Source organism: Haliotis cracherodii, unplaced genomic scaffold (genome assembly GCF_022045235.1).
Source record: "Haliotis cracherodii isolate W230 unplaced genomic scaffold, xgHalCrac1.p SCAF_14, whole genome shotgun sequence".
In the NCBI taxonomy this organism is placed as follows: Eukaryota; Metazoa; Mollusca; class Gastropoda; order Lepetellida; family Haliotidae; genus Haliotis; species Haliotis cracherodii.
In genome coordinates this window covers 16,474,511-16,700,740 of record NW_027266269.1, presented here as the reverse complement: position 1 = coordinate 16,700,740, position 226,230 = coordinate 16,474,511, and the positions used below count along the sequence as shown (strand labels likewise).

Genomic DNA, 226,230 nt, shown 5'->3' with positions numbered 1-226,230 from the left:
ATGTGTACACAGTTACTGACACCCTGTTACATGTGTACACAGTTACTGACCCCCTGTTACATGTGTACAAGTTGCTGACCCCATGTTATATGTGTACACAGTTACTGATCCCCTGTTACATGCATACAAGTTACTGACCCCCTGTTACATTTGTACACAGTTACTGACCCCCATGTTACATGTGTACAAGTTGCTGGCCCCCTATAACACGTGTACACATTGCTGACCTTCTGTTACATGTGTACAAAGTAGCTGACCCCTATTTACATGTGTACAAGTTGCCGACCCCTGTTACATGTGTACAGAGTTGCTGACCCCCTGTTACATGTGTACAAGTTACTGACCCCCTGTTATATGTGTACACAGTAACTGACCCCTGTAACATGTTTACACAATTACTGACCCCCTGTTACATGCGTACACACTTGCTGACCCACTGTTACATATGTACAAGTTGCTGACCCCTGTTACACGTGTACAAGTTACTGACCCCTGTTATATGTGTACACAGTTGCTGACCCCTGTTACATATCAGTTACTGACCCGTTACATATGTACACAGTTACTGACCCCATGTTACATGTGTACAAGGGTACTGACCCCTGTTACATGTGTACAAGTTGCTGACCCCCTGTTACATGTGTACACAGTTACTGACCTCCTGTTACATGTGTACACAGTTACTGACACCCTGTTACATGTGTACATGTTACTGACCCCCTGTTACATGGGTACACACTTGCTGACACCCTGTTACATGTGTCTAGGTTACTGACCCCCTGTTACATGTGTACAAGTTACTGACCCCCTGTTACATGTGTACAGGTTACTGACCCCCTGTTACATGTGTACAAGTTACTGACCCCCTGTTACATGTGTACACAGTTACTGACCCCATGTTTCATGTGTACACACTTGCTGGCCCCCTGTTACATGCGTACAAGTTACTGACCCCCTGTTACATGTGTACACAGTTACTGACCTCCTGTTACATGTGTACACAGTTACTGACACCCTGTTACATGTGTACAAGTTACTGACCCCCTGTTGCATGTGTACAAGTTACTGACCCCCTGTTACATGTGTACAAAGTTACTGATCCCTGTTACATATGTACAAGTTGCTGACCCCCTACTACATGTGTACAAGTTACTGACCCCCTGTTACATGTGTACAAAGTTACTGATCCCTGTTACATATGTACAAGTTGCTGACCCCCTACTACATATGTACAAGTTGCTGACCCGCTGTTACGTGTGTACAAGTTGCTGACCCCCTACTACATGTGTACACACTTGCTGTTCCCCTGTTACATATGTACGAGTTGCTGACCCCCTACTACATGTGTACAAGTTACTGACCCTCTGTTACATGTGTACAAAGTTACTGATCCCTGTTACATATGTACAAGTTGCTGACCCCCTACTACATGTGTACAAGTTACTGACCCCCTGTTACATGTGTACAAAGTTACTGATCCCTGTTACATATGTACAAGTTGCTGACCCCCTACTACATATGTACAAGTTGCTGACCCCCTGTTACATGTGTACAAGTTGCTGACCCCCTACTACATGTGTACACACGTGTTGTCCCTCTGTTACATATGTACAAGTTGCTGATCCCCTAGTACATGTGTATACACTTGCTGACCCCCTGTTACATGTGTAGAAAGTTGCGGACCCTCTGTTACATGTGTACACACTTGCTGACCCCTGTTACATTCGTACAAGTTACTGACCCCCTGTTACATGTGTACAAGTTACTGACCCCTGTTACATGTGTACAAGTTACAGACCCCCTACTACATGTGTACACAATTGCTGACCCCCTGTTACATGTGTACACACTTGCTGACCCCTGTTACATTCGTACAAGTAACTGACCCCCTGTTACATGTGTACAAGTTACTGACCCCTGTTACATGTGTACAAGTTGCTGACCCCCTACTACATGTTTTCACACTTGCTGACCCCCTGGCAGACCTTGTGATATAAGTATGCAAAGTAATGCTTCCATCAGTTGTTTCTGTGTGACCAAGTACCATAAGCTCACCCAACAACGATACACATGCGTCCACATCACTGACAGCTTCCCTCGTGAAGCTAAAGCGTCCAAACAATGCCCATTTGTACTGACGTTGGGGTTCTAAACCCGCCACTGAAACGCATCACGATATTCAGAACTTTATTTTCCTCAGGTCGAGAACCTATGCATAGACGTAAAAAGTTTAGTTGGCAGACGGTGGTTCATCGGATGATTTGAAAATTTTCGCAGTAGCACCGACTTCACACAATTTCTTTTCAATACTTCCTTACAGTGAACATAAGCAGGTTTTGACAGGTTTAGGGTATTTTGATATAATTTTTTAATTTGAAGTTTACACGATACACGGCTTTTCCATTGGACGAGAGGTCGGTCACCTGACCGCGACATTGACGTTCATAAGTGTATAATTTTGTTATTTGAAGTTTACACGATATACGGCTTTTCCATTAGACGAGAGATCGGTCCCATGACCGCGAAATTGACGTTCATAAGTGTATGAACGACAAAATTTGACGTTCATACGTTTTTTACGAGACCGTGTTCTTGAAATAACGTAAACACTGACGGACTACTTCCACATTCCTGGGGAAAACCCTGGGAATTCCCTAACACGAAAACATACATAAGCGTTCCTTCTGATCATTTAGAACCTTTATTCTTGGTCTCAGCGTTTCAGTATACATTGAGAAATGTCAGAGAGCGTGACTGCATGATTTTCACGTATATCCTCGCTTCGGCCTATCCTAATGAACAAACGAAGAAATGCACATCTAAACTCTGGTAGTATCGACTCGATTCGTGTCTAGGCTGACACCGACCGTCTCCAGAAATCTATGAATTTACCTTAGTGTCTGTTTGACGCATCGTTATTCACCTTTCAATGATCGGCCAGTTGATCAATGATGACTAACACATGTCACCGCCACAGGTTCATTAACATCTTCGGAAATATCTCCCGTCACATTTATCGTGTCGGCCATTTTGACGTCTTGTACTTCATGTAAATGTATTACGACGCGCTGTCATTGTGACTGACTTACTTAGGTAGTTCTTTACAGACCTTTCTCATCTAATGAATATATGATTTGAACACATGTGCTACGTAAGATGTTTCTGAAGAGCAAGTTGTGCATCCATACGCCCATGTAACCTCTGTTTTTGACGAACTAAACTGACGTCCAAAAGAATCTTTACCAGAGTTTGAAATCATTCTTGCTCAAAAACAACAAAACATACATGCATGAAGTAAAGTGTATTGAGAAGATCAATATATCAACATAATCAACACTGAAAATGACAATCATACCGCGACCGAGAATGACGTCAGAGCCCCCCAAAGTTGGGTGTGGTACAAAACTCGAGCTTTCAGAATCATGGACAATAGGCAGAGTACATAAACAATCGCTCACGTTCAATAACAAGTCATTAGTAGCGTGTGTGACCACCAAATGCCTCAATACACGCAAAAACTCTTCGACGCACAGAAAAAGTCAGTGAGGTCATGTGGGATTTTACGCCATTCTTCTTGGAGGACCAAGATCAGTTCTTGCCGGTTGACTGGAGAGTGTGGTCGTTGTCGAACACGACGATCCATCAAGTCCTAGAGGTGTTCTATGGGGGACATGTCGGGTGAGCGTGCAGGCCACGGCAGGACGTTGACGTTGTTGGCTGCGAGGAAGTTAGTGACAATTCTGGCTGTATGGGCTCTAGCGTTGTCATGCTGATAAATGTCACCACGTGGCTGCTGTTGGAGAAATTGTAGGACAACTGACCGAAGAATGTTATCCATGTTACGCTGAGCTATCAAGTTTCCGTCAACGAGGACCAGCGGTGTCCTCTCCTGCCCACAGATCCCTCCGAACACCATGACACTCCCTCCACCATATGGTACGACCTCCTGCACGCATCACTCCGCCGTTCGTTCACCCCTTCGGCGGTAAACACGTTGTCTTCCATTAGCCCTAAACATACAGAATCGACTTTCGTCAGTGAAGAAAACCCTCTGCCAGTCACGTCGTTGCCAACGTCGTACAGTCCGGGCCCATCTCAATCGCAGACGCCGATGTTGCGCTGTCAATAGCGGTCCTCGGTATGGTCTAAAAGCCCCGATTCCATGAGCCCTGAGTCTCCTGGCCACTGTATGTCGACTACCCTGTGACCTAAGGCATTTGTGGCCGATGACGTCACTGTAAGGAAGCGATTTCGGAGTTTCAAGGTACGCAAGTACCGGTCATCATGGGGCGTGGTCACCCTGGATCTGCCTGTTCTTGGCCTGTCAGCGGTCCGCCCTGTCTGTCTGTAACGTTGCATCAAGTTGGTAACGGAAACACGGGAGCAACCGAAGGTTCGTGCAATATGGGCGTGGGTGGCTTCCATCTGTACCATACCCAAGGCTCGTTCACATTGTTCGACTGTGAGTCGTGGCATTTCTTTTGTGTTTTTTTATCACTCTGGATGTCTGACTTGCCGTTGCAATCGTTTTATACCCTTACCCGCACGTGCATTTGCATTTGTCCGTGGTGCACGTGTTTTTCACTTTTTAGCGTGTTATCTCGCAAACATGTAACAGACGATTACCATTTTCTGTATACACTATTGTTGTATTTAAGTTATGTGTTTTAGATAGACTTCATCGAAAAAAAATTTATATAAATTTTACTCCGCGATATAGCTGGTTATTGTATGGATGTTAGAGTAAACATGAAGTCACGTACTAAATAAAATTGTGTTTAGATCTTGGCCTACATCCTTTGAGGTAAGAAATTGTGATAAAAAATGATAAGAATTGACTTTCGCAAGCTCCGACGTTCATACGGTTTGGCCCCCACTCTATGAAGGTTCATACTCCAATGAAAGTCAATTCAAAGTGAAAGTCAATTCTTAAATATTTGCATTCGAAGTACAAAGTGCGCAAGCCATTCAAATAATGAAACCGACATTTAAGTTCAGGAACACAGATTGCAGTTTCTTTGCATCTATTCATCCACTGAGAAAGGTCAGGTTCTGTCAATAACTTTTGTTATTATTAATTCTGATTGGTGTAATATTCAATACAACCATCAAATGAAGTTTACAGCCAATTATAATACACGTTATCACTTAATTAGCTATGGCAAAGACGTCTTTGGCCATGGTTGCGAATGGATCTTACAGACTGGAGACAGTATTGCACTGGATGTCTGCACATTCGCTGATCAAACGCGTGAGGGGGATCAAACGTGTGAGTCATGACTCACTTTTATTACTATTGCAGGGTTTCTTCCCAACAACAGCAAAAGTTAGCAAGGTCGATCCGTTATGGGGCAGACACGGTAACAGAGATATACCACATGCCCGCTCAAATTTCAGCAATCAACGATCCTCTCAGACACCTTGGTCACACACGCATGGCAAACCATAGAAAACAGTTCAAGGTATTACTTGTACAGAACGTTTAAGAGTCTTATTCAACCAGAGAAATACTTTTCTACATTAACATTAAGAACCCTTCGACGTCCATTTATTCAATTTAGGCTCGGATTGTTAGATCTCATGATAAATGAAGGAAGAACAATGTCCACTGAAAAGTCAAGAGGCTGTGTCCATTGTCATTCAGCTATAGAAAATGAAATTCATTTTACTTTTGACTGTCCTTATTATTGTGACCTAAGAAGAAAGTTTATTCCAGAAAGCTAACTGTCAAATTATCCTGTACCTGCTTTTATTTCTTCAAAAGATGATGCTGTCATATAAAAACTGGCGATATATGTTAAAAATGCAATTTCCCTCAGAAACAAACTGTTAGACATGAGTTTATATCCAAATATGTAAACTACTTATACTTGCAACTCTCTTGTATATGGGCCGGAGGCCTTACATGCAATAAATATATCTTTGAAGACAAGATTGAAAGCAAGTTCGCAGTTGCAACTTATAAAGAATATGTCACGGTTTAAATCTCGAGTCTCACCATGTATCATTGCACATTCATTCAGCCCATTCGTTAATACCCTGTTGGAAAGGTGGCCCTGTCATTTACCTTGGTCCCAGCTGAAAGATGGGAGTGGGTTTGAAAGTTTGCCCTGGTAGACATCGAAATGAAAGCCTGTTGCGTCTAAACACACAGTGGACTAAGAAACTGCCCAGTTATTGCTCGTTCCATCTCCACGTCTTCACCAGATTCATCGACAACATCTAGTCGAACATGAAGGTGCCCGGGAAATCTCTGCATCAATGTTAAGGGCGATAAAATAGATAAACTTTCTATCATATTGCTGTAAGGCTGTAATGGCGTACCATGTGGGATCAACCATAAGACTTAAGTCGTAATGTAAAATGCTACATTCTGATTGGACAAGATATGCAATTAGTGATATAAAATTAAGTTTGCATGAACATGAATTTATTGACTTTAACTGTAGTTGACACTTATGCTTATTCAATATATAAAGACGCTAAGACTGGGAAAACTTGACAGGTGGCTTGCCGCTTGGGTCGTCAGTCAGCATTTGTATTAATCTCCCCGAGAAAAGGGAGTTAAGTGGCTATATAAGTCTAGTTTCCACCCTTACCGAACTAGGCTGAAATTATAGAGTTATATATTGGCTGGACTAACTGGCTTTCCATAGTCCAATCAAAATTGCGTAACGAAATCGACATCCGGTTCGTAAAGTGCCGTGCAGATTTCGGTCGATTGCAGGATTTGCAAAGCATGTGCACCGCCAACTAGGCGTCAACAGATATTTTGCAAATCTTTTCATGTTTTAAATGAATGTGCTCACGTGATGTGATGCACATTGCGATGTAAGACCTGTTTTATTACAACCTTGATCTTGATTATCGATCAGGGTGCCGTTATACAAAGCGATCTTAGCGCTTAGGTGATCGTAACTCCCACACCTTAACATAGACTTACGACAGTCGTAGCGCTAAGGTTGTTTTGTACAACGATAGCCAGATCGTCTTGCCTGAGCGCCGCCGTTTTTTAAGCAAATGCAATTGACATGAGAAGTAGAATCAGATTGGTCAGGAGGGACATGGAAGGGACATAACTCGTAATAGCCACTGATGGCGCTTCCATCAATCCTAGAAATTCCAGCCAAGTTGGGCAAGGGTGGACACTGGACATTCAGCTAAGTCCCTTGCCTCGAGAAGATGTCAGCAAAGCAAAGGACGGATAAGTCAACCTCTGACCCTTATTCCTCTAATAGTAATTTTAGTGTATGACGCCAGTGCGCCAACTGTGCTTGATAAGGTTTTTCTTTGATGATTATACAGTAAACTTTATGCTTATAACTTATGTAAATCTGTAAGCACATTTTGTAAACGTATACATGAAAGTAGCTGTATGACAATATCCTGGAGGTGTTCAAGCTCCATGTGGTTTCAAAAAGTGATGCAGCACCGGCTGCCACGATAACATTCACATATCATCTTGAATTGAAACATTCACAATAATACAATCACATCATTTCGAAACACAGATATCGGGCCATTTTCTTCATAGCGAGTTAATCCAGCTTTGGAGGGGGCGTAGCTTTAATGTTCCCCCGTGAGTCATGCCCTGGAGAGACGTTAGGTTGCTAAGGAGAGACGAGTATGTCGTGTATGTCGACAATGTAAACACTGTGCTTGACTGGTATGATCCCACAGTTAGTCAGGTGCACCATAAATACTAGATACGTTTTAAGTTGTATCAGGAACATCATCATGTTCTGATGAAGCTAGACCGCCTCTGTGCTCTAGTGGTAGTGCGTCCGCCCGGAGAGCGGATGGTCCGGGGTTTGATCCCAGGCCACACCATACCAAAAGACGTCAAAAGATGGTACTTGTTGTTACCTTGTCTGACTCGGTATTAAGGGCCTAAAACAAGGACAGGTCCGCTCGGATTCAGTATACTGTGTCTGAGTGGGATATTCATGTTGATGTTGAAGTCTCTGAATGGCATGCTTGTACACAAGAGCGTCCCATGGAGTCCGTGCGGGAACCGTGGGGTTGTTCAGGTGAACCCCATGGACGTCGGACTTCGTTTTTAGTTAACGGTACTGGCACCTGCTGGTCTTGGGTACTTGAGCGTGACAGATGGGCTTCCCGTTTGGGTTCAGCTTGAGAGCTACTACTTAGCTGACTTGAGGCCGCACGGTCGCAGAGCTTGCAGTTGCAGACTGGCGCGGCTCGCAAGAGACAGTTCCCTTTGTGGCCTCTTGGCCGGTGGAGTCGTCTGCGCCAATTCCTAAAGCGATTTCTTCTTCTGAAGAAAGGGCAGACAAGCATGAGTCGAACAAGACACATGGCCGATTTCTGTTTGGAGAAAAGTTGCTCCAAGAAGCCCAGAGATGAACTGGGAGTAGGGTCGAGCTGAGTAGGCATCCTTAGTGTGGGCGGTCTAGGAGACGAGAATTTGGACGGGGCTGTCTTGAGAGAAGACTTCAATGAACTTTTAAGCGACATCGGTTGCCAGTAACCATAAAACGTCCACACTTCTTACAAGTGGAGTACGTTAACGCCGTGGGAGACACGCACTCGCACTCAACTAGTAATACACACGTGAAAAGCACAGGAAATATAAATATACACATGCACAAAAGTTAAGCGCCACCCACCATATTTGTGTATTAATGATGACTATTATAACGAGATGTACGAGATGTATATGTAAACCTCATGTGATGCAAAAGTTGTCCCAAAGGTAGTTTAACTTGTGTTCCAAAGGAATATGAGCAGAATGGAATTTTATCGAAGACCAGAAATTGAAGGAATAGAAAAAATTGAAAAACCTTTTTTGTCATGTAACTGTCGTGATATCAGCAGACCATATCAGGTGTCACATAGACACCCTAGGGAGTGCAGAGTCTATTGCAAGACAGAAACGTCAGTAACGTGTGTATGATCCACGGACATTGACCACAGCTTCAACCCTACGCCTCATACTCATTACAAGTCGTTGAATGCCTTAAGTCCAGCGAGATTTTGAACTGTGGGATCACGATGTCTGATTTTCCGGCCAAGAATGTCCCAGAGATGCTCAATCGGATTAAGATCCGGACTACAGGCCGGCCAAGGAAGAGTGGCAGTAGCTTCTTGACGCAAATAAGCCAAAACTGCCCGAGATCTGTGTGGTCTAGCATTGTCGTCCATGTAAACAGGTCTTGTCTGAAGAGGATGGTTGTCAAAATGAGGGACTGGACGAAGAACGGCATCTTGGTATTGGTGGCCATTCAGGTTTCCACGAATTGTCACCAGCGGAAGTTTGCAGCCGAAGGAAACACACACCCCACCCCACACCCCATATCATGACAGACCCCCCGCCACACGCTAAGGTCTTCTGGATGTTCCTTGGTGCAAAACGACTGTTACGTTGCCTCCGAACAAGTATTCGACCATCAACAGTTCGACACAGTCGTAGCAGCATTCGACACTCGTCAGACCAATGGATCCTTCTCCAGTTGGCCAAGTTTCATCGACTACGGGCACGACACCATATCAGACGATTCCGCATGTGCCTCTCAGTCAGTTGAGGACGTTTTACTGGTCTTCTGGCGTTATAACCAGCCGCTCTGAGGCGACGCCTTACAGTCATCGTCTAGAGTCTCTGATGGGAAATCCACTGCAGTCTTAAATCTGTTGAAGTGGCAAATGGACTTCGTCTGACTATCCTGTAAAGACGTCTATCCGCTCTGTTAGAGGTATTTCTTGGCCTACCAGACCTATGCCTGTCATTGACATCATTGGTTTGACCATGTTTGACAATGAAACGAATGATAACACTGTGATGACGACCCATTTGTTTTGCAATGGCCCTGCATGGCATGCCAGCATTTTTCATGCCTATCACTTGCCATCTCTCAGCGTTGTTAACTTTCTCCTCATCATAGCTGATTTTTAACCTCTATTGGTAGGGGAATCTCACACAGGAGTAAAATGCAACCACGTGTCTGAAGCTTGAATTTCACTATTGATAGAGTAGGGGAACTGCAGCAACACGTAAAGCATGGTTTCCTTGTGGTATCTGGACAAATTTGGGTTCATGAAACTATGGAAGCCTAATTCAGTCATACATCATCATATTTCGTATTTCAGATTTCCACACGTGAAATCAAGAGACTATGAATATGGTGGCGCTTAACTTTTGGGCATGTGTATAAAAGTAATGTAAAATAGAAAAATACTAACAGCTAAAGTGTGAAAAACAACCAGTGCTAGAGAATTTCCTGAAAAGTGATAGACAGGATCGAGGACTTCATTTGAAAATTTGAAATATTAGCTATAGTGTAATTGCAGGCAAATTATAGGATTTATGTATTAGCGGTAGGGGATTCGTAAGGATTATCTTTCTTCATAGTTGTTTATTGAAGGAGAGATCAAATAATTGCTGATTGCATTCGTTTAGCCTGAGCCATAATAAACCTCTCCAAATCGAAGGGAACAAGCGGAGTCAGGTTCTCCCGGTCAGTAGCCTGTAACTGCAACTTTTGTCCCCCCCCCCCCCCCCCCGCCATCCCATCCATTCAGTCCGGGTGCCTAGCTACGACTTCCACACAATCATACACATTTTCCTTCTCAACGGGTAAGTGCACGCTTGTTTGTTTGTTTGTTGTTTAACACTGCACTCATCAATATTCCAGCTATGTGACAGAGGTCTGTAAATAATCAAGTCTGGACCAGACAATCCAGTGATTGACATCATGACCATCGATGCATACAAAGACGTATATACCCATTCATCAACACAAGTGGGATACAATGACATGCATCAAACAAGTCAGCGAGGCTGATCACCCAATCCGATCCTGTAAGTCGCCTCCTACTACAAGCATAGTCGCCTTTTACAGAAAGCATGGGTTGCTGAATACCTATTCTACCCAGGATCAAGGGATGAGTTTCAGGAGCATAATCTGCCCATCATGCTTACATTCAGTACCCCTAAACATCATGGTGATGTTCACCTAGGGTGGTGTACTTTATGTTTTGATGCTCTTTTTAATCATAAAATGCCACTGGGCTATGTTAATCTGAGGTGATGGCAAGGTTTGCCTTGGCGGCATAAGTCAGAAGGCACCAACCAGTTGATATTCCAGGTAGGGGTGGTTGCGCCTGGGATTTAATAAAAAAAAAAAAATCCTCCCAAAACATTCTTGAAAAAAATAATTATGCTTCAGGCTGTACAAATGTAAAAAATATTGCCCTCCATTAAATATTCCATTGTTACAATGTGTTTTGTTCTTAAGAAAAGTACAGACTCATACTTTTTTTAATAAAATAATTTTGGTATTGCATCTGCAGCTGAAAAGAATATCTAATCTTGGTGTCTAACTTACAAAGGAAGGCACTACCACACACCACAGTACACAGTGGAGGTCATCCATGACATTCATTCAATGACACATGCCAACGAGTAGATGAGGTAACACCCAATACTGACATGGTTGCTTACCAATGACTTTTTCAAAACTGTGCAAAGTTGTCTTCCACACTGTGTTAGTGATATCATGTCCATTTTCTGCTTTTAGAGGATTACTAATTTATAAGTGTTTTGGTATCCATTTCACGTAAGTACTCCCACTGTATGATGGCTGCCTGGAACTGTAGCAAGCACCCTGTCTGTTATGATGATAAAAGAAGGCTGTGGACCTTTTCTAACCAGGGTCCCCACCCAGTCATACAATAAGAAGGCTCCATGTCATGTGATATCACTGCAGGATCCATATCAGCATGGTGCATGATATTCTCCCAGTCCCAGTCCAGGCAACAGTCAATGGTACTGACCAAAAAAAAAAATCATAAACAATCTTTGTATAATAAATAATTTATTAATGATAAATTACAGTGAAGTCCCTGATAAAAGGTATCAAGTGACCAAGCTAATAACCTGAGAATACTGACAGGATGTTGTAAGGCATTCATAGATAGAGTGTATATTTAGGGCTATCCAGCAGACCGGGCCACTGGGAGCCACTCAAGTCTGCAGCACTGTCAAACATTCATCAAAGACAACTTTGGACTCATTACATGTGATGGTGAAATGTATACTGTATGCAACTAATGTGACAACATGAATGTGATGCTAGCTACCTCATGATGTGTAATAATGTAGACATCTTGTGTGCCTGTGTGCACATATTGTGTGACAAAGTAGACATCTTGTGTGTCTGTGTGCACATATTGTGTGACAATGTAGACATCTTGTGTGCCTGTGTGCACATATTGTGTGACAATGTACACATCTTGTGTGCCTGTGTGCACATATTGTGTGACAATGTAGACATCTTGTGTGCCTGCGTGTTCATATTGTGTGACAATGTAGACATCTTGTGTGCCTGTGTGCACATATTCTGTGACAATGTAGACATCTTGGTTGCCTTTGAGTTCATATTGTATGACAATGTAGACATCTTGTGTGCACATATTGTGTGACAACACATACATTAGGTTGAGTGATAGTGTAGTCATGTTGTGTGATGGTCTAGACATGTGGTGTGATTGTGTGATAGTGTAGTCATGTTGTGTGATGGTGTATACATGTTGTGTGATGGTGTATACATGTTGTGTGATGGTGTAGACATGTTGTGTGATGGTGTAGACATGTTGTGTGATAGTGTAGACATGTGGTGTGATGGTGTAGACATGTTGTGTGATGTGTAGACATGTTGTGTGATGGTGTAGACATGTTGTGTGATGGTGTAGACATGTTGTGTGATGCTGTAGACATGTGTGATGGTGTAGACATGTGTGATGGTGTAGACATGTTGTGTGATAGTGTAGTCATGTTGCATGATGGTGTAGACATGTCGTGTGATGGTGTAGACATGTTGTGTGATGGTGTAGACATGTTGTGTGATGGTGTAGACATGTTGTGTGATGCTGTAGACATGTGTGATGGTGTAGACATGTCGTGTGATGGTGTAGACATGTTGTGTGATGGTGTAGACATGTTGTGTGATGGTGTATACATGTTGTGTGATGGTGTATACGTGTTGTGTGATGGTGTATACATGTTGTGTGATGGTGTAGACATGTTGTGTGATGGTGTAGACATGTCGTGTGATAGTGTAGTCATGTTGCATGATGGTGTAGACATGTCGTGTGATGGTGTAGACATGTTGTGTGATGGTGTAGACATGTTGTGTGATAGTGTAGTCATGTTGCATGATGGTGTAGACATGTCGTGTGATGGTGTAGACATGTTGTGTGATGGTGCAGACATGTTGTGTGATGGTGTAGACATGTTGTGTGATGGTGTATACGTGTTGTGTGATGGTGTAGACATGTTGTGTGATGGTGTGGAAATGTTGTGTGATGGTGTAGACATGTTGTGTGATGGTGTAGACATGTTGCATGATGGTGTAGACATGTTGTGTGATGGTGTAGACATGTTGTGTGATGCTGTAGACATGTTGTGTGATGGTGTAGACATGTTGTGTGATGCTGTAGACATGTTGTGTGATGCTGTAGACATGTTGTGTGATGGTCTAGACATGTTGTGTGATGGTATAGACATGTTGTGTGATGGTGTAGACATGTTGTGTGATGGTGTAGACATGTTGTGTGATAGAGTAGTCATGTTGCATGATGGTGTAGACATGTTGTGTGATGGTGTAGACATGTTGTGTGATGATGTAGACATGTTGTGTGATGCTGTAGACATGTTGTGTGATGGTGTAGACATGTTGTGTGATGGTCTAGACATGTTGTGTGATGGTACAGACATGTGGTGTGATGGTGTAGACATGTTGTGTGATGGTGTAGACATGTTGTGTGATGGTGTAGACATGTTGTGTGATAGAGTAGTCATGTTGCATGATGGTGTAGACATGTTGTGTGATGGTGTAGACATGTTGTGTGATGGTGTAGACATGTTGTGTGATGCTGTAGACATGTTGTGTGATGGTGTAGACATGTTGTGTGATGGTCTAGACATGTTGTGTGATGGTACAGACATGTGGTGTGATGGTGTAGACATGTTGTGTGATGGTGTAGACATGTTGTGTGATGGTGTAGACATGTTGTGTGATGGTGTAGACATGTTGCATGATGGTGTAGACATGTTGTGTGATGGTGTAGACATGTTGTGTGATGGTGTAGACATGTTGCATGATGGTGTAGACATGTTGTGTGATGGTGTAGACATGTTGCATGATGGTGTAGACATGTTGTGTGATGGTGTAGACATGTTGTGTGATGGTGTAGACATGTTGCATGATGGTGTAGACATGTTGTGTGATGGTGTAGTCATGTTGTGTGATGCTGTAGACATGTTGTGTGATGGTGTAGACATGTTGTGTGATGGTGTGGAAATGTTGTGTGATGGTGTAGACATGTTGTGTGATGGTGTAGACATGTTGCATGATGGTGTAGACATGTTGTGTGATGGTGTAGACATGTTGTGTGATGCTGTAGACATGTTGTGTGATGGTGTAGACATGTTGTGTGATGCTGTAGACATGTTGTGTGATGCTGTAGACATGTTGTGTGATGGTCTAGACATGTTGTGTGATGGTATAGACATGTTGTGTGATGGTGTAGACATGTTGTGTGATGGTGTAGACATGTTGTGTGATAGAGTAGTCATGTTGCATGATGGTGTAGACATGTTGTGTGATGGTGTAGACATGTTGTGTGATGATGTAGACATGTTGTGTGATGCTGTAGACATGTTGTGTGATGGTGTAGACATGTTGTGTGATGGTCTAGACATGTTGTGTGATGGTACAGACATGTGGTGTGATGGTGTAGACATGTTGTGTGATGGTGTAGACATGTTGTGTGATGGTGTAGACATGTTGTGTGATAGAGTAGTCATGTTGCATGATGGTGTAGACATGTTGTGTGATGGTGTAGACATGTTGTGTGATGGTGTAGACATGTTGTGTGATGCTGTAGACATGTTGTGTGATGGTGTAGACATGTTGTGTGATGGTCTAGACATGTTGTGTGATGGTACAGACATGTGGTGTGATGGTGTAGACATGTTGTGTGATGGTGTAGACATGTTGTGTGATGGTGTAGACATGTTGTGTGATGGTGTAGACATGTTGCATGATGGTGTAGACATGTTGTGTGATGGTGTAGACATGTTGTGTGATGGTGTAGACATGTTGCATGATGGTGTAGACATGTTGTGTGATGGTGTAGACATGTTGCATGATGGTGTAGACATGTTGTGTGATGGTGTAGACATGTTGTGTGATGGTGTAGACATGTTGCATGATGGTGTAGACATGTTGTGTGATGGTGTAGTCATGTTGTGTGATGCTGTAGACATGTTGTGTGATGGTGTAGACATGTGGTGTGATGGTGTAGACATGTTGTGTGATGATGTAAACATGTTGTGTGATGGTGTAGACATGTTGTGTGATGGTCTAGACATGTTGTGTGATGGTATAGACATGTTGTGTGATGGTGTAGTCATGTTGTGTGATGCTGTAGACATGTTGTGTGATGGTGTAGACATCTTGTGTGATGGTGTAGACATCTTGTGTGATGGTCTAGACATGTTGTGTGATGGTCTAGACATGTTGTGTGATGGTATAGACATGTTGTGTGATGGTGTAGACATGTTGTGTGATGGTGTAGACATGTTGTGTGATGGTGTAGACATGTTGTGTGTGATGGTGTAGACATGTTGTGTGATGGTGTAGACATGTTGTGTGATGCTGTAGACATGTTGTGTGATGGTGTAGACATGTTGTGTGATGGTGTAGACATGTTGTGTGATGGTGTAGACATGTTGTGTGATGGTGTAGACATGTTGCATGATGGTGTAGACATGTTGTGTGATGGTGTAGACATGTTGTGTGATGGTGTAGACATGTTGCATGATGGTGTAGACATGTTGTGTGATGGTGTAGTCATGTTGTGTGATGGTGTAGACATGTTGTGTGATGGTGTAGACATCTTGTGTTTTGGTGTAGTCATGTTGTGTGATGGTCTAGACATGTTGTGTGATGGTATAGACATGTTGTGTGATGGTGTAGACATGTTGTGTGATGGTGTAGTCATATTGTGTGATGGTCTAGACATGTTGTGTGATAGTGTAGTCATGTTGTATTTTGGTGTAATTATGTTGTATGATAGTGTAGACATGTTGTGTGATGGTGAAGACATCTTGTTTTTTGGTGTAGTCATGTTGTGTGATGGTTGTGTTTGACGGACATGCTCTATTTTCTCTGAGGATGACCTGAGAATCAAGTTGTACAATACCCACAATCTACATGTCTGAAGAAAAGCTGGTAGCACTCTTTTGTAGTGTGAGTGTGTAACAATGTAGCGTGTGACACACTTCACACTATCTCTTGTAGTGAGAGGGTGTAGAGATGTAGCGTGTGACAGACTCTATGGCATTGGGTAGCCAATCTCTCAGTAAGTAAGGTATCCTGACATCCAGGTAGGGGTAGTAGATCTCCCTGACGCGCCTCTGCCCCCCCTTGACAATGGCCAGAGCTGTGTCTGTGGGTGTGGCGGGCTTCATCACACTCAGCAGGAAGTCCTGTCCAAACTCCATCAACTTTGACAAAGCATTGTCTGTACCTGCAAGGAGAGAGCTAGTAAATAGCATCACAGACTTCACCACTGATTCAAATATTTTTCAAGGCACAATTTGCTAGAATGCAAACACTCCTTTCAAATTCCAGATTTCCTATTATTTACAAAATATTAGTTGGATTTTCCCCAAAAAATTCTCGAGTCTTTCCACAAATGAATCTGTGTATTTAACAACGCAATTCAATTGAACATGCTTGTCAATTAGGAGATACACATAAGGTGTTCTCAATGTACAGTTAGGTTACCTGTAGATTTAACCCTGCTAAATTGAATTTGGAACTACACCGCAGCGTGAGGTTAAAATGTCAAATTTAACACAATTAAATCTACACGTAACCCAGCTGTACATTGAGAAGATTACAAGAGGCTGTTATCCATGAAACTGTCTCTCACCTTACCTAAAATAACAGATGATTACAGAAACACAAAGAGCAAAGAGGTAACAATAATGATAGGTAATGGATGGATAGGCAAAAGTAAGGACTAGGTGTAACATGACAATGAACACAACATGTTGGCGAGGTATTGTTAGGGTGCAAACAACCAAGACAACAGGGGTGTGTAACAAAATGAACGTTGATGACTTGTCCAACATCCACTCGTCTTGCAGGGCCTGGTCGTTTGGCTAATGTAGCAGCTCGACTCTGATGTCGGGAGTACAAGTCTCCCTATCATGTCCCAGATGTGCTCTATGAGGGAGTGGTCAGGGATCATGGCTGGCCATTGCTTCCTGATGATGTTTTGCTACAGGAAATAGCCAATTACCATAAGTCCATGGAGGGTACAAGTGTTATCACCTTGAAGACAAAACTTAGACCAGCATGGCATGCAAATGGCACAACTATTGGTGCCGGTATGTAGTCTTGGTAGTTCTGTCAAGTGTCCCTTGCATGGACAATATGCAGTGGCATTCTGGCAGTCATTGCGTTCCCGCCTCATATCACTACAGACCCATACCAAATGTCTCATGTTGCCTTATGTTCGTTAGGACACCTCCAGATATTTCCACATGTCTCCAAAAAGTCCAGAGTGAATCTGGACTCATCTAAAAACATTACATGCAGCCATCAGTGATTGCCCCAGTTTCTACACTACAGTTTCTACACTACAGTTTCTACAATTAAAACATTGGCTTTTGGCTACAAAGTGTTGATGGTGGTACCAAATAGGGTCACAGAGAAAAATGATCAGCTGCTTGGTTTCTAATCAGCAGTGGTCAGTATCGTGAACCTGGCGTAGGTAAATAGCAATTGGATTGGCTGTTTGGGCTTGATTCCTTAAAGCCGAGTTTCTGATTAATCTGGACTTGTCAAGTTGATCAAGGCTTCCCAAGTTGTAGATGATGTATTCCCATATCTGATTACAAATGCTGCACGAAAGCAAGAGTAGAGAGCTTACCTCTTACTGAAAGTAAACAGTACTAATGTCTCAGCAATTTGATGACCATTTAACTGAAGTGTAAAAATCAAGAATGACCCCTATTCAAATGCACAGAGCAATTGCAAATTTCACATGCAATGTTTCGGGTGAGCTGTGGCATTAGGTTTTGGTTCCAAAACTGTTCTATCTATGGCGGCCATTTTTCAAAGCTGATCATAACATCTATGTTTGATGCTCCCCTACATTTTGTGTAGAACCACTACAAGACAACAGATAGTCACATATGGAGGGAACACGAACACTGCCTACGTCACTTTGCTGGTGATCCACCTTGCATACGAGATTGTTCAGAACATTGTCTACATGCATTACTGAAAGAATTAAACATATATTGTCAAATATATTGTAAATAGGAAAATATGACAAATAGTGGCATGTTACTGTACCTGATAGTTTACCAATCTTAAAAGAAGCAGAGGTCAGCATTGATATTTAAATACTTTCATCATAAATACTGAGGCCTTTTAAAATCACCAACACAAATTCTACGGATGTGTACAAAATATGATTTCCTCATAAGGAGAAACAAGGTTCAGCTTCGTCAGTCAGCAAATTACTGAGCATGGTCAAAAGATGGTTCAAAATTTAAAATATCACAAAAAATAGAATACCATATTAATGTTGAGTCCCACTTCTAGAGCATAGACCAAATGTCATTACATTTTTAAAAATGGCTACTGAGGCAGCCTTAACAAAAACTGTATTTGAACCTCTTGAAGAAATTGTGGTGTCATTGTGGTCTTTCAGTGTCACTTGTCCTGTTATGACATCACTTCCTGTTACTGATATTGAGGTCTTTAGCCTTCCTGCAACTCTGGCTTTCATGATGTCCTTGTCTGAAGCTGCCTTACAAGATAAGAAAAGTGGTTCCCTGTGCCTTTTTAAAGATTCCATTGCTGCCAGATAAAACTTTAGTGCTCTAACTGGACATGGCATTGATCAGGGTGATCCACAGTCTAACCTAACAGATTTGGAGTGTTGTCAAAGTCCCACATATGCTGACTGGATCTTGGCCACAAACTGTGTGAGAGAATGGATAAACATAGAGCTCCAATCCTCTGCGTGAATAAGTCCCAAATGATTCATGTATACTTCGATACTCAAGCTGCTGTAGTCATAGCTAGCGGAAAAACATAACTGAAAAAGGAACTCCCCTGCTAATGGTTTATATGGTTTATCAATCAATGCAAAAAAGAAACGCATTCAGGAAAGTATACGGAGTTCTGACATCCTCCTGGAAGAATGATATTATCAGTCTGTTAAGAACAGCTAGCTATGTACAGTCAAACAATCATTCCCTAACTGAGCTGGCAACATTGGTGCTCCGAGCATGACCATGCAGTCTGACCTTCTGTTTTCCTTACAACTCTATTTTAGAGAGAACAAGGAGGAAAAGGCACTATTCACTATAGATGAGGTGTTTACTCAGAGACCTTCGTGGTCCCATACTGGTCAATGTACAATGAAAACTTGTTGCTGAGACGTGACGACCATGACTACATGGAGTGTTTCCCAAACCCATGTTATCCAATGAAAACAACTCATTACTAATACCAAATCTAATGAATGGTGTTGTAATTCAAGTGACCAATCACTCAAAAAACCTCGTAACGGCAACCGTCAACTGTAGTGCGAAGTTTCCATACCGATTCCATCTGGAATTTCAGGTCTACATAACCAATATTTCTTGTTGAGTAAATTTATGAAGATGTGAATATTTTGTTTCAGACATAACCCTCCTCCTTGCTTAACAACCAACCAGCAAGGAGTGTGGTGGGGGGGAACCTGGGATAATGTATTGAGACCAGATATTTGTTCAACTACAGCTGCAAAATCACATATTTTGTTTATTGAAACTATGAGCCATTGCAACATTGTGTTTTTGTGGTAGACAGTTTCTCTTTTTCCAACAAAATGAAGCATAGTTATTTGTTTCCAAGATTTGGGGGTACAATGTATTTTTTTATATTTTCTTTTCTGTACTTGATGCTGATGATCTGACATAATGATGGAGTCTGAGCTTTTGCTGTGATCGCCCTGACAGTACGCTTCTTATGTCCACAATGCTCGTAGCGTCAGTGGCTGGGAAACAGCCCCATGCTCCTGTTTTTCAAGCTCAAACAAGGCAACATGGCAAGCAAGGATTCATCAGGCTCGGGGATGTCTTCACTCTGAACAAAATCTAATTCTTGATTACCTGGTAATAGGCCTGACCCCCAAGCCAAGCTTAAAAACATGGTGATAATGAAGCGCATCCTGTGTAGGATGATCTATTCATTACGGCTAATGTGCGTTATCCATTGTTAGATAATGGTGTAAGATAACTGTGTCGTCAACCGTGACATCCAACACATGTACAGAAGTGATGATGTAACACACATGTACAGAAGTGATGATGTACAAACCGATTAAAATTGAAATGTTGTACGAATTGCAGCACCATCTGGCATTCTTTATTATCAATGTTGTTCTTTAGCGTTTGGTGTCCCTTTGTGTGACACTCTTCAGTACACAGTGTTTTTATTTTGACCTTTATTAGTGATTTAATACTCTTTCCGTAACACTTGACATACTCTTATTACGTTCTTTATTTCACCTGAATGGCTGACCATAATTTCCCTAATAATCTTTTGAGGATGAAGTAGGTCTTTGAAAGATATATGCCACTGACCTGGTAGGACTTGTTGAGAATAATGTAAATATTAAGTGTTATCAACAAGCAGTTTCAGAAGAAAAGATGTTAATGATCTCAAAAAATATTTTGCGTGACTCTAAGGTCAGACATTTTTTATTTTTTGTTTCACAGGCCTGCTACCCCAACTGAACAGCAGCTTGGAAATAAATAAATGAAACATAAGAATATGTCTACATCACTATCAGTGATTCAAGAAGCCAGCTGTATTTTGAACTCAAATGCAGAATGGTTTCCATAAAAATAAATGATTGACATAGCTGTTTATTTATATTTTTATTTAGACTGGCTTGTGTGGAAAAGCTGGAATAAATCTGTGAAACATAAAAAATCAAAAAGTGTGGCCTAATAGTAAGGGTAGTGAGAGTGGTCCCATGGGAATGAAGGTGACAAGCCTAGGAGGAGTTCACTTACCTACCAATCCAATGATGCATAATGTAATAGATATATCACAGTTTTTCATCCTTAGCTCCTGTCTCAAAGCACTGAAAAATCCATCCAGGGCAAACTTGGATGCAGAGTATGGAGCTACGAAAGGGATGGACACTTTCCCTGGAACACAGGGCACAATCATGTTATAGACAGCATCAGCTACCCTGGAATACAGAGCATAGTAATGTCATAGACAGCATAAGCTACCCTGGAATTCAGAGCAAAGTAATGTCATAGAGAGCATCAGCTACCCTGGAACACATGGCAAAGTAATGTCATGGACAGCATCAGCTAACCTGGAATTCAGAGCAAAGTAATGTCATGGACAGCATCAGCTACCCTGGAACACAGGGCAAAGTAATGTCATAGACAGCATCAGCTACCCTTGAACATGGGGCAAAGTAATGTCATGGACAGCATCAGCTACCCTGGGATACAGGGCAAAGTAATGTCATGGACAGCATCAGCTACCCTTGAACACGGGGCAAAGTAATGTCATGGGACAGCATCAGCTACCCTGGAACACGGGGCAAAGTAATGTCATGGACAGCATCAGCTACCCTGGAACACAGGGCAAAGTAATGTCATAGACAGCATCAGCTACCCTGGAACATGGGGCAAAGTAATGTCATGGACAGCATCAGCTACCCTGGGATACAGGGCAAAGTAATGTCATGGACAGCATGAGCAACCCTGGGATACTGGGCAAAGTAATGTCATGGACAGCATCAGCTACCCTGGAATTCAGAGCAAAGTAATGTCTTAGACAGCATCAGCTACCCTGGAATTCAGAGCAAAGTAATGTCATGGACAGCATCAGCTACCCTGGAATTCAGAGTAAAGTAATGTCATGGACAGCATCAGCTACTCTGGAATTCAGAGCAAAGTAATGTCATGGACAGCATCAGCTACTCTGGAATTCAGAGCAAAGTAATGTCATAGACAGCATCAGCTACCCTGGAATACAGAGCAAAGTAATGTCATGGACAGCATCAGCTACCCTGGTATACAGGGGAATGAATGTCATAGACAGCATCAGCTACCCTGGAACACGGGGCAAAGTAATGTCATGGACAGCATCAGCTACCCTGGAACACAGGGCAAAGTAATGTCATGGACAGCATCAGCTACCCTGGAACATGGGGCAAAGTAATGTCATGGACAGAATCAGCTACCCTGGAACATGGGGCAAAGTAATGTCATGGACAGCATCAGCTACCCTGGGATACAGGGCAAAGTAATGTCATGGACAGCATCAGCTACCCTGGGATACTGGGCAAAGTAATGTCATGGACAGCATCAGCTACCCTGGAATTCAGAGCAAAGTAATGTCTTAGACAGCATCAGCTACCCTGGAATTCAGAGCAAAGTAATGTCATGGACAGCATCAGCTACTCTGGAATTCAGAGCAAAGTAATGTCATGGACAGCATCAGCTACCCTGTAACACAGGGCAAAGTAATGTCATGGACAGAATCAGCTACCCTGTAACACAGGGCAAAGTAATGTCATGGACAGAATCAGCTACCCTGTAACACAGGGCAAAGTAATGTCATGGACAGAATCAGCTACCCTGTAACACAGGGCAAAGTAATGTCATGGACAGCATCAGCTACCCTGTAACACAGGGCAAAGTAATGTCATGGACAGAATCAGCTACTCTGGAATTCAGAGCAAAGTAATGTCATGGACAGAATCAGCTACTCTGGAATTCAGAGCAAAGTAATGTCATGGACAGAATCAGCTACTCTGGAATTCAGAGTAAAGTAATGTCATAGACAGCATCAGCTACCCTGGAATACAGAGCAAAGTAATGTCAGACAGCATCAGCTACCCTGGTATACAGGGGAATGAATGTCATAGACAGCATCAGCTACCCTGGAACACGGGGCAAAGTAATGTCATGGACAGCATCAGCTACCCTGGAACACAGGGCAAAGTAATGTCATAGACAGCATCAGCTACCCTGGAACATGGGGCAAAGTAATGTCATGGACAGCATCAGCTACCCTGGGATACAGGGCAAAGTAATGTCATGGACAGCATCAGCTACCCTGGGATACTGGGCAAAGTAATGTCATGGACAGCATCAGCTACCCTGGAATTCAGAGCAAAGTAATGTCTTAGACAGCATCAGCTACCCTGGAATTCAGAGCAAAGTAATGTCATGGACAGCATCAGCTACCCTGGAATTCAGAGTAAAGTAATGTCATGGACAGCATCAGCTACCCTGGAATACAGGGCAAAGTAATGTCATGGACAGAATCAGCTACCCTGGAACACGGGGCAAAGTAATGTCATGGACAGAATCAGCTACTCTGGAATTCAGAGCAAAGTAATGTCATGGACAGCATCAGCTACTCTGGAATTCAGAGCAAAGTAATGTCATGGACAGCATCAGCTACCCTGTAACACAGGGCAAAGTAATGTCATGGACAGAATCAGCTACCCTGTAACACAGGGCAAAGTAATGTCATGGACAGAATCAGCTACCCTGTAACACAGGGCAAAGTAATGTCATGGACAGAATCAGCTACCCTGTAACACAGGGCAAAGTAATGTCATGGACAGCATCAGCTACCCTGTAACACAGGGCAAAGTAATGTCATGGACAGAATCAGCTACCCTGGAACACGGGGCAAAGTAATGTCATGGACAGCATCAGCTACTCTGGAATTCAGAGCAAAGTAATGTCATGGACAGAATCAGCTACTCTGGAATTCAGAGTAACGTAATGTCATGGACAGCATCAGCTACCCTGTAACACGGGGCAAAGTAATGTCATGGACAGCATCAGCTACCCTGGGATACAGGGCAAAGTAATGTCATGGACAGCATCAGCTACCCTGGAACACGGGGCAAAGTAATGTCATGGACAGCATCAGCTACCCTGGGATACAGGGCAAAGTAATGTCATGGACAGCATCAGCTACCCTGGAATACAGAGCAAAGTAATGTCATGGACAGCATCAGCTACCCTGGTATACAGGGGAATGAATGTCATAGACAGCATCAGCTACCCTGGAACACGGGGCAAAGTAATGTCATGGAGAGCATCAGCTACCCTGGGATACAGGGCAAAGTAATGTCATAGACAGCATCAGCTACCCTGGAACACAGGGCAAAGTAATGTCATGGACAGCATCAGCTACCCTGGGATAGAGGGCAAAGTAATGTCATAGACAGCATCAGCTACCCTGGAACATGGGGCAAAGTAATGTCATGGACAGCATCAGCTACCCTGGGATAGAGGGCAAAGTAATGTCATAGACAGCATCAGCTACCCTGGAATACAGAGCAAAGTAATGTCATGGACAGCATCAGCTACCCTGGGACACAGGGCAAAGTAATGTCATAGACAGCATCAGCTACCCTGGGACACAGCTGGAGAGCTTTAGTCAGGTGATCTGCGGGACTGAGCTGTGTTACTATGAATTAAACCTGTAATAAAGTAATTAAACTGAGCGTCAAAAGGATGACAAGAAATACACAGGTGTTGGGTTACACCATGAAGCATGGATGACAAAGGTTACTGTTATGGACTGAACTTCATTGATGACAAAATAATACATATACTAAAGAGTTCTGTTAATACAACAGAATTTAATGCTTTTCAAACATAACAATGTTGTGGTTTTTTCAACATAAAAAATGTCAAAATAGACTTAAAAATCAGATAGGTAGTTAGCTTTATTATAAAAAGACAAACCTGTTAGAGATCAATCTTTGATAAATAAAATGTTCCGAAAGATTATTCAAAATAATTTTTCCTAATATTTCATCATTTTAGTGTTACTGCATTTACAAAGAAAAGCCAGAATGATAATGAAGTTTTATTACATGACAAGTAAGGTTTCAAACTTAGGATTTGAGGATCTATTTGATATTAGGATTGTATTGTTATATGTATCAGATGAAAGGAGTAAGATTGCATGTGTTGCCATGAATTGTTTGCCATGTACTCCCATGCCCGGAATACACATCATGCTAACATCGAACAATAGTTATCATTGTTAATAATTCAAAGACACTACCTCTATTACATCTTTGCCATAAATCCTGTGTTTTGGCTTCAGTCAAACTAACTAATTTTTCAGATTTTCAGCAGTCCTCTTCACTGTCAATCACACAGCTAGTTGTTCCCAAATAGCCTCGTAACCAATCAAGCTGTGATGTATGCAACGGCAGGAACTTCACTTCTTCCCACATCTAACCACTAGGGGTACATGAATTTTGGAGGTGGGTGGGAGTACTTCCGCAGTTATAGAGGTTGTATTCTTAGAATTATTAACAGTGATAACTATTGTTCCATAATTCCTACGAAACTACTACCTCTTTTACATCTTTGACAGACCCGGTGGGATCTGCCTCTAGTAACTTCCTGTGTAATTGACAGTTTTCTCTTCTTGAACCCATTATTCTTTGATTCTAATCCTAACTCAAGAAAACTTCCCTCTGAGGACTTGTAAATCAGAAAAGTCCCAAGAATTACCGTTATATTTGCTAATTCCGATGATAATAATAAAGTCATTTCTCGTCTATTTTCACCCAAAGACCACTTGTTCTACTGAGACTTTAGTCCATGAAGTGAGACTCGTGGCTAAGGCTCTTATCGATTGAGTAAGTGAGTGAGTTGGGTTTAACGCTGCTTTTAACAGTATTCCAGTTATATTGCGGCGTGTCATCTTAATGTGAGAGGAAAGCCTGAAGTGATGCAGGTCTTAAACGTTTACCACTTCGTTGAAACCCACAAGCACCAGTATGGTGCTGACAAATCTAGAAACATAGGTTTCTGGTGTGCCCAAGGGACGCAACTCTGCACAGCGAATCACGGCGCCTTAGATGACTTGGCCACCTGTGCCCCCTCTTATCTCATGAGCTGTGCAGGATCCAAAACATGGTGTGCTGTTCTGTGCTTGTGTATAACTCTCTGTTAAGGTAGTTTTAAGCCACACAGCTATTGTAGCCTTGGTTATGTCTTTGTTGGATTGAGTCTTGCAAGATCTAAAAAGTCTCCTTCGATGGCACCTATGAACTTCAGAGCTCTGATGGAACATAAAAGTCTGTCTGGGTGATCCACTGTTGGTCCAAAGGGGGAATGGTACAGTGTCTATGACCTAACGTTCCCATTGTGGTAGATTGATTCTTGGCTACTAAGTCTGGGAGCGCTCTTAGGGTGATTGAGGCCCATTGTTGATCATGAGTGAGACTAGAATAGTCCAAGGCATGGAGTTCTGAAACTCTTGCTGCTGTCGCCATAGCTACTAGGAAGGATGCTTTCCTGGAATTTTAGAGCAAGGTGGCCTCAGCCAGGGGCTCTTTAGGTTCCATTAAAAGTGCCGATAGTACTATGGAAAGATTCAACTTGGGGAAGATCGAGCTGAGCGAACATCTTCTAGTAGAAAGGATCTCATTAGTCTGTTTAAAATGGGATGGTTTCCGATTGAGAAACAGAATGAAGTACCGATCTGTAACCTTCTATTGTCCCATGTCAGAATTTATTGTCTTGACGTAGATGTATTAGAAAATCCGATACCATAGGGATAGATATAGCATTAGTTACAATCCCTAGTCATCTTATCCACTGGAGAAACATGTCCAATCTGTTGTCATACAAAAAGGGAGGATGAAGATCCCCATGATCTTGCAACAGCTTCTGAGGCAAGCTCAGAGTACCCGGATATCTGCATCTTTTGCGTGATAATTTCCAGGTGGTTAGATGTAGGCTGGGCAGACTGTAGTGGAAAATGCTGGACTTGGGTTGTCGTAGCAGATCTCGACGGAGAGGTAACTGGACAGGTTCTTCCATTAGTAATCTCAGAAGTCTGGGGAACAATGCCCTGCCAGCTGCAGGCCAGATTGGTGCTATCAGGATTATCATACAATCCATATCCTCCACCTTGTGGATGACCTTGTCTAGGAGAGACCAAGGTGGGAATGCATAAGCAATTAGAGTCCAGTCCATCGATAGCACATCGATCTGGTGAGCTCTTGACTTAACTGACATAGACCGGAAGTTGATGGTTCAGGCAGGTGGCAAACAGATCTTGGCGAGGTGTGTCCCATAAAGTGGTAATCCAAGCAAAGATTTTGGGATGTAAGGTCCATTCTGTTGCCACTATTCTTCCCTGGTGAATAAGGCTGTCTGTAAGGATGTCCAGTTTCCCGGGTATATGTCTCACTTCCATCCGGCAATTGATGGAGTCTGCGAAGGCAAACAATCATGTAGTCTCTGTCATCAGGGAGCTGGATCTGGTTCCTCCTTGTTTCTGGACGTAAGTCACTTCTGGGCGTATGAGGATCGATGATTGAGATAGACGTATCTTCCATGCTAGAATGGTGTAATAGATGGCCTTCATTTCCTATGAAGGGTCTTCTCTCATGTGCTCCATGATCCCTGTACTGTGAGATCGTCCATAAGGGCTCCCCATCCCGAATCTGATGCGTCTGTGAATAGATGGTGTTCAGGCGTCGGACAAGTCAGAGGGATGCCGTTCATCACATGTTCCCTGAGGGTCCACCAATGCAGGTCTCGAAATAAGTTGGTAGGTAACTGAGTCTGGATCTGGGATCATCCATGTCTGTAGAGGATGTAACATCAGCCTTCCTCTGAAGGTCATATCCTGTGGAGACGTTAAGTATTTGTTGGTCTCCGCTAGTTTCCGAATGGCTTGCTTCTTTAGTAGTTTCCCGATAACTAGGCTCCGACTAGATGAAAACTGCGTCCCACGGCTTCGGTCTTCAAGACTTCTTGAAGTGCAGCTTATATCCATGAGCCATGACTTCTAGAATCCAGCAGGCGGGCGTAACATGCTTCCAATTATTGGTGCCCTGTCGATATTAGCCTGAAAGATGGTAGGCGTTAATCACAATCCACATACATAACCAGGTCGAAAGGGTATATAACGTCGGCGTGAATCTACGTTCGCTGCTGCCACTAGATCTTCCACAGCTATAGGATCCTTGTTTCTTGTAGTCTGGCTGACGAAAAGATTACTGGGAAGATTGGCGCTTGTCATATCCCCGACTTGGTTGGAATGAGTGCTTCCCTGAGGGGACAAACTTCTGCTTAGGAGGCTGTTTGTAAGATGAGTCTTTCTGGTCCCAGGAATGCTTCTTGGGGTGGGAAGTTCCATAAGCCTTGGCAGCTAGGCTGATAGTTGATGCTTGGAATCAGTACGTAGTTATCTTGTCTGACTTCATCTATTACTTGTCCCAATTTCCTGTTGAATGTCGTGGGAGCTGATATGGGTTGTGACATGATCAACCTCTTGGTTTGGGTAGAAACGGCTTTAGCACGAATCTGAGCTAGTAGTTGTTGACTCTGCAGCCATAGACCCCTCTTAATATTTGTGCATGACCCCAAGGTCAAACTCCAAACGAGGTTTAACCGCATGGTGGCAGAGCAAACACCCGGAAGTGATGTATCGCTTGTCTCGCATGTCTCGTTCAGCTTCTTTGAAAATTTTGTTCAAAGTCAATCTTAGAGCGTAGTGAGCTCGCCGTTGAACAAGGGATTCCATTATAACAGCGATGGGTTCATCAACAGTATTAAAAGTAGATATATTGTGATTTTACACTAAATAACAATGACCACTTTGACAGGTCACTTTTCATGTCATATGCTGTTGTTTTCAACTGATTTTGATGGGCGTAAGATGAATTGGCTAAGACAGTCATAATGGCTGCTATCCAGGCCTTTAAATGTATGTAAGCGCTATATTTTATTTGGGGTATCTTGTATTTGGGGTTTTTACTGTAGTCTATAATTAAATATGATTATTATTAAGGTTATAGTTTATACTGTGTCACGTATATTGCAATCATCCATGATCATCCACATATCGTCCATAAAATTCAGTTCTGTTTAATAGTTGAATGTGTGTATATTGTAATTATTATATTTCCAGCATCGTGCGATGGTTTCCTGACTCGATCTATGAGGAAGAACGAAATCCCACAGAACTTAGAGGTAAGGACTATGAAGTACTGTAAATCTTGAAATTAACGCGAGCGTGAATTAAATGCGAAAAATGTGTGTTGTCTTTGTTCACATTATTAAACATCACATTTATATCAACAATAAGACATTTTGGATAGGAGAAATACCAACTTAGACATATGCTGTAGACATACAGCTATGTATTCCACAACACTGATTTCTTTAGCAGCACTTGTAGTAAGTATATAAACATTTTCATTCAAACACTAATTACATCCTGTGAATTGTCACTGCTGGGGTCAAGACAAGCGTTCTACTCACTTATGTCATCACTGATTACACCTGCAAGTCTCTACAGACGCCACCCACGCAACACGGTGTCTTTGTTCTTTGCGACTGCGTCAAAGGCCAACACGATCCAGAGGACATTTTCTTTATACATAAATCCACTGATGCTTGAGAGGAGGTGGGTGTCGCATTCATATTGAGTCACATTTTTGGCTAGGGGCCAGTGGTTGCATTCTTTTGGAGATGCATTAGTTTCACGATATACAGTATATATTTCATATGAATAATCAATTAATCAAATTAAGTTGAATCAATGGGTATGGAAGTTACAATAAACTGCAACAATAACCCTGAGTAACTGACCATGCAGATGTTAATGGAAATTAAATAGAATTTTAAAAAAAAGTCAAAGTAACTCAGCACAATGTTGGAAGTGTTTTATAGCAGAACACTTATTAAATTACATTCATACAATTGACATCTGTATGTATTTCTTCACAAATTCAGTTTATTTTCAGATTTGTTTTAGGGTTTCTGCAACAAACTGTTCATGTGCCATCAGACAGAGCCAGTGCTGTGGACATCAGTTTAAATACAATGTATGTACATTGTGTAATAAAATATTTGCATCTTCAACGCTTTGTCACTTTTATCTCTCACAGGCAATTTTAGCACAATTCTATATGAGTGTGCAAGGGAAACCAGAATCAAGCAAATGTCCACAGCTGATTGATGGTTTTGCAAATTCTGCAGCATGAACTCTCAAGGATGCTATGAAGTCTTGAAGACCCAAGCCGTCGGACGCAGATTTCATCTAGTCGGAGCCTAGTTATCGGCAGCACATCTTACCGTCAGTAAGCTACTAAAGAAGCAAGCCATTCAGAGACTAGTGGAGGCCAACAACTACTTAATGTCTCCACAGGATATGACCTTCAGAGGAAGGCTGATGTTACATCCTCTACAGACATGGATGATCCCAGACCTTAGAATTCAAGACTCAGTTACCTACCAACTTAGTACGAGACATTGTATTTAAACTGATGTCCACAGCACTGGCTCTGTCTGATGGCACAAGAACAGTTTGTTGCTTGTGTCGGCCTTTGACGCAGTCGCAAAGAACAAAGGGTGGCGTCTGTATGGACTTGAGTAGAACTCTTGTCTTGACCCCAGCAGTGCTGCTCAATAAACAGAGGTGTGGAATACATCAGTTTAAAAATGTGAGCAAAGACCACATGCATATTTCGTATTTAATTCACACTCACGTTAATTTCAAGATTTACAGTATGTAGAAGCATGACATTCCCCATATTCCGGCACCTCAGGTGGCAAATTATCTGTCACAGTAGGTTTGAGTACAGGCATGAGGTGATATGAGGTGATATGAGGTGATATAATTCCCTGATGAGTTCTCCAAATGTATATCCCTCTGTATAATCCCGCTGGGGTGAGTCTCTTCATAGTCCTCCGCTTCCACCTCTGTGTGACCGTGGGTAGCTCCCGTGGGGGGTCATGGAAGTCCGCCACGTAATCCCCGTACGGTTCATCCTCTGCCGCTGTCCAGGATTCCGGTATAATTTATGTTTGTGCGGCTTGTGATAGCTGCCCATGAGTAACGAGTCCTGGCCTGTGATCCTCCTCTCGTTCGGTAAACTGGCAACTGGACGGTCCTGTGTAGTCCGTGTGGCTGGCTTGGTTGCCGTCTGTTTATGAAGATCATACAGTAAGCGGATCGAATAGATGGTTTGTGCATTAGCGGTGGAGTCCGTGCTGTAGCCGTATGGTGTCCTAACAGCCAGCTGGGTGGACGGCTTGTCGGCTGGCTGGGTTATCTTGGGGTCCGCACTGTGTAACGGTTGGCTGTGTGGACGGCTGGTCGGCCGGCTGGTCGGCCGCCTGGGTTATCTTGGGGTCCGCACTGTGTAACGGTTGGCTGTGTGGACGGCTGGTCGGCCGGCTGGGTTATCTTGGTGTCAGCACGGTGTAACGGTTGTCTGTGTGGACAGCTTGTCGGCCGGTGCCATGTGGTCTGTGCGGCAACCGTACGGTGTCTCGGCTGGCCGTAGCAGATGGCTGTCCCCAATGCGGTCTCTTGACCTGGGGACTCTTCTTAGCCTGCCTGCTTAATCTTCTCCATTTCTTTGCTGATTCAAGAGAACTTAGTCTCAAACATCGTCTTCATCATATCTTGTTGCTGTTTGAAGAGATCGTGTATCATGCTCATAGAAAGCGTAGGAGATGGATCTGCTTGCGGTCTACTGGGGGTAGAGGGAGGATGGTCAAGGGAAGTAGCTGGAGCATGAACAGTGTCAGTAGCCATGATGACCTCTACTTTCTTCTTAGCCGCTTCATGCCTCTTAACCTTCATGATAGCCTCAGCTCACTTCTGGAAGGCCTTCTGTGAAGTATGGGCGCACTGCTCACACCTACTCTGTGCATACGGTACCTCTGCACCTTGTGCAGTTAAGATGAGGATCTCCCGTGATCATGAAAAGAACCACATTTCTTGCAACTGGGAGTAGAGGGAGACTCCATTATGACACCTAACACCAGCTATACTCACATGTGATCGTCCCTCCAGTAAGCAGCCTTACTAATATCTACTTAGTGTGTCTGTGTTATAGAAGAATAATCTTAGATTAATGTGACTAAATACCAGGCGCTAGATCATTACAACTATATAATAGGTGTTGTCTCACACACAAGGAAGAAGTGAAGTTCCCACCATTGCATATGTCATAGCTTGATTGCTTACGATGCTATTTGGGAACAACTAATTGTTTGATTGACAGTGAAGAGGACGTCTGTTGAAAATCAGAAAATTTTAATAAGTTTGGCTGCAGCCAAAGTACATAAAGATGTAATAGAGGTAGTATTTTCATGAGAATTAGACCCTTATCTTTGCTAACACCCAAACTAGAGGAATCTGGCCTTGGTCAAGTTGGCTCCCCACTCTGCTGCCTCCCACTCCTGCTGCCTCCCCATGCTTCTCCCCACCCTGCTCCTCCCTGTCCTGCTGCCTCCCCTCGATGCTCCTCCCCTCCTGCTGCCTCCCCTTCCTGCTGCCTCTTCTGCCTGCTGCCTCCCCTCCTGCTGCCTCCCCTTCCTGCTGCCTCTTCTGCCTGCTGCCTCCCCTCCTGCTGCCTCTTCTTCCTGCTGCCTCTCCTCCTGCTGCCTCCCTGGCCTGCTCCTCCCCCTCCTGCTGCCTCCCCTCCTGCTGCCTCCCCCTCCTGCTGCCACCCCCTCCTGCTGCCTCCCCCTCCTGCTGCCTCCCCCTCCTGCTGCCTCCCCATTCTCCCCCCTCCTGCTGCCTCCCCTTCCTGCTGCCTCTTCTTCCTGCTGCTTTCCCCTCCTGCTGCCTCCCTGTCCTCCTCCCCCTCCTGCTGCCTCCCCTTCTTGCTGCCTCTTCTTCCTGCTGCCTCCCTGTCCTCCTCCCCCTCCTGCTGCCTCCCCCTCCTGCTGCCTCCCAATTCTCCAGTCCCTCCTGCTGCCTCCCTCCCCCTCCTGCTGCCTCCCCATTCTCCTCCCCCTCCTGCTGCCTCCCCATTCTTCTCCCCCTCCTGCTGCCTACCCCTCCTGCTGCCTCCCCTTCTTGCTGCCTCTTCTTCCTGCTGCCTCTTCTTCCTGCTGCCTCCCCCTCCTGCTAACTCCCCGTTCTTCCTCCCCCTCCTCCTGCCTCCCCATTCTCCTCCCTTTCCTGCTGCCTCCCCATTCTCCTCCCCTTCCTGATGCCTCCCCCTCCTGCTGCCAACCCCTCCTGCTGCCACCCCCTCTTGCTGCCTCCCCCTCCTGCTGCCTCCCCCCTCCTGCTGCCTCCCCTTCCTGCTGCCTCCCCCTCCTGCTAACTCCCCGTTCTTCCTCCCCCTCCTCCTGCCTCCCCATTCTCCTCCCTTTCCTGCTGCCTCCCCATTCTCCTCCCCTTCCTGATGCCTCCCCCTCCTGCTGCCACCCCCTCTAGAAAATGGTGGACAAAAGGTGCAATCAAATTTGCATTTTTGCCTGTTGCAATTCTACTGAAGCAATTTCTTAAAAAGGATGGATTTGTAAATTCAAATTTATAAATTGGGTATATTACCGAATATTCTCCAATCCAAATTTATTCAGACATTGTGTCTTCTATCACAGAATCATGGGAGTACACATTAATAATGTGGAGACATAGCCAGGAAGACCATTATGAAGCCACTTCATAACCAACGTACCTGCCTACAGATTGAAAACAAAACATGATTCACTTCATAAAACTGAGATATATATACCCTCCTGCCTCCCCCTCCTGCTGCCTCCCCCTCCTGCTGCCACACCCTCCTGCTGCCTCCCCTTCCTGCTGCCACCCCCTCCTGCTGCCTCCCCTTCCTGCTGCCTCCCCTTCCTGCTGCCACACCCTCCTGCCTCCCCCTCCTGCTGCCTCCCCCTCCTGCTGCCACACCCTCCTGCTGCCTCCCCCTCCTGCTGCCACCCCCTCCTGCTGCCTCCCCCCTCCTGCTGCCACACCCTCCTGCTGCCTCCCCCTCCTGCTGCCTCCCCTTCCTGCTGCCACCCCCTCCTGCTGCCTCCCCCTCCTGCTGCCACCCCCCTCCTGCTGCCTCCCCATTCTCCTCCCCTCCTGCTGCCTCCCCTTCCTCCTGCCTCCCCCTCCTGCTGCCTCCCCCTCCTGCTGCCTCCCTGTCCTCCTCCCCCTCCTGCTGCCTCCCCCTCCTGCTGCCTCCCCATTCTCCAGCCCCTCCTGCTGCCTCCCTGTCCTCCTCCCCCTCCTGCTGCCTCCCTATTCTCCTCCCCCTCCTGCTGCCTCCCCATTCTCCTCCCCCTCCCCCTCCTGCTGCCTCCCCCTCCTGCTGCCTCCCTGTCCTCCTCCCCCTCCTGCTGCCTCCCCCTCCTGCTGCCTCCCCATTCTCCAGCCCCTCCTGCTGCCTCCCTGTCCTCCTCCCCCTCCTGCTGCCTCCCTATTCTCCTCCCCCTCCTGCTGCCTCCCCATTCTCCTCCCCCTCCCCCTCCTGCTGCCTACCCCTCCTGCTGCCTCCCCTTCTTGCTGCCTCTTCTTCCTGCTGCCTCCCCCTCCTGCTGCCTCCCCGTTCTTCCTCTCCCTCCTCCTGCCTCCCCATTCTCCTCCCTTTCCTGCTGCCTCCCCATTCACATGACTAACTATGGGTCCAGGTAGTCCTGTGGGTACTCAGGTCCTACTCAGTCCGACCCGAGTACCCAAGTTACCCATCCCAACACTACTCACCACCCTGTGGGAACCCTGACTGAAACAATCCTCACAGTGACCACAAATATTACCTGCAAAAGATGACACAACAATAACGCTGCCACTGTTTTTCTCCAGCTCTGAGAATGCATGTGATGTGAGGTGGACATATGCACGGAAGTTGACATCAAAGATGTGCTGCAAAGAGGACAGGTTTTGAGGGGTGCCCTTCCACTCCCCCAGGGGCATAACAGTGATGTGATTCAGCACAAGGATGTCGATCCCCCCCAGACGCCGTGTCGCCTCCTGAAACATAGACCCACACATCACTCACAGCCTCCTGAAACATATACCCACTCATCACTCAAAGCGTCCTGAAACATATACCCACACATCACTCAAAGCCTCCTGAAACATATACCCACACATCACTCACAGCCTCCTGAAACATATACCCACTCATCACTCAAAGCGTCCTGAAACATATACCCACACATCACTCAAAGCCTCCTGAAACATATACCCACACATCACTCACAGCCTCCTGAAACATATACCCACTCATCACTCAAAGCGTCCTGAAACATATACCCACACATCACTCAAAGCCTCCTGAAACATATACCCACACATCACTCACAGCCTCTTGAAACATATACCCAGACATCACTCAAAGCCTCCAGAAACATATACCCACACATCAGTCACAGCCTACTGAAACATAGACCCACACATCGCTCAAAGCATCCTGTAACATATGCCCACACATCACTTACAGCCTCCTGAAACACATTCCCATACAAAACTCACAGCCTCTTGAAACATATACCCACACATCACTCACAGCCTCCTGAAACATATACCCACACATCACTCATTGCCTCCTGAAACATATACCCACACATCACTCAATGTGTCCTGAAACATATACCCACACATCACTCAAAGCCTCCTGAAACATATACCCACACATCACTCACAGCCTCCTGAAACATACACCCACACATCACTCAATGTGTCCTGAAACATATACCCACACATCACTCAAAGCCTCCTGAAACATATACCCACACATCACTCATAGCCTCCTGAAACATGTGCCCACACATCACTCATTGCCTCCTGAAACATATACCCACACATCACTCAAAGCCTCCTGAAACATATACCCACACATCACTCAAAGCCTCCTGAAACATATACTCAGACATCACTCAAAGCCTCCAGAAACATATACCCACACATCAGTCACAGCCTACTGAAACATAGACCCACACATCGCTCAAAGCATCCTGTAACATATGCCCACACATCACTTACAGCCTCCTGAAACACATTCCCATACAAAACTCACAGCCTCTTGAAACATATACCCACACATCACTCACAGCCTCCTGAAACATATACCCACACATCACTCATTGCCTCCTGAAACATATACCCACACATCACTCAATGTGTCCTGAAACATATACCCACACATCACTCAAAGCCTCCTGAAACATATACCCACACATCACTCACAGCCTCCTGAAACATACACCCACACATCACTCAATGTGTCCTGAAACATATACCCACACATCACTCAAAGCCTCCTGAAACATATACCCACACATCACTCATAGCCTCCTGAAACATGTGCCCACACATCACTCATTGCCTCCTGAAACATATACCCACACATCACTCAAAGCCTCCTGAAACATATACCCACACATCACTCAAAGCCTCCTGAAACATATACTCAGACATCACTCAAAGCCTCCAGAAACATATACCCACACATCACTCATAGCCTCATGAAACATACACCCACACATCACTCAATGTGTCGTGAAACATATACCCACACATCACTCAAAGCCTCCTGAAACATACACCCACACATCACTCAATGTGTCCTGAAACATATACCCACACATCACTCAAAGCCTCCTGAAACATATACTCAGACATCACTCAAAGCCTCCAGAAACATATACCCACACATCACTCATAGCCTCCTGAAACATACACCCACATCACTCAATGTGTCGTGAAACATATACCCACACATCACTCAAAGCCTCCTGAAACATACACCCACACATCACTCAATGTGTCCTGAAACATATACCCACACATCACTCAAAGCCTCCTGAAACATATACTCAGACATCACTCAAAGCCTCCTGAAACATATACCCACACATCAGTCAGAGCCTACTGAAACATGTGCCCACACAAGGAAACGGTGCTCCTTGTGGCTCTGACATACCTGTATAACGTTCTGTGTGGCAGACATATCGCTCATGTCAGCTGTGATGTACTCATATTGGCCCTCTGTGCTGCCAACTTGTCTGCATCGATCTACTACCTGGATATATGGAGGATACTAGTGCTTATATATATGTATATTGCCTACAAACTCAAAGTCATTAGAAATTATCTAGGCATCACATGTATTTTTCAGAAAATACAAAAGACTCCCTCGGTCAAGGTTGTTTGTTTGTTGTTTAATGACACACTCAGCAATATTCCAGCTATTTGACAGCGGTCTGTAAATATTTGAGTCTTGACAAGACAATTCAGTGATTGACTGACATCATGAGCATCCATCTACGCGATTAGGATATGATGACATGCATCAACCAAGTCAGCGAGCCTGACCATCCTATCCCGTTAGTCGCCTCTTATGACTAGCATAGTCACCTTCTAAAGCAAGTATGGTTTGCTGAAGACCTATGCTATGTCTTCACTGGTCCTTGGTCAAGGTTATGAGTTAACAAAATAATATATTCATTGTATTTCAGTTTTTTAGTGGAAATTGCATCTTTCATTTAGAAAAGATATCTAAAGAGCTACGATTCACTTATACACACCTGCTTCAGCACCTCCTCTCGTCGGGCAGTGATTAGAATCTTGGCACCAAACCTTGCATAGTGATATGCAATCTGTTCCCCTATCCCGGTAGATGCTCCCGTTATAACTACCCGTTTAGCGTTCAATGTTTCTGCAACAAACCATTTATAATGATAAGGCCAACACAGAAATTTTATAGCTTCTATTTATCAGGCACCAATGTCGAGGCAATATTATCTTGACATCTAGCAACTGGTCCATGTGAAAGAAAAAGAAAATTGTTGCTGAATGACCAAAAGAAGTTCCAGCTTTCAGTATGATCAAAGTGGCATGTCATTTGGAACAACAGTTAGTGATGCCCATAAATAGCCTTTTCAATATAGCTGCCACGTTTAACATTGGATTTGAATCTCTTAAACACTGGTTTCATCATTGGTGGACCAAGCATGTGAAGTTTCAGCTCCATTGGTCAAGTGGATATTGATGAGATAATTTAGGAGCAAGATCAAAGGGTAAGGGTCAAGTAAAGGTCCAAATTTCAATCATCCTGAAAAATTGAACATAATAGCCCATCTATCTACAAAAAGACCAAATTTCATTACATTTTGAAAGAAAATTTGAGCTTTCAGTATGGTTAAATGCAAAGGCCAAATTAAAGCTAGAATGAAAAATATTGTCAAAAAACAGAACATACCTTTTGAGCAAGTGTAACCAGAAATTCATGACATGTATTACAAGAATTCTCAAGGGCCATTTGGAAGATTTAAATGTTTGTTGTTAATACTGCAGTCAGCAATATTCCAGCAATGAGAAGGTGGTCATCTTGATGAAGGCCAGTGTAGAATAATCACTAATGTCAATAATATGTGTATATAAGGATTAAAAATATCACCAGTGGTGGAATTCAAATTCAGACAACTTGGCCATGACCTCAGCATGACCTGGAAATGATTAATAGAAGGCTGCTGTTGGAATAACCTGGCTGTGTTTACTACAACACAGATGTCGGAATGACATGGTTGTAATAACCCAGCATGTTGTACAGCATGTTGTAATAACCCAGCATCCTGTACAGCATGTTGCTTTAACCCAGTTTCCTGTACATCATGTAGTAATAACCCAGCATCCTGTACAACATGCTGTACAGGATGCTGGGTTATTACAACATGTTGTTTTAACCCAGTTTCCTGTACATCATGTAGTAATAAACCAGCATGTTGTACAGCATGTTATAATAACCCAGCATCCTGTACAGCATGGTGTAATAACCCAGCATCCCGTACAGCATGTTGTAATAACCCAGCATCCTGTACACATGGTGTAATAACCCAGTATCCTGTACAGCATGTGGTAATAACCCAACATCCTGTACACATGGTGTAATAACCCAGTACCCTGTACAGCATGTGGTAATAACCCAACATCCTGTACAGCATGGTGTAATAACCCAGCATCCCATACAGCATGGTGTAATAACCCATCATCCTGTACAACATGTTGTAATAACCCAGTATCCTGTACAACATGTTGTAAGTATTGTAAGTATTTGTCACAAAGTGACGAAATGTCCCCCGCCTGTATATACACCATAGTACCAAATATGAAGACAATCCAGTGATTAGTTCTTGAGATATCGCGGCAACACCATTTTCCAACTCCAAAAGCAGATTTGCCTGCTGTGACCTTGAAAATGGGGTCAAGGTTACCAAAACTGACTGGTGTCTGCAGAGTCTGTATATACACCATAGTTCCAAATATGAAGACAATCCAGTGTTTAGTTCTTGAGATATGGCGGCAACAAACAGGTGGGACGTACAAACGAGGACTACCGCCATTTTCAGTCTAAATCAAAGTCGTTGCCATGGAAACTCGAAAAATATTGTTTTTAAACATGCCAAACTATCAACAGGCACCAGTTCACCACTAGACCTATCTATGTGCCAAGTATGACGGAGAAATATGGCACGGTTTTCAAGATCTGCTCCGGAAACGAGGACTACTGCCATTTTCAGTCTAAATCAAAGTCGTTGCCATGGAAACTAGAAAAATAATTTTTTTAAAAATCCCAAACTATCAAAAGGCACCACTAGATCTATTTATGTGCCAAGTTTGGTGAAGAAATATGGTACGGTTTTCAAGATCTGCTCCGGAAACGAAATGTGACGGCCGGCCGGCCGGCACCCATTCCTATATCCCCCTTCCACTTCGTGGCGGGGGATAATAACCCATAATCCTGTACAGCATGGTGTAATAACCCATAATCCTGTACAGCATGTTGTAATAACCCAGCAGAGGAGAATACAGCATGTTGTAATAACCCAGCATCCCGTACAGCATGGTGTAATAACCCAGCATCCTGTACAGCATGTTGTAATAACCCAGCATCCTGTACAACATGTTGTAACGTGGCTTTATCCCCCGCCCCTGTTACAGAATTTATGACATTATTAAATCTAAACAAACCCTAATCTTTTTTAACTGAGGTGGAACTTGTCATGGAAATTGTAAAAAAAGAAGAGTTTGGAACCTAAGTCCATCTTGTTGCCATGTTGCCAAAAAATAAAAAATTCTAAAATTTCTAAATAGCAAAAGGCACCAGTTCAGCATGCACCTGACAGACCTGCAAAGTTTGACAAAAAAATATTTAACGGTTTATGATTTATGCTCCGGAAATGAACCCTACCCCCACAGAACCTAAGTCCATCTGGTTGCCATGGAAACGTAAAAGATATAAAGTACTAAAATTTCTAAATAGCAAAAGGCTCAGCATGTACCTGATAGACCTGCAAAGTTTGATGAAAAAATATTGAACAGCTTATGAGTTATGCTCTGGAAACGAACCCTACTTTCACAGAACCTAAGTCCATCTTGTTGCCATGGAAACGTAAAAAATAAAAATGTCTAAAATTTCTAAATAGCAAAAGGCACCAGTTCAGCATGTACTTGACAGACCTGCAAAGTTTCATGAAAAAATATTGAAAGGTTTCTGAGTTATGCTACGGAAACGAAATGTGACGGACGGACGAACTTTGTTGGGCGGGGGATAATAACCGAGCATCCCGTACAACATGTTTTATTACTTGCCCGTGAAGAGATCACCCGTTTAATAAACATACAGCTGCATACACATTGTGTAATACCAAAACGCGTCCTTATGTCCTCTCTGAACACGTTTCACGAACAAATATTGAAAGCTCTCGACATCCCTTGGCTTATTCAACGACATTGCGTGCGGAATTCATATATCACTGAGAGGAGCTTTTGCACACTCGATGACCCCAGCAACCTTGTTGCTAGGCTGACGTCACATGGCATTGTTTCGCAGATGGATCTTGCAACAAAATTCCACAAATTACGTCATCGGGTATTGTGACATTATTGTAAACTTTGAGGTGCAAGGCCCGTTCCACAAGGCGATCGTACTGTAGCACTATGACACTCCTTAGTGTAAGTTTAAGAAAGTGAGTTGCGATAGTCTTAACCCTATGATAATTTTGTGAATTCTAAAGGTGGACCGTTGTATGGTATTAAATTCATACATTTCAACTTTTGATGTGTTTGAAGTATTATTCTCTTACATTCAAGGGGACTATGCCGTGGATCGTGTAGGTGTCAGCCTATTCATACTCAACAGTATAATTCTAAAAACGTTATAAATGGCAAGTAATAAATAAAATACTAAACTCGCTCCCGTGTAAAACCAATTTTATGAAACTCGAGAAAAGTTGTGGTATCTGACTCGCTTTCGCTCGTCACATACCACAACTATTCACTCGTTTCATAAAATTGGTATTACATGGGAGCTTGTTTAGTATTCTATATGTAATAACCCAGCATCCTGTACAGCAGGTTGTAATAACCCAGCAGTGTATAATACAGCATGTTGTTATAAGCCAGCATCCTGTGCAGCAGGTTGTAATAACCCAGCAGTGTATTATACAGCATGTTGTAATAACCCAGCATCCTGTACAGCAGGTTGTAATAACCCAGCAGTGTATAATACAGCATGTTGTTATAAGCCAGCATCCTGTGCAGCAGGTTGTAATAACCCAGCAGTGTATAATACAGCATGTTGTAATAACCCAGCATCCTGTACAGCATGTTGTAATAACCCAGCAGTGTATAATACAGCATGTTGTAATAACCCAGCATCCTGTACAGCATGTTGTAATAACCCAGCAGTGTATAATACAGCATGTTGTAATAACCCAGCATCCTGTACAGCATGTTGTAATAACCCAGCAGTGTATAATACAGCATGTAGTAATAACCACAGAGCTGAGATTCTCGGGCACAACAGGGTCCACAAAGCTGAGATTCTAGGGTGCAATAGGGTCCACAGAGCTGAGATTCTAGGGCGCAATAGGGTCCACAGAGCTGAGATTCTAGGGTGCAATAGGGTCACAGAGCTGAGACTCACCTGGATCAAAGTCATCGTACAGCCAGTACCCAATCACCAGGCCAACTGACACAGCCTGCTCACCTGGATCAAAGTCATTGTACAGCCAGTACCCAATCACCAGGCCAACTGACACAGCCTACTCACCTGGATCAAAGTCATCGTACAGCCAGTACCCAATCACCAGGCCAACTGACACATCCTACTCACCTGGATCAAAGTCATTGTACAGCCAGTACCCAATCACCAGGCCAACTGACACATCCTACTCACCTGGATCAAAGTCATCGTACAGCCAGTACCCAATCACCAGGCCAACTGACACATCCTACTCACCTGGATCAAAGTCATCGTACAGCCAGTACCCAATCACCAGGCCAACTGACACATCCTACTCACCTGGATCAAAGTCATCGTACAGCCAGTACCCAATCACCAGGCCAACTAACACAGCCAGAATCTTCTTCCACATCTTGGATATCTGAAAGCAGAAACCACCACAAACTTGCACTCCACTAGCTGTAGATATCATGTGATCAACTTAAACATTAACACATATCATCTTGTACTTATCAGCTAGATGGGCGGTAGCCTAGTTGTTAAAGCGTTCGCTCGTCATGCCGAAAACCCGGGTTCAATCCCTGACACGGGTACAATGAGTGAAGCACATTTCTGGTGTCCCCCTCCGTGATATTGCTGGAATATTGCTAAAAGCAGCATAAAACCATACTCATTCACTCACTCACTTATCAGCTAGATAGTTTTGTCATGTGATATAGAGCGTCTCTACTAATTACAGAGAGCTCACATCAGTCAATATGTGTTGTATATATACATATAATGTCTCCACTAATTACAGACAGCTCACTTAAGTCAATATGTGTTGTATGTATACATATAATGTCTCTACTAATTACAGACAGCTGACATCAGTCAATATGTGTTGTATATACATATAATGTCTCTACTAATTACAGAGAACTCACATCAGTCAATATGTGTTGTATATACATATAATGTCTCCACTAATTACAGACAGCTCACATCAGTCAATATGTGTTGTATATATACATATAATGTCTCTACTAATTACAGACAGCTCACATCAGTCAATATGTGTTGTATATATACATATAATGTCTCTACTAATTACAGACAGCTCACATCAGTCAATATGTGTTGTATATACATATAATGTCTCCACTAATTACAGAGAACTCACATCAGTCAATATGTGTTGTATATATACATATAATGTCTCTACTAATTACAGACAGCTCACATACGTCAATATGTGTTGTATATTTACATATAATGTCTCTACTAATTACAGACAGCTCACTTAAGTCAATATGTGTTGTATATACATATAATGTCTCCACTAATTACAGAGAACTCACATCAGTCAATATGTGTTGTATGTATACATATAATGTCTCTACTAATTACAGACAGCTCACTTAAGTCAATATGTGTTGTATATACATATAATGTCTTTACTAATTACAGACAGCTCACTTAAGTCAATATGTGTTGTATATATATAAACATATAATGTCTCTACTAATTACAGACAGCTCACTTAAGTCAATATGTGTTGTATATATACATATAATGTCTTTACTAATTACAGACAGCTCACTTAAGTCAATATGTGTTGTATGTATACATATAATGTCTCTACTAATTACAGACAGCTCACATCTGTCACTATGTGTTGTATATATACATATAATGTCTCTACTAATTACAGACAGCTCACATCAGTCAATATGTGTTGTATATATACATATAATGTCTCTACTAATTACAGACAGCTCACATCAGTCAATATGTGTTGTATGTATACATATAATGTCTCTACTAATTACAGACAGCTCACATCAGTCAATATGTGTTGTATATACATATAATGTCTCCACTAATTACAGAGAACTCACATCAGTCAATATGTGTTGTATATATACATATAATGTCTCTACTAATTACAGACAGCTCACATCAGTCAATATGTGTTGTATATATACATATAATGTCTCTACTAATTACAGAGAACTCACATCAGTCAATATGTGTTGTATATACATATAATGTCTCCACAGATTACAGAGAACTCACATCAGTCAATATGTGTTGTATATACATATAATGTCTCTACTAATTACAGACAGCTCACATCAGTCAATATGTGTTGTATATATACATATAATGTCTCCACTAATTACAGACAGCTCACATCAGTCAATATGTGTTGTATATACATATAATGTCTCCACTTATTACAGACAGCTCACATCAGTCAATATGTGTTGTATATATACATATAATGTCTCTACTAATTACAGACAGCTCACATCAGTCAATATGTGTTGTATATACATATAATGTCTCTACTAATTACAGACAGCTCACATCAGTCAATATGTGTTGTATATATACATATAATGTCTCTACTAATTACAGACAGCTCACATCAGTCAATATGTGTTGTATATACATATAATGTCTCCACAGATTACAGAGAACTCACATCAGTCAATATGTGTTGTATATACATATAATGTCTCCACTAATTACAGAGAACTCACATCAGTCAATATGTGTTGTATATACATATAATGTCTCTACTAATTACAGACAGCTCACATCAGTCAATATGTGTTGTATATACATATAATGTCTCCACAGATTACAGAGAACTCACATCAGTCAATATGTGTTGTATATACATATAATGTCTCCACTAATTACAGAGAACTCACATCAGTCAATATGTGTTGTATATATACATATAATGTCTCTACTAATTACAGACAGCTCACATACGTCAATATGTGTTGTATATTTACATATAATGTCTCTACTAATTACAGACAGCTCACATCAGTCAATATGTGTTGTATATACATATAATGTCTCCACAGATTACAGAGAACTCACATCAGTCAATATGTGTTGTATATACATATAATGTCTCCACAGATTACAGAGAACTCACATCAGTCAATATGTGTTGTATATACATATAATGTCTCCATTAATTACAGAGAACTCACATCAGTCAATATGTGTTGTATATATACATATAATGTCTCTACTAATTACAGACAGCTCACATACGTCAATATGTGTTGTATATTTACATATAATGTCTCTACTAATTACAGACAGCTCACATCAGTCAATATGTGTTGTATATATACATATAATGTCTCTACTAATTACAGACAGCTCACTTAAGTCAATATGTGTTGTATATACATATAATGTCTCCACTAATTACAGAGAACTCACATCAGTCAATATGTGTTGTATATCTACATATAATGTCTCTACTAATTACAGACAGCTCACTTAAGTCAATATGTGTTGTATATATACATATAATGTCTTTACTAATTACAGACAGCTCACATCATCACTATGTGTTGTATATATACATATAATGTCTCTACTAATTACAGACAGCTCACATCAGTCAATATGTGTTGTATATATACATATAATGTCTCTACTAATTACAGACAGCTCACATCATCACTATGTGTTGTATATATACATATAATGTCTCTACTAATTACAGACAGCTCACATCAGTCAATATGTGTTGTATATATACATATAATGTCTCTACTAATTACAGACAGCTCACATACGTCAATATGTGTTGTATATATACATATAATGTCTCTACTAATTACAGACAGTTCACTTAAGTCAATATGTGTTGTATATATATAAACATATAATGTCTCTACTAATTATAGACATTTCACATCAGTCAATAAACAAAACATAAGGCTGATGGCCTTTGACCTACTTAGTAGTAAGGCTGTACAACAATAATGGAATATCTTGCAAGACAGGTATGTTTGTTTGTTGTATAACAACGCATTCAGCAATATTCCAGCTATATGACGGCAATCTGTAAATACTCGAGTCTGGACCAGACAATAAAGTGATTGGCATCATGAGCATCGATCTATGCAATTGGGATACGATAACATGCATCAACCGAGTCAGCGAACCTGACCACATGATCTCATGAGTCGGCTCTTACGACAAACATAGTCGCCTTTTATGGCAAGCATGAGTTGCTGAACACCAATTCTAACCCGAACATTCACAGGTCTCGATAGAGGTATTGGTATTGCGATTCATATCGTGAAATATCGGGAGCTAAAGTGTTTGACAGTGATTGTACATGCAGAACCTATTTTCTTCATGATAAAATATAAATTACTCTGCATGGTCAGGCACCGATATTTTCAGTCAAGGATACAGGGGAGATAACAATGTGATAACAATCACTTCTGCGTTTCTGTCATTTAGTCAATCAATTTCGAAAGGAAACATCATTTGTGAATGTATTTGTGCGGGCTAAATGATACAATTACTAATGAAACTTGTTTTATTTTTTTTGCCCAAAATACTGGAACACAGAGAAGGAATATTGCAATACATGCCGTTTGAAAAGCGTATTGCAGTACAGCCGTTTATACCGTGCAGTCCTACTTAGTACTGACCTACTTGACTAGGTATCTCAATAACATCAACGTCTGTCAAGTCATTTTTTCTCAAGTTATCACCCTGAAAATACACCTGGACTTCTTTTTTTCACTTTGACTTGAATGTGAACTTTGACCTATTTGATAATGGTCTTTAATAGTGATAATCTCTACATAAAAGTTTGTTAGTATCCATTAGCATTTGTTGATATATGGCAGAAATGTAAACATGATGGACGACACATGTCACACCATTATAAAAGCTCCACTGGTCCATAACGTGTGGGGTAAATATATGATCAAGTGTCTCCCTGTGAATGTCTATGCATTGCTAAACACACATACCTAGCCTGGGTAGTAGCAACACTGACCACCACACGCCCAGCCAGCTGAAGATCTGGGTAAGCAGGAGATTAGTGAAAATAACCTCATAGACAGCAAGAGCTTCTTACATTAATTTCCTGTCAGTGTTTAGACGAGGGGCTGCATGGCTGCGGCTACTTACATGATGCAGCCATGAACTAGAGCAGCATCTGGCAGGTGTGGTCCTCCAGGCTAACTTCAGCCCCATGTGCTGGTGGTGGTGGAGGCTCACACACCAGTACAAGTCTGGAAGTTGGGGCCAGTAATACTGTCTCTACTTTATGTACAACTTGTGAAAACAAATAAATTGCCACTGTTTAATAAACACTGAATAAATTGACATAGTATAAATTGCCTCCTTGTCTGATTTTGGATGTTGTAGAGTTGAGTTGTAAGGCAAAGTCAGCCCAGTTTCAGGCGACCCCAGCAGGGAGGTTTTAGTCGGCCCTCTGCAAGCCTGATTTATGCATGCATGTCAGGAGAAGACACACCAAATATATCCCTGACCAGCCCCCATGGGGACCAGGTTAGACTATGTGCTGGACTAATGTTGCCAGTGGTCAGACTGATTGAGTAACTGTCATCTTGCCCAACGTTGCTCATATTATCGTCCGCTCCTTTGCCTGGTCTAGACAGGTCACCATTGTTTCAAGAGTATTGCAGACTAGGGGATTATACAACATGACCCCTGAGCTAGTCCCTGCTGAATTCTGCAACCACAAATAATAATATTTATAATCCTGTGCAACTATAATATATTGAGAACCAGTTTTCGATTCACATGGTACATTTCTGGAGTGGTTTTGACCAATTCCATGGCAGAATAATGCATCATTTGTGCATCAAGCTGAGAATTCTGCAAATGTTCAGTGAGTGCGGAATTGAGTTATACATCAGGGACTGTTAATTGATCTTTGACCGCCCGATTCAAATGAAAGATGCCTGGGTTCATGAGCCAATCAGTTAATATTTTTATGAAAATATTGATCTTTGCAAAATTAACCCAAACATATCCTCCACAGTACATCATTTGTCATATACCTGTAGATGCCACAGACATTTAATACCAATAATGCATACCACCTATTGGGACATTTGATATCAATAATGCATATCACCTATTGGGACATTTGATATCAATAATGCATATCACCTATTGGACAATTTGATATCAATAACACATACCATCTACTGGACAATTTGATATCAATAATGCATAGAATCCACTGGACAATTTGATATCAATAATGAATACCACCTACTGGACATTTTGATATCAATCATGCATACCATCTACTGGACAATCTGATGTCAATTATGTGTAGTATCTACTGGACAACTTGATATCAATAATGCATACCATCTACTGGACAATCTGATATCAATAATGTGTACAACCTACTGGACAATTTGATATCAATAATGCACAACAACTACAGGACAATCTGATATCAATAATGTGTACAACCTACTGGACAATTTGATATCAATAACACATACCATCTACTGGACAATTTGATATCAATAAAACATAGATTGACTGGACAATTTGATAGCAATAATGCATAGAATCCACTGGACAATTTGATATCAATAATACATACCATCTACTGGGACATTTGATATCAAGAATTTATGCAACATGCTGACACTTTAATATGAATGGTGCACACCACCTACTGGACATTTTGATATCAATAATGCATACCATCTACAATCTGATATCAATAATGTGTACAACCTACTGGACAATTTAATATCACAGTGTAATGCACACCACCTACTGGACAATTTGATATCAATAATGTATAGAATCCACTGGACAATTTGATATCAATAATACATACCATCTACTGGGACATTTGATATCAATAATGCATATCACCTATTGGGACATTTGATATCAATAATGCATATCACCTATTGGACAATTTGATATCAATAACACATACCATCTACTGGACAATTTGATATCAATAATGCATAGAATCCACTGGACAATTTGATATCAATAATGAATACCACCTACTGGACAATCTGATATCAATAATGTGTACAACCTACTGGACAATTTGATATTAATAATGCACAACAACTACAGGACAATCTGATATCAATAATGTGTACAACCTACTGGACAATTTGATATCAATTATGCACACCAACGTCTAGACAATCTGATATCAATAATGTGTACAATCTACTGGACAATTTGATATCAGTAACACATACCATCTACTGGACAATTTTATATCAATAAAACATAGATTGACTGCACAATTTGATAGCAATAATGCATAGAATCCACTGGACAATTTGATATCAATAATACATACCATCTACTGGGACATTTGATATCAATAATGTATGCAACATGCTAACACTTTAATATGAATAGTGCACACCACCTACTGGACATTTTGATATCAATAATGCATACCATCTACTGGACAATCTGATATCAATAATGTGTACAACCTACTGGACAATTTAATATCACAGTGTAATGCACACCACCTACTGGACAATTTGATATCAATAATGTATGCAACATGCTCATATTTTAATATGAATAGTGCACACCACCAACAGGACACTTTGATATCAATAATGTGTACAATCTACTGGACACATTCAGATCAATAATGCACACCACCTACTGGACACTTTGATATCAATAATGCACACCACCTACTGGACATTTTGATATCAATAATGTGTACAATCTACTGGACAATTTGATATTAATAATGCACAACAACTACAGGACAATCTGATATCAATAATGTGTACAATCTACTGGACAATCTGAAATCAATAATGTGTACAACCTACTGGACAATTTGATATTAATAATGCACAACAACTACAGGACAATCTGATATCAATAATGTGTACAATCTACTGGACAATCTGATATCAATTATGCATAGAATCTCCTGGACAATTTGATATCAATAATGCACACCACCTACTGGACAATCTGCTATCAATAATGTTTGCAATCTACTCAACAACTTGATATAAAAAATGCATACCACCTACTGGACAATTTGTTATCAATAATGCATACCATCTACTGAACAATTTGATACCAATAATGCATACCCTCTACTGGACAATTCGATATCAATAATGCATACCACCCACTGGACAATTTGATATCAATAATGCATAGAATAGTTGTTTCCCAATCTTATTAAAATGAGAGCTTAGTTCTCGCTACCACGAACAACGATCTCAGGACATCCTATTACGGGTCATGTCAGACCGACCTTGCGCAAACTTTGACCGACCAATGGAATGACCAATCAGAAGGCAGCTTTCTCATGCTTTATGGAACTAATTTCAAAATGGGGACTACGCTTAGAAATATATTTTGACAAATTCTCGATTACAAATTTGAAACCTAAACAAAAGAACATTCTGGAATGGCTAATAGATTGTCTAGATTGTATGGATTCAGTCGTTAATCCCGTAACTATCGTTCGGAATACCCCCTGTTAAAATTTTGGGGTTGTATGATTAGAAATCACATTTCGACTGTCACTTTCATGATCTGGTAAGCAACGCTCTGATTGGTCGTATGAAAGGTCATTCTGACGTGACCCCTAATGGTCTTCAGATCTTTGTTTAGCAGTAGCGTGAACTAGAGTCTGATTTTAATGAGATTGAGTTGTTTCCAAACCTCAAAGTGAAAAACAACCTCCCAAAATCAACTCAAGAAAACCTTGAAAACTTCATGTGCAAAAACACAAATATGTAGTACCTTCACTTGAACTACCTATATATTTGTTATGATGCATAAACATGATGTCATAGATGTTCTAAAACTATCTCTCTTATCATAATTTCCGGTTTTGTGATGTCACTTCTGGTCTATCATATTTTAGGTTATGATGTCACTTCTGGTCACCATCTGATTGCGATGTCAATTCCAGTTTTAACTGTCATTTCCATTTTTTTGTGACGTCACTTATGGTGACTTCTGGTTATAATGACACTTCAAAACGGACGTCACTTCTGGTCACATCTTAATCTGCTTCAAAGTAGCTTGTGTTGAGTGGATAGACTGATCAAAAGGTGCATCTACCTTTTGAGACTGCAGATTCCGAAACCCTGCCACACACATCTACACCCCACTCCCTTTTTTTTCATAGGAGGGAAAACAACTGTGTTATGTGCTGCCACAAAGGGACCTGGGGAATGTATCCCTTCCAGGTCCATCTGAACATCACGCAAGTAAAAGTTGGTGAAGGTGTTGTGTGAGCCCCATTGACAGCCGGATACAAGTTGTTCTGAGGAAACTACTGTATTCTAGGATGCCATTTGATGCCAAAGCTAATATCACATGGGTAGAGAAGGATGCAAGTATAGGTGATGAGTCTGAAGCTTTCATAGCCTGGGCTTGTGTCATGAAGAACCTGTACAGGATCCGTGAGGTGAGCGACGGTCGGGTCATGAACACTGGCGTGGGTCCTTCTAGGTCCGTGCAGGTACTGTACGGTGACCATGGCGATCTTGATGCTCATCTGATCTGTGCGGGAGTAGGTGGTTGACTGGATTGTTGGTTTTTGTTAAGACATTCCTGGCTACTGTACAGTGACAGTGTTAGCCGTGGGTCTCGAGGAGGTAAAGCTAGCTGGCTTCTACATCCACGGCTGGCAGATGACAGGCTGGGAGTTCCCTTGGACAGCGGTACAGTTTTGTCCCCTATATGGGCCCTTGGCCTGGGGATTCTCCTTAGCCTGGTCCAGTTAGTGTTGTTTTCAGCTAGAGCAGCAGTAGGGGGAGATAAAATGACATAAGCCATCTTTAAGGCTACCTCCTTCCTTGACTCGGAGGCTCACAACTCACAAGTTCCTAGTGTCGGAGTCATCTCTGTATTTCCAGTAAACTAGATGAGGGTCTCCCGAAATCAGGAACTTAAACAAGCTGGGTAAGATCGGGTACGCCGTCTTGGATTCGTAGCAACACCACTGATACTTATGTGAGTATCAGGTATTATGACACTTTATTGAACAGACTACTTATTGTTGAATAAGTTGAATTATTAAGAAAAAAACAAGTAATAACTGAAAATTAGTTAACTTGTGTGACAACACAACCTAAGTGTGAAAGGTTAGACTCAGTTGAAAGCTTATGTTGACTCAAGCACACACAGGAAAGAAGTGAGGTTTTCCCCACCTGTGCAAGCTGAAGAGCTGGATGCTGATTTGTGGTTCTATTATCTTGACAACTAGTTGTGTGCAGTTGACAGTGAAGAGGACCTCTGTTGAAAACCCTGAAGATTAGTTGTGTGTGATTGAAGGCAAAATACAGGGTTTATGGCAATGATGTAAAGAGGTAGAGGATTAGCAAGGATTATAGGTTTCTGGAGTGCCCTAGGGAAGCAACTCTCCTCAGCGAATTGTGTTGCCTTAGATGAAGGCAACACAGTCTTGCTGAAACGTGCTGAAGTAGCTTGCATTACATGGGAAGCTGGAACAATTCTTATTTGGAACATTTAAGCTATTCATACCATAATAACGCAGTGAGTATACACACATAAGATAGTGAGTATACACACATAAGGCAGTGAGTATACACACATAATTCAGTGAGTATACACACATTAGGCAGTGAGGATACACACATAACGCAGTGAGTATACACACATTAGGCAGTGAGTATACACACATAACGCAGTGAGTATACACACATAAGGCAGTGAGTATACACACATAATTCAGTGAGTATACACACATTAGGCAGTGAGGATACACACATAACGCAGTGAGTATACACACATTAGGCAGTGAGTATACACACATAACGCAGTGAGTATACACACATTAGGCAGTGAGGATACACACATAAGGCAGTGAGTATACACACATAACGCAGTGAGTATAAACACATAAGGCAGTGAGTATACACACATAACGCAGTGAGTATACACACATAATGCAGTGAGTATACACACATAAGGCAGTGAGTATACACACATAAGGCAGTGAGTATACACACATAAGGCAGTGAGTATAAACACATAAGGCAGTTTGTATACACACATAAGGCAGTGAGTATACACACATAATTCAGTGAGTATACACACATTAGGCAGTGAGGATACACACATAAGGCAGTGAGTATACACACATAAGGCAGTGAGTATACACACATAAGGCAGTGAGTATAAACACATAAGGCAGTGAGTATACACACATAAGGCAGTGAGTATACACACATAATTCAGTGAGTATACACACATAAGGCAGTGAGTATACACACATAAGGCAGTGAGTATACACACATAAGGCAGTGAGTATACACACATAAGGCAGTGAGTATACACACATAACGCAGTGAGTATACACACATAACTCAGTGAGTATACACACATAAGGCAGTGAGTATACACACATAAGGCAGTGAGTATAAACACATAACTCAGTGAGTATACACACATACGGCAGTGAGTATACACACATAAGGCAGTGAGTATACACACATAACGCAGTGAGTATACACACATAACGCAGTGAGTATACTCACATTAGGCAGTGAGGATACACACATAACGCAGTGAGTATACACACATAAGGCAGTGAGTATACACACATTAGGCAGTGAGGATACACAGATAACGCAGTGAGTATACACACATAAGGCAGTGAGTATACACACATAAGGCAGTGAGTATACACACATAAGGCAGTGAGTATACACACATAACGCAGTGAGTATACACACATAAGGCAGTGAGTATACACACATAATTCAGTGAGTATACACACATTAGGCAGTGAGGATACACACATAACGCAGTGAGTATACACACATAAGGCAGTGAGTATACACACATAATTCAGTGAGTATAAACACATAACGCAGTGAGTATACACACATAAGGCAGTGAGTATACACACATAAGGCAGTGAGTATACACACATAAGGCAGTGAGTATACACACATAAGGCAGTGAGTATACACACATAAGGCAGTGAGTATAAACACATAAGGCAGTGAGTATACACACATAAGGCAGTGAGTATACACACATAAGGCAGTGAGTATACACACATTAGGCAGTGAGGATACACAGATAACGCAGTGAGTATACACACATAAGGCAGTGAGTATACACACATAAGGCAGTGAGTATAAACACATAAGGCAGTGAGTATAAACACATAACTCAGTGAGTATAAACACATAACGCAGTGAGTATACACACATAAGGTAGTGAGTATACACACATAAGGCAGTGAGTATACACACATAAGGCAGTGAGTATACACACATAAGGCAGTGAGTATACACACATAAGGCAGTGAGTATACATGCATAAGGCAGTAAGTAAGCTACTGACTGTTCACCTGTTTTGGTGGGAGGCAAATTATCACTCATCCGTCATGCTGAAGTGTTCAGGTAGAAAGGTCCCTCACACTATCAGTCAGCCAGGCAGAGGAGGAAGCTCGCTGGAGGCCTGCAGTGTCCCTGCTGCCTGCACTGACCATCAGCACCCTGTGTTGACAGTCAATGTAGAGACTCCAGTGACGGACAGCTGACACACAGGGCACTGCAAACGTTGCTTCACTGAAAGAAGCACACGTGCCAGATGCCTATCAGTGGGTTGTCACACATCCTCCTCACATAGCTCAGGACACCCACAGCAGGCAGGAAGCCATCTGTGGCCCTCTCATGTCATAGGAGGAAGGAGGAATTAATCAGTGGGTCGATCTGGGGCTGTGACAGGGTGTTAACATGGGTAGTGGTGGAAGTTGTGCATTATTCAGTAGTTTAACATGCAGTAATAATCACTCAATCAAATGGTAATAATCAACATATGTGCAACACAGTCTCTTAGCACCTCAGCACATTAGATTGAAGGGGGGAGGGACATGAGCTGTTGGGAGCATTCTTGGGTAGTGTCACGGTTAGTGTAGTGGCAGGGTCCAGGTCCAGGGCAGTGTTGGGTAGTGTAGTGGCAGGATCCAGGTCCAGGGCAATGTTGGGTAGTGTCATGGTTAGTGTAGTGGCAGGATCCAGGTCCAGGGCAGTGTTGGGTAGTGTCATGGTTAGTGTAGTGGCAGGGTCCAGGTCCAGGTCCAGGGCAATGTTGGGTAGTGTCATGGTTAGTGTAGTGGCAGGGTCCAGGTGCAGGGCAGTGTTGGGTAGTGTCATGGTTAGTGTAGTGGCAGGGTCCAGGTCAAGGGCAGTGTTGGGTAGTGTCATGGTTAGTGTAGTGGCAGGGTCCAGGTCCAGGTCCAGGGCAATGTTGGGTAGTGTCATGGTTAGTGTAGTGGCAGGGTCCAGGTCCAGGGCAGTGTTGGGTAGTGTCATGGTTAGTGTAGTGGCAGGGTCCAGGTCCAGGGCAGTGTTGGGTAGTGTCATGGTTAGTGTAGTGGCAGGGTCCAGGTGCAGGGCAGTGTTGGGTAGTGTCATGGTTAGTGTAGTGGCAGGGTCCAGGTCCAGGGCAATGTAGGGTAGTGTCATGGTTAGTGTAGTGGCAGGGTCCAGGTCCAGGGCAGTGTTGGGTAGTGTCATGGTTAGTGTAGTGGCAGGATCCAGGTCCAGAGCAGTGTTCGGTAGTTTCATGGTTAGTGTAGCGGCAGGGTCCAGGTCCAGGGCAGTGTTGGGTAGTGTCATGGTTAGTGTAGTGGCAGGGTCCAGGTCCAGGTCCAGGGCAATGTTGGGTCATGTCATGGTTAGTGTAGTGGCAGGGTCCAGGTCCAGGGCAGTGCTGGGTCATGTCATGGTTAGTGTAGTGGCAGGGTCCAGGTCCAGGGCAGTGTTGGGTAGTGTCATGGGTAGTGTCATGGTTAGTGTAGTGGCAGGGTCCAGGTGCAGGGCAGTGTTGGGTCATGTCATGGTTAGTGTAGTGGCAGGGTCCAGGTCCAGGGCAATGTTGGGTAGTGTCATGGGTAGTGTAGTGGCAGGATCCAGGTCCAGGGCAGTGTTGGGTAGTGTCATGGTTAGTGTAGTGGCATGGTCCAGGTCCAGGGCAGTGCTAGGTCATGTCATGGTTAATGTAGTGGCAGGGTCCAGGTCCAGGTCATTGTTTGGTAGTTGTATAGTTAGTGTAGTGGCAGGGTCCAGGTCCAGGGCAATGTTGGGTAGTGTCATGGTTAGTGTAGTGGCAGGGTCCAGGTCCAGGGCAATGTTGGGTAGTGTCATGGTTAGTGTAGTGGCAGGGTCCAGGTCCAGGGCAATGTTGGGTAGTGTCATGGTTAGTGTAGTGGCAGGATCCAGGTCCAGGGCAGTGTTGGGTAGTGTCATGGTTAGTGTAGTGGCAGGGTCCAGGTCCAGGGCAGTGTTGGGTAGTGTCATGGGTAGTGTCATGGTTAGTGTAGCGGCAGGGTCCAGGTCTAGGGCAATGTTTGGTAGTGTCATGGTTAGTGTAGCGGCAGGATCCAGGTCCAGGGCAGTGTTGGGTAGTGTCATTGTAAGTGTAGTGGCAGGGTCCAGGTCCAGGGCAGTGTTGGGTAGTGTCATGGTTAGTGTAGCGGCAGGGTCCAGGTCCAGGGCAATGTTTGGTAGTGTCATGGTTAGTGTAGCGGCAGGATCCAGGTCCAGGGCAATGTTGGGTAGTGTCATGGTTAGTGTAGTGGCAGGGTCCAGGTCCAGGGCAGTGTTGGGTAGTGTCATGGTTAGTGTAGTGGCAGGGTCCAGGTCCAGGGCAGTGCTAGGTCATGTCATGGTAAGTGTAGTGGCAGGATCCAAGTCCAGGGCGGTGTTGGGTAGTGTCATGGTTAGTGTAGTGGCAGGGTCCAGGTCCAGGGCAATGTTGGGTAGTGTCATGGTTAGTGTAGTGGCAGGGTCCAGGTCCAGGGCAATGTTGGGTCATGTCATGGTTAGTGTAGTGGCAGGGTCCAGGTCCAGGGCAGTGTTGGGTAGTATCATGGTTAGTGTAGCTGCAGGATCTAGGCCTAGGGCAGTGTTTGGTAGTGTCATGGTTAGTGTTGTGGCAGGATCCAGGTCCAGGGCAGTGTTGGGTAGTTTCATGGTTAGTGTAGTGGCAGGATCCAGGTCCAGGGCAGTGTTTGGTAGTGTCATGGTTAGTGTAGTGGCAGGGTCCAGGTCCAGGCCTTTGATTGGTAGTTGTATAGTTAGTGTAGTAGCAGGATCAAGGGCCAGGGCAGTGTTGGGTAGTGTAGTGGCAGGATCCAGGTCCAGGTCAATGTTGGGTAGTGTCATGGTTAGTGTAGTGGCAGGATCAAGGCCCAGGGCAGTGTTAGGTAGTTTCGTGGTTAATGTAGTGGCAGGATCCAGGTTCAGGGCAATGTTGGGTAGTTTCATGGTTAGTGTAGTGGCAGGATCCAGGCCCAGGGCAATGTTGGGTAGTTTCATGGTTAATGTAGTGGCAGGATCCAGGTTCAAGGCAATGTTGGGTAGTTTCATGGTTAGTGTAGTGGCAGGGTCCAGGTCCAGGGCAGTGTTGGGTAGTGTCATTGTTAGTGTAGCGGCAGGGTCCAGGTCCAGGTCCAGGGCAATGTTTGGTAGTGTCATGGTTAGTGTAGTGGCAGGATCCAGGTCCAGGGCAGTGTTGGGTAGTGTCATGGTTAGTGTAGCGGCAGGGTCCAGGTCCAGGGCAATGTTGGGTAGTATCATGGTTAGTGTAGTGGCAGGATCTAGGTCCAGGGCAGTGTTGGGTAGTATCATGGTTAGTGTAGTAGCAGGATCCAGGTCCAGGGCAGTGTTGGGTAGTTTCATGGTTAGTGTAGTGGCAGGATCCAGGTCCAGGGCAGTGTTGGGTAGTTTCATGGTTAATGTAGTGGCAGGATCCAGGTTCAGGGCAGTGTCATGGTTAGTGTAGTGGCAGGATCCAGGTCCAGGGCAGTGTAAGCTGAGATCATTGTTACATTCTACCATGACATTGATGAATTCTTGATTCTGCTTGGTTAATAAGAGGTTTCTTTTTAGCTAAGGAAACCCCTTTTAAAATACATTAAGCCTTTTCACACACAAAAAATGTGTGTTACATTGATAGCCTCGTATCAATTCATAAAAAATTGGCTGCCGATAGATCACCCCAATTTGAACTGTAAAACGTAGTTATATTCCCTCTTTTACACACTGGGTCTCGGTTCCAAATTAAAATAAGAGGTATCTACTCTACAGTGGAACTACATCAAATTTCAAAACACAGTAGGTTTATCTCTTAAATCAAAACTTACAACTGGGCTGGACCAAGATCATTGAAGTTCCTGAATAATCTTGACAAAATGGCGTGCAAGAGAGGGTCTGTTTCACATATAAAATCAGCTTTACATTAAACATGGTCTCTTTATTTTCTTAATCTGTATGATTTGAAACTGAAATTTCAACAACATGAAGAACAACCACAGATTTTACGTCAGAAATATTGTTAACTGCGAAAGTGAACCACATAAGTATCGAGTCTGTAGCTAAAAGTACTATTTCCCCCCGACTCAATGCTGAAAGAAGTGTGAAACAACATACCTTTTCGCCTATCAAGGGAAGGATAAAAATGTCAGTTGTCTGCAAGCGATTAGTAACGACCGTGACCTTTTGGATAACTCAAGGGCAGCTAATGTCAGTTTATACTCTACATGGGAGTGGTTTCCCTTCATAGAGTAGAATCTACCTTGCCCAGTGTATTAATGTTGTAAACTGGATGAGCTATGCCGGTATTTCTTTTGGGTAATATTCATGTTAGTGATTTCATCTTCAGTTTATCATTAAAATAATCTACAATTAATACAAGTTGTAGTGAAAAATCAAACCTATTTAAATCTAAAAAGTGGGATGAGGGATGTACGGTTTTAATATATGAATTATAAAAAAATACAAGTATTCATCAAACAAGGAAATACAAAAGATGAGACATTTGAAATTTGTGTAAAATATGATTTAAATAGCAAAAGTAAAATTCACACTTCTTAAATATACTTATCAATGTAATTAATAAACAGTGAATATATATACTAGATAACTGCTTTCTCGAAATATTGTTTATCATTCTTATTTCCCATCCATGAATTCATGAAAATTCCCAGTCTTTCTGTCTTAAACTTTCATGTGAACACAGTTTAACCAGCGCTCTTAAAGGGGCAATGATCTAAAGCAATTCCCCGGGACTGGTTGTTGCCTTTGTTATTGTTTTTTTCCCAGTGAGTACCTGGATGTATAGCAGAAATCTAGACTAGTTCGCGACCTGTGCTGAGCCATTTGTAAGCGCATTAGTCACATTTATGGGTAGCAAAAAGGGCGTATGGTCACATCGATCAACAAAATGAAATACAGTTTTTGAGATGATATCGAAATGTAGGTATCTTTGTGAGTAGCATCGGTAATGGTGACGAAGTTTTGATAAGTCACTTGCTTGGTAATTTTGGGATTTTCGTTTACACTATTTTGACTTGCAACACAAAGTAAATATTTCAGTTGAGCATTGATTTTTTTTAAAGTGACTGTGTGTATATTGTTTTACTGTTAAACTGTGTATCATTTTCAAATCTATTAAACGTCTAAATATTCAGTTATTTTACAAATTGACTGAAAAACATTTCCATCTGTATTATTATGATAACAAATTCCAAACATTTTGATGTTTAATGTCATCACCAAGAGACTGAAAATGTTACGTTGAAAAGTACATTTCTATGTTGTTTGGCTTCTAATCCTACATAATAACCTGTTGTGATGTTTTTAGGCCCTTTTGATTGTCTTAATCAATTTTAGTCAATCTTGACAGATTTTTCAGTCAAAATGACTGAAATATTTACACATTTCATAAATTGCCTGAAAGAATCACATTTTACAAATTGACGGTAATATATACTAGTTTACAAAGGAAAAGGTAACAACAACATCTATCGCGCATTGAAGAATTTCCCAACCAACACGTAGAGGAACAAAGAACGAATCGGTTCAATGCTACAGCAAATGAAGGAAAATAAAATGCAAATACCATAATTACAACCTACCAAATTTATATGTATAATTTTAGGCAGCTTCCTTGTTTGAGGAATGTATCCGTGAACATTCACACAAAGGAACGATATCCCACTCGTCTGCTGCTGTACAAAGAAAATTATTCGATGTCACGTGTCACTTTTGTAACAATCAAATATTATATAAGATATATGTCGTTTCGGGATATTATAACCCGTGATTTTTTCTCAACTGATCACTTAGATTGTTTCAGGTGTTTCACATAGGTGTCAAGTCTCAAGGGTCGGCTGAGAAAGTCCGACGTGACAACTATTTTCATAACGTCCACGGTTCCAAAAAAATACATTGAGTGATAGATACCAATGAGCAACCAATCAACGTATTAACATGCGCCCATTGTCGAAATCTTTATAAGTCACAGTTAACCAATCAGTGTTCAAAAATGCGTAAAACAAATATTGCCTCCAAGTTTATTTAGCTGACCTTGCAGATGGTAGCCCAGTCTCTTGTCATGCTCAGTTGCGTTGCGTATCATCCGGGTACTCACGGGGAAAAACAATAACAAAGGCAACAACCAGTCCCGGGGAATTGCTTTAGATCAGTGCCCCTTTAAATCGTTCACACTTCAGTGAACCCATCCAAACTGAGGTTCAATCCTTAAATAAATAATCCACTATCTTGAAATCCTGCACTCCATGAACACACACATTATCAAATCATCTGAAGTGTATGGAACATTGTCAGCTTTTCATTTCCAAGTTAGCTTTTCTTGTTTGAAATGGAAAGTATATACCTATTTCAGTGAAGCCAATCTACCTGAGGAGTGGCCAGGTGAGCTGATGCTACTGTAGATACAGATACAGTTGAAGGCATTAGGTGCGGTGGACAGGGCTAGATGAGCTAAAACTACTGTAGATGGGGGATACTGTAAAGCAAATAGGTGCAGGTGCACTGGGCCAGGTGAGCTATGCTACTGTAGATGGAGGATATGGTAAAGCATGTAGGTGTTGACGTATGGGGCCAGGTGAGCTATGCTACTGTAGATGAGGGATAGAGTGTGGCAAGTTGGTGTAGATGTATGAGGCCAGGTGAGCTATGCTACTGTAGATGAGGGATAAAGTGTGGCAAGTTGGTGTAGATGTATGGGGCCAGGTGAGCTATCCTACTGTAGATGGGGGATAGAGTGTGGCAAGTTGGTGTAGATGTATGAGGCCAGGTGAACTATGCTACTGTAGATGGGGGATAGAGTGTGGTAAGTTGGTGTAGATGTATGAGGCCAGGTGAGCTATGCTACTGTAGATGGGGGATAGTGTGTGGCAAGTTGGTGTAGATGTATGAGGCCAGGTGAACTATGCTACTGTAGATGGGGGATAGAGTGTGGCAAGTTGGTGTAGATGTATGAGGCCAGGTGAACTATGCTACTGTAGATGGGGGATAGAGTGTGACAAGTTGGTGTAGATGTATGAGGCCAGGTGAGCTATGCTACTGTAGATGGGGGATAGAGTGTGGCAAGTTGGTGTAGATGTATGAGGCCAGGTGAGCTATGCTACTGTAGATGGGGGATAGAGTGTGGTAAGTTGGTGTAGATGTATGAGGCCAGGTGAACTATGCTACTGTAGATGAGGGATAAAGTGTGGCAAGCTGGTGTAGATGTATGGGGCCAGGTGAGCTATGCTACTGTAGATGGGGGATAGAGTGTGGCAAGCTGGTGTAGATGTATGGGGCCAGGTGAGCTATGCTACTGTAGATGGGGGATAGAGTGTGGCAAGCTGGTGTAGATGTATGGGGCCAGGTGAGCTATGCTACTGTAGATGAGGGATAAAGTGTGGCAAGCTGGTGTAGATGTATGGGGCCAGGTGAACTATGCTACTGTAGATGAGGGATAGAGTGTGGTAAGTTGGTGTAGATGTATGGGGCCAGGTGAGCTATGCTACTGTAGATGGGGGATAGAGTGTGGCAAGTTGGTGTAGATGTATGGGGCCAGGTGAGCTATGCTACTGTAGATGGGGGATAGAGTGTGGCAAGTTGGTGTAGATGTATGGGGCCAGGTGAACTATGCTACTGTAGATGAGGGATAGAGTGTGGCAAGTTGGTGTAGATGTATGGGGCCAGGTGAACTATGCTACTGTAGATGAGGGATAGAGTGTGGTAAGTTGGTGTAGATGTATGGGGCCAGGTGAGCTATGCTACTGTAGATGAGGGATAGAGTGTGGTAAGCTGGTGTAGATGTATGGGGCCAGGTGAGCTATGCTACTGTAGATGAGGGGGATAAAGTGTGGTAAGTTGGTGTAGATGTATGAGGCCAGGTGAGCTATGCTACTGTAGATGGGGGATAGAGTGTGGCAAGTTGGTGTAGATGTATGAGGCCAGGTGAGCTATGCTACTGTAGATGAGGGGGATAAAGTGTGGCAAGTTGGTGTAGATGTATGGGGCCAGGTGAGCTATGCTACTGTAGATGAGGGATAGAGTGTGGCAAGTTGGTGTAGATGTATGGGGCCAGGTGAACTATGCTACTGTAGATGAGGGATAGAGTGTGGTAAGTTGGTGTAGATGTATGGGGCCAGGTGAGCTATGCTACTGTAGATGGGGGATAGAGTGTGGTAAGTTGGTGTAGATGTATGAGGCCAGGTGAACTATGCTACTGTAGATGGGGGATAGAGTGTGGTAAGTTGGTGTAGATGTATGAGGCCAGGTGAACTATGCTACTGTAGATGGGGGATAGAGTGTGGCAAGTTGGTGTAGATGTATGAGGCCAGGTGAACTATGCTACTGTAGATGGGGGATAGAGTGTGGTAAGTTGGTGTAGATGTATGAGGCTAGGTGAACTAATGACACTGTAGATGGGGGATAGAGTGAAGCAAGTAATTGGAAATGCATCAGTCCAGTTGAGCAAAGCTGCTGTAGTTGGGGTAACGATGAGGCAAGTAGATGTTTTGGTACAGATGCATGAGGCCAGGTGAGCTAATGCTATAACTAGGTAGTATAACATCCAACTCAGTCATTCATGCACTCACTGAAATTTACAAGATTTGAGACTTTGCTTCTGTAGGCAACAATATGAAATGCAACAAACAATTATGTTTTTTCCCCATTAATTTCCAAACTGATTGAACAAAACAGGATGAACATGTATATTATGATATAACCATGCTTAATTTGCAATGATAAGATATACATATCACTGATACTACCATTATGAAAGTTTACTGAGAACTGTGTATGAGCAGGTATCACAGATGACAGTGCACAATTTAGTGTATTTACTTTGCTCCCATCTTCAGCACTAGCATATACATTGGGGCATCAAGTGATTACTTATACCCAACAATAGCTACACCATGGTGAGGGACTAGGGTTTATTTGTATAGGTACATAATACTCCTCCCCCTGATGACTGACTTGTGTTGACAGTCACTGCTCACTCCTCCAGCTGGCAGCACTTCTTGAAGCTGGGGCCTTGGCCATGGAAGCTATCTTTAGACAAACTCTTTATACTCATCAACAACCAAGGCATGACAAATATTTACTAGCAACCACTTATTGCCAGCAAGCCCAGCCCTGTGTTTCATAAAAGTACTGTGTGAATACAGAAGGAATTACTCAAGCTAGACTGTTCTTGATCCCAGTAGGCTGTTTACATGCCCGTTGTCATGTGCTTACACACTGTTTGCAGACCACAGCTGCTGGATCAAATGGTCAGATGTGATTTGAACACTTACTGACACTCCTACAGGTTGTTGGGAGAGTGACTAACAGTCTAGTCACAATTGGGATTATGTCTCATCCTAGTCTTAGTTGGGAATACGTCTCAGACTTATATAAGTCTAAGTAGGGAATATGTCTCACACTGGTCTTAGTAGGGAATACATCTCACACTAGTCTTAGTAGGGAATACATCTCACTTTAGTCTTATGCCCCCATTTCACTACGACCACGAATATCCCAAATCAACCCTGAATAGGAAATTTTTCATGTTCATTGATAAATCTCGATCATTTCTTGAAGTTCTTAAATGAATCTTATTTGATTCCCAAACATTCGTACAGTTCATGGGAGTTCGTCCATTTGGCGAGAAAGTTACTGTTTGTCAAAAACTTTCGTGGAAGGGTCCCCAAATTGCAATTTCGTGGCTGTATCATAATCCATTCGTAATTACTTCCATAACAGCTTCCTAATTGATTTTTTTTAATTCTTTGCTATACTTAGCAATTTGTGGCTCCCAAAATTTCTTGTCCTCAACCCAAAAACATCCCGAAACCGCCATGAATGTCCTAAGTCAACTACGAATCATGTAAGAATGAAGTAAGTAAGAACAACATTCAGCATATTCGTAGGTGATTCTTACAATTTGTGCATGATCCGTAGATGAATCTTGTAATTTGTACATGTTTCTTAACCCATTCCTGGCATTCTTCATACTTTTCAGCCCGATTAGCCACGAAGGTTTGCATTATTGGCAGAATCATCACGAATTTCCGATTTCCGTCTTAAACCAGTCTTAGAAGGGACTATATCTCACTCTAGTCTTAGTAGGGGATTCATCTCACTCTTGTTTGTCTTAGTAGGGAGTATGTCTCAATCCAGTCTTAGTTGGGAATATGACTCAGATTTATATAAATCTAAGTAGAAAATACGTCTTAATCCAGTTTTAGAAGGGAATATATCTCACTCTTGTCTTAGGGAATACATCTCACTCTATAGTTTTAGTAGGGAATAAATACATCTAACACTAATTTTAGGATATAAAGAATATGTCTCAGACTAGCCGGAGTTGTTAAACACTTCACTCTGGTCGTAGTTAAAAATATGTATATTTCACAGCCTTATAAGTCACAAGCATGTATGTCCCTACATAAGTGCAATAATCTTGAAAGTGATGTTCATTTCCATTTCAGCTCACATCACCTCTATTCCCTCTTCTACCCTGTTACAGAGTAGATATATTCCCTCTTCTACCCTGTTACAGAGTAGATATATTCCTTCTTCTACCCTGTTACAGTGTAGATATATTCCCTCTTCCACCCTGTTACAGTGTAGATATATTCCCTCTTCTACCCTGTTACAGTGTAGATATATTCCCTCTTCCACCCTGTTACAGTGTAGATATATTCCCTCTTCTACCCTGTTACAGTGTAGATATATTCCCTCTTCTACCCTGTTACAGTGTAGATATATTCCCTCCTCTACCCTGTTACAGTGTAGATATATTCCCTCTTCTACCCTGTTACAGAGTAGATATATTCCCTCTACCACCCTGTTACAGTGTAGATATATTCCCTCTTCTACCCCGTTACAGTGTAGATATAATCCCTCTTCTACCCTGTTACAGAGTAGATATATTCCCTCTTCTACCCTGTTACAGAGTAGATATATTCCCTCTACAACCCTGTTACAGTGTAGATATATTCCCTCTTCTACCCCGTTACAGTGTAGATATATTCCCTCTTCTACCCTGTTACAGAGTAGATATATTCCTTCTTCTACCGTTACAGAGTAGATATATTCCTTCTTCTACCCTGTTACAGAGTAGATATATTCCCTCTTCTACCCTGTTACAGAGTAGATATATTCCCTCCTCTACCCTGTTACAGTGTAGATATATCCCCTCTTCTACCCTGTTACAGTGTAGATACATTCCCTCTTCGGTTAAGATTTTTGGATATGTAACAACTCACACTGGACTCCCTGGACACACTCCATGTGCCTCAACAAAAGTAGACATCCTTAAACATTTACTAGTGAATGATAACAAAATACTGCTGTTAAAAGAAATATGCTATTATGACAGGTAAATATGGTAATGATCAATCATGAAAGCATTTACCCCCCACTGCTCAAACAAATTGCAACACCTGACAATAATACCTCTTCACATGCCAGTAGTTTCATGCTGAGCATGACTTGCAGCATTGCCGTCTAACTGTGCTGTGCTCATCACGTTCAGGCTTCACTAGCCAACACAAGCCTTGCACACAGTAACACACTTACTGTTCAACACGGGCCGTACACACAGTAACACACTTAATGTTCAACACAAGCCTTGCACACAGTAACACACTCAATGTTCAACACAAGCCTTGCTCACAGTAACACACTCAATGTTCAACACGGGCCGTACACACAGTAACACACTCAATGTTCAACACAAGCTTTGCTCACAGTAACACACTCAATGTTCAACACAAGCCTTGCTCACAGTAACACACTCAATGTTCAACACGGGCCGTACACACAGTAACACACTCAATGTTCAACACAAGCCTTGCTCACAGTAACACACTCAATGTTCAACACGGGCCGTACACACAGTAACACACATACTGTTCAACACAAGCTTTGCTCACAGTAACACACTCAATGTTCAACACAAGCCTTGCTCACAGTAACACACTCAATGTTCAACACGGGCCGTACACACAGTAACACACTCAATGTTCAACACAAGCCTTGCTCACAGTAACACACTCAATGTTCAACACAAGCCTTGCACACAGTAACACACTCAATGTTCAGCACGGGCCGTACACACAGTAACACACTCAATGTTCAACACAAGCCTTGCTCACAGTAGCACACTCAATGTTCAACACAAGCCTTGCTCACAGTAACACACTCAATGTTCAACACGGGCCGTACACACAGTAACACACTCAATGTTCAACACAAGCCTTGCTCACAGTAACACACTCAATGTTCAACACAAGCCTTGCTCACAGTAACACACTCAATGTTCAACACGGGCTGTACACACAGTAACACACTCAATGTTCAACACAAGCCTTGCTCACACTAACACACTCAATGTTCAACACAAGCCTTGCTCACAGTAACACACTCAATGTTCAACACGGGCCGTACACACAGTAACACACTCAATGTTCAACACAAGCCTTGCACACAGTAACACACTCAATGTTCAACACAAGCCTTGCTCACAGTAACACACTCAATGTTCAACACGGGCCGTACACACAGTAACACACTCAATGTTCAACACAAGCCATGCACACAGTAACACACTTACTGTTCAACACGGGCCGTACACACAGTAACACACTCAATGTTCAACACAAGCCTTGCACACAGTAACACACTCAATGTTCAACACAAGCCTTGCTCACAGTAACACACTTACTGTTCAACACGGGCCGTACACACAGTAACACAATCAATGTTCAACACAAGCCTTGCTCACAGTAACACACTCAATGTTTAACACGGGCCGTACACACAGTAACACACTCAATGTTCAACACAAGCCTTGCTCACAGTAACACACTCAATGTTCAACACAAGCCTTGCACACAGTAACACACTGACTGTTCAACACGGGCCGTACACACAGTAACACACTCAATGTTCAACACAAGCCTTGCACACAGTAACACACTTACTGTTCAACACGGGCCGTACACACAGTAACACACTCAATGTTCAACACAAGCCTTGCACACAGTAACACACTCAATGTTCAACACGGGCCGTACACACAGTAACACACTCAATGTTCAACACAAGCCTTGCTCACAGTAACACACTTACTGTTCAACACGGGCCGTACACACAGTAACAAACTGAAATGTTCAACACAAGCCTTGCACACAGTAACACACTTACTGTTCAACACGGGCCGTATACACAGTAACACACTCAATGTTCAACACAAGCCCTGCACACAGTAACACACTTACTGTTCAACACGGACCGTACACACAGTAACACACTCAATGTTCAACACAAGCCTTGCTCACAGTAACACACTCAATGTTCAACACGGGCCGTACACACAGTAACACACTCAATGTTCAACACAAGCCTTGCTCACAGTAACACACTCAATGTTCAACACAAGCCTTGCTCACAGTAACACACTCAATGTTCAACACGGGCCGTACACACAGTAACACACATACTGTTCAACACGGGCCATACACACAGTAACACACTTAATGTTCAACACAGGCCGTACACACAGTAACACACTCAATTTCAACACGGGCCGTACACACAGTAACACACTTAATGTTCAACACAGGCCGTACACACAGTAACACACTCAATTTCAACACAAGCCTTGCTCACAGTAACACACTCAATGTTCAACACGGGCTGTACACACAGTAACACACTCAATGTTCAACACAAGTCTTGCACACAGTAACACACTTACTGTTCAACACAAGCCTTGCACACAGTAACACACTGAATGTTCAACACGGGCCGTACACACAGTAACACACTCAATGTTCAACACGGGCCGTACACACAGTAACACACTCAATGTTCAACACAAGCCTTGCACACAGTAACACACTCAATGTTCAACACAGGCTGTACACACAGTAACACACTCAATGTTCAACACAAGCCTTGCTCACAGTAAAACACTTACTGTTCAACACAAGCCTTGCACACAGTAACACACTCAATGTTCAACACGGGCCGTACACACAGTAACACACTCAATGTTCAACACAAGCCTTGCTCACAGTAACACACTCAATGTTCAACACAAGCCTTGCTCACAGTAACACACTCAATGTTCAACACAAGCCTTGCGCACAGTAACATACTCAATGTTCAACACAAGCCTTGCTCACAGTAACACACTCAATGTTCAACACAAGCCTTGCACACAGTAACACACTTACTGTTCAACACGGGCCGTACACACAGTAACACACTCAATGTTCAACACAAGCTTTGCTCACAGTAACACACTCAATGTTCAGCACAAGCCTTGCTCACAGTAACACACTCAATGTTCAACACAAGCCTTGCTCACAGTAACACACTCAATGTTCAACACAAGCCTTGCTCACAGTAACACACTCAATGTTCAACACGGGCTGTACACACAGTAACACACTCAATGTTCAACACAAGTCTTGCACACAGTAACACACTTACTGTTCAACACAAGCCTTGCACACAGTAACACACTCAATGTTCAACATGGGCCGTACACACAGTAACACACTCAATGTTCAACACAAGCTTTGCTCACAGTAACACACTCAATGTTCAACACAAGCCTTGCTCACAGTAACACACTCAATGTTCAACACAAGCCTTGCACACAGTAACACACTCAATGTTCAACACGGGCCGTACACACAGTAACACACTTACTGTTCAACACGGGCCGTACACACAGTAACACACTTACTGTTCAACACGGGCCGTACACACAGTAACACACTTAATGTTCAACACAAGCCTTGCACACAGTAACACACTCAATGTTCAACACGGGCCGTACACACAGTAACACACTCAATGTTCAACACAAGCTTTGCTCACAGTAACACACTCAATGTTCAACACAAGCCTTGCTCACAGTAACACACTCAATGTTCAACACAAGCCTTGCTCACAGTAACACACTCAATGTTCAACACAAGCCTTGCACACAGTAACACACTTACTGTTCAACACGGGCCGTACACACAGTAACACACTTACTGTTCAACACGGGCCGTACACACAGTAACACACTTAATGTTCAACACAGGCCGTACACACAGTAACACACTCAATTTCAACACAAGCCTTGCTCACAGTAACACACTCAATGTTCAACACAAGCCTTGCTCACAGTAACACACTCAATGTTCAACACAAGCCTTGCACACAGTAACACACTTACTGTTCAACACAAGCCTTGCACACAGTAACACACTCAATGTTCAACACGGGCCGTACACACAGTAACACTCTCGATGTTCAACTCAAGCCTTGCTCACAGTAACACACTTAATGTTCAACACAGGCCGTACACACAGTAACACACTCAATTTCAACACAAGCCTTGCTCACAGTAACACACTCAATGTTCAACACGGGCTGTACACACAGTAACACACTCAATGTTCAACACAAGTCTTGCACACAGTAACACACTTACTGTTCAACACAAGCCTTGCACACAGTAACACACTCAATGTTCAACACGGGCCGTACACACAGTAACACTCTCGATGTTCAACTCAAGCCTTGCTCACAGTAACACACTCAATGTTCAACACAAGCCTTGCTCACAGTAACACACTCAATGTTCAACACGGGCCGTACACACAGTAACACACTCAATGTTCAACACAAGCCTTGCTCACAGTAACACACTCAATGTTCAACACAAGCCTTGCTCACAGTAACACACTCAATGTTCAACATGGGCTGTACACACAGTAACACACTCAATGTTCAACACAAGTCTTGCACACAGTAACACACTTACTGTTCAACACAAGCCTTGCACACAGTAACACACTCAATGTTCAACATGGGCCGTACACACAGTAACACACTCAATGTTCAACACAAGCTTTGCTCACAGTAACACACTCAATGTTCAACACAAGCCTTGCTCACAGTAACACACTCAATGTTCAACACAAGCCTTGCACACAGTAACACACTCAATGTTCAACACGGGCCGTACACACAGTAACACACTTACTGTTCAACACGGGCCGTACACACAGTAACACACTTACTGTTCAACACGGGCCGTACACACAGTAACACACTTAATGTTCAACACAAGCCTTGCACACAGTAACACACTCAATGTTCAACACGGGCCGTACACACAGTAACACACTCAATGTTCAACACAAGCTTTGCTCACAGTAACACACTCAATGTTCAACACAAGCCTTGCTCACAGTAACACACTCAATGTTCAACACAAGCCTTGCTCACAGTAACACACTCAATGTTCAACACAAGCCTTGCACACAGTAACACACTTACTGTTCAACTCGGGCCGTACACACAGTAACACACTTACTGTTCAACACGGGCCGTACACACAGTAACACACTTAATGTTCAACACAGGCCGTACACACAGTAACACACTCAATTTCAACACAAGCCTTGCTCACAGTAACACACTCAATGTTCAACACGGGCTGTACACACAGTAACACACTCAATGTTCAACACAAGTCTTGCACACAGTAACACACTTACTGTTCAACACAAGCCTTGCACACAGTAACACACTCAATGTTCAACACGGGCCGTACACACAGTAACACTCTCGATGTTCAACTCAAGCCTTGCTCACAGTAACACACTCAATGTTCAACACAAGCCTTGCTCACAGTAACACACTCAATGTTCAACACAAGCCTTGCTCACAGTAACACACTCAATGTTCAACACAAGCCTTGCACACAGTAACACACTTACTGTTCAACACGGGCCGTACACACAGTAACACACTTAATGTTTAACACAGGCCGTACACACAGTAACACACTCAATTTCAACACAAGCCTTGCACACAGTAACACACTCACTGATCAACACAGTAACACACTCACTGATCAACACAGAAACACGTTCACTGATCAACACAGTAACACACTCACAGTCAACACAGTAACACACTCACTGTTCAACACAGTAACACACTCACTGATCAACACAGTAACACACTCACAGTCTACACAGTAACACACTCACTGTTCAACACAGTAACACACTCACTGATCAACACAGTAACACGCTCACTGTTCAACACAGGTGTACACAGCCACAGTGGTCAACACTGTATGAATGGAAGATTTGAGCCGTCTTGTTTAACAATACATGATGAGGATACCTTCAGCAAGTGACTGCACATTAAACAACAAATTGACAGTTGTGTGCCTGGTCAACAGTGACTGAGCAAGTGGGGGGGTTGTTGGTTGGGTGGGTATCGGGTTACTCAGAGCTGGTAGTCAGGCTGGACTGGTGTTTCTATGTGACCTGTGACCTCTATCCCTAACACACTGTCACAATACCACTACAACAACCCTGGTGGCAACTGTATACCTCAGACCAACATGTTGAGATATGGGTGGTGAAAGGCAATGTTCTTACCTGATACAAGAGCTTGTAATTAGATATTCATATATATATCTCCTTGTGTCAGTGGGAGCAACCAAGTGGGCCGGCATGTGACCTTAGATCTAACACAGCTAAATGTTCCCACTAAGTCACAGCATGCCTCTAGCGTATGCATGGCTCTTTATAATGTCCATTATTTATAACAATAGGGCCAATGGATTACTATAAAAAGACTTTGAGAAAGCAGGGACCATGTCAAAAGCCCATAACACATTACTACCTGGTGTCATTGAGTGCAACAGGACTAGGAGCAGCTGTCCATGGGGCCCTGCTGTCCCAAGCCACACTTGACATGCCTGTACGTCAACTCCTGCCCCCACTCACCCTTTAAACACCTGTAAGTCAACTCCCGTCCCCACCCACACTTTACACCCCTGTAGGTCAACTCCTGTCTCCACTCACACTTGACATGCCTGTACGTCAACTCCTGCCCCCACCCACACTTCAAACACCTGTAAGTCAACTCCCGTCCCCACCCACACTTTACACACTTGTAGGTCAACTCCTGTCTCCACACACACTTTACACACCTGTACGTCAACTCCTGTCCCCACCCACACTTGACATGCCTGTACGTCAACTCCTGTCTCCACACACACTTTACAAACCTGTACGTCAACTCCTGCCCCCACCCACATTTTACATGCCTGTAAGTCAACCCCTGTCTCCACCCACACTGCTCTATGTCAACTCCTGTCTCCACTCACACTGCTGTATGTCAACTCCTGTCTCCACCCACACTGCTGTATGTCAACTCCTGTCTCCACCCACACTGCTGTATGTCAACTCCTGTCTCCACCCACACTGCTGTATGTCAACTCCTGTCTCCACCCACACTGCTGTATGTCAACTCCTGTCTCCACCCACACTGCTGTATGTCAACTCCTGTCTCCACCCACACTGCTGTATGTCAACTCCTGTCTCCACCCACACTGCTGTATGTCAACTCCTGTCTCCACCCACACTGCTGTATGTCAACTCCTGTCTCCACCCACACTGCTGTATGTCAACTCCTGTCTCCACCCACACTGCTCTATGTCAACTCCTGTCTCCACCCACACTGCTGTATGTCAACTGCTGCCTCCACTCTCACTGCTGTATGTCAACTGCTGTCTCCACCCACACTGCTGTATGTCAACTCCTGTCTCCACCCACACTGCTCTATGTCAACTGCTGTCTCCACCCAAACTGCTCTATGTCAACTCCTGTCTCCACCCACACTGCTGTATGTCAACTCCTGTCTCCACCCACACTGCTGTATGTCAACTGCTGTGTCCACCCACACTGCTCTATGTCAACTCCTGTCTCCACCCACACTGCTGTATGTCAACTCCTGTCTCCACCCACACTGCTGTATGTCAACTGCTGTTTCCACCCACACTATAGATGTACTATTAGAGTGGTACTATAGATGTACTATGGGTGTTCTTCTCTAGATTTACTAATGATGTTGTACTATAGATGTACTGTGGGTGTTGTACTGTAGATGTTCTATTAGTTTTGTACTATAGATGTACTATTAGTGTTGTACTGTAGATGTACTATGGGTGTTGTACTGTAGATGTACTATGGGTGTTGTACTATAGATGTACTATGGGTGTTGTTCTATAGATGTACTATTGGTGTTGTACTATAGATGTACTATGGGTGTTGTACTATAGATGTACATTTAGTGTTGTTCTATAGATGTACTATTGGTGTTGTTCTATAGATGTACTATTAGTGTTGTACTATAGATGTACTATTGGTGTTGTACTGTAGATGTTCTATTGGTGTTGTTCTATAGATGTACTATTGGTGTTGTACTATAGATGTACTATGGGTGTTGTACTATAGATGTACTATTGGTGTTGTACTATAGATGTACTATTGGTGTTGTTCTATAGATGTACTATTGGTGTTGTTCTATAGATGTACTATTAGTGTTGTACTATAGATGTACTATTGGTGTTGTACTGTAGATGTTCTATTGGTGTTGTTCTATAGATGTACTATTGGTGTTGTACTATAGATGTACTATGGGTGTTGTACTATAGATGTACTGTGGGTGTTGTACTATAGATGTACTATTAGTGTTGTACTATAGATGTACTATTGGTGTTGTTCTATAGATGTACTATTGGTGTTGTACTGTAGATGTACTATTAGTGTTGTTCTATAGATGTACTATTAGTGTTGTTCTATAGATGTACTATTAGTGTTGTACTATAGATGTACTATTAGTGTTGTACTGTAGATGTACTATTAGTGTTGTACTGTAGATGTACTATTAGTGTTGTTCTATAGATGTACTATTAGTGTTGTACTATAGATGTACATTTAGTGTTGTTCTATAGATGTACATTTAGTGTTGTTCTATAGATGTACATTTAGTGTTGTACTATAGATGTACATTTAGTGTTGTTCTATAGATGTACATTTAGTGTTGTACTATAGATGTACATTTAGTGTTGTTCTATAGATGTACTGTTAGTGTTGTACTATAGATGTACATTTAGTGTTGTTCTATAGATGTACATTTAGTGTTGTTCTATAGATGTACTATTAGTGTTGTACTATAGATGTACATTTAGTGTTGTTCTATAGATGTACATTTAGTGTTGTACTATAGATGTACATTTAGTGTTGTTCTATAGATGTACATTTAGTGTTGTACTATAGATGTACATTTAGTGTTGTTCTATAGATGTACATTTAGTGTTGTTCTATAGATGTACTATTAGTGTTGTACTATAGATGTACATTTAGTGTTGTTCTATAGATGTACATTTAGTGTTGTACTATAGATGTACATTTAGTGTTGTTCTATAGATGTACATTTAGTGTTGTACTATAGATGTACATTTAGTGTTGTTCTATAGATGTACATTTAGTGTTGTACTATAGATGTACTATTAGTGTTGTACTATAGATGTACATTTAGTGTTGTTCTATAGATGTACTATGGGTGTTGTACTATAGATGTACTATGGGTGTTGTACTATAGATGTACTATTAGTGTTGTACTATAGATGTACTATGGGTGTTGTACTATAGATGTACTATGGGTGTTGTACTATAGATGTACTATTAGTGTTGTACTATAGATGTACTATTAGTGTTGTACTATAGATGTACTATTAGTGTTGTACTATAGATGTACATTTAGTGTCGTACTATAGATGTACTATGGGTGTTGTACTATAGATGTACTATTGGTGTTGTTCTATAGATGTACTATGGGTGTTGTACTATAGATGTACATTTAGTGTTGTTCTATAGATGTACTATGGGTGTTGTTCTATAGATGTACTATTGGTGTCGTACTATAGATGTTGTACTAAGGATATGTACTTAGGATGTTGTAATATATATGTTGTACTATAGATGTTGAACTCTAAATGTTATGTAAAAGATGTCCTACTACATGTTCTCCTATGATGCTATATATCTGTTTTGAGGCACTGGGGGATGCATGCATATTGTTGGTGATAAGGAACAGAGAAGCTGTGAAGAACTCAGTGTAGAACACATGGCATTCTCCCAATACTCATGCCCAATGCCACGTTAAAACCTTTGGCTTTTACGGTGAGTTTTTGTTGAAAGAAAAGCAAACAACATGAGCAACCAGCCAAACTTTGGGCAGGCCACACATGCTAACAAAAGTTTTGTGCTTGTTTATCTTATTCAATTAGGCACAAACCCTTTAAGAAGCAAACCTCGGGAATTCCTCTTGTTTACAATGAGCTTGACAACAAACACAACAGATCTATGAAAATAGTCCAACAGCTTGAAGCTCACCTGGTACAATCGGTTTACATTCATAAACAGTGGGAAGTTCTATGAAGTAGTACCTTCAACCATTGGTAAGACATATTCGACTGCTATGGAGATTTCAAATGCTTGAAATATACTGTTTCACATGGGAGAATTCCTGACATCAATGTAAACAGTCCTTTCAGAGCACTAAAACTTGAGCACCCTGTGGAAGTTTCTATACATGTTGTGATGGATCACTTGCTGGCCAACTCTGACACCTGGTTAATTTCAGACCTCAGCCACGAATCACTTGATACAGACTTCCCATTAAGTTTTAATACATAGTTACATGTTTGCAATATGAAAATAATGAAAAAACAATATATTATTTTGTTTAACACGTTATCTTAGTAAAAATGCCAAGAGGTAAGATGCACAAAGAAGAAATAACAATGTCAAGGTTGATTTGATGTTAAATATTTATTGACAAAATCAAGCAACATTAAACAGATTGTTTGTATATAAATATGGTAGGCCCCATGGCCACACGAAAATATATTTTGTCTGATCTCTGGAATGAATGAGTGGAGCAGTACAGTGCACAACATCTACTTTTCTGCCAGACAGATTATTGCGGGCACTCCCGATAGACATTGCTAATTTTCATGCAACACCAGACATAAATCGTCACAATGTGCATCAAGCTCAAAGCAGTGTATGCTTTACTTGAAATTGTTGCTCAAATACACTTTTGATCTGTCGCAGAATGCAAACAAACATGTTTGAAAAGAGAAAGCATACGATCACTCTCATTTTTGTATTGTAGTAATACAAGCAACGTGGCATTACAAAGGTTCAGAGCATCAAGAACAAACCACACATTCTGCTGAAAAATCATCAATTATGTGTTCACTGTGAGCATCATCAGATTGTTGTCACTTACAACCTTGAAAATTGTCCTACAAATGAGAGTAGCCCCCTTAGGACCAAGTGGCCAGTTGTTTGAAATCAAACAATAGTTATCATTGTTTATAATTCTATCTCTATCACATCATATACCTAAATTCCTGTTTGGCTGTCAATCACACTGTAAAATTACTTAAAGTCCCCTTCACTTCCAACAAATCTAATAGTTGTGAGGATAACCCTATCCTTTGCAGGAAGCGCAACTGTGCATGCACAAGGCGGGAAAACATCACTTCTTTCAACCCTTTCAACCATAATTCTAATACACTAGATGCAGATTATTAGGGAGGTGGGAGGGACTAATTCCTGATGAAATAGAGGTAGTACTCTTAGAATTATACACAATGATAGCTATTGTTTGATCATTCCTTTAAATACCCTACCTCTATTAAATCATAGCCAAAATACACCAGAGGGACCAGTGGGATCTGACATCTAGTATCCCTTGATAGTTGTCAGCAGTGAAATGGGAAAAGAGCTGAAGTATATTGCCTGATATTTGTTCTAGATTTACTAGACTGGCATATAGATTACGTCACTCCTTTTACTATGACATCAATGTTTCGAAACCTTGCAGTGGTACATGTCATATCCTGACGTTACTTCCGCTTCTGACATCACTCCTTCTGAAGTCACTCTATGACATCACTTCCGGTTATGTCAATACTTTCTGACATCACTATCGGTTCCGAGTGAGTGAGTGAGTGAGTATGGTTTTACCGTTACTTTTACGCCACTTTTAGCAATATTCCAGCAATATTACGTCGGGGGACACCAGAAATGGGCTTCACACATTGTACTCATGTCGGGAACTGAACCCGGGTCTTCGGCATGACAAGCGAACGCTTTAACCACTAGGCTACCCAAACGCCCTATCGGTTCTGAAGTTCACTATGACGTCACTTCTTGTTTTATATCTCTTACAACGTCACTTCCTGTTTGTATTACGAATGACTTCTTCTGTCCAACATAATATCGACCCTTACCACTTCTAGTTCTCATAGATAGGGAAAAGTGAAGCGGTGAAGAACTCAGTGTAGAACACATGGCATTCTCCCAATACTCATGCCCAATGCCACGTTAAAACCTTTGGCTTTTCCGGAGAGTTTTTTATTGAAAGAAAAGCAAACAACATGAGCAACCAGCCAAACTTTGGGCAGGCCACACATGCTAACAAAGGTTTTGTGCTTGTTTATTTTATTTAATTAGGCATAAACCCTTTAGAAGGAATCCTTAGGAATTCCTCTTGTTTACAATGAGCTTGACAATATAACACAAGTACCTATATTGCCTGATATTTATTCTAGATTTACTAGATTGGCATATTATTACGTCACTCCTTTTTCTATGACATCAATGATTCGAAACCTTGCAGTGGCATATGTCGTATCCTGATGTACTTCCTGTTTAGACGTTACTTCATCTGAAATCACTCTATGACATCGCTTCCGGTTTTCGTTGATACTTTCTGACATCACTGTCGGTTCTGAAGTTCAACGTAACTTCTAGTTCTCAAAGATATGACTTCAGTCCCTACTTTTGACGTCAACTTCTTCTTCTCATCAGTTATATTTATCATATTTTGATGTTATGCCGGTGTAAAGTCTGAAAGTATACACCCCCTCCCCTTCAAAGTATACCTGTGGTAGATTCTGGGGCTTTCCAGAATCTACCCCCCTTTCCCAGAATCAACCTCTGGGGTTTAATCTGGGAGCTCCCAGAATCTACCGTGGGTTATAATTGAGACTGTTGTCAGAACCGGAGGACAGTACAATGATATCATGTAGAAACCTTATATAACTTATATCCAAAACGATCTATGATTTCCATGTTAACCAATGATATGACTGTGCACTGGTAGGCTGTTTTATAGGTCAACTTACCTTGATTTGGGTCTATCCTAGAAAGAAGAGATCCCCCGAAAGATGAAGAAGGGGAGGCAGGGCTACTGGGTAACTATCACCAAAACAGGTCCCAGTGAGAATACTCCCTCAAGAATGGTCTGACTGTTACTTGTTCCATGGAGTTCCTACTAGCAAGGCTCTTAAATAGCAAAAATAACTGTATACTCAGAAATGTAGCTAAGTGTGTGAAGGAAGCCCTATTATTACGTACCAAGTCGTAATATTCTACCCTTAAGATTGTTTGCAATGTAAATTGTCTCAATTGTATATTACTATATATAACTGAAATGTACATGGGCCTATGGCCTCCCATACATGAATAAACACACGTATAGGCTTGTTGCTACAGCTCTGATCTCATGAGCTCTGCAGATTCTCCATGTTGGTGTGAAAATTTGTGCCTGGCCATACCTGTCTGCTGTGGTGGTTTTCAGCCAGCCATATCCTTTTCTTATGAAGGCTTGCAGGAGATAAATAGGCATTTTCACTGCTGTCTGTGGTCTTGAGTGGCTGGGATGTAATATCTCAAGGCTTTAATATAAGGGTAACGCTATTTTTCAGGGCATTATCATTTGCAGAAGCCCGAGGTCTTCCATTAACTGCCTGACGAAGGAGGGCAGTTGAAAAGACCAAGGGCTTCTGCAAATGATAATGCCCTGAAAAATAGTGTTACCGTTATTATAGCTAAAATGGATAGAATTTGTTATCAAAAATAAACAGCAACATCGGTTTTGAAACATTTACTGCAATCAACACACAACAAATGTCACTGACCCACTTTTACAAATAAGGAAACGTCACAGAACAAACCAGATGACATCACTATTGAACATGACGACATTCAACCTTGGCCTTTGTTATCAATACTAGCCACCATGTTTAGCTCAACAACGTTAGGTATCTGTTGATGTTTTCACTGCTGCATGTTGAAATCTATGGTACAATTGTTAAGATTGGCACTGGCAAGAAAGTTCATACAGCCCCCTAAACGGGAAACAGGTACATTTGAGGGAAATGAGTCAGAAATGTCGCCCATAGTAAACCCAAGTTCAAACGATCCATAGGACATGCAAGGTTCAGATGAGCAAACCCGATGATGAGGGTGGTGATCCTGGTGAACAGCCATGGAGCAATGGAAATGAGCTCTTGACATCTCAGTCTCTGAACATTTGATTGATGCCTTATTTTGTACAGATTCCCACAATACATTAATTACCTACCAGACCGACCTTGGTTCTTATACCTCCTCAGGTCATCAATCTGCTACAGCTTGTCTTGCAGTTGCTCTTGCATAAGAACATCTAGCAGCGATAGTGTGAAGATCGTTACCAAATCGTGTTCAGATGTGATAAAAAAATAATCTTTAGCTTGTTGACATCTGGACAAACATGAAAGAAGTGATGTTTTCCCGCCTTGTGTATGTGCAGTTGCACTTCCTGTGAAGGATAGGGTTATCATCACAACTATTAGATATGTTGGCAGTGAAGAGGACGTATGTTCAAAATTTAAATATATTATAATGTGATTGACAGCCAAACAGGAATTTATGACTATGATGTAATAGAGCCAGGGTATTCAAAGAATTATCTTATTCTCATTGCAGCCCTGTGTCGTGAATCTTTGGTGCTTCATAATTGCTGTTGCCTCGGGTTAGTAGAATACATTTCATAACATAAAAATAATCTGCTGACTCTTCTGAAGTCCTTGCCAAAATGACTTGATGAGTAGGTTGTCTCTCTGGCTTCCCTCACCTACACTGAGTTTTATATTATGACATTCGATGTTTCTGTTTCTAATTTGGTGATGTTTGTGTTTATGCTGTTATCATGTTCTGACTAAATGGGGTAGCTTAGCCAGGAAGAACAAGAGATGACTACTGGTAATCCTGGATAAGTTGAACCAACTCACAAAATGTGTTTGAAACAGATTTTGGGGATACATATTTGGTTTTTGACAGGTAGAGAGGGCGTATGCATGTTGTGCCTGTGCAGGTCATGACAGTGAAACAAACGGACTACTGTCTCGTTGACACAGGTTGCTCATAAGACTACAGAAATCTCTAAAAGGCGTTAAATAGAAGTCAATAACCAACATCTAATCACGTCAACGCGAGGTAAGTATGGACAAATCATACATTCTCAGGCTTGAGAATTGGCCTCTAACTTACTTGGAGAAAGAATGTACCAAAAAAACTCAATCCTTGTCAAAAGCTGGCATTGCCACTGGTCTGTCTTATCTATGCTAAAGCACACAAGAGCAGAAGGTATCACTCAGGATAAAGGCAAGAGTAGTTGCATTATCCCATTTAAGTAGTGAAATCATCCAGTGATCAAGTCTCATCTTTACGATTTCGACCAGTGCACTGTTCCCAATTCGTAGAGTAATGAGAAAACAACTCAAGACAGTATATATGACATGATGAAAACTGATTTGAAATATGAGGGTTCAAGAGAAAGCTTAGAGTTATCTCTTAAACACATGGTATTTAGATGGCATAACATGCAAGGTTTTAATCGAAGGAAAAGCTATTGTTGCAAAGCACATGCAGTACTTAAAAGCAATAAAAGAAATGAGATGAGAAACGACCGACCATCTCTATTGATGAAACGTGGTGGCATGTGCACCACAGTGTCAAAACATCTTGGCAGTTGGAGGCTGATAGGGCCATTGATGGGGCCGGACCTTGGGTGATCACAGTACATGTACAGTCTGAGAATGGATTTGTAGCAAATACACTGCTCATATTTGATGCAAAACTCAAAACAGGTGATTATTATGACGAGTTGAATTTTGATAATTTCTCAAAATGGTTGCAGGAAAAACTGACCACCAACATTCCATCCAAGTCCATCACTGTTACGAACAGCACGCCATATCATAGCAAGGAGGTGGATAAAATTGCATTTGACGACATGGATGATCAAACCAAAAATGCTGTTTCTTTCAAAATTTAACAAATCAGGTTCTGTGTACCAAGTAGATACCATGATAAAACAAAATGGACATGCTATGTCTGCCTCCTTAACCATGCAAATTTAAACCCAACTGAGTTGATTTAAGCTGATGTGAAGAATTTTTCTTCCAAACGAATTTTGCAGTTTACAAAAACATCGATTTGAGCTGCATGTGAAGAACGTAGGTCTGCAATCAGAATGTTGTAAGCATGTGTCCTACTGGCAATGGCAATGGCAATGCGGTGGCACTATTGTGTATTGCCAGATACAGCTAGATGGAACAATTTGACTAAACACTGTTAAAGTTAAGCACGAACTAGCAATTTTTATCGCAGAAACAATATGTTGACATTTAATCATCAAACTACAACAAATATTAATCTTAACGAGTCAAAATATGACAGTTATGATATTTGTATCCATTTTCTGTCAACTAAGGTTTGTTTCAAGGTGTCAATAGCAGTGATATGAGCGTGGTTACTGTAAACAACGGTGAGTTGGTAAAGTGGACCTTATGGAATGGGGCAAACAGAAGTTGTAAGTACCGGATGGACACCGAAATTAATGTAAATATTATTGAATGAAAGTTTGATTAAAATTAATAAAATAGATTACGTAGATTACAAACATGAGTCCAAACATACAATTAAACACTTTTTATTACCGATGGTGTAACGACAGGACTAACTGGCATAATTCAACACGGATTTGTTGATATGTTATTTCAGATGACAGTTCATGATGAGACATAGTTTTAGGTTACGGGTCCGGCTTTTCTACCGCACATAACAAGTTAAAGTATTGTCGGAAATGATAGAAAACTGCTTTCTGGCATCATTTAATAAATACGAGTCATAGGACTATAAAAAGAGCATATATCAAAATAAGGCAAATTGCCCTAATCTAGCCTGTCCTAACTGACACTGTGATTACCCTTAAAATGTACTTTTACAGGTAAAATGATGATCAATTTAGAAAATATTTGGGTGTTGTCATGCATGTATGAAATGAGTTGGGGGTGGTCTCAAAATATTGCTGTTATTGTACTTCATTGACATGTGGGTTGATGGGTTACCAATTAAGGATATGTACTGCATTATATTTGCTTGGAAACATGATGGAATAGTTAAGAGCTATGAAACGGGATGAGTATTGGAAGGTTGCGGTTTTGGAATCCAGAAGTATTTGTTGTTCTACAGATGGTTTCTTGAGGTAGCATTTATCTCCACTGATGAATCTGTTATGTTGTTGTGTTATGTCTTGCCAGGAACCCTGTGCATTTAGCCAAGATAGACACAACAGGGTTGAGCTCACAATGTCTGACTGGCGTCCGTGACCATGTTGTGCTGCCAGCACATATGTCCTGTACTTTACAGGGCTCTTATTTAGCCAAATTTTCTCCATGAGTTGAACTTTCACTTCATATGGTCTGAAGTCGACAATGTCATATATTCCTGTAAGGTCGCCTTTGATAGTTATGAATGGTTTGGAGATAATGTGACCTCAAAGACAGGATGGAATATTTTCCCCTGAAAGTGCCCAGTCATCGCCACGCGCATTGTATCGAAATCCCATCTCTTGGAGGGCAATAGTTAGTGCAGTTAACATTAATTGTATCTTTAATTCCTCCCAAATTCTACTACAAGTCAGGGTTACCTTCTGCTCATAAAGCTTGTACACTATACGCCTTATCACCCTGTATCAAAGCTGTCCAATATCCTTTTATGTCCCTGTTTTGTTTTTGAGACCACCCCTAAAGCTGTTTTGTTTTATTCATCCTACTGTAGACTTGATGGTATGAATTGAAAACCATATAGCTTGGGCAGTTTGGTAATTCACCCGATCTGAATTAATAAATATTTTCCCTCTATCTCTCTAAAGTGTAAAGAACTTGTATACATTTCCAAATACAGACTCCATATCGTGTACCTTGGTTATGGCCATGCAAGTGTAATGTAACATGCATCATGGGAGCATGCAATCTTAACAAAACAAATACAGCATCATTTTGTCATTTTAGAACATGCACATCTAGAATTTTCTCAAAATGATTTCTGTGTGTGGATTACATGTTTTAAGAAGACTACATTATTATCATAATAACGGAGACACGTGCGCATATTTCTGTTTCACACTGCCATCATTGGACTGAGAATTAATGTAAACTTCCTGTTTTCGTTCGAATTTGTCTCCTGTAAACTTGTTGATAGGACTCCTTGTGACTGAAATACTTCAAACAACAGGTAGGGCGATTGGTAGTTACTCAATATTTCAATATCAACAGTCTGTGAAAAATTATATCCTGAGAGTACTGTAATACCTCAGCTTATGATGTATGAGATCAGCTTATCTATGGTCATATATGTTTAAACCTAATGTTTCAAATATTTCATTGAATTTCAGGTGAGCCACAGAGCTATGTTGATCTTTTCATAATATCTTTATCTCTCTGTCATTGAAGACATTAAATCAAAACAAGGAGTGTACATGTGATAGAATGAGTTGGAAAAAAAACTACAGTTGCCATTTGTTTAGGTTGAGCTATGATAATTTACAAGTTCTGAGACACATCTGCTGTGATTTTGTTACCACTTATCTGATATCTAGGTGTGTGAAGGAAGACTGGTAGGTGACATGAATGTGATACAGGACAGAGAACAGGACACATATCATCCTCTCATTAGGATTAAGTTCTCCTCTCAGTATGCTCAAAGTATTAATGTTACCCATGTGAAATTGCATTTAATTTCCAATTATGAAACATGAGATGGTCCCCATCTGCCCCAACAAGTGTCCCAATGCACCTGGAGGTGGGGTTGACTGGAACAAAACAAATACTTCCACTGGTAATATCTCAGGTTGTCTTGTGTTTGTCGCACAAATGTTAGTCGTTAAAGGCTTTAAAGATATGATCTGTTCTTTGGATTCTGTACAAACTGCAACAGAAGATATACAACACCCATTTGGTGTCCCTATGTGCTCCAGTACTCCAGCCGTATTTAGTTGATGAAATATGATGTTAATGCTTCTGACAATTTCCATAATATTTGATTACAGATAATTTATTTGTACTGGATATTTATGTTGATAATGATCCGTTTCCTGGCTATTCCAGTTCCTGCTATCCAGTGTTTGTTACTGTCACGTGACATATGAACGCCAACACATCCTCCTGCAGCCTGACTGCTCCCTCACCGACTGCCCCCTCACCGACTGCCCCCTCACCGACTGCCCCCTTACCGACTGCCCCCTCCTCACCCACTGCCCTCTCCTGCAGCCGGACTGCTCCCTCACCGACTGCCCCCTCCTGCAGCCTGACTGCTCCCTTACCGACTGCCCCCTCACCGACTGCCCCCTCACCGACTGCAGCCTGACTGCTCACTTCCCGACTGCCCCCTCCTCACTGACTGCTCCTTCCTCACCGACTGCCCCCTCCTCACCGACTGCTCCCTAACCGACTGCCCCCTCCTCACCGACTGCTCCTTCCTCACCGACTTCCCCCTTCTCACCGACTGCCCCCCCGTCACGAACTGCTTCCCTCACCGACTGCTCCCTTACCGACTGCCCCCTCCTCACCCACTCCCCCCCTCACTGACTGCCCCCTCACCGACTGCTCCCTTACCGACTGCCCCCTCCTCACCGACAGCTCCTTCCTCACCGGCTGCCCCCTCCTCACCGACTGTCCCCTCCTCACCGACTGCTCCCTAACCGACTGCCCCCTCCTCACCGACTGCTCCTTCAAGACCAACTGCCCCCTCCTCACCGACTGCCCCCCCATCACCAACTGCTTCCCTCACCGACTGCCCCCTCACCGACTGCTCCCTCACCCCCTCCTCACTGACTGCCCCCCACTCACCGACTGCTGCCTCACCAACTGCGCCCTTACCGACTGCTCCCTCACCGACTGCTCCCTCACCGACTGCCCCCTCCTCACAGACTGCCCCCTCACCGACTTTCCCCCTCACCGACAGTCCCCCTCACCGACTGCCCCCTCCTCACCGACCGCCCCCTCCTCACCGACTGCTCCCTCACTGACTGCCCCCTCCTCACCGACTGCTCCCTCACCGACTGCCCCCTCCTCACCGACTGCTCCCTAACCGACTGCCCCCTCCTCACCGACTGCTCCTTCCTCACCGACTGCCCCCTCCTCACCGACCGCCCCCTCCTCACCGACTGCTCCCTCACCGACCGCCCCCCTCCTCACCGACTGCTCCCTCACTGACTGCCCCCTCCTCACCGACTGCTCCCTCACCGACTGCCCCCTCCTCACCGACTGCTCCCTAACCGACTGCCCCCTCCTCACCGACTGCTCCTTCCTCACCGACTGCCCCCTCGTCACCGACTGCTCCCTCACCGACTGTCCCCCTCACCGACTTCCTCCTCACCAACTGCCCCCTCACCGACTGTCCCTCCTCACCGACTGCCTCCTTCACCGACTGCCCCCTCACCGACTGTCCCCCTCACCGACTGCCTCCTCACCGACTGCCCCCTCACCGACTGTCCCCTCACTGCCCCCTCACCGACTGCCCCCTCACTGACTGTCCCCTCACCGACTGTCCCCCTCACCGACTGCCCCTTCACCGACTGCCTCCTCACCGACTGTCCCCCTCACCGACTGCCCCCTCACTGACTGCCCCTTCACCGACTGCTCCCTCACCGACTGCTCCTTCACTGACTGGCCCCCTCACTGACTGGCCCCCTCACCGACTGCCCCCTCACCGACTGCCCCTTCACCGACTGCCCCCTCACCGACTGTCCCCCTCACCGACTGTCCCCCTCACCGACTGCCTCCTCACCGACTGCCCCCTCACCGCCCCCTCACCGACTGCTCCTTCACCGACTGTCCCCCTCACCGACTGTCCCCCTCACCGACTGCCTCCTCACCGACTGCTCCCTCACCGACTGCTCCCTCACCGACTGCTCCCTCACTGGCTACAATGAGCAACAGGTGCAGATAATTTCCCCTGTGCTACCGCATCCCGGGGTGAATATTCAGTACAACAATCACATTCAAATAGGACAGCTGCAATTAAATATACCATGTTGGATCTGTAATTACATGCAATGTCCAGATCCCACGACCTGCTTTCATTTGTTCATTGCTGACAGGTCAGTTGTCATGAATTCTTGTAGGAAATCAGTCATTTGCTAATTATCGAGAAGGCTTTGAGAGCATCAGGCAACCATTTACCCACTACTATAGTAGTGATTTTTGTTTTTTTCTATCACTTTTTATTTACAATATTATCAAATGATGGTAACATCATAACATTTATGTTTCTGCTGTTAGTAGGATACACTTTATGGTTGTAACAAATATTATATTTGGGATAACACGTTCTTAGTAAAGTACAGATTCTCATACTTTTTGGGGTTGAGCGATCTAACCCACAAAAATGAAAGTCCGACTACCAGTTGTTGATCGCTGTGGGTTAGATCACTGACTTTGTGTGCTGGTGATTAGGTGCCCCACTCTGGCAAGTGTGGGTTCGAATCCCAGACGGGAAACAACCTAAAAAAAGTACGAGAATCTGTACTTTACTAAGAAAGTGTTATCCCACATAAAACATTTGTTACATTTGTACACTTTCTAAATGACATTGTGTATTCACACTTTATACTTATTTACACAATGAGCATTATGCCTGTGTACTCGTACAAAGAGATGAGGGGAAATGGGGTTTATTGTCACATTCAACATTATTGCATGTATACAGTGATGTGCATGCACTTGTGTTTGTCTGTATGGCTATTTGTACTTGTCTGTACTAATGACGATTATATAGTGCTACCCCACTGAGATACCATTCCGTAGTTTAACATGAATACCCTACTCAGACCCAGTGTGCTGACTTCGAGCAGACCAGCCCTTTAATGGCGAGTGTCAGGCAGGCTAACAACAGCTACCATCTTTTTATAGTATGACATGCCTGGGGATTGAACCCCCAACCTGCCCTCCTGGCAGACGCTCTAATAAACTGCAGAGGTGGTCTACTCGTACAAAGAAGATGGATGATGTTTTTTCAAAGAACACAAATAAAGGGTCACAATAAACTAGAAAGGTGTTTGCAACATTTCCTAAATGCCAATAAAGTTTCTCATCACAAACATGTATCATGAACCATAGTGTCTTTACCACATCAGGAGACAGTTTACATCACACATGCCCAATGCAGTACAAATTGGGAACAGAAAAGCCAATGACTCCAGCTACCTTAAATAAAAAGTTATTTTGGGTTTAATAACATCGATTTGGGTTTGGGAAACCACATGGTCAATGCAGTACGTGTTTGAAAAGAGAAAAGTGTATACCTATATCTACCTTAATAACATACCGTATTTGACGTAATAAGCACCAAGGGCGCTCTCAAAATTAGAAATAGGGGGCTCTTATTGGAGTATTATTTTGTCGAAAAAAAAGAGTTGAAAGATAAATTTCGTTGTTTATGCTGACAGCCTGAAATGTTTATATACGAGAGATATATTTTTCCAGAATTTAATTGCCCATAATTAAGGGTGCATATAACACACGAGTGCGTAAATAAGTATTGTGTACCTTGATCAATCGGAAAGGGAGCTAATTGGGATTGTTCACGCGCCGTGGGCGCTTATTAGAGCGGGGCACTTATTACGTCGAATACGGTAGTTATAAGCACTTCTGGTTTTCTAACATCACTTGTGAACCTCTAGTGATGTCATCCTATTGTTTTGATAGAACAAGGGCACATCAGAAGTTTGTTTGTTCATACTCTACCCACTCAGCCACTATTTACAGCATTAATTTTCAAACTTTGTCTTGACAAGTATCTCTTAGGAAAGCTTGCAAACTTTAATTCATGTAACTTCAGTAATTTCAAAGAAAACTTGTCCCCCTTTCAAGCAGTATGCACCGAGTTGAAAAGCATGGAGTGAGGGCCTTAACTCGTATTTGAGATTGTGACCAGTAACATCAGTGTTATATTTCTCCAACATATAAAGTTTTGGGGAACATTTGTCCCCATTGAGAAGCAGGCAGACGAATGGAAGGACAGAAAGATGGATGGATGAAATCCGTTCCTATATCCCCCGCCCCACTTCTTGGTGGAGGATAAAAACCTTTCAGCAACCTCTCTCAATTGTCCTAGGGATATTGTACAGTAACTTCCCCTGTCCCAGGGATGTTATACAGTAACTACCCCTGTCCCAGGGATATTGTACAGTAACTCCCCCTGTCCCAGGGATATTGTACAGTAACTCCCCCTGTCCCAGGGATATTATACAGTAACTCCCCCTGTCCCAAGGATATTGTACAGTAACTCCCCCTGTCCCAGGGATATTATACAGTAACTCCCCCTGTCCCAAGGATATTGTACAGTAACTCCCCCTGTCCCAGGGATATTGTACAGTAACTCCCCCTGTCCCAGGGATATTGTACAGTAACTCCCCCTGTTCCAGGAATATGTGTAGGAGAAACCATGTCTCCAAGGGATTATTACAGATTGTAAACCCTCACATGAGAGTATACAATCTCTAGTAATCTCGAGGAGACATGGTTTGTCCAACTTATAAACCGACTCATCGCAGTCGTGAACTCGGTGCGAAATCTGCATGCACGTGCGTCTCGCAATGGCACGAAATATGCACGTGCGTCACGTGCGTCTCGTAGGCTGAGACTATCACACGTTTTGCTTACGTTCATTCATTGTACAGCCTGTTGCTGATGTACGGATCTTGCAAAGGACATTCTAAAAAGCAGTGCTGCTTATCAACACCTCTGTAGCCTTGTGGTACACTCACTGGGCTACAGATATGAATGTTGCCAGTTCGATCCTCGAGAATATAAAGAAAACATTTGTCATTTGATTTTACATTTCATTACATGTTACAAGCTGAACGGAAGTTATAATGATTGTAAGTCTTCCTGCGAGGTGTTACAATCGTTATAATACCTCCTATGAGGTGTTACCACAATTAAAAAAAAATCCATATTGAGTTACACAAACAGCCAGTAGGTTTATAATCTACAGTAACTCCTTCTGTCCCAGGGACATTCTACAGTAACTCTTCCTGTCCCAGGGATATTGTACAGTAACTCTTCCTGTCCCAGGGATATTGTACAGTAACTCCCCCAGTCCCAGGGATTTTGTACAGTAATTCCCCCTGTCCCAGGGATATCGTACAGTAACTCCTCCTGTCCCAGGGATATTGTACAGTAATTCCCCCTGTCCCAGCAATATTGTACAGTAACTCTCCCTGTCCCAGCAATATTGTACAGTAACTCCCCCTGTTCCAGAGACATTCTATAGAAAGTCCCCCTGTCCCAGGGATATTCTGTTTGAATTACATGCTAACTTAAAGAGATGAGGTGAATGATGTGATATTAAATGACAAATGTTACTGATTTCAGTGGGATCAAACTTGCAATCTTTGCATTTGTAGTCTATTGAACCATAACAGATGCACCGATCAACCACAATGCCTCAAAGAATCTCTTTTTCAAGAAAATGTTTGCCAGCGACAAATATTTAGGTTCATTTAGGTTAGGTTCATGGAGACATAAAAATTGTTGATTATTTTGTTTCAGATTTGTTTTTGGTTTATAAGACAGAAAAAACACTTTTAAAACTATTCACAAGGCATTTCATCAGTGAATGACCTTACCATTTTACACAATTACATGTAGCCCTAAACAAGGTTATTGACATGCCAGGACCAGTTCTCCAACTTATTCTGTCACATGTTTATGTTTACATTCTGACTTCGTGAACCGCCACTCGCTGGTGATGTCACCTCCACATCACAATCCTCTCTACCTCAAACCCCTTCTCACTCTACCTTATCTTCCACTGTCATGTTGGATCAATCCTGTTTTTTAATCCTCACTGTTTAATTCCTCATCTACATTCTTTGTTAGGCTATTGCTTCCTAACATGCTTTCCAAAAGGAAAGCAAGCCTAAATAATGGATCTGTAAGGTCCCCGGTGAGCCTCACTCTAACTGCCAGATTAACATGGACCGGTTCAACTGCCAAGGGGCCCATCAACATGGCTGACACTGTTCAAGCTCCAGACGATGTATCAGGTATGATTACTGTAGTCTTGGTTTCACCTGTTGGGCTTTTAATAAATCCCAGTGCAGTAGGGCTTTCCATAAGTACCTCCACAGGTGTTCCAAATGTAACAGCACATCACACACTGCCTAGAAGTGCTTTCCCAACAGGGGGTACAGCATTCAACATTGTCCTGAGGTAAGCAACAACCAGCATTTAATAGCCACACTGGCCAAAACGCCAATCAAAATTTACAATCTCAAGGGCTGTTGTACACCCAACAGGGTAATATCCAGGCATCACAATTGTTATCAAAAGGTTTTGCTCAAGGTTTCAATCTGCAGTACAATTGTCCGTTAGCTCTATAGGGCTGCTAAAACACAAACATCGGCAGTGTAACAACTGCCCAAGGTTGTCAGCAGCAAAATGCAGAAAGAAATACTCTTAGGTAGGGTTACTAAGCAGGTCCTTTTTCTGCACGTACTATTAGGAGTATCACACATTGGTTTAGTCCCAAAGAAAACAGGAACATCATGCCCCACTGGTAAGTTTTCTGATGATTTCAGGCTTATTCATCACTTCTCTTATCCCCAAGGCTCCTCTGTCAATGATCACAATGATTATGCATTTTGTTCTGTTCAGTACACTCAGTTTGATCAAGCAGTCATTTTGGTCCAGAATCCCAGACAAGGAGCTCTTCTTGATGAAAAACTGGACATCAAATCTACATTTAGGTTACTTCCAGTCAAACCAAAAGATTTCCATCTGCTGGGTATGTACTTCAGGGAAATGTCTTCCTATCATGCTAGTAAAAACCTGTTTCATAAATTTGGTGTCCCCATTGCATCTGAGACCCGTGTAATTCCAGGGCAGAATAGGTCGTCAACAACCCATGCTAGCCGTAAAAGGCAACTATGCTTGTCTAACGGGATCAGGTGGTCAGGCTTGCTGACTTGGTTGATGCATGTCATCGTATCCCAATTGTGTTAATCGATGCTCATGATGTCAATCACTGATTGTCTGCTCAAGACTTGATTATTTACAGACCGCCAGCATATAGCTGGAATATTAAACAATTGATACAGTTTCTATGAATACAGATTTTTAAAGACAAGATCGAGGCTCTGGTGCTATAAATCACAAACATACTGCAATCCCACAGAAACAAGGCAACAGTTTGTACAATGCAATTGCTACTTGGCAAGCTGCAGTTTGTCATGGGGTAAGACTTACACAAAGGAAGACTTGAAGGTATGGCCTACATTCTTTAGTCATCTCAATGGTGTTTCAATGTTCCAGGATGCAGAAAGCGTATCTGGTCAACAACTATAACTATTCACAGATGCTTCAGGAAGGATACAGGCTTACTTTCAGGGCAGATTGACATATTTTAAGTGGCCACAATCTTGGGTACAAAAGGATTTTGCCAAAGACATGACATAACTTGATTTTTTCCCCTATTATCATGGTTTGTGACTCTGGGGGCACAAGATTGTCAACAAGAAAGTTATGTTTTTTTGTGACAACCAGGCAGTCGTATAAGTCATCATGCAGCATTAGAACAAGCGGGTAATGTCATTGGTCAGAACTATGGTGAGCATAAGCTTTTGTGCCTGGTACATCAGCCCCCAGTACAATGTCATAGCTGAGACAACTCAGTTGTCAGGGTGAGTAGTCATTTGTCCCCAACCAGGCCCATCCCTTTGGACCATCTTATGTGGTGTATAGCAGCTTTGTCACTTTGAGGTAGGTCAATTTTGCACAAGTAAAAGCAATCTGTTTGATTATACCAAACATTTTCTCATAAAACAAGCTCTCTCGGATATGTCTAAGTCACAGCAAACACAGCATGTCCAGAGACCTATCACCTCACTTTTAGCTAACAGCTGGCCTAGAGGTGTCAGATGACATCTGCTACTCATCATACGAAGCAGCACTGTTCAGGGCTTTTTTTTACTGTGGCATTCTTTGGATTCTTTTGGGTGAGTTTCATGTTCCATGCGGTATGATCCAGCTTTATATTGACTGATACTGGACCACAAGATGTTATTCACCTTCAGTATTCCAAGACCGATCAGTCAGAAAAAGGAACATATATACATCTATCATCAATACCTGTAAATGCAATGTCTCCCTACTTGTTGGCTTGGCCCGAAGGATGTGAGCGGCGATCTAACCAGATATGAATTTCAGTTCCTTCTCAGAAGCGCCATCTCTATTCCAGGTTTTTACTCCTACCAGTATGCATCTCATTCCTTTTGAATTGGCGTTGCTACATCAGCAGCAATGAATGAGGTTGATCAGCAAAAAATCCAGCAATATGGTAGATGGCAATCCTCGTGATTCTAACTCAACTTCTTCTTGCTTCAGGGACATGGGTGATAGGTAACTGCTCCCTGGCACCAGCCATTAAGAAGCAGTCCACAGTGCTTGCAGTTCATGGTCCTACTAGTTGGAAGGTGAAAGGGGGCTGACTTGGAGCAAATACTGACCTGCTCTAGCTCCAAAAAGGCTAATAATACAACTGGGCTCCAACACCTTGTATGTTAAAGCTGGACACCATCTGCATAATGATATTGTGAGGGACCTATTACACACTTGTCTTCACCTCCCCCACTCAACACTGATCTGGTCGTGGACGCGAGGGGTAAACAATGTGAGCCAGGTCCCAACAAGGAAGAAGCTTTATTGTTGGATTGCCACCTGTGACAGGAACTCAAAGTGGTCAGGCATGATTACGGTCATCCACATGCTGGTAGTTTGTACCTCAGAGACAATGTGCATGGGAGTTATCTCCCTTTATGCATGATGCCCGCCTCGTCCATTAACACATTGGAATTTCTCCCAACAAGTTTACCTACTGTTGTCATTCTCTGTAATTCAGTGTATGATTATTTCAACAGTCTTACCTCACACCAGTAATCTCTCAACAAAACAAATTTTATAAATTCCTATCAAAACAACTGGTCTGTCAATTATCATGAACATTGTGAACACTGATGTCAGTCTTAGAGTAGAATATCTTTTCAATCCAGAAGTAGATCACCTGCCATGTTCGATCACCTGTCCACACATTGGTCTCACGTACAATCTATTTATCTACACAAACAAATACAGTCACAAACTAAATGTTTTCATGGACTGATGCTGCTTCTTTTCACCACAAGAAGCTCCCGATGGATGCAAACTTGGAGTGTGGTTAAAACACAGATTTTATGTGTGCCTCAGTCAGATGAATGCTGGTCTTGTTGCCTATCAACACACTGTGATAGGCTAAAGGATGTAGCACCATGTTCCAGATAATTACTGGATGCAAAATACACTAATCCCTTTTGGATGCAAAAATGCATGGCTGTACAATAAAAACTTCTGACTATGTCTAAATTTCCTCGGTGTATTTTAAATATTTAGTGTAGACTTTAGAATTTACACACTTTGTGATGTCATAAGTGTCTTTAAGTCACAGGCAAGATGACATCAACTCCAACAGCACCAATGGATGAGATAATCAGGACTCACCATGCACCAATGAATCAAATAATCAGGACTCACCATGCATCAACGAATGAGATAATCATGACTCACAATGCACAAATGAATGAGATAATCAGGACTCGCCATGTATCAGTGGATGAGATAATCAGGACTCATCATGCACCACTGAATCAAATAATCAGGACTCACCATGCATCAACAATGAGATAATCAGGACTCACCATGCACAAATGAATGAGATAATCAGGACTCACCATGCATCAATGGATGATATAATCAGGACTCACCATGCATCAATGAATGAGATAATCAGGACTCACCATGCATCAGTGAACGAGATAATCAGGACTCACCATGCACCAATGAATGAGATAATCAGGACTCACCATGCACCAATGAATGAGATAATCAGGACTCACCATGCATCAGTGGATGAGATAATCAGGTCTCACCATGCATCAGTGAATGAGATAATCTGGACTCACCATGCACCAATGGATGAGATAATCAGGACTCACCATGCATCAGTGGATGAGATAATCAGGTCTCACCATGCATCAGTGAATGAGATAATCTGGACTCACCATGCACCAATGGATGAGATAATCAGGACTCACCATGCATCAACAATGAGATAATCAGGACTCACCATGCACAAATGAATGAGATAATCAGGACTCACCATGTATCAGTGGATGAGATAATCAGGACTCACCATGCATCAATGGATGAGATAATTATGACTCACCATGCATCAATAAATGAGATATCAGGACTCACCATGCATCAGTGAATGAGATAATCATGACTCACCATGCACCAATGGATGAGATAATCAGTATTCACCATGCGTCAGTGGATGAGATAATCAGGACTCACCATGCATCAATCAAATGAGATGATCAGGACTGACCATGCATCAGTTGATGAGATAATCAGGTCTCACCATGCATCAGTGAATGAGATGATCTGGACTCACCATGCACCAATGGATGAGATAATCAGGACTCACCATGCATCAACAATGAGATAATCAGGACTCACCATGCATAAGTGAATGAGATAATCAGGACTCACCATGCATCAATGAATGAGATAATCAGGACTCACCATGCATCAATGAATGAGATAATCAGGACTCACCATGCATCTATGTCCTCCAAGTATTCTGCATCACTTCTGAGGACCAAATCACATATGAACAAGAAGACTATCATTGATAACCTAGCTCCACCCTTTTAAATATGGTAATAAAATCACAGAAAGTAGATATATGTGATTATACCAATCACAAACTATGGTTAGTTCTAAAGCTGTGAATACTTGTGACATTGTGTCGAACACTGGCAGAATCTAGTGCTCACACTAAGATCACATCAGGTGATGCCGTCTTCTCTGTAAATGCTTTTATACCTTCCATCAGGTGATGCCGTCTTCTCTGTAAATGCTTTTACACCTTCCATCAGGTGATGTCGTCTTCTCTGTAAATGCTTTTATACCTTCCGTCAGGTGGTGTCGTCTTCTCTGTAAATGCTTTTATACCTTTCATCAGGTGATGTCGTCTTCTCTGTAAATGCTTTTATACCTTCCATCAGGCGATGTCGTCTTCTCTGTAAATGCTTTTATATCTTCCATCAGGTGATGTCGTCTTCTCTGTAAATGCTTTAATACCTCCCATCAGTTGATGTTGTCTTCTCTGTAAATGCTTTTATACCTTCCATCAGGTGATGTCGTCTTCTCCGTAAATGCTTTTATACCTTTCATCAGGTGATGTCGTCTTCTCTGTAAATGCTTTTATACCTTCCATCAGTTGATGTCGTCTTCTCTGTAAATGCTTTTATACCTTCCATCAGTTGATGTCGTCTTCTCTGTAAATGCTTTTATACCTTCCATCAGGTGATGTCGTCTTCTCTGTAAATGCTTTTATACCTTCCATCAGGCGATGTCGTCTCCTCTGTAAATGCTTTTATACCTTCCATCAGGTGATGTCGTCTTATCTGTAAACGCTTTTATACCTTCCGTCAGGTGGTGTCGTCTTCTCTGTAAATGCTTTTATACCTTCCATCAAGTGATCGAACTAGTGATGGTTCTGCTCGGCAGACAGAAAATAATGAAACCAATTTTTGAATTGATGTATGATGTGTGTACATCTTGTCATAGCGACTGATTCAGGACAATCATGTTCAACGCCACATCTGTCTGTAACCAACGCAGCCAACACATTGGAGCTATCGGGTATGAAAGGCTTCTAGGTCTTTCCTGAACCTCGCTGCAGCAATGTGTATGACACGAACGTGTCAGTCTTTTATTAAAAGGATATGCTTCTATGCTGAAGTCCAGTCATCAACTAAAATCATGGAGAACATAGAAAGGCCACGTCATGAGATTGAAGAAACAACAAGCATAGGACCAAGCAAGTACACATGCCTATCCCACAGCGGTTACTGAGGACCAAGCAAGTACACATGCCTATCCAACAGCGGTTACTGAGGACAAAGCAAATACACACGCCTATCCCACAGCGGTTACTGAGGACCAAGCAAGTACACATGCCTATCCCACAGCGGTTACTGAGGACCAAGCAAGTACACATGCCTATCCCACAGCGGTTACTGAGGACCAAGCAAGTACACATGCCTATCCCACAGCGGTTACTGAGGACCAAGCAAGTACACATGCCTATCCCACAGCGGTTACTGAGGACCAAGCAAGTAAACATGTCTATCCCACAGCGGTTACTGAGGACAAAGCAAGTACACATGCCTATCCCACAGCGGTTACTGAGGACCAAGCAAGTACACATGCCTATCCCACAGCGGTTACTGAGGACCAAGCAAGTACACATGCCTATCCCACAGCGGTTACTGAGGACCAAGCAAGTACACATGCCTATCCCACAGCGGTTACTGAGGACCAAGCAAGTATGTGTGTCTATCCAACAGACTATCCATCTGGACTTTGTTGGAGACAAAACCATAACAGTAGTTTTGCTTTTCTGTATAGGAGTCTTAATGGAGATGTGTAGCTCCATCTGAAGTGTCTCAGCTGTTTGTAGACTCCTTGGGGGTGAGTGCTGATCAGCAGCTACATTAATAATATTTCAACTTTTAATTACCAATATAGTCACTGTCCATTTTTTATTATCACCATTAAGTTGTTTTTAACAATAGCGTTCTATTTCATCAAGCTGTAATTTCATAAAACATTCCTTAGTTGTCACCATGTTGGTATGAACTATTCAGAGTAGGATATGTTGGGTTATCATGTAATTGAAATGTATTTTCATCCTGGTGACTGTAACATCCTGACGGGCGAAACATCTACATCTGAATATATTTGTGTCAAGTTTATTGTGAATTTGAAATGGGTTGTTACCTGGTATGAGTCATCATTGTAAATTAATGGTCCCTTGCAATCTCGTGCAATAAGACCTCAGCAATGCATGTTGGGTAAACAGAGTGAGATGCTTGCTATGGCGGATGTTGTATCGATGCTCTGAAGTAAACAACTATGTGGAACTACAAGATAGGTCTGTCTTATTTCTTATGAAACATATGGGATTCCGGTCCCAGGTTACCACAAAATGCTTATGTACACTGTTACCATATGGCCATGTTTTTAAGAAATGTTTTATGTATCTGTTTTAGGTTACATCATGGGTGGCTATAATACTGACTACCACAGCAAATAAAAGTGATTCAAGAGAGATATTGTACTTGGTCCTCTTTACCCTGCTACACATATTTGGCACATGGTTCTTGGTAATGGAATGACAGGCACTTGACAACATTTCTAGGAATTTGTAACATAAAGTAGATCTTGTGCCGACTTTTGAAGCTTTTTTAGGCCTAGTTTTGCTGACACATTTTAGTTGAATATGTAAAACTGGAGTCTTTAGCTTCCAAGAGATGGATGCAGAAATCATAAATGCCATAATTTGACTCACAAAATGTCATACTTGTTGTAGCGTGTCTATCATATGTCAACATAACATTTTTGCGACCGAAATAGTTAGACCTTAGGAAGCCTACACGATGACTGGAACAATTCCATACGAAAAATATATCAAGAAATAGCAATCAGCTGAAACAAAGTGCTAATTGATGGTTATTATTATTTTTAAAATATACATATAAAAGCTGCAACTATTAAATAACACGATATTAGAATATCTGATAAAATAATAGTTTCAGACACAATTTTCTCCGATCATTGCATCAAAATTCTGTGAAGTTATATCATCAGGTATTTTTTAACTGAATCGCCTGTAGATCTGGGCGAAAATTTGTGTACAACTGATTGCTCCTTCGGTTTACGAGAAAAGACAAACGGTAATCTTAATCTCTGCATAGAAAACAATAGGAAATACAAATCTAACATTTACTGATGCTTTACCATAAATATTGCATTATTATTGACCATGTTTGTTATCACCTGTTCGTTTACCTGAATTTGCTGAAGGGATTCAAAGTAATTTTTTACTGCGCACTAAAAAAAGAAAATCGGTGTTCCCCAATGCTGCATCCCCAAGATGTGTGCACATTATGCTTACTCAAGAATATACAGTTAGCTATTGAAGATAGAGTAGCCTACCTTTGCTTCATAAGCGCAAGAACTAACATTTATCGCACATATTGCAGCAATCCTAAGTTTTAGTTGCAGTTGGGGCACGCTTAAGGGAAAAGCAGATGGAGATTCTGATCATTAGTGTAGTGTATTCTCCTTATAGTTGTTTACATTGTGTGTGATACAGTTTCCCGCAATATCCAAGTACACATCATCTCGTTACGTCATATGATGACGTCATGTATGGATGCGATGTCTAAGTAAACTATGGTGGCTTCCTTCCATGTTCTGTGGTGTTTGGCTTGCATACTCCCGAGCAATAAGGTGTAAATACATGACAGTTTTGGCGATGAGGATGGGATGCCTAACGATGGGATCCCTAAGGGAGTATTTTGGAACTGTTTACTTCATGTGGTAATTCAGGAAAAGTGACAGAGCGAACACATCAGCTACGGCTTTGCGTGATTGCGCACCATGTGACATTCGTTCTTTCAGAAGGAAAATAGTGAAGCCAGTGATAATATTGGAATATCACACAGAATGAACTGAAGCCAGTGATAATATTGTAATATCACACATCTCTACGTTGGACAGTAACCTATTTCACGTTAAATGAACAGTGTTGGTGCTAAGTAACACGACCCAAGTTTATCGAAGCGACAAACTGGGCTGACACGAATTCTCCGGATTTTAAAAGCGGAAGTGACAAGTCACGTGATCCAAGATGGCCGCACCCATGGTAGGATCGATGAGCGAGTTTAGCCCCGGCAAAGAAGACTGGGAAAGCTACCAGAAACGACTGGAAATATGGATGAAGGCTAACAGGTTCAAGACAGAAGATAGTGCAAACGTATTCTTGGCAACTATCGGACCAAGTGCCTTTGAACTGTTAGTGTCTATGTTTTCGCCGACCGACATTGCCGATGTTCAGTACAACGATCTTACAGAAGCATTGAAATGTTACAACAAACCAGTACGCAATGTTATTTGGGAACGGCAAGCTTTCACGGAACAGAAAAAGAATCAAGGTGAATCAATACAAGAATATATTCTTGAACTTAAGAGATTTAGCAAACATTGCAACTTTGGCCATACACTTAGTGAACGTTTGAGGGATCGTTTAGTAGGTGGTGTTCGGAGTGAAGCTGTACAGAGGAAACTCTTAACAGAGAGAGAGCTGACATGGGAGAAAGCTTGTGATATTGCAGTCTCAATGGAAATTGCAGACAAGGATACTAGATCATTCCACACACTGGGATTAGCTGGTACTTCGACTGATGGTAAGATCAACATGCGCAAGACAGGTAACTATGGGAACAAGCATGGGAAGAGAAAACCAGAAAGAAAGCCATGTTTTAGGTGTAATCTCACAAATCATGACCCAGATGACTGTTACTATAAGAATAAGAAGTGCAATAAGTGCAAGAAATTGGGACATATAGAAAGAGCTTGTAGAAGTATAGGGGCAAAGAATCAGAGAACTGGCTATCGTCAGAATACTGGGAAGGCACACTTGGTAGAAGAAACTGCAGAGATGTCAGATTCAGATACAGGGGCTGAGAATTTTTATGCAATATTTTCTATGGATCGCAATGAGAAATCTAATGATGGATTCAAGGTACCTCTTACCATAGAAGGAAAGGATGTTGCATTGTTCCTTGACACAGCTGCTAGTCATTCTATCATAGGAGAAGAGATGTACAAGAGACATTTCGATAAGATACCATTATCTTCCACAAAAGTGACCCTTCACGATTACTCAGAAAAGATAATACCATTACTTGGAGAAGCCAAGGTAACTGTGGTATACAATGAGAAAGAATTCACCCTACCATTACTTGTTGCAAGGGGACGCAGGGCACCTTTATTCGGAAGAAACTGGATGTCAGTCATGAAGTTAGACTGGGGAAAGTTATGTGCAGTAACTTAACAGTGTACCTCACTGAAAGAAGAACTGAAAGCCAAGTACAGTTCAGTATTCCAAGGTAGAGGTATTATCAAGACCTTTAAAGCAGATATCAAGGTTAAAGCAGATGCCGACCCGAAGTTCTTTAAAGCATGTCCTGTACCTTATGCCCTAAGAGACGCAGTGGAAACAGAGCTTGACAGACTCGAACGGGAAGGAATTATCAAGAAGGTTGAGAAATCTGAGTGGGCGACGCCAGTGGTGGTAGTTCTGAAAGCAAATATGACGGTAAGACTATGTGGGGACTATAAGGTGAGAGTCAATCTGGTACTGGAGGATAATGTGTACCCCCTGCCAACAGCAGAAGATTTATTCGCAAGGATGGGCGGAGCCAAAGTCTTCACGAAGTTGGACTTATCAAATGCATACCTTCAGTTAGAGCTTACAGATAGGTCAAAACCACTACTAGTGATCAACACCCATAAAGGCCTCTACGAATATCAAAGACTTTTGTTTGGAATAGCCACTGCTCCTTCCATATTTCAGTCTATAATGGATCAAGTATTACAAGGCATACCTAGAGCTGAGTCATTGCTGGATGATATATTGATAGGGACTGTGACCGATGACCAGCATGACAAGGTGCTTCATGAAGTGCTGAAACGTCTGGATACCTATGGCATTAAGGTGAACTTAGACAAGTGCAAGTTCAAGGTACCCAAAGTGGAATATCTGGGACACTGCATCGATGGGGATGGACTACATCGATTGGAAGACAAGATAAAGGCCATTGAGGAAGCTCCACATCCAGAAAACGTCACACAGCTAAGAGCTTTCTTGGGAATGATCAATTATTATGGCAGATTCTTGGGAAACATGTCCACGATTCTAGCACCCCTCTACTCACTCTTGAAGGCTGACACTCCTTGGAAATGGAATTCAGAACAAGAAGATGCTTTCCAAAAGTGCAAGACTATGTTGTCTAGTGAAAGTGTTCTTGTCCACTATGACTTGAACAAGCCATTAACTTTGGCATGTGATGCATCCGCATATGGTGTTGGATGTGTACTATCTCATGTGATGAATGATGGAACTGAAAGACCTGTTGCTTTCGCCTCAAGAACCCTCTCACCAAGTGAGAAAAATTATGCCCAAATAGAAAAAGAAGCACTTGCGATCATATACGGAATCAAGAAGTTTCACAAGTACATCTATGGAAGGAAGTTTGACTTAATCACTGACCACAAACCACTTACCACTATGTTAGGTCCCAAGAATTGCATACCTACACTGGCAGCAGCATGTCTACAACGATGGGCTCTCATTCTGATGGCACATGACTATGACATACGATATCGAAGATCAGAGGATCATGCTAACGCAGATGGACTCTCTAGACTTCCTGGAAACGATGACCCAGAAACTATTGAAGCCAAAATCAACTACTTCTCAAATGTGATCAACTTGCCTGTCTCACCAACAGAAATAGCACAAGCAACTAGGAAAGATCCTGTATTGGCTCGTGTGATGGACTATACCATGCGTGGTTGGCCAAATTATGTTGCAGATGAGGGACTTGCACCATTCTTCAGACGGAAAGATGAACTGTCTGTGGATCAAGATTGTTTGATATGGGGACTCAAGGTTATTATTCCAAAGAGCTATCAAGACTATGTGTTGAATGAACTACACAGTGAGCATATGGGCATCATGAAGATGAAGGCACGCGCTCGAAGCTAAGTGTGGTACCCAGGTCTTGATCATGACATTGAAATGACAGCTAAAAGTTGCACTGTACGCCAAAGTCTACAAAATGACCCACCAGTGGCCCCTCTTCACCCTTGGAAGTATCCTCAGAGAATATGGGAAAGAGTGCATGTGGACTTTGCGGAATTTCAAAGTCAGCATTATTTTGTGCTCATAGATAGTCGTTCGAAATGGATTGAAGCTATTCTCATGACCTCCACGACAGCTGAGAAGACTATAGAGACATTGAGAAATATATTTTCTTCATATGGCTTACCCGAAGAGTTAGTGTCAGATAATGGGCCACAGTTCACAGCTGAAATCTTCAAAGATTTTATGAAGAACAATGGAATCAAACATTTCCTCAGTCCACCTTACAACCCTTCATCAAACGGTGCAGCAGAAAGATCTGTTCAAGTTATTAAGTCTGCTCTGAAGAAACACATGATGTCTGTTAAACTCAACAATGGAGACAAGTCAACAAGGAAACACTTGGCAAATTTCCTGTTGACTTACAGGTCAACTCCTCATTCCGTAACTGGGCGGACACCTGCTGAACTTTTTCTTGGAAGACAAGTTCGCACAAGACTTTCACTTTTGAAACCAGACCTGTGGAAAACAGTGGAAGCGGCTCAAGAAAAACAGAAGCAATTTCACGACAATTCCATCACACTCAGAGAATTTGAAGTGAATGAATCCTGCAGAGTTAGAAATTACAGAGAATCACAAGGTGAGAAATGGATTCCTGGAAGAGTAGTTAAACGCTTAGGGCAACAACGTTATCTTGTCCAAACTGGAGCAAGAACCAGATATGTGCATGTTAACCAGATGCTACCTTCAGTGGGACATGCAGATGAAGAACTGAGACTGTCATTACCAAATGCATTACCTTTGTTACCGGTAACAACTGGTAATACCATTCCTGGAGAGGAGGAGACTACTCAACACAAGCTTCAACCAGAGTTAAAACCAGCCAGCAACCTTGAATCAAGGGAGAGAACTCTTGATAAACCTGTGACTTCAACAAATGGTGAACAAAGACGCTATCCACAGAGAACACGAAAACAAGTGCAAAGACTTCATCTTTGAACATTGTGACTTTAATGAGGACAGTTCTCGCATCTCGCAGGAATTGTCAATTCAACAGTTATTCAAGCTCAGAATTTACAAGTTCTTAAAGTTGTGTTAATTCCAGTTATCAAAGTTATAATGAAATGGACTTTAATGTTGCTATTATTCAGAAGCCTAACATTACAGCAAGATCGTAGTACACCTCCCGATGGACTGTAGAAGTATTATTATTATTATATATATATCAATATTATTGATGGACTCTAATCTTTAATATAATCATAAGGTAAATGTTTAGAGGGGAGGAGTGTAGTGTATTCTCCTTATAGTTGTTTACATTGCGTGTGATACAGTTTCCCGCAATATCCAAGTACACATCATCTCGTTACGTCATATGATGACGTCATGTATGGATGCGATGTCTAAGTAAACTATGGTGGCTTCCTTCCATGTTCTGTGGTGTTTGGCTTGCATACTCCCGAGCAATAAGGTGTAAATACATGACAATTAGAATACGGATTTCTTCAAGGAAAGCAAGACATCAAATCCAGTTTACTCATTAAATCATTACTTGTCCATGGACATGCTAGGCAATGTATATTACTCACCCAACTTCTAAATATTACTTGGCACGGGCATCGGGCAACGGTATTTTCTAACCCCTGTACTATCTCAAGACTTACTACTACTTACTACGCGCGGTAACGCATGCCTCCCAAAATTTATGTACACTTTTAATACTGAGAGTTTTACATAGATATAATTGTATTGTTGTTCGTTGTTCATTTGCACATAACGCTTCTCATTGCATATTCTACCATGACATTGATGAATGCTTGATTCTGATTGGTTAAAAAGAGGTTTCCTTTTTGCTACGGAAACCCCTTTCAAATATATTAAGCCTTTTCACTCAAAAAACGTGCGTATGAATACATAGATAGCCTTTGAAAAACTATGTGTTTTGAACACCTATTATGAATAACTCACGACTTTGGTGTTTTTTAATCTTGAACATTAGTAATATTTGTTACCTATATAACTACCTGTGACCACTTTTCGGAATGTTCTAAGATCGCGGACCTCTGCACCTGTGTTATTACGGTTGCAAGAGAGCGCCGTTTTGAAAGCGTTGTTGCCGTCATGGTAGAATGGAGATAAACTAACTGTGTTTTGAAATTTGATGTAGTCCCACTGTAGAACAGAAACAAATTTCAAAACACAGTAGGTTTATCTCCTAAATCAACCGTTTATCGCTGAATGGAATTCTAATAATCTGTTTGAAAACATCCACGGCAAGTCCCGGATATACGATTGTTCAACTAGTTAACTTTTCACACTATACATCCTTTGATCTTAGAAGCACATGCATGCAATAAAAGAGAACCACAAGCGAAGTTTATATTCTTAATTAGTGGGCAATCCAATTTGAGGCGACACTGTCACACACATGTAGTTGCTGTCACAACACGGCGGTCATTCCTTTTGATTCGGATCAAGTAACCGTATGGCAAATTAAAACATTTGAACACTTACAGGAGTTTTTTATCTGTTGCAAACCGAAATTGTTTCAGATTAGGTAAAAAACATAACTTTGCAATAAATCTTATTCAATGTCACAGGAACTTTTGTTGTTTAGTATATATGTAAGCAATCTGGTAATAAGTGAGTTTGTATTTACAGTTCACATTCAAATCTGTCTTGGACAGTTCCAACATTTCCTGTATCGTAAATTTGAGATCTTGAGAACTTGGCAATGGAAGCAGGGTTTAGTGTAGTTTTACCTAAAAGCGAGCCCTGGAGCTATATATAGAGGATGGAATGGCACGAAAAAGGTCAGAATAGCCAGAGAGGCTGCCATTAACTTTGGCCCCTTTAAGAGAAAACAACATCCCATGGGATAGAACATCTGGATGATGATGAAAGTGGAACTTGAATCCCCTTTCAACTACAGGTAGAATCCAGTGGGACATGACGTGGCTCCAATTCTCAGCGAATAACACCAACTGTTCCCCCAGTTTTGGCTAGGGTTCTTGGGGAGATTTAACGGTGTGTCAGTTTTTCAGAATCAAAAGTGGGCTGACAATAAGTATCTGCAGCTGTTCACTGATGCAGCCAGCACTATCAGGTTCACGACATACTTTAACAGGAACTGGGCAAATGGGCTCTGGCCCCGGGAGTGGATGGACCTCAGCTCAATTCACGACATGACACTGCTGGAGCTGTTTCCGATTGCTCTGTAAGTTTGTCTGTGGGGCACAGCCTTTGCTAACAGGAAAGTACTTTTCTTTTGTGATAACCAAGCTGTCGCATCAATCATCAATAAACAGTCTTCAAAGGCACCCAGAATCATGTCACTGATTAGGCAGCTAGTCTGCCTCAAAAACAACATTTTGTTCAAGGCGAGATACATTACGATATATGACAATATTATTGCAGATGCACTGCTGAGATTTCAGTGGGAATGATTCCGCATACCTAACAGTAAGATCACAGGGTCAGACTCAAGCTTTGATAAATCTCCTCTGACCAGGTATCAATTCCAGGCCATGCTAAAAAGAGCACTGGCACATAGTGGCATCTGTACAGCAGCACACTCTTCGCATTCCTTCAGGATTGGTGCAGCAAAGACAGCACCTACAGGACAGTGACTTCGGTATTCCGGGGGAATGTCTCTTGTTGGCAAGGGGCGGCATGAGGTGGGAGGAGCTGACGAAGCTGATAGATGCCCAGGTCAAGTCAATGCGGACACCACCAAAGGCGGTAGTGATTCCCCTTGGTTCGAACAGTATTGTAACCACATGCCAGCTATATTACGAGATCAATCTGGCACTCCTGAGGATACAACTCCTCCCTGGTGCTGTCATTCTTTGGTCAGACATGTTGCCACGGAGATACTGGCATGTAGCCAGGTGTGCCCGGCACCTGGAAGTGGCCAGGCAGAAGCTGAACAGGGCCTGCGAGCTTGGGGATATACGGATTTCCCACACTGCCTTTAACCAAGACCAAGACAAGACTGTGCCTGCATGACAGGGTTCGTTTGTCACCAGTCAGACTTGACTTATTTGCACCAAACATTCGCAGCTCCCTGTCTGCAGTATGCTTGTAGGAAACATTTTCTGTATAGGATAGCACGGTGGGTGTACATGAGCGCGAATGGTCGTGGTTGTGTGGAAGCACCTTGGTGCTTGTGGCTGGGTACTGGTGTTACATTTGGCATCTTGGGATACATCCCAAATTATAAATTATATAGGATAGTGTTGCCCGCTTTACAGCAGGAACCAATTTATCCATTCTGCTTTACAGCAGATGGCTAAGTGTCTGCTTTATAGCGGTTGCCCTCGCTCGTTTTTTGACAATGGCACTTGCCTGGCAGCACTAGCTGCATAGCAACATGGGTTGCTTGGCAACTGTTATTGCAGCGCACATCAGCTACAGGAGGTGTGGCCATTCCCACTGGATCAAGTTGTAAACTTCCTGTTGGGGCAAGCTATTAACAGGCTTACACAAGTCGGCGGTCCGACCAGACAGCAGAAAACCCATCACGGCTGATCAGTTGCAGATAGTAACCAACAATCTGCCAAACGTATGTTTGTCGCCATATGTAAGCAAGTCTACTGTACAGCCTTCTTCTGGTTTCTTTAGGGATAGCGAGATGGTCCAGACTGGACCCTCCAAACCAGGTTGCTCCATCCACAATTTAAGTTTCTTGGGCAACCCAAAACAGCTATCAATCTATCCAAGTGATCAGTAAATTACATGGCCAACTGTTACAAAGTCATCTCTACCAGGTCTTCGCTATGTCCCGCAGTCGCCACTAAACACTATCTTGAGGCGCCTCCTACTGGCCAAAACATGAATTTGTTCATTTCGATCATTCCCCTGTTACTAGGTAATAGCCTATAACCAATTCCAGGCACTCTTTAAAAAGGCCTTAGCACACAGACACATAAATACTGCTTGCTATTCTTCTCACTACTTCTGCATTGGGGCGGCCACAAGATCGCGAGGTGCAATGCGGTGGACGGAGCTGAACACGATCTTAGATGCACAGGTCAAGGCGACAAGTCTCAGCCCCAGAGCCCTCATCATGTACCTTGGCTCCAGTGACCTGTGCACAGTCAAGGACAGTCAACACTACCTTGACATGGTGGCCTCAATCCCTCGGATTCTCCAACTTCCTGAGACCAGGATCATCATATCCTCAATGATGCCCAGGTGCTACTGGCACGAAGCCAGAGATCCAATAAAGATAGAGGGGATGCAGAAGAACATAACATCAATCGCAGGCAAGCCAACCCTGTCAAAGAGCTTGGCGGAACAATAGCGCCACATCCCCAGATCCTGGCATCAGACAGGACATGGTATGGCTGGGAGGGCATCCATCTTGGTGACAAAGGACTGTGTGTTTTTACATACAGTTTATTGCATGCCTTGGCACTTGTTTTGCACTAATAGGAGGATGTTATCTCCAAAGGTCAGTGTTTCTTTTCAAAACATAGGCAAGCTGGGCCACAATGCTAAATCCACACATATTGGCCGTGGGTGTGGGGTAGCACTTTGGTCATTGTGGCATGATTCTCGTGGGCTACCCTGCTAGTAACAAATTACTTGCTTCCAAACTAATATTGGCTAAGTGCTTCTCAGTTCGAACCTTGTCTTTCCCGACTTTTCAGCAGTGGAATCATAAAATAACTTACATTGGGCAACCAACTGCCACGTATATTGGCCCAGCGGAGGTAGTTGTCATGTCAGCAGTAGTTGACATTTTACTAATTGGGCAGGGCAGCGGTAGTTGTTTTGGTCGGCTACCTGATGCCAGGCAGCAGTAGCTGACTTAGGCCAGCAGTGGTAGCTGCTTTTGGCAGTGTGGTAGTTCCCAAGCCATGGTAGCGTTTAAATATGCTACCATGGGGACCGGGCAGCAGTAGCTGCTGATTGCCATTGAAAATGCTTGTTGCCCTGGCAACAGTTGCTTTTTCGTATACCCAACTAGCAGCTTAGTAGCCCACCAGTACCTGCACATGCTTGGCCATTGAATCCACTCTCATCAAGTGTTGTTATTATAGGCACGGGCATCCACAGTTTGGTGGCCTCTGCATCTCCTTTGGCATATCATGCAATAATTGCATTTAGTACTAGCCACTAAATGGCTGCAAACCAGTCTTGACGGGACCACCTGCCTCCATCTCTACAATGTCTACTGTTTACAGGACCACCTGCCTCCATCTCTACAATGTCTACTGTTTACAGGACCACCTGCCTCCATCTCTACAATGTCTACTGTTTACAGTACCACCTGCCTCCATCTGTACAATGTCTACTGTTTAGGGCACCACCAGCCTCCATCTCTACAATGTCTACTGTTTACAGTACCACCTGCATCCATCTCTACAATGTCTACTGTTTACGGGACCACCTGCATCCATCTCTACAATGTCTACTGTTTACAGGACCACCTACCTCCATCTCTACAGTGTCTACTGTTTACAGGACCACCTGCCTCCATCTCTACAGTGTCTACTGTTTACGGGACCACCTGCATCCATCACTACAATGTCTACTGTTTACAGGACCACCTGCATCCATCTCTACAATGTCTACTGTTTACAGGACCACCTGCATCCATCTCTACAATGTCTACTGTTTACAGGACCACCTGCATCCATCTCTACAATGTCTACTGTTTACAGGACCACCTGCCTCCATCTCTACAATGTCTACTATTTACAGGACCACCTGCCTCCATCTCTACAATGTCTACTGTTTACAGGACCACCTGCCTCCATCTCTACAATGTCTACTGTTTACAGGACCACCTGCCTCCATCTCTGCAATGTCTACTGTTTACAGGACCACCTGCCTCCATCTCTGCAATGTCTACTGTTTACAGGACCACCTGCCTCCATCTCTGCAATGTCTACTGTTTACAGGACCACCAGCCTCCATCTCTACAATGTCTACTGTTTACAGGACCACCTGCCTCCATCTCTACAATGTCTACTGTTTACAGTACCACCTGCCTCCATCTGTACAATGTCTACTGTTTAGGGCACCACCAGCCTCCATCTCTACAATGTCTACTGTTAACGGGACCACCTGCCTCCATCTCTACAATGTCTACTGTTTACAGGACCACCTGCCTCCATCTCTACAATGTCTACTGTTAAGGGCACCACCAGCCTCCATCTCTACAATGTCTACTGTTTACAGGACCACCTGCCTCCATCTCTGCAATGTCTACTGTTTACAGGACCACCTGCCTCCATCTCTACAATGTCTACTGTTTACAGGACCACCTGCCTCCATCTCTGCAATGTCTACTGTTTACAGGACCACCTGCATCCCTTTCTACAATGTCTACTGTTTACAGGACCACCTGCCTCCATCTCTGCAATGTCTACTGTTTACAGGACCACCTGCCTCCATCTCTACAATGTCTACTATTTACAGGACCACCTGCATCCATCTCTACAATGTCTACTGTTTACAGGACCACCTGCCTCCATCTCTACAATGTCTACTGTTTACGGGACCACCTGCCTCCCATCTCTACAATGTCTACTGTTTACAGGACCACCTGCCTCCATCTCTACAATGTCTACTGTTTAGGGGACCACCTGCCTCCATCTCTACAATGTCTACTGTTTAGGGCACCACCAGCCTCCATCTCTACAATGTCTACTGTTTACAGGACCACCTGCCTCCATCTCTACAATGTCGACTGTTTAGGGCACCACCAGCCTCCATCTCTACAATGTCTACTGTTTACGGGACCAACTGCATCCCTTTCTACAATGTCTACTGTTTACAGGACCACCTGCCTCCATCTCTACAATGTCTACTGTTTACAGGACCACCTGCATCCATCTCTACAATGTCTACTGTTTACAGGACCACCTGCCTCCATCTCTACAATGTCTACTGTTTACGGGACCACCTGCCTCCATCTCTACAATGTCTACTGTTTACGGGACCACCTGCCTCCATCTCTACAATGTCTACTATTTACAGGACCACCTGCCTCCATCTCTACAATGTCTACTGTTTACGGGACCACCTGCCTCCATCTCTACAATGTCTACTATTTACAGGACCACCTGCATCCATCTCTACAATGTCTGATGTTTACAGGACCACCTGCATCCATCTCTACAATGTCTACTGTTACGGGACCACCTGCATCCATCCCTACAATGTCTACTGTTTACAGGACCACCTGCATCCATCTGGACAGTGTCTATTGTTTACAGGACCACCTGCATCCATCTCCACAATGTCTACTATTTACGGGACCACCTGCATCCATCTCTGTAATGTCTACTGTTTACAGGACCACCTGCATCCATCTCTACAATGTCTACTGTTTACAGGACCACCTGCCACCATCCCTACAATGTCTACTGTTTACGGGACCACCTGCATCCATCTCTACAGTGTCTACTATTTACGGGACCACCTGCATCCATCTCTGTAATGTCTACTGTTTACAGGACCACCTGCATCCATCTCTGTAATGTCTACTATTTACGGGACCACCTGCATCCATCTCTGTAATGTCTACTGTTTACAGGACCACCTGCCTCCATCTCTACAATGTCTACTGTTTACAGGACCACCTGCCTCCATCTCTACAATGTCTACTGTTTACAGGACCACCTGCCTCCATCTCTACAATGTCTACTGTTTACAGGACCACCTGCCTCCATCTCTACAATGTCTACTGTTTACAGGACCACCTGCCTCCATCTCTACAATGTCTATTGTTTACAGGACCACCTGCCTCCATCTCTACAATGTCTACTGTTTACAGGACCACCTGCCTCCATCTCTGCAATGTCTACTGTTAAGGGGACCACCAGCCTCCATCTCTACAGTGTCTATTGTTTACGGGACCACCAGCCTCCATCTCTACAATGTCTACTGTTTACGGGACCACCAGCCTCCATCCCTACAATGTCTACTGTTTACGGGACCACCTGCATCCATCTCTACAATGTCAAATGTTTGTGGGACCACCAGCCTCCATCTCTAAAATGTCTACTGTTTACGGGACCACCTGCCACCATCCCTACATACTTGCTACAAATCACATTTTATTATGATACATGCAGAAATGTTATATCCATAAATGATATTTTCCATATGGTCACCGTGAGCACTTATCAGAGACACCATAGCTAGGATCATTCATACAAGTTTCTGCTCCATACGCCTTGTAGATTCAGAAAAGGTGTTGATAATGCAAGATGGACGGAAGACAGGCAAGACGCTATGACAAAAGCTCACTTGACTGTCAGTCAGGTGTCATTATTACAAAGCGCAAACCTACTCTGTAGTGATGCTCAAAGCAATAGTACTGCTGAAATTTCAGGTGTGAGTTAGTGGTGACAAAGTGTCGGCTGTGCCCAGAGACCCCAGCAGATATGCTTCATGTAAGCTCACCTGGTAAAACAGACAACAGAAACTCTCGTGTTCATTATCCAAGCAGCTCTTAAACTCAATTCACCTGGTATTTTCTATCAAATAGGAAGCAAGAAACTAAATGTCAATATTTCTAAATCTGCAACAATTGTTGGAGATTATAGGGTGTTATAGTATATTATAAACATTGTTGCAACATTATCATTATATTATACATTTGTACATCGAACTAATATCTGCTCAAATACGGGTTCACTTGTTCCCCAACCAGCAAATCTGTTTACATTGGTTAGCATTCTCAACTCCCTTGGAAGTATACAAACTGTTTACATCACCCGTTTTGACACTTGGCATTTCAGGTGTACGAACGTATTCATGTTTCCACCATCCACATTATCAGCTGATCACAGCTAGCACGTAAAACCGGAAATACCATTTAACAAATCTAAACTGAAGTTCCCATTATTATACTATCTGGTTATAAAATGTGTTCATTGTATATCTGGACTTATGTTTGAAATCTATTTTATTTATTTTGTTCAACATTTCATTCAATATTTGTTTACACTCATTTCGGTGTGAAGTGATCAGCAGATCACACAACTTACCTTAACTTACAGCAACCACGGTCAGATTGATGCCTTGAGTTGGCAGACAATAGATACATATATCATAAATGCCATACTTAAAAAGTCATATTTGTTGTAGTTTGACTTATGTGTCAACAAAGTTTTCACTTGCTATTGCAAGATTACATTGTTGTGAAACTTGACCCAGTTCATTTTGTGCGCTCTACTTGTCCAAGGACATGATAAAAAACGTATATAACTTGTCCGACAACTAAACCTTACTCAGGCAATTGCTTTCTTAACCCCTGTTAAATGGGATAGGATCAGAATACATAGTGCTTGCAAGCCTGGCGCTTTTGTGCACTCTGCCATCAATAGTAAGGTCAGGTCCATATATATTTTCTCAAGATTTTACATTTTTTTATGTCTGACTTGTCTTTTACAAATTTGTTTTCTTTAATACCTTCATCAAAACAAAGTTCTATGCTGGTAACAAAACACCCATATAACTTTTAAAAAAACCCATTCAGTTGTCTGTTTCTGAGACATAGTATTTTCTCCTTATGATCAGTGCATATACAGTCATGAAGACATGATCCAGCTTCATTATATATAGTCACTTATGGTCTAAAGATATCACTTTCAGTTTTGGAAAAAATATATTGTTAGTGCTGTTAAGGACTTTAAGGAATAAATTCTCCTGCCTCTCGTTTATCTAATAGAAAGTTATGAAGCACCACCAGTCAGATCATGTGACTTTAGGTTGAACATGAAGGCTAATATATGCGGCATCTATTTTTACATTTTTATGGACATAGAGCACACTGTGAAAAGAATACTTGGATAATTATTATAATGCTTGGATTTTTACTTGTGCGAGAAGAATAAAGTCATAACAGACTCGATCATATAGACCAGGGGGAATGACAGATTGAAATTGACCAGGAGAAGGTCATGACTCACGATGTTACGAGGATTACAGACTCAAATTGGCCAGGAGAAGGTCATGACTCACGTTGTTAGGGGGATGACAGACTGATATTGACCAGAAGGTCGTGACTCACATTGTTAGGGGGATTACAGAATGAAATTGACCAGGAGAAGGTCATGACTCACATTGTTAGGGGGATGACAGACTGATATTGGCCAGGAGAAGGTCATGACTCACGTCGTTAGGGGGATGACAGACTGATATTGACCAGAAGGTCGTGACTCACATTGTTAGGGGGATGACAGAATGAAATTGACCAGGAGAAGGTCATGACTCACATTGTTAGGGGGATGACAGACTGATATTGGCCAGGAGAAGGTCATGACTCACATTGTTAGGGGGATGACAGACTGATATTGACCAGAAGGTCGTGACTCACATTGTTAGGGGGATGACAGAATGAAATTGACCAGGAGAAGGTCGTGAATTACGATGTTAGGGGGATGACAGACTGATATTGACCAGAAGGTCGTGACTCACATTGTTAGGGGGATGACAGACTGATATTGACCAGAAGGTCGTGACTCACATTGTTAGGGGGATGACAGAATGAAATTGACCAGGAGAAGGTCGTGAATTACAATGTTAGGGGGATGACAGAATGAAATTGACCAGGAGAAGGTCGTGACTCACATTGTAAGTTGAAATGACAGACTGATATTGACCAGGAGAAGGTCGTGAATTACGATGTTAGGGGGATGACAGACTGATATTGACCAGGAGAAGGTCGTGACTCACGTTGTTAGGGGGTTGACAGACTGAAATTGACCAGGAGAAGGTCGTGAATTACGATGTTAGGGGGATGATAGACTGATATTGACCAGGAGAAGGGCGTGACTCACGTTGTTTGGGGGATGACAGACTGATATTGACCAGGAGAAGGTCATGACTCACGTTGTTAGGGGATCACAGGCTGATATTGACCAGGAGAAGGTCGTGACTCACGTTGTTAAGGGGATGACAGACTCATATTGACAAGGAGAAGGTCATGACTCACGTTGTTGGGGGGATGACAGAATGAAATTGACCAGGAGAAGGTCATGACTCAGGTTGTTGGGGGGATGACAGACTGATATTGACCAGGAGAAGGTCGTGACTCACGTTGTTAAGGGGATGACAGACTCATATTGACAAGGAGAAGGTCATGACTCACGTTGTTGGGGAGATGACAGAATGAAATTGACCAGGAGAAGGTCATGACTCAGGTTGTTGGGGGGATGACAGACTGATATTGACCAGGAGAAGGTCGTGACTCACATTGTAAGGAGGATTACAGACTGGTATTGGCCAGGAGAAGGTCATGACATGTTATAAGGAGGATCACAGACTGATATTGACCAGTTTTTGTTGATTCTCACTGCTCAGAACTCCTCAGAATCTTTCATGACAACAGCACTGACAGGCTAAACAACTGCTAAAGAGTCCATCAATAACATGGGCTTGGTTAGATACAGAGTGAGTATTGATGAAGCTTCAGTCATACCACATATCTATTTTAGTTCCATCAAAAAGTAACCCTTACTATTGATAAGTTGCCATGAGTCAATATCTCAATATGTATCTAGGCTGTGGAAACACAGCATACACTGAGTGCTAATGGTCTTGATGGCAGCAAGACATGACATCAGGGAGAGACTATTTGAGAGACTATTCACTGCTACATTATAGCTGATCTCACGACCTGAAACGCAGGATTCCTCTGTAGTTTCCTCCAACTAACCTATAGTGGATCTTCATACTCATAGTACCAGTGGCCTACTTCTTATCCTATGTTTTGTTTGAAGCAAAGCAATCTGTTATTGTAAACAGTTACAATACATGAACAGTGGTTGTAAGTTCTCTCAGTTCAATTCAGTTTTGTGTTTATCATTATTTTCAAATCTTGAAGTACATCTATGGCAAGTCATCAACTATCTGCACTGGATCACAGGAGAACAAGAGAAAATTGCCTTGTGATTAAAACATTGAGGATATGCTAAACTATATATTTTGTCATACTACCCAACATATGGATACAAGGACTTTTTTCACAAATGTCTTTCTAGTTCTCTGAACATTTTGTGACACTGTTTAATGACCTACACTTATTGTCTACTCTCAACAAACAGTGATTACTATGTCATATCCACAGTCATAGTTCCCTGATATGAATGATTGACACTCATAAATGATGGTACCTTTCAAATTTATGTGAACAGACAAACAGCAATATTATCAACAGTAACATTCTAAATGGTTATCTGCAAAATCCACCACATCACACATATTTACTTTATTACATTGTCTAAAATATCATATTATGAGATAAACACATGGTTAATCCTGTAATCAGTATTGTAACCAAATGTGAAATCAGTCAATAACCACACAAGAAAATTGAATATTAAAACACACAGCTTTAGGTTTACAAGTGAAAAGGCAATACAATGGGTCAAGTTAATGGCAGCAGCAGTAGGTACATGAGGTGAGGTGAAATTGGGTTTAACGTCGCGCCCAAGATTATTGCACTTGCACTTGTATCGTGATGTGCATGTACATGTGTGTGTGTCTGGCTGCTTGTACTAGTCCGGACTGATGTCGATTTATAGTGCTAGAGACTATGCTTCAGCTTAACATACCCCCCCCCCCCCCCTCCCCCCGCCTTGCACCCAATATACTGACTATAAGCCAACCAGTACTTGTTTTAGCCCCTTTAAGCCGAGCACTAGGCAGGGTAACAAGTACCATCTTTTAACGTCTTTTGGTATGGCACAGCCGGGGATCGAACCCCAGACCTTCTGCTCTCCGTGCAGACGCTCTACCACTAGGCCACGGAGGTGGTCAGTAGGTACATGAAGTAACCGGCCCTAGTATTAATGTAAGAGCACTCACAAATGTGGAGAATTTGGTCACTGTCGAATGTCTAGAAACAGGCAGAAATTCAGTGTTTTCAGATAGGTATCCTACACTTGGCAAGTAGATAAGATGCAAGTCAGGTCAAATGATGCATTGGATCCCCACGTGTCTAGAAACACGTGTGCTTCAATCATTTGCTGCCACTGCCAATCACTACAAATAAACTTACAACAATCTCTACAGTCCCATATGAATAAATATTTTGAAAACTATAGAAATCAAACACGTCACAAAAAAGTACATCAAGTTCATTTCTTTATTGATCATACTGTAGTGCAGCCTGGTTCTTACCATCATTTTCAGTTAGTGCCTTTCACACAATCAGATTCGCTAAAGACAGCCCTTGAATGCCAAGAATGAAATGTCAGAAAACAGAATTCCAATGTCTTCTCTGTTTTTCAAAAAATGTGCAAGCTGTAATACTTAAGAGTAACAGTTTCATAAGATTGATAATCCTGCATTTCATCAGTGACATGTAGGGCTTTCGATTATTTGGACAAGACAGTGTTTGTGAGACTAAAACAGATCAAGTTGATGCTGACTATGAAAGTCACTCATTCGAAACATCACAATTTGAGTTTACTATATACAACAGCTTTAGATTCAAAGAGGAACTAACACACATAACTGTTGTTTCATTTCAGTAATGAATCATTCATATCATAGAAATCTATTCAACTGGTGACCTTAACAAGGGGTTATGGATACCGAGGTCGGTGAATCACCTTGCATAAAATATCAAAGTACTGGGGTCATGGGATGGTAATGTAAGCTACAAACACAGTATCTTTGAAGTTTCTATACTGTTCAATAAGATGCTGATGACACTTCTCTGTACAGTGTCACAGATGATCCTGTTAACTGTGCCAACACTTTTCTCTTCAGTGTCACAGATGATCCTGTTAACTGTGCCAACACTTTTCTCTTCAGTGTCACAGATGATCCTGTTAACTGTGCCAACACTTCTCTCTACAGTGTCACAGATGATCCTGTTAACTGTGAAAACACGTTTCTCTTCAGTGTCACAGATGATCCTGTTAACTGTGCCAACACTTCTTTGTACAGTGTCACAGATGCTGCTGTTAACTGTGCCAACACTTCTCTCTACAGTATCACAGATGATCCTGTTAACTGTGCCAACACTTCTCTCTACAGTGTCACAGATGATCCTGTTAACTGTGCCAACAATTCTCTCTACAGTGTCACAGATGATCCTGTTAACTGTGCCAACACTTCTCTCTACAGTATCACAGATGATCCTGTTAACTGTGCCAACACTTCTCTCTACAGTGTCACAGATGATGCTGTTAACTGTGCCAACACTTCTCTCTACAGTGTCACAGATGATCCTGTTAACTGTGCCAACAATTCTCTCTACAGTGTCACAGATGATCCCGTTAACTGTGCCAACACTTCTCTCTACAGTGTCACAGATGATCCTGTTAACTGTGCCAACACTTCTCTCTACAGTGTCACAGATGATCCTGTTAACTGTGCCAACACTTCTCTCTACAGTGTCACAGATGATCCTGTTAACTGTGCCAACACTTCTCTCTACAGTATCACAGATGATCCTGTTAACTGTGCCAACACTTCTCTCTACAGTGTCACAGATGATCCTGTTAACTGTGCCAACACTTCTCTGTACAGTATCACAGATGATCCTGTTAACTGTGCCAACACTTCTCTGTACAGTGTCACAGATGATCCTGTTAACTGTGCCAACACTTCTCTCTACAGTGTCACAGATGATCCTGTTAACTGTGCCAACACTTCTCTCTACAGTGTCACAGATGATCCTGTTAACTGTGCCAACACTTCTCTCTACAGTATCACAGATGATCCTGTTAACTGTGCCAACCTTTCTCTGTACAGTGTCACAGATGATCCTGTTAACTGTGCCAACACTTCTCTGTACAGTGTCACAGATGATCCTGTTAACTGTGCCAACACTTCTCTCTACAGTGTCACAGATGATCCTGTTAACTGTGCCAACACTTCTCTCTACAGTGTCACAGATGATCCTGTTAACTGTGCAAACACTTCTCTCTACAGTGTCATAGATGATCCTGTCAGTGTGCCAACATTTTGAATAAAGATGCAACTGATATCAGACAACTGTAGACAAACAGATATAACCCACAATACAGTATTCATCTTCACATTGATATGTATATTTCTTCCACATTTGATAAATCACACAGGGCGGTCTGGTAGCCTGGTGGTTAAAGCGTTCACTCGTCATGCCGAAGACCCGGGTTTGATTCCCGACATGGGTACAAAGTGCAAAGCCCATTTCTGGTGTCCCCTGCCTTGATATTGCTGGAATACTGCTACAAGCGGTGTAAAACCATACTCTCTCACTGATAAATCACACTGTTATAGGTATCTGTATGGGATACTGGCATCTGTGAGAAGTATCAGAATAACAAACATTTGTTCTCATTTTCTAACCTGAATGTTCTGCCTAGGTTACGTTTCAGAAATATGAATTTTTCTTGGCCTTCCGACAAACAAGATAAAGACAGCATTCAATGAAGCATGTACCAACTTTACTGAACAGTGCCAAGCCACTGATGCTCACTCTCCATGTAGCTGAAAGAGGTCCTGGTTAGGCTAGGTGCTGATCATATCATCACTGATTACAACTCATGTAAAACACTTATAACTCATCTGCTGTGTTGCTGTTGTCCCATCATTAGTTACATCATAGACTTTGCACTATTGCATAGTAACTATGATATTCATATACTTCTTATTCAGAAGTAACCTTGAAACTATGTCATATACTACACACTATAGTGGAAGTAAATTGTCTTACAGTCCTACAGTTATGTTCAGATTTTCATCACTTGTGTCACACACACACACACACACACACACACACACACACACACACACACACACACAGAGTAAATTTCACAGTGATCTTGACCTTATACAGTCAATGAGTGAATGACTTGGTTTTATCAATACTTTGAACTGTATTCCACTTTATATCATGGTGTGTCAGCTTACTGTGTGATGCAGGTTTCAGATGCTTTCCACTTCGGTTAAACCCATTGATCAAGGGTATGGTGCTGACAAACCTAGAAACATAATCAGGGCAAAGTGAGATTTGAACACACAATCATAGCTTTCTGGCGTGCCCCAAGAATGCTACTCTTTAAAGTGACTTGCAGAGCCTTAGATGATTGGGCCACCCATGCCCCAGAGGTCACTGAACAACTTCTCAGTTTTTGGTCCCATCAGCATGTACCAAGTTTTAACTGCCTACAGTAATTCATCCATGGATAACAAACCTTGACCTTATAGGTGACCTTGACCCATAACATGAATGATCAAATTATCCACAGCTATCAAAGTGATACACTTGATATCACACAGATGTTGATGTTTCAAAAACAAAATTCTAGAAAGTTGTATTTACTTTTCCTGACAACTGTTCAGAGTGAGCTGAGACCCTTGCAGTAATGTCTGTGTAGTCAACAATAAAACATGTCAGAGGGTTTTTAAGAGATTTAAAACCCGAATCCTATGGACAAAACTTAGGGTAAGTATTTTATCTAACTTATAAACCCCCGTGAAAAACTTTTAAAAACATATTTTCCATGAACCTTAGGAAACGGGCATAAAATATCTGTTGCTTGAATACAGGGTACTTGAAAAAGATATTCTCAAAAAGCATTGTGATTTATCAGCACCTCTGTAGCCTAGTGGTACACTCACTGGGCTACAGATACAAAGGTTGCATGTTCAATCCGCGGGAATATGATTTTAGGCTAGTTGAATCTGCGTGGTCACTAGCACACAAAATACTCAAAATGCCTGCCATTATTGTTGTGCAGGATCTACAAGCACACATACATTTATGACTGTTGAATGTTTCAGATCCTCTTAGCCTGGTAGGGATGAATCAGCAGTATCTAATTGAATTTGAATCCTGGTACCTACAATTATTACCTAACAATCAGACAAATGGGATATATTCAAACAGAATGAGCACAAATTCATCCTCACATCTATCTAATGAGCACAAATTCATCCTCACATCTATCTAATGAGCACAAATTCAACCTCACATCTATCTAATGAGCACATATTCATCCTCACATCTATCTAATGAGCACAAATTCATCCTCACATCTATCTAATGAGCACAAATTCAACCTCACATCTATCTAATGAGCACATATTCATCCTCACATCTATCTAATGAGCATATATTCATCCTCACATCTATCTAATGAGCACAAATTCATCCTCACATCTATCTAATGAGCACAAATTCAACCTCACATCTATCTAATGAGCATATATTCATCCTCACATCTATCTAATGAGCACAAATTCATCCTCACATCTATCTAATGAGCATATATTCAACCTCACATCTATCTAATGAGCACAAATTCAACCTCACATCTATCTAATGAGCACAAATTCATCCTCACATCTATCTAATGAGCACAAATTCATCCTCACATCTATCTAATGAGCACAAATTCAACCTCACATCTATCTAATGAGCACAAATTCAACCTCACATCTATCTAATGAGCATATATTCATCCTCACATCTATCTAATGAGCACAAATTCATCCTCACATCTATCTAATGAGCATATATTCATCCTCACATCTATCTAATGAGCACAAATTCATCCTCACATCTATCTAATGAGCACAAATTCATCCTCACATCTATCTAATGAGCATATATTCATCCTCACATCTATCTAATGAGCACAAATTCAACCTCACATCTATCTAATGAGCATATATTCATCCTCACATCTATCTAATGAGCATATATTCAACCTCACATCTATCTAATGAGCATATATTCATCCTCACATCTATCTAATGAGCACAAATTCATCCTCACATCTATCTAATGAGCATATATTCAACCTCACATCTATCTAATGAGCACAAATTCAACCTCACATCTATCTAATGAGCACAAATTCATCCTCACATCTATCTAATGAGCACAAATTCATCCTCACATCTATCTAATGAGCACAAATTCAACCTCACATCTATCTAATGAGCACAAATTCAACCTCACATCTATCTAATGAGCATATATTCATCCTCACATCTATCTAATGAGCACAAATTCATCCTCACATCTATCTAATGAGCATATATTCATCCTCACATCTATCTAATGAGCACAAATTCTCATAGTGTCATCTATCTAATGAGCACAAATTCATCCTCACATCTATCTAATGAGCATATATTCATCCTCACATCTATCTAATGAGCACAAATTCAACCTCACATCTATCTAATGAGCATATATTCATCCTCACATCTATCTAATGAGCATATATTCAACCTCACATCTATCTAATGAGCATATATTCATCCTCACATCTATCTAATGAGCATATATTCATCCTCACATCCATCTAATGAGCATATATTCAACCTCACATCTATCTAATGAGCACAAATTCATCCTCACATCTATCTAATGAGCACATATTCATCCTCACATCTATCTAATGAGCATATATTCATCCTCACATCTATCTAATGAGCATATATTCAACCTCACATCTATCTAATGAGCATATATCCATCCTCACATCTATCTAATGAGCACAAATTCATCCTCACATCTATCTAATGAGCACAAATTCAACCTCACATCTATCTAATGAGCACAAATTCATCCTCACATCTATCTAATGAGCATATATTCATCCTCACATCTATCTAATGAGCACAAATTCAACCTCACATCTATCTAATGAGCACAAATTCATCCTCACATCTATCTAATGAGCATATATTCAACCTCACATCTATCTAATCAGCATATATTCAACCTCACATCTATCTAATGAGCATATATTCATCCTCACATCTATCTAATGAGCATATATTCAACCTCACATCTATCTAATGAGCATATATCCATCCTCACATCTATGTAATGAGCATATATTCAACCTCACATCTATCTAATGAGCACAAATTCAACCTCACATCTATCTAATGAGCACAAATTCATCCTCACATCTATCTAATGAGCACAAATTCATCCTCACATCTATCTAATGAGCACAAATTCATCCTCACATCTATCTAATGAGCACAAATTCAACCTCACATCTATCTAATGAGCACAAATTCATCCTCACATCTATGTAATGAGCACATATTCATCCTCACATCTATGTAATGAACACAAATTCATCCTCACATCTATGTAATGAGCACAAATTCATCCTCACATCTATCTAATGAGCACAAATTCATCCTCACATCTATCTAATGAGCACAAATTCATCCTCACATCTATCTAATGAGCACAAATTCATCCTCACATCTATCTAATGAGCACAAATTCATCCTCACATCTATCTAATGAGCACAAATTCATCCTCACATCTATCTAATGAGCACAAATTCATCCTCACATCTATCTAATGAGCACAAATTCAACCTCACATCTATCTAATGAGCACAAATTCATCCTCACATCTATGTAATGAGCACATATTCATCCTCACATCTATGTAATGAACACAAATTCATCCTCACATCTATGTAATGAGCACAAATTCATCCTCACATCTATCTAATGAGCACAAATTCATCCTCACATCTATCTAATGAGCACAAATTCATCCTCACATCTATCTAATGAGCACAAATTCATGCACACATCTATCTAATGAGCACAAATTCATCCTCACATCTATCTAATGAGCACAAATTCATCCTCACATCTATCTAATGAGCACAAATTCTCATAGTGTCATCTATCTAATGAGCACAAATTCTCATAGTGTCATCTATCTAATGAGCACATCACATCAAATCGTTGTAGAAAGGTCATGGTCCTCCTTTCTTGAAACAGTAAGAGTAAAGAGCTTATTTCTAAGAATGTTTTTCTCCTGAGAGACTTAAAATAAAACTTAATCTTTCTTTGTTTCTCCACTGACAGTTTGCAAATACAATGAATATGACTTGCAGCTGCACAGATCAAATGAACCTGTTTTCTAACACAACTAAAAATAATCTGCATCAATCTCAGATTTAGTTTTCCTTCCCCCTTTGGGAGGAGTGTCTTTACAGAGGTCGCAACATGTCGCTGTGGTAGAAACAGGTCCTGTCTCTCCTGCTCTGTGTTGAACTGGTCTTGCAAGTCTGACATTACTACATCACTATGTCAACAGAATACACAAACTACATAGCTGGAACAGCCAGTTGGTCATGTCATAAATGAAAAACATTTGACATAAAACAAGAAAAATAAATCCCTGTGAATGCTGAAGTAGTCTGACTGGGTCAACAGGAGTAAACTATGAACATGGTGTCACTCATACACTTAGGAATGTCAATGTTGTGGGCAGGAGACTGGCCCAGTCTGTAGAATACGAACATGGTGTCACTCATACACTTAGGAATGTCAGTGTTGTTGGCAGGAGACTGGCCAAGTCTGTAGAATACGAACATGGTGTCACTCATACACTTAGGAATGTCAGTGTTGTTGGCAGGAGACTGGCCAAGTCTGTAGAATACGAACATGGTGCCACTCATTCACTTAGGAATGTCAATGTTGTGGGCAGGAGACTGGCCCAGTCTGTAGAATACGAACATGGTGTCACTCATACACTTAGGAATGTCAGTGTTGTTGGCAGGAGACTGGCCAAGTCTGTAGAATACGAACATGGTGTCACTCATACACTTAGGAATGTCAGTGTTGTTGGCAGGAGACTGGCCAAGTCTGTAGAATACGAACATGGTGTCACTCATACACTTAGGAATGTCAGTGTTGTTGGCAGGAGACTGGCCAAGTCTGTAGAATACGAACATGGTGTCACTCATACACTTAGGAATGTCAATGTTGTGGGCAGGAGACTGGCCAAGTCTGTAGAATACGAACATGGTGTCACTCATACACTTAGGAATGTCAATGTTGTGGGCAGGAGACTGGCCAAGTCTGTAGAATACGAACATGGTGTCACTCATACACTTAGGAATGTCAGTGTTGTTAGCAGGAGACTGGCCCAGTCTGTAGAATACGAACATGGTGTCACTCATACACTTAGGAATGTCAGTGTTGTGGGCAGGAGACTGGCCAAGTCTGTAGAATACGAACATGGTGTCACTCATACACTTAGGAATGTCAGTGTTGTGGGCAGGAGACTGGCCCAGTCTGTAGAATACGAACATGGTGTCACTCATACACTTAGGAATGTCAGTGTTGTGGGCAGGAGACTGGCCCAGTCTGTAGAATACGAACATGGTGTCACTGATACACTTAGGAATGTCAGTGTTGTGGGCAGGAGACTGTCCAAGTCTGTAGAATACGAACATGGTGTCACTCATTCACTTAGGAATGTCAGTGTTGTGGGCAGGAGACTGGCCCAGTCTGTAGAATACGAACATGGTGTCACTCATTCACTTAGGAATGTCAATGTTGTTGGCAGGAGACTTGTCTGGTCTGTAGAATACGAACATGGTGTCACTCATTCACTTAGGAATGTCAATGTTGTGGGCAGGAGACTGTGTAACGGAAGTTTACACTCTACACTCGCCACAACCGGAACAGGAAGTTACCTTGGTTCATACGGGTGTTTTTAACATCCAGGTTAAGCTTGTGCGTGCCGCGCGAGCGGCAGTCAGCGTCTGGCTCCGGGGACAGGCTGGCCGGAATCTGTGCACACATGCGTTTGGTATGGTAAGATAATTGTATTAGTAGTAGTTTGTACTTTTTATTTGCCCAGTCACACACCATTCTTTCTTTTTTCTGTGTAGTTATCATGTTTGTTATAATGGGACAGATTTAGCACGTAGCTTAAGAATATTTTCTGCTGGAATTTGTGTGCCAGTGTTGGTTAGGCTAAAGAGCTTGTTCAAAACTTTGGACCCGGTGTGTCAACCGAGTGTGTTAGATATGTTCGAGGACTGTGAGTAGTGAAAGTGTTTAACGCCTCCGTGTCTATCGTTCGATATTAGTATTTCTATTGGTTTGTAACCAATTGTGTTTGAACTTGTAACACAGGTATATCATTCGATATTAGTACGTCCATTGGTTGGTAACCAGTTGTGTCCGAATTTGTAACACATGTATACTGGTCAATAATATTTCCATTGGTTTGTAACCAGTTGTGTCTGAATTTGTAACACATGTATACTGGTCGATAATACTTCCATTGGTTTGTAACCAGATTGTGTATGAACTTGAACCGCCTGTATACTGGTCGAAAATACTTCCATTGGTTTGTAACCAGATTGTGTATGAACATGTAACACATGTATACTGGTCCATAATATTTCCATTGGTTTGTAACCAGTTGTGTCTCAATTTGTAACACATGTATACTGGTCGATAATACTTCCATTGGTTTGTAACCAGTTGTGTATAAACTTGAAACACCTGTATACTGGTCTGTAATACTTCCATTGGTTTGTAACCCGTTGTGTATGAACTTGAACCACCTGTATACTGGTCGATAATACTTCCATTGGTTTGTATTTAGTGGAGTCTGAATTAGAAACTCATGTATATCATTTGCAAATACTTGAAAATTGTAATAAATCAGTATGTGGAATAATTTTGTAGTTTGTCCCTTGTTTAGGATTTAAGCATTACTCTCTCACTCAGAGTGACACCCAAACTGGGAGAACCTCTTGTTTGAATTTTTGTAAGCATAACAAGAGTTTATGGAAACTCTTGTGGCGGGAATGAGGCTGTGGAAGTAAATCGCTTACAAATTGGCGTCGTCGGCACGATTTTTTTGATCGGCACTTTGTTTGTGGAGAGTTTTGCTGTTTGTCAGTAACACTAGTATCTAGTTAGTTAGGTATTTTAGTTAATTTAGTTAGTTGGTGTGACTTGGCACAGTTAGTTCATCCGTGTGTACAGATTCACGGTAAGCCATTATCATTTTTGCGTTACCTTTTTACTAACTTTATTTAAGGCACCACATCAATTTCAGTAATTTTCTTAAGCTTTAAGTGATAATTATGTCTGCTAGGTAATTCTAGGTCTGTATGTTAGTATTTGTTAGTTATTAGTTTATCAGAGTTAGGTTAGTTTGTAGTTTAGTAGTATTTGATTGTTTAGTTTAGTAGTAGGTACGTCATCATGAGTCTTTAGAAGGAACAGGTAACTTTTGTTAAAGAGTCCGTTGAGAAAACTCTTACATCTACTCCAGTGTCTTCCACTCCTGGGGGTAGGTCTACTCCGTCTGAGGGTGTTTTGCATACTCTGTCTGGTCGTGGTAGAGGATTTAATCTAGTAGGTGATAGGGAGGTAGGAAGCATTAGGAATATGGACAGTTTTGATTCTTTTCCTGCGGATGTGACTTTGCTTCCTGAAGTTTTCACTGGTGAGAAACTAGAAGAGTGGCCAGATTGGATTCGAACGTTTGAGATGTATGCACAACTCAATAGTTGGAATAATAGGCACATGGCTAGTATGATAGGAGTCCGTTTGGGAGGTAGGGCTAGGAAAATTTATTTTGATTTGTCCGATGTGACTCGTACTAGTTATAGGTTTGTGGTTCAATCCTTGACTAGCAAGTTTCGACCTAAAGGTACTCAGGCTTTAGGACTGGTGGAATATCAGACGCGTGTCAGGCGTTCGGGAGAGAATTATCTCGATTTTGCTGTGGTACTTCGTCGACTTTGTGAGGTAGCTTTTCCTCATGTTGATTCGTTAGCTAGACAGGCTTTGTGCATTAGTGAGGTGGAACATCAGGATTTGAGATTGAAAATGAGACATCAGAATTTTAGGACTTTGGATGATGCTGTAGCATTTGCCTTAGAATGGGAAGCGATAGAGTTAGCCAATTCGTGTAGCTGTAGTTTGGTACAGGCTTCTATGGAGGTACAGAAAGGGTCAACGGATGGTAAGTCTTTGGAAGATATAGTGAAGGGATTGAGTGATCAACTGGGTCAGCTTAATTAGGCAGAGTTGTCGGCCATGAAGAACTGCAAGAGTGTTGACAGTTCAGGCAAGCAGTGTTCATTCTGTGGTATTTCAGGACATTTACAGGAACTTTGTTATCGCCGTACTGGTGCATGTTTCAAGTGTGGGCAGACAGGCATTTAGCTAAAAAGTGTGAGGTGACTAGGTCTTCAGGGGCGAAGGGTTCTAACGATTCTACCGGTTTCCCAAACTAGGAGAGGCTGGCAATGAGGCCCAATTGTCAGCTGAGAAATTTGAGCATAGTGATACTGTATTTAGTGGTGTCAATTCAGGGTCAGAACCGATTTTGGTATGTCCTCAGTACTTTGTATCTGGGCGTGTGCAAGGTGTCCTTACTCAGATGATGACTGACAATGGAGGTGGAATTAGTTTGATTAGTGAGAAGTTATGGCAGAGGTTACCATCTAGGCCTACTCTAAAACCTTTTCATGCTAATCTGACTGGATTGGGTGATGGACGTTAAGTTCATTTGGGGATTGTGCAGTTACCTTTAGTGCTTGGAAAGAACAAGTTGACATGTTATTTTGCTGTTGTTCAGAACTTACCTTATGATGCTTTTCTGGGAGCTGAATTTTACAAGAGATATGAGGTCACTCTTGATATGCATTAGAACAGAATGGGCTTTGCAGCCGGTAGTAGTGTGCCTATGCAAGAGGTTGATAAAGTGGTTCAGTTGGGAGTTGTTGTCCCACAAACAGTGGTGGTCCCAGCAGGTCATGAAATGATTTTCTTTTCCCAGTTAAATGGTGATTATGAAGGTGAGGGTTACATTAAAGGACAGTCTAGTTTTGAAAACACTTCAAGGATTATGGTGGCTCGAGTGGCAGTAGAGCCTGTGAATAACATGGTTCCTATTAGAGTGGTTAACCCCACTTCTTTGAATGTGTCTATCAACAAGGGTACTCAGATAGGAGTTTTTAGTGAGATGGTTCATAATTGTCCAGCTGAAAGTTATCCCAGTTCGGGTACGCCAAATTTTGATAAGTGTAGGATGGGAGATTTGACTGTGGATCAGAAGCAAAAGTTGGATATGTTGTTAGCTTCTTATTCAGAAGTGTTTTCAGCAGGTTCACATGATTGAGGTAGGACTAACAAGGTACAGCATGAGATTCGTACGGGAGATACTAGGCCAATTAAGCAAGCTCCTAGGAGATTGCCCATTCATAAGCAGCCGGAAGTTAGGAAGTTGATTGACAATATGGAGCATGATTGTATTATACGGGATTCACAGTCCCTTTGGGCTTCCCCTATAGTACTAGTTGGCAAACCTGATGGGTCTACGAGAGTTTGTATTGACTTTAGAAAGATGAATGATGCCTCGATTAAGGATGCCTATCCGTTACAACGTATTGATGACTCTTTGGAACAATTAGCTGGTTCTTCTTGGTTTTCGTCTCTGGATTTAGCTTCGGGATATTGGCAGGTCGAAATGCACCCTAGAGATAAACAGAAAACAGCTTTTGCAACACTAGGAGGTCTGTATGAATTTAATGTTATGCCGTTTGGGTTGTGTAATGCCCCAGGAACTTTCCAGAGGCTGATGGATTGTGTATTGGCTGGCTTGCAGTGGAAAATCTGTTTGGTGTACATTGATGACATCATTATCTACTCCAAGACTTTTGAAGATCATTCAGATCACTTATCTCAAGTGCTAGAAAGACTACAAGAGAGTGGGTTGAAGGTGAAACCTGATAAGTGCACGTTTTGCGCTACAGAGGTGTCTTATTTGGGGCATAGTGTCTAGTGAGGGCGTAGCGCCAAATCCAAAGAAGGTGGAGTCAGTACAGAATTGGCCTGTTCCTAGTACAGTTTCTGAGGTTAGAAGTTTTCTCGGTTTGGCAACTTATAAGTTCATCAAAGATTTTTCCAGTGTGGCTAAACCTTAAACGAGGTTGACTGAAAAGGGAGTAAAATTCGAATGGTCTGAGGCTTGTCAGAGTGCTTTTGAATTGTTGAAAAGTTTGTTGGTTTCTGCTCCCATTTTGGCATATCCTGATTTTGAGAAACCTTTCATTTTAGACACTGATGCCAGTGGAGTTGGTCTGGGCTTTGTGTTAAGTCAAGAAAAGGAAGGGAAAGAACGTGTCATACCATATGGGAGTCGAACTTTGTCTAGACCTGAAAGAAATTATTGTGTTACCAGGAGAGAATTGTTAGCCGTTGTGACAGGTGTGACTCATTTCAAACATTTTCTTATGGGCAAGAAGTTTCTTATCAGGATCGATCATGGCTCATTAACCTGGTTGATGAGGTTTAAGGAACCCCAGGGACAAGTAGCTTGGTGGTTGGAGGTTTTATCAGAGTATGATTTTGAGATCAAACATAGACCTGGAGAGAAGCATGGAAATGCTGATGCATTGTCCCGTACACCTTGTCGACAGTGCAATAGAGTTGAAATTCTAGCAATGTCCATTCAATCTCCGTTAGAACAAGCACAACGAAGTGATTTGAGTAGCTTATATAAGGCCGTGGATCAACAAGATAAGTCTCTGGTACAACGCCCGTTTACAAAATTTGTCAGTGTATTAATGCAGCAATGGGATTCCTTAGCTATTGTGGAAGGGGTTTTGGTGAGGAAGTTGGATGGTTCTAGTGTTAACCAGAGTGTTGTTCCACCTAGTATGGTTAAGGAGATTTTGCACGGAGTTCATGAGGCCGTAGCTGGAGGTGGACATCTAGGTAAAAGAGAAAGTCTGTCGAAGGTCAAGGTCTGATACTATTGGCCTGGTTGGCGTAAAGATGTAGAGGTTTGGGTAAAATCATGTTCTGGTTGTGCAAAAAGAAAATCCCCTATCCCTCGTGGAAAGGCCAGGTTGCATAGGTTTACGGCAGGTTATCCTTTTCAGAGAGTGGCAATGGATATTTCAGGGCCCTGGCCTGTTACTACAAATGGAAATAGGTATATTTTGGTGGTACAGGACTATTTTACCAAGTGGGTGGAAGCTTATGCCATCCCCAGTCAGGAGGCGGAAATGGTGGCCAAGAAATTTGTGGATGAATTTGTATGTCGGTTTGGTATGCCAGTCTCGTTACACTCTGATCAGGGTGCCAATTTTGAGTCTAAAGTTTTTCAGCCTGTTTGTGCAGAATTAGGCATTAAGAAGACCAGGACCACGCCGTACCATCCTATGAGTGATGGGTTGGTAGAGAGATTCAATAGGACTTTGTCGGGTATGTTAAGCCAATATGTTCAGGACTCTCAGAGGGATTGGGATGTACATCTTCCCAAAGTGCTTATGTCGTTCAGATGTGCGGAACAGGATTCCACAGTGTTTTCACCTAACTATCTGGTTTTTGGTCGGGAACTAATCTACCTGTAGATATTGTCAGCGGTTCACCTGGACAGGAGTCAGTTGAGTTACCTCGTTATGTGAGACACATGAAACAGGGTTTTGAGGATGCTTTTAGGGTAGTAGAGGAAAATTTGGAAGCCAGTCACCAAAAACAAAAGATACAGTATGACAGACGTACCACCCAAGGTGACCTACAAGTGGGTGATATGGTTTGGTTGCATTACCCTAGAGTCAAGCGAGGCCGAACTCATAAGTTGACCCGACCTTGGGTAGGGCCTTAAGAGGTTACTAAAAAGATAAATCCTGTTGTTGTACGAGTGAGGGGTAAGATGAATGGACTTATTAGGTGAGAAGTAGTACATGTGAACCGGTTGAAAAAACTAGCGTCGGATTCTAGGGTAGAGGAGGTTTTGGCTAGCACTAGTGGTTCTGAGCTAGAGGATGATGGGGTTACCCCTGTGGTAAATACTGTAGACAACGAGAAGACGGGTTCGGTTTCTTCGCAGGGAAATAGGCCGGCGTTAGGTTACTATGTCAGGCCTAGGAAAGATGAACGTTCTGGAACTATTTTGTCTGCAGTAAGGAGTTCTGTTGATGGGGGTAGTGCACAAGGTGTTGGTTCCAGCCGGAATGGTGTTACTGGGTTCGAAACTTTGTTTGGACAAAGTGGTAACACTAGTTCGTTTAGTGGGTTTCGAGATGCCATTTTTTCGCCTGCATCATCTTCTTCGCTGAGTCACTTGAGTAGCAATGTGTCAGGAGTTCCCGCAGTGTCTGATACTGGTTATGTAACCAGAGCTGGTCGGCAAGTTTGTGCCAACCCAAGGTTTGCGGATTATGTATCATAGTTTTATGGGTATCTTAGTCATGATCTTTTTTTTATGGCTAATTACTGTAAACAGGGATTTTTTTGCGAACGTTTTATTATTGGGAGTTTTGCGAATGCGACTCAATCGCAAAAATTAAAACGCAAAAATAAGTATAAATAATACATACATACTTTATTCATTGCAACACGTCATCAAATGTTGAAATCATCAACCAAAACCACAAGTTACTCAATAAGTTAAAAACACAAATAAATGCAGAATGGTCACACAATACATCACAAATGACAGTGTAAACAGACCAATTAGTGTCACTGTTACCCCTTGCAATCCCTTCTAGTCAGCTTTCCAGCCAACTCAGATTAACTAGCTTCTGAGAGAAGCTGTCTGTTGTTTGGTAATCGAGGGGTCATCTCAACACGGCAACTCGCAAACATATCTCGTCGCAGTATTGTCTTTGGTGTGGTATTCGCAATATTTTAACGGCGCAGAAATAAAGCTGTTTACAGTAAATAGATTTGTGCACTTGGACATATGAATCTGACATTCCATGAGTTTGTGGAGGGGGACACCTTTCGTGTGGAAGAAGGGACACCTTGTGAATGTGAAAGTGTGATTGTTATGTGAGAGGGAATGTCAACTCATGTGCAAAGTATGCTGGTTAAATTTTGTTGCCCTGTGTTTGGATTTACTCTGTATTTATAAGTTTGTATGCATTTTTGAGTTTTTGATATGTTGCTCTGGGTTTAATGTTTTGCTAGAGTTCTGATATGTTCTGAGACGTTCTGATATGTTCTGAGACCTTCTGAGATGTTCTGATATGTTTTGATATGTTTTAATATGTTTTGATACGTTCTCCTGTGTTTTATTCAAGCACTATTGTTTGCTCGATTTTGCTTGTTCAAAACTCTGCTTGCTTGGTACTTGGTTGCTTGAAATTCCGCAGCTCGAGAATTCAGTTTGTTCGAGTATGTTGGCTCGAAATCCTGTTTGTTTAATATTCGGTGTGCTCGAGATTTCAAGTGCTCGTTTTTGTTGTAAGCTAGAGTTAAGGTAGGTATATTTTTTATTTTATTTTAGTAGTAGAAATGTTTATATAAATTAGGGATAGGGTTACTTAGCAGACGCATTCTTTGGTGCCTTCTTTCTCAATATATATATTTCTGAAAATTTCATATCAATGTCACTTTAAATTTCTATATTGCTAAAATCTTTATTGTAACCAGTTCCGTGCCCGGAGCCCGCAACTCAATTTTTTTTGTGTTTTTTTTTTTTTGTTCCACATTACTGTACTGCATGTTGATTTTGGTTTGAGTGGACTGTGGCTTGGTGTCAGAAGTGATTTTAGAATAATGTGTGTGTAATATATCTACACCTATGTATTTATAAGTGAATCGGTATGGTCTGTATGGCAAAGACTGTCCCCATGCTGAGGATTGCGGAAGAGGTTCTTTCTGACCAGCACGTGGGTGGATGCCCGGAGGCTGTCCTTTGTCCATGGAGTGGGGGTGATGTAACGGAAGTTTACACACTACACTCGCCACAACCGGAACAGGAAGTTACCTTGGTTCATACGGGTGTTTTTAACATCCAGGTTTTTGGAAAGGGATACTTAAGCTCGTGCGTGCCGCGCGAGCGGCAGTCAGCGTCTGGCGCCGGGGACAGGCTTGCCGGAATCTGTGCACACGTGTTCGGTATGGTAAGATAATTGTATTATTAGTAGTTTGTTCTTTTTATTTGCCCAGTCACATCATTCTTTTTTTTTTCTGTGTAGGTTATCATGTTTGTTATAATGGGACAGATTTAGCACGTAGCTTAAGAATATTTTCTGCTGGAATTTGTGTGCCAGTATTGGTTAGGCTAAAGAGCTTGTTCAAAACTTTGGACCCGGTGTGTCAACCGAGTGTGTTAGATATGTTCGCGGACTGTGACTTCTTAAAGCATTTAACGCCTCCGTGTCTATCGTTCGATATTAGTATTTCTATTGGTTTGTAACCAATTGCGTTTGAATTTGTAACACATGTATACCGGTCGATGAATACTTCCATTGGTTTGTAACCAGTTTGTGTCCGAACCTGAACCGCCTGTATACTGGTCGGTAATATTTCCATTGGTTTGTAACCAGTTGTGTATGAACATGTAACGCATGTATACTGGTCGATAATACTTCCATTAGTTTGTAACCAGTTGTGTACGAATTTGTAACACATGTATACTGGTCGAACAATACTTCCATTGGTTTGTAACCAATTGTGTATGAACATGTAACACATGTATACTGGTCGGTAATATTTCCATTGGTTTGTAACCAGTTGTGTATGAACATGTAACACATGTATACTGGGCGGTAATATTTCCATTGCTTTGTAACCAATTGTGTATGAACATGTAACACATGTATACTGGGCGGTAATATTTCCATTGCTTTGTAACCAATTGTGTATGATCATGTAACACATGTATACTGGGCGGTAATATTTCCATTGCTTTGTAACCAATTGTGTATGAACATGTAACACATGTATACTGGGCGGTAATATTTCCATTGGTTTGTAACCAGTTGTGTATGAACATGTAACACATGTATACTGGTCGGAAATACTTCCATTGGTTTGTAACCAGTTGTGTGTGAACTTGAACCGCCTGTATACTGGTCGAAAATACTTCCATTGGTTTGTAACCAATTGTGTATGAACATGTAACACATGTATACTGGTCGGTAATACTTCCATTGGTTTGTAACCAGATTGTGTATGAATATGTAACACATGTATACTGGTCCATAATATTTCCATTGGTTTGTAACCAGTTGTGTCTCAATTTGTAACGCATGTATACTGGTTGATAATACTTCCATTGGTTTGTAACCAGTTGTGTATAAACTTGAAACACCTGTATACTGGTCTGTAATATTTCCATTGGTTTGTAACCAGTTGTGTATATAGAGGATTAACCACTGTGTTCGGTTGTTACCGAAAAATCTACACACGAGTGATTAATCTGTCACGATTAGAACGAGGCTTTGCCGAGTTCTAATTGTGACAGATTAATCACGAGTGTGTAGATTTTTCGGTAACAACCGAACACAGTGGTTAATCCTTTTTCTCCCATAACAATATGCCATAAAAAGTCGAGCTCGTAGTTGAAGATTTCCCGTGTTTAGTAACCACTCGGGATTCCCCCCAGCCTCGTTTTCGAATATGCTCAGTAAGACAACTGTAACAGGTAAAAAGGTTCTAGCGAAGACAACTCACACGAAGAGTCCGTGACAGGCAAGCCACTTGTTAGCATTCGTGTTATGTTTTTTTGTTAACTATTAAAAGCTGATGGGGGTAACGTTTTGAGAATTAGTAATGTGATTTGATATTTGTTAATGGTTTTGGATTTCTCGGCCCATAACTTTATTTGCATTCGTCTCGCCGTGACTATCATTTTCAATGCGCAACACTAAATAGGCCCACCTTTTTAGTGTATGTAAATACGTTATTCGTTTATTTGTTCGCTAGAAACAAATGTTATAAACCCAATTAAGAGGAAATTAAAGATTGTCTTATATATTGTGAACTATTGTTAACGAAAAACAAGTGCCCAAAGGAACTGTCAGCAGGATTGATCAGGCAAGATTTTATAATATTACCAACTCAGGCAACTGATCAGCTGATTACGTCTTCTCAAATCCTTCAATGGATTGTAAATTGTTTGGACGAATTTACCTCTTTAAAACTAGTTTTACAGTGAATAATTTAATGTGTAAAATGATGAATATTTCTTGTCATCTTTTTAACAATTTTTTTTGTTCCTGAACATTGTGAGCCCATGTGCTTTTATGATATAAAGAAAAACCCTTTTCAGTTGACAGTTTTTCTTTTGAACATAATATTTAACATCATGACACCAAATGTTACTAAATAAGTCATCTAATTTCCCCATATTTGTGAATGACAAGACACAATGTGAATTTGACAAGCACAATAATTTTTTGTGTGTGAAACATAAATACATAGGATAGTATGTAAACAATAAATTATCATTTCAGTAGTTCCACAAATATTTGCATTTTAATACCCTTGTAATTTTACATTGTAATTTTACTGCAACAGTTACCTCCAAACTTTATTCTTTTGTTATTTTATCAGATTAGAATTAAGACTTACTGATAAGGTAGTTTAGAATTAACATGTTCCTAACATTCTTTTTATCTTCATGAAAACAAGACTTAATAATAAATATGTATTTGAGTGACCTGTTCATATGTGATTTTTTTTGGGCAAAAAGTATTTAAATTAAAATTAGACATTCCTAATGCATTTCTAAAGAAGTGGGTTTTTTCAGTAATCATGGTAAATAATAAATCTTTGGTTTAAAGAATATACTTGAGACAAACCTCAATACTCTGTATTGTCTGTAAATTCTGAAAATAATTGACTGTGATATTGAGTTTCTACCTAAAACTTATAATAAGAAATTAATTTTGAGATTATATCATCCTATCTAAAATACACAATATATTTTAAGATGCATAAATGTACATCATTGTTGAAAAAAAAGAATATTGCTTTTGAAAAAAATAACTATAAAAGGTTGATTGGTGCCCACCATCTTTATCTTCATCATTTTGTCTGCTCCCTATAATAAATCAAAATAGTTAAGAAAAAATATAAATACATATATTACTTTCTGGAGTTTATTTAGATTTAGGTATGACTTAATATATTCAAGTTTTAACGGGGTAATGTTGTTTTTTCATAATGAGTTTCTTAATTGTCCTGAGATGGTATGTTTAAATAATTGAAGTCTTAATGTTTAAAAAATACCAAATAATTATAGGCCAAAATACATTAATTATATTGATCTTGGTAAACTCCACCTGTTGAAAGGGGAAACAACTGCTGTGGTTGCAAAACATCTTGGTCGTGAGATGTACGGTCCGTCCAGCAAAGATTGATCGTTTCCTGCATTAAAATTGAGTATTGCTCTAGATCCAAATTATCTGAGTGTTTATTTTCTTAAAATATGAAATTTAAGTCTCGATTAATTTAATAGATCTATGAAATATGTTTTTGATCGGTCGGCTCTAGATCAAAACTTTGTTGGAACGTGACATTTCTTATGTGGTTGACAGTTGTTGTTTTTTAAAAATACCAAACAATATGGTTTGTTTCACTATTTCATCCGTATTTTTACATGAATTAATTAACTGTTTCATGAGCTTTGTTATTAGCCTTGAAAACGCCCAGTAAAGAATGTACTGGAGTTGCTCCCCTGGTCCCGTAATATCGATGCGGTATCTCGCTTCGATTACCGTCTTCTCATTCTGCAACTGAATCTGGTACATTGGGAAGCCGAAATTCTCTGATATATCTCCATATATCATACCCCTTCTTCCCCAACAAACTTTCCTTCGGTCATCAACTTTCGGCAATGGAAACATTGTCACTACGGTAATGTTTTGCCTGCTGGGGATTTCCTGTACTAGACGACCTCGGGTATCCCCGATCCGAAAATAGTGCCGTCAATTATTTTTAGCCAGCCAATCAAAACACGATGACACATCTCTCCACTCTCAGGCAGCCAATCAGATTAGGCGAAAAAAAATAAACCACTGCGAATAAACCACTGCTGGCGATGGAAGATCAAGCCCTGTTATGGGAGAAGAACATGTAACACATGTATACTGGGCGGTAATATTTCCATTGCTTTGTAACCAATTGTGTATGAACATGTAACACATGTATACTGGGCGGTAATATTTCCATTGCTTTGTAACCAATTGTGTATGATCATGTAACACATGTATACTGGGCGGTAATATTTCCATTGCTTTGTAACCAATTGTGTATGAACATGTAACACATGTATACTGGGCGGTAATATTTCCATTGGTTTGTAACCAGTTGTGTATGAACATGTAACACATGTATACTGGTCGGAAATACTTCCATTGGTTTGTAACCAGTTGTGTGTGAACTTGAACCGCCTGTATACTGGTCGAAAATACTTCCATTGGTTTGTAACCAATTGTGTATGAACATGTAACACATGTATACTGGTCGGTAATACTTCCATTGGTTTGTAACCAGATTGTGTATGAACATGTAACACATGTATACTGGTCCATAATATTTCCAGTGGTTTGTAACCAGTTGTGTCTCAATTTGTAACGCATGTATACTGGTTGATAATACTTCCATTGGTTTGTAACCAGTTGTGTATGAACTTGAACCACCTGTATACTGGTCGATAATACTTTCATTGGTTTGTATTTAGTGGAGTCTGAATTAGAAACTCATGTATATCATTTGCAAATACTTGAAAATTGTAATAAATCAGTATGTGGAATAATTTTGTAGTTTGTCCCTTGTTTAGGATTTAAGCATTACTCTCTCACTCAGAGTGACACCCAAACTGGGAGAACCTCTTGTTTGAATTTTTGTAAGCGTAACAAGAGTTTATGCAAACTCTTGAGGCGGGAATGAGGCTGTGGAAGTATATCGCTTACAACTGGCCCAGTCTGTAGAATACGAACATGGTGTCATTCATTCACTTAGGAATGTCAATGTTGTGGGCAGGAGACTGGCCCAGTCTGTAGAATACGAACATGGTGTCACTCATTCACTTAGGAATGTCAATGTTGTGGGCAGGAGACTGGCCAAGTCTGTAGAATACGAACATGGTGTCACTCATACACTTAGGAATGTCTGTGTTGTGGGCAGGAGACTGGCCTGGTCTGTAGGATACGAACATGGTGTCACTCATACACTTAGGAATGTCAGTGTTGTGGGGAGGAGACTGGCCTGGTCTGTAGAATACGAACATGGTGTCACTCATACACTTAGGAATGTCAGTGTTGTGGGCAGGAGACTGGCCTGGTCTGTAGAATACGAACATGGTGTCACTCATACACTTAGGAATGTCAATGTTGGGGCAGGAGACTGGCCTGGTCTGTAGAATACGAACATGGTGTCACTCATACACTTAGGAATGTCAATGTTGTGGGCAGGAGACTGGCCTGGTCTGTAGAATACTAAAAGCCTGATGTCTCAGTGGGCAATTCATCTGTGATGTCACAGTGGGTAATTCATCTGTGATGTCACAGTGGGCAATTCATCTGTGATGTCACAGAGGGCATTTCATCTGTGATGTCACAGTGGGCTATTCATCTGTGATGTCACAGTGGGCAATTCGTCTGTGATGTCACAATGGGCTCTTCATTTGTGACGTCACAGTGGGCAATTCATCTATGATGTCACAGACGGCTCTTCATTTGTGATGTCACAGTGGGCAATTCATCTATGATGTCACAGAGGGCTATTCATCTGTGATGTCACAGTGGGATTACTCATCTGTGATGTCACAGTGGGCCATTCATCTGTGATGTCAAAGTGGGCAATCAATACCCTATACTGATGCTGATCATTGCCATCAATGCCATATCCCGATGCTGATCATTGCCATCAATGCCATAAACTGATGCTGACCATTGCCATCAATGCCATCGATGCCATATACTAATGCTGATCATTGCCATCAATGCCAGATACTGATGCTTATCATTGCCATCAATACCATACACTGATGCTGACCATTGCCATCAATGCCATCAATGCCATATACTGATGCTGATCATTGCCATCAATGCCATCAATGCTATATACTGATGCTGATCTTTGCCATCAATGCTGTATACGGATGCTGATCATTGCCATCAATGTCATATACTGATGCTGAACATTGCTGTCATTGCCATAAACTGATGCTGATCATTGCCATCAATGCCATATACTGATGCTGATCATTGCCATCAATGCCATAAACTGATGCTGATCATTGCCATCAATGCCATATGCTGATCATATTGCCATGAATATTTATTCTGATCATCATCGTCCAACATACATACTGATACTGATTGTATTATGTGTTGCAATATGTACTGATATCAGATAGTTGCATGATGAAGAAGACCAATGAAGACGTGTGGTCACGATAAAACATTGTTCTATCATGATATTTGAATATGTGTTTGAATCTTGATGACGTCGTATATTAGATGACATTATTTTGAGAGGGGACTTGTTCCCCATAGATGAAACTGTGCAATGCACATAAACTCGATGGCCGTACATTCGCATCCAAAAGTAGGAGAGATATGACAATCGGTATTGGCAGAAAAGGTACAGGTTATAGATGTGAGGATTGTGAGAATATGTAGGAAATACCCACCTGCCTAAGTCCGATTCTATTGAGGGAGTTATCATTATTTAAATACGGGTAAATATTTTTAAAGCTTGTACATTTAATTATCATCCTTAAAGAGGCTGTACATGATGATTAAAGAGGCTGTACATGTTGATGATATCTCATATAAGAAATAAAATGTTTATAGATGTACAATAAATCCCTGCAGAGGGACTAATTCACTCGGGGGCTATGCCCCCCATGTTTTTTTCTCCCTGCATTGTTTATCACCCTCTCATTGTGTATTTCTTAAATAAAGTAAGGGCAGTAACTGACTCTTTCCCTTGTAGAACCTTGCAACACTGATTTTGAAGTTACAGCCAGTCAATACTGATTGAGAAATTCCTGATAACTGTTGAATAATTAAGATATCACTTTCAAAGCATTTGTGATAGAGGAATCTCCTTCTTTTGGAATGACTCTTTTGCTCAGCAGTAGTGAAAGTAGGGATTGATTCAAGAGTGTATTTCTCTCATTATAATGGAGAATCTATAACACCCATGGTTGGTACCTGTGTTTCACAATAAGGTTTCAAATTAGAAATACATGTAATCCTATTTTGTCTTTTGAGTAATGAAATACAATATCGCCTCAGAAAGTTCATGGTTGTACCTACTTGGAAGACTTTAATTGAATCAGCCTGCCATTTATCAGCATTAGTATAAGTGGCTGGGTGTTAGGAGTTGCTGAGTGTTATGAGTGCACACAGACATTGATGCAGTGCCAACCAGCCGCTGCTTTGAGTAAGAGTCCAGCCATTAGCATATTACAGCAGACTCATGTACTAGACTCACTCTACTAGAACACACAGCCTGCAGCAAATAACCACCATCGTCAATATTGAAAACATCATATAATAAAACGACTCAAATAATTCATCAGCATGCCTGTGGCATGTACATGTCTTTCTAATTAGCTGAAATTAAAGATGATGGAATTACAAAATTGAAAGAATAAGAAAAAGTCAATGAACTTTATTGAATCCTCACATTCCCCTAAATGAACCTAAAACTGTAAATAAAATTTTAAGCTACAACATACATAATTATATATTTTCAGGTTTTATTAGAAACGTTATGAAAAATATTACTTCAGATTAACTGAAAATATGTTCACAATTATTAAATAAAGCATATTTATATATGGCATTGATGGCAATGATCAGCATCAGTATAGGGCATTGATTGCAATATCATCAGCATAAGTATATGGAATTGATGACATTGATGGCAATGATCAGTATCCTTATATGGCAATAATGGCAATTATCAACATCAGTATATGTCTTTGATTGCAATATGATCAGCATACGTATATTGCATTGGTGGCAATATGATCAGCATCAGTATACGGCATTGATAGCAATAATCAGCATCAGTATATGGCATTGATGGCAATATTATCAGCATCAATATATGGCATTGATGGCAATGATCAGCATCAGTACATGGCACTGATGGCAATATGATCAGCATCAGTATATGGCATTGATGACATTGATGGCAATATGATCAGCATCAGTATATATGGCATTGATGGCAATGATGGCATTGATGGCAATATGATCAGCATCAGTATATGGCATTGATGGCAATGATCAGCATCAGTATATGGCAATGATGGCAATATCATCAGCATCCTGATATGGCAATGATGGCAATCGTTAGCATCAGTATATGGCAATAATGGCAATGATCAGCTCAGTATATGGCAATGATGGCAATGATCAGCATCAGTTTATGGCATTGATGGCAATGGTCAGCATCAGTATATGACATTGATGGCAATATGATCAGCATCAGTATATGGCATTGATGGCAATGATCAGTATCAGTATATGGCATTGATGGCAATATGATCAGCATCAGTATATGGAATTGATGACATTGATGGCAATATGATCAGCATCAGTATATGGCATTGATGGCAATGATGGCATGGGTGGCAATATGATCAGCATCCGGATATGGCATTGATTGCAATATGTGAGCATCAGTATATGGCATTGGTGGCAATATGATCAGCATCAGTATATGGCAATGATGCCAATGGTTAGCATCAGTATATGACATTGATGGCAATATGATCAGCATCAGTATATGGCCTCTATGGCAATGGTAAGCATCAGTATATGGCGTTGATGGCAATGGTTAGCATCAGTATATGGCATTGATCGCAATGATCAGCATCAGTATATGGCATTGATGACATTGATGGCAATGATCAGCATCCGTATATGGCAATGATGGCAATGATCAACATAAGTATATGGCATTGACTGCAATATAATCAGCATCAGTATATGGCATTGATGGCAATGATCAGCATCCGTATATGGCATTGATGGCAATGATCTGCATCAGTATATGGCATTGATGGCAATGATCAGCATCAGTACATGGCATTGATGGCAATATGATCAGCATCAGTATATGGCAATGATGGCAATGATCAGCATCGGGATAGGGCATTGATGGCAATATGATCAGCATCAGTATAAGGCATTGATGGCAATGATCACCATCAGTATATGGCTTTGATGGCAATGATCAGCATCAGTATATGGCGTTGATGGCAATGATCAGCATCAGTATATGGCATTGATAGCAATGATGAACATCAGTATATGGCATTGATGGCAATGGTTAGCATCAGTATATGGCATTGATGGCAATGATCAACATCAGTATATGACATTGATGGCAATGATCAGCATCCGTATATGGTAATGATGGCAATGATCAACATCAGTATATGGCATTGATTGCAATATGATCAGCATCGGTATGTGGCATTGATGGCAATGATCAGCATCAGTATATGGCAATGATGACAATGATAAGCATCAGTATAGGCATTGATAGCAATATGAACAGCATCAGTATATGGCAATGATGGCAAAGTTAGCATCAGTATATGGCATTGATGGCAATATGATCAGCATTAGTATATGGCAATGATGGCAATGATCAGCATCAGTATATGGCATTGATGGCAATGATCAGCATCAGTATATGGCATTGATGGCAATGGTTAGCATCAATATATGGCATTGATGGCAATGATCAGCAACAGTATATGGCATTGATTGCAATATCATCAGCATCAGTATATGGCATTGGTGGCAATATGATCAGCATCAGTATATGGCAATGATGGCAATGGTTAGCATCAGTATATGGCATTGATGGCAATGATCAGCATCAGTATATGGCAATAATGGCAATGATCAGCATCAGCATGTGGCATTGATGGCAATATGATCAGCATCAGTATATGGCAATGATGACAATGATCAGCATCAGTATAGGCATTGATGGCAATATGAACAGCATCAGTATATGGCAATGATGGCAATGGTTAGCATCAGTATATGGCATTGATGGCAATATGATCAGCATTAGTATATGGCAATGATGGCAATGATCAGCATCAGTATATGGCATTGATGGCAATGATCAGCATCAGTATATGGCATTGATGGCAATGGTTAGCATCAATATATGGCATTGATGGCAATGATCAGCAACAGTATATGGCATTGATTGCAATATGATCAGCATCAGTATATGGCATTGGTGGCAATATGATCAGCATCAGTATATGGCAATGATGGCAATGGTTAGCATCAGTATATGGCATTGATGGCAATGATCAGCATCAGTATATGGCAATAATGGCAATGATCAGCATCAGCATGTGGCATTGATTGCAATATGATCAGCATCAGTATATGGCAATGATGACAATGATCAGCATCAGTATAGGCATTGATGGCAATATGAACAGCATCAGTATATGGCAATGATGGCAATGGTTAGCATCAGTATATGGCATTGATGGCAATATGATCAGCATTAGTATATGGCAATGATGGCAATGATCAGCATCAGTATATGGCATTGATGGCAATGATCAGCATCAGTATATGGCATTGATGGCAATGGTTAGCATCAATATATGGCATTGATGGCAATGATCAGCAACAGTATATGGCATTGATTGCAATATGATCAGCATCAGTATATGGCATTGGTGGCAATATGATCAGCATCAGTATATGGCAATGATGGCAATGGTTAGCATCAGTATATGGCATTGATGGCAATGATCAGCATCAGTATATGGCAATAATGGCAATGATCAGCATCAGCATGTGGCATTGATTGCAATATGATCAGCATCAGTATATGGCATTGATGGCAATGGTAAGCATCAGTATATGGCATTGATGGCAATGATCAGTATGTGGCAATGATGGCAATGATCAGCATCAAATATATGGCATTGATGGCAATATGATTAGCATCAGTGTATGGCATTGATGGCAATATGATCAGCATCAGTTTTTGGCATTGATGGCAAAGATCAGAATCAGTATATGGCATTGATGGCAATGGTTAGCATCAGTATATGGCATTGATGGCAATGATCAGTATCAGTTTATGGCATTGATGGCAATGATCAGCATCAGTATATGGCATTGATGGCAATGATCAACGTCGGTATATGGCAATGATGGCAATATGATCAGCATCAGTATATGGCATTGATGGCAATGATCAGCATCAGTATATGGCAATGATGGCATCAAGGCCGCTCCCAGTCAGAATTATGGAACATCAAACCTCAATACAGACGAAAGACTCTGCCATCTCTGACCATGTTCAAGCCCATCTAGGCCATCAAGCAGAAATTATATCAACTACAAGATCAGGAAACTCCTAGAAGCCATCTACATGAAAAGATTCCAACCAGCCATGAACAAATGAAATCAAAGTTACTACATCCCACAGCCTGCCATGAGCTCATCACTAAACAGTCTGTATGTCATTCCGATTGTCCATTACATTCATATACATCTCAACCCTTCTCATCTTCATACTTGCTTCCTATCAACTTGTCCATATCAATCACTGTATTGTGTATCATGACTTATTAATCCTATTTCTTCTAACATGTAAATAAAGCAGGCTTTATACTTCAATCTTATCTGTTGTGTTAACATCAATCTACCATCATTCATATATTTTTCAAGATATATCATATTCAAGATATTTTTTTAAGTTAAAAAAACCAAAGCATAACTGTTAATCTAAATGACATCATTAAATCTGAATTCCATTGCAGTGTCACATCTCCTACTTCAGCGACTTCACCCTTTTGCTTTTTCAAACCACATTGAGATTGTACACATCTTCACTTTCTGCTCACTAGGTCTTAAAGATTTTCACCAATTTTATAATTATATTTTTCTCTCTCCATGTTCTAGAAATCTGAATAATATTGAGCTGATATACATTATATTAATGCTTTAGCTTCCTAAGACTTGTGATGTTTGAGGAGAAGATTCTTAAAGAGATGTGATTTCAGTGCCAATAAAGCCAGACATCTTCATACACTTTCAGGCTGACAGAGAATGGATGACACACCATGCCAGGGTCTAAGTTGGACCTTTCATCTGGAGTGAGCTACCGCCCAATATTGGTTCCCAGGACAGAGTTATTGCCATAAATATGACAGCAGAATAAAGTGTCCATTCGCGTACACAATGTTAAACTCCTAAGGATTAACTATAGGCTGTAGGATCCAGTGTGTCACTGAATAAAGACCACTCATTGGTGTGTTCATTGCCCTGAAACCAAAGAGCTGTCGGCTGTCATCAATGTTTAATGCTCATATTAACACCTCCAGGATAAACTCTCCAGCCCTGTGTTAAAGGTATCATCAGATTACAGTGCCAGGTTACTCTCTTACACAGTCAAACCTCACTACTACAGACTCTGCTACTACAGACAGACACCACTAGTGTGGACACTGCTACTACAGCCAGATACCACTAGTGTGGACCCTACTACTACAGACAGACACCAGTAGTGTGGACCCTGCTACTACAGACAGACACCACTAGTGTGGACCCTGCTACTACAGACAGACACCACTAGTGTGGACCCTGCTACTACAGACAGACACCACCAGTATGGACCCTGCTACTACAGCCAGATACCACTAGTGTGGACTTTGCTACTACAGACAGACACCACTAGTGTGGACCCTGCTACTACAGACAGACACCACCAGTATGGACCCTACTACTACAGACAGACACCACTAGTGTGGACCCTGCTACTACAGACAGACACCACTAGTGTGGACCCTGCTACTACAGCCAGACACCACTAGTGTGGACACTGCTACTACAGCCAGATACCACTAGTATGGACCCTGCTACTACAGCCAGATACCACTAGTGTGGACACTGCTACTACAGCCAGATACCACTAGTATGGACCCTGCTACTACAGCCAGATACCACTAGTGTGGACCCTGCTACTACAGCCAGACACCACTAGTGTGGACCCTGCTACTACAGACAGATACCACTAGTGTGGACCCTGCTACTACAGCCAGACACCACTAGTGTGGACCCTGCTACTACAGCCAGATACCACTAGTGTGGACCCTGCTACTACAGCCAGACACCACTAGTGTGGACACTGCTACTACAGCCAGACACCACTAGTATGGACCCTGCTACTACAGCCAGATACCACTAGTATGGACCCTGCTACTACAGCCAGATACCACTAGTGTGGACCCTGCTACTACAGCCAGACACCACTAGTATGGACCCTGCTACTACAGCCAGATACCACTAGTTTGGACCCTGCTACTACAGCCAGACACCACTAGTATGGACCCTGCTACTACAGACAGATACCACTAGTGTGGACCCTGCTACTACAGCCAGACACCACTAGTATGGACCCTGCTACTACAGCCAGACACCACTAGTATGGACCCTGCTACTACAGACAGATACCACTAGTGTGGACCCTGCTACTACAGCCAGACACCACTAGTATGGACCCTGCTACTACAGCCAGACACCACTAGTGTGGACACTGCTACTACAGCCAGATACCACTAGTATGGACCCTGCTACTACAGACAGACACCACTAGTGTGGACCCTGCTACTACAGCCAGACACCACTAGTATGGACCCTGCTACTACAGCCAGACACCACTAGTATGGACCCTGCTACTACAGACAGATACCACTAGTGTGGACCCTGCTACTACAGACAGATACCACTAGTATGGACCCTGCTACTACAGCCAGACACCACTAGTATGGACCCTGCTACTACAGTCAGACATCACTAGTGTGGACCCTGCTACTACATAGTATGGCCTCAGGCCACAAAAGATCACATGCTGCTTAAAATCATACATTTTAAACTGATTCAGAGTTTGTTTTGCCCTCTAAACCAAAAGTTTCAGATATACATTAATAAATTTTTTTCTTTATTTCATTTGAAATGTTTGGTGTCTCAAGGGACTTGTGAGGGTCATGTCCTGCAGCTTTAAGCTCTGGATTCATTTTGTTGATTGGCAGCCCACCTCTTAGATTGTCTAGGTTGGTTGTGACACCTTTCCTTATTCACTGCCAACACTTTATCCCCACATTAAATACACAGTTTTTTTAATCAATGTCACAGATCAATAGGTGTGCAGGAGGCCCTGTCCGGCTCCTCTCACTACGTGTAAGTTGTATCATCTTCCAGAGTCCCAAGCCTATATTGGTATCATGGTATAACATTTATACTAATCTTACACACATCTTATAATAATTAGATCTACATCAAGTGCTTTTATGAGTTATCATGGTGTAATATTAATACATCATTTCATATAATTATAGTTTAGCAAGTAATAATTATCATCAGGTAAAATGCATATATAAAATATCAGTAGTTTCCGTTATAGCTTTTTAGATAGTTGCTAGCCTAAGGTAATGGGAGCAATCTAGACATTCTAGACATACTATTCAATAAAACAAGTGTTACGTCTACATAGTTAATTGATTTGAAGCTTTTAGATAAATGCTAGCCTAAGGTGTCAAGATCCCACCAAAGGATATGTCTACATAGTCTTATAGATTACCTTACTTTGGATTATAGATTACCTGGAACTATTTTATTTAAGTATATCTGTCATCACCTACCGGGGTATATTAGAATAACATTACTTCAATTAAGACTCATTAAGGATTAGCCCCAATACAAGCTCGTCTATAGTGCTTTAAGGATTAGCCCCCATACAAGCTCGTCTATAGGGCATTAAGGATTAGCCCCCACACAAGCTCATCTATAGTGACACCATAATCTCTTTCAAAGCATCCAGTAAATATGTCAACAAGATTAGTGCCAGTCCAACAGGATTAACAGGGTTTAGTATTCCTCTCTGTCTAGCCATCCATTTAGCTTAGGACACAACCAATCGTGTATTAACCAATCACATTCCTTTTTATTGTTCAATTTTTTGTTAAATACATACTGTAGACAAGTTTTGGGCAGAAAAGGGGTTTGACTCTCTTACCAAGCAGACCTCTCTCCCACAGCCCAGAGTGTGTACCGACTCTCTGTGGCACCCTTAGTTATTTTCTAAGTATATTGTAAATTGTTAATTGTTCTTGTAAATAAAATTGTGATTAGTCTCCTGTGACTCTGGCTCTTTGCTGACTAATTCCCCAAGAAAACCAGCACGTCATTTGGAAGGTATTGTTCACCCAGAACAGTTCCATGTTACTGGGATCAACAGTCATATTTCCCGTCCCTAATGACATGAGGATAAATGCTGCAGGATAAATGTCCACAAAATTATTTTCTCCAAGGACATGAGAGAAGCAGATATTTGTTTCCTGCATATATATTCATCTCTAAAGGTAATTTTCAACAGCATGACTATTATACCATTTTTAACATACACAATAGCTAAGACAGTCACATTATCTGCCGAATTACGTACAAATCTGATATTCAGACGTAATCAAGCTAAACTGAATGTGCTTTTAGAACCGTCACCTGAGTGAGGACATGGTCAATTTATTGACAGTGGAGTCCCCTGGTGAGGGCTCATTCACACACTGCATCCATGCAGGGAATCAAACCCGAGCCAGCCATCAGGCTATCCACCCGCCACCTGCATGTAATATGGTATTTATTTGACAAAAAGACACATATTTTCAAAATTCTTACAGTAAATAGGCAAATGATTATGGGTTTTTTATATGGGCTGAGAATAAATACTGATTGTCGAAGTCTGGTGGTAATACTAATTGTAGCAAAATGTTTGTCCTTTCTGTGAATCATCATCTTTGTGATAGAAAGTTATTTCATATTACTACAAGTCTGGTTTAATAAGCCAATCAAATAAAGTATATAAAACATGCAACAATTGTAACTACTTAAGTTTTGGTAAGGATGGTAATAATTCCAGCATCACTCTTGGTTTTATGTCATTATCCGTGCAGTTGAAGCCTGCCATGGATGCGGCCTCTCTGTCCTCGCCTGTACGTGTACAGGGAAGTGGGCAGGGCCGGTGTCCAAACATTGAATATCAAACAGACACCGAGAGCCGGGGTCAAAGTGCACTCACGATGACTATCTGCTCTGATTGTCAGCCGAAACATACCCAAAAATTATGTCACTTGCAAACTTACAAAGGATTTGCTTTGCAACTATCTTTCCATAACTGGTCATAAAACGGAACTTACCTCTTCTGACAAGGCTGCTGGACGACTTTATAGCTGCTATGCCAAGACTCGCATGCATGTGTATGACTAGGACAGATAGCCTGTTAGCTCGAGCTGTGGGAAGGCTGACGGTCCGTCGGCGGTCATGTGATAACACTGTTGTGGTTATATCACCACTCACCGGTCGGTCGCCCGCGCCACGAAGATTCCCTGCCATGAAAGTCCGCGGCCTGGTGTGTGTGTGTTGGGGGGGGGGGGGGGGGAACAGTTCCTCTCTATGACGAATGTATTACCATAATGTTGAAACATTTTGCTTTCCAAAGTTGGTAAAGTTATCCGCAGCTGTGAAACAACGATTATGGATCCATGTATCTATATATTTACCTGGAAGATGCTAAGCCAAAACCCCTTCCCGAAACCACCAACAGGTTGTACGTAGAATACCTTACATCACATCTGTCACATATGCATATGCTTAAAACATATTCAATACTGCATTTCATGTACAGAAGACGATGCAGCAACTGGATTATATTCTGTATATATAATTGATCACCGTTCATCAATTTTTAACCCAAGCTAACAAAAAGGAATAATTTGTTGGGCAACGGCGCCCGTCAGTGATTTCTATTGCTAATAAAATGCATTTTCAAGTTTCCCACGACAAATAAATACGACTCGGTTATCTATAAAATGAACATGTAAATCTTTTCCGTTTATATTGTCCCTTTTGTTGTTTAACGCCGCACTCAGCAATATTCCAGCTCTGTGACGACTGTGTGTATATAATCGAATCTTGACCAGGCAATTCAGTGATTGACATCATGAGCATCGATCTACGCATTTGAGATACGATGACATGCATCAACCAAGTCGGCAAGCCTTATCACCCGATCCCGTTAGTCGCGTTGCTGAAGACCTATGATATAAAGAGCCTGCTCATGCAGGTAATGGTTTTCATACAACACTCAACTGCTACAACCCGGCACACAGTTATATAGCAGTCAACAGCTACAACCCAGCACACAGTTATATAGCAGTCAACTGCTACAACCCGGCACACAGTTATATAGCAGTCAACTGCTACAACCCGGCACACAGTTATATAGCAGTCAACTGCTACAACCCAGCACACAGTTATATAGCAGTCAACTGCTACAACCCAGCACACAGTTATATAGCAGTCAACTGCTACAACCCAGCACACAGTTATATAGCAGTCAACTGCTACAACCCAGCACACAGTTATATAGCAGTCAACTGCTACAACCCAGCACACAGTTATATAGCAGTCAACTGCTACAACCCAGCACACAGTTATATAGCAGTCAACTGCTACAACCCAGCACACAGTTATATAGCAGTCAACAGCTCCAACCCAGCACACAGTTATATAGCAGTCAACTGCTACAACCCGGCACACAGTTATATAGCAGTCAACTGCTACAACCCAGCACACAGTTATATAGCAGTCAACTGCTACAACCCAGCACACAGTTATATAGCAGTCAACTGCTACAACCCGGCACACAGTTATATAGCAGTCAACTGCTACAACCCGGCACACAGTTATATAGCAGTCAACTGCTACAACCCGGCACACAGTTATATAGCAGTCAACTGCTACAACCCGGCACACAGTTATATAGCAGTCAACTGCTACAACCCGGCACACAGTTATATAGCAGTCAACTGCTACAACCCGGCACACAGTTATATAGCAGTCAACTGCTACAACCCGGCACACAGTTATATAGCAGTCAACTGCTACAACCCGGCACACAGTTATATAGCAGTCAACTGCTACAACCCAGCACACAGTTATATAGCAGTCAACTGCTACAACCCAGCACACAGTTATATAGCAGTCAACTGCTACAACCCAGCACACAGTTATATAGCAGTCAACTGCTACAACCCGGCACACAGTTATATAGCAATCAACTGCTACAACCCGGCACACAGTTATATAGCAGTCAACTGCTACAACCCAGCACACAGTTATATAGCAGTCAACTGCTACAACCCAGCACACAGTTATATAGCAGTCAACTGCTACAACCCAGCACACAGTTATATAGCAGTCAACAGCTCCAACCCGGCACACAGTTATATAGCAGTCAACAGCTCCAACCCGGCACACAGTTATATAGCAGTCAACTGCTACAACCTAGCACACAGTTATATAGCAGTCAACAGCTACAACCCGGCACACAGTTACATAGCAGTCAACTGCTACAACCCAGCACACAGTTATATAGCAGTCAACTGCTCCAACCTGGCACACAGTTACATAGCAGTCAACTGCTACAACCCGGCACACAGTTATATAGCAGTCAACTGCTACAACCCAGCACACAGTTATATAGCAGTCAACTGCTACAACCCAGCACACAGTTATATAGCAGTCAACTGCTACAGCCCGGCACACAGTTATATAGCAGTCAACTGCTACAACCCAGCACACAGTTATATAGCAGTCAACAGCTTTAACCCACCACTCTGTAACACACAAGTCAACAGCTACAACCCACCACTCTGTAACACACAAGTCAACAGCTACAACCCACCACTCTGTTATAAACAAGTTAACAGAAACAACCCACCACTCTGTTGTTATACAGAAGGCAACAGCTACAACCAAGTTCTCTGTAACACACAAGTCAAGAGCTACAACCCACCACTCTGTTATACAGAAATCAACAGCTACAACCAAGTATTCTGTTATACACAAGTCAAAAGCTACAACCAAGTACTCTGTTATACACAAGTCAACAGGAATTCACACAGTGTAAATCTTCATAAAGCAAAGATTGTTGTAAGGAAGAGAATGTGTCGATGCTAACTTCTTTATTATGATGAACACAAGCACATGTTCCTCACAATAACGAAGTTGGCATCCATACATTATCTCCCTTATGTGTATCAGTTCTAAATGCATTTCAAAGACACAAGTTGCTGTGTTGAAAAAAGGCGGAAACTTGTCAAAATATGAAAAATGTTATTATAGTGATTGTCCCTTGGCGATGTATTTCATACTGGTGTAAGATTGTAAATTTGCCTGAATCTCGTTACCCTACAAATGTTTATAATATGCTATATCTTGAAGCTGCCAATGGTAAATGTAATTGGGCATCTAAAATTAAGCTACTTTTGAATAAGTTGTGGGAATATTTGGAGGATTTGCCGATTTACCTAAATGGTTTATTTATGAATCTGTTACACGTTTTAAATCGGTAAATGAACAGAACTGGCTCTCAGAAATTGTTGGTAGCTCGAAGATGCTCTTTTTAAATCAACCTTCGCTTTGGAATAGTATTGATAAGTTAAAACCTTAGATAAATTTTGATGGCAATGGCTCGCTTCCTCTGCAGCTCACATTCTTTACCTATGGAAACAGGTCGACACAATATCCCACGTTATCTAAGTTTAAAATTCTAATGCCAGAGCGAGAAAAAATAATTTAGAAATAGAGCCATGTTTGTACATCACGCAATGAATCGCCGTTTGGTCCTGCTGTCTTCTGTCGACCCTGTACTGTGCGGCGAAGGCCTACACAAGTACTGAATCAAGAATTAGACTTAGACTCCAAAGAACGTGTCCTAAAAATCATGTTCACAAAACGAAAACTGTTACAAACCCTATCACTAACATTCAACGGTGAACAGCTACAACCCCGGCCCATCTCTGTTAAAAGCAATTACACTCCCTGTTAAACAACAGTCAACAATTACAACGCCTACACTCCCTGGCAAACAACAGTCAACAATTACAACGCCTACACTCCCAGTCATACAACAGTTAACAATTACAACGCCTACACTCCCTGTCACACAACAGTCAACAATTACAACGCCTACACTCCCTGTCAAACAACGGTCAACAATTACTTCCCTTACGCTTCGTGTCATACAACAGCCAATAAATACAATCCCATCACATTTACTCTTAGTACAAACATTTCAAAATATACATTGATCTGCTTCTTCGGCTTCAGTAGACATACCTTAAAATCAGAAAACGGGTTTCGGTATTTTATGAGCGCCTCTTACACGTCAGCCAAATGTTGGTGCTGTCTGTTTCACAGCCTTATCTGTGCTGTACAAATGTGTGCATTATTTTATCCAATGAAACAATAATGTGTAATATAAGGAGAAGTGAGCGAAAACATGACAAGGTGTAGATGACGAAAACAGGACAAGGTGTAGATGATGAGAACACGACAAAAGGCAGATGATGAGAGCACATCAAGGGGTGGATGATAAGAACACCACAAGTGGTAGATGATGACAACATAACAAGGTGTAGATGATGACAACATGACAAGGTGTAGATGATGACAACATAACAAGGTGTAGATGATAACAACATGACAAGGTGTAGATGATGACAACATGACAAGGTGTAGATGATGACAACATAACAAGGTGTAGATGATGACAACATGACAAGGTGTAGATGATGACAACATGACAAGGTGTAGATGATGACAACATAACAAGGTGTAGATGATGACAACATGACAAGGTGTAGATGATGACACCATGACAAGGTGTAGATGATGACAACATCGCAAGGTGTAGATGATGACAACATGACAAGTGGTAGATGATGACAACATGACAAGGGGTAGATGATGAGAACACGACAAAGGGTAGATGATGAGAGCACATCAAGGGGTGGATGATAAGAACACGACAAGTGGTAGATGATGAGAACATGACAAGGGGTAGATGATGACAGCATGACAAGGGGTAAATGATGAGAACACGACAAGGGGTAGATGATGACAACATGAAAAGGGGCAGATGATGAGAACACGAAAAGGGGTAGATGATGAGAACACGAAAAGGGGTAGATGATGAGAACATGACAAGGGGTAGATGATGAGAACACTACAAGGGGTAGATGATCAGAAAAAAGTGGTAGATGATGAGAACACGACAAAGGGTAGATGATGAGAACACGACAAGGGGCAGATGATGAGAACATGAGAAGGGGTAGATGATGAGAACATGACAAGGGGCAGATGATGAGAACATGACAAGGGGTAGATGATGAGAACACGACAAGGGGTAGGTGATGAGAACATGACAAGGGGCAGATGATGAGAACATGACAAGGGGTAGATGATTAGAACATGACAAGTCGTAGAACATGAGAACATGACAAGGGCTAGATGATGAGAACATGACAAGGGGCAGATGATGAGAACATGACAAGGGGCAGATGATTAGAACATGACAAATCGTAGAACATGAGAACATGACAAGGGGTAGATGATGAGAACATGACAAGGAGTAGATGATTAGAACATGACAAGGGGTAGATGATGAGAACGTGACAAGGAGTAGATGATTAGAACATGACAAGTCGTAGATGATGAGAACATGACAAGGGGTAGATGATGAGAACACGACAAGGGGCAGATGATGAGAACATAACAAGGGGTAGATGATGAGAACATAACAAGGGGCAGATGATGAGAACACGACAAGGGGTAGATGATGAGAACACGACAAGGGGCAGATGATTAGAACATGACAAGGGGCAGATGATGAGAACATGACAAGGGGCAGATGATGAGAACACGACAAGGGGCAGATGATGAGAACACGACAAGGCGCAGATGATTAGAACATAACAAGGGGCAGATGATGAGAACACGACAAGGAGCAGATGGTGAGAACATAACAAGGGGTAGATGATGAGAAGACAACAAGGAGTAGGATTCAGTCTTATATAGAAATGCTTAAACATCAACTGATATTAACCTTACCATCATACAATCTATTCATTTGTTTATGGTAATGCACCGGTACACGTATGTGTGTATCTTTGTGTGTTTGCATTATGATATATTATTTATTGCAGTAGGTACAAGTAACCTACACACATAATGTATACATGGTTATAAGAGTACACACATAATGTATACATGGTTATAAGAGTACACACATAATGTATACATAGTAATAAGAGTACACACATAATGTATACATGGTTATAAGAGTACACACATAATGTATACATGGTTATAAGAGTACACACATAATGTATACCTGGTTATAAGAGTACACACATAATGTATACATGGTTATAAGAGTACACACATAATGTATACATGGTTATAAGAGTACACACATAATGTATACATGGCTACAAGAGTACACACATAATGTATACATAGTAATAAGAGTACACACATAATGTATACATGGTTATAAGAGTACACACATAATGTATACATGGTTATAAGAGTACACACATAATGTATACATGGTTATAAGAGTACACACATAATGTATACATGGTTATAAGAGTACACACATAATGTATACATGGTTATAAGAGTACACACATAATGTATACATGGTTATAAGGGTACACACATAATGTATACATGGAAATAAGAGTACACACATAATGTATACATAGTAATAAGAGAACACACATAATGTATATATGGTTATAAGAGTACACACATAATGTATACATGGTTATAAGGGTACACACATAATGTATGCATGGTAATAAGAGTACACACATAATGTATGCATAGTAATAAGAGAACACACATAATGTATATATGGAAATAAGAGTACACACATAATGTAAACATTGTAATAAGAGTACACACATAATTTATACATTGTAATAAGAGTAAACACATAATGTATACATTGTAATAAGAGTACACACATGATGTATGCATAGTAATAAGAGAACACACATAATGTATATATGGAAATAAGAGTACACACATAATGTATACATTGTAATAAGAGTACACACATGATGTATACATGGAAATAAGGGTACACACATAATGTATACATGGAGATAAGAGTACACACATAATTTATACATTGTAATAAGAGTACGCACACATAATGTATACATGGTAATAAGAGTACACACATAATGTATACATAGTAATAAGAGAACACACATAATGTATATATGGAAATAAGAGTACACACATAATGTAAACATTGTAATAAGAGTACACACATAATTTATACATTGTAATAAGAGTACGCACACATGATGTATACATGGTAATAAGGGTACACACATAATGTATACATGGTAATAAGAGTACACACATAATGTATATATGGAAATAAGAGTACACACATAATGTATACATTGTAATAAGAGTACACACATAATTTATACATTGTAATAAGAGTACGCACACATGATGTATACATGGTAATAAGGGTACACACATAATGTATACATGGTAATAAGAGTACACACATAATGTAAACATTGTAATAAGAGTACACACATAATTTATACATTGTAATAAGAGTACGCACACATGATGTATACATGGTAATAAGGGTACACACATAATGTATACATGGTAATAAGAGTACACACATAATGTATATATGGAAATAAGAGTACACACATAATGTATACATTGTAATAAGAGTACACACATAATTTATACATGGTAATGAGAGTACACACATAATGTATACATTGTAATAAGAGTACACACATAATGTATACATGGAAATAAGAGTACGCACATATAATGTATACATGGAGATAAGAGTGCACACATAATGTATACATGGAGATAAGAGTACACACATAATGTATACATAGTAATAAGAGTACACACATAATGTATACATGGAAATAAGAGTACGCACACATAATGTATACATGGAGATAAGAGTACACACATAATGTATACATAGTAATAAGAGTACACACATAATGTATACATGGAAATAAGAGTACACACATAATGTATACATGGAAATAAGAGTACACACATAATGTATACATGGTATTAAGAGTACACACATAATGTATACATGGAAAATTAAGAGTACACACAAAATGTATACATGGTTATAAGAGTACACACATAATGTATACATGGTTGGTTATAAGAGTACACACATAATGTATACATGGTTATAAGAGTACACACATAATGTATACATGGTTGGTTATAAGAGTACACACATAATGTATGCATGGTAATAAGAGTACACACATAATGTATACATGGTTATAAGAGTACACACATAATGTATATTGGGATGATACAAAGATGGCTGCCGGGAGCAGACGGATGTCGATAGCTCAGCTGGATATCTTCTAAACAAAGTGAGCATTTGCATCCTAATTTAGTGCCTAATCGCTAAAGGACATAATTAGATATTAACAAACATGGGTGTGGACATTGAGACATGGAGAATGCAAATTGGGACGCATAAACAACCACTTTCTCTCGGGGGGGTGACGATAGAGAGATACGACCCCACTTCGACGTGGTCGCCTGTCAACGAATTGATGTTTCGTCTCACTGCATTGACTCTGGTGTTCCTAGCTATCGGAATTGGTGTAACCATGACCAACCAGGTATTTGATAAAGTGATACGTGCAACATTGTTGTCGAGTTTATGTGAAAATATGCCCAACTGTCACATAAGCTGCGCTGCAGATAACATCCACAACAATCTCCTGTTATACCGCGGACCAGTGTATACAACGACTCTCTTCTCTGAAAATTGCCCCGCTTGGGTGAATAAGCTAATGTTGTGTGCAGGGGATATCGAACAGAATCCAGGACCCATAGATTCGGCTATTGAATCGCTTAAGACTGTTCTTCTGGACCAAATGACAAAAAACAAAACTGAAATTTGTGATCAAATGCACGCACTCAGATGTCTCTGAAAACAATGTATGCGGATCTTAAACAATCATGTAATGACATTAAGAAGGACATATTTGCATCGGTGAATGGTATTCGTGAAGACCTGTCCAAGATTGAAGAAAAACAGGATATGATGCAGTCAAAAATTGACATTGTAGACACTCGTAATAATGCGGTTGAATTAAAGCTACGGTCGGTTCAGGACGCTACAGACTCAATACACGGATTGCACGAGCTCATTGCACGGCTGCAGGATGACGTCGATAGGCTCGAGACCTTTAGTAGGCGGGACAATCTCGTCATATATGGTGTCGAGGAAGGCATGAATGAAACCTATGATGTTTGTAAACAGAAAGTTGTAGATGCACTCAACTCGACTACACCATCACAACTGTTGACAGTATCTGACATTGCACGTGCCCATAGAATTGGTAAACCTGTTCAAGGGAAATCAAGACCTCTTATCGCTAAATTCAAAGATTCAGACCAGAAGATAGCGGTATTGAAAAATAGATCTGAACTTGCTACCAAAAACATTGGTGTATCAAATGATCTTACCTTACGTCAGCGGGAAACATTACGGGCCCTACGTGCTGATAACAAGCGAGGTTACTTCAAAGGTGGTAAACTGATGGTGGAAGATATGTCACCAACTGTGCAGACGACAGATAACCGACAATCACCACCGCCAACGGAGACCCCTAGGGATCGGGACCAAGACCGTGTACCACGCCCTAGACCCAAGTCCAACACTGCTCATGGGTTAAAGAGATAGGGGTGTGGCCAAGGCTGTGACCGTGATGCTTTACCCAACACCTGTAGATTTCTCTCCTGGAATATTGGAGGGTTACTAAGTAAGGATAGTGACTTTTGTACTTTCATATACAACCATGCGGTCATCTCGATATATGAAACATGGACGTCAGAAATCGGTTTCATTAGTACTCATTTTCCCGACTATAAGATCATTTCTCTACCAGCAAATAAGTTATCTCAGTATGGTCGATATTCTGGGGGAATAATAGTGTTAGTTAAAGCTCAATTAGCGAAGTACATTCTTGATGTTAAGGTTGGGGATAATGCAGTAACCGTGTTGTTTGACAAGGACATATTAAGTTGTGACTTAAATGTCTCATGTGTTTTTAGTTATATTCAGCCAGAAGGCTCGCCATGGTATGATGACAAATATAGTCGCAATGGTGTAGACTTACTTTTGAACTTATTACTTAGTGTGTTGGAAAAGTATCCAGATGTTTCTATTTTATTGTTCGGGGATTTAAACAGCAGAACTGGCACAGAACAAGACATATCGGAGATGATATCATTCACTATGTGGAAGGGGATGAACATTATATCAACCTGTTAACCAAGTTCGATATGCCACGAATATCTAGCGACCAGAAGGTGAATACGTTCGGTAGATCTCTCCTGGAAATGTGCTCACTTCTGGACATCCATATTATCAATGGAAGGGTTGGGGCAAACTCCGGCGACTTCACTTTCATAGGACATCTGGGATGCAGCGTCATAGACTATGCGTTAGCATCAACAGATATATTTCAACATATTGCGGACTTTGACATAATGTCCCGCTCAGAAAGTGATCATTTACCAATCCGTGTGAGCATTCATCATAAGGGAGATGCGTTCGAACCTGAGAATAGTCAGTTACACTGTAAGTATATATTGACTGATAAACTTCGTGAGACATTCATGATGAATATATCATCGCCATGTATCACTGATATGCTAGAACGTGCAGCTTTATGTTCACTCTCAGATGCATCTACAGCAGTGACTCTACTGACAGATGCTATTCTGTCTGCCGCTTGTGTTCAAAAAGGTGAATAGATGTAAAAGGCATAGTGACTCCCCATGGTATGACAACGAATGTCTTACTAAAAAACACGAACGCTGTCATGCACTGAACACTTTTCGGGTTACTCAAAGCACTGAAAATCAAGCCAAGTACAACAAGGTACGCAATGAGTACAGGGCCTTGTGTAGGACAAAGGGGGACTAGTATCGACAGCGTAATAGAGTAGAACTGATAAACTCAACTGGTGACTCCAAACGTTTTTGGGACATTGTCAAACGTGTGTCCGGGCGTCAACATCATCACAATCCTATCTCCGCGGGAGAGTGGGCCGAATATTTCTCAACATTATACGCAAATACTGATCCTCTTGACAGTGACGATAAAAGTCCGTACGTATGTGAATCTCATGAACTGACAGAAGACATTCTTGACTGCCCTATAACAAGATCAGAAATCACAGACAGTATTCGTGCCTTAAAGAACAATAAATCAGCTGGAGTTGACCATATCATAAGCGAATACCTTAAACACTCATCAGATGTTATTTCTCCTTACTTGGAGATTATATTCAATAGTATATATGAAAATGGGCTTTTTCCTGAAAATTGGTCATTAGGAATAATCATTCCATTACATAAGAAAGATGACACAACAGTTCCAGATAACTATCGAGCTATAAGCCTTCTGAGTGTACTTAGCAAAGTATTCACTTCAATTCTATGCAAGAGATTAGTTTTCTGGACAGACACGCTTTGTGTTATTTCCGAATGCCAGTCAGGCTTTCGGAAGGGGTATTCCACTGTAGATAACAGTTTTGTCCTTAATGCTCTTGTACAACGATTCCTTTCACGTAAAGGGTGTAAGTTTTACGTCGCTTTTATTGCTTTATAAACGGGGATAAAGTACAAAAATGGGTAGAATGTTGCAGTCAATCTACAAGGACGTTAAGGCAAGTGTTAAGGTCTAACAATCGTATGTCTGAGGCATTCGACTGCCCTTTGGGTGTCAGGCAAGGCTGTGTACTTAGCCCGTTCTTGTTCCAGTTTTCTATAAATGAAATAGTCCTTGAGATGGAAGAGGAGTGTCCGTTTGGTGTACAGCTCCATCCAGACATTAGCCACATCCTGTTACTTCTATTTGCAGATGATTTGATACTCGTTGGTGATAGTGTTTCTAACCTTCAGAAGAAACTAAGCGTCCTTGAGAACTTTTGTAACACTCGGAAAATGTCAGTTAATATGTCCAAGACTAAAATTGTTGTATTTAAAAATGGTGGTGGTTTGTCACGTTTCGAAAAGTGGTTTTACAAAGGGAAAAGGGTTGAAGTTGCTTGCGGTTATACTTACTTGGGTTTGTATTTTAATAACAGGCTTATCTGGTCAAAAACTCTTGATAAGATTGCCCTGCAGGCGAAAAGGGTATGGATAACTATCCTCCGAGGCATACATTCGCTACAAGCTTTTTCACCAAATTTCTACTTCCAAATTTTCGATGCGAAGATCATGCCAGTGCTACTGTATGGTGCTGAGGTCTGGGGGTTTGAAAATGTTGACAAATTGGAAACTGTGCAATTATATGCTAGTAAACGCTTTTTGGGTTTAAAATTATCCGCATCAAACAACGCTGTATTGGGCGAGTGTGGCAGATACCCTATTCGTGTATGTGCTTTGACCAGATGTCTGAAATATTGGCTGAACATACTAAAGATGCCAGACTTCCGTTTACCAAGAAAGTGCTACAATATGTTGTACCTGTATGATGAACATGGTCGTGTCAATTGGGTAACTAAATTAAGGAATTGTCTTTGTAAACTTGGGTTCGGAGATGTATGGAGGTTCCAAATGTATGGAAACCAAAAGGTGTTTCTTAATATGTTTAAACAACGTTTGAAAGACAATTTTCAGCAGATCTGGCATAGCGAACTTCTTGCAAGTTCAAAAATGTCATTTTATGCTTGTTTTAAAACTTATGTTAAATGTGAACCTTATTTGTCATTCTTAAATTCGCAAAATATGAGAACAACCCTTACGAGATTCAGACTGAGTTGTCATATAAAATCCCAAGAAATTTAAGAAAATGCAAACTTTGTGGACTAGACTGTATTGAAACCGAGTACCACTTCCTGCCTATTTGTCCATCGTTTGTCAAGTTACGGCAACTATATCTCAAAGCAAAGTTGTATTGTCATCCTAACATTCATAAATTTAATATGCTTCTGTCATCACCAGATACATATATTATCACAAATCTAGCAAAATATCTATATTATGCAAATGAAGTAAGAAATGCGAAACTGAAAGCTTTTAAACCTGTCTGTACTCACCTTTTGTACACAAAGGCCTGTGGCCTATATGTATTGGAAATAAAATGATTGAATATATACATAATGTATACATGGTTGGTTATAAGAGTACACACATATTGTATGCATGGTAATAAGAGTACACACATACTGTATACATGGTTGGTTATAAGAGTACACACATAATGTATACATGGTTGTTTATAAGAGTACACACATAATGTATGCATGGTAATAAGAGTACACACATAATGTATACATGGTTGGTTATAAGAGTACACACATAATGTATACATGGTTATAAGAGTATACACATAATGTATGCATGGAAATAAGGGTACACACATAGTGTATACATGGTAATAAAAGTACACACATAATGTATACATGGTAATAAGGGTACACACATAATGTATACATGGTTATAAGAGTATACACATAATGTATGCATGGAAATAAGGGTACACACATAATGTATGCATGGTAATAAGAGTACACACATAATGTATGCATGGTAATAAGAGTACACACATAATGTATGCATGGTAATAAGAGTACACACATAGTGTATACATGGTAATAAAAGTACACACATAATGTATACATGGTAATAAGGGTACACACATAATGTATACATGGTTATAAGAGTACACACATAATGTATACATGGTTATAAGAGTATACACATAATGTATGCATGGAAATAAGGGTACACACATAGTGTATACATGGTAATAAAAGTACACACATAATGTATACATGGTAATAAGGGTACACACATAATGTATACATGGTTATAAGAGTATACACATAATGTATGCATGGAAATAAGGGTACACACATAATGTATGCATGGTAATAAGAGTACACACATAATGTATGCATGGTAATAAGAGTACACACATAGTGTATACATGGTAATAAAAGTACACACATAATGTATACATGGTAATAAGGGTACACACATAATGTATACATGGTTATAAGAGTATACACATAATGTATGCATGGAAATAAGGGTACACACATAATGTATGCATGGTAATAAGAGTACACACATAATGTATGCATGGTAATAAGAGTACACACATAGTGTATACATGGTAATAAAAGTACACACATAATGTATACATGGTAATAAGAGTTCACATATTATGTATACATGGACGTGGTAGTACAGACATAATGAATATATACTTCTGAATTATGTAATTGTGTTGTGTGGGCGTTCAGGTAATAATTGCAGCCAGTCCTTGGTGTCTGCATTTAATTTTTCTTGAGGTGCAATCGAGCATGCTCTTTTTACCAAGATTTCAAAGACCGTCATATGACTCTTGCTCAGAAATTGTTTGATTAAGGTTACCACATTCAAAGCCTCAGCAAAGCTTTCAAAAAGTTATATGGTAGACTTGTGTTTGTTTGTTTGTTTGTCAGTTGTTTAACGCCACACTCAGCAATATTCCAGCTGTGGGACGGCGGTCTGTAAATAAAAGAGTCTGGACCAGACAATCTAGCGACTGATATCATGAACATCGATCTACGCAATTGGGATACTATCTTCCGAGCCAAGATAATAAAAGTCCAGTTTCCACCCTTGCCGAACTAGCCTGGTATCATGGAGGTACCTTTTGGCTGGACGAACGAGTCTATGCATAGTCCAATCAAAATCGCGCACCGAAATTGAAATCCGGCTGGTAAACTGTCGTGCAGATTTCGGTTGATTGCAGGATTTGCAGAGCATGTGCACCACCAACTCGTTGTCAACAGTTTTTTTCCAAATCTTCTCATGTTTTTAATCAGAGATCCGTTTTATCGCAATACAGATATTGATTATCGATCAGATCGTCCTGACCGGGCGCTACCATTTTGCAAACGCAAGTGATACGAGAGGTGGAATCTGATTGGTCCTTAGGAGAGGCTTAGAAGGGACACAATTGGTAATAGCCACTGGTGGCGCTACGATCGAGCCCAGTAATTCCAGCCTAGTTCGGCAAGGGTAGAAACTGGACTTTTAAAGTCAGTTAACTCTCTTGCCTCGGGAAGATGGTGGGATACATGCATCAACCAAGTCACCGAGCCTGATCACCTCTTACGTAAAACATAGTCGTCTTTTACGGTAAGCATGGGTTGCTGAAGACCTATTCTATCCCGGATCTTTACCGGTTGGTAGACATGTCGAGGACATATGTTGCCGTGTTGTTTCTGGTGAACAATTGACTTGCCTTTGTATGTGTTTGTGACAAGTGACATCGGCTGTGCAGGATACGCACAGCTCTTAACGAACACCTAGCATCGTCACTATTTGATGGTGATTCATAAACACAGTCGTGAGAATGTCGGAATCGAACAATAGCTTCAGTTTTGGTAGAGAGTTCTAATGAAGATGGAAAGGGTTTTGTCGCTATTTATGAGTACGCCAAGAAATTGGATGGCTTGGTATTTTAACTTAACTGATTCATTGGGATTTTTCTGTTATTTATTCTGCCACTGTTTAATGACAAACAAGTTTTTTTCTCTGACAGCAGGAGCCAAATACTTTTATTAGACCCAGCCCGCAAGAATATTGTCCCATAACTCAATTATGTACCAGAGTTCCGATTAACCCATGTGCATCTAGGCCATTGATGTTTTATTTGCCCCCAAATCAAATACTTTAGGCCGCATGAACAAAATCATCCCATCGTTTTGCGGGTTTTCGGCAGAGTCAGATGGTCATCATTGTTTGTGCTAGACATAAATTTGGTGTTAAAGTTTTCCATGCTTTCTTTCGTCTTGCCTTAATAGGGTGCACCTGCCAAAATCTTCACCTCTGATATAATCAATCCATATGCTTCACAATTTCAAGTAGTGTATACACTCTTCGGTGTACGATGACGTATTTTTAGTCTTCAAGTGAAAAACAAGCCAAATTGGCAAACAATCTTTGTGCGAAACCTACCATTGTCTGACTTTGAATCAATGTGTACATCATTTACAATCAAGCTTTGGCTCTAAACATTGCCATTTGTCCGATATAAACTAAACGCTCAGCGGCCTATGTACTCTCTGGTTTCCCTCTTCAGGAACAAGGACTTCGCTTGTGATATAAACTAGCTACACCACTTTACCGAACATCGGCCATGTGTATCCTGGGGTGGTAGAGGAGCGTAGAGTATACATACCCATGAGGTATCGATAATGACATTAAATGTCATTTAACGTTCCAGACAATGTTAAATATCACATTCGATTCTACTTCTACTTCAGATCTATTTTTTTCGCATTAAAAACTACTTAAGATTTTTCTTGTAATGAATGGAAAACTCCTGCATGGTGCATGAACATTCCATGTTCAACATATCTTGTTCTTGGTTGCATGGCAAATGTCATGTGGCTTGGCGGCAATATTCAGTTGAAGAGTTTGTCCTTTTTGAGCATGTGCGCCTTCCAAACTCTTGTACACTGAAGTTAGCCATCATAAAAAGCTTCCATACTTTGCACTAGTTGTCTCAAAATACCATACATTAAATATGTCTTCACATTTTTTGGAAATATCACTTTAATATTGGCGACATTGGCCTTTCATTTGGAGGAGCCATGATCCAAACCGAAAGAGTAATGACTTTGTTTACAAACCATTGAACCACTGGGCTTTCTGTTTTAAAGTTTTAATGTAGTAAGAATGTGTTTAGTCCACTGAATAAATATGTCGCTTACAGCCCAACAATTTTGCTGAGAGCTATATTTCTCTTCGCTTCATGTTCTTCATAGCTGGGACATGTCCTTGAGAAGTTGCTACGTTTGGTGTAAATTCCATATAGCACGGTTTTAATCAGCATGATACCTTGCTCTACATTTATAATACAGTATGTTTTCATGTCACTTGATTCTACTTACAGTCATTACAACCCCATCATCCCGAGGCAAGAGAGTTAACTGACTATTAAAGTCCAGTTTCCACCCTTGCTTAGCTAGGCTGGTATTATGGAGTTAAATTTTAGCTGGACTAAAGAGTTTTGGCATAGTCCAATCAAAATCGCGCAACGGAATCGAAATCCGGTTCGTAAACTGTCGTGCAGATTTCGGTCGATTGCAGGATTTGTAAAGCATGTGCACCGTCAACTCGTTGTCAGCATTTATTTTCCAAATCTTCTCATGTTTTTATTCAAGGTGCTCACGTGATTTGATGCACTTCGCGATGGGAGACCCGTTTTATCACAATATAGATACTGATTATCGATCAGATCGTCTTGGCTGGGCGCCGCCATTTTGTTTGGAGCAAACGAAGTGATACGAGAGGAAGCATCTAATTGGTCCATATGAGAGGAATAAAAGGGGCATAACTGGTAATAGCCACTGGTGGCGCTACGATCGAGCCCAGGAATTCCAGCCTCTCTCTTGCCTCGGGAAGATGTTACAACCCACGCAAAATTAAACTTTTCTTTACATTGTAGATATTGAGATAACCGTTCAGGCCATTTGATTTTTTTAAATGTCTCCATTAGAACATTCGTAGCAAGTGTCATCTTCATCAGAACAGCAGTTCCATGGGAGAAGAAGGCGTTTACAGAGCCCAGAAAGTTTCAAGTGCACAAGCCAAATCGAGGTCAAAATTCAAAGTAACGCAAAAAAAAAACAACCCCAGGGCATATTTGTTGATAAAGCCAACTACAAACTACGCATATGTCAAATTTCGTTAAAAGCTATAGCCGATTAATGGAGAGTAATTGTTTTTTTGCAATATTGTTGCTGAACAGTTTGAAAACAAGGAATCGCAGAGCGCCCCTACTGCAGTTGATGGCGACCAATGTAGGCATCGGTGTGTTGGTGTTTGTTCATATAAACTAAGCGGCAAAAGAAAGTATAGGTTGGCGTTTTGTAATTTTCCTAAAAACAGCGATAACTTGTGGAAAGTGGGCATTTGGAATATGACGGCCCAGGAACAGGTACCAAAAAACACCTCACCCGAACGCGCCACCATTGACGGCGCTCGTGTGGTGACATAAATAGAGAATACTACACTCATTCTCGTTAGATACCATTTTTACGAAACGAGTGGACTTTTTATGTATCTTATTTATTACGTACGTTAGATATATCTTTAAGTAAATACATAACAACCTTCGTTCGTGGAAACCAAACTGAAACCGGTTGCAAAATCTGGTTGCACATGAATATTGATATATGCCCAAATATGGGCATTGTTGACATTTCTATGCATGCGCATTAACAACACACGCCTGCGGTTGTGTTTGCAAACAAAACAGCACCGACGCTCAAGATCCTTTTGAAAGAAATTCTTCAACTTATGGTAATTCAAGCGCCATGTTGTTATTACGAAGGACAGCTACATGAAAATTGGAAAAGTCACATTCGCGCCGCGCTTTGAATATCGGACTGACAGTCGGTCACTCGCACTGCCGGTGTCCCGTCTGTACAATCAAAATGGTTCGGTTTCCTTGATATATCAGCTGAATTTATATCATGTTCGTACCATTTTGGAAGAGGTAAATGTGTTCGCCAAAGACATTCAAGTTAACTTGTACCACCCTATGCTGAAGACGTGAAAATCAACAAACTCAAGTCTGCTTGCATGTCGGTGACAGCTTCGAACGATCGAAGGGCAAGGTCACCAGCGGTAAAAGAAAAGACAACCATGATCTAGGCCTACTCACAGCGTTTTACGCTAGAGATAGGGAATGTTATTGTTCACATTTGGGATGTTTGGGGCCACAAAATCAGAAGTCAGGCACACTTCCACGGAGTTTTCGAATGCTTTGTATCAGAACTGTTCACTTTTAGTGATCTGGTCGTGCAGTCGTGTACGTTCATTCACAAACAACGCCTCCCGTAACAGCGCCACAAAATACGCTTCGAAGGGGACACTGATTGCACAACCGGATCATCCCAAGTAAGTCTAAATATCTGTCCAGATAGATTAAACAGACTTCATTTCACCACGCCTATCCTTTTACGTTAATTCAAATTCAAAGTTGCGAAAGAGGTCGGGTGCGTCACGCTCAGGGGGACCCTCGCTCTATTGATCGGTAGTTGTACATTGCAAATGGATACAGCTCGATTATATCATGTCTGTAGAAGCTCTATTCATAACTTATATATAATGCAAACCGGATTTGATGCGTGTGACTGTTTTGTTTGGTTTAATGAAGTGTTTGTAAATATCTCTTGTTCTCATTAATTTCTTCAGTTCTGCCTTGTAGTTGCAAAATGAATGACGTCTCGCGATTTTTTATGTATGAAAAAAGTAGTCCCGGTGTGACAGAGGTCACGGTTATCCAATCAAAACGAAAAAAAACAAGGTCAACCTTGTACGAGAGAGAGAGAGAGAGAGAGAGACATCGGTATGGCCGAAATGGGGGCAACACAGGTCCAAATTGCCAGACGTTTTGGTTGTACACCATTGACACTAGCCAGGCTGATTCAACGGTACAGGCAGACAGGGAGTACGCAGGACAGGCCTAGAACCGGACGACCCCGAGTGACAACACCACTGGAAGACGATCAGATACGGCTCATTCACCTGCGAAACAGAGTCGTAACGGCGACGGCGACGGCAGCTCCAGCGTTGTGACATCCCATTAGCCAACGTGCAATACTACGACGACTTCGTGCTGCTGGAATCCGAGCGTATCTTCCTTTCCGAGGAATGGTACTGACTGCTCAACATCGACGCCTGAGACTGCGATGGGCGAGGCATGTTCGACGGTGGCTGAAAATTGGCGTCGAGTGCTGTTTACCGATGACAGTCGGTTTAACTTGTTTCGAAATGACGGCAGAGAATGAGTTTATCGACGAAGAGGGGAACGCTTGGCTCCGGCGTGTATTCGAGAGGTCCATCCATTCGGCGGGGTCGGTATTTGTGGAGATCAGAATACAGATTTGGTGATAATACAGGGAAATCTGAATGCTGTGCAGTACAGAGACCAAGTGTTGCAGTCAGTTGTGCTTCCGTTCTTACAAAACCAACAGTAGACTTTGAGCTTACATTACCTATTCATTCAAACTGGTTGATCAATCATTTGTTACCCCTCCCTAGATTATATTATAATTCACATGGAATTCGATCATGGAACTCGACCTATACTTTCTTTTGCCGCCCAGTTTAGTAATGACTAAAGGTAATAAAAATAACATTCGGAAAACATGGCAGAAACCCCATAATCTTTAGGAACTCTACTCCGATGGAGCATAACGCTAAATAAAGACATGCAGCTAATATATATTAAGGCATAGAGGAGGAAAAAAATAGATGAGTGCGGCAACACCTTTCCTTTTAAAAAAGACTAAACGACTTTTATCTTTGAATTGGGTGGACAAATTCGCCACAGTATTTGAGTCAGACTGACTGGTTTTGGGTATTTTATACATACCCCAGAGCATATATCAAAAAAATAATATTCCAGGGTGAGCTACAGTGCGGTGCTCCTCGTGTTAAAAAGTGTGGATAAACCATTGAGTATATAAGAATTTGTACATACGAGTGTCGAATTGAAGATGTCATTATTAACATACGTTATTTTGAGAAATGCGTTAATAACGCATCCTTAGGGTGAATGAATGTTGTTTATGAATTCGTAACTTTTTTGTAAAAATTGATATATTTTCAAAAAGAGATTGTAATATTATAACGTTCTAAATACACAGTGTTAGTATTATATATATATATTGTGAAAGGAAACCTATGAAATTACAAGGGTAAATGATACAATAATATTGGTTGTATATTTGGAAAATATCGGTTTAGATATGAATGATGTTGTAATGAACATGAAATTTCTGCAATAAAATGTATATTCGGGGTCGTATTATTATACGTTATAATCATCATGAAATATTTGTAACTTCATTATGTCATTAGTGCCTTTCACGGGTGCGCGGTACATTGTACGGATTAATCTACAAGGGGTCCAAGGGAAATAACTCTTTCGAAACTATTCATGAAAAAAAACATAACGGTAGAAATAATAACTGGTCCCTCAATCTTCATGTGCGCCATCTTCCGTGAAAATTCCCAGACAGGAGCACTATGTTAGGATTTCAAGAGAGGCGAACTTCAGACTTGTCAGGTAAGGAAGGCACTACCAGGACAGTCTTGCGGCTCTTTCATGTTAAAACGAACCAGTTTAGTGGAGCATGGGAGTTGGTCATGATATATAACTGGCGTGAGCTGCGTGTCGAATGTCAGTCGCAAGACATGTGTCAGACTGGAGAACAAAGCAATCGTCTTTGTTTACTCTTATAGTCCTTCAGCCATTTGCAAAATTGATTCGGGTTATGAATCGTGTCATTTCACATGACCTTTCTTATCACTCAAACGACATCATGGTCGTTGGTGTCTTGGGTGCTGTTATGGACGATCATTTGTCTAACATTGTTTTGGTTGAAAGATCTCTGGACATGTGCTCGTGCTGCATGAGTTGAGCGCGCTGCTCGTGGCGAGATGGTGTTCGTCTCGGTGACAGGCTGACCCAGGCCGGCGCACGGGCTGGCTTCCCTGTCTTTCTAGCTGTTTGTGATGTAAGACAGGTGCCCGCCGTTCACTACAACGAAATCACTTACCTACATTCCAGGTTGAAATTTTAATAATACTCCTTGTTGTGTGATTGCAAAACAGAGTTCTCATACATACAGATGAAAAAAAAAACATCTGTAAGTTTGCAGTTACTGATATGATTTGATATCAGGCCCTGATAATATGTTATTAAGAACACTGCAGTTGATAATAGTAAGAATGTCGGAGAATGGGCAAATTGAGATTGTTTTGATACGATAGATGCATACAGTAAAGAACAAATTAAAGGATAGAACAACTTCTTATTTATGTTTAATTTCTGAAATGAATGTAGAAAGATAAAAAAGTAAAGCCTGCTGTACAGTAGTCTTCAAAAATCCCATAAAGTTAGGGAAGTCAGAACTAAGTGCTATTAGTTATCTGTTATAATTATGAATGTCAGACGGGTGAGCACGATGACAAGAGCAAGATGATAATCCTATGCCTTGAACAGTTGCAGTTATGCATATCAGCATCAGAAGTACCATGAAGCCTGATGCAAGGTGTAGTTCATTTTAGATACAATTCACTGAGGCAGTTGCAGCAGGAAAGGCTGCTTCTTAATTTTCCTAATATCCAGTATTCGAAACCTAGGCCAAATTATGTCTATTGTTTCGTGGGTGCATTGCTATTGTGGAATGACCACCAGTCTGCATGTACCGCTCACTACTGATTATCCAACAAGTATACTTGCTGATCAGAGGAGGTCCATACTGAAGATTTATTAACTTGTCCCTTTTCTGGTAGAGTTGTTCAGGTTGTTTATTGACTTGTCCCTCAGTTGAGGTTTTACCAACAGATTTATTAACCTGGCCCATGGCGCAAACCAGGCGTGGGGTAGCGGATTAGTTCTTTAAAAATTTTCAACACACGTTTCAACATTTATTCTGAGATGCCATAAACCATGCCATTTACAGTTCAGCTGGAGTTGAATGTGAGACAAATGTTCCGCGAAGCGTCATTTTTGGTTTTCTCTCGCAAGTCGATATCAGAGACAATTTCACTGAAAACGGCTGGTGGCGGTGCTGCACATGACGGAATAGCAGTAGCAGTAGCGACTGATCATGACGGCGGCGCAGTAGCATCATCTGAAGATGGTCTCGTGGCAGTAACAGACTTTTTCTGCTTTCCCCCACCATAGATGATGTCCGACACCAGCAGTTTCTGATCTTCAGATGTCCGTTTATAAGTGCGCACAGATTCGCTTCGATGGCCTGAAACATATACGCTATCAGTTGTACCTTTCAAATGATAACACTACTCCAAAATAGTTGCCCACAAATAATTTATTTGTTATCTTTGCCACCAATTTGGAAGTAAAAATATTTTTAAAACTTCTATCCATAAAATGTTGCTTTACCTGTCTGCTCGCAAATAAGTTGCCCATCAACGTTGGCTCTGTATAGTCTGGTGGCAGATGTTGCCCTGAGAGAGTGATTTGTTCGCTTTCCCTCGATTCCTGCATTCCGACACAGTTGCTTGATTATGCCTTGAAGTGTGTTGTGTCCTGTTGGGAAATTGCTGAACCATCTGCCTGCCTTGGGTTTCGCTAATGGTGAGTAGTAGAAAGCGTCCATTTTCTGAGCATGGGTTAGAAAGATGTCCTCTTCACTCATCGTGTTCACGGTAAAAGTGTGTTGTTACTGTGGGAATGCGCATGTTTAAAAAGAAGCTGGTCACGTGACATGACAATTGTAAAACCTCTCCCAAGTACCAGCAATCTGCACCTGCAGTGCGTGATAATCGGCACATGCATGATCTGATCAACTTTCTATAACTTACGTCAGTACAGCGAATCAAAATGTAGTTCTCATACACTCGAATTTTTCAGGACAATATAAAGCAAATTTTGGCATTTTATTTTCCCCACGGTTTCTAAGCTAGATAAAACACTCCTCCTCAGTTATGCTTGAGGATGCAAAACACACGGCGATCAGGGATCGGAAATGTAAGACCTCGGGGCTTCGCCCTTGGTCTTACATTTCCTCTCCCCTGTCGCCTCGGGTTTTACATCCCCAAGCATAACCTCGGAGTCATGCTTTATCCTATACTTAAGCATCATGTATAGAGTTTTTTATACGAGCATGCGTGTCATACTGGTTTTATGAAATGAGTGTCAGAATCCTTGTATTTCCAAAGCAAGAGCAAGGGTAATACAATACATGAATTCTTACATGTGTGTGACATGTGAGTGTAATAATTTCTTAATTACCCATTCTTCTTTCTCCTATGGAGCTCCCCTTACACTGATCAGCACAGCTGTCCTAGAAAACCACAATTTTAATTGTTGAATGACGTCAACAATCTTCATCTATGTTGTCGTGTCTAGTGTGATATCATTCCGTCCTTACATCACCATGTGTTTTCGAATGATGTCTTCAATGCTGTCCGTATGACAGAAACATTGCACTGCTGCGTGAGTAGTGATTTTTCCTCTGGTGAACACTTTTTATGAACTAAGTTATTTCTATAACCCTGAGGGTAATAAATTGATGAATGAATTCACGTTTCCAAATTTGTCAGCTCGGAAGTATCCAGGAAGTTGGGAAGAAAACTTGGCTCCTAAACATCTTCGGAAGATGGGCATCTTTGTTGAGCATTTCAACATGTAGCTTCTTCTTCTCTATGGGTAAAGACTCATAATTATATACATAATTATCATTTCTCGGCAAAAAGTTGAGCTTTCTGATTGTCCAGTCAATGTCTTGTTGAAAGTGAGCTGGTGAACCTGTATGCCAGTGTATGGACATGACAATGTCATGTGCTTACATTTGACCCTGTTCCCACATTGAGTTACCATACAGCGTCAGCATGTAGATCCTAATGTCTTGCACAAACATATTTGACCAATGCCCAGGGTGTATGAAATTCTACAAGCTGAAAGCTTGTGAACATGTAACTCCCTATAAATGCTTCATTTCGGTTTCAACAAACTGACCCTTAATGATATGATGGCTACCATATTGAAGGATTTGCATTCTTCCTTCACAAGCTATCATATTAGAACTAGATGTTTTACTCCAATATGTTTCCTCAGATCTGAGAACCTGAGTGTAAAAGTAGGGTCTATGCGTCCTCAAGGGTTTTTGCTTCATTTTTCACCTTATTTATAAATTTCAGTTGATACAAATGAAGATCCACAAAGAACATTAATACCCTTTTGGTGGTATTCCCTTCCAGATGAAGATTCCACTGAGTACTGAGAAACGACAGGACGTATGAAATATCCACCATTTTATTGTGGTGCTATACAATCTACTTTCGGCAGTTTTCAGTTTACTTTCCGTTTTTGAGATACAGAAAGCAGATTTGAATGTGACTTCCCAGGGCAAGCGACTTAACATCTTTCCGAGGCAAGTGAGTTAACTGACTACAAAAGTCCAGTTTCCACCCTTGCCGAAATAGGCTGGTATTATGGAGTTACCTTTTGGCTGGACTAACGAGTCTGTACATAGTCCAATCAAAATTGCGCTTCGAAATCAAAATCTGGTTCGTAAACTGTCATGCAGATTTCGGTCGATTGCAGGATTTGCAAAGCATGTGCATCGCTAACTCGTCGTCAACAGATATTTTCTAAATCTTTTCATGTGTTTAATCAAGGTGCTCACATGATTTGATGCACTTCGCGATGTAGGAATCGTTTTATCACAATATATAGATCTTGATTATCGATCAGTTTGTCTGGACTGGGCGGACCTGTTTTGTTTGAACCAAATGCAAGTGATACGAGAGGTGGAACTGGAAACTGAACTGTTACCTGAAAGTCTAATTTCAACAGTTGCTGAACTAGGCTGGAATGCATAGTCTAATCGAAATTGCGCAATGTAATCAATAGGTGCCAAGTCCCATTTCACCTCGCCCACCGTCAAACTGCTTGAAGACACCTCTGCCAGGTTTTTGTCGTGCCACGTTCAGGTGTAAGACCAAGTTTTATCCCCCGTCATAAAGTGGGGAAGGAGATATGGGAATGGAGTCCCTCCACATCTCAATAAAAAAGAAATGTTCTCAAAAACTATGTCAGTTAGAGAAGTGAAAGATGCACACTGATCTTAGTGGTCACTATCTCAAATGAGTTTGACAATTGGACGTCTTAAATTAATTTTTTTAAGAGTTATGTCCCTTGCTCAATGCTTTTAATAATGAAAGTTTGCATGCATATCGAAGTGAAAGCTTTTCAATACTGATTTTGAAAATAGGTGATTATTTTCACCCCCCCTGCATATATTGCAGGGTCATACAGTTGTCGCCTCGTCTGTCCCTCCGTCTGTCTGCCCGCCCATCGCTCATAATCAATTCATTTCCGGATACTGTTCAATATCTTTCAACAAAACTTGGCGGATTTATGATAAAGGTTCTGGAGTAAAACCTTTTGCTATTTGTGGATTTTTTTCATTTCTATTTTGCTTGATTTTCCATGGAAACAATTTGGACTTGTCTCAAAAGGGTGTGGTGGATTTTGTTTCCAGAGCACAACCTTTTTAACGGTGAAAACTTTTCATCCAAACATGGTAAATATGTTAACCATGGACTGAATATTTAGGAACTTTTTCACAGTTTGTTTTTCACTGTTTCCATGACAACAAGTTAGACTTGGCTGAAATGGAGTTAGGTGTTGTTTCTGGAGCAGAACTAAACGACTTTTCAACATTTTTCATCTAAACTATGTACATGTATTAATCAAGGGCTTAAGTGGTGCCTTTTGCTATTTAGGAATTTTAATGAAATTAATTTTTCCGTTTCCATGGCAACAAGTTTGACTCTATAGTGGTGTGTTTGTTCGGACCATTACTCTAGAAATAATAAGTATTCTTTCATAACACTTTGCGCACACAAAGACCAGGTTATCAAATGATCTGAAGTGGTCCCTGTTGGTATTTACAGATTTTTGGCTCTTTTATTCAGTCAGATGAATCTTTCTTTCAAATTTGTTGGGGCTCTGATGACTCTTCTATGGCTAACATAACTTCCATATTATTCACTACTATATGAGCAAACAAAATGCTTATGTGCCCCATGGTGAGACATTGTGATAACTCTGTAGTCTTGTTGATGATTAGATCATTCCACCTGATTCATATTTGAAATGAATCGGCATCATTTTGCTGTTTTTCAATGTTATGTTCAGAAAAAACTTGATCACAAAATCAAACACAAGCTCTTACTTCATAACTTTATTTCTCAAAACATTGGATGCACTCTTTCTGCCTTCTTGGTAGTATGCAGTGAAAAACAATTCCCAGGAAACAGGAAACAATCTCAGGGTTTTGGTTAATCCATTTTTAGCTCACCTGACAAATTTTCTCCTTAGAAACCACTGAACAAATAAAGCAGAAACTTCACATGTCCACCAATAATGGCACCCATATTGTTCAAGAGGTTCAAATCTGATTTGCAATATGTCCGCCCCAATGATCATATTGAATTTCGTATATGTGTAGTTAGTGGTGGGGCTCAACACAAATGATCTGTGTTTCACGATATTTCAGTTTTTAGGTCACCTGGTCCAAAGGACCAGGGTGAGCTTATGGTATACCATGTTGTCTGTTGTCCGTCCATCGTCCGTACGTCAACAATTTCTTCAAACAACTTCTTTTGAACCACTTATTTGAAATTAATAAAATTTGACTGGAAGCATCCCTAGGTGGTGGGGATTCAAAAATGTACAAATGGTGGGGCTGAACCCCCAAGGGGCTGAGGGGCAAGGCCAAATAGGCTATATTGGCTATATTGCTTGAAACAACTTCTTCTCTGGAACTAAGAGACAGATATCAACCATATTTGGTTGGAAATAATCTCAGGTGATGGGAACTCAGGGGCAGAGGGGCGGGGCCAAAAAGCGTTTTAACTTGGACACAGTGAAGATCCACACGGTATAACCATATATACAATGCTGAGTATAATGAGAGCAATGCACATATATGCTCCCAGGAGTGTCTCTTCTGTTCATCTGTCCGGCACTCCCAGAGGAGTTAGAACCTTGACCATAACATGCAAACCGATATTATCCCCACCCTATAATAAACAGATACATAGTATACATTTGTTTGTTTTTAAGCGAATTATACCAGGGTTCAGCCTTGCCTCTGGAAACTTCGATCCTGGATCATAACATGGAAACAGTTAAGATCTTTATGCTACATTTGTATCTATAGAAGTGAACGTGCCATCCACCCATTTTAAATGCTGTCAGAGTCCAAATTACGAAATATTTGCAGTATTATATACATGTACAAAGCAAATGTATATTTTGTCATTATTGGTGAGCGATACAGGCCCTATGGGCCTCTTTTTTTAACTTGATTTGACCTTTACACTTTGATTATGCTTGAATCCAATTTTCTGTATGGTCGCTTGACAAATCATATTGAAAAAGCTACTTACTTTTCCATTACTTAGTCATTTTTATTCACGATGGAATGAAATTTGGTACATGTGTACTTGGAAGTTTGTAGTGGGGCTCAATGTACATGTCACTTTCTTTGTTATATTTTGAATTTTTTTATTGTTTTCTCTCAAAGGCATTTTTTAAAACTTCCTCTCTTCTGAAATTGACAGACCAAGGTAGTTGAACTTTGGCATGTTTGTCTTATGATGATGTCATATTTAGTTCAAGTCATTAGATTTTAGTGTTAATCCTTTAGTAATTATGCAGAACATTTTTGAATATCGATCCTGACAGACAGCGATTTATTATAAGTGCCTCTCTTTGTTGACTACATATTCAGGTCAGCTGCAGTGCCTGTGTCACTATGCTTTTTTTCGACTTTGAAAGAGCGATCAAAACCATTATGTATTGTAACATAAATGTAGGTATGTTCTCTGATCTGATTGGTTAAAAAGTGTTGTCGAATGAGCATAACATCGCTGAATTTTTGGGGTCTCATCACCGTGTATGTATACATTAATTAATGGAACTATTTTTGAAATCATCAACATGGAGGAACAGATGGAAATTTACCCTGACTTCCACATCGGAGATTTCGATGAAATATTGAGAAATATTGAAATATACAAGAATTTGAAGGTAAATGAAATTTACCTTTTTCCATTAATTACAAAATCATAATCATAAATAATGTAATTTTCTTGGGTTTGGCCAAAGTAAAAAACAAAACAAAATCAATTTTTAACAGAGTAAAAAACATTTATTGCAACTCTATAATGACTTTCATACACCCACCTAATTTTGTTCTTATTATAACCCACAAAAAGCTGTTGAAGCTGAAAACCGTTCTGAGATGGCCCCTGAACTAGGAAATACAGCCAGCGTTTCCGTAGAGCCCAAAGTTCAAGCGTCCAGTCACCGCTTCGCGTCCCTTGATTTTAAAGCAGTACAGGACATCGTGGATGGGAACCTCTCCAAATCTACTGGGAGTTAAAATATTTCGATGTAAGCCATTGAAACATAAAAGAATACATAAACACATACCAAAATTTCCTACGCAGATTCGATCAACATCAGCGAGAGTTACCTCCCTTACACCATTGCCATAATAGCAATGTAAAGCGTGACCAATGTGTCATCGCAAAAATTGGCAATAATATAACGAGATTGACCAAAATCTTAACATAAATTAAATATTTCGTTTTGTAAGATTTGAGATATGTTATACTAAATGGATATATGGAAATTTCATTTAAACACGACACCGTGATAATAACGAATTACTCCCACTTACCGTCACATTTGTACCCTGAACAAGGCAATCTTTTCACTTCCAGAATGGCTTGGTTTCCGAGGTTTTGAACCCACGTTCGAGGAGCTTCCTGCTTTTCAACTGAATGAGAGACTGGGGTTCTTTTATGCCGAAGTCAGAAATGCTGAGGGAGACCTTTACTCAAAATCGAGTTTTGTTGGGTTGCGTGCTGCCATACACAGGCACATCAGGGGGCCGCCATTTGAGCGCAGCATAAACATTATCCAAGACCGGGAATTTCACACTGCAAACTGCCGCCACTTTGCTGTCAAACGCAGGTATTGAAAATCGCGAGATTTGCAGAATTACCGGCCACAAAACCGATGAATCGTTGAAGTCGTATTCCATTGACTCGAGCTCGTCTCAAAAACGACATTATTCGAACATTTTTCAGGGACAGCAGCAGCTCGCTAACGAACGTAATTTGGTACCTGTCAAAGATACAAATATCCTACCACTGTCCACTGCTCCCGTGAATAATTTCCAGGTTAATTCTTCTGCTAATTTCCACGGCCTCTCTCACATATGTTATTCCACTGTAACAGTAAACAACTTTTTCAATCCCAGCTAAGCTCCATATCTGAAATTTCGCACATGTTTCACGTCTCTTGTCACCACCTCAGTTTCAGGCGAGTTGACACTATCTTGTACAGTATGTACGTCTTTTATAATTTTGATTATTTGTATTTCATAGATACGCATAACTACAAATTACAAGTAAGATGCGGAACTGTGATAAAGAATTGAATTTGTGATATTTCCTGTTGTTTGTTTATTTTCTGAGAAATGAGCTTGAACATGTGACCACCCCTTTCGTAAAATGGACCCTCATTATTGGAGTACCTCGAAACCATTGATCGGTTTCGCGGCACCCCATATCATGCATCTTTTCGAAGGTGAGCACGAGGAGACGTATTGCTAACGACAGTTTTGTTGTGTCATGCGCTCAGTAAATTAGTTCCTCCTAAATATCGATTTAATTAACGTTCATGTTACAATGTCGATAAATATTTCGTTTTGTAAGATTTGCGTGATGTTATGCTGAATGGATGTACGGAAATTTTTGATTTGAACACTCCGCCTTACGGCGTCGTGTTCAAATGAAATTTCCGTACATCCATTCAGCATAACATCACGCAAATCTTACAAAACGAAATATTTATCTCCTAATTTCATTACTGAAAATTACATTTGATTGCTTGGTCGTTCACATCGATCATTGAAGATTACCCCAATCATCGGAACACGTCCCGTTAATTGCAGGGATTCCTCCTCATGGGACTTGTTTTGTGAACACTTCATGGAAGAGTCCTTTAATGTGTATCTACACAAGTCGGGAGTTTGACCGGCGCTCTCAGTCTTGAGACTCGGACATGCCTACACCGTCGTCTGCCAAGAAGCATAAGAAATCAACCAGGCTTCATCGGTCGCTCATGTGGATCGCCTCTCTCCGAGTCCCTCCCTATAGTCATCTCCACTTTCGGTTCATGTGCCTCCTACCTGTCCTGTTCTGACCTCTTTGGTGATGCTCCCTCCATCCACATATCCTCTCCCTACCTCCCTGGACCATTGAGACCAAGCTCATGATCCAGCGCCGAACTTGGAATCACTTCTGTGCCTTGTGGCCTCTTCCCACCAGACTCTTTCTGGACTATTGATAGTACATCCCCTGCATTCTTCCACTTCTCCACAGGAGGACCTTGTTTTATGGTTCATGTTCCTCCAGTGGTTGATCCTGCGCCAGCTGGTTGCTATGTGAACCATCAACCATCTCCTGCCTGTTTTTGGGCAGTTATGAGAACAGATATCCTGCTGTTTTTCTTCATTGGATTGCGGATAAGTTACAGCTCAAACACTCATGTGACTTATTAGGCCATTCCCTCCCTCAAATATCATGCTTCCTCCTAAGCCCATCTTGACGGATATTGCCACCCACCTCGAGCAGGCTTTTGAGTCCTTTCAGACACTTATGTGATTGCTTTCAGACCTCTCGTGTTCTAGTGGAAGAGCCCGGCACCCATGGACTGTCCAAACTTGATGGCAATTTGTTGACCCTTGGTTCCAAGCGAGCGGTGACTAACTACACAGTTTAGGACCGCGAACTGGGATTGTTAGAGGGATGTTTCACTTAATATCAGCTATGCTCTCGGCATCTGAGGGCATTACCGTGTCAATGTCCCCATGCATCTTCTAATGAGGAGTCTTTCGTTCATGCATCGGTTGTGCTTATTCAAGTAAAAGTTCTTCTCTCCCACCACACAGGATTAATCACAGTTCTAAGGTGATGGGGAGTCCTTTAACATTTCCAATGGGATGATGCCTTCACGGCTCAGTCTCTTTGCGAACTGCATCCAAGGATATCCAGGATGTTCTACGTGATACCCGTCCTCAGGTGTTGGTCGATCTTCTTCAGCTGTGTAGAGAACAAGGATGTCCACTGTTTGTGCCTGTCAAATGTGACCTTCGTGAAGTTGTCATTGGGCCACAGGTGAGGCCGTCCGGGAAATAGCGGATCCAACTCCTCTTCTGGATGTTTCGTCTTAAAAGAAGTCCACCAACGACATTCATACTGCCTGGCCGTGTGGTTCTCGAGGAGTCGGAAGGTATGTTGCATGCAAAACATGATGTAGAGTATCTAGGTCCAGTCCTTGTTGATATTTTTCTGGTCCTGGAGAATGACAGGCTGTAGCTGCGCCTCATTTCCTTAAGACATCTATCGTGCTTCTCCGTATGTTCATTCGTCCCAGCGATTTCATGGTCATCCACGACTTCCGGGACATGTACTTGCACGTGCCCATCCATCGGGACTGCCACTATTTCCTTCGTTTGTTTTCCAAGGCCGCCACTTCCTATGGAGGGTGCTCCCATTTGGAATATTTACAGCTTTTTACCTGTATTACCTATCCTACTATGAAGTTCCTGCACATCTGAGGGACTGTGTTCGAGGTTTATATAGATGCTTGCATTCGGGCCAACTCGGACCCAGATGTCCTCATGCACCTTCTCCAATTTACGCAAGATGTTCATTCCTCTGGACCGGTTTGTTGAAGATGTAGCGCCTCGTGCCGTTGTCAGTCAGCTGCTCCTTCTACGTCAATGGCAGCAGCTCCTCGGCCTTCTGATACGGCGCAAGCCCTCATTATGAGGGGTCAGTGTTTCCTCACACTCTACATCCACAACAACGAATGCCAGGTCCCCATCTCCTTGCTGATCCATCTGCACTACATCTTCAGTGGTGGTTCGCAACATTGAGTGTTTGTGCCGGGGTCTCTTTGCGGCTGTTTGTTCTGACCCTACATCTCTTCATTGACTCATCAACCGTTGGTTTGACGGCGATCTACAAATTGGTCCAACTCTCAGAAGGAAGACCCTCTACAACTAAAAGTGGAATGCGTTGGAAGCCTTCTGTGATGCTCTTGACCACCTCTTTTCCGCAACAGATCACTGCTGATTACCTCCATCATTTACGATCAACTTTGAAGCTAAAAGGATCTACTCTGGCTAAATACCTTGCTGTGTGTCGTTGTCAAGTACAACTGGATCACAGATATCTACAGTTGCTGTGCTTCAGTCCCTATTCAGTCCTACACTTGGTCCTGGAACAGCAGCTGACAATTGTACAACTGAGCAGATAGTAGGTGCATGTACACGCTCCGGTTTCCGTACTACGTATTGTTTATATACTGAATAAATCCTGGAACTTTAGATACTGTGTTTATTATAATTAATTTATCTTGTCCATTCTTGACTACCCAATTGGAGGTGGCTTAGCTTGTCTGTAAAGACTTCGGTCTTCAGCAGTAAAAAGCCGCAATGCACATCCGTTTTGGAGATGTCCCAAATCCTTAACCCGTTCACCTATGCTTATGCATGTGTAGCCTGCTACTGACTTGAAGATCCCCTTGTGGATACAGGTTTGTGCCACATGAGCTTTCTCCCAGTTCCTTTCCACATTCCTCAGTGGTTCGTAAGCATCAACATGATATATCTCCTGTCCATCTCTTGGCTTTGGCATGTCAAGTGCTGTACGTCTTTCCTGGGTCTGATCATAATATGTTCACAAGATGATTGGAAATTTTCTTCATGGCCTCATGTTTTCAAGTTTATGGATAATTTTTGTTAAGTATGGGGCATGAATTTCACACTGTGTTCAACAATAATTGCAACGGGCCATATATTCAACATATCTTAAAAATATAAATCTTGATCTTACTTCAAACAATATCATATTATTTCATCAACAAATCTCGCTGTGCCAACTTACAAACAAAACTAGACTCATCCCTCGCGACACAGTGGATACGCTTCCTGCAACAGATCAGATTACTGCTATTGATGCTTTGGAATGAACCTCTCACATGGCAAGAAGAGACATGGTGACATCATGGTGACGTCACACTCACATGGGGGGAACACAAGACATGGTGACGTCACACTCCAGGGTTCGAAATTATTAGTGCCATCGTGTCAAGGGCACACTTGAAACTGTAATGGCATGGTGAACTGTTGTTATGTCTATTGATAGTCTTGAACATTCTAAACCCAACACTTGTCCATGGTTACAAATTGCTAAATGAAATCAGCTGAGTCTGCTTCGAAACAACATAAATTTTCATGAGAGATCATGAACCTTGAGCATTTCTGATCATGAGTCTGACATCTTTCAACTTTCTCATGAGAGATTCCTTCTGTAGTTGCTATGTGGTAAGTTGTTGATCATCCATGATCATATCATTTTTATGTCATATGAACATTTGGTATTTGAAGGTCTTCCTGATCTTGGATCATCTTCAAGGCTCTATCTTCTCCTCTTGAACTCCTCTGCCTATCTCTTAACAGTAGCAAAAGAAAGAGTATCATCCCAAAAGCGAATAGCTGTTGGAGTTAGCCTTTTCAGTTGGAAATACTTGATGACTGCATGGTAGACATTTTAGTTCTTTTTCTACCAACAGAAAATACCTAGTCACTGTAGAAATGTGGGGCCTGGTTGACTACTTGGTTCCAGTGTGGCCTGAAAGCATGGACAGTTGCATGAAAGCATGAAAACTGCTGAGGATGTACCACCCACCCACCATTGTTTGACTCAGAATGTTTTGGCCACACCACGGAGGTGCGATCGCAAGTTGTTTGTAGCTGTCCAGGTCCAGACACAGGGAGGCAGTGGCAAATTAAAATGTCATATATCCTGAATGCAACAATGTGTTTATGAAAAAAGCCCCAAAAGAACATTTGCAGCAGTGAATTCCGTGTCATTATCAGTTTATATATGGCACTGTGACAGACATGAAACTTAATCTTTGCAAGTGTCTAATCGAGTCCTACCATATCACCCATGGTATTCTGATACTTTCTGAATATTATTTTACCATTATGAGTTTTATGAAAGCAATCAAAATATATTTATACATTTCCAAGAAATTGGAAACAAAGTGTGTTTTTCAACAAAGTTAGGAAATTGCACCTGTAACATTGACCCTGTTGACCATACTATCAGTGAAGAAGTATTTCAATTTTTATGGCTATCAGCATGTCCGTCTGTCCATCCGCCTGTACTCTGTCCATTTTTCCGTTTTGGGAGTAGAACTTGAAAACAATTAAATATATGTCTTGTTGAAACTTGCAGATCAGTCTAGTAGTAAACTGGTGCCGTTGATGATTTTGGATGTTGAGAAATGCTGAATGTCATTATAGTTTCTGGAGCACAATTTGTTAACTGTTCAATATTTTTCAATACAACTTTACAGATATATCACACAGAAATCTGAAGTGGTGCCTTTTGCTATTTGTGGACTTTTTATTTTTCTCAATTTTCATGGAAACAATTTGGACTTTGTCTCAAAAAGGGCTGGTGGATTTGGTTTCTGGAGCACAACCCCAAAAACATTCCATATCTTTCAATATAACATGGCAGACATATTAAATTTTATTCGATTTCCATGACTACAAAAGGGTATAGGGGGATGGGGTGGAGATAGTTGTTGTTTCCAAAGCACAACTTGAAAACTATGAAAGACTTGAATGGTGCGTTTTGCTGTTTAGGAATATGTCAAAATTTGATTTTGTCCCTGTTACCACTTACCTGAAATCGAGGTAGGTGTCGTTTCACCAGGTGGGAGTAGTAGTTGTTTCCGGAGCAGAACTAAAAAACTAGTCAACATTTTTCATCCAAACTTGGTGCATGGATAAATCAAGGGCTGAAGGCCTTTTGCTGTTTAAGAATTTATAAAAAAAGAATTCTTTTCCTGTTTCCATGGCAACAGTTTTGACTTTGACTCTTTGTGGTGTGTTTTTCCAGACCACATCTCTAAAACTAACAGGTATTCTTTCATGACTCTTTGTACACACCAAGACCAGGTTGTCCACAGGTGCCTTTTGCTACTTTGGGGTGTTTAGTATTTATATTTTTTGTTTGTTTCCATGGTAACAAGTTTGACTTTTACTCTGTTCATAGTGGTGTGTACGTGACATAGAAGTTCCAAATCCCAATTCCATGGTATAGTTCTGATTGCTCACCAACTACTCTAGTATACGGATAGACAGATTAGATAAGATTTCTCTGATCAAGTTGGACTTAAACTAAAGTGACAGTTAGATAATTTGTTCTTTCAAAATTGTGCAGGTTGGGGGGGATTTGTCATCTTCTGATAACTCTTGTTGTTTTCTTCTCTTAATTGAAGATATCCAATGGCAATGAACCAAAGCGGGGTATAAGTAGCCAAACTCCGCTACAGAGCTGTGGCCCTGTGTTATGAACTGTCTGCCTTCTGTTGTAGGTGTGGCGTGACCTGACGGAGTGGATGTGGCTCCCACACAGCACACCATGTCCGATGCTGACATCATGGCTGAGGCGTATGCTACCGACGGAAGCAGAACCCCAACACAGCCAGCTGTGGAAGAAAATGGGGAGGGTGGAGCATCAGAGAAAGAACAACAGTCAGATGCCTTGGATATGTCTCACACACCTGTCTCCCGCTTTGGCCGGAAGTTCTCCAGTCCAAACCTTGTATCAAGTGCCATGATGAACAGCCTCCGCTATGGCCATAGTAACAAGCTGGCATGTAGGTACTGTGGAAAGACTTTCTCACAGGCAGGCTACATAAAGGCACACGAACGCTTACACACTGGAGAAAAACCTTTTGCGTGTTCGGTGTGCGGGAAGCGATTTAGTGACCCAAGCAATTGGAAGAAACATGAACGAGTCCACTCTAACCATAGCAACAACAATGTAGGAGGGGGTGGGGGCAGCAATTCTTCCAGTCCAAAGACCCCACCAGTTCCACAGCCACAGTCATTTGTCAAGTCTGAGAGTGAAAGGAGCCTTGTAATTCGGGCTGCCAGCTCAATGATCACCTCATCTTTGCAGCAAAGGATGCGCAATGGGACCGAGATGAATTCTCCTATTGTCTGCAAGCTATGTGGGAAGGTATTTTCTAGTCAAAGCAGCCTGAGCACTCACAAAAGAATCCATACGGGAGAGAGACCCTACACCTGCATATCCTGTGGCAAGAGCTTCACACAGATTGGCACGCTACGGACTCATGAAAGGATTCACACAGGGGAAAAGCCCTATGTCTGCAAGGTCTGTGGGAGGACATTTGCTCAGAGTGGAAGCTACAGGATGCATGAGCGGAGGCACATGACGGACACAATCCAGAGATGCCACATCTGCTACGCTACATTCACAAAGTGGCAGGACTTGCAGCAGCACATGACAACCCACCCTCAGATGTCGGAAGCCATGATGGACTACTCTCCACCTGGTCTTGTGAGTCCAGGGCACCAGCCCACTGACCAGAAAGAAGATCTGAGGGGTCCTAGTCTTCCTGTGTCACATGCAGACACCATCCTGCTGGAGGGGGAGGGGCATTTCCAGGCACAGTCAGTGTTTCAGGTAGGCTGTCACTTACACCCATGTTCAGATGGTTCCACTTGCGTCACATGTAGTGCTTATTTCATTGGGAATGACCTAAACGGAGACACTGATTTACTACTGTTACACGGTGTGACATTTCTCCTTATTGTTAAAATACACACTTACTACAAAGTATGGAAAACCAAGTATGGAAGATAACACTTACTTGCAGTAGGGAAAATAACACTAAGGCTAAAACAAAAGTATTCTTCGTTTTCAGGCACCGCTGCATCATCATAAAGTACGCCACACGTTTTGTTTTTATTTCCATTTTCAAAAATAAAAATCCTTAAATAAAAATCCACTTCTCGAACACACGACCTCAAATGTGAAATGCTACAAAACTTAAAAGCAATGCGATCCAATATAACGTGCAGTTACTTCCCTTTTCATGCGCACTGCTTTACTGTGCATCGCATGTGTTATGGTCATGGTGGCAAATTAGGTCAATGAAAACATTAAATTTGCGATACAACATCACTAGACATGATAATGGTATTCAAATACAAATTCAATGGTATTTGTGTACTGTATGAGGGACAATGTTTCATACGCAGAGGTTATTTGTCTCGTAAAATAAGCAGGAAATCGATGCTAATTTATGTACCCCAAGTATGGAAAATAAGATAACCCACCAAGTATGGAAAATAACACAAGCTACCAAGTATAGAAAATACACTAACAAGTATTGAAAAAAACACTAGATTACAAGTATTGAAAATAACACAAGCTACCAAGTATGGAAAAAAACTCATGAGATACATTTTGATATTAATAGACTCATCGTATAAACATCTTCTATTGAGAAGTTGTTCAGTAATATCAGTGTATCACAATAAGGATGGATGGGACTTTGTTATATAGGGGCATGGCTATCTTTGTATCACTGTAGTGATGGATTGGACTTTGTTATATCTGGGCATGGCAGTCTATGTATCACTGTAGTGATGGATGGGACTTTATTATATAGGGGCATAGCAGTCTATGCATCACTATAGGGATGGATGGGACTTTGTTATATAGGGGCATGGCTATCTATGTATCACTGTAGTCATGGATGGGACTTTGTTATATAGGGGCATGGCAGTCTATGTATCACTATAGGGATGGATGGGACTTTGTTATATCTGGGCATGGCTATCTATGTATCATTGTAGTGATGGATGGGACTTTGTTATATCTGGGCATGGCGATCTATGTATCACTATAAGGATAGATGGGACTTTGTTATATAGGGGCATGGAAGTCTATGGATCACTATAGGGATGGATGGGACTTTGTTATATAGGGGCATGACAGTCTATGTATCACTGTAGTGATCGATGGGACTTTGTTATATAGGGGCATGGCTATCTATGTATCACTGTAGTGATCGATGGGACTTTGTTATATAGGGGCATGGCAATCTATGTATCACTATAAAGATAGATGGGACTTTGTTATATAGGGGCATGGCAGTCTATGTATCACTGTAGTGATGGATGGGACTTTGTTATATAGGGGCATGGCAGTCTATGTATCACTATAGGGATGGATGGGACTTTGTTTTATAGGGGCATAGCAGTCTATATATCACTGTAGTGATGGATCGGACTTTGTTATATAGGGGCATGGCAATCTATGTATCACTGTAGTGATGGATGGGACTTTGTTATATAGGGGCATGGCTGTCTATGTATCACTGTAGTGATGGATGGTTTTGTTATATAGGGGCATGGCAATCTATGTATCACTATAAAGATAGATGGGACTTTGTTATATAGGGGCATGGCAGTCTATGTATCACTGTAGTGATGGATGGGACTTTGTTATATAGGGGCATAGCAGTCTATGTATCACTGTAGTGATGGATGGGACTTTGTTATATAGGGGCATAGCAGTCTATGTATCAATGTAGTGATGGATGGGACTTTGTTATATAGGGGCATAGCAGTCTATGTATCACTGTAGTGATGGATGGGACTTTGTTATATAGGGGCATAGCAGTCTATGTATCACTGTAGTGATGGATGGGACTTTGTTATATAGGGGCATAGCAGTCTATGTATCACTGTAGTGATGGATGGGACTTTGTTATATAGGGGCATAGCAGTCTATGTTTCACTATAGGAATGGATGGGACTTTGTTATATAGGGGCATGGCTGTCTATGTATCACTGTAGTGATGGATGGTTTTGTTATATAGGGGCATGGCTATCTATGTATCACTGTAGGGATGGATCGGACTTTGTTATATAGGGGCATGGCAGTCTGTATCACTGTAGTGATGGATGGGACTTTGTTATATAGGGGCATGGCTATTTATGTATCACTATAGGGATGGATGGGACTTTGTTATATAGGGGCATGGCAGTCTATGTATCACTATAGGGATGGATGGGACTTTGTTATATAGGGGCATGGCAATCTATGTATCACTGTAGTGATGGATGGGACTTTGTTATATAGGGGCATGGCTATCTATGTATCATTGTAGTGATGGATGGGACTTTGTTATATCTGGGCATGGCGATCTATGTATCACTATAAGGATAGATGGGACTTTGTTATATAGGGGCATGGAAGTCTATGCATCACTATAGGGATGGATGGGACTTTGTTATATAGGGGCATGACAGTCTATGTATCACTGTAGTGATCGATGGGACTTTGTTATATAGGGGCATGGCTATCTATGTATCACTGTAGTGATCGATGGGACTTTGTTATATAGGGGCATGGCAATCTATGTATCACTATAAAGATAGATGGGACTTTGTTATATAGGGGCATGGCAGTCTATGTATCACTGTAGTGATGGATGGGACTTTGTTATATAGGGGCATAGCAGTCTATGTATCACTGTAGTGATGGATGGGACTTTGTTATATCTGGGCATGGCTATCTATGTATCACTGTAGGGATGGATAGGACTTTGTTATATCTGGGCATGGCAGTCTATGTATCACTATAGGGATGGATGGGACTTTGTTTTATAGGGGCATAGCAGTCTATATATCACTGTAGTGATGGATCGGACTTTGTTATATAGGGGCATGGCAATCTATGTATCACTGTAGTGATGGATGGGACTTTGTTATATAGGGGCATAGCAGTCTATGTATCACTGTAGTGATGGATGGGACTTTGTTATATAGGGGCATAGCAGTCTATGTATCAATGTAGTGATGGATGGGACTTTGTTATATAGGGGCATAGCAGTCTATGTATCACTGTATTGATGGATGGGACTTTGTTATATAGGGGCATAGCAGTCTATGTATCACTGTAGTGATGGATGGGACTTTGTTATATAGGGGCATAGCAGTCTATGTATCAATGTAGTGATGGATGGGACTTTGTTATATAGGGGCATAGCAGTCTATGTATCACTGTATTGATGGATGGGACTTTGTTATATAGGGGCATAGCAGTCTATGTATCACTGTAGTGATGGATGGGACTTTGTTATATAGGGGCATAGCATTCTATGTATCACTGTAGTGATGGATGGGACTTTGTTATATAGGGGCATAGCAGTCTATGTTTCACTATAGGAATGGATGGGACTTTGTTATATAGGGGCATGGCTGTCTATGTATCACTGTAGTGATGGATGGTTTTGTTATATAGGGGCATGGCTATCTATGTATCACTGTAGGGATGGATCGGACTTTGTTATATAGGGGCATGGCAGTCTATGTATCACTGTAGTGATGGATGGGACTTTGTTATATAGGGGCATGGCTATTTATGTATCACTATAGGGATGGATGGGACTTTGTTATATAGGGGCATGGCAGTCTATGTATCACTATAGGGATGGATGGGACTTTGTTATATAGGGGCATGGCAATCTATGTATCACTGTAGTGATGGATGGGACTTTGTTATATAGGGGCATGGCAATCTATTTATCACTATAAGGATAGATGGGACTTTGTTATATAGGGGCATGGCTATCTATGTATCACTGTAGTGGTGGATGGGACTTTGTTATATAGGGGCATGGCAATCTATGTATCACTGTAGTGATGGATGGGACTTTGTTATATAGGGGCATGGCTGTCTATGTATCACTGTAGTGATGGATGGTTTTGTTATATAGGGGCATGGCAATCTATGTATCACTATAAAGATAGATGGGACTTTGTTATATAGGGGCATGGCAGTCTATGTATCACTGTAGTGATGGATGGGACTTTGTTATATAGGGGCATAGCAGTCTATGTATCACTGTAGGGATGGATGGGACTTTGTTATATCTGGGCATGGCAGTCTATGTATCACTACAAGGATGGATGGGACTTTGTTATATAGGGGCATGGCAGTCTATGTTTCACTATAGGAATGGATGGGACTTTGTTATATAGGGGCATGGCAGTCTATGTATCACTACAAGGATGGATGGGACTTTGTTATATAGGGGCATAGCAGTCTATGTATCACTGTAGTGATGGATGGGACTTTGTTATGTAGGGGCATAGCAGTCTATGTATCACTGTAGTGATGGATGGGACTTTGTTATATAGGGGCATGGCTATCTATGTATCACTGTAGTGATGGATGGGACTTTGTTATATAGGGGCATGGCAATCTATTTTTCACTATAAGGATAGATGGGACTTTGTTATATAGGGGCATGGCTATCTATGTATCACTGTAGTGGTGGATGGGACTTTGTTATATAGGGGCATGGCAATCTATGTATCACTGTAGTGATGGATGGGACTTTGTTATATAGGGGCATGGCTGTCTATGTATCACTGTAGTGAAGGATGGTTTTGTTATATAGGGGCATGGCAATCTATGTATCACTATAAAGATAGATGGGACTTTGTTATATAGGGGCATGGCTGTCTATGTATCACTGTAGTGAAGGATGGTTTTGTTATATAGGGGCATGGCAGTCTATGTATCACTGTAGGGATGGATGGGACTTTGTTATATCTGGGCATGGCAGTCTATGTATCACTACAAGGATGGATGGGACTTTGTTATATAGGGGCATGGCAGTCTATGTTTCACTATAGGAATGGATGGGACTTTGTTATATAGGGGCATGGCTGTCTATGTATCACTGTAGTGATGGATGGTTTTGTTATATAGGGGCATTGCAATCTATGTATCACTATAAAGATAGATGGGACTTTGTTATATAGGGGCATGGCAGTCTATGTATCGCTGTAGTGATGGATGGGACTTTGTTATATAGGGGCATGGCTATTTATGTATCACTAAAGGGATGGATGGGACTTTGTTATATAGGGGCATGGCAATCTATGTATCACTGTAGTGATGGATGGGACTTTGTTATATAGGGGCATAGCAGTCTATGTATCACTGTAGTGATGGATGGGACTTTGTTATATAGGGGCATAGCAGTCTATGTACTACTGTAGTGATGGATGGGACTTTGTTATATAGGGGCATAGCAGTTTATGTTTCACTATAGGAATGGATGGGACTTTGTTATATAGGGGCATGGCTGTCTATGTATCACTGTAGTGATGGATGGTTTTGTTACATAGGGGCATGGCAATCTATGTATCACTATAAGCATAGATGGGACTTTGTTATATAGGGGCATGGCAGTCTATGTATCACTGTAGTGATGGATGGGTCTTTGTTATATAGGGGCATGGCTATTTATGTATCACTATAGGGATGGATGGGACTTTGTTATATAGGGGCATGGCAGTCTATGTATCACTGTAGTGATGGATGGGATTTTGTTATATAGGGGCATGGCAGTCTATGTGTCACTATAAAGATAGATGGGACTTTGTTATATAGGGGCATGGCAGTCTATGTATCACTGTAGGGATGGATAGGACTTTGTTATATCTGGGCATGGCTATCTATGTATCACTGTAGTGATGGATGGGACTTTGTTATATAGGGGCATGGCTATCTATGTATCACTGTAGTGATGGATGGGACTTTGTTATATAGGGGCATGGCTATCTATGTATCACTGTAGTGATGGATGGGACTTTGTTATATAGGGGCATAGCAGTCTATGTTTCACTATAGGGATGGATGGGACTTTGTTATATAGGGGCATGGCTGTCTATGTATCACTGTAGTGATGGATGGTTTTGTTATATAGGGGCATGGCTATCTATGTATCACTGTTATGATGGATGGGACTTTGTTTTATAGGGGCATGGCAATCTATGTATCACTGTAGTGATGGATGGGACTTTGTTATATAGGGGCATGGCAGTCTATGCATCACTATAGGGATGGATGGGACTTTGTTATATAGGGGCATGGCTATCTATGTATCACTGTATTGATGGATGGGACTTTGTTATATAGGGGCATGGCAATCTATGTATCACTGTAGTGACTGATGGGACTTTGTTATATAGGGGCATGGCTATCTATGTATCACTGTAGTGATGGATGGGACTTTGTTATATAGGGGCATGGCTATCTATGTATCACTGTAGTGATGGATGGAACAGAGATAGAGTTGAGAGCAGTCTCAACCCAAGGACATCTGCTGAGATAAGGGTCGGCATTCAGAGTCCTACAGAGATGTCGACATCGAACCTTTATCCACCCTCCACCCTGCAAGGGTTGACATTCCTCAGATTGACATTCTTCGGATTGACATTCCAAGGGTCAACATTTTTCGTACCGCCATTCTAAAGGTCGACATTCCGATGAACGCACTCCATCCAGTTGTAGATCTCGAGATCTACAGATCAACTCTCTAAGGGTTGACATTCAGATCACTCTCCTGAGGGTCGATCGTCCCAGGAACATACTTCGACATAGTAATCGTAAGATTACTCTGATTCAGAGTGTCACCTCTCTACAGATCAATTGTATGGACACGAACTGTGACATTCTCATTCTACAGATCGACATCGTCACCTCGACCGATCACGTTCATCAGACTCACAGTGTTATCCCTATCGACAGTCATCTTGACACTTTGGTTAGATAGAGATGTCGACTGGGATCAACATCGATGTCCATCTCACTGATGCCAACCTATGAGATACTATACTTATCCGACAACTGACCGATATGGAGACTGCCATGAAGGACTCCGGAGACTCGCCTAAGCAGGCCAAACTCTCAAACAAATGACTCCTTCCATCCTCGGGACGACTGGGAACTGCTCCCAGTTGTAACCGTTTAGTTCATTCCTGTACGCGGAAGACTAAGTCATTTTGCCAGCAAATTGACCATCCTGGAGGACCCCTCGTGTCCCAGATCCTCACAGAGGGATACCAGCTGCCACTAATGGGACTTCCAGTGCGATCCAGAGGCCATACCCGACCAACCAGCTGTAAAGACTACAAGCGACAATAGGAATGTTGATATCGAAGCATGCTCTAGAGTGTTTAGGCCCAAGTCACAGTCCAAGTTCTACTCAGCTCTGCTTGCTAGTCAACACAGAAAAGTTGGAAACCACACCCACTCGACCACTGCAGTTCAGCGGAGCACTTTTCGACATCTCAGGGAGATGTTCATACCTCCTGACAGATGGACAAAGATACAACAACTTGTACCATTAGCACTCAGACAGTCACTACATCTATGACAAAGGCAGCAGTTGCTCTGTCTTTTGACATCGGCACAAGCCCTCACCCAGAAGGGTTGCCTCCAAATACGGCCAATTCAGCTTTCCTAACACCAGATCTTCAGATCTACGATTTTTGGGTCCTGATGCAGCTCCCATTGCACCTGTACAGCCATAAACAAAGGTGGTTATGCAAAACAAAACTCTTCTCAGGAGTTCCCCTGGTACCCATTCTACCAACACACCACTTGTTTGTGGATGCATCGACAGTAGGTGGGGAGCACATCTGCAGTATCAATAAACTTCATATCAACAATCTCAAATACAAGGCGGTCATTCTGGCGATCTCTCATTGGGCAGAAGTACTTCGACAACGCCTCAGTCGTATGGTATATCATCAAGATGGGGTCAACCCAGTCAGCTTCCCTGTTGGCTCTGACGATGGACTTTTATCGACAGATCGATGCATTGGGCATCAACACCCGAGCTCAACACATTTTGGGAATAAGCAGTGTCACAGCAGACTCCCTGTCCCGTCCAGATCGACCATCCTTGGCAGAATGGCATCTACACCCAAAGACCTTTGAGGGGATTTGCCACCTCTACCACTGCCTAGAGGTTGGCTTGTTCTTCACCAGGTTCAACTCACAACTCTCCAATTCCGGATCTAGAGGCATGGGAGTTTGACACTCTGGCCATATCATCGGAGAATCTCAACGCCAAGATGTTTCCACCAACAGCGCTTCTACCACGGGTAATCAAGAATTGGATTTGAACGTAATATTACGAAACCTGATGTCAGCAGAATATGAACCCTTGGCGGAAAAAGGTTTCTAACAGATTACACTCAAGACAGTCTTTCATCTAGTCCTGGCTACTGCTGCAAGGGTCAGTGAGGTACACACCTTAGATGTAAACAGGAATTGATTGACACGGAAAGGTCCATCTGGGTCTGCGATGAGATTTCATTGCTAAGAACCAGCTTCCTGGTTGACCCGACAGGCTATTTGCCAAACCGGCATTGGCTTCAATTCTACATCTGAGGATCGCTAGGACATATTGCTATGTCCAGTTCGAGCTCTACTCATATACTTGCAAGACTCATCGACCCCGTGACCCTGATCCTTTTTTTGTTATGATCTACAATATTCCTTGCCTACAACTTTGCGGGATTGCCTCCACCACAGACATCAAATCCTCACAAGACGAGAGCTGTCACATCTACCATGGCTCTACATAGCAACTGTTCCCCCAGTGCTATCATGAAAAGATGTCTTCGCCTCCCACTACTTATGAGATATTTCCGTAACTGATGTCCAAGGGCTATACTTATACCACTTCGTTCCGCTAGTCCTGGCTCAACAATTAATGATAGCCCGTCAACGCAGATAAATTGTGAGTACATTCACGGCAGTCGTGCAATCATATCATGTACAGCATGAATAAATAATTGAGAGCCACTCTTTTTTGTTTATTAATATTATTCGGGTTCCCAGAATGAGGCTTAAATGGAGAAGCACAAAAAACCCATCTGTAGAGACCATAAAAATGTCTATCATCACAAAGTCGCCGCAAGGCACAGCCGTTTCGACAGTGTCCCAATTCCATTATCAGCCCACCGCTGCCATGAACATGTGATGCAGTAATGGTTTGAAGATTCTCTTATGGATATTGTAGATTGTTTCCTCATATTGTCTTAGCTATTTGATCCTGCAGTAGGATCGATAAAAGAGCTTCGAAAAAGCGTAAAATGGGATGCCACACAATAATACCTGCGTCAATTGAGAGTACGGACAACTTTGTTTGTAGAACGTATTGACTGATGACCCCTTCTGAATTGGTTAAAAGTCTTGGTTGAATAGCTTGCCTAATTTAAAACCATGCGGTTGTCATACTACGATGTCCTATGCGTTTCACCCGAAGACATATCGTTGTTCTCACCCATTGAAAACACGAGTAAAATCTCCTAACGCGGATGTGAGACAGTCCCAGGATTGAAGCACCAGCACGAGCTTCCTCGTGTACATCTCACGGTTACAGATGAATACAGACTAGGGTAATCTGCGACCCAACCGTGGGATAATGCATAGAATGAGTGTATGACAAGTTTAAAAATTTGTAAATTTTACAATTAAGTGTATATTTATAATACTTATCCTATCTCACATGATCTATTCCCGCTCATCTGATACCTGCATCACACCAGCGTGTCAGCTCCAAGAAAGAGAATGATGAGGCAGTCTATGGATCATGCTGCATGAGATCCAAGTGCATGACCTAGATACTGGGGTGGTCGTCATGGTGATGCTTGGGCATCTGGGCAAATGAAGCTTAGAAGCTGGAAACTTTGATCAAGGGCGTTTCCATGCAAGCGATCGATAGAAGAAGGAAGAATGCATTGAGTGAGATAGGATAGGTATAATAAATATTCAGTTTATTGCAAAATATACAATTATGTAATGCACAAAATTGATGTTTGTAATAATATATTTTATTAATTTTATTCAAAATTTTATTCAATATTTTTTACAGTAATTTCCTCGAAATTGTATGTGAAGTGATCAGTAGATCGCACAACTCACCGTTATTTATAGCAACCACAGTCAGATTGCAGGTTGCAACGAACTTCAGTTGCAAGTGAATGGATACATATATGATAAATGCCATACTTTGACTTTTCAAAAAACATATTTGTGGCAACTTCACTATTGTATGTCAACATAACGTTTTCGCAATCAAAATACATGTAGTGCGGGAATTCTCTACGGTGACTGGTCAAATTGTACCATACGTAAAAATAGTCTGCAATAGCAATCACCTGTACCAAACTGTACGCTTATGCTTCTTATAATTTTAAATATGTATAAAGTTGCATATACAGCAACACGTTATTGAAATATATTATTCCTGATAAAACAATAATTACAGATACAATTTCTTCCGACCATTGCATCCAAATTCTTTGAAGTTGTATCACTGGGTACTTTTTAACTGAATCACCGGTAGATCACCGGAGAAAACGTGTGTACAGCGGGTTGCTATTTCCGGCTTAGTTTACGAGACTATACACGATAATCTTAATCTTATAAAACAAAGCCTTGGAGAGCAGGAAATAGAATGTTAATGGTAAATCATTGTGTCTGCACGCCAGAAACCTATGGTTGTGGGTTCGAATCCCGGTTTGCCCCGATTATGTTTCTAGGTTTGTCAGCACCATACCCGTGCTCGTGGGTTTCACCGAAGTGGTAAACGTCTGAGACCTGCATCACTTTCCTCCCACATTTAGCTGTCACGCCGTGATATAACTGGAATAATGTTAATTAAAAGTGGAGTTAAACCCAACTCACTCACTCACATTGTGTCTGGTGATGTTTTATATCAAATTTCATATTTTTAGCGATCTTAGCGCTAAGATGATCGTAACTCCCATACTTTAACATAGGCTTACAATAGTTGTAGCTCTAAGATCGCCTTGTGCAAGTGGGCCCTGGTTTGTAATACCTGTTTATTCACCTGAATTCGCTAAATATGTTTCTTACACTATGAAGCATAAACGACTATTATTCCAATCCTTTTTCAAACCCTGAAGTGTACATCAGATCATGTTAGGTAGGCAGAGCATGTACTATTGTGTTGGTCATCTACCCACCTACGACTCCACCTCCTTTAAGAGAGGGTATCACTGCCCCCTGACAATGGTAATATTTTAATTTTTCTGAAAAAGAACCTGAAGTTGAACTATTCACACTGCAAAGTGCACTTATTATTTTCTGATGTTTGAACTTTGAAGTTTCCTACTGTTTTGAAATTTGACATGTTTTGACGAAGGGTGAGAGAAAGTTCCACTTTGAAGTTTGAAAAGTAGTGTTGTTATTATATACTCTTCAAAAATGAAACTTGACACTGACTTTCAAAATGTAATATAATGCGATTGTTTCAAAATAGGACACAGAATCCATAATTAAAACACTGTTTGAAGATCAATGTACACGATGATCAAAACATTAATTGTGTCACCTAGACAGACACACATACACGACACAGTTAATGTCACAATCTGTTGTACCCACAACGTGCATCAATCACCGCTTGACACCGATGCAATCAAGTTGTCAATAACACGCTGTTGGATGTGCTGCTATTCATGCTGAAGTGCATCAAGAAGCCCTGGAAGTGTTTTGGGCGGTGGATTCCTTCTGCAAACGCGTCGATCCAACTCGTCCCACAGATGCTCAATCGGGGACAAATCTGCTGACCGGGCTGGCCAAGGTAATGTCTGGATGTTGTTGTGTTGTAAGAAGTCCTGACAAACACGTGCAATATGAGGTCGAGCGTTGTCCTGCTGGAACTGTCCGCCATGAACGTTGACGTGAGGAAGAACGTAAGGCTGTAGGATCAAGTCTCTCTAACACACACCTGTCAATGCACCTGCCATATGCACGAGAGGCGTCCTACCACCTTGATGAATTCAGGCCCATACCATGACACTCCCGCAGCCAAATGGGACAACCTGCTGCACACAGTTGGGGGCGTAACGTTCACCCCGATGTCTGTAGACACGCGCGCGCCCATCAGCACGTGTGAGTAGGAAAACGAGACTGTATTGATGTATTGATCTTGTGCTTGGGTTGTCACCCTTGGTCTTCCTGACCTTGGTCTGTCGTCAACTCTGTTGGTGTTGTTGTATAGGGTCCACAGTGCGGAGATTGTCAGTCTGGATACCCAAAAGTGCCTGGCCACTTCTTGCTGAGTTACTCCAGCTTGTAATCTCCCAATGGCCTTGTTCCGTTGAGCTGCATTCAGTCTTGGCATTCTGTCACCGCCTCTACTGCCGTTATAAGGACTGTATGAACAGCCGTTGATGTGGATTTTTATACCCATTCAGCAAGGGGGTCTGCATGCCTAAATGCAGGATCCTGTGCTGCATGTTTTTTACAGGCGGTTGCGTTTGGATGAAGCTGTAAAATTGATCACCAAACGCTATTTTTATGTGCTTTGCATGTGTTTTCGCGAATTATGGACACATCATCTTTCTGTTTGACTTATTTGGTTCTCAATTAATGTAATTATTTTAGATATTTGGCAAAAAGTGTTTTTACATCTATGTCAAGTTGTTTTTTTTTGGAGAGTATATATTAATTTTGACTTTTCCAAAATCATGAAAGGCCCAATTCTGACATGCTTGAAGCCTTGAAATTTAATATATGCTTGAGTACTGGAGTACTCTTTTTTCATTGTTGCGTATGACTATCGAGATACGTATCGTATCGTGACCAGAATATCGAGAAACGTATTGTATCGTGACCTTCCTGTATCGTTGCAGCCCTAGTCATTAATACAAAGCTTCAAAAATAGAGATATTTCCAAGTATGTTCTCATGTTACTAAGTGGAAATAGGTGATAGTAGATTATTTTAAAATTCTTTCCACTTTTGTTGTAAATGAAAATAAAAATACGAAATAGGTTAATGGATATTATGAAATTTTACAATTGCCAAAAATTACCACAATTTTTGCTTCTCTTGACATGCGTTAGCTTACATTCTTTTGTTAAGAACAAACTTAATTAAGTTGTAAATGCATTATGGAAATAATTTAACAAACATAACTTTCATATTCTTTAAGACAAGGATGAGATCCTTCAGTGGTGTATGACATGTTATAGCAGAGATGTTGTACAAGCTGGTATTTGCCTTGATACATGTAGGCTTCATCTATCACCCCCAGAGTATCTGAGCTCGGTGTCATAGCAGTAAAAGCTTCTAGTAGACTGATCTTGAAAGAGTCTACACACCATTAAGAACTTTAGAAGGTCTGGAATTTGCTTGACATGGTTGTTTAATGATCCCCGGTTAACCTTCACTCATAGAGGTGTTTATTACCCACGTGGTTAACCTTCACTCATAGAGGTGTTTATTACCCACGTGGTTAACCTTCACTCATAGAGGTGTTTATTACCCACGTGGTGAAGATGCAGGTGGGGAAACACTAAGACTGTTGTGTGTCTTACAAGATGGACCTCGTTTTATTTGTTTTGATTGGATAACCTTGCCCTCAGTCACAACGAAACTACTTTTTAATGGAACTATAGCGATCAACATGTCCATCTGTCCAGAACTCATAAACCGTTGAGTATTTCTTGATGAAACTTGCTGTACAGATCAGTCTAGTGGGGAACTGGTGCCTTTGAATTTCAAACCCTTTAAATATTTCTTGATGAAACTTCCTATGCAGATCAATCTAGTGGTGAACTGGTGCCTTTTGATGATTTGGGATTTTGAAAAATTACTTTTTCTTGACTGAACTGAAGTTATCCAATGGCAATATACCAAAAGTTGGGTATAAGTAGAAAACTACATTTCTGAATTGCTCCAGAACGAGGGATATGTCATCTCCTGATGTTGCTGAGGCCTGCTGTTGCCACATTTGGTAAAGCCCCAATGGTACATGGTACATGTAATTCTTGTGCAGACCAAACCTTCAGTACATCATTGACATAATCCTGTTAACTATTGTTTGCCTTTTGGTGGGAGAGTTTTGGGCATTCAGGCAATATTGGGGATCTATTAGGCTGCATATTTTTTCTCTTGTCATGCAAACACTTTTCTAGTTAAACTTTAAATTTGTGTTTCATGAAGCTTTCTCCATGTTTCGAGAAAGATGCCAAACTTTGAGTCCTGCTAAGGCACCATTATCTGTTGTCAAGGTCTCCCATTGTTGATTATGTTTACGAAAATAGGGAGTGCATCTTGGAAGATGCTGAACCAAAAGTGGAGATACATAGAAGCTTGTTGTAATAGCATTGTTCTTTAAGTTCCTTTGAATATCAATATGATGCCATGCTGTCTTCCCACATGAAACAGAAAACGTTAGGACAATCAATATGATACTTAAGACCCTCACAACTCACCCCTTCCTTACTGGATGACTGAAAATATCACTGCTTATAAATTTCAGTTAAGAATATACTTGAGCAACAGCGCATTGACTGTATTTATTTTCATTTTTGGAGAGGGTGTTTGGTAGCAAGGGATAGAAATGTATTTTTGTTTAAAGTATGCCGCAAGGCACTCATTAAAACAGTTTAGGCATGCCCTTTGGAATTAAACAGTGCCATCTACAATAATATATTTGCTCCTTTGCTGAACTGTTTCCTTAGATGTTGTTTCACCAAGGCTAGATAGAAGCAGTTGTAATTTTGAAGGTTTGCCCCTTCTTTTCATTGAGATTGATCATACCATTTTCCATTTTTGTGTACCCACATTTAATTGTGGTTTCACTTGGTAAACATTGTCACAAGGTACTGTTGTTATCAAACCAGATTAATTAAATCAGTGTGAACTTTAGGCATGCCCATGGTTAAAAGAGTATAAATCCAGCTCCATGTCTGCTGTTTAACCTCTTCAATTTATTTGTTCCAGGGTCAACTGCCTCCCTTCTCCTCAATCATGCCATTTCGATCGCCAGTAGGAACATCCTTTTCTCCCAGTTTCTCTGCTCCACTCAGCATGTACACATCTTCACCTGTCACATGCCTCCCAGACCAGCCTGAGATGGGTCTTCTACGGCCCCAGTACTTTCCCAGTATGAGCTTGGCAACACAACTTAAGCTTCCTGAGCAGACATCACCCGTGTCTACACCTACTGGCACCACAGAAAATAATGAAGTGGTAAGCACCACCAGCCATGGCCAGACTCGCAAATACAGCACTGAGTCCCATAACTCGCCCCCAATTTCCACTCTTGATGCCCAAGCAGATGCCAACAGCAAGATGGATCAAGACGCTGACACTTCTCAGAATGCAGGCGGACTGAGTGAGTCCAGTGACAGTGGCTCCCAGACACCAGATGGGGTGGAAAATGGAGGAACTGACGATGCCCAGCCATTGGCCATCGAGAGGCAGAATCTCAACACACGCATGATGCCATCATCCTCTAGCGGGCGTAAACAGCGTCACCCCATGCGACGCTACAGCAGCAGCGCCAGCAGCGAGCAGGAGATGCCTCAGTCCACTTCCTGCCTTCCCACCAACATACACACCAATGGGATGAAGCTGCCTGCAGAGCCAAACGATGCAGAGGATGTGGCTCTGGTGTCTTATCTCCTGTGGAAAGGTAAGGTCTACAAGTGTGAACACTGCCACATCATTTTCGATGACTGCACCCTCTACCTTCTCCACAATGGCTTCCACTCTCATGACTCTGACCCCTTCAAATGTGTCATCTGCAAACTCTCATGTAAAGACCGCATCGACTTCAACTGCCACCTGACAAGTCACATCAAGTAAACAGAGGCACAGCATCACAGTAACATGAAAGATATTATAAATATTTTTGACTGCTAGTTTATTTCCAACTATGTAAGGTGGTGGACAACACATCACCATGCTTATGTTCATCCAACAGTTTGATATATTAAGGTTTTGTTATTCTAAACTTGGACCACAGATTGCAAATAAGATTATTGGTATTTCACTCAATCATGACAATGATCTTCACTTTTTGTACTGATAGACAAATTGTTTTATTGTCTGTTCGACAGACTCTAAAAGATGCCATAGCCAAAACAATATTATTATTCCATTGGCCATGAAAGCTTTATTTATACAATTTTGAAGTGCTTTTATCATGTTTTCATGTTACATTTGTGTAAACATTTATTGTTTGTATTCACGAAGTATGATTCTCCAAATCTTCAGCAAGAAATGTATTTTTATTGGAAATCTGTGAATACAACCGTACTGTAATTTTCAGTGTGCAGGGTATTGTGTTTTACAACCGCAAGTCAGTGTAGATAAATATATAAATCTATATATATTCATGTAGAAACAGGACCAAGCATGAAGTATTTATTATTTGTTTAAATATTTGAACATAAAAAATTAAGTGCATTTGGTTATAATTTCAACATTTCAACATTGATAAATTTTAGCATAAATGAGAGCATTATATATTAAGTTGCATTCATAATGTTTCATAATACTCATTGACATATCTGCACCTCATCCCTTGTCCTGGTCAATTCCTGGACAGGACTTTATGTGACATCACTCTTGTCTGTTATCTGTATCAAGCATTTCACATTTTGATTAAGGTTTTGTGTCTTCTTTTGAATGTCTATAGAGAGCAAAAATCATACAAATTTTTAATATAAAACTTCAGAATCAGATTCACTGGCACATAGCAAGAATACTAGGTGTAAATGACTCATTGTGACATTCAGCCTTTTTCTATTGCATGTTCATGTGCAATGTGTAAGATAGGTCAGGTAAACTGGTGTACCGTGTTGTCATGCCAGCAAGCCTGACTCCTCACAGCCAATTCACTCCTAGTTCAGCCTGCCAGTACAGATGTAGTGTGTTGCAGTCACTCAGAATGTACTCATTGTTCCTTCTAGTCACACACCAACATTGGCAATCTCATCAATGTCACCATCTTCTTACATTTTGTCAACAAATTTATATTTTGCATTTAGAAATTAAAGTTGGAAAGTAGGTGTTTGGTACCATTGGGTTCTGCTACGTGTTCTTTGAAATTCTCACTGTATTTGTTAAGTCAGCAGAGACCTGAGTATTCATTAGAAACTGTGCTCTAGAATCATTGTCTTTTGGTTTAAATCATGACACCAAGTTTTACATGCCTGTTGGGAAGAAAATAAATCATCATGATATTGTTCAATTTGTGCGTGGACCAAAGGCAGTTGTGCAGTGCAGTTGATCAGAATAGGCGGAATATATCAGTTCTAGAAGTAACAGCATTAGGAAGTCATTTTAGGGATACCTTCAGACTTAACATTAATTTCTGGAATTTCCATAATTGTTTATGGTTAATTTTGCTGTCATTACAAAAGGGCTACAAATGCTGTGAGATGTTTATTACAGACCCCGTTTTGTCATTGTTTGTGTTCCTGGCCTATATAATGATATTACTCCTCTAAGGCTGCTGGCTGTATGTACAGTATTGTACACTTATATATAAATATATATATATTTCTTACCGTCACAGGTACATTGTCCAGGAAATAGTTTCTTCAATATTCTTTATTAGTCTCCTGAGTTTGATGAAAGTGTTGACTACTTAGACCTTGATGTGATTGTGTTGTGGTGTATTCATGTATAGCTAGTGAGGCAATTCCTTCACAGGGGCTGTTGCAGGTGCACCTGCTGCCTGGGGGCTGCCTGCTTCAGAACCCTACTTATGTATATAGTGACCACAGATTAGGTGTGGGAAAACACACTCAACACACATCATGTAGTGGGGCTGCCATTACACATTGCAACAGATTCAAATGTCAAAAATTGTTATATGCCAAAGATTAAAAGAAAAGCTTTATACTGAGTGTACTTACTATTTCCCTCGCACAAATTCCAGTTGTCCATGTCAGTAAAACAGAGGACTAGTTACCTACTTACATTTAATACAGTTATGTTCCTGAAAGTCAAAGTGTTTGGACCAAGTCAGAAGACTGAGTGATAGTTTGATATTTTCATATACATTGTACATGTATAGATATGCATGCTTGCCAGTGTGAGGGCCGAGTGCCGACCAATAGATCTGACACTTTACAAAATATTTGGGCAATGATCAATATTGTTTGTCATTCTTTCGTCAGTCAGTCACCTCAAAGGTGAATTTTTATATATATAATCAAAGTTACATTTAATTTTCCTATATGATATTATGGGTTTAGTAACAATTTATGTTATTGCCCCATTTATTTGGGCATTGTGTGTCAAGAATATATTATATATTTTATGGATGTATTTAGCAGATACCATGTACATGTAGGTATGTTTTGTAATCTGCCTGCTTTTGATTATATTATCATGCAATAGATACATGTGATTACTCTGATTGTCCAGAATCAAAATTCTTGAATGTGATTGTGATGCCCCTGCTGCTGCTGCTGCTGGCACCAATGTTGTTGATGTTGCCGCATAAATGATATGATACAGAACAGCACCTAGCTGTTCAGGAGTACATGGCTAGAGCCAGGCTCCTCTGTACAGACTCAGTTGTTGGACTCTCCTGCATCTGACTCCTGGCCAGCAGGCAGGTGTGTTGTGCATGTCTGAATGAGTATTGGACGTGGCAGTGTTGGTCACTGACTGTGAATGTGTAACATGGAAGGATGAACGTCGGCAGCACCTGCAGCAGGAGGCTTCCTCCTCCTCCTCCTCCTCCTCCTTTCCCAGTGTTCTCTCTGCCAAGCAGCAAACACAGGCCAGCTACACACCTTACACGTATTAGTGTACACATGCTTAAAGCAATTATGTGTAGTGGTGTTCTAGCAATATACAGTGAAGTTGTTGTGTGAGAAGGTCTGCACTGGTCAGGGTCACCATCCAGCAGTGTGTGTCACTATAAACCACAGCAGAAGGGCCACCACCTCACCCCGTACTGACTACTGGCAGTTGATACACCACTAATCTTAAAACTACCTTACGGTAGTACTCGCATCACTATGATGCATGCAGTACTCTAATGGCACATGTATTGAATGAAAGTTTCTGCCTAATTTTAAATCATACTTGGTTGTTAATCTCTGCATAGCTGTATAGCTGCGGGTGAAGGCAACATCTTACTTCATGGCCAGCTTCATACTATGGAGGAAATGCATTCAACTGACAGAAAATATGTCCTTTTGAAAACGTTTATCATATGCAAGTCATTTTCTCATTTTATATCATGTCTCTAAGTATATCAATACAAGATAAGCCAACAGTATTTTCAGTTGGAGGGTTTTCTAAAGTAACTTGGAGCGTAAAACCAACTTAGAGCCACTTTTCTTGCTGTCTGTACATTGAAAGGTCATTGAGTGACCTTGTGTCTCTGTCCGTCCACTTCAGTTGATGCCAGGTCAGGTGAGCCTGGTGGCCGCTCCTCTAATTAGTGGCGGGTGACTCTGAACAGTGTGCCAGCCTTTCATTGTGATTAAAAAGATCATCATGCAACAAGCTAAGTCCATCATGATTTTTTATTAAAAGCAATATATTATATGGCCAGTCTTGTATAATGCCTTTTCATGACTCCTGTCATTCTTCTCCAAGCCATGCAGATGAAGCTTCAAGCTACAGCAATACTAAACAATGCCTACTTTTTCACTATTTTATCTGTGGTGCTGGATCAACAATTACATTTGTCTCATAGTTATATTATTTGTGTAACATATAATGTCTTTATTTTAAGTAAATGGTTACACCAATTAGCTGACTACTTAGTAGTAGTTTCCCTTGTTGGTTCGTGTAAAGACTGCTACTGCTAGCTAGATGTGTTGTCTTGTGTAACAGCTGCTGTCTGTGGTGTCATACTTCCCCATGACCTATGCAGCTTTGCAATTCTGCACCTCTTGGGTGGACCTAGCCTCAGCCTATTTGTAGCTTGAATACTGTACCCCATTTGCTGTTGTAACCTGTCTCAGCCTATGCGCCCAGTGCTTACATGCTCTGTCTTCTGTCTTCATACCTGCCAAAGGCAGCCAGTCTTAACCCCATATGCAAGTTCACATTGAAGATGCAATTCCATGACACGTTACATATCAATGCACACCAGCCCAGAAGATGTGACACATCTCAGCACACTACCCCATGAGATCATATACATTACTGTTGTTTACTCCACCTAAACACTCTCAACAATATCACATTTACTTCACAGAAACAATACATCCTATTCTTCCCAAATCTCATACTATACACCTTACTCCACACAAACCCACGCAACATTTCACCTTACTCCACACAAACCCACACAACAACACTACACCTTACTCCACACTTCACCTTACTCCACACAAACCCACACAAAACCACTACACCTTACTCAACACAAACCCACACAACAACACTACACCTAGCTCCACACTACACCTTACTCCACACAAACCCACACAACAACACTACACCTAGCTCCACACTACACCTTATTCCACACAAACCCACACAACAACACTACACCTTACTCCACACCTACCTTACTCCTAACAAACCCACACAAAACCACTACACCTTACTCCACACTTCACCATACTCCACACAAACCCACACAAAAACCACTACACCTTACTCCACACTTCACCTTACTCCTAACAAACCCACACAAAACCACTACACCTTACTCCACACTTCACCATACTCCACACAAACCCACACAAAACCACTACACCTTACTCCACACAAACCCACACAACAACACTACACCTAGCTCCACACTACACCTTATTCCACACAAACCCACACAAAACCACTACACCTTACTCCACACTTCACCATACTCCACACAAACCCACACAAAAACCACTACACCTTACTCAACGCAAACCCACAAAACAACACTAGCTCCACACTACACCTTACTCCACACTACACCTTACTCCAAACAAACCCACACAAAACCACTACACCTTACTCCACACAAACCCACACAAAACCACTACACCTTACTCAACACAGACCCACAAAACAACACTACACCTAGCTCCACACTACACCTTACTCCACACTTCACCTTACTCCACACAAACCCACACAGCAATGCTTCTTCCTACTGTCCTGCACATCCTGTCCACTCCACAGTACAGGCAACTGCTCCGAGTCCAACACTGGCCACAGCATCCTTCCCTGGACTATGCAGTCCGGCCCGTGTCCACTCAGTGATCCACATTGTTTATGTGCCCATGTTGAGTCATGAAGTTCCTCCTAGCCTTCGGTCACCACTACTAACAGTGCATGCTTCAAGACTTAACTTGATATGACATGCAGGCTGAGGTGGGATACACCAATGTTACCATACAGCTTTATGTAGTGTGGTGGTGCACATTACCAAAGATATTCTTTGCCAGATATATCATATGTACCAGGGTACCCAAATTACCCAACGCAATGTGCATATTGAAAGGAGAAATCTGCAGCAGTATCTCCAGCAGAGACCTACCCTCACCTCTTACACTGTGGTGTTGTCTGTTTCCCATCCCTCCTCCTAGTGGTGATATGACTGTTGTAAGCTACTTGTACCACTGAGTCAATAAGCCATGAGTGAATGTAATCAGGATGAAATTAGCTTCACACATAATGTGTGTAGTGGCCAAACAGGCATCCAAATGTTTTCAGCTTTGAGCATATGTGTTCATGTGTACTTCATGTGGGTGTGGAGCATTTGTATTCAGGGTAAATAAGTACTATGAGCTGACAGTGAATATGTTTCCCAGACTGAAGATGTATGTCTTGAATATTTCTCAGTGTAGAAAAATACTCTGTTATCAAGTTATTGGATCCAAACAGAATAAGTTCATACATTCCAGATTACAAGAATATCTGTTCAGTATGTTAGACTGTTTTCAACATTGTTGTTCAATGAAAAAAATTCCATGTTAAAGAATATACCAAGTAGATAATACCGATTTGCAGATTATTTTAGCATGTTTTCCTCTTTAACCATTTTGGCATGTTACATTGGGACATGAATTCATTGGTTGTAAACCAAGCAGCAGTGAATCTTTCAGAGGAACAGTGGTGTTTTATTGACTTCTGATATTGCATACAAAGACAGTATTCCTTTGGATATTAACATCTTTATTTGTTTCATTTTTAGGCTCTGTATAAGACGTTTTTCTTTGGAAGTCTCTATATGCACAGAGAAATACAAAGAAAATTGGTATAACAAGGTTGCTTTTTTCAGTTAAATGAAGTACAAGTTTGAAAATGGGGACAATGTGGTCTGTATTATTGTGTAAATTCTTACAATTCTTGGAAATGGCCTTCAGACCTGCACACCTACTCCTGAGGTCATGTTTGGAGCATACAACTTTCAACAATGATATGTGAACTAGCAATGTTCTTCAGGAAAAGGTTTCCATATGCCCGTATATAATTTTTGTGTTGTAGTTGGACCAAATCTTTTTCCTTATTGACAATTGGTTTATGTAAATATTTTGCATGATTAAAAGTCAGTTAGGTTTTAGGTGTATGATGGGTCTAAATGTGTCATATTTCAAATGATGAAAACTGATATTTTGGTGTCAGGCAGGTAGGCATGTCTGAGCAGGTAGAAAAATTAATCTTTTAACACACTGCATGTCCTTTTGTAACCCACGAACAAATACATTTGACAAAGTTGTAACTATGACAGTACTTCTTAACTCTGTAGAATTGATGACTAATTTGGACCGCTTTTCAGTGGGAAGAATATGTGACAAGTTTGTGAGATGTATCCCTTAAGGAGGTTGAGATGTGCACTGATAATACTATGCAAGCGCAAGGCCATTCCATGTTTCAGTATAAGTGATGGGGGATGGGAAAAATTAATAGGGAGCAATATTGCCAGTGCTTGTGTTGGATTTCTTAACAAATCCATGCTTGGCTTTCTTGAAAATGTAGAAATACCCTGACATTTATTTACAGCATACTGTTACTACTGATGTGTTATGAGATTTTCTGTGCTCTTCATGTCCGAGAAAGAAATGATGTGCAGGTCACTGTTGATTGAATTCTGTGCAGCTCACTGTTGATCTACGATGTTCTGTGCAGGTCACTGTTGATCTACCATATCCTGTGCAGGTCACTGTTGATTGAATTCTGTGCAGCTCACTGTTGATCTACGATGTCCTGTGCAGGTCACTGTTGATTGAATTCTGTGCAGCTGACTGTTGATCTACGATGTTCTGTGCAGGTCACTGTTGATCTATGATGTCCTGTGCAGGTCACTGTTGATTGAATTCTGTGCAGCTCACTGTTGATCTACGATGTCCTATGCAGGTCACTGTTGATTGAATTCTGTGCAGCTCACTGTTGATCTACGATGTCCTGTGCAGGTCACTGTTGATCTACGATATTCTGTGCAGGTCACTATTGATTGAATTCTGTGCAGATCACTGTTGATCTACCATATCCTGTGCAGGTCACTGTTGATTGAATTCTGTGCAGCTCACTGTTGATCTACGATGTTCTGTGCAGGTCACTGTTAATCTGCGATGTTCTGTGCAGGTCACTGTTGATTGAATTCTGTGCAGCTCACTGTTGATCTACGATGTTCTGTGCAGGTCACTGTTAATCTTCGATGTTCTGTGCAGGTCAATGTTGATCGACGATGTTCTGTGCAGGTTGATGTTGACGGACAAATGGAGTGAAAGAGATTCATCATTCATGGAATGTAACTAACACTTGAAGTATCTGGTTCAACAGTGTTTTACTTCCGGCTTATAAGATAGGGAGTCCAGGGTAGGTTTGATGTGAAAACTAGACAGTGGATGTGAAAGCTGAAGGTAATATAAGTGAAGTATGGACTTGAGTATTTAAATCAGTGTTGCATGCAAGATGAGTTGCTGGTGGGGTTCCTTTTGGAAATAGTTCCATCTTCAATATTATTCGGCAGTCAGGCAGTATTTGCTTTGAATTGTTCATTGACTTTCTATAGTAACATTGGAAGATTTGACCTCAAATTCATTAATTTGATGTATTAAACTGAGAATGCACCTAATACTGCTAAACAGACGGCTTTGCAAGTAAGTCCATCTGTTTCTTTTCTAACTGTAACACACATTGAAGTTGAAACTGTAAATTTTACAGATGAGTATGGTGGTTGGAAAGTTAAAAGTATGAATTTCAAGAAACTGTCTTAAAAAATCTATATAAGCAGAGCATGTCTATTTTGCTGATAATACATCCATATCAAGTGCATATCCTTCTTCCTTATTCAGGACATGAGATCTCTGAATCCCTTTTTTGTCCAAACATGATACAGCACTGTGTTATTGGTAGTTTCAATGGGGTTGCCAAAGAGTATTTTTTAGTAATGAACAAGTGGTTTGAAATCTTTCCATGTTGCTATAAGGTGAATTAGTTGCCATGGTGTTTGGGGGATCAGTGGTTGAGCTGTACTCATGTTTTTCTACAGTCAACTTTTACATGTTCGTATTGCTGCTTTTGTCTTGATGCATTTTGCAAACTGTTCATCTGTGTATTACAATATGTTGGTGCTACATTATCATGCCATTTATTATTCTACATTATATATCATAGTAGGGGAGGGTCTTTATATAGGGCTTGTAGGTCTATATCATATTTGTGAATTTTGTATTTAAAGTTGTGCCTTTAGTTGATAAATTCTACTTTTGTACACGTGTTAGTTTCAATGACTTGTTTGCGTGCAGACCTAGTCTGCATGCCACATATATGTAGAGGTTGTAGGTATTTTGTTCTGCTCTGGGACTTTTGGACTGTGAAGTATTTCCCAGGACTGCTGCTACTGGGACAATCAGTCCAGGGAGTGGAGTAACATAAACCAGTCAGTCTGTCTCAGACGTGTAGTTTCAGTGGTAGTCCTTATGTTTAAGGGTCTAACCCTGCAGCTTGTGAGTAGACAAGTTCTTGTTACAGATGCAACCTATATTTTGACAGGCTTTGAGTGCAACAATTGCACACTACTGTTGTCTCTCGGCATTTTGCCCACACATGTTAAGGGTTCAACCCTAGTTACGCCTTCCAGTGCTACCAATATTGTTGTCTTCTTTATAGATCTGAATCAAAATCATGTTTTGTCCAATTGTAATATTTCAGTGATAATAATTGTGCACGAGCTATTGTCAAAATTGAAATATGTTCCACATATGACTGTTTTAGTGCACATCGGTGACTGATAGTATTGTCTTGCAAGTATTCCCATGAGTCAGTGGCATGTTGGGCATGTCAGCGCATAGGCAGGATTCATTCAAACATCTCCATAGCATGCTTAACTAATTTAAAGATTGAAAAAAAATATTGTTTCCTCTAATGAAACTGGTTATGGTATTTCTTATTCATGAAATGTTCCCTGATTTCAAATTGCTTATTAATGTAAACAAGTTGCATATAGCTGTCCCAACATGCCATCCTGTCTCCACTACCACAAGCCACCAGGCGCCTGGATACAATCAACATCAGGCACTGACACACTTGGAAATTTGAGGTCTATAATGTGACATAAGCACGCATTTTTCCCAAGTTGCTCAGATCACAAGCAGTTTAGAATTGAAGATCCGACATGGAATATAAAAAGCCTGACGATCTATTGAATCTATTTTACCTTTTGTTGGATTGTTTTTCAGTGTAGTGGAGAGTCCAAGTGTTCAGTGCTTGATGCAAGTGTATGGAGATGGTGAGGCAGGTGCCAACATGTGTTCCACATCCAGTACTTAGTTATTCATTTGTTGTTTTCTGAGCCTTACTGGCTGTATTAGGGTCCATGGTATTATGTATTGTTATCTATTTGTTTTTGTACAAAGCATATCAAGCTAGGTGAGATCGGTGGCTTTGTTAGTTGAGTATTTAGTTTGTTTGTGAAGCCCAAGCTTACAGGTGGGCAGGTCGCCTAGTTATACACATTTTGTTATACATTATACTTTAGATATTTTAGCAATTTATGTATTTGTCTACAGCATTTTTTCAATGTTAGTGGAGCATACCATGAGCTTCCGCATTAAAAGCTTTACAAAACTTTTACTACATGTCCTGTTGTTATCGTACACAGTGGCATGTGTGTCCTCAGATTACTCACTAATTCTTGGGTGCAGTTCACATAAGTTGCACAAATTTCTTGCACCAATGTTATTAATGTAGTTTTGAGATGGATTGAATAAAACACTATCGGGGTGACATTCGGTAAGTATTTGTCACTGCAGGCAGCAAGGTTCCAGCAACATGAAGGAAATCTGTATGTAATGCCTGGCAAACTGTGATTTGTAGGTAGCATGACCAACAATCCATGCAACTGTTGTTAGATTACAAGAGATTCTCTTTAAGAAGATCCATGGAAAGATAAGGAACAGACAGGTAATTCCTCCCTTGAGTTATCTCTCGGGAAATCCCGCCCACAGGGCATGTCTAAATCCCTCTTCTTGTTGACTGCAAGCATGACATGCTTATAGGTGCATCTAGATAACACAATTTTCAAATTCATAAAGTATTTACTAGTATTTTGGTGATCTATTAGACATGTTTCTCTATTATATCTTGATACCAGTTCCTACTTAATGATATTATTATTATTATTTTTCTTGTTTTTCTTGTTTTGGTGACTGTTTAAGGTGTCATGCATGTCTTGTCTAGCTCAAACTAAATGCACCAACTGCAAAACTTTTCAGAGATTTCAAATAATTATTTACGCATTGAAATAACGTTAAAGTGGACAAGCGGAAACAATGAAGTCGGACCTCTTATTTATCTCTCAAGGCAAATCAGCAAAGACCAAACTTAAAAAACTTAATGTAGAAAAACAGCCAGATTTCATTGAATTTTCAAAAATTGTTATCTTTAATGTTGGAGAATTTTAATAAGCAGGATATTGCTAATAGATGACCGAGTTGAGCAAGCAATCATTACTGAACTGAACTGAACTTTATTACACCCAGGCCGATCTCCGCAGCATTAGAGGTACAGCATTGATCTACATATACATCACTTTATACAAATATTCATATTATACAATATTACACAAGCTAAGCAAACTTTAGGCTTACAAAACAAAGGGATCGGTTACTCTATGAGGTTGCCTGCTGAAGAGCTCGGATATGTCTGACAGGCAGACAAGTGGCCATGTGTCGGTTCAACTAGATCTGTTCTGCTTATCCCAGGTGTTGAGAAGCTTGATGCCTGTTGTGGCAACAGAATTACCGGTAGACTGATCCATCAGTTCATGGGGCCGTGACAGAAACACGGAAACAACGTTCACGATTGGATCTGTGGCTTGTCAATCCACAGTTGCAGGTCAATGGCCAGGTATTCGTCCTAACCGGTCGGGTATCACAGATTCCAAGGCAGTGATTTATATTGGGAACAGGGATCTCAACGGGGTGGTTTACGGACCCACGTGCAACTTTACCTCCGGATCAAGACTATGGTGACCACCTACGAAGACAAGAAATTGAAGGATTAGAAAACATTGAAAAACTTTTTTTGTCATGTAACTGTCATGATATCAGCAGATCATATCAGGTGTCACATAGACACCCTAGTGAAGGTCATAGTCTAGTGTCATACACAGTCAACTATTTTCATGTTTCAACTAAAGTGGAATTTATACGTATGAATTCAAGTTTACAAGACACCTGCTTGTGTTGAAGTGCCAGCTGATATTAGTACTTAAAATTATTAGTGGTTGTAAACTTACCTGATCATGCATCGTGTGGACTGGTGTGGACTTCATGTATATCTGGGTCTGCGTTCCACCTCTCTCAAACAAAATCAAACCAAAAATAGAATATATTTTCTCAACTTCACATTTTGTGAATGTTTACTTGAAAGTTGTCTCACTTGTCCTCGATGAGCACACTAAAATGTAAATAATCCCATTTCTATCGCGTTTTAATTGTTAATAATTATTCCACAAAGTGAAGACCATAGTCTAGTGTCATACACAGTCAACTATTTTCATGTTTCAACTAAAGTGGAATTTATACGTATGAATTCAAGTTTACAAGACACCTGCTTGTGTTGAAGTGCCAGCTGATATTAGTACTTAAAATTATTAGTGGTTGTTACATTTATTCCAAATTTCAAAATTTCAAAAAATCAATATAAGCAACCCCTAAAAGCCCCCTTTTGGGTTGCACACACCACTTTCACCCTTCTCGGAATACACTAAATGGTCCGGCCAGGCCCGTGTGCGAAATACGCTGTAGTCGGAAAGCAGACGTTAAATCTTCTATATCAGTCAGTCAGTGGTTGTCAACTTACCTGATCATGCAGCATGTGGACTGGTGTGCACTTCATGTATGTCTGGGTCTGCGTTCCACCTCTCCCCAACAAAATCAAACCAAAAATAGAATATATTTTCTCAACTTCACATTTTGTGAATGTTTACTTGAAAGTTGTCTCCCTTGTCCTCGATGAGCACACTAAAATGTAAATAATCCTATTTCTATCGCGTTTTAATTGTTAATAATTATTCCACAAAGTGAAGACCATAGTCTAGTGTCATACACAGTCAACTATTTTCATGTTTCAACTAAAGTGGAATTTATACGTATGAATTCAAGTTTACAAGACACCTGCTTGTGTTGAAGTGCCAGCTGATATTAGTACTTATAATTATTAGTGGTTGTAAACTTACCTGATCATGCAGCATGTGGACTGGTGTGCACTTCATGTATATCTGGGTCTGCGTTCCACCTCTCCCAAACAAAATCAAACCAAAAATAGAATATATTTTCTCAACTTCACATTTTATTGAATGTTTTCTTGAAAGTTGTCTCCCTTGTCCTCGATGAGCACACTAAAATGTAAATAATCCCATTTCTATCGCGTTTTAATTGTTAATAATTATTCCACAAAGTGAAGGTCATAGTCTAGTGTCATACACAGTCAACTATTTTCATGTTTCAACTAAAGTGGAATTTATACGTATGAATTCAAGTTTACAAGACACCTGCTTGTGTTGAAGTGCCAGCTGATATTAGTACTTAAAATTATTAGTGGTTGTAAACTTACCTGATCATGCATCGTGTGGACTGGTGTGCACTTCATGTATATCTGGGTCTGCGTTCCACCTCTCCTCAACAAAATCAATCCAAAAATAGAATATATTTTCTCAACTTCACATTTTGTGAACGTTTTCTTCAAAAGTTGTCTCCCTTGTCCTCGATGAGCACACTAAAATGTAAATAATCCCATTTCTATCGCGTTTTAATTGTTAATAATTATTCCACAAAGTGAAAACCATAGTCTAGTTTCATACACAGTCAACTATTTTCATGTTTCAACTAAAGTGGAATTTATACGTATGAATTCAAGTTTACAAGACACCTGCTTGTGTTGAAGTGCCAGCTGATATTAGTACTTAAAATTATTAGTGGTTGTAAACTTACCTGATCATGCAGCATGTGGACTGGTGTGCACTTCATGTATTTCTGGGTCTGCGTTCCACCTCTCTCAAACAAAATCAAACCAAAAATAGAATATATTTTCTCAACTTCACATTTTGTGAATGTTTTCTTGAAAGTTGTCTCCCTTGTCCTCGATGAGCACACTAAAATGTAAATAATCCCATTTCTATCGCGTTTTAATTGTTAATAATTATTCCACAAAGTGAAAACCATAGTCTAGTTTCATACACAGTCAACTATTTTCATGTTTCAACTAAAGTGGAATTTATACGTATGAATTCAAGTTTACAAGACACCTGCTTGTGTTGAAGTGCCAGCTGATATTAGTACTTAAAATTATTAGTGGTTGTAAACTTACCTGATCATGCAGCATGTGGACTGGTGTGCACTTCATGTATATCTGGGTCTGCATTCCACCTCTCCCCAACAAAATCATACCAAAAATAGAATATGTTTTCTCAACTTCACATTTTGTGAATGTTTTCTTGAAAGTTGTCTCCCTTGTCCTCGATGAGCACACTAAAATGTAAATAATCCCGTTTCTATCGCGTTTTAATTGTTAATAATTATTCCACAAAGTGAAGACCATAGTCTAGTGTCATACACAGTCAACTATTTTCATGTTTCAACTAAAGTGGAATTTATACGTATGAATTCAAGTTTACAAGACACCTGCTTGTGTTGAAGTGCCAGCTGATATTAGTACTTAAAATTATTAGTGGTTGTAAACTTACCTGATCATGCAGCATGTGGACTGGTGTGCACTTCATGTATATCTGGGTCTGCGTTCCACCTCTCTCAAACAAAATCAAACCAAAAATAGAATATATTTTCTTAACTTCACATTTTGTGAATATTTTCTTGAAAGTTGTCTCCCTTGTCCTCGATGAGCACACTAAAATGTAAATAATCCCATTTCTATCGCGTTTTAATTGTTAATAATTATTCCACAAAGTGAAGGTCATAGTCTAGTGTCATACACAGTCAACTATTTTCATGTTTCAACTAAAGTGGAATTTATACGTATGAATTCAAGTTTACAAGACACCTGCTTGTGTTGAAGTGCCAGCAGATATTAGTACTTAAAATTATTAGTGGTTGTAAACTTACCTGATCATGCAGCATGTGGACTGGTGTGCACTTCATGTATTTCTTGGTCTGCGTTCCACCTCTCCCCAACAAAATCAAAACAAAAATAGAATATATTTTCTCAACTTCACATTTTGTGAATGTTTACTTGAAAGTTGTCTCCCTTGTCCTCGATGAGCACACTAAAATGTAAATAATCCCATTTCTATCGCGTTTTAATTGTTAATAATTATTCCACAAAGTGAAGGTCATAGTCTATTGTTATACACAGTCAACTATTTTCATGTTTCAACTAAAGTGGAATTTTTACGTATGAATTCAAGTTTACAAGACACCTGCTTGTGTTGAAGTGCCAGCTGATATTAGTACTTAAAATTATTAGTGGTTGTAAACTTACCTGATCATGCAGCATGTGGACTGTTGTGCACTTCATGTATGTCTGGGTCTGCATTCCACCTCTCCCCAACAAAATCAAACCAAAAATAGAATATATTTTCTCAACTTCACATTTTGTGAATGTTTTCTTCAAAAGTTGTCTCCCTTGTCCTCGATGAGCACACTAAAATGTAAATAATCCCATTTCTATCGCGTTTTAATTGTTAATAATTATTCCACAAAGTGAAGGCGATAGTCTAGTGTCATACACAGTCAACTATTTTCATGTTTCAACTAAAGTGGAATTTATACGTATGAATTCAAGTTTACAAGACACCTGCTTGTGTTGAAGTGCCAGCTGATATTAGTACTTAAAATTATTAGTGGTTGTAAACTTACCTAATCATGCATCGTGTGGACTGGTGTGCACTTCATGTATATCTGGGTCTGCGTTCCACCTCTCCCCAACAAAATCAAACCAAAAATAGAATATATTTTCTCAACTTCACATTTTGTGAATGTTTTCTTGAAAGTTGTCTCCCTTGTCCTCGATGAGCACACTAAAATGTAAATAATCCCATTTCTATCGCGTTTTAATTGTTAATAATTATTCCACAAAGTGAAGACCATAGTCTATTGTCATACACAGTCAACTATTTTCATGTTTCAACTAAAGTGGAATTTATGCGTATGAATTCAAGTTTACAAGACACCTGCTTGTGTTGAAGTGCCAGCTGATATTAGTACTTAAAATTATTAGTGGTTGTCAACTTACCTGATCATGCATCGTGTGGACTGGTGTGCACTTCATGTATATCTGGGTCTGCGTTCCACCTCTCCCCAACAAAATCAAACCAAAAATAGAATATATTTTCTCAACTTCACATTTTGTGAATGTTTACTTGAAAGTTGTCTCCCTTGTCCTCGATTAGCACACTAAAATGTAAATAATCCCATTTCTATCGCGTTTTAATTGTTAATAATTATTCCACAAAGTGAAGACCATAGTCTAGTGTCATACACAGTCAACTATTTTCATGTTTCAACTAAAGTGGAATTTATACGTATGAATTCAAGTTTACAAGACACCTGCTTGTGTTGAAGTGCCAGCTGATATTAGTACTTAAAATTATTAGTGGTTGTTACATTTATTCCAAATTTCAAAATTTCAAAAAATCAATATAAGCAACCCCTAAAAGCCCCCTTTTGGGTTGCACACACCACTTTCACCCTTCTCGGAATACACTAAATGGTCCGGCCAGGCCCGTGTGCGAAATACGCTGTAGTCGGAAAGCAGACGTTAAATCTTCTATATCAGTCAGTCAGTGGTTGTCAACTTACCTGATCATGCAGCATGTGGACTGGTGTGCACTTCATGTATGTCTGGGTCTGCGTTCCACCTCTCCCCAACAAAATCAAACCAAAAATAGAATATATTTTCTCAACTTCACATTTTGTGAATGTTTACTTGAAAGTTGTCTCCCTTGTCCTCGATGAGCACACTAAAATGTAAATAATCCTATTTCTATCGCGTTTTAATTGTTAATAATTATTCCACAAAGTGAAGACCATAGTCTAGTGTCATACACAGTCAACTATTTTCATGTTTCAACTAAAGTGGAATTTATACGTATGAATTCAAGTTTACAAGACACCTGCTTGTGTTGAAGTGCCAGCTGATATTAGTACTTAAAATTATTAGTGGTTGTAAACTTACCTGATCATGCAGCATGTGGACTGGTGTGCACTTCATGTATATCTGGGTCTGCGTTCCACCTCTCCCAAACAAAATCAAACCAAAAATAGAATATATTTTCTCAACTTCACATTTTATTGAATGTTTTCTTGAAAGTTGTCTCCCTTGTCCTCGATGAGCACACTAAAATGTAAATAATCCCATTTCTATCGCGTTTTAATTGTTAATAATTATTCCACAAAGTGAAGGTCATAGTCTAGTGTCATACACAGTCAACTATTTTCATGTTTCAACTAAAGTGGAATTTATACGTATGAATTCAAGTTTACAAGACACCTGCTTGTGTTGAAGTGCCAGCTGATATTAGTGCTTAAAATTATTAGTGGTTGTAAACTTACCTGATCATGCATCGTGTGGACTGGTGTGCAATTCATGTATTTCTGGGTCTGCGTTCCACCTCTCTCAAACAAAATCAAACCAAAAATAGAATATATTTTCTCAACTTCACATTTTGTGAATGTTTTCTTGAAAGTTGTCTCCCTTGTCCTCGATGAGCACACTAAAATGTAAATAATCCCATTTCTATCGCGTTTTAATTGTTAATAATTATTCCACAAAGTGAAAACCATAGTCTAGTTTCATACACAGTCAACTATTTTCATGTTTCAACTAAAGTGGAATTTATACGTATGAATTCAAGTTTACAAGACACCTGCTTGTGTTGAAGTGCCAGCTGATATTAGTACTTAAAATTATTAGTGGTTGTAAACTTACCTGATCATGCAGCATGTGGACTGGTGTGCACTTCATGTATGTCTGGGTCTGCATTCCACCTCTCCCCAACAAAATCAAACCAAAAATAGAATATATTTTCTCAACTTCACATTTTGTGAATGTTTTCTTCAAAAGTTGTCTCCCTTGTCCTCGATGAGCACACTAAAATGTAAATAATCCCATTTCTATCGCGTTTTAATTGTTAATAATTATTCCACAAAGTGAAGACCATAGTCTAGTGTCATACACAGTCAACTATTTTCATGTTTCAACTAAAGTGGAATTTATACGTATGAATTCAAACTTTACAAGACACCTGCTTGTGTTGAAGTGCCAGCTGATATTAGTACTTAAAATTATTAGTGGTTGTAAACTTACCTGATCATGCAGCATGTGGACTGGTGTGCACTTCATGTATTTCTGGGTCTGCGTTCCACCTCTCCCCAACAAAATCAAACCAAAAATAGAATATATTTTCTCAACTTCACATTTTGTGAATGTTTTCTTCAAAAGTTGTCTCCCTTGTACTCGATGAGCACACTAAAATGTAAATAATCCCATTTCTATCGCGTTTTAATTGTTAATAATTATTCCACAAAGTGAAGGCCATAGTCTAGTGTCATACACAGTCAACTATTTTCATGTTTCAACTAAAGTGGAATTTATACGTATGAATTCAAGTTTACAAGACACCTGCTTGTGTTGAAGTGCCAGCTGATATTAGTACTTAAAATTATTAGTGGTTGTTACATTTATTCCAAATTTCAAAATTTCAAAAAATCAATATAAGCAACCCCTAAAAGCCCCCTTTTGGGTTGCACACACCACTTTCACCCTTCTCGGAATACACTAAATGGTCCGGCCAGGCCCGTGTGCGAAATACGCTGTAGTCGGAAAGCGGACGTTAAATCTTCTATATCAGTCAGTCAGTGGTTGTCAACTTACCTGATCATGCAGCATGTGGACTGGTGTGCACTTCATGTATGTCTGGGTCTGCGTTCCACCTCTCCCCAACAAAATCAAACCAAAAATAGAATATATTTTCTCAACTTCACATTTTGTGAATGTTTACTTCAAAGTTGTCTCCCTTGTCCTCGATGAGCACACTAAAATGTAAATAATCCTATTGCTATCGCGTTTTAATTGTTAATAATTATTCCACAAAGTGAAAACCATAGTCTAGTGTCATACACAGTCAACTATTTTCATGTTTCAACTAAAGTGGAATTTATAAGTATGAATTCAAGTTTACAAGACACCTGCTTGTGTTGAAGTGCCAGCTGATATTAGTACTTAAAATTATTAGTGGTTGTAAACTTACCTGATCATGCAGCATGTGGACTGGTGTGCACTTCATGTATTTCTGGGTCTGCGTTCCACCTCTCTCAAACAAAATCAATCCAAAAATAGAATATATTTTCTCAACTTCACATTTTGTGAATGTTTTCTTGAAAGTTGTCTCCCTTGTCCTCGATGAGCACACTAAAATGTAAATAATCCCATTTCTATCGCGTTTTAATTGTTAATAATTATTCCACAAAGTGAAAACCATAGTCTAGTTTCATACACAGTCAACTATTTTCATGTTTCAACTAAAGTGGAATTTATACGTATGAATTCAAGTTTACAAGACACCTGCTTGTGTTGAAGTGCCAGCTGATATTAGTACTTAAAATTATTAGTGGTTGTAAACTTACCTGATCATGCAGCATGTGGACTGGTGTGCACTTCATGTATATCTGGGACTGCATTCCACCTCTCCCCAACAAAATCATACCAAAAATAGAATATATTTTCTCAACTTCACATTTTGTGAATGTTTTCTTGAAAGTTGTCTCCCTTGTCCTCGATGAGCACACTAAAATGTAAATAATCCCATTTCTATCGCGTTTTAATTGTTAATAATTATTCCACAAAGTGAAAACCATAGTCTAGTTTCATACACAGTCAACTATTTTCATGTTTCAACTAAAGTGGAATTTATACGTATGAATTCAAGTTTACAAGACACCTGCTTGTGTTGAAGTGCCAGCTGATATTAGTACTTAAAATTATTAGTGGTTGTAAACTTACCTGATCATGCAGCATGTGGACTGGTGTGCACTTCATGTATATCTGGGACTGCATTCCACCTCTCTCCAACAAAATCATACCAAAAATAGAATATATTTTCTCAACTTCACATTTTGTGAATGTTTTCTTGAAAGTTGTCTCCCTTGTCCTCGATGAGCACACTAAAATGTAAATAATCCCATTTCTATCGCGTTTTAATTGTTAATAATTATTCCACAAAGTGAAGACCATAGTCTAGTGTCATACACAGTCAACTATTTTCATGTTTCAACTAAAGTGGAATTTATACGTATGAATTCAAGTTTACAAGACACCTGCTTGTGTTGAAGTGCCAGCTGATATTAGTACTTAAAATTATTAGTGGTTGTAAACTTACCTGATCATGCAGCATGTGGACTGGTGTGCACTTCATGTATTTCTGGGTCTGCGTTCCACCTCTCCCCAACAAAATCAAACCAAAAATAGAATATATTTTCTCAACTTCACATTTTGTGAATGTTTTCTTCAAAAGTTGTCTCCCTTGTACTCGATGAGCACACTAAAATGTAAATAATCCCATTTCTATCGCGTTTTAATTGTTAATAATTATTCCACAAAGTGAAGGCCATAGTCTAGTGTCATACACAGTCAACTATTTTCATGTTTCAACTAAAGTGGAATTTATACGTATGAATTCAAGTTTACAAGACACCTGCTTGTGTTGAAGTGCCAGCTGATATTAGTACTTAAAATTATTAGTGGTTGTTACATTTATTCCAAATTTCAAAATTTCAAAAAATCAATATAAGCAACCCCTAAAAGCCCCCTTTTGGGTTGCACACACCACTTTCACCCTTCTCGGAATACACTAAATGGTCCGGCCAGGCCCGTGTGCAAAATACGCTGTAGTCGGAAAGCGGACGTTAAATCTTCTATATCAGTCAGTCAGTGGTTGTCAACTTACCTGATCATGCAGCATGTGGACTGGTGTGCACTTCATGTATGTCTGGGTCTGCGTTCCACCTCTCCCCAACAAAATCAAACCAAAAATAGAATATATTTTCTCAACTTCACATTTTGTGAATGTTTACTTCAAAGTTGTCTCCCTTGTCCTCGATGAGCACACTAAAATGTAAATAATCCCATTTCTATCGCGTTTTAATTGTTAATAATTATTCCACAAAGTGAAAACCATAGTCTAGTTTCATACACAGTCAACTATTTTCATGTTTCAACTAAAGTGGAATTTATACGTATGAATTCAAGTTTACAAGACACCTGCTTGTGTTGAAGTGCCAGCTGATATTAGTACTTAAAATTATTAGTGGTTGTAAACTTACCTGATCATGCAGCATGTGGACTGGTGTGCACTTCATGTATATCTGGGATTGCATTCCACCTCTCCCCAACAAAATCATACCAAAAATAGAATATATTTTCTCAACTTCACATTTTGTGAATGTTTTCTTGAAAGTTGTCTCCCTTGTCCTCGATGAGCACACTAAAATGTAAATAATCCCATTTCTATCGCCTTTTAATTGTTAATAATTATTCCACAAAGTGAAGACCATAGTCTAGTGTCATACACAGTCAACTATTTTCATGTTTCAACTAAAGTGGAATTTATACGTATGAATTCAAGTTTACAAGACACCTGCTTGTGTTGAAGTGCCAGCTGATATTAGTACTTAAAATTATTAGTGGTTGTAAACTTACCTGATCATGCAGCATGTGGACTGGTGTGCACTTCATGTATATCTGGGTCTGCGTTCCACCTCTCTCAAACAAAATCAAACCAAAAATAGAATATATTTTCTCAACTTCACATTTTGTGAATGTTTTCTTCAAAAGTTGTCTCCCTTGTCCTCTATTAGCACACTAAAATGTAAATAATCCCATTTCTATCGCGTTTTAATTGTTAATAATTATTCCACAAAGTGAAGGTCATAGTCTAGTGTCATACACAGTCAACTATTTTCATGTTTCAACTAAAGTGGAATTTATACGTATGAATTCAAGTTTACAAGACACCTGCTTGTGTTGAAGTGCCAGCTGATATTAGTACTTAAAATTATTAGTGGTTGTAAACTTACCTGATCATGCAGCATGTGGACTGGTGTGCACTTCATGTATTTCTGGGTCTGCGTTCCACCTCTCTCAAACAAAATCAAACCAAAAATAGAATATATTTTCTCAACTTCACATTTTGTGAATATTTTCTTGAAAGTTGTCTCCCTTGTCCCCGATGAGCACACTAAAATGTAAATAATCCCATTTCTATCGCGTTTTAATTGTTAATAATTATTCCACAAAGTGAAGGTCATAGTCTAGTGTCATACACAGTCAACTATTTTCATGTTTCAACTAAAGTGGAATTTATACGTATGAATTCAAGTTTACAAGACACCTGCTTGTGTTGAAGTGCCAGCAGATATTAGTACTTAAAATTATTAGTGGTTGTAAACTTACCTGATCATGCAGCATGTGGACTGGTGTGCACTTCATGTATTTCTTGGTCTCCGTTCCACCTCTCCCCAACAAAATCAAAACAAAAATAGAATATATTTTCTCAACTTCACATTTTGTGAATGTTTACTTGAAAGTTGTCTCCCTTGTCCTCGATGAGCACACTAAAATGTAAATAATCCCATTTCTATCGCGTTTTAATTGTTAATAATTATTCCACAAAGTGAAGGTCATAGTCTATTGTCATACACAGTCAACTATTTTCATGTTTCAACTAAAGTGGAATTTTTACGTATGAATTCAAGTTTACAAGACACCTGCTTGTGTTGAAGTGCCAGCTGATATTAGTACTTAAAATTATTAGTGGTTGTAAACTTACCTGATCATGCAGCATGTGGACTGGTGTGCACTTCATGTATTTCTGGGTCTGCGTTCCACCTCTCCCCAACAAAATCAATCCAAAAATAGAATATATTTTCTCAACTTCACATTTTGTGAATGTTTTCTTCAAAAGTTGTCTCCCTTGTACTCGATGAGCACACTAAAATGTAAATAATCCCATTTCTATCGCGTTTTAATTGTTAATAATTATTCCACAAAGTGAAGGCCATAGTCTAGTGTCATACACAGTCAACTATTTTCATGTTTCAACTAAAGTGGAATTTATACGTATGAATTCAAGTTTACAAGACACCTGCTTGTGTTGAAGTGCCAGCTGATATTAGTACTTAAAATTATTAGTGGTTGTTACATTTATTCCAAATTTCAAAATTTCAAAAAATCAATATAAGCAACCCCTAAAAGCCCCCTTTTGGGTTGCACACACCACTTTCACCCTTCTCGGAATACACTAAATGGTACGGCCAGGCCCGTGTGCGAAATACGCTGTAGTCGGAAAGCGGACGTTAAATCTTCTATATCAGTCAGTCAGTGGTTGTCAACTTACCTGATCATGCAGCATGTGGACTGGTGTGCACTTCATGTATGTCTGGGTCTGCGTTCCACCTCTCCCCAACAAAATCAAACCAAAAATAGAATATATTTTCTCAACTTCACATTTTGTGAATGTTTTCTTGAAAGTTGTCTCCCTTGTCCTCGATGAGCACACTAAAATGTAAATAATCCCATTTCTATCGCCTTTTAATTGTTAATAATTATTCCACAAAGTGAAGGTCATAGTCTATTGTCATACACAGTCAACTATTTTCATGTTTCAACTAAAGTGGAATTTATACGTATGAATTCAAGTTTACAAGACACCTGCTTGTGTTGAAGTGCAAGCTGATATTAGTACTTAAAATTATTAGTGGTTGTAAACTTACCTGATCATGCATCGTGTGGACTGGTGTGCACTTCATGTATATCTGGGTCTGTGTTCCACCTCTCTCAAACAAAATCAAACCAAAAATAGAATATATTTTCTCAACTTCACATTTTGTGAATGTTTACTTGAAAGTTGTCTCCCTTGTCCTCGATGAGCACACTAAAATGTAAATAATCCCATTTCTATCGCGTTTTAATTGTTAATAATTATTCCACAAAGTGAAGACCATAGTCTAGTGTCATACACAGTCAACTATTTTCATGTTTCAACTAAAGTGGAATTTATACGTATGAATTCAAGTTTACAAGACACCTGCTTGTGTTGAAGTGCCAGCTGATATTAGTACTTAAAATTATTAGTGGTTGTAAACTTACCTGATCATGCAGCATGTGGACTGGTGTGCACTTCATGTATATCTGGGTCTGCGTTCCAACTCTCCCAAACAAAATCAAACCAAAAATAGAATATATTTTCTCAACTTCACATTTTATTGAATATTTTCTTGAAAGTTGTCTCCCTTGTCTTCGATGAGCACACTAAAATGTAAATAATCCCATTTCTATCGCGTTTTAATTGTTGATAATTATTCCACAAAGTGAAGGTCATAGTCTAGTGTCATACACAGTCAACTATTTTCATGTTTCAACTAAAGTGGAATTTATACGTATGAATTCAAGTTTACAAGACACCTGCTTGTGTTGAAGTGCCAGCTGATATTAGTACTTAAAATTATTAGTGGTTGTAAACTTACCTGATCATGCATCGTGTGGACTGGTGTGCACTTCATGTATATCTGGGTCTGCGTTCCACCTCTCCCCAACAAAATCAATCCAAAAATAGAATATATTTTCTCAACTTCACATTTTGTGAACGTTTTCTTCAAAAGTTGTCTCCCTTGTCCTCGATGAGCACACTAAAATGTAAATAATCCCATTTCTATCGCGTTTTAATTGTTAATAATTATTCCACAAAGTGAAGGTCATAGTCTAGTTTCATACACAGTCAACTATTTTCATGTTTCAACTAAAGTGGAATTTATACGTATGAATTCAAGTTTACAAGACACCTGCTTGTGTTGAAGTGCCAGCTGATATTAGTACTTAAAATTATTAGTGGTTGTAAACTTACCTGATCATGCATCGTGTGGACTGGTGTGCACTTCATGTATTTCTTTTTCCATCACAAAGGATAAATATTTCAGTGTAAAAACAGTGAGGGACCTTTTTAGTAAAGTTAACTCTCATTTAATACTATGTTTTTTAAAAGAAATAGAACTTATACATAAATTTTGAGGTAATTGTTGTATTGTTTTAAAGATTGGTAGTGCAAAATTCATAACTGAGATTGTTATATGGCTGTACCCTCGAGGGGGGTTGAAGTAGCGTAAAATTATTGTCCCCCTAAGAGCGTATGTAAGTCCAATATCATTCAAAGTATTTTTTCTGCATGCCAGGTTTTAATCGTAGAATATTCGTCATTTTAGATTGGCTTAATTGGTACACTGTCGCCAGTGACTGAAGGGATGATAT

General features: G+C 41.0%; 5 protein-coding genes and 1 pseudogene across 8 annotated transcripts; 1 reads left to right on the top strand and 5 right to left on the bottom strand.

The window, feature by feature from the left end:
* Positions 1 to 11,868: 11,868 nt before the first annotated feature.
* LOC139461030 (hydroxysteroid 11-beta-dehydrogenase 1-like protein) lies at positions 11,869 to 148,654 on the bottom strand. 4 transcript variants are annotated; one of them, XM_071242521.1, is made up of 7 exons: positions 148,603 to 148,654; positions 42,190 to 42,271; positions 37,412 to 37,542; positions 36,808 to 36,906; positions 34,640 to 34,853; positions 21,116 to 21,253; positions 11,869 to 16,554 (listed from the first exon to the last, which is right to left on the bottom strand). In XM_071242521.1, exons 2-7 carry the CDS (start codon positions 42,260 to 42,262, stop codon positions 16,313 to 16,315), a joined length of 897 nt encoding a protein of 298 aa, XP_071098622.1. In that variant the 5' UTR covers positions 42,263 to 42,271; positions 148,603 to 148,654; the 3' UTR covers positions 11,869 to 16,312. The 4 variants fall into 4 exon arrangements, with proteins under 4 accessions (XP_071098622.1, XP_071098621.1, XP_071098620.1 ...); XM_071242520.1 differs by lacking the exon at positions 148,603 to 148,654 and adding an exon at positions 71,441 to 71,557; XM_071242519.1 differs by lacking the exon at positions 148,603 to 148,654 and adding an exon at positions 54,023 to 54,233.
* On the bottom strand, positions 54,510 to 55,295 carry LOC139460247 (uncharacterized). Its single transcript, XM_071241756.1, has one exon. The coding sequence runs from the start codon at positions 55,293 to 55,295 to the stop codon at positions 54,510 to 54,512; it is 786 nt and encodes a 261-aa protein (XP_071097857.1).
* Positions 55,662 to 56,294, bottom strand: LOC139460246 (uncharacterized). The gene has a single exon (XM_071241755.1). It carries the CDS (start codon positions 56,292 to 56,294, stop codon positions 55,662 to 55,664), a length of 633 nt encoding a protein of 210 aa, XP_071097856.1.
* On the bottom strand, positions 56,490 to 57,518 carry LOC139460245 (uncharacterized). The gene has a single exon (XM_071241754.1). The coding sequence runs from the start codon at positions 57,516 to 57,518 to the stop codon at positions 56,490 to 56,492; it is 1,029 nt and encodes a 342-aa protein (XP_071097855.1).
* A 20,718-nt stretch (positions 148,655 to 169,372) lies between the features above and the next one.
* LOC139461029 (uncharacterized) lies at positions 169,373 to 211,545 on the top strand. Its single transcript, XM_071242518.1, has 3 exons — positions 169,373 to 169,457; positions 184,413 to 185,530; positions 200,494 to 211,545. The coding sequence occupies exons 2-3, from the start codon at positions 184,460 to 184,462 to the stop codon at positions 201,358 to 201,360; spliced, it is 1,938 nt and encodes a 645-aa protein (XP_071098619.1). The 5' UTR covers positions 169,373 to 169,457; positions 184,413 to 184,459; the 3' UTR covers positions 201,361 to 211,545.
* Positions 170,861 to 171,558, bottom strand: LOC139460588 (uncharacterized; annotated as a pseudogene).
* Positions 211,546 to 226,230: the final 14,685 nt, after the last annotated feature.

Bases quoted from the DNA above. Each gene is read 5' to 3' on its own strand.
- LOC139461030 (XM_071242521.1), bottom strand. From the start codon at position 42,262: ATGTGGAAGAAGATTCTGGCTGTGTTAGTTGGCCTGGTGATTGGGTAC. The intron at 21,254-34,639 runs GTAATATTTGTG...CCTGTGTTCCAG, and splicing joins TGTTGTGTCATCTTTTGCAG to GGAAAGTGTCCATCCCTTTC. The intron at 16,555-21,115 runs GTAAGTGAACTC...CTCTCCTTGCAG, and splicing joins ATGCATCATTGGATTGGTAG to GTACAGACAATGCTTTGTCA.
- LOC139461029 (XM_071242518.1), top strand. From the start codon at position 184,460: ATGTCCGATGCTGACATCATGGCTGAGGCGTATGCTACCGACGGAAGC. The intron at 185,531-200,493 runs GTAGGCTGTCAC...TATTTGTTCCAG, and splicing joins AGGCACAGTCAGTGTTTCAG to GGTCAACTGCCTCCCTTCTC.
- LOC139460246 (XM_071241755.1), bottom strand. From the start codon at position 56,294: ATGACACTACCCAACACTGCCCTGGACCTGGACCCTGCCACTACACTA.
- LOC139460245 (XM_071241754.1), bottom strand. From the start codon at position 57,518: ATGGTAGAATGTAACAATGATCTCAGCTTACACTGCCCTGGACCTGGA.
- LOC139460247 (XM_071241756.1), bottom strand. From the start codon at position 55,295: ATGACACTACCCAACACTGCCCTGGACCTGGACCCTGCCGCTACACTA.